This window comes from Pelecanus crispus, chromosome 3, assembly GCF_030463565.1.
Source record: "Pelecanus crispus isolate bPelCri1 chromosome 3, bPelCri1.pri, whole genome shotgun sequence".
NCBI classification, from domain to species: domain Eukaryota; kingdom Metazoa; phylum Chordata; class Aves; order Pelecaniformes; family Pelecanidae; genus Pelecanus; species Pelecanus crispus.
This window is the reverse complement of record NC_134645.1, coordinates 72,139,140-72,427,497: the sequence shown is the minus strand read 5'-3', so window position 1 is coordinate 72,427,497 and position 288,358 is coordinate 72,139,140. Positions and strand designations below refer to the sequence as shown.

Here is a 288,358-nt window from a genome sequence, read left to right as displayed (position 1 = left end):
GAAAGGTACAGAGTTGTCCCTCAAACACCTTCAGGCTACAGCTTCTATATCCACGTATCCTACTTCAGGAAGCCTCATTCTAAATTTTTGCCAACTACAATTGCACTTACACATGGGTTTAACCGTTCTGCTGTCTCTGGACCTCCATGTCATCTTCTTTGCACCAAAACTGGCCCTGTTAATGGAAAAGAAAAACGAGATGGTTACTTGAGATTCCAGCTGGACACTGAATGGATTGCTCTTTGTGATACAAACCAGCCTCCTGGGAGCCCACAGAAAAGAGGGCAACATTGCTTTTTCACTCCTCCTGCTATTTCTTGTGTGTGTTTCTGCGTATACAGCCCTAATCCCTCATGGACTTCTTTAAAAACTGTCAGTAATGTTGTTTATGCTCCTGTGGTGAGGGGACAGGGTATTTTGTGCTTAGTTCAGGAAAGGAACTGCACTGGGTAAGTGCTGCCATCCTTGCCAAACATCAGTTTGAACATGAAGGTCTGTAGCTGTTCCTTTAGAGTCCCACGTTGCCTGTGTAGATTGCTTCCTCTTCCTCATACCTCAGTAAAACCTGTTGCTATTGCTACCACTATTCCTTTCCTTACAAGTAAATGTACAAAAAGTACTAACTGCAAACATTAATGAATGTACCTTTATGTTCAAGGGAAAAGCAAGAACAATGTGGGCTGACCAGACCAGCCGGCTGCTCACAGTCAGCTGCTGCCAAACGAGGTGCAAGGGGGGGAAACTGAAGTGCCCGCCAAATGCGTCACTCTGGGTGCCAGCTCAAAGGGCACATGGTTTCCCATAGACTTGTGTTTCAAAGCTGGTGTCCAGAGAGGAGTAAAGTTTCTTCTTTGGAAAGCTCTGTCTCCAGTGGATTCTCAAGTGTCTACTAGGGTTGCACTCCCTCAACATCGTTTCTCTCAGCTGGGGTGATACAACAACCTCGTGTGATTTCATGAAGCTTGTGGGAATATCATTAATGCCTTGGTGATCCCTACCAACTCTAGCTGAAACTGGCCAGCCAGTTTGAAAGATGCTGAGATATGTGAATATGAGCAAACACATGCACACCACACTGAGTGGTATATTGGGAGCCTTATTTCCTAGAAAACCCATCTACTAAACAAAACAAAACCACAAGTAATATCATTGGCATTAGTGTCAGCAGTGCCCTTTACCTGTCATGGTGCTGAGGGCACCAACAGGCCTTGCTGTCCCCAATCAGTTTCCCCTGGGCCTCCCCAAACCCTGCCCACAGCCCAGGACCCCATTTCAGTACATAATCTGGGGCTCACAGGTGGGGAATAATGTCACAAGCTTTTGGGGGAGGAGGAAGAGGGCAAAAATGAGAAATGATATCTCTGCTTGTCAAGGATTTATCACTTCATGTGTTCAAAAAGTACAAATACTTGAGATGAACTTAGCCAACAAGCAGATCCTTGGGGCATCTTCCCTGGCAAGGAACTACTGAAAAAAAATTTATTTGTGTGGTGGGAGGGAGCCTTTAACACTAGGAATTATTTCTTATGAAAAAGGCTAAATAGTTCACACGCAATGTCACAACTCTGTTTTTGTACAAGTCTTATCAAACTAATTCATGAACAATGGCTTTTTAGCAGAAAAGCTTTAAATAATAAGTACAGCATTGTGGCATGTGTTAGCAAGGAAAATATAATATTAAATAACTCCTACAAGGCTTAAGGCCATGTAATAATCACTGGAAGCTGAACAAGCTTCTCTGAAATGGAGGCATAACAAATATGTTTCTCCTGCTGCAAAAATTATCACAAACACTGAAGTATTCCCAAGAGTTTGTTTATGGTTAACTATCTACATGATGCTTTAGCTTGGCTATCTGGAGTGATGAGGAAAAGGAAGAAGAGCTGACGTCTACAGCCGGTGGCAAATAAAATGAGAGGTTAAAATCATAGAACCAGTCTCCAGGGAGCTGAGGATGGAAGGTGAAAGGTGCTAAAGGGTGGCACGAGGAAGTGTCAAGTGCCAGTGAGGGAGTGTTTGTTATCTGAGTCCCGTTAGTAGAAAACATGCAGAGGGACAAGTTGGAGCTCTGGGAGGGGTGCGCCTGGAACTAACATGAGCTAAGGCTGCTACCACCCCGAAGAAACCAGCACAAGGGCTTTCATGAGGGTAGTGTGGTACTCTTTGGATGACCAGAAGCCAAAATGCGTTGGGGTCCTGCAGTGCACTCATACTCCAGTACTAAAGGTGACAAGCATCATATTCTATTTTGTTGAGTTGAAATAAGTCAGTTAGTGTTTGATTTTCTCTATCATTGTGCAAACATTTGTCTTAAAGTCCTCTGTAGTAACATTATCATATTTTACAGTCTGTTCTTTGATGCTCTATAGGCACATCCTTCAACAACCCCTAGGTTTTGTCCTCTGCGTCAAAATCCTCCATAAGACCTACCAAAGTTACCTGTGGGCCAAGCCTAGAGGATCACAGCTTCCCATGACAGCTTCATTCCTGGGGACAATGGAGCTGTCAAGATCCATGAGTCCAAGCCTTGTGCCCAGCTGGCAGGGGCTCCTCAGCAGCCAGCCTTCAGCTGCAGCACGTGCTCATCAAAGGCAGCAGGAAGGCTCACATATCAGCATTCACAGCCTTTGAGAAGAAAATGTAGAAATGTAGTGTACCATTAATCCTCCATCCACTTAGAGCTCAGAACCGAAAACACATGAGAAAATTTCTCTCGAAAAAGGGACATGGACAAAGATGCAGAAATCTCCTTCTGTTCTTGTTTTTTTTACAAGTTGATGAGCTATTCAAAAAATGACATGATGAGCACAGTAAAAGAAGCCAGCAAATGACTGTCAGGTTATTTTCACAAAATCACAACCAGATCCTGCCTTTCTTTTTGAAAAAGAATTGCTGCTGTCACTACCTATAGATGATGAAATAAATCTGCTCATTTGTGTTTTTAACTGCAAACCTAGGAAAAAAGATTTAAAAAGTCTCATGTTCCTTACTTGACATAATGCAGAAAATAATAAAAGGCACATAATTTTTATCATAAAGGAGGCAGGCATGCACTTAAAAACATTTGTATCCAACCATCCAGATACTTTGTAGTATGTGGCTTTATGGATCTAGTCTTCCATTCAATTTTTGTTTCAGTGATCTCAAGCTGTAAAAGTCCAAATATGTCTTTCATGCAACAGGACTATAATGGAGTCCCACTACTCCAGTGAACAGACAGCTGAAATCAGTGCCTAACATGTGACCACACTGCTCTGCTCCTCTCTAGTGTAGCACTGAATCATTAGCTTAAAGTACCTGTATTTTATGCTGCAAAAACATGATTACCATTGCTCAGACCAAATCAGCGCTTTACTGTGAATTTTTTTTCTCTTTTTCCAGACAGAGCAAACTAGTGGTGGCTTAAACCAGGCTCTCTGTCTTTGTCCTGAAGAGGACTAGAGCATGGTGTGCCCTTTCAAACCACCAGGTCAGGAAGATTAAATTAATTTGTGAAACATTCAGCTGCAGTGTTTCTTCAGCTATGTTTTTTATATGTGTGTTTGACTGTTTTCTGTGTAACATATAAGCGCCATACCTTCCAGTACTGCTTTAAGCAACCCATAGGCTTGAGGCTGGGACTCTGGAGGTACAATTGCAGATCCCAGTTCAGGCCTGAGATATAGCACTGAGGAGGGAGGGAATACGATGATTGCTTTCAAACGTGCGTACTCAAACAAACACCCAGAGTATCTGAAAATGAATGCTTCAGCTTCTGCGCTTTTGCAGGCTTGAAGACCTCTGATCAGGAAAGCAGTTATGGATGCATTTAATTAGAAACACATGCTAAAAATATGGACTTCAATTATACTAACTTCAATGCAACTTAATTGCAAATGTGCTTAAATATTTCCTGTTTGAGGCCTAAAAGAACAAGAACACAATTCTTAAAAATATAGGATGTTTTATTGTGTGAAATCTTAAAGGACTTTATGTGTTGCATACGCTGGCATTATTAAGCCCTGAAAAGCAGTTGCTTCGAAGGTGGAACATTTTGTGTGCTATGAAAACAAACAGCAACACTGCAACAGCTACAGACAATGAGTATATCATGCCCAAATAAAACCACTGTAGGAAAACAGACAACCAGAACATAATTTCTCAGCTTGAAATTTAGAGGAGACACTAACTGTTACAAAAAGCCTTATTGGAGCTCTGACAATGAGCATGGAGGTCTGGAGCCCTTAGCTTCACGCCGGGACACTGATTCATTCCTTACTCCCGGGGAAGAATGACCTCTTCCTTAACGAACTACCGGGAGAGCATTATTCCTTGTACAGCATTTAGTCTTCCTGCAAGGTGTCCTATCCCAAAGCCGTGCCCAGCTTGCAAGAGTGTCACAGCCTGGCTGTCATGCCGTAGGGAAAAGGCAGTTTAGAAAATGTCAGGCAAAGTTTTGTCACTGTTTTTTTGCTGCTGTTGCCTTCCACTTAGGACACTTAATCCTTCGCTTTTATTTCTAAAAACCATTCTGTGCCATCACTTCTTCAACAGTGCTTAAAAATCAATAGCACAATGTGATTCATGGCTATGTGCTTTGCCTTACACATAACATCTGTCTCGTCTGCTTTCAGCAGCACACACAGCTGCACAGAAACACTGCCCAACACACGTGAGGGGTTCGCGGGAATGCAAGGGGCACTGACAGGGCTGAGAGCGTGCGCTGCCCTTCCAGCACACACAGGCTGCAATGCTTTAGCTGTTGCCGTATGGTGAAACCTCCAGATACAGCTCTATTAGCCAGAGAAGTATTTTTGGCAGTATAGCTCTTTCCTATGTGGCTATGATACAACAATATCAACCAGCTTTGTACAGCTTCGTTATATTTACAGTAGATCCTGTACCAGAACATTCATGCTCTTTCTTTAAATTCACTTTGTTAACTACCCCCTTATCGCAGTCAAAAAACTTATGTGTCTTAGGTCTTCATCTCAAAACAACCTGCTTGCATTATCACAACAGATATTTGTTCTGGAACATCTACTCCAAACAGTGTCAGTCTAGAAATGTGGGGGGGCGGGGGGGAAGAATCAGTTTACACCATTTAAAGTTAAGTAGACTCTCATTTCTTCTCAGTTTTGTCTCAGCTGTTGTTTTTCTTTTTCTGTTGCTTGATGCCCTCTTTGAGGAGTGATATAAAAGACTTTTTAAAAGGACATTTGCAGAAGATTAGTCTATGATGTGAATTAATCCCAGTCTGTGTTCTTAAAACATTCGACATGTCAGAATTCACAAGGCAACTATGCAGTAATCATTCAAAATAGCTTACTGCATGGCTGAAACTACAATTCTACAATATACACATACCAATAGACATAAAGGGCAACAAAAAAAAAAATACCCCAATTTCATTAGTAGTAAGAGGAGGATGGGAAAAGAGCAGGACCACCATGTAGTGTAGAAGGAATAACACCACTTGATCACACAGGCAAAGGCAAAACATTAAACCTTTGTGTCAGCCTTCAGTACAAAGATCGCATGCAATCACACAATTAACAAAACCTACAACAGAATTCAGCGCTCAGGCTAAGAAGACGGAGAATATTTAGAAAAGTTAGTTGATGAGTTGTGTTGTTTCCCAAATCAGCTTTCTGATTAATTTTACCTTGGGGTGTTTAAAGAACTAGCTGAAACCACCTTGGAGGCTCACAGGACTCAGACGGGCAAACGCAGAATGGACATTCATGCCACCCAGTGTGGATCATCTGAAAGTCAAGCATCGTTAACAATGCACATCACACAGTCATTGGAGACAAGTGTCTTCTCCAGAAGGTAATTTTCTCATCCTAAAATGGTTCCTAAAATTAATCTCGAGGCACTCATCTTTCTCCTGTAATTACAGAGGGAACCTTGATAACTATTTTAAGTTGGACATCTAACGCTCCAACATCTCATGTCACGTAAGCTGAAATGCACTTATATCTTCAGAAAAAGGAGACGCTATGGGATTGTAGAGCAGTCATGTTATGTTTATTGTAGAAAAATACTAGAATGAAGAAACAAACTCTTTGTGAGTGACTGCAAGATAATGAGGAAAGGAGTACAGTCAACACGGATTTGTCAAAGCCTGTATTTCAAACCTTCCGGGAGAGCACTGTGGTTACTGGGTACAGACTACTCTGGGGCAGGTTTTCTCAGTCCATCCCGGTATTTCACACTGCATATATAGTAAGAGGCTAAAAGCTATATTCCCCACGTGCTCTAACCACGAAGCAATTTGTGAATGGATAGCAGTGGCGGCTGGATTCGCCTTGAGCCCTTTTGGCACCTGGGCACTCCCTGGTGCCCGCTTGGGCAGTCTCCTCTGTCGCCGCCGTGCCACATGTCAGAGGCGAGGGGCAGAGAGAGCAGTGACCAGCTGGAGGTAGGACAGTGCCTGTCCCCACTAACGCTGCTGTAACGCCTGCTCTCAAACAGCCACACAGATTAGGCAGCCAGCTCGATGTCACCCCCGTGGTGGGATTTGGCTACAGAAACTTAACTCGCTGTTTGGCTGCTGTAAGAAGCAGCTCAGGCACCGCAGTGGTTGAGGCAAGGCCACTGAGAGCTGATACAAGGGGACAGAAAAGAGTGATACTTCTGCCAGGGAAGGGTATGAGAGTGGTGTCAGAGGAAAAACTTTTTTATACAGCAAGCGTACTGTCTCTTATTCAGACCTTTACTGAGCAACAGCTTGCAGGGAATGCCCATAATTGTTCTCTTCTTCTTAGTCCTTTGGTGTGGTAGCTATTGAGGCCGCCTCTGAGCAGCTGTTCCCCTGGCCCTGACCCATCACCACGTCTTCCAGCAGGTCGGGTGCATCATGTTCAGACCACTGTGTACGTCTGCCGTGGGAAGCACCCACCGGGGCAGACCCCGCAGGGTGTACCAGGCAGCAAGGTCACACACGGCTCTCCACACCCAGGGGCCATGCAGAATTGCAGGCACTCAGGGAATTTTGCTGGTGGGAATGCAGATTCCTCGGGAATTTAGTTTCTTTCATCCTCCAGCAGCCTCTGCATGGGAGTCCTATGTACCTACCTTACAAGCAGATGTCTTTGCTTAGCTATCCCACACACAATAAAAAACAGATAACAGTGCAGATGTTTCAAAGCCAAGTATAAAATTACCTATAAAGAGATGTGGTTGAAACAAAATACGTATGGACAAATACCTATGTTTTAACATACCATCACATTGCTACTGATCCTATTATGTATAATGTATTACCAAAATAAATTTAAATATAGAGTGAGATCCTTGGCTGTTTGAGCTCAGCTGGCTGCCTGATCCCTGATGTATTTTCAGCACAATTACTGGAATTGGCATTTTCTCAGGCTGCCTGACTTTGATTTCTGTTCCTTTGTGTCCCTGTGCCACAGCCCTCACTGTGAGGACTGAGGAGCATCTCTCTGCTGTGTAGCAGACACAAAACCCAGCGCAAGGGTGCACCCAGAATGGTGTGCTCTCAAAACTGTAGAGCAATCCCATGAAGCTTCCTCTAAATAGATGTGGAAGCAGTAATTTATAGAATTACATTATTACTGGAATTGTGAAAATATTATTTTCAAATATGTCTTATTGATACTGGATGACCATATGGGCACTGGTTCTGGACCTGTCAACTTCCACGGGTCGAGGTCTCTGCACTCAGGGTCTCTGTAACTAAAATCCTTCAGACCTGGCCCTGGCTCAGCCAACCCAGCTTGGGTGTTTCCATTCCCACAAGGTGGATGTTCCCTGAGCCTCTGAATTTAGAAGTAGTGATAAGTAAAGAACTGAGAGCAGAAGAATATGCTGGCTAACATACACACAGCATTAGCATAAATAATACTAGTTCAATAAGGCAACATCTCCTAGACTCAGCTGTTCTGCAGGGTCCCTTCATGGCAGCCATCAAGCACCAAGAAGGCAATTCAGCTCATGAGAGAAATCACCATGTTCTGAAAAATCTCTTTGTGCTGTGCCTGTACAGCACCTAGCATGGTGGGGTGCTGGTCCATGTCAGGCTCAGGGGCACGAGTGCAGTGAAAACAGTGCATCAGTTATCTCAGATGGGGGGCAATGCTGCCATTTACTGAAGCAAATGGTGTCATCCTCACTGACTCTGCCTGTCTTCCAGAGAGGGAAAATACAGCTGATCAGACACTTTTTAGATTATGCAGGGGTCTCCACCTCCAGCCTCCCATACATCTTTTTCTCCTCTTCTAGCTGCCTCAGTAATAATTGTGAAAGCAAAACCAAACCAATAACAGGAATGACAATGATGGCAACATGCAGAACTGTAATTTGTTCTTTACCCAGCAGCTTAGCTGTACTGGGCTGGATGTAGGACTTGCTCATAGACAAGGTGTGATGGACCACGTTACCACATTTGCAGCATACCACCTGCAGACAACAGCACAAATTTTTCTTGCATTCATAGCTTGCAGATGGGGCAGAATGCATAAGCAGCTCCCTAATTTTAGGTTAGGGTTTTCCTTAATGATAGTGAGGATGCAATAGAAATTACTAGTTTTACAAAAATACCTAAATACAAATATATGCTGAAGTACTGTGCTACGTAGGGTTCCTGGTGTTCTCATAGAGACATACAATGATGACTTATACTGTCAGGGCTGTGTTAAAATTGCACTGATAGATTAAATCAGTGTCTGGCTTTGATGCTCGTATTTCCAGCGCTAACTTTGGAACTTAGAATCATAGAATCATTAGGTTGGAAAAAGCCTTTAAGATCATCGAGTCCAACTGTAAACCTAACAGTGTCAAGTTCACCAACTTAAATGACCTTTCCGCTCCTTTTGCCTGTGCTGTCTAGTTTCTTGTATTTTCAGTCACAGGGTGATATTTTGGCCAGCCACGCTGCTGTGTAGTTTGCAAGGTGCAAGAAGAAAACATCCTAGAAGAAGTAGTGACCTGCTTCCAGGATGCTATGAGTTTTAATTTCATTTTTTAGATTTTCCGTAAACCAAATAATTTTCCCACAAGGTGAAACAGATGTAATAAATTTTCAGCACTTGCCTTTGTGAAGGCATTTCATTCTCATAAATTCAGTGCAGTGTCAGGTCAAACATTCCCTGGAGAAACCAGGGCATAGATTACAGTTAAAGTCACAAATGGCACATGCCTACCTATGGCTATACCTCCAGCATTCATTTTAAATGTGTGACTCCTTGAACTTAAAAGACTAGATCATTACAATAGATACAGGAATGAACAGGGGATAGGGTGGTAAAATACAACATTTACTTCTGCAGTTCTTAGGTACAGAGCCAGCAGAGTTTTCCTGCATGATTATAGAAACAAGGAAGTTTTTGTAAACTTAAAGGTGGTGAGGAAGCATAGTTGCATCTCATTATATACCAAAGAATGGGAAGGATAACTTTTTCTATTTTTCCTAACAGAAGCTGAGCTTTTCCTTTTCTTTTATTTCCCACAAAGTGTTTAAAAAAAAAAAAATGAGCAAATATAGATGTGTGTGTATAATTATGTGTGTATTATTATGTCTTATATGTAATTTTAGAGAAGTTCTACTTTAGCACCTTGTCAGCATTGGGGAAGTACTCTGTACTTTTACATTCCAGACAAACCCTCCCAACATCCTCTCCTGTACTTTGATGGAGAAATCCGGTGCTTATAGAAATAATACGTGTTTGTATCCCACAAGATGCACTTCCTGCCCACTCGAACCTCTGGTGACAGCTGCAGGTTCTTCTCTAAAATGACTAGATCTTCCCAATTCACTAGTTTCTCCCATTCCTGAAAGTACTGCAGAAACTCCTGGCTTTAAACAGAGGTGAATAATAGTTTTGAAATGTATTTTCCCAGTTCTGATAGGGAGGCAGCAGTGCAACTGGATTGTTGGCAGAGGACTGCTGTACAGATAGCCGAAAAGTGGCAAGTAAAACCGACATAATGCAATTGGCACCAGGGATACAGGACATTGCACCAGTCAGACAAAAGGGCCTTTAGAAGTGTATTTTAAGCCTCTAGGGTTGATTTAACAGAGACAAAGTTTACTGTGGCGCAGAGAGCACTCTCGCTCCATGGAGGCAGCAGAAAGCAGTCGACGGGTCCTCTCCGAGCTGCCAGGGGGAAAGAAGGGAGAGAAAAAAACACAATGAGTGTATTTTCTGAAATGCTGTCTCTTTCTACTTCTGGTCTTCAGCTAGTTTATGAAGTTTCACCCCAACAGAATACAATGATTTAGAAGGGGAAAAGGCTGCCTGTGGCTGGTGTCCCCGGTCCGTGAGATAAGCCCTGGGAAGCTGTCCCGGGAACACACCACACCAAACAGCCTGCGAAGGAAAAGGGCTGCCTGAGCACCCCCCAACTGCACTGCCACCAGTCTGCAGCTGGCCACCCTCTGGGTCCCATGTGTCTTTTAGACATTAGCATCTGTGGGGTTGTCTTCTGATAAATACCAGGACTGGTTCAAGACTAATACAGAAATATGGGGAAATTCAGTGTTCCTTCCCTAGGACTATTCCCCATATTACTTCTCACATTCAAGTACACCAAGACTGTAGAAACAAAGTCTTTGGAAGAGGATGGGGAATGCAATCATCAACTTTGGGGGGGGACGGGACGGGACGGACCCAAACACAAAAAAAACCCCACTGAAATACAGTGGATAAGGTAGAGTAACCCCCTCACATCTTTTTAATGCCCTTGGCAGAGGTCTCTCTCTAACTCTCTTTTTCCCCTGTGATAAGACTGCCCCGCAGCTCCACAACATCTCACAGACCACATCAACGCAGAGCAGTAGCCCAGGTTTCTCTTGGCAGGTCTGTCTCTATTCCTTGGGGGTCCAGCTTGCTTAGACTACTGTGAGAGCATCACTCTCTTACTCAGACAGTGTCCCAGCCTCCCTGAGGGGCAGAAGAGGTGAGGAAGGTGCTGCTGTCCTGCGTGCCACCTCCCACCGCAAGGTCCTCCCTATCATCACCCACACCAGCATTCAGCCCATTGCAACAAAGACCCCAGAAATGAGGACCTCTGCAGCAACCTTGAGCAGAAAGTCTTGAAGCATGGAAATGATGTCTTTGCTACAAGGTAACACTTCTGTTAAACTCCTAAAGCGCAAATGCAACTATGAAAAACTACCTCTTGAATTTCTTTTTTACAAATGAATCTCTGCATGACAGCACTTAGCCCTTTTTATCAATAGAGGGAGTAGACAGCTTTTTCCTCCCTAAAGCTTCTGGCCGTGGAGTTGCAGGTACTTTACTGACAGTAACATTATAACAATCCCTAACACCACAATCTAAGGACAGATGCTGAAGTCTCAATCGAACCCGAAATGATTATCTTATGTTGTGCATCTTGGCAATCCTTTCATTCCTGGCTTCATTGTAAGCTGTACGGTTACAGTGATCGCAAGGATCACAAAGGTAGAACTAAAACCTGTGCAGGGAACCCAGTGTTCATAAAAGCAATCAGGCTTGTTCAGCCCTTCACAGCATAGCTCATGGAGCATGACCCAATTTCTCAACTATGGCAGCAGTGATATTTAAAGGCACATGGTAGCTATGCTGTAGAAAGAAGTACCGCTTTAACTTCCAGAAACTCCTTATGCTCCCAGAGAAAAGGAGAACTTCATCCTTGCCTTTATCTATTAGAAATGTGTAGCATCCCACATTCAGCCCTACTAAGATGGACCACTGGAAAAGAAGAATGAGAGAAAGTATGAGCCACACGTTGTAGCTGTATAGCCACACTTAAGGCATCACTAGAAGACACTTGGCTGTCTCTCACCAAGAGTAATATGTGAAAACCTATGTTGAATGAATGAGCGGATCCTGAATCGAAGCAGCTACGGATCACTCACAGCCTGCAGACCCTTGTCATCAAGTTCTTAATTCAAAATATTATATGAGTAAGATAGTTCCATAGGCCAGCTTGGGACAACAAGAAGTCCCTACTTGGTTTGTAAATCAGTGGAATAAGAAAAATGTTAGCTTCCTCAGTATTCACAGCTTTTGCATCCTTTATTTCTTAATCCCAGAATTTTTAAGACAGAAACTCTGTGGGGCTATCCTCATTAAACGAAACCACCAGCAAGTCTCCCTGTGCAGCCAAAAGAGTGGAGTTCAGAAGAGATTCCATCCTTAATTTCAGCTGAGTGTTCTGTACACACTTACCTGTGAGACAGAGAAACATGTCTGCATTCCTCAAAAAAATGGGTATTTCAATGCTTTGCTGCTCATGTACAAATGTAACTATAACCTTATGCTTTTATACTTCTTCTTGTCTATCACATCTTTTTTAGATTCCCAAGCATTGAAGATACATTTCTTTGGTCACATTTGTTGTCTTTATTGCAGTGAAATACTGTTTAAAATATGAGAGATCTGAACGCCATCCAAACTTCTGACATTTTTTTTCCAATCATGGCCCAAACTTTGCCATGGCTCAAGTGAAGTTTAAGGCATAGTGGCGCTGAATAAAAATAAAGCATCATCCAACAGTTTGCATAATGTAACTGTGCAAGAGATAGAGATGAAATCAGATACTGCAGGATCAGTAAGGAAGATACATCCATAGCCAAAGTTTGAAGCAACTGACAAAGACCATCAGGATTTTGCAATAGAGAATAGCCATGTGTTTTACAGTGATGTCAAAGATGAAAGAGATTATTATAATTTTCAGCTGTTACTAGTGCAAACCATTTCACAAACTCATTTCAGCCAAGAAAAGGACCCAAATATGTGCCAAACAATCCCGTACAAAGCTTCCCATGTAGCCTGTACATTTATACACGTCTATCAGAAGCACAGCATTGGATAATCAGACAGACAGTAATTGCATTTGCTGCAGGATATCAGACTCTGTAAATATTCTGTGTGTTTGGCCCAGCCAACCAAAGATAAGGCTTTATTCTGAAGATTTTTCCATCCCAGACAGTAAGCAAAACTGATGACCTGCAGCTTGGAAATCAGAATGGGATGGGTAAACTCAAACCAAAAGAAAAGTTTGTATTAAACTTCAAACGGTTAAAAAAAAAAAAAAGTGTTATTTAACTATAAGAGGGGAAAATATTAAAGTTACAACATGTCAAGTCAACTCTTTGCATACTAATATTGCTGGTTCTTTTTAATACGTGTTGTTAATGCTTTCTTCATCTTCATTAAATATGTCCTTGTTTTCTCCCATAAAGTCTCAGTAGCACTGTTACATATTGGTGGCTGTTAATGAACTTGTCTTTGTCTTGATATTGCCAAGATGACTCCATCTCTGTAGCAAGCCTCTCTCACTCTACATTATCCACTGTGAATAGCAATCCAAACAACTCCTAGACTTCAAATATTTCTCAAAAATTGGAAGAGCATCCATGGCTCCATTCTGCAGTGGGAAGAACTGCGGCACAGAGAGATAAAATCGTCTGTCCTTGGCAGGAAGCCACTTACAGAATACTTGCTTTTTGTTTGTTTTTTTCTCCTGCCTTTATATTCCAGACACTTCTTAGATATTTTTTCTTTCTCTTTCTTGCTGGTATTCTGTTTGATTTCTTTTAATCTTTGCCTTGCTTATTGAGGTGCCTTTATTTTTAATTACTTCTCCCTACGGGCTATTTCATATGAGGAATCCTCCCCCTGGTTGCACAAAGTCCTTACTGAAACATCCAGCAGGACCAGGACTAAGCATACGTTGCTTTACTTTCGTCCCACTTTTCTCTGTCCTTTGGATCCCTTTATCCCTAGTTCCATCCATTTTGCGCTAAACTTCTAACCCTCCCCCACCCCGTTCACTGCTGCCGCCTTCCTATTTTCTTTCTGTCTCTCCCTCCTTTTTTCCCACCAGCTGGACATAAAGGGACCAGGATTTGAAATACCAAACAATAGCTTTTCAGATCTTGGTATGTTTCCTAAGGACTTCACAGGACTGGAGTCTATGGGAGGGGGAGTAGCCTTTAAAAAAATAAGTAGATGTTCCTAATCATTGCCAGGAGATGCACTAAGGGGAGCCTAAAAGGACTCAGTCACAAAAAGGGAGTGGTATTTTCCTTGCCATGAGCCCAGTATTGCACTAGCCAGCACTCTGAGTCATTGAGGGGAGCTTTGCTGGGAGAAGTCATGCAGGATGTTCAGTCCAAGAAATCAATCTCAGAAAAGCCGTTGCCCTGTTTTGGGGAATATCAAGTATCAACACAAAGTTTCAGGAAAGTTGTTCAAGGTAATCTTCTCACTATGGGGAAAAAATGTCAGCTACGCCTAAGCAGAACAGTCCTCCTTAACAGTTTCTCCCTGGTATCCCTTATTACTCTGATGTTAGCATGGTCACTGTGACCCAGGGTCATCTGCTGAGTACGGATTGATGGCATATGTACAAAATGTCCCTACGTTCCTTTAAATAGTTCAAGAAATATTTCCCTGATGTCTATGCATTTTGGAGATACCAAATGACAGCTTCAGCCAGTCCCTGTCCACATACTCCCTTCCCACCTCCCCACAGTTGTTCTTATTTGTAACATCAGCATTGTTTATCAGTTTTCACAAAAATTACCTAACAAAGATCAGTAAAACTGAAACACCCCAAGGTGTCCCTCTGCATCGTGCAGCCTGTGACGTATTCAGAAGCTCTGGGGAAAGAACTTGTTCTCAGAATGCTCCCTTCAACAGAGATACAAAAGAAGAAGAAAGAGACAGTTAAAGAAAATGTTGGGAGGGCTTTTAGCAAACTGGCACAAAAAAAGTAAGAAATAAACAATGGACGTGCTCTTGTCTCAGATGTCTATGATGGATTTTGAATCAAGCATTAACTGTAGTATATTTGTATTGGAATAGATGTCCCACAGACATTTGATACAGGTCCGCTGTTGCAAGAAAAGCAGAAAATAAGAGGTAGCTTCCCAAAGACCACTTTGATTTATATTTGTGTATCTTGCATGGAAAATGGAATAATTTGGTACAGGGTCACCATTTGTCACTTTGTCATTTGAAGTGTGATGTACAAAGAAACTCACAGAAGAGTGACATAACAGTGACATGGACCAGCTTGTCATCTATCGATTTATATACGTACCCTTCATCACTTGCACTGCTGAAACATCACATTAGCTAATCTATATGTTGTTATAAGAAACAGCACTGTAACCCAGGGTATCTCTTCATATGCCTCTCTAATCATGGTAAGACTTCCTGTTTCTGAAATCCATGAGCGGGTTTTCATCTTGTTGTATGCAATGCATATAAATGAAGAGTAGGGAGACTATGTCCTTGGTCACACAAAGGGAAAAATTTGGAAAAAATCCCAATATCAGACATGATGTCAATGAGTTCATTGCTTATCTGACTTTATTTCTGGGTCGGGGGATAAGTTTTTCTAAAGTCTGTCACCAGACCTGCCACAGCTTTGGGCAAAACAGATGTTTTCTCCATGCTTCTGATGCTCCTCACTTAAAATGAACTTTACAAACCTAAACTACCACAAGATGAATTAATACTACTCACAGGTGAGAGCCTAGATAGCACCAGGCTATGAGTATATTGTGGGACCAGCTCCTCAGTCCAGGTCCACGCCTGAGGCATGTCCAGACTCCTCGCTCCGACAGTGGGGCAAGTCGAAACAAGACCCAGACATACAGCCTCACTCGCTCCCTCCCTCCCTCCCTCATGCCCTCAGTCCCAAGGGAAGGAAAGCCAGATGCATTTGCTGAAGGTAGCTCCAGCATTTTCCAACAGATCCCAGGTCTGATGAGCTAACAGACCAGGACAGTGAGGGGAGGGAGAGGACTCTGTACTCAGGCTTCCCTCTCTTCAACAGTAATGTAAAAGAAACCACAAAACCAGCCCTACAATCACATGCAAAAAAGGCTCTCTGTGAACTCTTGAAATGTAGGCTCACTGGGAGCAATACTTTCCAAGCAATTAATACAGATCTTCCCAGGTGTGTTTTAGACTACAGGCATACAAGATTAATGCGGCTTTCTCTGAATCTTTATAGGAGAACCAGAAAACAACCAAGCTGATCTGACAAAATGTAGATATACCAGATAGTACGGCCCTGGGCAGAAAAGAGGAAGGCATTTGAAAACCTTGTGTTTAGGGACTGTTGTGTCCTTTTGAAATATCTCAAAGACAGCCTTGTGCAGGCTTTTCAATTAGTGAGGGAAAGAGAGGATTGTGAAAAAAAAGAAATTAAGGAAATGGAAGGAGAACATGAAGAGCATTTTAAGAGGTTGGAGGCAAACCCCCCACCATGGAGAGTGGGCAAAAAAGGAGCTAAAAATAGGCAGCATGAGACAGGGCTCTCCGAAAGAGAGCGGGAAGGACACTGTGTTCTGGAAACTGGTGCAACCAACCACAGACAAGTGTGCCAAGGCTCTTGTACATTTTGTTGGCAGTTGCTCAAGGCTGGCACGTAATCCGCACCAGGAAAGGTATCACCAAGTAGGCAGTGCCCTTCGCTGGGGCATGCATTGCCAGCACAAACTCCTGAGGGGCCAGAGGCAAATGGCTCATCAGTCAGTGACAGAAAATGACAAAATGAAGATCTTCCTGGACTCTCCCTTATTGCCAAAGGAACAGATAGGATGCAAAGTTTTATGCACTTATCTAACTCTATCACAAAAAGGGGTTTTTTTTTTCTACCTACCCACAGTCAGTTTATAGCCATTTGTTCTTGTGCTTACATTGGCATTTAGTTTCTTTCTAAATTAGCTTTAGTTCACTTATCTTCTCTCCCCATGTGTTTATAGAGAGTAATCATATCCCTCCCACTAAGCTAACACACCAGCCTCTGCTATTTTCTTATTATATATCAGATCTTTGATTCCATGATCACTCTCCTTTTCCAATTCTGCATCTACTCTGGTCCAAACTAGTTTCTCTTGAAGTGGGGTAAACAGAGTGAAAATGAAATTTCAAATACAAGCTCACAAGCACCTTGCAAAATAGTACCTCTCTACCTCCATCTAAGATGCCAGACCTGACAAAACATCTGAGGGTAAATAAGCCTTTTTCACTCCCAAATCACACTGATGTTTCTAAGTCCCTATTACCTCTTACAGAGACCCAGTTTAGAACAGATGTTCCAATCACCTCCTAAATGCAATGATTTGCATTTTTTCCTATTAAATTCTATCCCTTTTCTGCTGCAGTCATCTTCAAATTAATCTTCAAAGTCATCTTTATGCGATGGTCTGATCTTCATCTGTATTGACGTGCTTCTCTCTTTATTTATCACTGACAGTTTTCATCAGCTTATTCCTGTTTTCTATGCCAAGCTCATGAAACAAACATACTAACTGGCACGAGTGCCAAGACAGGGTCTCAAGGCTCCTCCTTGCAACCTGACAGGTTTCTTTTCAGCATAGCATGTTGTGCCTTCCCTTTTATGTGCAACTCAGGTATCTCATATTAATCTCCGTCTTCTCCAATCTGACAGTTTCTCAGGTGGTACAATATCAAATACCTCACTAGAGAGCAGGAATATTGGACATACTGTATTTTCCATAGCTAGAAAATCACTTATTTTTCTCAAAGAGAAATTTTATGTCAATATGGAATACTTTATGCAAACAAGACAATGTTTTGTCCTGGTTTATATTTACGTCCATTTCCTTAATTATTCTGTATGTCAGCAGTAAGCCGTGCTAAAAATCCTTGCTGCTAGAACTGCACTTCTCCGACTGGTCTCACAGGTGAAGATTGTCCAGTGCCCTGACTCGAGGACATGGAGAGGGCATGGAGACCACATGTTCCTCACTGTCTCTTCCAGTCCAAGCAGCAGGACACACACTCAAAGCAAACACAAGGAGGCTGTTCTCCAGTCAAGCTGCAGGTAACCTCTGGAATTTCTTGTCCTGAGGTGTTGTGGATGATTAAAGTTAAAAACAGATGAGGGGGCGCATGAATGAGTCAATGAAAGGGGAAACCACTGAAAGTTAATAACTACAACCCTCTCCTTGCTTACTCTGGGTAAGTACCTGGGCCACAAAATGCTGGAGGCTCAGAGACTAATCCTGAACTGGGAAGCATGGCGAGATGGATTTTCAGTCTAACCCAGTGAATTGACTCTAATATAATTATGTAATCTACCATATCTTATTTTAGTAGCTTATCTGAGTCTTATTTCCACCACACTCATTCTAACATACCGACTCCCATTCACGTTGCCACTTTTTACCTCATGGCTAACATCATTATTGAAAGCTGAGACAAAGTGTTTGTTTAGCTTTTACACAATACTTAGATTATCTTTAAACTCTTATGTAAACCCCTGTAATATCCTTATGGCACAGCAGATGCACGTCTTTTTCTTTTTTCCTTTATGTTTCTTGCTTTACCTGCTGTTATTTGCTGTAAATTCTTTTTTTAAGTTAAGACCTTGACTTCTGGAAATTCTCATTTTGTCCCTACATTTTCTAAGATCCAGGAAATGGTTTATTTCTTGATAAGTCCTTCTTCTATTCCTTGTAGCCTTCAAGTTTCATTCATAACTTCTTGTTTGACACAACAATTCATTAGGCCACAACTAGACCCCTTTCTGAAAGTTTTTCCTTGCAAAAGATGAAATAGATTTTACACCTTTGGGGTAGATTTTACACCTTTTACACCTAGGGGTAGGTTTTACACCTTTGATTTGAGGAATTCCAGCCCTCTGCTGCCTCTCAGTTCTTTGTGATCTCTACTTAATGAAAGTAAGGGCAACATGTCAGGAGAGAATGAAAAGTAGATTTTGTCATCTGAAGCCCCTTCCAAACATCTAAGGTACTTACCTTCAACAATTGCAGCCATCTAGTGGGCAAATACCAGAAACAGTCACTAGTCAGTAAAAATGTGGTCTCCTGTTACTTGCAATTATTCACTTTCTGAGTGGACTGATATTTCATGGCTAAACTAGGCAATATGAAAAAACATGTCCCAGAATATCTTTATCATAAGCTTGTATTACAGCGCAGTTGCCCTGGTCACACCCCTAAGACCTCAGGAATGAGCACATCTTGCTACTGCTGAACATTATGCCACAAGGAGTCACTTTGGCGTACAGATTTATTCTCTTGCATTCCCAATACCACAAAAAAGTTATGACTTTACTAATGCTGTCATGCATGCACTGAGAATGATAATAAATACGTAACCAGAATGGTTTCTACAGTGGGCCCTACAACTGACTCACTTAGATGCTTGACAAGTGAGCGTGGAGTCAGATTTATGTACGTCAAGGCCTTAACCTACAGCTGTGATTCCCAGCCTGTGCTACACTTACCTTAATGATGCACCAATCACTCTATCAAGGGGAGCGTCAGCAGCTGCTGATTATTCCTGGTGCAAATGCTTGCCATCACAGTAGGTGACTCTACATAGACAATTACTACTTTTGCATGCTCAATTAACTCAGACAGCTAGGTAATAGCAATCCAACAGCAACTGCCTTTTGGGGCATGGGAGGTATGGAACGGAAATATATCAGCTGGTATGCATTTGGTGGAGGAGAGGGCACAAAGTTGTAGGAAAAAAAACAAAGGAATGTAGGTATCTCTTGACCTGTCAAGAACCACCCGTGGAGCCAGAAGCTGTTGCCATTGCTGCTGTCAGTGGTAATTACCTCTTTTAGCATCAGTTGTGGTGGTGTCCACGCACTCTGTGACCACAGACTGCTTTGTTAAAGGTTTTTTTTATGCAGATATATCAGTCACAATTTGAACATCATATAAAATAAGGTACTTCCTTAAGACTGACCTTCGTTATTTTTTAAGTGACCACATTATCATAGGGTGCATAACACCAGAAATGCTCGTGTCAAAAAAACATGCACTTGGTGACATCATTATGATGACATCCTTCTTTCCCTGCCAAGAGTCATCTTTTAAAATGCTGCTACTTGAGTGCAAGGCATGACTTATTCCTTTTTGTCAGCTAGGAACTCACCACAATTTTCATGCTGTATGTCTTGATAAATGCTTCTAAATACACTGAAGGAATGACTTATTGGAAGCATAGTCATTTCAATTTTGTTTTAAGTAATACCACAAAACTTAGTTGAACTCTAGTGGTTATTACCAAGATAAAACACATATGGCCATAAAAGAATTTGCCAAAAAGTGAACCCTGAGAACCTAACTGATACAGTAAGCAGGTAAAATGCAAAAGTCTAGCTTTTCCACACCCTGCACCTATGTTATGGGTGCTTTCAGGTGTCTTAGCATTGTCAGCATATGCCTGCATTATTTCTGGCTATTTGGAATAAAAAAGTTAAATAGCAATTTTCTAGTGAGATTCAATTCTTGTGCTTCCTTGAGATCACTGTTACGAAGCTGGGTATGAAGAGAATAGACGTGATAGGAGAGGATCAGATCAACATGGATGAGAAATTCAGCCACTGAAATTCCCCTTTCTGTGCCTACAGCGCTTTCCCTCCCTTTTCATTCAGCTCCCATTTTCCCTTGCCTGAGTATCTGAACTGATGCACAGAATTTTGTCCATGTTCTGCTCCTCCATCTCCTAGCAAAGTACCACTGCCAGATACTCACAGCTTCCTCTGCTTTTTCTGGAGCAGCAGGTATTTGTCTCCAGAGCATGAAGCATGACTGCTCACAAGGATATCTCCAGTGTTTCATATTTTATGGGCAGGGCAGTTTCTGTCAAAAAGCAGAAGCAGCTCTGCATCCCTAACGCCCAGGACAAAGCTGTGAGCATGCAGCAGCATCCAAACGCACCCAGGGATTGGGAGAGATATGTGCCAGAGGAGACACTGTGCTCTATGCTGACCTCCATTGCGTTCAGCACAGCTTCTGCAGCTTCTGGAGCTGGACACCATTTGAACACTAGTGTAACTACCTGGCTAATTCAGCACCAGAGCTAACTAAACTCTTCACAGCCAAAAACATAACAAATCCATCCCTTCTTCCCATTCATAAATTATTTTTAAGCTCTGCTTTTTATCAATTTGTTTTTCTTGTAAGAAATTCACTGCAACTCTTTATTGAAGTGTATGCTATTCGTGTTATACCTAACTCACATGATATTATTTCTATTGCAAGATCAACTCTCTGAAAACTTTCATCAATAGACAGTGGAACCGAAACAGTCATTTCTAGTTGGATCTTCAAGCAAAGACAGACTTACACACACATACACAGAACAGCAGCCAACGTTTGGTTGTGTGCATGGCCTGGGGCAGCAGTTTTCAGTACTGAAACCCAATGATGCTCAAGAGATAGGAAAGCAGATGTGCCGTGAAGTTCCCAGCAGAGCATCCTCAGCTACATATTCCAATGATCAGTCCACCTCAGGTGAGCTGACATCAAAATGATGCTGGATTTATTTCATATTCCAGAATATTAGCAATAATCCTAAATTACGTAGGTCTACACTGGACTTCAGTGCCTGACAGTTGTTTGTCAGCCGCAGTCTTGCTCCACATGTACTCAGTCCCTGCAATATTTTAGCATGTTGCCTTTTGGCAGGATTAGTGTACTGGACGTCCCCTGAGAAAGCCATAGGAAATACATACTGGTCTTGTGGTTAATTTAACAAAGCAACAAAGCTCTTGATGTCATTATTATTGAGTGGAAAAGTAGTCAAACACTGGGCAGCCAAAGTTTAAATAAATTCCCATGTTCTTAAGTGGTCATTTTGAACGTTTGACATAAAATGCACATCTCTGTTTAAGACACATGGCATACGCAGATGATCTTACACACCACTGTGGGTTTTAACATGCTGAAATGATTTGCAACTCTGCTTTAAGGTTGCTGGCTTCCAAAACCAATGGTGATAAGTAAAGTGAGGTCTGGAACAAATTAATATATTTCCCAATAACCTGTGGGTTTCTTCACGACTGCTCATAGTACTTAATGGGCAGCCAGAGCTTCCCATAACAATAACAAAATGTAAAAGAAGAAAAAACCCTATGAATATTGATAAGGTGCAAAGTCAAGCACTTAAAATTTAGCAAGTGTAAAAATAAGGTTCCCTGTGTGATGTTAATTTGAGACCATCATATCCAGTTTTTCTGATACAAACCTGATATTCAACTTTTTTCCACAGGAATCTTTTGTGGCCGGGACAGACTGGGAAGCCAGGAAGCAGAAGCGAAGTGCTGCTTTCCAAGTAGGACACAGCTGGCTGTCAGCAAATGCCATGCCAATGCCAGCTTCTCTGCCGCAGAATTAGAGAGGGGCCCGGAGGAGTTATCAGAGACACAACTGACCAAGGTGCGTGTGTTTGTGCAGAGACACTGGGTGTGCAGAAAACAAGTTAACTCCCCCATTTCCCACCTTTCCCAGGAGGCTCTGAAGAGCAGATGCAACCCAGCTGGGTCATCTAGGAGGGACAGCCTCATCCTGCTGCCTCCTTCCCTCCCCTGTAGCCCCACAGCTGGGTTTCTCACCCGAGCTGGGGGACAGGCAGGTCAGTGCCCACAGCCAGCAGGACCTTGGAAAGAGAGGGCAATCAGGAACAGGCAGCCAGAGTTGTTCCAGAAGTGCGTACATTTCCTTGGCTGTCATCTTTCTAAGCCAGGGACCTGCGGGGAAGCACCAGGTCGGCTGGGCTGGTTGCACCCCCAGCTGCAGACCTGCGGTGGGAAAGGAGCTGCCCCCAGCTGGGCACCTCCTGGGAGCAGGTGTGCGTCCATGGGAAACACATACCCCCAAGGCACAGGGCAGGTAACACCTCGCAGACATCCTCAAACCACTTCTAAGTGAGCTACTGCAGGGAGGGGGGATTAATCCTGTATTAATGCAATACTGTGCCCAGCCTAATGAGTTCTGTTTCTTAAGCCATAAGGCCACCTTACTCTTCCGTTCCCCTTCTGTGTTATTCTCTATGTGGCTGTTATATAGTGGCCCTTTTTATTACAGCAATTTAAAATGGAGAGAAAAGACCTTACAATTTGCACCCATTTTATTCTGCTTCTTTTTTTCTTCTTTCCAGAAAAAAACAAAGCAAAACAAAACAAAAATACAACCAAAACCAAAGACCAACTCTGCCATTCAGCTTGTCCGGTTTTGTACTTGGGCACTACAATGGTTCACATTAACAGCTGTAATATTTTTTATAGGAGGTAACTGGAAGTTCAGAGACACTGGGTGACCTCTCCACACAGGAAGAAACAAAAGCCTTTATTTCCAACTTCCTCTTCTAACAGCAAAGCTGTTCTCCCACCCTCCCTACAGTTTATTGAAAATTGTTCCTTCTCTTTAAAATGTTTACTCCAAAATACCACAATTGTGTCTCAGATTCCCGCAAACCTCAGAGTAGCAATACAACAGACCCCAAATCTGTCAACATAGCTTCACCTCAGTGTTGCTGCCGTAACCAAGGTTTGGATCAACACACCTCAGACTACTGCACCGCCTATACATAGAGCCCAGCCACTTGTAAAGGAGGCAACTGTGAGCTGTGGGTAACAAACCAGCATGTGGATTTGGGGAGATACAGGAACTAAGCTTTAAAATTGCAACCTAGGGAGTGAAGAGTAAAAAAAAAAAACTTTTAAATTACCCCATACCTAAAATTTCAGAGTATTTCTTTCAAAGTCAGACAAAGAGTCTCACTCAAATAATACCGTTGCTTATGACTCAAATTTTCCTCAGCCTCCACATTCCTAAGTATTCAGCCAACACCAGTATTTTTTTAATGTAAAGCCAGCTCAAGGCTTCTCAGAGGTGTAGGCAAAATGCAATTTTGGAAATGGTGGCAGAATGGGTCCAGGATGAGGAGGACAAAAAATGAGGGGCTTTGGTATATGGTGAAGAACGAGAACAGCATTTCTTGCACTACGAGAAGTGTGGTTCAAGCAATTTAAGTCTGCTCAGAGCCTGATTCCAGGAAAGCTTTTTTTTAAAACCTTCCAGTTGCTAAAGAGAAGAGAGAAGAGATTTCTGCCTCTTGGGTGGGAGTGCTTAAAAAGGACACATAGAGTTGTTCCCCATCTGGAAGAGCCTATTCGCCTAAGAAGGACTGCAGAACACAGGTTTTCATTGCTCACTTGAATTTCCTGGCCTTTTGCTAAGAGTGGCAGCCAAATAGTTGTGGCAGTCCCTGTCCCAGTGCAGGGGTGGTGCTACCAGTGCCTGGGCTCCCCAGGAGTGACACAGGGGATGACAGTACCTCCAGCTTCTCACAGGGTAGGTGATGGGAGGCTCTGCCTCTTGAAGGAATAGCTCACCAAGGCCAAATCTGCAAGAGAGGCAGTGCCATAGAGTGCTCCTGAGCACTGCAGTTTGGCCAGATTTCTGGGTTAGGTTTTTTTCTGGTCTTTTACAACCAAAGGAATCTGTTTTGTCCTCCCTCTTCATGCACCTACATGTTGGTTTTGAACACCAGTTTGTGTACATAAGTATGGTGTTAGATGCTTCCTCCACAGACTGATTAGCCTGCTCCCACCCTTACATGATCCTCAGAGGGGCGTGAATGTGGCACTCAGTTACTCAGCTGGGGCAGCCCTATGAGCCCCAGTCAACCTCCTGACTTGTTACGGGAATGCTTCATAACAAGGTAATTCATGGCAGTCTGTTTGCAGAGGAGGAGAGATGTAATGACTGATGTCCTTTACACAGCCCTCTACTTGTTACCGCTTATAGCAACGTGTTCAACGATAGCCTCAAGCAAGCTCAGTAGCTTCACTGAGGACTAATAATGCCCATGACATCTGCTGAGCACCCACCTGGAGCCCAAACCCTACTTTCTGAAAGCCATTCCTGGTTAACTGTGAATGCATGGCATTACAGCTTAGAGGGACTCGCAGTTTGAAGGTGTATGTGGCCTCAAAGACAGGAGCAACAGCAGCGGGAATGTTTCACGATGCATGGCCCGAATGTATGTTACACTCACTTCCCACTCCATTGGAGGCTTTTAATGTGCCTCTTTGGGGACATGATGATCAAGACGGTGCCATGTTCATGTGCATTCAGCAAGCCTGAGGAGATGGAGGGAGGCTCAGATATGAACCAGTGTGTCTACTTTCAGCCACTGAATGCTTGTACAAAGAGACTGCCTATTTCACAGTGCTGGTTACTGGTAAGTAATCTGTCTGTTGCCTTTTCTCCTTGCTTCATTCTGTGTAATGTTCAGATTAAAAATACAGTAAGAGGTCAGGGTCGGTTTAGCTGGCTCTTTCAGTGAATTTGCAAACTTTATTGTTTCAGCATATCTCAACTTTCCCTTACAATGTAGGATAAAATTAGATGATTCACTTCATGAAAACTACAAACTCAACCAACTTTTGCTTGTTGTGGATGTGACTTGCCCCAGTGCCCCATCACTCCTGTACTACAAAGCACCATGTGGGATGTAGGAAGGAACTTACATTTGGAGGTTGACTGCTAGCCCCTTTCTTGACACCATTTAGTCCATTTCCTTTGTCAACTGTGTTAGTACTCCTTCTGCTGCCCCAGGAAACTCATGTTTCCAGGATCACCAGAAATTGCTCAATGAATCACCATAGATCTACAGATCCATAGCTGCTTCTGAATAAAGGTGCCCTTCATGCACCGTGTACATGGGGAACTTTTCCTTGAGAGGCTTATGCAAGACTCCAAGTCCTTTGCTCATGTCACAGAGTTTTCATGAGGTTAAAGATTAAGTTTTGCACAGCACTAATACGAGCAAATATTTATCATTCTGAGCTGAACTAACACGTAACTGTGCCTACCCCAGTTCAACAAGGATTTTAATCTGCTGCCTGCTTAAAGCAAGCCATAGGCTTAAGCAGCTTGCTGAATAAAAAACAAAGGGAAGAGGCATTGAAAGAAAAGGATATGCAGTCATAAATTATTGCATCAATTTTTCAAACAAACTTTAAAATTGTTTTCCTTTTAATTCTGATGCCTTACTTTTCCTTAATTGGTATTGCTCTCCCAGTAGAATCTCAGTGCAGCGCTCATCTTTACAATGGAAAAGAAAGAAAACTGAAACAAAATTATAGTTTCTCATTTAATTGAGTACCGGTTTTTAATGGGTGGAGTCAGGTCCAAACACAGAATTTCTCAGCCAGACTCCGAGTTCTTTATTTGCATCTTCCAAAAGCCTTGAGCTGTTCTGCAAATGTTTTATCTTATATTAATTAAATGAGAATAAATCATTTCAATATAATTTCAAATGATACATGGAGCACACGGGGGTCTTGTAAACATAGCAAAACATTACAACATCTGTTATTATTAATGCTCTTTACTTTCTGCCAAGTTTATCCATGGTCCTGTCGAGTGAGGAAATCACTCCTCACTGGTACAGGGATCAGATGAACAGAGCTGGGCTCACCAGGGAAGAGAAGACACAAGGATTCTGATGCATTTCAGGACAGTGTAAAGAACTTTTTCATACTCGTCTGACTGAGGAGTGGAGGAGCTATCGCTGTCACCCGTGGATGTGACTGGAAGGACTGAGTGCCGTATGAATCTCTTTCTTACCAATGTGTCGTGATCTCCTGGGCAACCTTAATTTTGATGGATTTAATGGGGTGCAATGAAGGTTCATTATTAATTTTCAATGGCTTGTAAAGAGAGGTACCGTGTCCTGCATCACCCAGGTTCTGTTTGTCCAATATGCCATGATTACATATATTTAGCCCAGAGATGGCAGTGTTCAAGTACCCCCTCAGTGGGGATGTTTCAGGCAAGAAAAGTATTTTTTCTGGATTGAATACCAAAAAGTGGTAAAGACCAAGCAGGGAATAACAGTAATAGGGCAAAATGCCATGGGGGAGGTGAGATTGGCGAGCTATTTGCATATCAGTATACAAAAAGCTGGGCTGTAGCATGCCGTGCTAACATCTGGAGGAATGAACTGCAAGGTCTGAGCCTCATTTTTCTGAAGGCTCAAAAAATGTTTTCTGTGACATTGATAAAAATTAGGAGGAAAAAAAAAATCTTCTCACCGAAATCTCCAGGAAAAAATACATTCAACAGGAAAAAAAAAGTATTTCCCACAATCTAAATCAGTACAGACTTATCCCAGAGGGAGCTGCTCATCCTTTCTGCCTATTTCCACCCCATTTGTTTTATGCCATCTCTTTCTAATACAACCAGGGAAACTGATCAAACACATTCTATACATACCACCCAGCCCGCAGTCTCAGCATCCCAGCTGTATTCCTAACCTCACAAATTCACAGTGAAACCATCTCCAGGGTTTCAAAAGCATAGCAGCTTTCATGAAGGGGGGCAGTGGGAGCTCTCTTAATTAGCCCAGCTTCTTTGTGCATTTCTAGACACGTCTCCCTCTTTGTTCACCTTCAAGAGTTTAATGCCAGGGTAGAAAGAGAAGATTTCTCCTCTGTAAAGTAGCAAAGTTTTGGCACTCGGAAAAACAGCTGGGGCCAAGCATCTAAATGGAAAGAGGTGAATTTTAACCAGTCTGCACATTTATCGAGCACTAACAGTGGAAAATTTGGAAGCCCAGCCAGTTAGGTGAGCATTTCATTACCGGAAGTCCTTCACATGTTGTCCCTGCAACTCTGGCAAGGGAAATTCAAACACAAACCCATCATTAATGTAATTCAACCCTTTCTGGAATAACAACAAAATGAAATTCAGTCTTGATAGCTTAATTCTTCTCATTTTTCCTCTTGAGACATAACTTACTGACCTGACAGTCATTTTCTAGGAGAGGCTGAATGCAGGGAAGGCAGCAGGACTGTGCACTTTCTCACCGGTGCTTTAAAGCATAGGTTTATACAGAGAAAAGAGTTGAGGATAAAGTCATGGAAAGTGGGGTTCCAATTTTACTGTGTTCCTGATTTCATTATCAAAGGTTTGCCAGAAGGAAATCACATGATCCCCCCACACTCAGCCTGGGCTGAGAGGCCCTGAGACAACAAATCACTCAAGGATGTGCCTAATCTACACACAGGCAGTTTTTCCAAGGAGATCCCATGTGGATCAAGTTAGAGAATAATTAAAAATGTCATTACAATTTGTCTCTGGCTACTACTAATAAGGTTTGAAAACAGAGATTCGCCATTAAAATTTGCATGGTTTCCAAAATCTGAAGTAGTACGTAGCTGGATAGAAGTCAGCAGTCAACTTAAGTTTGTAGCTTCTGAGAATTTTGTGTTATAGGCTGCAATATTTCTGTTACTGGAGAATTGAGATGAAAAGGTTAAATTCTGGGCGTTGTCTAGTGTTTAATATTATGCATTATCATGCTGGCTTAAAAGAAAGATGAAAACATGAAAGAAATGGAGAATTTTAAAGTACCTCAAAAGTGGATCTCCTCCTGAAGGCAAGGCAGCTACGAACACCAATCTATATCTAGATGTTTCCTTATCGCTATGAAGAGGTTGTCTTCCCTACTAAGGAAGCTTTATTTAAAGAATTTCATACTAAGCCACTGCAATATCAAGGAACATAAACTAATTCTGGTCTCTACCTTAGCTCTACCTTCCTTTGAAACTGCTCTGGACTTGTACTGGCAGAGTATTCTGTTCCATCTCACCAACGTCCTCACCTCACCAATTTCCCCCTTGAAATCCTTGCAGATCTCTCCTGATGATTTAAAACACACTTTTCCTGCAAGAAAGCAGGCAGTGGTCTAATTAAAGGCTACTCACCTTTTCAGTACATGCATATAAGTACGTTGTACATTTTACTGCATGTGTATCCTCTGCTTTCCAGTGTATTCGCCTTTCTCAGAAACAGCAAAGTTTAAGGGGGTGGGTATTATCTAGAAATACATCAGTATTGCTTTACAAACCTATAGTAATAAACTACATCAATGTCTGAAACAACTGTACAACTCTCACTGTGAGACATTTTGTATTTTATTTTTCCCACGTAAAATAAGGTCTTCTTTTTATAGAAGAAATTTGAACAAGACTTCTACATGTTAAATTTGGCATACTGTCCATAATCCTACTGGTTTATAAGGTACCATTCTGAAAGTGATATTTTGGCCGTTTAGCATTTTAATGCCAGTGAACCAGTATAACAACCACAAATATAGTTAATGCACAAAGTGAAGCAGGTGTAACATATTCAGTCATGGAGCCCAGGGGGTAAGGAGTCTCCTCATCCTCAAGCTATTAATTTTTGTGAATCCACATCTTAACGCAAATTCAATTTAATTGTAGTTAATATTTAGCTGTTAGGCTGTGTGCTGCAGGGAAGGGGCTGAGAAAAGATCCACAGGAATATATCCACAGTCAAGTTCAGACAACTAATCACATCTGTTTCCCCTGGATTCTGCTGTTCATAGCATCTTAATAGTCCCAAGTCTCATCTCTCAACCATTCCGTTGAACAAAGGTCATAGATTTTGCATTCACCGTGGAAAAAAGGCTCATCGACTATTTTAGCCAGCTATTGATCCTCGTTTCTTTTCAATGTAATATCTAACACGTTCATGCTATTTAACAAAAATTGAATTAATTAGCACATTAGTCAATATACAAATATTGTTTGATGATTAAATTCTTGCTTTTTTTCCCAGGCATAAAGTGATCAAACTTGTTGTTTCTTGTTGTTTTACTTTCTCAGCTGTTTTTCTTTAACTATCATTTTCTGCAGATAATTGGGTAAAAGGAGATGCTTCTGTAATTATTGTCTTTTTGGATGGTCTTTTTTATCTCTTCTTATTAGAGCATTTCTGTTGTTTGAAGGGACTGTGGCCATCCCCTCTATTGAAGAGTTATACTCGAAGAAAACAATGGAAAACACAGTTCTACAACCGCCATGCACAGACTTCTCTTTATTTGTCTGAATAGTGTTTGGGCTGCAGCATCCTGGAGGATAATTTTACAACTTTTTGGACATAGCCTCACTGTCCTGCCTAAGCACAGCAGACTGTGGGGCACAGCTCAGTTACATCTGTGCTAGCAGACAATGGCTCTGCTCCTGCTTCTGATGTAGTCACTGAGAGTTTTGCCATGAACTCATATTACTGTAATTCAGATGTGCTACTGAAATAAATGTGATGTATATTTTCCATGATATGATTACTGGATTCAGTTCTGGTCAATTAAAGCAGCCTGCCCAGGGCTATCAACAGGGTAATGATTAATGTCAATAAGCAACCCTTCCTGGCATCTGGTGGCTGCCTGTAAAAAAAAAAAAAAAAAAAAAATTAAAAAGGGGCAGTCACATCAATTTGCTGCCTTCAGCTACATTTAGACTAAAACACAACTGCATGGAGCATGAACTGGCAGAGGGAACACGTGTTACTAGGAGTGTGTCGGACCTGCCATGAATGCGGCCCTCGTTCAAGGTGAAGAGTTTGGCTGTAGCTCTGTGCACATCACCTGTGAAAGACCATCCGGCAGCACTCTGCCAGCGCCTCACAAGACAGCCGAACTAGACCTGAGCCTTGCAGCACAGAAGAAAAAGGTTCAAAACATAACAGAGATAAGAGAAAATTTTGTGCGTGTGAGCACTTGGCTCGGAATAATTATAACAAAAGAGCCCAAGTGCCAACCAGGGCTTTGGTGTGCGGTGGGCAGCCCGAGTGCCAGCCCTGCGGAGCAAAGCACGAGAGCATCCCTGAGCTGGGACCCTGCCATAGAGGGAGAAGGTCAGAATAGAGAAGCTCCTGGTGAACTTCACATGGGTCCCTGGCTCCCCCCACTCTCCTTCCAGCTAGCTCCCAGTACGCCCACACTGACCCTCAACGTTTCAGCAAGCGTGAGACATCTCTTTTTCCATCCTAGCTGGGCCTTCCTAATCAACCAGTGGGTTGCACCTCTGAAACAAGGATGCTCCCTCACACTCCAGCTCCTTTCCTAGCTCCTTCTCCCCTGGTTTTGACGCCACCCTAGATATTGTGCTAAACAGATCCCCGCACCGTGGGGAGCAAAGATGGGCATCTCTCATTCTCCATTGTTTTGAAGCAGGAAACAGCTGCAGAAAAGACTCTTCTCAGCGCGCCCGGGTTGATGACATGGGACTGGTGGGATCCCTTCTGGTCAGAACGTAACCCTCACTGGAACAATCAGCAATTTGGACATCCGAAAATTATTTTATTAAACAGCAGTTGTTAATCAGTAGGAGGTCTTTTTCCACAGCCATTCTTTAAAGCCCAAACATTTCCATGTTTCCTGTAATACTTGTGCTTAGTCACACATTGACAAATACAAGCAAAAAAACTCAGATCTGTGTGACAGATTTTTGGAACCGCCAAAGTAATCTCTTTGAATTTTGCAGTCACTCGACAGCAGGGGTCCAGGAGGAGAGTGTTGAAAACAAAAACTTGTATTTATTCACTGGCATTTTTACTGCATTGCTCTCCCAGAAAAGGATACCTATGATATTCTGCTAAAAATACATTATCAAATGAATAGACCACAGACCCAGTTGAAGTTTAAAAGTTGCCAAGTCCACTTTTTGCTACCCAGCCTATAAGTCTGACAGAGAGAGAAAGGATGGTCCTTTGCAGTTCAGCCAGAATTTATCACACTTCAGGATGGAGGTATTTAACACATTCAGGCATGGAGACCAAAGGGTCTGTCAGAGGACATCTTCTGCAGAGCATCCTGCCATCTCGCAACTTGCACGCCCATATGAGAAAAAAGTCTCCAGCTGAGTCTGGCTTCCCTTGCTGTAATACATCACGAGAAAAGAGATCCCTATATCAAAATGCTCAAAAATCTAAATGCTTGAGAAGTATTAATTACGATAATTAAGAGTTATTAGTATTACTCTCTACAAACTTAGAGAAGAATGGCTGTGCTGGTTGGGCATGAGGCCATGTGTCACTAATCCATGAAACTTTCTTCTTCCATGCCAGGCTGTCAGGAGGCTGGCAGAGAGTCTTGTTCAGGGCACTGTCCATGCAAATAGCAGGTCCAGTCATTCATTTTTTTATTGTCATCCCAAAAGGCCATGACTTCAACGGAAGCGAAGGCAAATATCCCCTCCCATATCTATCAGTTTTGAGGCATGGAAGGAACAAGCACTGCATCTCTGAGTAGATTTTGGAAGAAAGAGATAAGCTTGGCTGTTTTTCAAAGGACTGGCTTAGCACAGAGCTGGGACTAGGCGTAGGCAGCTGAGGAGCACCACAGCCTGCTGAGGATAGCAGCCCTGTGGTCTGCTCTGCTGGTGGCACAGGCCTGAGAAACTGGGTTTGCTGATTGACCTTGCATGACCAGCTCCTGCTGGTGGGATCCTCCCTCCTTCTTTCACAGGCATGCACCCATGAGCAGGAGCAGCAGGTTGGCCTCTCCCCCAGCTCTCTGCCTCAGATTTGCCCTTTCCTTCTCCCCCTTCTCTTTCCAGGGCAGGTCTAGTCTCTCCATCCTTCACCTCAGACCACACTGGCTGTGTTGCGGAGATCTTTGAGCATGGGTTGCTTCAGGGTCTACCTCCAGAGGGGAGGTTCAGGCTATGCCCCACAGCAGCCCTGCATCAGCATCAGAGATACAGAAAGGCCTGGGGCTTGGACATAGCCATAGTGTGCCCTACCAGCCTGGTAAGCAACATGTAAATGTCGCTTACTTCTACTACACATGCCACTACACATCCCAGAGAGTGACTGCTGTTCAGAGGCACTTCGCTCTCCCCATGACACGCCTGCGTGTCCTTGGGAGCCCAACTCAAACGCATGGGTTTCGACAGCCAATGCTGAGAGCCAAAACTTCAGAGTCTTGTTGTGAATCTATTTGTTAGCCCACCCCACGCCCATCTGCATTATGCAAACAATATTTTTCACCAGATAAAACATTTCTGCAGCTTGGACGAGTACTGTGAATATAAAGCACATTCGAGTCTATGAGGTGCTTAATTCTTTGTGTCTTTGGGGTCAGTTTGCTATGATGGAGTTATAGGTGCTGTAGGGAAATGAGCACCCCTGCTCATCACCTTCACAGCATACTCAGAGGTGGTCTTTGTAAACAAAATGAAAAATAAGACACTCCAATAAATATGGACTGAGAATTGAGACTTTATAGAATCACAAATATTCCCTCACAATAAAGACAGTATTTATGCTAAAGACTGTGTTTTAAATTAATTTTGGCCAGGTGAACATGGTGCTGGCCATGATGGGGTAAAGCCATGGGGAGAAGTCTCCTGGAGAGGCAAACAACAGCAGCTGCGTGTGCATGATGGGTGCATCTGGGCACCACCAAGCCTTTGTGGTGACCTCAGTAGGGTAAGTAATAGACACAGCATTTTCCATGCAGCAGAGAACAATTTCTTTCACTTTGCAGCTTTCTCCTGAGGCTCCCAAGAGAGCAATTCTTCTTTTTTCCAGATTGTTTCCAACTGCTGTAGACCTTCCCCTCAAATCCCTGTAACTTCTGCCTTATCAATACAAGAAAGGAAGGAAACATAAAATGTTCAGAGTGACAGGTTCAACTGTTTTTCTTCTTAACTAAAAATGTGGGAATTCCATGGTGGTAGGAGAGAGAGGTGAAAACACGTCAGTGCAGCAAGGTGACATGTCTTTGCAAGACTCCTGCCTCTCACTCCCCTTCCACAGGCACAACCAGCCACAAACACGGATGCAACAGGAGCGGCTGTCGCAGATCTCCCGGTTTGCCCCATTTTATCTTCTAGCAGTTCCTCTCAGCACAGACCCCTTTGATCAGTGACACAGGGAAGATTAGATCTGAGCTGATACAATGGCTCATTGCGGGACAAGGCTTGTTTGGCTCCTGCCTGTCAGTGTGACGTGCCATGTCCGTGGGGCTACTGCATCTGCGTAAGAGCGGCCATGCTGAGCTCCCACGACGCACAAAACTCATGTACTGAATTTTCCCTCTTTGCCTCCAGCCATCCCTGTTCCGCTTCTTGCTAAGTCAATTAATATCTACCATACTAGCAGTAAAGGGCCCTTGGGAAAAAGGAAACCAGGGAGTAGGCTGGTTGTTCCCGATCTAGGCTTGCCCTGTGCCAATACAGCATATTTTCTAGAGTGTTTTTTACAATTCAGTTTAAATGACTCAGCTGAGCGGTTTTGTATAACTTCTGACCACAGCCTAACAGTTCTCACAGGAGGTAATATTTCCTAGTGTTTGGCATGAGCTTTCCTCCTTTTCATCTTAGCACTTGTGCTCCTTCAGCAATCCTTACCCTTCTTCGTGCTTACAGCCTACAACTTTGTAAGCGGTTACTGGATCCCCCCGCTTCCACCGAGCCCTTCACCACGCAGCATAATATATCATATTCGTTACTGTTATGCAAGTACCTAGACAGACAGGCTTTATCTAGCTGTTTTAATCTTTCCCATAAACCAGCCTTTAAAGTCCAACAGTGGTTTGAGTTATTTTATGTGAATTCCCTCCAGTTTGTCAACGTTAATCTGGTCTTTGAATAACTGGATTGTCGCAGGGCTGACAAGGTGTGACCATTTTCTTTTTGGGAAGTAACCAACTATTCATTTGTTGCATTTTACTAATTGCATTTAATTCTACCTCTGTTTTTTCCCAGTTCCATTATACTTTCCATATTACACTTTTTGTGGTAAGCAGCACCACACACAATCGGATTGCTTAGTCTGTCAGCCACAAAGGTAATCACCGTAAATATTTAAAACACAGCAAACTCTGATATATGAAGCAATTAAAACCCTTTCAAAAGCATCCTCTCTCTAAACCCATCCCCTGGTAAACTGAATTTAAGTGGCAGCAAAGCAACCAAATCAAAACATTGCCTTTCATTTCTGCTGATGTGAAATATTTCTCCTCTCTGCTCTATGTTCTTGCTCCTCACAGAGTGAGTAGATATTTGATTAGGTACAGATTTAAACACAAAAAGATTTTCCAAGCCTCAGTTCCAAGTTCCAGGCAATTACCCATTTGCTGGGTGTAACTCACTGCAGGGTCGCCCAACTGGAGAGCAGAACAGAGGAGGCTCTTTACAAAGGAAAAAAAAAAAAAAGATATTCCAAGTGTTTCACCTCACAAGGAATTCTTGAAAAATGTGTTTCCCCCCCAGAGACCTGGCGTTGTTTGCCTCACTGGAGGGCTGAGTATTTTCCTCTCGCTAGCAGACTGGCAAAGAGGTGGAGGGCTCATGCTGCAGAATGAGTGAAGAGCTGTCCTGAGCTGACACTGGATTTGCACGGAGCTCCTGAGGGCTCCACTTGTGTCACCTAATAGTGCTGTCTGCCACGTGCCAGACCCTTGCGCTTCATCTCAGGTATAGCAAGCAGGATGTACTCACCTTGTCTGCTCTCCAGCAGCACTGGCAGCAAAATAACTTTGCAATCAGGGCAAAAAGTCTCAGTTGCATGCCTAGGTATGCCTCTAAAGCAGCCTTTCTAAGAGGGCATACAGTTTTAAGGCTGGTGGTCTTCTGGTGACCCTGCAATGCTGTCTCTGAGGAACTCACCTGGAGGGAATAAGAGCTAGTATTTGTCCCCCATGTCACAGATAATCAAGATTAAATGTGATTTTTTTAATGCTAAAACCAAGTCTAGAACAAGAAGCTAACTAACTAGCTCTGACTAGATGACACCAAGTGGTCATAGCAAAATTTACATTTATTATTACTGGAACTCTTTGCAAATCTTTCACCCTTTGAACTGGAGTTTTGCAGCTTTGCCGTTTGAACGATTTTAATTTTTATGTGGGAGCCACTAAGTCTGGGTATTTTGACTCTAGGAAGAGCACTCAAACTGTTAAAAAATACAAGGAAAATACTTCAACACAAATTGCTACCATACTCAAAAGCTGACTTATTGTATATTAGAATCATAGAATCATGGAATCGTTTAGGTTGGAAAAGACCTTTAAGATCATCCAGTCCAACCATTAACCTAAGAAGAAGTCTCATTAAGTACCAGTGAGAAGACTGTTCATCTTCCTGCTTGCTCTCTGAGGCAATAGTTCTGACAAAGATGTTAAAAACACTTTTCACAAATTGCTTCCACTGTTGCTGAAGGGAAAACTCGACAGGCTGAAGAGGAAAACCCATCTCTACAAAGATTTTATAACTTCGTTTACAAGATGCAGATTGTCAAGCACAGTTATTAATTTAATTAATTAATTGTACATGAACTGATTAATAACTGGGCTATGCAGTGGTGCTAATATAGAAGCCAATGATAAAGTTCCTATTACTAAAACACCAGAGATCTTTGGATAAGGCCTTGCATGGGCTATGCAAACCTACTGAGGTATAAACTAGCAGCAGATCAGTTATACCATTATTTCAGAACAAGTGATTGTCATTCCCTATGCTCTTAGGTTTATAATATCTCCTACAAGAGATAGCTGAACATATCTTCACTGGACAAGATACTTAACAATGTAGGAAAAGAGATGCCAGTGGTGCATGTTCTCATCCGTTATGATTTTGTGTATGATGTAGAGTTATATGAGCCAATATCAAAACGTATTTTAAAAGTTAGTCATCTGCTGCAATATGTTCTGTTAGGATGTTTTCTTTTCTCCCTTAGATGACTCTGTGAAACACTTCCCTAGTCGTTTTGCCAACCCCAGCAAAACATCAGAAGTCCAGCCAACCCAAGACTGCAAAACCGGCTACACTGAAAATTAACTCAACAGGTTCCTTCATTGTTTTTGAAGGGCTTAAATTCTCCCCCACTTAAGACCCTGAACCTGTGTGGTCACACATGAAAAAGGAGAGGGGTGGTGATATGAAAGCAAAGGTTTTCTGTGCTTACAGGGAAGAGCAAGGTGACAAGCAGGTGTGTGGGCAAAGGTGTGTGGACACATGGTCTTTGTACTACCACTGTCCGTAGCAATGAAATTCTGTTCTCTTTCTACACAGAGTTATCGTCCTCTCTAAGTAAGTGACCTTCTGTCACTGATGTGACAGCGACTGGCTGTACTGTCAGGACATAGTCCCCTGGTACCTGTGCAGGCCTGCCCCACAGGTGCACGGCCATTTGACCAACTGAGCTACGTTGGTCACTTTATAGACTTGCTATGTTAGACATAATCTGTGCCCCTCCATTTGCTGGAATGCACCCCTGTTTCTCAAGATTCACCTTGCACCTTGGGCTGTGTTTCCTGAGCTCTCCAGGTTATTTTCTGTCATGCCCATGTCCTCACTGCTGTTGGCAGTTCTCTAAATTTTAAATCATCTTAGGTGATCTCTTTAGCATCTCTCCAGTAGTCTGCTTACTTCCCATTTAAGATCAATACAGTAGAAATCAATGGTCCAAACACCAATTCCCCCAGTCACTTCTCTCTAGACCATAATGCATTGCTGGCATCTCCTCTGCATCTGGTCTGTTAGGTGTCTTTCTGTCTTTATAGCAGTGGTTCTATCTGAGCTAATTTTAATTAGCAGAAAGTTAAGATTCCTGGAGAAACCGTACTTGGAAGAGCAGTCCTGAAAGTCTAAATATGTATTACTTATGCTATTTCATGTTTTGCTGTATGGAACAAATGAAATACTGGTTCAATAATAACACAAGGGATAGACTTCAGATGGACTACTCAGGCAAGCTCATGGACTCATAGATCACGAGGGCTCTGGCCTTGTTGAAACCATGGCAAAAGCCTCACTCTAGATGAAACTGTGCCCTGAGCCCTGCAAGGTAACTGGCTTTGGAAGCAGGGCATAGGAGTGACGTGCACCCATTGCATGGGTACTAACCTATTTCAGATAAGAAGGTACATGGCAACTGCCTCCAGCAGGCACTTGCTCTACATGAAAATCCCCTCTCACTAACCAATACCGGCAAGGTGGCCTTCCTTTGTTCTCCGTACTGTCAGACTCCCTCTCAGAGCAGGAAGGTTTGCCCAGCACATTCCTCAGCACAGACTCTGCCCCCTCGGAGGAAACGTCCTACCTCCCTTTGCCCCCTACAAGCCCCACGTGCCCTCTCAGACCCCCCTCCCTGCTGGCAGCTGAGGAAGGGCAGCAGCAGGGAGGTTTCTGGAGCTCATCCCTCTCGCCTCCCTCCTCCCTGACAGAGCCAGCGGGCTGCAGCCTCAGCTTGGAATTCCCCTATCAGGGAAGAAAAATCCCCTCTGATTGTGGAAACCCAAATTGCCCACAGAGGTAGACGGGTGATGGAGTCCAAGTGTCGCTGCTCTGACACGTCACCTCACACAAAAAATCATGTGCATTGAAGTACCTCAGTGTGGGGCTCCCAGCCAGAAGGAGCTCCAAGGCTGAGGGGAACATTTTGGTGGCTTAGGGACACGGACATACCTAGTAGCCCTGTGGGCACCCGGCTTTTACAGCACCTATGCTTAGGCCCAGAAATAATATAGAGGTAGTACAGGAGATATACTAGCAGTGCTACTGTAATATAACCTGGAGAATACTGGAGCTAGTCTGCTCTGGGGAGCATCTGCTGAGCCAGGAAAATCAGTACGGGGAGTCTGAGCAGGTGACATAGATGACTGTCACAGCCCTCATGTTTGGGAGCCCTGCGCAACCTACACTAACCCTGAGCGTGTCTGGAAAATCCACCAAAATTCTTTGGAGACTCTTCACATGCACAGGAATGGGGAAGGCAGATAAGCCTGGCTTGACCAAACTAGTGGAAGAAGGGAGAAGAAAATATGGTTAAGAGAAAAGGCAGGGGTGAGGGCGGGTTGGGGAAGGGCCAAGATGGTGAAGGCAGGGTATTTCAGGCAGAGTAGAAATGAGTGAGCCAGAGGGACTGACAGGAGCGACGTGGCCAGAGCTATTAACCAGAAGGACGAACTGAACAGCTTTTCTAGCAGCCCAGAAGCAGAGAGGAGATGTGTTTGGGAAGCCAGGCAGAAGCCTGAACAAAGTTTAGTCTATCTAGCAGAAAAGTGAGATTATTCTCTGTGTTTGTAGGAAGACCTGATAGCTGCACTGGAGGCAGCCTTCATGTCTAAGCAAGCAAGAGGGCTGAGAAGGCACCAGCATTATAAGCCTTTCTCACCAAGACTGGAAGAACTGATGCCCTCGGCCATGTCCGAGGAAGCAGAGGAGATGATAGCTTTAGGAAGGAAGAAGAGAAGTTCAGCACTGGCCGTATGAATGCCAAAGATGGGAGAGGGATCCAGGAAGCGGTAGAGCCTATCAGAAAAAGATGCAACATCAAAGCCATCTCTGTGGCTGGGGAGAGGTTACTGCCAGAAATCAAGCTCTGTGAGCTGCAGTCCCTAAGACGGCCTCAGGCTGTTCCCAGAGATGGAGGCTGGAAAAGGAAGGGAGCAAAAGTGGAGACCTGAGCACGCTTCACAAAGAGCAGTAGAAAATAAAGGACAATCAGAAGCAGGGAAGAAGCTAAGGAGCAGGGCTTGAAGAGGGCCAGGGAGGGCAACTTCCCAAGCAGGAGTGGTGGCCTGAAAGAAGAGAAAGTTTCAGAGACCTGAGATTTGGCTTCAGAAAAGGAAGCTAAAATCTTCAGTTAAAAAAACATTTTGTGGTCAAAAACAATGCAACAGCAGCTAAGGTGGGGGCTGGAGCAAAGAAACATGAACTAACAGTATCTGTTTTATCCTTAACACCAGGAGAAAAGCACCCGGGGACCTCATGGTGTTTCAGCAGTAGGAATGTCCATTTGCTGCAGCCCCAGAAGAATCGCAGACCCAAGGAAATAGTGCTGGCCTCGGGTCCTGCAATGGAGCCCAAACGGGAACAGCGTGGGTTCAAAAATGAAACCTCTGCAGAACCAGCAAGCGCCAAAAGCAAAGCGCTCACTCATAGTAATTGTAAATGTTCTTTGGTTAACATCAGCCATATAAAATTAAACACAAGAACTCACCAAGCAAAAGAAAGCATTGAGCATTTTGGAAAGCCTTCAATCTGCACAGATTTCTTCACCTCTTGCACTGCAAAGAACAGCGAGCAGTTTTTAAGTCACTGGCAATTAGTCTGATGTGTCCTCAGAGCTTCAGAGCTTTCCTCTCAAAGAGAAAGTCTTATCTCTTTCCTGTAACATGACATAATTATTTCCAACCATGTATAAACAAAAAAGATACACAGAATAAAATTAATCAGAAGCATGTTAAACTGAAATACTACCAAAGTAATATAATATTTTGAAGGAGAGAAAAATGTTTATCACTGTAACTCAAAAATACCTTGACAGTATCCTTTCCTTTTAGAAGTGAGAAGAAAATTGGAATTAGGCCCAGCTCTTAGAGAGAGCTCTTCTTCAGTTTCTTTATTGAAGAAAAAGTAATATTCAGTCAACACAGGTTTTCCTGATTAAGCTCAGCAGGATCAAATGCGATATTAACTAAAGAATCACAAAAATACTTGTTTAAGCACAGGCAGCTGTAAGACACAAGACTTGAGCACAACCAAGACAGAGGCAACTGCTCTCTCTCGGAAAATGAGTGTGGTTGACAAAAGGGAACTTTCTGCAATTTAGAACAACTTCATGGACACACATTCACGGCAGTATTTAAAACTTTCAGTTTGGGGAAAACCTGTTCACCTCTTCGGCTGAAGATCCTGATCCAAACTCTTGTGCGGTGGAAGACTCTGGCTCTTGACTGGATTTATGCCTGCTTAATTTGGGTACAAATTTTACCAGTTGAGTATTCATTTTGACCCTATGTGTTTTATTGCAGAGATTTGGAAGATGTTTTCTTTAGTAATTTTCTTTTTCCAGAGAGTGTAACTTCTTCTACTGACAAGCAGATGTTTAGTGTGTCCTTTTATTTAGCTAGCTTTGTGGGATCTGTAGTTCCACAGTCACTTCCAGGTGCCAACAATGACTGCTGTTACCGAGGAAGTTCATTAAAATACCATGGATCTAGCCAGAATATATGGGGTTGCTTATTTTTCTTATATGTATAGTACATATACAGGAGTAATTTTAGAGCATTAGGTGATGTGCTTTATTATTAACAGCTAGATTTGAAGCCTGAAAATGATACACTATTTTCTCTCATAAAGAAAACTCAGCTAATGCCACTGCTGTTTCCTTAGCACTCCCTGAAAATTGGTTCCTTCCTAACTCTCTGGAAAGCATCTTGGGTTTTTATTTTAAAAGAACAACCAACAACAAAACTCAAATAATGACAATTCTCCAGTTTTTGGCAACCAAAAAACACAAAAGAAGTCCCATTTGGAGTAAAAATATTCAAGAAAGAGAGGAAAAAGCTGAAGAAAGCTGACTAGGAAGAAGGAACTAAAAAAGACAGAATTCCTTTAGTCCAAAACTGACCGAATTTTGATAAAAAAATTTGAGAATGTCCCCATTTTCCACACAGGATGTGTTTATCTAGCCTTGCCACAGTTACTAGCGATATGAGCTAGTCAAACCATCATGCTTCACCACTGTGAAAATTTATTTAAACAGAAATGAGTTTCAAGGAGAAAGCTGTGCTTATGTACTCATTTTTACAAGTACTCTACTTCCATTATAATAGGATAATTTTATTCTTGCTACAGCTCTATGGATTTTAATAGAGCTACCTCTAAAATAGATTAAAGTTCATAATTCGTGTTGTGCAGAAAACCGTGAGACTAGGTTCCGTGTATTTTTGTGAGGTAATTAAGTGGCCTGATTTCCATTAATAAAGAAAGTGCCCTAGTTCCCATTAACCCCACCGAAGCCGTTCATTAAGATGACTAAAGTTAGAGGGTTCTTAAATCTTGGCCCATAGTCTTTGAAGAAAACACAGAGCCAAAGCCAAGGAGATGTTCAGGGAAAGTTTAAAATGCATAATGAGGCCCTAATTCTCCACTGCTGCATGTCTCCTGTGGTCATGTACAGCTGGGTACAGTCCTCATAAAATACTACCAGGCAAGAATTTTGCACATGTGTAGAAAATCAGGACCTGGCTTTTGCAGAACATATATGCTGAGTATCAGGCAAACGGCTGCAGTTACCAAGCCCCTTCGACACAATGACTTTAAAATGTTAGCAGGCAATTACTGTTTCCATTTTACTGATAGGGGACCAAAATAGAGAGACAAAGCAAGCTAGGCTAGATGGAAATGCCCAGGAAAATTACTAGAGTTAATTTTTAAAGTGGATTAGTTAAACCACAAACAATTCTATGTAGACACCCATTCAAAACTAAAGCTGCTTTTATTCTGTTCAGTGTTATTTTATTCTGAAAGTGAATTAATTTAAATCAAATTGCAGCCAGTTCTGTTGTGAATAAGAGCATGCAAATTGAGGTTCAATACAGTTCACAAGCACTTTTAATTTACACCTTTTGTTAATTTAATTAATTGTCCTGAGTGCCTGAGCTCACATAGGAAGCGTGCCAAGGTGCAAAGAGTTAAGGATGAGGCTCTTCAACTGCAGGGTTTGTCCTCTCCAGCAGCTCTTCCTTGGGGTGCTGCTCAAGCATCCTCGTTATCACCAGGCGGCACAGCCCTGGGTCCTTGATTCTGTGAGAGCCAGAGGAGATATTCCTGTCTTTCCCTGTCACCTATGAAGTAGTGACAGCTCTCAGGGAGAGCATTTCATGCATTTAATGGGAGGACTGGGCAAACATGCAGCACCTATTGACCAGGAGCCAGGAGGAAGCACTCGACCCAGGAGGGTGCATTCATTGACCTCTGTAGGCACCGAAAGCAGGGAAGCGGTGTGACACATCACAGGGGACACGGAGTCATGTTTTCGTGGTCAGCCTCAAAACCTGATAGTCAGCTTCACTACTTCACCAAGACCAGATTTGCGGAGGTGTAACTCAATGATAAACATTAGAAGAAGTCCCTGAGAAAGATCTATAAATACCCATTGCATCTTCCTTCCTTCTTTCCTGCTTTTATTTTTTTTTAAATCATATTCAGCTTGAAATTTATAGTTTCTCACAGCAAGTCTCTGGACAATTTTTATACTTCCCAAAACTGAAGTATGCTGAAATGATCTACTGGTGTTATCACATCCATGCCAGCGCAGCACAATTCTATCAGTATCTACACGGTTATTGTAGTATCGCAGCAGCTGCCTATGGATCAGCCCCTACTTCGACCCATTGGCAAGACTGCCGCAGCCCAGATAATAGTCAAATACTCCTCCATGATGCAAAAATGTGTGGAATGCCGCGCATCCACTTCCACCCGTGTGCAGCCACTGTCTAGGCAAAGCCACGAGGTTTAAGGCGTCTCCACCTTTTCTGAGTATTATTTCCTTCAGCTTCATGTCAGCGCTTGGTATGAATTTAGCCAGAAATCATCTTAACCTTTTAGTTACAATTGCATCAGAGAGGGAAAAAAAAAAAAAAACAACAACCCACCAGCTTTTCTCTCATTTTTCAGCCTTTCCTGGCAGTTAGTGATAAGGCCATCAAGAAAAAAAATACAGCATCATTGCCTGCAGTCCACGAATGCGGGTTGTCTTTCTCTACTGTTCTTAGAGCTTCCTAATAAGCGAAAGTAACTTAAAAATAATAGAAGAGTTATCCCTAAGGAGCTGCTTACGGGGCGAAGGAAATGGGATGCAAACGTTTGTTTAAGCGGGAGAGGGTAAAGTATAAAAACCAGCTCTGAGAGTGAAAGTTGGAGTGCCGTCTGCGTCCGGTAAAGAAAGTCGGGAAAATCTTGAGTCCCCTTGGAGAGAGCTGCAGGGTAAAACTGCAGCTCCTTCAGGAGGCCGCGCTCATTTTTCAAATGTTCTTTAAAACTCCAAACTACTGCATCCTAAACGTCTCACAGCTACGTAAAAGGGGCAATCCTGCCATCGCGGGGAAATGGTTTATTTTCGGGGCCGGGGGCGGGCAGGCGAGCGTCGCTCCTCCGCGGGAAGCCGGCTCTATAGATGCGGCGAGGAATGTCCTGCTTTCCCGGTTTGGCAAGCCAATTCTCCGAACGCCCCCACCCTTCAGCCACTCGCGGGGGGCACCGGCCCCGGAGCGCCGCCGGCGCCACCGCCCGCCCGCCTTCGGCCCCGAGTCGCCCACGGGGGCGCGTCCCACCGCCGCCTCCAGCCCCGGAGCCACACCGAGCTTTTATTCGCACCGCGTTTTCCAAGAGGGAAGGGAAAAAAAAAGGAGAAAAAAAAAAAAAAAACCTACACCAAAAAAAACCCAACACCAAAACCGAGGGAGGGGAAGGAGAGGGAGCTGCCTGCCCTCCTCCCGCCGCCCCCCGGACACGCTATCTCCGGGCCGGGGAGCCTCCCGCGGAGCCGCTGCCCGCCTCTCCCGGGGAAAAAGTTTTTCGGGGGGCTCCGGGGAGCGAGGGTCTCGGCCCGGCTCTCTCCCCGCCGGCCGGGGGCGAGGGCGAGGGCGGGGGCGGCCCCGCGGCTTCCCGGCGGGAGGCAGGGAGCGCCGGCGGGGCCGTCCGGCTTTTCCTCTTTGGAGGGAGAAATCCCGGGGAGCGGAGAAAGATGGATTTCTCTGGGCTTCCAGTGCGCGCCTGCCGACGCTGCTTGCTCGCTCGCAGAGCGGGTAATCCCCCTGCAGCAAATACTGCGGGGAGCCACGCTTTGCGGGGCCACTGGAGAAAGAAGACACGCGAGTAGCAGGACGCATTTCCACCGGGGACATAAGCGCAAGCAGAGGCTTCGCCCCGGGAGCGGAGGGCCCGCCGCAGCCCCCGCCCGGCTCGGGGGGCCGGTGCTGGCCCTGCCCGCGGGGGGCCGTGGAGCCCCCACGGAGCCCCCGCCCGCCCCAGCGCACCTGCCGCGGCCGGCCAGCCCCCAACTTGGCGGGGGGCAAGGGCCAAGGCAGGGTCCCGGGTCCCAGCAGCGAGCCGGGAAAGTCCGTAATTCCCGCCCCCCCCCCCGCAAGGAGCAGGTAGATCTTTAAAAAAAAAAAAAAAAAAAAAACCAAACCCTGGGTAAACTGAAAACAGTAGTTGCCTGCTAACACTAGGAGCTTCCCAGAGGAGGGACTTCAGCAAGGCTGCCAGGAGGATTTAGAAGCCGGATCCACGACAAACAACGCTGACATAAGCTCTGCTCGGGGAGGTAAACATAGGATAGCTTAGGTTTCCGTACGAGAAAAGCACGGGAGACTTGTGCCCCCGGGGGGGGGGGGGGGGGGGGAAATATATATATCGTAAGGCAGCAGGGGGAAACAAAATACTGTAAGGCAGCAGGAACTATTTCCAGGGTGAGCAGAAATGACAAATCCAGCGGCACTGATGCGTGACATTAAAGATTTCTGTGCAAAACCCCGAGGCAGCTTGGAAACGCACCGATATCCCGGGGTGATTAAAATATTGTAGCGGGGATTCAAAACCCCACGCTCGAGCCTGTTGCCCCGTCTCGGAAGCGTTTTCAGGCGCATCCAGCAGCCTGAAAGCAGCTGCAGCCCAGGCGAGGGAACAGGGGCTTCGGTGCAGACCTAACCCAACCTCGCCCCCCCTCTCCCTAAAGGGGATTCCCGCGGCGGGGCATCGTTCCCCGGCCCTCCCAGGTGCCCCCGTGTCCTTACAGCACAGACAACGAACGGAAGTTTTTGGGGCTTGTTCTTGGGTGTTGTTTTTTTTTTGGTTTTTTTTTTGTTTTTTTAAATCTAGAAAACCTCACGCCTAGCAGTAAAACTGCTGAGTCTGCTCCCAGATTTCTAAAGCGCTTGTGCTTCCAATTGAAGCTGGGCGCCGCAGGCTGCTCCTGCTATTCCACTTTTTCGAAAGGTCCCAATACTTTGGGGGATTTTGGGGGGTTTGGGGTTTTCTGGGTGGGTTTTGGGGTTTGGTTTGTTTTTTTTTTTTTTTGTCAGATCCCATCAAAGGGGCCATTGTAGGGAATGCGTCCCAAGGTTCCGGGAACTGCCTTCGCCTTTCCCGCGGGCGCTTCGCTTCTGTTGTGTCTAAGCGGCCGCGGAGCTTTTGGTAACTCTGCAAACACGGGCGTGAAAAGGATGTCCCGGTAGGGCAATGAGGCATGAAATCCCGCTGTTCCTTGACATGAAAGAGCAAACACCCGACGTGCCACCGAATATAATTGCATAGATGGAGGGTATTAGCGGAAAAAGGAGCTGGCGCCGGTTTCTCTTTCATCAGGGCCCTTTCTCGCCCGCACACCCGCAAACAAACCAAGCCACCTGTACCTTCTGCAGGATTTAACCGAGTGGAAAACTGAGTCATCGGCACCATCGGCTGCTAAATATAAGGCGGCCGGGGTAAACTCCGCCCGCGCAGGACGGGGGCCCGCGGAGCCAAGGGTGAAGGGTCTTGGGGCTACGCCGAGTCCCCGGGGAGACTCTTCGCCACTTCAGCGTTTTGCAGTGATCCCGGTGATTGCTTCCCGCGGCTCTCTCCTGCAGGTGCTGCCTCTGAGCTTCCCGGTGGCCGGGCCGGGCGGGCAGGCGGGGCGACCATGGGGCTGCCCCGGCCGAGCCGGGGCAGCCCCATGGTCGCCCCGCCTGCCCGCCCGGCTGCAAATCATCAGGGTTGCAGAGCGACCAGCGGCTCCGTTTATCCCCCGAGAATCACGATAACACGGCGGTGCCCCGGCTGGTATCGGCGCCGCAACTCGCCGACCACCCCCGCCTCCTCTCCGCCAGCGTCCCAGCAAGCAGGGGCGGGAGAAAAAAATAAATGTCCCCAGGGAAGGCGGCAAAGGGAACGGAGGGGGATCGTCACCGAAGGCGAAAGATTAAATTTCTGCGGAGAATATACCAGAGAACGCAGCAAGCACCCCGAATGTATTTTGTCAGGAAGCCGGAATTAGAGGAAAAAACACAAAATAAACTGGGGGGGGGGGGGGGTGTCCCCAAATGAAAGCAAAATAAATCCGCCTGTTACAGATCCGCCAGTAACCCAGCCGCCAACCTTCCTCCAAGCGCTTTCCAGCCGGGATTATCGCCGTGCTTGGCTCCCGTCCCTACAAGTGCCCGCTACCCCTCGGCGCGCCGGTGGGAGCCCTGCGGGACGGGGCCGCCCGCCCGGGATTTAGACCTTTCCCGAGATTTAAACCTTTCCCGAGATTTACACAATCCCCAAACCCGCGCTCCGGTGCCCTACAAGACACCCCGCGGCATCCCAGGAGCGGCGGCCAGGGCTGCAGGACGGGGCGGGGGGGCTGACTCGGCTCGGGGCTCACGGGCCAGGGACAGCAACCCCCCCCCCCTTCCCAAAATGTCGGCTGGGATAGCGGGGCCGCCCCCCCGGCTCCAGCGGCATGGGAGGGCTGGGAGCCAGATCCCGCTTCTTTTCCCCGGAGGGCGAGCCCCGCGGCTGCCCCGAAACCCCCCGCCCCCCCAGCCTTGTGCGGGGGGCATCTGCCCGCTCCGCTCCCCGCCTGCCGGGGGCCGGGGGCGGCCGGGCCCCCCGCGGGGCAGCCGCCCGCTCCTCCGCGCCTCGGCGGTGGACGCCCCCCCCCCCTCCGCGGGGCGGGCCTTGCCGTGGGCGGGCCGTCCGGCTTGAGGCCGTGCCGCGGCGTGGGAAAGCGCCTCAGAGAGGGTTTGCTCTGCTGGCGGTGCGGAGCCCAGCCCGGGAGCCGAGCCGGAGTACCCCCCCCCCCAACCCCCCCCCCCCCCCCCCCCCCCCGATTTATTTATCTCTGCCCCCACCCCGGCTATAAGCTGCGCCGCGTGCCGTGCCCACGATGAAGCGACCTTGCGAGGAAACTACCTCAGACAGCGACATGGACGAGACTATAGACGTGGGGAGTGAGAACAACTACTCGGGGTAAGTGGGGCACCCCCGCCCACACCCCCCCACACCCCCTGGGGCCGCCGCGGCGGCCGGGATGCGCCCCGGGACGGGGCAGAGCGAGGGGGGGAGCCCGGCCGCCCCTTCGGGGAGGGGGGCACACACGGGGACGGACCCCCGGGTGCGAAGCGGGGTGCGGTTTTGTCCCCCTCCAGGTCAACTAGCGGCTTATTGATAGCCCCCCCCCCCCCCCCCCCACGAATTTGCCACGCGGTTTAGCTGCCCGAGCGTCGAAATTACACGGAGCGCTCAAGTGGCTTGTGAGCCACCAGGCTGCAGCTCATTAGCTCCGCTTAATTTCCCATTTTCGATCAGGTCCTTAACGAAATTAGCCCCCGAGCAGGCCGAGCATCCTAAGGGAATGGAGCTGTGGAAAGTACGCAGGGACCCACAGCCGTCGAATGGTAACCTCAGCAAACCCCGCGTGCGCGCCGTGGGTGAGCGGCGGTGTTTGGGGGGGGTCGCCTGCGAGCTCCGTGGGGACAGCGCTGCCCTTCAGAGCTGGCCGTGCCAATTGAGAGGCACCGCAAGCACCGGGAGCCCCGGCTCGTCCCCACCGGTGGCTGAATGAGTATCACAAGCGACTGGATTTTTTTGCTCGCTCTTGATGAAGTAAAAACCTTTCCGTACTTGTGGGTAGTGTAGTTCTAAAAGTGGATTTTGAATTCTGGTCCTGGTGCGGGACAGCGCAACAGGCCGGGGCTGAGCGGCTGGCTTTGTACTTGAGTATCTATCGACTCGTGTAGCAGGAATGTCAAAACCTAGCAGGCCAGGCAGAGGTTGTGGCATCGGATACGTGTGCTTACCGCTGCTGTTAGCGTATAGAGACGGTTCACATGGTTTTGGAATTGGTTCTTCAGCCTGTATTTGGTAGGCAGGGCTTTATATGCAATGAAACCGAAATCAGCTAAGCTGGGCAGTGAACTGTCTTCAGAAAGGGACTTTTTTTCCAACAGAGAGTTCTGTCAATTCAAAATATATGCTGGGGCAATGAAAAATGAAATCTCTCTCTCTCTAAAAACACCGTGCAGTGCAAAACACATCTTCTAAGCACTGAAAACGGCGTGAGCGGGACTGCCCATACTTAGTATGGTGACCTAAGGTGTCTTCAAAGAGCAGTGTCAAGTTGTGCAACACCTGACATACTTTTATTGTTTCACAGGCAAAGTAATAGTTCTGTCATTCGATCAAATTCCCCAACAACAACATCTCAGATTATGGCCAGAAAGAAAAGAAGAGGGGTACGTTGCATTTAATTCTTTTCCCGTGTGACAATTTGCATGTGTGCTGTGATTTTGCCCTTCAACATTTTTTTATAAACTTCATGTGTTTTGTTTTTTTGGGAATAGATTATAGAGAAAAGGCGCCGTGATCGTATAAATAACAGTTTATCAGAGCTGAGGCGGCTTGTGCCAACTGCTTTTGAAAAACAAGTAAGCCCTTTTTTTTTTTTTTTTTTAATTCTGTATCTCATCTGGCAATGTTAGTTCTCTTGTAAAACTCATTAAAATAATATTGTATGTGTCCTGATCTGGCACAAAGCAGGCATTTCATTAAAATGCTTTCTTGTGGCGAAACTATTAGAAACATAATTCATTATAAGGCTGAAAAACATTTCCATTCTTTGGCTTGTTTTTCCCTTAAGGGTAACTGTGTTCATGTTGCCTCTGTTCTTTCGATGAATTCCAGTAGTGGTTTTGTTAAAAATGCGCTTTACTCCATATTTAAAAAAAAACCCCAAACCCAACACAACTCCCCCAAACCTGGATGTCAATTAGCCTTCTATCTAAATCTTTAATCCAGTTTCCTGAAAAGGGAACAGACAGTCTGGATTACGTACATTTTAAAATGACTCTTTAGAACCAGGGCGTTAGAAGAGGGAATAGGCCCATGTCATGTGAGCTAGTGAAGTCAGTGATATGTTCAAAGACTTTCAGTGAGAAAATATTCAGTGGGAAGGCTGGAAGGATCCAGCCAACTTTGGTTCAGCTCCTTGGTCATGAAATTACAGACCAAAAGCTTAGAATATAGTCTGTCCTGTAAAAAAGGGCATTTTGTTTATGCCGTTCAAATTAAATTATTTACTTCTCCACATCTTGATCCTTATTTTTTGGGCTTTGACTCAATACTTACCTCCAGTAAAACAAGAACAAGGCTATCTGTAGATCTGTGGATATGTGCAATTGACACTACGTTTCAATAAAAAGGAACCAACTGAAAATAAAGAACCTGACTCCCTTGTCATAGCAAAATAAAAACCAGAAAATAAAACTTGAGAGCAGGATCGCGGCAAGGTGCTGAATGTCAGTGGTAACTGTGTGGCAAGCACCACACGGTATTAGGCCTGTTACATCCCTGGTCTGAACAAAAGCTAAAAAGAAATTTTAAATATTGTAATGGTGGTGAGAGCATCACTTGTGTCACCTGCAATATGCTTTTAATAACTAGTAGTTGTAACTGTGCCTTTCCGTAGGTTCTGGCAAAACAGAGTGACAGAGGTATTTTCAGCTAGATAAACAGGGGCAAGAGACAACAGTTGTTTGTCCCGGTTTATTGTTTACTTCTTGAAAACCACAAACGTTATAAAACAAGTCCTACAGAGTCTTTGGAAATTACCCAGCGCCATGCAGTTTTTAGCTATTAGTCACTCTCACTGAGACGGCTTGTACTGTGTCTATGGAAAAGATGAAGTCCGAGAAAAGTACAGGATGTAGTTGCATGTAAAATGGGGGATTCTGACCCAAAATTCACAGGCGCACCAATGTTTGTAGAAGGAAAGCGCTGAAAGCAATAAGCGGATTGAAAATAATAATGTATTGGCGTAAAAATGAGCGCGTGCCGAGTTTTGTTCAGAAGGGCCCACCATTTTTCTGCAATATGCCAAGGACAAAGTCGTCAGTCCTTTTCCAGCTCCTTGACATTCAGCTCACTGAAGTTTCTGAGTTGGAGGTTTAGTTTCGCTTCCGCCTCCTTCCCTCCCTCCCCAAATCACAGCTCTGCTCTCCAGAGTCCCTCGCAGAGATTAGCGCTGGCGAAGCGGGGCTGCGGAGGAGGGTGTAAGCCTTACCTAACACGCACACGTGCAACCTGGGCGAAGCCGGCTGAGGCTGCAGGAAGGCCAACAGCAGGGAGGCGGCCTGGATGATAAGTAAGAGAAAAATTTGGCTTGCAGGGTACGATCTGCTGGTGGCTGAAGCTTGTGCAGCCCTGGTTTTAACCGATGCCAAGGGATGATCTCTTGCACTGGAATAACATTTGCGTGGTAAACTCAGTCATCTGGGCGTGCTCCAGATATTCAAGGGAATGCTACCATGCAAAATAGTTTTATTTATAGCGTAATATTTTAATACTACCTTTCGAGTTGTATTTTATCCTTTTCCAGCACCTGTTGTAGCTCTGTGAGCCACCCTCAGAACAGAAAAGATTTTTACTTGACAGAGAAGCTAAACTCTTTCTTTTTCACAGTGTTTAGCCTCGTGTCCCTGCAAACTGGGCCTCTCGCTAACTTAAAATACAGTGGACCGTGCAGTTGTTTTTTCAGTCGAGAATGAGAATAGAATATTCAGCGGCCGAATGACATGTCGAAAATTAATAGGCGATTAAGAGAGAGGGATATTTCTCGGTGTGTGTCCACAGGGACACCTACTGGTAAAAGCAGAAAAAAAATGTTGCAGCAGGGTCTTCATGGGTAACTGCAGACCTGTCCCGCCAGCTCTCGGTTTGTGTTTGTTGTTAAAAAGAAAGAGCAGAAAGTTATGTATTTCTCTCATTTCGTGCAGATGTCATCTCTACGCTATCTTCAAGGCCAGAGCTACGCTGAGCTGTAGCCTTAATAAAGCAAAATTGTGCGCTGCCGCTTGTATTGCTAGACAGGAGACGGCATTAGTCCTTAGACAAAGTCTGGGAGGCAGATGCTCATGAAAGAATTAAGATGAGAATGTCCTAATGATAGGGGAAATTGAAACCATAAGGCTGAGCTTAGTGGAAAGTATATCAAATTAAAGTTTCTCGTACTTGTAAGCCTTTATTTATATGAGTCTCTTATCTCAAAGGGATCTGCCAAATTAGAAAAAGCGGAAATACTGCAAATGACAGTGGATCATCTGAAGATGCTGCAGGCGACGGGAGGTAAAGGTAAGGAGCCGACGGTGTCTTTTCTAATATTGGGGGAAATATCGGCAAAAAAAGTGCTTTGAGGAGCTGTGATAGGCATTTCCAGATTAAAGGAGTGGAAATCAATGCTAATGGCAGGACTGAACTCGTGGGAAAGAACTACTGGGACAAAAGAAGCACTTGACCCTGGGCTTGTGTTTGCTTTCATAACGCTGTGGGAGTAAAGGCTTCATTCACAGGCAGCCCAGTCAGAGATTTGTTTGGGGTTTCCAAAGAGGACTGAAATCTGCACAGGGAGACAAAACAAATACACAAACACCAAACATAAACAGGAGGTTTGCGGCAACAATTGTGTAGCACAAAACCGATGCGAAACCTCATTATGCAGCAGCTATACTGAAGGAAGTGGATGGAGAGGAACTTTCATTATTGTTTATGTATTTTCTTTGTTCTGGAAAGACTTTTAAATGCCAGGTTAGACCGTCTCATTCACCAGAACAAAACCCAGTCTCGCTCTGTGCAGCTCCAGGTATCTGATGAAGCAGACGGGCAGACGGCTAGCAGTGCTCGCGGCACTCATATTTGTGTGCTATATTTGCTTGTCAGAGGTCTGGGTGGCTCCCGGTTAGTGGGTGCTGGCGTGACGCAGGGGCTGCGCTGGCTGACCCACTAGATCAGCCGGCTGCCGGGAGTCGAGCGTACCTCGCTTGTGCAAGCTGCCAGTCCCGAGGCTGGAGGCCAAATGATTTCAGCCACCCACGAGGTATTCTGTATAGTCATGATTTTGGAACTTATTTGGAGTGAAAAACTTGCTGGCCTCCTGTAAGCACGGTCCCACGTCCCGTGCCATCGACTGTGATTACGGTTCAGATTGTTGCAAAGGAAACCAGCCGGTTTTTCGTTGACCCATTCTGCCATATAGGTGAAGGCCAGAAAAGAGGCGGCTGCTGCTCGCTCTCTTCCTTTTTTGATTAAACTCAAAAGTTTTTAGCCCATGGCTGAATTACTGCTTCTCTCTGTACCTTGCAGCGATTACAGAATTCAACTTACAATCAGTGCATGCTTAACAACAGGTGGTTTATAGGAGTGCATGTCGAAGGCTGGTGTTCTGTTATTTGTGAAAACTAACACCAAGCTGACATACGTATTTTCTAGGTGTTGAGAAGCTTTTGCTAGGAGTCCATTTAAGCTTAAAATTTATGGGTAGCTTGTTCTGCAAGAGGTGAAAGGGATTTTATTGTCCTTCATATAACAGATACACCTCTTGATTCCTCAGAAAATGTGCAAAACTTAATCTAAAAAAAAAAAGGTTAATTTTTATATCTAAAAAAAAGGTTAATTTTTATATCTAAAAAAAGTTAATTTTTATATCTAAAAATGTTCTTGAAAAAGCACTCTTTAGTTGGTAAAGCTACACTCTTGAAAGTTACAAAACGCCACGATTGATCACGCTGGTGCAATTTGAATTCAGATCCTCTGCGTGCGCGCGTGATGGTGCCGTCTTCAATTGCGTGGTCGCGTGCTGGCTTTCCACAAGCTCTGTCTCACTTGGTGCACGGGGCGATGGACGCTCAGCTGCGGAGGGAAGCGGTGGTTGTTTCGCTTCATCCTCCCCGCGTGACGTGCAGCTCGGCTATCCCGACCTGACCCCTGCTTCACGCTGCACGTCGTTCCTCTTAAAAGCTGCAGCAGCTCCCACCCCTCCGATGCCTGCACCGACAGTGGGAGGGCCAGGAGATCAACCGTCCTTCCCCGGCCTCCCTGCCCAAAAAAAGTATGTGGGGGATTATTTTGTAACTGGGTCAGGCCGGGTCAGCTCAGCCAGTGGGGCAGGGGATGACGTGCCTGGGATGGGAGCTGCTGGGCAGAGAGAGGTGTCGGCAGAGCCCCAGCCTCCGGCTGCGGCCGGACAAGCTGGATTTTGTTAGCAGCCCCAGGTCCTGCGGACTCTTCCTTCGTCCGCCGCCGCCGCCGTGCCTCTCCCTGCCCCGGCTGACACCGGCGTGCCTGTGGCTGCCGGAGGGCGGTGTAGGGAAGGACGAAGCCTCGGGGTGTGGGGAGAGACGATGCCGGTTTACACCCGCGTGAGCCCGCTGCCGCCGGGTGGGCAACCGCAGCCGCCTTCACGCCGTACACAGACCCGTTTGTTACTCGCGGCCCGTAGCGGGTGGCACATCGATATACTACCCAGCTGCTTCACAAATGCTATGGCTTTATCTTCTCCTTCTGACCCAGAGATAAGAGTAATCTCACTGCATGGATTAAGAAACTTCAAGAAAAAGAGGTTTGCGAGTTAGTACCGGGCAAAGTTTAAGCCTGCGTTTCAGGCTTGCTTAATGTTTTACTTTGCAACCTAAGCAACGGCTTTAAATATCATTTCTTAGGGAGTTTTTAAGGCAGATGTTTGTTTTATTTGCAAACATAGTTATTCTCACTTTGTAACTCATCTTCCGAGCCAGAAACTTTTTTGGATCAGAAAAAAAATTAGTCTCATCTTTTTTCCTATGGACAAAAGCTAATATCGCACCAGGACAAAAGCTATTATCGCACCAGGGAGAAATGAGTCCTGATACCCTTATGCTTCCCTGCGTTGAGGGCTGGGAAAAGCTCGTCCTCTTCCTCCTCACGCAGAAATGGAGGACACCCACGATGGGGAATGCCCGGGGCTAGGAAAGCCAGGGTGGAGTCGGCCGCTGCTCAGCATGCTGAGCCCGAGGTGGGCACGGCAGAAGAAAACCCGATGTGGCTCCCGTCCCTTCTCTGCTTTTTGGAGCTGCCCAGGCAGGCAGGCTGCCGCCTCCGAGGTCCTGCACCGGACTCCGTGTTTCCGCTGCCCTGATGCAGGTGCGGGCAATGGTCTCCTGTTCACGTTGAGTTATTATTTTGGCCTGGGGCCAGGGCTTTTCGCTGACTGTGCAAGCAAGCACAGGGGAGGAGTAATTTGTCAACAGTGAGTAGCTCGCTGGGACCTTGGTGGTGTTTTATTGCAGCTTCGCTGCAAATTTAGCTTGGGTGACTGACACCTGGGTCAGCAACATGGGTTAATATAGCTTAAATGACTTAGCCGGTGTCCTGTGTGCGGAGCAGGTGGGTTGCCCGAATAGCTGAAGGAAAACTGAGACTTCCCGTTCGCTACAAAACACCGGTGTGTATGCGTATGGGTGTGGTGGAGGATATTCTGGGTTTTGGAAAGAAACAAGATTTTTAAGTCTCTCTCAGAAAGGGGAAGCCAGCAAAGGGGAAACCTGGAAAGATAACCATCAAAATCGAAACATAATGGAGCGTGGGAGTCCCAGCTCTCATCTCCCCTCTGTTTTCATGTCTCAGCCACCATAGGAGACTGAAATGGAGCCAGGATCACCAGGGCTTTGGGACGGCTCGTCACAGAGCCAGCAGCTCAGACTCGGGGGAATCTGGTGGCAACCACATCCCCCACGTCTCCTGTGGTCCAGAGGGAAGGAGGCTGGGAAGCCCTGGCTTGAGCCGTGCGCTCTCAGGACTCCCAGGCTGGCTGACTCGTGGCCAGAGCCGGGAGGCGGCTTTGGCTGCGCGTCAGCCCCTCTGAAGCTGCCGGAGGTCCTGGAGCCTCCGGCGCGGAGGCAGTCCCCATGCCAGGCTGGCTGGCACCCGAGCAGGTACCCTGCTAGCTCGCCGCGGCTGGCCTGCCTGGCGCTCGCTTCTCTGGAGTTCACTCAAACCGCGGCGTTTCCGCAGAGCGCTTGGTCGCAGCGGACCTGGCAGGAAAAAAGCTGCGAGGAGTCAGTACTTGCTGGGACGAGTCCTCAAGCCCTCGTGCGCACCGATCTGCTGTCTGAGACGGCGTTTCTCTCGCGTTTTGTACAGCCTCAGATGAGCCAGGCAGCCTGCATCAAAATTGCTGTCGGGATTTGGCAAGAAGGGGAATATAGCAGGCAGGGGATTTGGGGCGACATCTATAAATGTGCCCAAGTGTGTGCAGCAACAGAAAGGCTTTTTCCTTGCTTGAAAGTTGATAAAAGCAAAAACAACTATCTAAGGTGCTAGCATTTTTCAGAAAGACTGAGACTATTTCAGGCCAGAGGGTGCAAGGCCTAATGCAGGTATTGCTCCCACACTCCTCCATAACGAGGACGCTTGATCTTTATATACTAACACACATCAATAGTCACGCATACCTAAAAATTTTCACTGAAAGCAAGAGGAGAAAACACCATGCCAGCTTGGGAGTGAATAGGACATTATTTCCCCAAGGAGACTACTTTTAAACTAAAATAGGAAAATTCTAAAAACTGGAATAGGTTTTTGTAGTTGACGAGCTGCAGCTTAAGCACTAGATTTGATGCTAGACCCTTTTAGAAAGGGAATATCTTTTCATGTGCATTTAATAAGACAATTTTTTTTTTCAAATGCTTTTTTGTCCCAAGCCTGTGGAGCTCCAGTTGCTGTTTGTTGAAATACCTCATGGGCCATATGACTGTCAGTCTTCCATCTCCAAATTAGCAATGGCATTACATAAAACGTTTCCTCAGTAAAGCTTTTTATTGTGTGTGTGCAGAGTCATGACAAGATGTTTTTAGTTTGTAGTTAAATAACACCGTATGTCATATTGTCTTAATGACTCTGTGAAGTAGATGGGACCCCGGCAGCAGTTACAACAACTATCTCACAATGTCGAGAAATAGTTTGAGGGCGTTACTAGGAATGCCAGAGTAGGGAAGAAAAGGCAGGGTAGTACATGCAAGCTCTCTGATCTCCAGCCTGTTTCTTTGTGCGGATAAACGTCTGGTTCACACACGCGCGCTGGGTCAATACTGCACTGCAGCAGCTTGCTGAGGAATTTCAGGAGAGGCATCGTATATCTTTTTAAGTATCACGAGTACGTACAGACTTAATTCTTTTCATTTGTATATTGTCTGCAAAAACAACTGCAGCCCTAGTGCACTACGGGGACGATCACACAAATCATTTACAGATCAGAGACCAAACTTTTTGCGTTGCGAATCTTAACCCGTACGTGGGATTTCTGGCGGCTGAGCGAGGACCGGGTTAGCCGTGTCACCTAACGTCGGCTGGGAGGCCGGCTCGATACTCAACGCATTCTTTTGCCCTCCCCTTGCAGGTTATTTTGACGCTCATTCCCTGGCCATGGATTTCATGAGCATCGGCTTCCGGGAGTGCTTGACGGAAGTCGCGAGGTACCTGACTTCGGTGGAAGGTCTCGACACGTCTGACCCCCTGCGCGTTAGACTCGTGTCTCACCTGAGCACCTGTGCCTCCCAGAGGGAAGCTGCCGCCATGACCTCCTCCATGGCCCACCACCACCACCCCTTGCACCCTCACCACTGGGCAGCCGCCTTTCACCACCTCCCGGCCGCTTTGCTGCAGCCGAACGGACTCCACGGCTCCGACGCCGGCCCGTGCAGACTCTCCTCGGACGTGCCCCCCCACGGCTCCGCCCTGCTCACGGCCACCTTCGCCCACGCCGACGCCGCCCTCAGAGTCCCCTCTGCCGGCAGCGTCGCTCCCTGCGTCCCCCCTCTCTCTACCTCCCTCTTGTCCCTCTCCGCTACCGTTCACGCCGCAGCAGCAGCAGCCACGGCCGCTGCCCAGAGCTTCCCCCTCTCCTTCACCGGCGCCTTCCCCATGCTTCCCCCCAGCGCGGCCGCCGCCGCCGTGGCTGCGGCGACAGCCATCACCCCTCCGTTGGCCGTGTCCGCCACCGCCAGCCCTCAGCAGGCTGGCAGCGGCGGCAGCACTAAACCCTACCGACCCTGGGGGACTGAAGTCGGAGCCTTTTAAGTCGTCGTCCCCCCCCGCCTCTCCCTTGACGGTCCGGCTCCCTCCTCTCCCTCAGCACACGCGCTCGTGCACGCACGCACCCCCACGTGCACACCCACACCCACCCACGAGCCTCCGGGACTCGGCGTGTCCTTGCTCAGCCCGGCCGAGGGGCCGCCTTCACCCAAAGGGCCTGAGAGGTGCCGGCGAGCCCGCCGAGGAGTGGCACTGCTATCCTCGTTTCAGGCGTCGGAGAGGACACGGGATGATACCTTCTTCTTCTTCTTCTTCTTCTTCTTCTCGGTTCGCTGCGCTGGAGGCACCTTGAAGGAGCAGCAATGGCTTTCAGAAACAGTGTGACCATATTGGCATGTAGAGGTTTCCTGGGAAATACGTAGACACTAGAACTAATAATTCTCCAGCTATGCATCCTTGTTTGGCAGAGAGGTGAGGGATCGCACCTACCGGGTCTCCCCAGGCTAGAAGACGAGTTTGAGTTTCATAAGTGCCTGACATTGAAAAAAATAATAATAAAAAAAACTATATATGTGTGTGTTCTGCTAAAACAAATAACATTGCACAGGTATGGAAATGGTATGGGAGAGAGGGGAAATCCTGCATTCGACTTCAGGACTTGGATATCTTTCCAGGGAAGAGGCGTGCTCTTGCAGAGGAGGAGGGTTTTTTAGCCAAAAGATTGCCAAGGAAGAATGTTCAATTTGATAGGCCTAATTCTCGCTTCCTTAGTTCACTTTCTTTGTACAGACTTGCCAAATTGTGACATCCAGCATAGCATTGGTAAAAGCAATTATCTTATCAGTTCTGGGATTAATGAACATTTCAGCACTGCCTGTGAGCCTTGAGGCACCCTTTTTTATGGCTTAAATATGGTGCTAGCTCGTATCTGCACAAACAGTGAATTTGTCAGGCACCCAGAAGTTAACCACCTATTTAAAGCGTGCACACTTGGATACGGTTGATTCATGCCAATACAAGAGACTCGGTGTTGCAAGAGTTCAAATTAACTTATTTAGCTGTATTTGGACATTTACTTTTAGCCAATTCTGTGCAAGATCCCTCTTCTTTTCACTATCAGCTACAGGGAGAACGATCACTCTGGGTATGAATGAAGTTACGGTAGGGACAGTTTTTAAATTGGCTATTCACACGCCAACATTGTAATGTGGGTTTGATTCCAAACCAAAATGAATGTATTAAAGGGTATGTCAGTAAATTATTTTGTCAATACCCAGACAACTAGTGCTGCATAAAATGGTTTGCTTTCATTTTTTATTACAGTGACTTAAAATAACCTAAGTATTTTAATACATCCAGTCAAGAACTAGAGATTTTATGTAAAAAAAATAAAAAATAAAAATAAAACACAGCATGTATTATTATGCACTTGATTTCTCTGCTGTGTGGAGAAAGCAATAAGCATTGAGAATGTTAAACATTATGCAAAGTATACTTTAAAATATTTGTTTTAAAAATACTGTACCTAGTCAGTCTTTTATGCATTACTTTGTTAACCTTTTTTCTATGCAAAAGTCTTTACATATCACTAATTAAACGAAGTCCTTTTTGACTGCATTTTATGGATGATTTGTTGCAGTTTTTGTTTGCTCTTGAGGAATACTCGTGGACTCAGTTAGTTTGTGCCACTGCTAACAAGCCTGTTGGCTGCTCCGTCCTCTTCTGCTCCCCTTGCTCAGCCAGGGAGCCTGTCTCATACAGCGTGCTCTGAAACAGGCAGAAAATGGCAGTCCACAAAGCAGCATTGGTTTTCAGGCTTGTAAACAGGTTCTGCATTGACGGTACGCTTAATGGTACAAACCCATCTGTCCATCCCAGAGAGCCCCCAGAACCGTTGGGGTTTCTAGGTTCCACTTTCCTTCAGATCCTCACTAAGGGCCTGTGCTTAGAGAGGGAAAATTTCAACCCAATGACATCATTAAATATCTGGATTGAGAGAGGGTGGTTTTTCCTTTATGTTCTGGTCTTCTAATTTACCAGTTCTCACTGAGGCAAGGGTTTATTACTGTTTGGCCTTAGATCTGCAAAGCCCGTCTGTAGAAGGCGTGTAAAGCTCTGTCCGTAAGGATAAGCACCAAGTCTTACGTGTCCATAAGACTCTAAAAGATATAAGACCGAGGCACAGAAACGGGGTGACCGCCCTTCAGCCAGAGGCTTCATCTGTTGCCAAAATGCAGCCTCAGCTCAGTGACTCGCTCCCCATCATTCCTTCTCCCAAATGTTAAACACGTAACCCATCCCCACCTGCATCACCTGGTCTCCAGCACCCAGGCGAGGAGGGATTGTGATTTGCCCGAACAGCGTGCTGTCCCATGGATGAAAGAGGGGCAAGAAGGCTTGCTACCCCTGCACTGTACATCATCCTTGACAGTCTTTGAAGTTTTGTTGTTTGGGAGCAGAATTTGACTTTTTTTTAATTCAGGACACAACTGCTGTACTGCTGTACTGGCATGCTTAGCAGCATCTAGTTCAGGTACCTTTCACTTTCCATAGGAGCAGTTTCAAGAATAAAGATGACATTAGTGAACTGCCAAGTAGATAAAAAGTGGACTTTATTTACATGAAGAAGAGCAGGTTGCAACCCTACTTGACTTTAAGCTGTTAACTATTAACCTGCCCTCTAAGAGCCTGGTAGGAGGTCTCCCATGCATCGTATCATGTTAAAAATGGGCAGCCACCGACTTGGTTCCACCTAAGGGCTTCAATCTAATTGATGTGCTGCAAATCATTATAATTTGTTGCCCCAAATGCAACGTTTTGCCTCATTCTAAAGAAAGAAATTGTGAAAAAATATTTCTGAAACTGATTAGATGGAAGTGTAGCTATTTTAGCATCCTGAAACCACGCATCACATGGATTTGTGCAGCCTGTGTGTCTGGGCTTAGCCCATTTTCACTCTCGCAAAAGAGGTTAAATTCATGTATGCTGAGTTGCTGATGTCTCCTCTATTTCTTGTTTTGTTTTGTTGTCTTTTGGTTTGGTTTGGTTTGGTTTTTAGTCTGAATCACCTGAAGGGACCAGCACGTGAGGCAGGAGCTCAGCCTTCATACCCGTTTAGTCCTGAGCTTCTGTTGGGAATGTTACCTCTGCGACAGCGGATGAAGATTTCCCGAGTGAGAAATGTATGGAAAAGCAGCATATTTTACATGTGGGTAATAGCTTCTGATGGCTTTGGTTGTAGCTGTGCTAATGGGTCAGAGCTGAAGGAGTCTATGCAATTTTTAAAACGGAAGAAGGGAAAGCTGTTTCCTTGGCATAACCAAGATCCAAAAATAACCAAGATCCAAAAGGTAGGACTCGTGGCTGTGCGTGCTCAACCTCACTTTGGCCCTTTTCTATCTTTATTCTGCATTCAATGATGAATGGACCTGGAGGAAGAAGAACATTTGTAATTTATAATTTAGGACTAGCACATAGCGCAAGAAAGCAAATCCGGCAGAACAGTAAGCAGTTGGCTTTGACTAACTTTTCAAGAGGTGGCTTTGCAACCTTAAATTCCAGTTATCAAGAGGATCAAAGGAGGTTATGCAATTTCCTAGAATGTTTCTCTTAAGAGGAAAAAGCTAAAAACCAGTTCTGTCACTCAGCATTAGCAGGCTCGAAACCTTAGCCCTCAGCAGTGCAAATAAAAAGCACTTAGGCTGCTGTAGCTGCGGGACTGTGTCACACAGCACCGAGAGATTATTACCTGAGAGAGGAGACGGGCAACTGGGAGGCGGTGCTGCCTGCCCTCCCTTTGCTCTGATTGCAAGTGGAGGAAATCCGGCATTAGCTATTGCCCCAGAAGAAAAACCGGCTGCTGTGGCCGAGGGCTGAATGCATGTATTCATAGCAGAATAATCATATCCTGGCTGTGACTACATCTGCCTGAACAACTGCCAGGAGGTGCCAGTTCATGCTACTGCCTCCTTAGTGTGAGCCTTCAAAATGTTTGCTTGCAGCTATTCTGAAAGATGATACTTCAATTGGGATGTCATGAGATAAGTAAAGGGCATTTACCAAAGCCTGGGACATGGATATTGACAGATTCTTAGGGCTATTTTAAATAAGAAGCTTTTTCTTCATAATAGAAAAATGTCATAAGCGTCTTTTCATCAGAAGATGCTACATCAGAAAATACAACTAGTGTGAAGTGGACTGTTACCAGCTCTTTAGTCACCAGTCTCGTTAGTCAGCTGCTTCGATAAGCACAGATAGCCTGAGATCACACAAATGAGGACCTGAGTGATTTAATAGTCACAGGTAGTTTTGTCCAACTTCAAGAAAAGATGAAGAAATTGGTATAGCTTTGTTTGCAGGCTTCATGTGCCCAGCCTCACTTGTGTCTGCCTGAACCTGAGTGTAATTTTACTCAGTGCTGAAATTTTTACTTGTGTACTTTTTACTGCGTTCCTCTGCCTCACCATTTTACACAGCAAAGATTTCTGTTTTGGAAGCTAATGTGTAAAGGTCTCAAAAGGGATGACCACAGCAACACATCTGACCGTGACTGGAAATGATAAGCAGAGGGGCACCAGGCAGGTGCTAGAAATGCTGGGATCTCAACTTGAGGGTAAACCCAAGCTTTTCTGATTTGCAAGTGAAACAAAATCTTGACAGATCATTATCTGAAAAGAGGTGTTTTGGTTTGGTTTGGTGGGGTTTTTTTGTTGGGTTTTTTTTTTTCTCTCCTTTGGTAATTGCTACCACTGGAAGTTGTAAAGTGCTATTAATGTGTAAATACAATCACTTAGTTGGCATTCAGTTACCTAAATATTTGCCATGTTCTAAGCTGGGCTCCAGCTATCACTCTGGAAGGTGCAGGTCTCCCCTGTGGCCTGCGTCACCTTACCAGCCTCATGCAGATGCCTGGGAAACCCAAGGTTGCTTAAGTGGCACTAAATGCATATGGCCAGGCAACCAAATTTCTCCTTCTCTGTCTTGCATCATCTGTGGAGAGACAGGATTTGAAGTGTCATAATATTGTCACATGATCTAATTTTTTCACAGTGTCAGCCGCCTCCTCACCTGAAGAAAAAACAGACAGTATCAAAATCATTTGATGCTAATGTGTTGTTATCATCTACCCATCTTGTAAAACCAAGACCAGTCAACACCTGCAATGGGCTCATTCAACGCTAACTTCAGAATTTCTCTTAATGCTCTGGCTGCAGCAGTGGCAGTGATTCTAAGATGACGTTAATACAATTTCTTTTTAAAGGGATATTTTTGTGCATTTATGGTGGCAGTGCAAAGCTGGGACACATGAATTAGTGTTGTACCCTAGAAATTCAAAAATCAGAAGCAAAAGGAAATGAATATGGGAAATAAAAAGAAATGTGTCTAGCTGAATTAATTCCATGGTCTGGAGAGGCAGGCTCCTTTTTAACAGCTACAGCTGCCGATACTGAATTACAGAAAAGCTAAATGTTTTAGATGATGTTTATCTGAACAGTGCTATTACTTATTCTACAGGAAAGTCCTTCTGAGGTGTTGACTTAATTTTGCTTTCCACGTAGTTCATATTCAGCATTTTTCTCTTCTACAACGGAAAGTCTTTCAGGATGAAAAAAATACCTTGATGCAACACTGAAATTGTGATTGCAATCGCCCAACAACTGGGAAATTTCTAGCTCTGCCCACGTCTTCATTATGTTACACTGCAAGACCTCCTTCTCTGAAATCAACTCACTGCTCCAGGAAACAGTGTATTACTGGAAGATGTAAAGAAAAGTGTTCTACCTGTAAAGAATACCCATAGATAGTAGTCTGTATCACTGTGTGGTAGGTGAAAATCTAATAAATGACTACAAAGCAGTCCATAAACCTAAGGAGACAAAATTACAATTACTTAAAGGCCTACACTTTTTTTCCCCTTAGTTTTGTTTTAACTCGGAATGCCATATTCTTTTCTCCTATATCAGAGAGCCAAGTAACTTTATTTTTCTTTAGCAGAAGGACTCTTTCTCAGGGGAGTTTAAAACAAAATGTTACACATTTAAGGAACACTTCTGCATGTAGATTTACAAGATGAGGTCTGTTGTGCGTGGATAGCTGAAATAGTTTTTAATGATACTTCCCAGCACTACACTTGGGTTTAATATACAAGCCTTAAAATAAAATAACATTGTTTCTCTCCCCACCCCCTCTCCCTCTGTGCTTTCTAAATGTATTTTGGTGGAGGAGAAGGGAGTTTATTTTGTTTGGGTTTTCTTGGGTTTGTTTTTCTGAAGAGGCACCGGGGTGGCAAGGGGGAGTGGCGGCGGGCATGCTGGCTCTTCGGGCACGAGGAGCATCTTTCCTCTGGGTGGGCAAAGCCGCTTCCCCCCCTTTTCCCTCCCCTGCCCTCTTTTTGGGCAGCCGTCCCACCGGGCAGCCCCCTCTCTGCTTTCCTGACAGAAAGGAAAGGCAAAGGGGTTGCCAGCACAGCAGAAGACTGTGGTTTCACCAGGCTGTCCTGGTCTCTCTCGCCGTGCAATTTTCATTTCGTCGATCACAAAGGCCAAAGTGTGTGTTTTTTGATAATTACCTCAGGTCTTCAGTCGTGATCTGCCATCGCATGACCGGTGTCTGCTTCCTTCCCTCCCCGTTATCATGGGTCTGATACCTGCCCAGCTACAATGACTTTGTCCCTTCAGTTTATTATTGCGGTTAGCAGATAAAAATGCTACAAACATGAATCTCAAAACAAAACAAGTAAAAACCTTTCTCGATATGGCTGAAAACTGACCTTCATATGCCGCCCTGTCCTCCTTCAAGGCCTGCTAAACCCACAAGAAAGATTCCCATTAGTAAATCACTATTGGATCATTAAACCTTTTTAAGGCAGTATGTGCCTTACCAAGAGAATGAGGATTACGACACAGCAGTGGCTGCTGCCCACTGACAATCATGGGAACCGACCTCAGTAATAAATCCATGAATTATCTGGCTCACTTTGACCGGTTCTCACGCCAGAGCAGCTCCTTTGATGTGACCGTCAAAATCCAAGGATGCCCAACAGCAGTAGCCATCAACAAAACAATAGAGAAGTAATAATTCAATATAAATATGTAAAACCTGCTTGCCCGTATGCCCAGCTTTTGCACTGGGGTGGTTCTGTGCCTGTGGTTGAAATTGGAGACAAAAAAAGAGAAATAAAGCCCTTTTTTTTCTGTGTATAAGCTTTTAAGGGAAGAAAAGCTCGGCATGTTAGAGAGAGATTTTTTAGCTACCGTCGATGTGCATGACTTTTTGAGCTAAGGGGGGGAGGTCCCTGTTGCTTTTCAAAACCAGTCTGATTGTTCAGCACCAATATGCACTTAAGGACTGATCCTGCAGAGGGACTAAGGATGTCCCTCTGAGGGACACAGAGGAACTATTCCTCTTCAGTGGGACTATTCATGTAAATAAAGTTATTCATGCTTTTAAGCCCCTGCAGGACCAACTTTAGAGGATGCATTGTCATTTGTCCGATTTGTAAAAATATTTAGGTGTCAAGCTCCTTTCGATTGTTTAAATATGTCAAAAACGCAACTGTTTTTTAGTCCGCTTCTTGGCTGCCCACCTGTAAAGTGGGCATAGTGTTATTTAGTTTCTTGTCCTTGATAGTCCCTAATTAGACCTCAGACTCCAGGGGAAAGATTGTCTCCACACTCACGTTCATGTTGTGAGCACCCTTAACTAGAGTTTCTGGCCCTTACTGTGAGCCTCCAGTTAATACAAGGTAATACCCACCCTGGAGTCCAGATGCTAGTGAGGGAGGCAAATTTCTGATGGCGTAAGAGATGACATGGAATAAAAATCCCCTTCAAAATGTATGACCAGAGGAGTAGCCAGTTTTATTACATTGCTTTTAAGCATTCATTTTTTTAACTCTTAAAGGAGGAACCAGCAAACTAATAGAGAGTGGGTACGACATTTTAAGATACCTGGTTTTCAAAAGCGCTGAAGTAACTCTAAGTACACCAACCTGATGGGAATGAATAAGGGGAGGACACTACTTCTGGGTATTGCTGTGCTGAGCTGTCACGGGGGAATCGCTGCCGTGCTTGGAGGGAGGTGATTCTTGCCTGCCTGTAGGCAGATGGCTGCCTGTTCCTGCTGCCTGCGGCATGTTTATCTCACGCTGCTGTGAGTTACACACTCCAAGCAGCCCAGCAACGGAGTGCAGTCGCCAAGAAAACAGACAGGCGGGGGGTGACGGGCACCTCTTCTAAACTTCTGTGTTTCTGAAGAAGTGTGGCAGCACGGCATATCGCAGCGAGCCGTCGCATATTGCCTGCATGCATAGCCAGAGCCGCCAGCAGCTCCTGTCACTCCTCTCTCACCAAACACAGACTTCGGGAGGTCATGGTGGGAAGCCCAAAAGTGAGCACTTCAGAACTGGGTTTGGCATGCCCACAAGCGCTCCCTGTGAGCCTCACAGCAGGCAGGGGAGTCACGGTGATAGGAGCTCGCGCTCGTCATCACACGTGCTTCACACTCAGCTTCAGCCTGCTTGCTTTAGGGGAGATGAGTGCAGTATGGTTGGAGGGATGGAAACCACCCGGCAGGCTACAGCAAGATGCTCCATTTCAATTGACCCAAAGCCATCATCCGAACAAATCTGAAGCTGAGACTTTCTATCCAACTTCGGGTAGAGAAGGAGCAAACTGAAGACTACATACTGCAAAACTTCATCCTGTTAGAATTAGACAGGCAGTCTCTTATCTTAACAGAGGGGAAGATCATTCCTGTTTCTTTCATTGATTTTCTAAGTGCAGACCTGCAGCTTACACAATACTGATTATGCCATTTATGGAATACAGAGTTGTCATTTATGTCAAAAAAAATCCCTTGCAAAGGATGCGGGGCCGGTCTGAGTGCATAGCCGCTTGGCAGCAGAGCTGCAGAAGGCACCCTGCCGTGGCCACGCTCCATCAGCTGCCTTGGCCTCGCCTGGGTCACTGCTATTCCCTGTTACACGCAGCGGGCAGCACCACCAGCCAGAGCATGTGTTGTAATATCAATTTATAGCCTCTTATTATTTTCCTGCTTTTGGGGGAAGCTGGCACCTCCCAGCTCCATTTTCCTGCCAGCAAGACAAAGATTAGGCACAGCGTAATAACTTTGTCAATATAGTTTACTAAAATGTGATTAATCAAAAGAGCACATGGGAGACAAAGCGTGGAAAAGCAGAAGGTAACGATTGACTGTAGCCACAAGGCAGTAATAAAAGGGGTCTAGAAAGCAGATTTGTGAAAAAGTTCAGGCATTTAAAGGGATCAGAGCTTTCATAATTTCATGATCAGAGCACTTCTTAATAGGACATGGCAATTGCTCCTGTAAAAGGACTTTTTGGAAAATGGTCCTTGGATAGTATTATCTAGATCTGTGTCTGGTAATTAAATCTGCATTGGACTTTCATTACCATCACCTTAAATAAAAGGCCTCAGTTTGGATAAAATAATTTATCTTAAAACATGATTCAGAGTAAAATTTCCAGCTGTAGTTCTGAAGGGACAGTCCTAGCAGGATTTGAAATAAGGTGGTTGTTTTCTTTTTAGTTTATCTTACTGTCCAGGAGGTGCTCCATATTGAATCTGTACCTAGGAAAGAGATTTGCAATTATGTTGTAAGACAGCAGTATTTTACAGAAAGGATCTTGGGGAGAGATAATAGGAGGAGGAAAAAAAAAAAGTCTGGAGAAGGGATTGTGTGCCTGAAAGCATCTTTTTGGGTTTTTTCTTCCTTCTCCAGCAGTTTAATAAACACATTGCCTTGTTTGTATCCTTTGACTGCTATGGTGACAACAGCACTAATTGTCATAGCATAGACTGCTCCCATGGTCCACCAGCCTTGTGAATCAGTGCAGAAGGAAGCAAAACCAGACCCTTCTTCTCTCCCTGGCCAGCTGACCATGATGCCCTGTGATCCTGACCTGGGAGGCAGAAATTCTGGTTCCCTCCTTTGCCTTGGCACAGACTTGCTGCATGATCTTCAGTTGCAAATCCACAGGTGAAAAGCAGAGATGCTGCTGACCCCTGACTGAGTGGCTGTGAGGACGAACACATCCAGGGCCACGAGGCTCTTCATCGCTCTGGTAATGGCATATATCATCAATGTATAAATGCCACAGACAGACTGAGGTGTTAAAGAATCTGTGTCATACTCCTGATAATCCTTTGTAACTTCTCCTTTTTGAATGCTACATTAAGGCTGTTTAAAAGACAGCTTGTAAAGCTTCCATGTACAGCCTTAGACTCAAGGAAACACGTTGCACATGATTTGGCTTAGTAACAGCTTCATCTGTATATGAAGTTGGCTTTATCAGCAAATACAAAGTCTTGACTACTCTGTAGCTCATTGGAATTAAACGGGCACGATGTTAACCTATGGAATTAAATCTGAAACCTTCAGAGCAGGGACCATGCTGGGAGGCATGGGTGGGTGGTGTCAGACATGGGACCGGGGTGCCACCTCGTGGCATGTTCAAATGATACTTTTATCAATTAGCAGAGGCTCGTTGCCCTGTAGAGGATAGCATAAATTTGTACTTGTTTATGTCCACAACAAAACAAAAAATAAAGGGATAAGCAGCCAGCAGAATGTCCTGGGAACAGAATAAATCTGATGACTGCATGACTGTATGTCCTACAGATAGAAGTGAAACATAAGGGCAAGTAGAAAATATGCCTTTAGAAAAAAACTGGGAGCTTGCATTTTCTAAAGAGGCTATTGATTGTAAAAGTCATGCAAAATTTTATGTTCACTCACAGGCAAGATATTTCATATAAGATCGGAAAAAAACCTAAGAAGTGGAATTAATGTAGGGCTATAACTTAAAGGAGGTAGCCAGAAAGAAAAGTTAATGTCAGAGATAAAAGATCAAGTTTGGATGTGAAGCTCCTGTTCCCAAATTTTCCAATAAAGTATAAAAAGTAAGAGTTAACAGTCTTATCCAGAAACTCAGCTGCGGTTTAAATTAATCTATAGTTAAAGTATTGTCTTCCTTACCTTCGTTATTTCTACTGTAGTGCATTACCATCAACCTTTGTTTCAAGATGGAAGGCAATTGGTGAAGCTTTTGAGGAAGAGCAGAAATGAACGTAAAATGACTTGTGATCCAGTAGCTCAGACTATATCACAGTTAGAAGCAAATTCAGCTACACTTTGAGAATGTGATGCTTCAATAATAACAACAACCACCACCACCACCATATTGATCTTATATTTGTTTGAAATACCTCTGTTCTAGCCTGCGCAGCCATGTGCCAGATTGCTTTTGTAATGTGTCTTTGATGGTACCGCCAGCCCTCTGCAAAATAGCCCACCTTTTCTGGGGCTTCAGCATCCCAGTGTCATGAGTTACTTATTATTTAAAACAAAAATATCAACAAAGACTCTAGGAAAGATGCTTCTTCCACCTGTTAAAAACAAGCACCCTGTTCCTTCCTTCCATCGTGTTCATCTAAGGCCCAGGAAACAGGGAGTCAGAAACTGTTGAAGGTGAACACTTCCCATGCTGAAGATGAACACTTATCCTGGAGTTTTTCAACTCAAACCAGGGCACCTTTAATTACAGTGGGACCTGAAGTGGTAGGACACCAACAAGAGGACTGGTTCCCACTCCATGCTGGGTGGATATTTGTCCTCTGCACGAGGGCAAGTTTCAGGTCTGGCATCAGACTGAAAAGGGTTTGGGAAGGGCATTAGGTAGCCTCCTCAGAGACTATGCTTCCATTCCTAGCAAAATCCTGGAAATGGTACTCTTTCTTTGTGTGCAAGAGCTATTCTGGTGACTTTTTCCAGGTTTCTAAAATCTTACATATGATTGTCCTTTCTCAGATGACTCTAAAGCTGGACTCATGGTGCTAAGAGCATGCAAACATACTACTACAAAAAATGAGTTAAAACTGAAGGAAATGCTTCTTTTGCTACAGTTTTGCTGCAAAACCATACCTATATCTTTTCTGGGAGACTAGCCAACACCTGAAATTCACTTTAGCTGCTTCTAAAATGACCCATCATTTTCTGAGGTAGAAAACAGCAACTTCTTCCACCAACTTGGTAAGGCATTTCACTGAGTCTGAAGAGAGAGTGGGGAATCTAAGAGCCCTTCACAGCTATCTCAGAGCAGCTCATGTAATCTAGTAATTATAGGGGAGAGCCCAAGATGAAATAATAAACTTAGGACTTCCAGGACCTTAGGACACCCACTGAGACCCACCAGGCCCCTGGCCCAGTCTGAGACCCTTGATGAGATGCTCGCCCAGCCCACTTTTAACAACCTCCAGCCACAGGAATGCAATAATTCCTTAGGTTACATCCTTTGGTCCCAGTGCTTAACTATTATTGGGCAACTTTTCTTGGTATCTAACGGGTAACAACAGCCCTTCTGACTGTTTGCTTTCTGCCTTAAAGCAAAGGTGAGCCCATCCTTTTGGACCCCCTTGAAACTTCCTTGTCATAAAAAATATAGCGGAGGACCTTGGGATTTCTCACGAGACTGCATTGGAGGGCAGCCCAGACTGCAGTACGCCTCTGGCACAGCCGGGGAAAGGCAGCCAAAGCCATTATTTCCAGTGGTGCTTTCACATCAGGGCAAAGTACTCCAGCACAAAGCATGGCCTGCCAGTATTAAGGAGTTATATGGGTGATGCAAGGGCCATGGCTTGCTCCTGGCAGCAGGGAGGATCCCTGCTAAAGCATAATCTGCCAGGTATGCTAGCCTTTGTTTTGCAGTCTAAGATAACTTTATGATACTCATTTATTACCAGTATTTCTTGGTTTAACTGCGGCAGTGTATGGCGTCTGGCTGGGATGGAGTTAATTTTCCCCGTAACAGCCCTCACAGCACTGTGCTTTGTATTTGAAGCTAGAAGGGTGTTGATAACATGCCAGTGTTTTGGCTACTGCTGAGCAGCGCTCCCACAGCATCAAGGCTCTCTCCCCAGCACTCCCCTCTCCCAAGGCCAGTAGGCTGGGGGGGCAGGGGGGAGAGTGTGGGAGGGGACACAGCCAGGACAGCTGACCCAGCCTGACGAAACGGGATATTCCCTGCCACATGAGAGTCGTGATCAGTGAGGAAAGCTAAGAGAAGGGTGGGGGAAGGGATTAATTTTTAAGGCATTTGCCTTCCAAAGCAACTGCTACGTGTACTGGGGCCGTTTCCCAGAAAGTCAAGGGGCGTCACCTGCTGATGCAAAGTAGAGAATGAATCTTTTTTTTGCCTTGCCTCCACACGTGGCCTTTGCTTTCTTTCATGAAACTGCCTTTAACTCAACCCATGAGTTTTTCATCTTATTTTCTTCCTGTGTCCTGCTGGGGCATGGGGGGCGAGAGAGCAGCTGGGTGGGCAACTGGTGGCCAGCCAAGGTCAGCCCACCACAGGTAGGCACTGCTCCAACATGAAAGAAGAGGTCCTCCCGCTGCCCTCTCTCACCCCACAAATCATGGGCAGGGGTGGTCGGTGGGGGGGGTCACACGCGAAGAAGAGCAGCTCTTGCTGGAGCCCTGGCTGCGGGTTTGGATGCGCAGCTGATGTGCTCTGCTACAGGACAGAGCTGGGAGCTCCGGGAGGAGGAGAAGGGGAGCCACCCTGCTGCCGCAGGACTGGAAGAGGCTTTACCCCATTCTCATCGCCTCTCTCCTCCCCACCTGCCAGGGCACCTGCACCGTTTTTAGGAGCTGAGAAGGTGTGGTAAGGTCTTCATTGCAGGAGGGAGTAAGACAGATGCTAATGACAGGGAGGTATGAAAACTCCCTTTGCCCTCTCAGTTTATTTCTTTCCACCTCCTGAAGAACACCTGGGATCTCTCTTGTCCCCCTAACCATATACCCAGCAACCCTGCATGGCGAGGGCTGTGCAAATACACCGCAAATGTTTGTTCCTCAGGTGAGCAAACACCGTGGAGAATTGCAGGCCGCTCCTGCCAGGACAGAGATGCAGGGGACAAACCCTTCCCACCTTCCCTGGGGGAAAGCACATTTGGTCAGAGAGGCATGAGCCTGTGCCCCTCTTAGGCAGACATTGCTCGGCAGCCCTCTGCTGACCCCTAGAAACCGAATGGGTGGGCATGAGCTGCCCATAGGCAGTTTTGCGAAGAGAAGACTTCCAGACAGGTGCTAAACCTGGGCAGGCTTCCCCTGCCTGCCCACACCTGCACAGGGCGCTGAGACTTTGCATACTCCCTTCATGCGTGACTCCACCGAACCGCTACGTGCGTCTTAAAACTCGCTGCTGAGCAGCAACGCCGACGCCTCGGGCTCGCTCGGCAGCCGGCCGGATGCTCCCTGAATTGCAAAAGCAGGAGGAGAAGGTCGGAGAGAATCCTAAAACGCAACCGCAAACGAGTCAGGGGAGGGAGGGTTTTTAGAAAGAAATAAAAAAAACTACATTCCCTGACCGGGAATCGAACCCGGGCCGCGGCGGTGAGAGCGCCGAATCCTAACCACTAGACCACCAGGGATCTGCGTATGTTTTCTGCCACTCCTTCCTCAAGAGCTGAGCCACAAAACCGCACCTCCTGCGCCTTACCGCTCTGCTCCCCCTTCCTGGGCAGTACCAAGTCCGGAAGCAGCTGTCTGTAGGGAGGGACGTTCCATTCCACCCCACGAAAGGGGGGGGAGCGACGGGGGGGAAGGGCAGGGGGCGCCTCAGGCGAGGCGGGTGAGGGGCCCTCGCCGTGGGCGGGAGGCGGGATGGCGGTGGGAGGCCGGGCGGGACACAGCCCGGGGCCCTGCCGTCTGTCCGGCGGTGCAGGAGCGGGAGCAGGTGTGCCCCGCACGGCGCGACAGGCGGGAGCTGCGCGGCCGGGGCAGGGGGCGGGTCGGTCGGCGGAAGGCGCCGGGGCGGGGGGCAGCCCGTGGGGTTCTTTGTCCTCATTTCGTGGTGCCTGTTCACGCCGTTCCGCACAAGATGGTCTCTTTACGGGGTGTTACCGCAAGGGCCGCAGGCAGGGCCTCGTCAGCCTGGCGCTCTGCACTGCGAACGCCGGGCGGCGGCTCCCGGGAGGGGGGGACGTGGCGCCCTCCCCGCTCCGGCCGCGGGGCTCCTCGGGCGGGCTGTGGCAACCAGAGACCGCAGCTTCGGTGCTCGGTCTGCAGAGGAGGGCCGGTCGCAAGGCCTACCTCAGGGGGAAGCCCGTGGCTCCACAGAGGGAAGCCAGGTTGGCAGTTCACCTGCCTGGCGCTGCCAGGGCCGCCTTAGGCGACAGATACGAATGTGTGACTTTGCTTTTCTTGGTAAGGGTTCTGTGAGAGGAGTGAAACTGTGCCATCGATGCAGATGGCATCTGCATAAGCGCTTTTTCCTCTGGCGCGGTGATTTCATGAGCAAAGTAGGTCTGCGAGCCGTACTAGCAAAAGTAATTTTCCCTATTTAAGCAGTATCCATAATACAAGAGGGTTTGCTTTACACAAGCAAATCTCTCTAGTTCTCAAACGCTCTGCCCCTGAAATGCATTATATAAGAAACCTTTTTCATGTTAAGATAGATAAGCTTCAGACTATATGCTTTTAGACTCTGCAAATATGCATTAGCTAATCTTTAAAAGCTTTAGAGTCTGAAAACAAGCTTACGGAGACCACTTTTTCCTCAGAGATGTACTCGGGAGGTTTGGGTGTTTGGTTTCCGTCTCACCAGAATCCCTGTTCAGCCAATGGTTCATTTCATCCCAAACCCTTCACAGCAGCAGGCTTGAAAAAAATGTGCATCTTAATTGCCATGGAGCTTTCTTTTGTCCAAATTGAGCGATTTTACTGTGCAATGAGGTAGATAACTTACAAAATGTGAGGTTACAATCAGGCCCTATTAGATACAATCTGATGTTTTATATACTGCAAGAATTGCAGTATATATGTGTATATCGATAGCAGCTTCTTTGGTAAGGCATTTCAGGCCTTGAGGAGACAAAGCCGTGGAGTGCTGGAGGCAGAGCACAGCTCAAACTGAGGTACCACCGTGGCCTGAGGCCACTGCAAAGAGGGGGACGTGGTTAGGTAAGAGGCCACCTGGTCCCAGCAGGTAATCTGTGCCCTTTGTTCAAGAGAAAGGGAAAGTGAGACCTGGTTTCCTGCAACTTGGAACCTGCAAGGAACACCAACCACATACTAAGGTGGTTCTATACTGCAGAAACTGAGCTAGCTTTAAAGGAGTTTGTATGCTTCACTAGGTCCGCAGTGTTGTGGTTAAAAGTACAGGTTTCCCCGCCCTGGGTGCTTCTCAGGTGGGTTTTGGAGGGTTTACTGGTCTCTGTGCTTCTGTGGCTGTGATGCTGGCAGCACTTGAGACAGCTAGGTTAAAACTAGGGTAGGTCCACGTCAGCTGCATTTGCAGCGTTGAGGACGACGTGTTACAGAATGATGGTTGCCAGTTTGTTCTTAGAGTGCCTCTGTTGTGCGACGCCTCAGAGGAAGGCAAGGGTGACCCCCCTGATTCTTAAGCTGCCTGAGTGATTGAGAAAAATATTCCCCCTGACAATTTCAGAAGAGTAGGTGAGCCTATGAAAGATGGGATCTTATGGCTGATAGCAGGGCGGGCGAACATGTTTTGTCCATACCTTAGGAAACTGTTAGATGTAGAAAGAAATAATTCTTGCTCTGTTATGCTTCACAATTACCATTATTTTCAAGATGTGTAATATATTATGCTAAATTTCTGTTGGGCAGTGAAAGGGTTGTTGATTACAGCCATAAGAGTAGTGAAAACTCTAAGGTATGTACTAGAGAAATTTTACTGAAATAAGAAGTCTTTTCCTGGATGTGAATCCAGGTTGTGGGGGGCAGGGGGCTGACCACTAGACCAGCAGGAAAGTAGCATTGAAAGTCATATGCTGTCTACTTATTTTTAGAAATAGCTTGCTTTTCTGTACAAGTCATCTGCACTGCCAAAAGATCATGCCTCTTCTTTGGCTTCCTGTATCCGATAGAGAAACGCATCAGTGAAACTGTCAGCGATTCAGCCTCCTGCCAGCGCAGAAGCAGCCAGTGCCTGTGCCTGCATCCCTGCGATGCTAGCTGGAGAGGAATGATCTTCCCAAAAGCACCAGGGAAGGAATGTCAGAGGCCGATGTTTCTTTTCACTTAACACAACGGAACGGCGGTGTGTCAGTACAACCAAGTGAGTAACATTCAATGTTAGAGGTACTTTACCTCAGCTTTCAGAGCTTGGTATGCAAAGCTGAATTTCAGAACCTGAAAAATCAGAGCGATTACTTTAAAAGCAAGCTGTAAAGCAGCATGCAATTAACTTGTCTGTTCCATGTGAATATATTACATATTATTATTACTTTAATTGCCATGTTAATTGATGTGTGACAATAGGCTTACTATGTCAAAATGAGTAAGAATAACATCAAAGTAATGTGCTAATTTATGGAAGGTATATTATTTGGGTATGTTTTGCTATATAATGGTAAGTACAAATTGTCTTTAGTACCACTTCAGCAGTAGTGAAAATCCTTGATTTGCACAGAAGCTGTAAATGATATTTATAACTCTGTAATGTGTGCATTTATCACTCCTCTCTTTCCTCAACTGTGGATTTGATCTGGAAAGTCTTGACATCAGCTTTTCTTCCTTAAGTTAGCCTGATTTAAAATGTACATCATCCCAGTTTCAGGGAGGTGGAGAGGAGAGGGAAGGAAAAGATGATGCACAGTCTTTTGCTATTTTATGTTTAATTTCCATGTATGGCCAGAATGGTTACTTAACTGTTAGATTATCATGATTTTCTGGGGGGAAAAAAATACTATTGTAGTTTATATTTCTTATATCTGTTTTCACCATAATAGTGTTTTATGGAAATAATCTAAGGAAAATCTCAAAAGGCGTTGTCCAAACGTTACAGCAGTTCTGATACTCTTAACTCCAAGATCGTCTTCCAAGCTGTACAGTGACTTGCTCTTCTTGTAGTTTAATTTAAATAGAGCTAGGGGGCAGTCTGTGAGAATTTGCAGTGTCATGTCTTAGTACTGTGCAGACTAATCACTTACTGTTTACAGAAAAAATGGTAAAGATCCTGAAGAAAAATGGGGGGGTGACTCAAAAGCAACATTTTTATAAATACTTTTACAAGTTCTTGTATTGTTTTCCTTGATCTTCCGTTCTTCCCCTGATACCATATTTGATCCAGGAAAATCTGTCAGCTTCTTTTCTCTCAGCCTGTGTTAAAATGCACGTGATTCTGGGGTTTGGGTTGAGGTGTGGCAATGGGGTGCTTCATCCAGTGTCCTCTGAGCTCAAGAAATTACCTTAGCTGAAACAGATATGACTTTTTTTTTTTTTTTAATCATCTCCTCATGTATCTCAGCAAATTCCTTTTCTTTTACAGTCTTTCTTCTGCAGAGCGTTTTGGAAGCAACTTCTGGTTTGCTATACTAGGCAGTAGAAATAGGTGCACAGAATCAGTTATTAGGGGAGAACTTCTTACAAATGTTTCAAGCTCTGGTCTCTTTCATTTTTGTGAAACTTGTAGAAGTTTTCAATACCTCTGTCATATTTAGTTGTAGCTAGACAATCAATTCAAAGTTACAGGGTTAGTTTGGGCCACTCAGAAAATTCATCATTATGTAAACCGAAGAAACCAGGCTAAAAATAGCAATGTATTGTTACAGAAGTCAACCCCCAGTGTATGGTAGGATCAAGCAGAGCCTCAGTTATGCATAGAAGTCTGCCTATATGAAACCTATTTTGTGACTACTTCATGGTGAATAATTGTAAGAGTAGTTGGGAAAACCAGGATGACTGCTAATGGAAAAAGAAAAGATTGGTGTCACGTTTATTTTTATACCTTTTCAAAACTGGACTGTTATGGTATTCAGGCTCATCAGTTCAATTCTTTATGGCAGGTTGTCTTTCTTAAATAAATGAGCCATAAGCTAACAGTTGCAGATGTTAAAAAAAAAATTTACATGAACCACACATGAGCAATACAATATTTTTTTCTGATATTAGTGTAAGCTGATCTGAGAGTAGCCGTAAACATACTGTACCTGTGACAATTTATTTCTCTGTAATGTATGCAGCTCTATTAATATACACTGAAGCATGTATTGTGGAAGATCAAAAGGCATTCAAACATTGTACTTAAGTATCCCAAGTCTGTTCTGTCTTCCATGTGTTGTTATGCATGTGAGTTTGTGTGAGAAATCTTTTTCTAGCATAAAAATTCACAATTTTGAAATGATTAAAACAGCAAACTTGCATTTTATCTCCATCAGAATAGTGCAATCAGTGATAAAATAAATTCACCCAATCCAGAAATGAATGAGCAACATGAATTTAAGATTTTCTTAGGTAAAGATATTCTAAGCATTGATATCGCAAAGACAATTAATTAAACGATGTTAGATCATTTGTATGCAAATGAACTGCCATGGAACATATTGCCATGGGGAAGAGCAAACAATTCAGACTGTCTTCTACCTTCTGTGCTGTAGAGAGACCAAAACTAAATTTAATTTCAAAGGTTTTATTTCAAAGGTGATGTGTCTGTCTATCTATCTATCTGTCTGTTTGTCTCATGTTCATCGTTGTAACAGACATTACCTCTTACTTCCAGACTTGGTAAAATAAAATGGTATGTTACATCCCACTCACGCAGCTTCTTCCAACGACATGAACTCTATGGGTTGAGCTCCAGGCAATAACCTATAGTGCCATTGTTACCTGAAGATAAAGCTCGTGAAACCAAAAATGGTTTAGAAAGGAGATATTGCTTTATTCAGCGCTGGATGCAAGGTGGAAGAATTCCACAAATCAAGCACACCAAGCTTGGATTCTATTCCCTTATTTATGCATTGAGTATACAATTTCCACACCTATCTAATACATAATTATTAACCTGTCTTCGCACACTCATCTTCATTGATTAATAGTTTACTCGCCTAGTGTTTAAAGCTATAGTGTCCTTTTAATCCACTGCGCTTGCGTAGGAGTGTGGGGGGGTACTTGCTTCGGTCCTTAATTGTGTCGGTGGTTGCAATCTCCCCCTGCCTGAATTACTTTTACCCAGTTTCTCCCATCTTGCACGTCTGATTGTTTTACTTTCCCCTTATCTTTGAATGTCAGCAGCCAGTTGCTTGGAAATCTCCCTTCCTCCTTACATTTTATCAGTGTAGCAAGATGTGCATTGCTTCACTACTACTGGAATATACCTGTTCAATTGTTTTTAGGCAGTCGTGTTCTAATTCTGTTTCTCCAGGCAACAGTACCAGGGTGACCAGATTCATAGCAGTAGTCACTTTCAGTTCCACATCATCTTGTTCTAGCAGCACAGCCTGATATATCCAGCTAGGAGATAGCCAATGACCCCCCTTTTGTTCCAAAACGGTTGTAACTGCATGTGGTACTTGTATTATTTATTATCTGTTGTCCCAAAGTCAGTTTCCTAGCCTCCTGAATAAGTAGCACCGTCGCAGCAACAGCTTGTAGACATGAGGGCCACCCCTTACTCACTTGATCCAATTGTTAGAAAAATATCCCACAGGGCGTTTCCAAGATCCAGCTTTTTGAACCAAAACACCCAATGCGACATGCTGCCTTTCATATACAAACAGCTGAAATGGTTTCTCCAAATTTGGAAGTCCCAAGGCAGGTGCTGACATCAAATCTCCTTTTAGTTGATGGAAGGCTTTGAGGCACTCAGGTGTCCGTTCCAGGATTTCTCCCATTCCTTTTACTGCTTCATACAAAGGTTTAGCAGTTAGTCCAGAATTAATAATCCATAATCAACAGCACCCCACCATTCCAAGGAATGCCCTCAGTTCTCATTTAGATCTGGGTTCCGGTATCTGACAAATCACTTCTTTCCTCTCAGTCCCCAGACTTCGCTGTCCTTTGGTAACAGTGAAACCCAGATAGGTGACTGTTTGTTGGGCAATTTGTGCCTTCCGTTTTGACACTCTATATCCTGTTGTTCCCAAGAAGTTCAAAAGATCAACAGTATATTGTACAGATTCCTCCTGTGTTTGAGTTCCCAGGCGGATGTCATCTACATATTGCAGTAAAGTCACTTCCGTATTGTCCTTCTGCCAGGTTTCCAATTCCTTAGCCAATTGATTCCCAAAGATTGCTGGGCTATTCTTGAACCCTCGAGGGAGGACAGTCCAGCATAATTGAGTTTTTCGACCCATTTTAGGATTTTCCTAATCCAAGGCAAATAATTTTTGACTTTCAAATTCCAAGGGTATGAAAAAGAAGGCGTCTTTTAGATCCAATACTGTGAGCCACTGATATGTCTCTTTAATGGCAGTCAGTAAGGTATACGGATTTGCTACCACCGGGTGGACGTCTTGTACTATTTGATTAATTGCCCTCAAATCCTGTACTAACCCATATTCATCTGAGTGTGGCTTTTTCACTGGTAAAACTGGGGTATTATATTCCAGCTGACATTCCCGTAATAATCCATGGGCTACAAATGTCTCTATTAGAGGTTCCAAACCTTTTCTGCTTTCCAGTTTTATAGGATACTGTTTTTGCCTTACTGGTTGTGCTCCTGGTTTTAATACGATGTTTACCAGTTCCACAGCACAGGATCGTCCTGGTATCCCGGAGGCCCATACCAAGGGAGTTACTGCATTCAGTACTTCCGGAATAGTTTCAGGTTCTGGGTTCCCTTGTATCTCTTCCTGTAAGAGAAACACTTGCGCCTCCAAGGCTTTTTCTTCAGGTATTTGTACTTGTATATTATCCCCTTCAAACACAATCTGGGCATTCAATTTACTAAGTAAGTCGCTTCCCAATAAGGGCATCAGGCAATCAGGAATATATAAACATTTGTGAGTAGAAACTCAATTATCAATTCCATACTTAATTGGTTGAAAGAAAGGCCTTACTTCTCTTTTTCCTGTTGCCCCAATAATAAGCATACTTTGCTTACCTAATTTACCTTTACAGGTGTTTAACACTGAGTATGCTGCCCCCGTGTCCACTAAGAAATTTATCTTATCATTCCCCAACTTCAGGGTAACGAGGGGTTCTGTTGGCGATACTTTTGATTCATCCCCTGGTCCCCTTCAGTTGGAATCTTGACCTAAAGTAAGCAGTTCCTCTACCCGAGGATTCTGTTTCTGGGAGGGTTTTTGCATTTGATTTCGAGGGCACTCCCTTTTCCAATGCCCTTTCTGTCTGCAGAAAGCACACTGATCTCTTCCTAAAGGTTGGTGTTCCCTCGGCCCCCAGGGAATTTTTGTATTTCTTTTTGCGGGGGGGGGGGGGGCACTTGACCCCTGCCTATTATTTCTCTATTTACCATTCTGATTGCCTTCTGCTATTGCAGCAGCTACCAATTGAGCCTTGCGACTCTCCTTCCTCACTTGATATTTCTCCTGTCTCTTCCTTTCCTCCTCATCCCTATTATTGTATACCTTCCAGGCCACTTCCAATAACTTGTCTATAGATCTAGCTGCTCCTTCTGCCCTCTGCAACTTCCCTAATATCCGGGCTTGACTGACCCACAAACAAAGTAACAAACATCAAAGCATCAGTTTCCTTTTCTGGATCGAAATCAGTCCATTTTCTAGCCACTTCACATAATCGCTCAAAAAAGGCTGATGGAGTCTCATCTTTCCCTTGCACCACCTGATACAGTTTTGACAAACTATTTGGTTTTGCAATAGCACTCCTTATTCCAAACAATATTAACCTTTGGTATTCAGTTAGCAGCAATCTTTGTGCCGGATTATTAGGATCCCAATTTGGGTTGGTGGCTGGGAAGTGATCCTCCAATCTCCCTGCTTGAGCATCCTGGGCATGCACCTTTTCCGCTTCTTCCCTAGCTTTGACCAACACAGTCCTCCGTTCCTCATATGTCAGCAGAGTATTTAACACTACCTGAATATCTTTCCAATCTGGATCATAATTTTCCACAATAGTTTCCAATATTTCTGCCACCTCTTCTGGATCTTCCCTATACGTTCCGGCCATCTCCTTCCAAGCCCTTAGATCAGCTACTGAGAAGGGTACTTTGACCCAAACCTGTTCTCCCTTTGGAGCCACTGCCTGTCTTAAGGGTGCTTGTAATGCTGCTCCCCTCCTTCTAGTTCGCCCTGCTACTGGGCTGAAATTCTCTCGTCCATTTTCGTCACTGCCATCTAAACCCCGATTATCCATTCTTCCGTCCTCACTTAGATTTCTGTTCGAATTCCCTTGCCCTGGCGTCACCAATAACCATGCCTCATCTTCCTCCTCTTCCGATTCTTTATACTTATTACATTGCTTCTCGATGCTACACACTGAGCAGCATCGTTTTGGCCCCTTATTTCTCACTTGCTCTAAAGCAAGAATATTAGAGTCCTTAGCAACTAACCCACATTCCTTCTGACTTTTCCAATCATTTCTTAGTGTAAAGAACAAATCTACATACGGCACTTCATCCCATTTTCCTTCCCGTCTACAAAACAACATTAACTGTAATATTGTATTATATTTCAGAGTTCCATTCTTTGGCCACTTTTCTTGATCTTCTAACACATAGACAGGCCACCACTGATTACAATATTCTGTCAATTTCTTTCGGGTCAGCGGATACCCTCCAAACTTACTCCAGTTCTTTAATATACAACCTAATGGGGAAGCCTTAGTTATTCCCCCTTCCTGGGAGGATGATACATTTCCCATTCTTATAAACAGTACAATACCGTTTTAACCAAATTACACCAAGTTACACAAAAGAGCTCTTACTTATTCAAACAATTGTATACAATAATACAACCAATACCAATGCCACTTGCTCCGGTTGTCACCGTGTTAACGCAAATAGCCCCACACAGCTGCAATACCAATAAAACCAATACCAATATTCTACCAACACGTGCTCTGATTGTCACGATTTACTTGGGGAATTTTTCAATATTAAGCAATATCTCTGAATTTCGGCTACGGCGTATTACTCACCGCTCCGGGGAATCGCTCAGGGAAGTCCCTGGATAAATAGTTCCAGTGCGCACCGGAGTTCCCATCGCAATCCCCGGTCGTGGGCGCAAGCTGCAGAATTCGAAACGTCAGGGTCCCATCTGGGTCACCAAAACTGTTACTTGAAAATAAAGCTCCTGAAACCAAAAATTATTTAGAAAGGAGATATTGCTTTATTCAGCGCTGGATGCAAGGTGGAAGAATTCCACAAATCAAGCACACCAAGCTTGGATTCTATTCCCTTATTTATGCATTGAGTATACAATTTCCACACCTATCTAATACATAATTATTAACCTGTCTTCGTACACTCATCTTCATTGATTAACAGTTTACTCGCCTAGTCTTTAAAGCTATAGTGTCCTTTTAATCCACTGCGCTTGCGTAGGAGGAGTGTGGGGGGGTACTTGCTTTGGTCCTTAATTGTGTCGGTGGTCGCAATCTCCCCCTGCCTGAATTACTTTTACCCAGTTTTTCCCATCTTGCACATGTCTGTTTTACTTTCCCCTTATCTTTGAACGTCAGCAGCCAGTTGCTTGGCCATCCTCCCTTCCTCCTTACATTTTATCAGTGTAGCAAGATGTGCATTTCTTCATTACTACTCAGGGACAACACTGTAACCAGAACTTGTAGGATGCTTCTGTTCCAGGCCAAGCCTGCTTATTCTGCTGCTCTGACAGCAGTTTGAGTGATTTCTTCCCCACGCCCGTAGGCTAGAATATGTATTTGAAATGCCTGGAGCAATGGGGATACTGTAGAAATGGGTAGTTTCTTTGTCTGCTATATAGAAACTATGCATTGTCCTCATAGAGCTTTCTACACAATACAATAGAGGTGATCCGCTTGGAATGATGATGGACAGTGAGCTGGTACATTAGGACAGAGACAATTTTTCCTGGAGCTAAAATAAGGTGTTAGTCCCTGTCATTGTTGTGCAAGTTCAGCTAAGAGATAAATAGGGTTTCCACCACTTTGATGGATAGGGCTGCATACCTTCTGCAATTTGGCAAAAGAAGTCAGGTAAATGGTACTGTTTTAGATCTGCAGTTTTCTTCCTCCTTTTTCCCAATTTTTTTATCTAAGCAGTGCCGGAGGAGTAACTGAGAGCAGGGCCCCATTCTTCTGTACTGTGATAGAGAACCTTGTGCCAGGGAGGTCTTTGAGATTTTAACCAATGTAACTTTGGGTTTGCCCATCTTTTGCCTGGGTAAGAATATAGACAGAAGATGTAGTAACTGCAGTATGCTATCAAAACGCATCCTCTAAGCAGGAGACTATGTTGTAAACAAAATCTGTGTCTTGTAAAATAAACTGGTTTAGTAAAAAAAAAATCGGATGGAAACTTCAAGTTTAGCTGGAAGTACAGCAGCAAATTTAGTGGAGGAGTAGAGACAGCTATTGTCCCAGTACTGACACTGAGTGGTAGAAAGCATGCGCTACCAGTAGGGTAATGGTGGTGGTGGGAGATGGCTGCGTTGTCTGTATTGGAGTTGCATGCGGTCCTGGAATCAACACATACGATTTTGAAATGGATCTTTAAGCAGCTGCTAGGTTAGAAAATAGGCCTCTGACAAATACCTCTCTTAGTTTAAAACTCGTTGGATTTGTAACATTGTAACTACTAAAAAAAATTATTATCTCGAGACACCCGCGCACCACTTGCTATTTTATTTTGGCACGCTCTCTTAGCATCTGTATGTGTATGTGTATGTATCCACTTTGTGTTACTTAAAGTTTTTATTTATGCGGGTACCTGCCTATCTTCAGGCTTTTGTCTTGCAGAATTTGGGGTTTAACGATGTTACAATACTGTAGGCCTTTCCCTAAGCTTTCCGGTCTGTCAGAGCAGGTTGCGGACCGAAGGAGGGAATAGGAAGCTAGATGTCACTTAGGCTAGCTGCAAATGTCTGGAAGGGTTACCTGGTGTTAGGTAAGGGAATGGAGTTTCTGGTAACTACAGCAGGTTTTGGTTTTGGGTGGTTGGGTGGAGAAGCCTGCACGCTGGCAGTGCGGAAGGAGCAGATAAAGTCTGCATGCTTTTCAGTTTCCCGTGGATCTAAAGGCTTTGGTTAACCTCAGTTTCCAAAATTGATCGTTTTTAGTACTGCCCTTGAGAAAACCCCTCTCCAGAGGCGGAGCCCGGCGCTTGGGCTTTATGAAGAAATACGCCATACTCGGGTTTTTGGGTGGTGGGGTTTTTTTTGTTGGCCCCAAAGACAGACGCCTTTCCCCGGGACGGGGCTTGCCGGCCCCGCGGCGGGTGGGTGGGTGGGTGGGTGGGTGGCTGCTGGGGCCCGTGAAGCGGCTCTGGACGAGGCCGCCCTTCTCCCCCCGCCCAGCGCTGCGCTGCGGGCCCGCTCCCGGAGCGACGAGCCCAGCCAGCGGCCCCCGGCCCCGGGGCGACCGCGACCCGCCGGGGCCGGGGCCGCGGCCGCGGCCGTGCGGGGCGGAGCGGCAGGCGGGACCGCCGGGGCGGAGCGGAGCCCCGGGCGGGGCCGGGGGAGCGGCGGGGGCGGCGCTGCTCCGGCCGAGCGGGGAGCGCTGCAGCCGGCGCTCCCGCAGCGAGCTGCCGCCGCCCGGCAGCGGGGCCTGGGCGCAGCGCGGGGCCGCCATGCCGCCCGCCCCCCGCCCTGCAGGTGCGCGCCGCGGGGGGGGGCGCCTCACGCTCCCCTTTGCGCCGGGGCGAGGGAGGGCGGGGGCAGGCGGGCGGCCGCGTCTGCTCGGCCACGGCCTTGTGCCCTCGGCCGGGGGGCGGCGGGGCCGGGCCGGGAGCTGAGCCCCGTCGGGGCGGCGGGCAGGGGTCGGCGCCGCCGCCGGCGCTGTTGCGGTGCCGGAGGAGCCGCTTGCCTGCTCGCTTGTTTACGGAGCCGAGCCCGGCGTCGCAGCGCGGGAGGTGAGGGGCGGCCCGGCGCGGCCCGGCGGCCGGGATGTGTTTCCCCCCGGTGCGTGTGCGGCCGGGCGGCCGCGGTGACCTGGCCGCCGGCCCCAGCGGCGCTGCCTGCCCTGCCATTCCTGCGAGCCCCGGCTTTCGCCTCTGCCGTCGCCTTTCAGCAGCCGATGCAGCGGAGAGGATTGCTTTGTTGGCTTTCACGGCTTCCAGCCTCATTTCTTTCCTCCCTCCCCAGGTCTTGGGTGATTTACTGGAATGTTCCAGGCTCTCTACATACTCATTTATAGTCTCAGGTTGTCTCGATTAAGAAGCGCTGCCGGGTGCCAAAGGTGTGTTAGTAACTGATTTTTGTCTCGGAATCTGTGATGGGACTCTCGTCTCTCTACCTCATCATACATTGCTACTTCAGGGCGGGTTTTATGGCTGGAGGGGGTAACCTGTGTGTTGGTGATGTGTTTGCAATATTATGGCGCTAAAGGATGCGGTAACTGCCCTCTAGGTGATGAAATAAGATGATGAATGCTTAGACTCAATAACAGGCTTTTACCATGTGTTTACTTTACGCGCCATAATTATTGTTCTCCCATTAAGTAGTCATACATTTTTTGTATTAATGCATAACGATGGACTTTTAGGATGGGTACGTGCCCATTAATCCATTACGGTTTCCCCCAAATGCTGTGACTCAGACTAAGGGCCTGTGTTTGGATGATTCTTAAAATGCATATTGATGAACCCTCCCAGCATGTTGTATCAGCAAGTGTTTACACAGTGTGGAAATAATATTTAGCTATTATTGTTCTTTTGGATGCGTATGTATACACACACAGCCTTCAGCAAATTAATGGAGAAGGGAATACAAAATGCATGCATATATACTTTCTGAATGAAAATTACTTTATCAAGAATATATGTCTTTAACCATGACTTACACTTATATAAGTCCTACCTAGTGCATTTTAGGCTGCTTTCTCTTTTGTCCTTTTATATGGAAAATGTTCATAAATATACACAAAATATTTTAAGGATCTAAACAGACAAGTAATGTTAGTCCTGTGAAGACTTGTATTGAAGCTGATGGGACTGCTTGTAGACAAAATGCTGTGTGATGGCTCTCCTGTTTTCATTTTTTTTTAATAATTATTATGTCTGGGGTTTTTTTAAATAATGGATTAAAATCTTGGGCTTGGAAGGAAATTCTGTACTTCAGTTAAATTCAGTATCTTTTTTTACTTGTTGTGTATTACGTTATGAAAAAGAAACACTTCTAGAAATCCCAATTTGTCTAAGTTATGATGCACAGTCCCTGAGTCTTGCTCCTTGCCTTTGCCCAGTGTCAGTCGTCAGGACTGCTGCTGAAATCATAAGTGATTACCTTTGGAGCTGAAGTGACTTAGAATGGATTGGAACAGTCCTTGTCTTGTCCTATAGGAATATGGCTTTGTTGCTTTGTGTATCCAGGATTTTGAGAGAGACAAGTAAAATTGGCGGGGGATTGGCTCTAGTAAATACTTGGCTAGCTTGCAGTCCTGACTTCAGTGGACAGCTTGCAAGTCCCTTACAGTGTTAGGGAATAAGTCCCTCTATTCAAATAGAGGTGAGTTCATTGGAGAGTGATTTGGGTTGGAGAATAACTTTTGTTCAGAAAGGTTAAGAAAATTGTGAGAATCCAGATGGGTACTGCAGCCAGAGTGGCTCCCTGCAGTCACCCATCTGGGAAAGTGTTTCAAAGGTGGGAAATTAGTGTGAGCCTCTGCAGCATGATCCGACACAAGAAAGTGCTGCTCCAGGCAGCTAGAGATGTTCACAAATGATAATTATGATGGAAATGAGGGTGAAGGGACTCAATTTCCCTTTGCTTTCCAGTAGGCACTGAAGGAAAACTGCCACATAATCAGTGTTGAGAAAAATGGTAAAACTGCCTGTCCGGCACTGGCTTGTGTCCTCTGCGTCCCGTCAGGTGCCCGACGCAGCAGCAGGCAGTCGTGGTCCTCAGCTCTGCTGGCAGGGTGAATCCAGTGTCATCACCCAAGAAGCAGCAGAGTGACAAATCTCTTCCTCCTTGTGATCAATAAGCCAAAAAAGTCTAAGGCTTTGTGGGCGCAGCTCTTGTTTTCAAGAGGTATCCACTCACTGGTGTAGTTACTGACGGTGGGGATGGCCGCCTGCCACGGAGTTGGTGGTTTCTCGCTGCCTGCTCTGAGAGAGCTGGGCCTTGGGATCTGCGCCCTCGTGGAGGAAAATGTGCGAGTCACGCTGCTGCTCCTGTGGGTTTGTCCTGGGGGTTAAGATTGCTTTCACAAAAAGAGGAAACATAACGCTACAGTTGAGGAGTGAAGTCAGCATTAAGAGCACTCAGGTGGCCTCCTTTGACTGGGAAGAAAAGCAGGGTAGGAGAAACAAGTTTTCAGATTTTCTTTTTTTTTTTTTTCTTTTTTCTTTTTTTTTTTTTAAATCTGACTTGTTTCCTTATTCCCGTGTCATTTTTCTCTAGCCAGATTCATGAAACAGTGAGGCAGTGACAAAATTCACAGCAAGCTAGAGGGATTATGTTCCCTCCCAAACATAACGTTTCAGATGGATACGTTAAACAGATACACAGGAGTATTCTTTTTTTCCCCCCTTTTCTTTGCAAACCCTTCTGATTGTAGGCAGAAAGCTATACTTCTTTGTCCTTGATCAAAATGTCAGGTGGGCGTGAGCGGCTGTGCCGCTGCTGGAAGGTGTCTATTATGAACTGTTCGTTCAGTTTTGGGGTGGGCAGTGTGCTGCAGGGGGCTGTGGTTGTGTATCTGCAGTCTCTCCTCTGGCTTGCCTGCAAGGGCCAGGTGCAGGCAGGCTTCGTGGGGTCTGTTGGTACTTCCTGATGGCTTGCAATGCAGAAGGTAGTAGTAAGTGCCAAGAGGGGTGAGTTACTCCAGGTGCAGTGCTTTGCTCTCGCACCTGTGCTGCTCCCAGTCTCTGACCAAGCTTGGAGAAACTGTACCAGTATTTCAGCTTGGTACCATATAGCATCCTAGTGATGTGCCGGTACGTGCTTGAAGCTTAATGACTTGTCGTGGAACCACAGTTTATCCTTTAGGAAGACTTCTGGCTTAGACTTGGAGCTCTCAATAGATAGAGTACTCATGATAATAAGCCTTTCTGATTGTTATTTATCTTGTTTTTAAGATGTGAGCTGTGCTTTCTGTTGCATGCCTCAAATTCTGTGTGTTGCGTGGTCCTACGGCCTTGTCAGCTAGATGAAGTTGTTCCCTGCTCTTGGTTATTCTGTCCCCTGTAGTACTCGTGTTGTAATTAAGCATTAGGCTTCCTCTTTGACATGCTACATGTAGATCCTACTGAGGTGCCGCTTTTTTTCTGTTGTTGCCTTGATTATGGCTACTATGTATGTTTTACAGTTTGGTGGGTTTTTTTGTGTTGTGTTCCCCGCCCCCCCCCCCCCCTTTTTGAAATGCAGGCTCTATAACTACCTGCCATATTTAAGTAATGGTAATATCAACCTGGTTTACAGGAACATAAAACATCCAAGCTGAGCAGGGAAGTTATACCTGTTTATACAGGCAAGATTTGCATTTACCTTTTGGTTACAGTGTCAAATTAGGATTGTTTATGTTTCATTCTGTGTTCACTTAGCAGGATTTAAAAGCCTTTTATTAATAGCTTCCAATTTCTAGAAAGGAAATTTTCTTACATTAGTCTCGCCCATTAGTGACTGATTTTGGGATCTTCCCGTAGTGTTTCTGTAGATATCTGAGAGCCATTTCCCCCTCCCAAAATCTAAGACTCCCTGGGCAGACAAAGAGCTGTCCCAGTGCACCGGTTAGAGGAAATCACAGCTTTGTTTTACAGAAGTTCGCAGTGAGAGCTACTGCTTCCTTGAACTCAGCCTTATCTTAAGAAAAGGTAATTTATTCCCTGACTCATTTTTCAAGTACATTTAACCTTTTCTAACAGTGCTCTCTCTATCTGCTACTACTCCTGTCTGGTTTTTTCTGCTTTCTGTCCCACATGCCATCTGTCTTACTTTGTGGTTTGTTTTCTTTTTAAATACTCTGAGCTAATGCAGCAGATAGAAAAGAAGCATGAATATGTATGAACCATCATTGTCACCTTCCTTCTGAGGGGAAGACGTGTGGATGGCTTCCTGCCAGGTCAGGTGATGCTGTGATTGCAGAAACTAATTGGGATCTGCCTAGGTTGTTACTTGGAGGGGATGCTACAAGGAACAACTTGGTATTGTCCGTGGCTCAGCAATGCTTGCCTGCTGTGTCAGTAGTCACTGTGCACAAATAACATAGTATGTAGCACTAGTCTGTTGTTGTAGTTAACTGTCTCATGGTCAAGTAATGCCCCAGTGTGGTCATAAGGACTTTATTGTACCGTCAACTTAAGAAGTAGCATTTCTGTAATGCTTTTTAAGTAGCTATATGGATGCCAAAGACCTGGGCACTTCTGATAAAGCTGGGTATAATACTGTATGCAGGTTTTGGTAGCTGTAACAAGGTTGGCAAAGCTTTGTAGGCCAGAGAGTGGCTTGAGTTTTTCCTTCATACTTTCTCAAAAATGTTCAGATAATTCAGAGAGGCATTGAAGAGTATAAAAAAGTAATTTAACGCATTAAGATTTTTTTGCATGATATTTAGAATATGTATTAAAATAAATTCTTCCTTTGTAATATATAAGTAATGTTTGACTTTTTGTACTCCCTTTTTTTCCATCCTGGTTGCCAATCAGACCTTTTGCAGTGGAGCTGCTGAAGACTGATGGCTAAAGGTAGCAGCTATGATAACCCATGACATAAGATCCAGGCAGTTCCATCTGTCCCATCTCCAAAAGCTTCTGAAATGCAGGTGTTGTCCGGTGGGTGCATGGTGTGAGTGGTGACCTCCTGGTGACAATGGGTAGAGAACCAAGGAGATAAAACTGACTCTTACTTTGTTACGGAACAGCGTGCTGAAGTGTGTCCAGGTATGTGGTGAAAGATTGACTTGGCCTGCTGTAAGCCAGTCACTTGTGTAGTTATGGGCCAAATGATTGACAACTATGCAACAGCTGATGAAGATGAAAGCCCCCTTGCCACCCTGATGTGCCAGGTCAAGTAGCAAGCAGTCTGAGTAGTCATCAGAGCAGTAAGGAGATGAATTGACAACCACAAAGGAGTGACATGGGTGGCTTTCTGTCAGCGTGGTAAGTTGTCCTCCAGCCCTTGTGCTTATGTATCGGCTGACGAAATTTCATTTGATTTAAAAGTAATTTGGGGTTTTTTTGTGGGGTTTTTTGTTTTTTTTTGTTTGGGGTTTTTTTTTTTTTTTTAGTATATGATGCTGAGCTGTGTTGATTACGTATGCCTTCTTGTTAGGGATGAGTAGATGGTGGAAGGTGGCTGGCATCATCACATCACTGTACAGAGGCTAGGCAGGAACTTGTGGTGACATCTACATTTGTGTCCTGCTACAGTCATGCTTACAGGATGGAAAGTAACATCTCCTGTGTTGGGCCAATGTGGTTGCTCATTGGGGCACATTTGTTGCCTTATACACAGGAATTCTGGATTCTTTAAAATTGAGCCCTGCTGCTAACTGATCACTCAGTGGATACATTTTTAATTGGGTTGTTTGTTTTGCAAATTGGATTTCCCTTTGTATTGTGTAATTTCTGTTAGTACAAGTAACACATTGGTTGTCATGGAATGAGATTTAAGGAGCTGGAGATTAGTTTTCTCCTCCTCTGTTGACACTGTGCACTTGATGCTATTGTGTGAGTAGTAAGTTTCAGTGTTTTGTCAACAACTTGTGTCCTTCCCTGAGCCGTGCTCTGGTAGTTCCCAGTCCTAGGCTGAGCCTGGCAGGTAACAGGCAGGTTTTATGGGAAGGGGACTAGAGACTGATCTTGAGACCAAAATGGTACAGTAAGTACAAGAAATCCAGAATCTTCTACAGGCAGGGGGGGAAGAGCAAGTAACATGAACCTCAGGAAACAACCAGACCTTATGCAGTGGTGCATGTCGGCGCAGGAGAGTCACCCCAGGAGAGTGGTTCCTAGCCCTTCCGCTCAACTCTGCGATTCAGATTAAGCTTGTGAGAAGAACAAGGAATGTGCGTTCCCTTCCTTGTTCTCCTCAGGAGGAGAAAATGCATACCCAGCCCTGGCAGAGCAGGGGCACGCAGAATGGGGCCCCGCTTTGCTAAGAGCAAGCCACGATTGAAGAGTGCTGTGGGCAGTCTGTGCAAATGCCAGCAGAAAGCCAAGGAGGTTTGCAAAAGGAAAGCTGGCAGAACTGAAAGGGCCACCTGTAGCACCAAACCTGATTTTAAGGTACTTCTGAGGAAGTGTGTGTTTCTTTGTACTTGGTAACTGTAATGTGTACATTTTGTCATGTGGACCCATGTAAGATTTGGAGTGTAAGGTGTTCAAGTTAGAAAACATATTTCTTGGGAAAATTGCTGTCAATCCCTCAGTAAATGGTAACAGGCCTTTAAAAGCCTCTCTTCTGGCTGTGTCTTTTTGGTTTTTTTTTTTTGTTTTGTGAGGTGTTTTTTTTTAGTATCTAGAAACTTTGTAAACAGTCAAACTTCCATGGATGTTGCTGAAATCAGGACTTCACCTTCAGTACTGAGTACAGTTTTCAACTCTTAACTGCTTTGCAGTCAGCATTATATTGCATTTAAAATAAAAAGTTTTACCTGGTATTGTGTTTTGTAACTGTTGTTTAAGTTTTGATTTCTTCTTCATCCCACGTACTGTTTGTTGTGAATTCTGTGATGAAAGAGCTGTGCATGATTATTTTCTCACTGAAAGGCTCTAGGATGACAGCATACTGTGTTATAAATTGGAATTTACTTTATCTCGCCTTGTAATGTATCTTTTTTTCCCTGCTTCTCTTCACTTTGTTTCTTTTTACTTCAACAAGTCCAGCAAGCAGATAGCTCAGAAAAGCAATTTTGACCTGTGATAGCTAGTGCCAGGTGTTACCTGTTCTTTAGGTTAGCCCAGCCGTGTGTTCGAGATTGGAAGTGTGCATTTTAATCCTAGGTCTTGTAATAGTTACTGATAAGAACGTGAATGTAGCTCTGGGGTAATACACTTCCCACAGGTAATGCATTAGTGCTTTTTAACTCTAAATCACTAATGCACCCAGAAGGGGTAGGTGTGAACTGCTTTTCCTATTTTTTTAAAGGGGTAGGTCTCCACCCAGTTTGGATAGATTTTTCAGAGCAACTGTGAAAAGGTGTGAATTGCTCTCTGCCAAATTTTAACACCGAAACTGGAAGTGCTACAGCTCCTCAAAAAAAGAGACTTTAACACGGACCAAAAAAACCCCCCAAACTCATTAATATATTAACTGTTTTGGCTGGCTTCAACTTGAGAAAGGGCAAGCAATTACTTTGATGTAGCTGTAAACAAGTGAAGACAAGGTTTTGTTTGAAACATGTTGGGCAATCTGAAACACTCGCCATTACCAGCTATGTCAGGCATAACTTGTGGTAAACGGAAAGTTAGCAGCTTTTGTCTTTAGGCCCCAATTCTGCAAATGTGTGCTTAGATATTACAAGCATAACTTGTGTGATAGTCCCTCTGAATGCACATGGCACATGAGTAGAGAGCTCAGTGATGTTGCGGCACCTGGTGATGTGGCTGGGATGGCTTCCATCAAAATGCAGCACTGGAGGAATTGAAGCTATTTGTAAAATTAGGTCAAATTTTATGAAGTTGCTTGTTTTTTTTTTTTTTTTTTTTTTTTTATCCTAGCAAAAAGAAATATCTAGCTGCAGAAATGCTGAGTTACTTTGTTGATACTGTCAGTGTAAGATGTTTGAATTTTAGTTTCATCAGCCTGTTTTGTTCAACAGGCGCACCTTGGTTCAATAGTAATGTTTAAAACACCTGAGTAATCTGAAAGTAAAATATATACTGCTCTTGTTTTACCAGAAAATTTCTACACTTCTGGTTTTTATGTAACAATACTCAACCTTAATTCAAGCATATTTTTAACTTTTTGTTGGTTATATTTTTACTAAGCCCTGAACTGTCTCACTGACTGAACACATCCAGAGTTGAGCAAATAAAGTCCAGATTAGATGTGCTGAAAAAAGGATAGCATACAGCTGTTTTGTATGAACCATTCCATTGTTCTGTCTTTTCTGCATACATAGAAATAGGTTGCTGACTTTTATTTACCTGAATAATTTTGAGCAGATGCTTAGCTGTGCTGTGTTAGAAAACAGAAAAGTAGAGAAAAACTTACTTTTCTGTTTCTGGAAAGAAACAAACAGCTCTTCAGAGAGACTCTCTAATTAGGTGGGTAAATGTAACTGTGCTATGGTGTATAGCAAGGGGAATTCAGTTTGAGAGTGGAGTTTTTGCTTTGTATATAGTGCAAGGTGACTCATGGTACGAGGCCACCAACTGTGTGTGGTATTGTACAGGAATATGGAGATAGAGGAAGGAAAATGGTAAGAAAATAAAGGTTTTAAGGATATTTCAGAAGAGCAAGAGAACTAACTCATTCTCAGTTACACAATACCTAAAGGAATTTTGCAAGGAGGAAGGAAATAATTAGAAACATTGCTGCTCTTAAAACAGGACTCAGACTATGCAGTGGGTAGAGGGTACGATTTACTGTTGATTGTTGTCATTTTAACGCACCTAATGCTGTCAACATCTGAGCACCTGTGAAGCTGTGTGTGCTGGTGTAATGTAAAGTCACACTCAACAGACTGTAATGCAATAAATGTTGCAGGTTAAGGAATTGAAAAATAAACACAGAAGGTTTCCAGTGTTAATTTTATACATTACAAATGCACAGGATTTTCTGTTACAATTAAACTGTTCAATATGTTGCTTAATGTACAGTGTATGCAATGTGACACAGTTAAGGTTGCTATGGAAACCTGGCATTTTTATTCTGTTAACGGTGTTTCAGATAGGAAAACATTTGCATTGCATTACTGTGCGACTCCTTTCTACCCCCACTCCTCAGCTCCTTTGCTTCTCATTTGGGAGGTAGGTGACAGAGAAAAAGCCACGGCCTGTAATTTGCATGAGTCAGGGTTGATTGAAAAAAGGGATGTTGAGCTGAAACTAAAAAAAATAAAATTTTCCTTTCAAGTAGGTCCTGTGTCTTGAGTTGCTTTTTAAAGTGAGGAAGTATTTAAATGTTAATCTTCCGCAGTGTAGTGTCAGTAGGCTGTTAACTTGAGGGTCTTTTAAAAAAAACTTGAAAATGATGGGTACTTTCTAAAGAAAAGTAATTTCCAGTAATTTTCACAGCATGATTATGAATATTGTTGGAAATGTACTTGATGTAAAAACCAGTGACCAGTCCTAATAAGTCCTGGTAGACTGATGGGTTGATTCGTATTTTAACACTTTTTTGTTGCCTGGCCTTATTCTGTAAAGCATTGAGAACATGTTAACCAAGTCTCATTGAGTACAATGGGAATATTTACCAATATAAATCTAACTTCATGCTTAAGCATTTTGGGACTTAAACTAATCATAAGTAGAAGGTGATTTATGGTACCCGTGATTTACGGTGCAGGTGTTTGTGCCAAGCATCAAGCTGCATCTTTGTGGCTTAAGTGACTCTTCAAACACCTGTCTCTTTCTGCTCTACCTCTACTTTATTTACTATTGGTATAAATGCCTTTATTGGGTTGGTGAGAAATTGCTGAGAAGCAAGAGAGCAGGTTTGCTGTGAAGCTGAGAACATGCATTTGTCTTTTGTAGTCTGTTTCTCATCTCATGAATGCTGGCCGTAGGTCTCGGCAGCACTCGTCTTTCAAAGTGTGAGGTTGCTGAGGCCCACCGAATGAAGTGGCTGCTCAAGGAGTTACATCAACAGTTACCTGCCCGAGCTTTCTGCTGCAGGCCTGCCTTCTGTGGCAGAATGAAGGGTGTGCTTGCAGTTCAGCTGTGCGCAGCAAAGCCCGCTGGAGGTGGGTGTGAGCTGGCATGGCAGGATATAAACTGAAATGCAGATACAGAGCAACTTCTGCTGACTCTGCTGCAGTTAATTTCTGTGGTACTTTTGGGTGGAGGAGTGGTAGCAAACAGCTGAAGTAGGTGAAAGGGAGGAAGGTGAAGGGCAGTAATACTTCGAACTGGCAGCTGATTGCTTGCATGGATGTATTGTAACAGCCTCAGAGTTGAGCAAAAGCCCAGTTTCTTTGGCTTGGCACTTTGGCTGGTCAAGGTCCCCTTGATTACCAAAGGACGTTTGCTATGCATTTATCTGCAGTGGTGCTGCTGTTTCACCAGTGCAAATCCCGCTCAAGTCCTGTGTAAGCTAATTCATAGAAGCAACTCTGATGTATGGCCAGGCCTGGGATATGTGACACTGTGGATCCAATGGCCCTTAACATCATTCTGTGTATGGGACGTAGGACGGTTCTTCTGGTTGCTCACCTGCCGTGGAGGTGGCACCAGGCAGTTGGCCGATTTTGTTTGCTGTTTGACTTGCTCTCTTAACACACTGCTGCGTAGGAGTGGTGAGGATGGAGTGACTTTCTGTTTGATGCCTCTTTCCCTTTGCTTGGTTCAGAGAGAGGAATCTAAGGAAGACTTGGTCATGTCCCTGAAGAACCTGGTAGAGAACTCGTAACTCATTGGCTCTGGGAGTGATGTGGTTATCTGTATGCATATGTTTTGACCTTGTCAAGACAGATGTGCAGGCTTTCTTTGAAATGTTTCTAAACATATTGGGAAAAACTAGCAGTTGTTAAGAGCAAGGAACATGCTGGCGTCAACTGCCAAATCAGCAAGGTAGTCCTAAGGGGATTGTCTAAATGCTAGCTGATGTGTCTAAGAGTGTTCATCAAATTTGATTTTTTAGAAAACTGCAAGTACTTAGTGTTTCAGTTGAATGCTGCTAAGCACGTACATAAAAGTCCTCTGTGTGTGTGCCTGCATGCTGCAGGGAGAGGTAAGAGAATATTGACATCTGTCTTACCCTCTCTGGATATGGTAAACTGCATCCTCTTGTTCTGTGGTGTTGGAACTATGATGCTGTACATCAATTTAGGATCTGACTCAGAAATGCAACATAAACTGTGATAGGAGTGTCTTAGTATGTGGCATAGGCACAGACTTGATTTCATTCAGCAGGTGACCCAGGAAAGAAAGGCACAAAGGGTAAGCCATTTGCCTTGCAGTTACAAGATCTGTGGTTTTGTAATACCTTTGCAGAATGACCACAAGGTCCTTCTGGATCTCAGTCTCTCACCTGTAAAATGAAAGCAATGTTCTTGATGAGAAATGTTTGAAAGGCTTAGCTTTTTAAATAAAAATAGCTAAAATTTACTGGAATCACAATTAACTGGAACCAGCACCCTACAAATTGTTGCATGTTTCTGTTGTTCACATGTATGAGGTTTTCTATATTTCAGTGGCTACAGAATTCATTCTGTTTATCCAAATGCTAATGTTTTTCTGCTGCCTTGTACCTGTTGTTACAGTATTTGGTAGGAAGAGACCAGTGTTTTCTGTCAACAGTCCATAAAGATGCAGGATTTGGCATTTAGACTCCACATACATGCCTGTACCTGTACAATGTGAGCGTGAAAGGCTGTGGGGTTCACAAGGCTTGGACTGGACGCTTACTTGAACCAGGGTGGGTTAAAATGGGAGACAAGAAAATGAAGGTGTTAAGTCTTTTAAAACTTCTGCAGCAATGTTCTTGTTGACGTAAAAGTGAAAATCTTCCCAAGTGGCCAGATTTCAAACAGCACCGCATTTTACATTTGGTATGGCATCGCACTCTACCTGTTAATAGTTTACACTGTGTTTTGTCACCAGCTTCTGTCTCGCAACTGCAGCTGAATTACACAGTAAAATACATTGTTCCTTATGGAAAGTGCATCTGGTGATGTTCAGCTGCCAATGAGGGAAGATTAAATCTGGATGTTTTTCTCTCTTGACAGCTGTCACTGGTGATGTGGAATTTCTGGTAGCTCTTTTGCTTCCCCTTACTCTGTGTGAAACATGACAGCCTGAGTTAGTGGGTAAAAGTCTCCTGCCAAGCAAGGTAGAAATAATTCAGCTGGGGAGCCCACTGGAGCTGAATCATTTTTTGTTATTATTGTTGTATGTTTGGATCAGAAATGTTTCCGTTACATTGATTCTCATTTTTTCTTTTTTTTTAACTTTGTTCATGTGGACAGGCTGTTGCAGATCCAGTTGATGAGTTGAAGGTGATCTCAGCTTAGCCTGTTCTTACTGCATTAGTAGGGAATAAAAATGCTTGGACTGTTAGCTTACTGCACCTCTGTAGTGGGTATAATAACCTCCTCAACATTGCAGCCAGTTCCTCAAGAGCAAGACTGTTTCCTTTGCCTGTCTTATCTCCAGCTCTTACCTTCACTGTCCTTGAGAGTCCACAGGATACAGTAGCCACATGGAATCTCTCTCTCGCTCTTCCCCCCCCCCCCCCCTCCATTTGGAGACAGAGAAATTGTGATACTGGTCTGTGTTTGATCTGAACAAGAAGTCCAGAAATTGTGTCTGCATACAAATTTACTTTCAGTCTCTTAATTTTTGCATTTTAACTATTTGGGGATTTTAAGAGTGCACCCTTGTGACAAGAAACATGACAGGCTTAATACTTTAAAGGTCAGTGGAGTTGTGTGCATAAATAAGGGTTATTCACCTAAGCAAGGGCTGAGTCATCAGCCTCAACTTCACTGAGGTGGAGAAGCTCTCCTAGGTTAGTTTATTGCCCTTCAGTTATGTATAATGAACTGGAACTTCTTTACAGAGCTTATTAATGTTTTAGAAATAACATACTTTACATGGTAATTATAATGTAACTATGTAATTGTATTAAAATAATTCCATATTTATTGTAAGATAGCTTTAGAATAAACTATTTTTTTGTCTATTCTGCTGAATCTAACTTAATGTAATTAGTCTATGTTGTGTTCTGTTGGCTTGTGCTAGTGCTTTCCTGAAAGCTTCCAATCTCACTTTTAGCTAGGTCCTTCTGCCTGAAGAAAAGGCTAAAAAAGTTGTGGCTTACTCTGTTCTTTACTGGCTGTGCATTTCTGTTTCCCTTTCATCTTGAGATGCTGTAATGTTTATTCTGAAACTTGTATCTTTCCTATGACACCAAATGAAATACACTAGCAGAATATAAAAGCAGTAAAACTCAACCTGGTTAGTCCAGTCAGTGAGGCATTAATGAAATACTGCAAAGTTTAGCATTTCTCATAAGATGCTATTGTGCTTTCAGCTTCCTGCTTTTAAAAACGGGACATCTGTTGAAATGAATGCTAGAGTTGATATTAGTGCTTTGGCTTGTGGAGCTTAATCATATGTATTTCTATGACCCAGTAGCAAATTATAATGTGTGTCCTCTTCTGTGTTAACCTGTTACTGTTGCCTTGTGCTTAAAGGTGGTGTGTGTGACCCTATGCTGTAACCTTATTGGGGTGTGTGTTTGTATCTATTTGCATCTGCACAGTGCCCTGGAAACTGCTTTGGGCTCACCAGAGGTGCAGGTAGCAACCCCAAGGGTTCAGTTTCATATCTAATACACTGAAAATGCTTCCCCTCTATCTTTGATTTGTTCTACAATTTCTTATTCTGCCAGCTTGATAGACATTTTTAATATTGCTCTTGAAGTAATACATAGATAACTATTTTTTTTGGTCTTAATGTTGACTTGTTGGTGTAATCCTTGTCATCTCTCATGGTGCATTTTTTTAGGGGTTGGATTGGGCACATGTACCCAGAAGACTTCTTATTTTTAGGATGACACTGTGCTGCAGAGTTGCAGATCTAAGCAGGATGCTTCATGTCCAAAAATGACAAGTGGCAACATTTAAATGTTTGTATTGCAGCAGATGATAGTAAGGAAGCGTGCAGTGGTATGAGCAGATGGGTGCAGTGTTTGTAGTCTCAGGGGCAGATGTAAAATAGAGAAGCAAAAATTAAAAAAAAAAATGTTGCGTGGGGTGCTGCGCTAGAGAGCAGGTGTGGGCAGTGTGGTGTGTCTGGGCAGCATCCTGTTCCCTCGGCACAGTAGCGTCTCCCTGTTACATCCTTGGCGTGACCATGTCCGCTTGGCTGTCTCACTGGGAGTCTTCTGCCTTAATCTGCTCCATCTTCCTAACTGTGGAAAATTTGTGCTTCGGCCTCTCACCTCCCCTGCTCGTTTTTCCCAGTATGATTGCTGCCACCATTGCTTGCCTTGTGGGGCCTCTGCTAAGGTACAGGATACTATCCTTGACTTGGTTTCCCTAAATGCGATTCATTGTTCTTTTACATACTTCCTAAAGGAGCTGAGAGCGCCATTTACACCTAGATCCTCAGAGGAGTTAGGCTTTTTATTTCCTTTTGTGGATCTGAGTTTTAATTTCTATGCATATGCCCACAGAGCCGTAGAGGTGAGACTGTGCTGTGGGTCTCCAAAGTTTGTCAGTTTAAATTTTACACAGAAAATAGTAACTAGCTCTTTGTCAAATTAGTCTCCTTCCTTGTTCTCATTGCTGCTGGTTATTGGGGCTGATTGGATTAAAGCTGGTGGGCGGATAGTTTTACACATTGCTCTTCTGCTCTCATGAATGTGTGGAGGTGCTCCCTGTACTTCATTTCCCTATTTGCAAAGTAGGGATTTACAGCATTTTCCTACCTCATTGGTTGAGAGGTATTGACTCTACAGGATTGTGAAAATATATAGAGAATTGCATGATCTTGAACTTTTTTTTTAAATCTGTATGTCTTTCCAGGACTTGCAGCGGGCACAGATGGCCAGAGACAAGCTAACAAGTCCCTTGAGTGTTCTAAAAATAATGGGATAGTTCATTGGCTTCTGCTTTGTTAGTGCTTTGAATGTGCTGCTGTTCATGTACATGGTTTTGGAAAGTAATGCTCACAGTTGGAGGATTGATTGTTGATGCTTTAGAGCCAGCAAACAGGATCTCTGGGTCCTTACCCCTGAGCGCAGCAAGCAGGTCCTTTTGTATCTCGTGAAAATGCAAAATACTTCAGCTGCAAGTAGCAAAGTATATTATTCTTCATGCCCAAGAAGGGAGGGAAAGGAGAGGAAAAATAATTACAGAAAGTAGAAAAATTTATCAAAGTCTTTAAAGGACTTGGAGTGCTCTATTCACATATTTATTTATTTTTTATGTTCCCCCCCCAAATACAGTTCCCTTCCCCTTTGCTTATCTTATACTTAGAGCATATTCCTCTGCTGCTGCTTTGAATGTACCATGACAGGAGGCGGCTGTCCTGCAGTGCCAGGTGGCAGAGCAGGCAGCAGGAGCTGGAAGCAGCATTTCTGGAGCTCTTGGGAGGGTGGTGGCAGTTGCAGTGGTGTGGGTACCTACAGCCAGGACTTCAGCCTGTTCTTGTGATATTTTTTTTCACTTTTTTTTGTTTGTTTCTTTGGTTTTGTGGCCTTGGTGGAGTATTCCCACCCTCATTGCAAGCTCCCAGTAGCATCCCCAAAACCCCTGGCAGCAAGCCTAAACAGACAAAACAAGTATCCAAAAATATGCTAATATAAATGAAAAAATCCAGAGCAATAGGACTAACATAAAAATATACCCTACTTTTTTTCTGTATTTTGTTCTTTTCTTCATATAATTATCAGGTACTGACATTGGCTAAATTTGGAGAGTGGCAAATTGTTAACAGGATCCTTACTTAAATGCATTGTTTGTCCATCAGGAATATCTTTCCTCTTGAAATTACATAATAAAAGCATCATCACTGCTGTAGACATGCAGTAGAAGCTTTTCACTGTCTATTTCCATTTCAGTATAGAAAGGGTTAAACTGAGCCTGAAATGTCTATAAAATCAGCTTTGTCATCATTTGAGTTTGGACTGTACTCATGATATATGAGTAAGATGTCTGTCTCCCAGCATATAAATATCCCCCAAGTACATTTTTAATAGTCTGCCTGATTCAGTCTTCGTTCTCTACCAGAAAGGAGCTACCAGGGAACCAAGATTCATTTTAATTGTATATCCTTAATAACATTTTAAGCAGTTAATATTAATAAAGAATACCTGGGATTTCTTTCTTGGGAGATATCAGAGGACAGGTAGGGGGGAAGTGTGGAGTAGGTTTACTTTTTTTGGTGTAACTTTAAAAAGTCAGTGACAACCTATAAAGTAAACGTGGCTTTTATACTGTTACTGCCTAAAGAACTAAACACTGAAAAGGACCTTTCAGAACTAGTAGTTTTCAGTAGCAATTACTGCAGGTTACACTGTGGTCCTCCTAGCTTTCAGGGTTTTTTGTTTGGTTTTTTTCCTTAAAGCCAGCTAGTACATGAAAAATTTCCAAGAACAAAAGTAAACTCAGAGGTTATGAAGTCTGCACTCCTAATCAATTTGCTTTTTCCAGTACTACATTTTCAAAGTATAATTTTCAGCCTTAAATATGCCTTCCTAGAACACTACCTTTGCTTATTCTAAGAAGATGAGATAAATAAGTTTTAAGTCAACAGAGTGGAACCTGATGTTAAATTATTTTATTGTGAAAATTTTCATTAATTGGTGACTGGATATGAGATCCCTGTGTATTTTTATCAGCAAAAGAAAAAGAAAATCACCTGAATGCCTTTGTTACTTCTGGTCTATGGATAATATTCCAATCTTCCGAGTGCTTATCTGTTCTGAATACTGATGTGGGAAGAACAGGCTCCGTACCCGCATTGTCATTGCTAGCTTTGTTTAGTGCTGATGAAAGCAAACAGCAAACCTTATACTTGGTGAGCTGAGCAATGCCATGCTGGTTTGGTGCTGGCACCTCCTGCAGCATCTGTGATTAGGTCTAGGTTTAAGCCTTACCTTCTCTCTCTTTGTGCCCCTCTTTGCTGAAGGGGGTGGCTGTACCGGCACTGGGCCAGGCAGGGCTGTGGGCAGGCAGAGTTTTTTCCTCCTGGCTCCCTGGGCAGCTGGGCAGTAGCGCTCCCTTCAGCTGCCAGCACTGTACTGGAGCAGAGCTGGTGTTCCCCTGGGTAGGGTCAGTAGATCATGGGAGAGGAAGAGAATGAATGGAAGGACTCTTGCACGGGGTGAGGCCCTGAGGACAGCTCTCACTTCATGCCATTCATCCCAGCTGATCATGTTTAAGTGAGGTGAGAGGGGCTCTCCCCGCTTCCCTGTTTTCATTTCCATGGGTTCCACTGTCCCTGTGGTCCTTGGTTTAATATTATCTCAGTGTTCCATAGTTGTTTGATAGTTCTTGGTGTCAACGTGAGACTGAACTCTAGCCCCTCAGTGCCCTTGCACACACACCGCAAAGTGTCATGGAAGCAAAGCAGGCAAAGGGGAAAGAGTGGTTCTTCTTTCTTTGAACTCTTTGTAGTTTGCTATAGAGGTTATAGTTTTATGCTTTGAAAGATTTATTGTGACTCTAAATGCAGTGCTAACAAAGTCACCGGTTGTGATCCTCTGAATGTCTAAGGACCTGCCCCAACAGGGAAGATAAGGATTCATCGAAATTCTCAGGACGTATGTGATACCTTCATACAGACTGGACATCTGAGCAGGACAATTTGTTTTGATGCTGTTCTTATGCTACTATATATAGGTTTCTGTGTCCAGCTGAAGGCTGCAACATGCATTAACTTGCAGAGATAAAATACTATTCTCTTTATAAAGCCAAAGATGTCATAGGCAAATTTGCCATTTAAAGAGTGACCATTACTGTAAGACTCTACCTGATGCATAAAGATCAGAGAGACTAGATTCTTTTTGATGCACTGGATATATTCAAAATTAATGAGTAAGAGAAAGTGCTTTCTGAAGGAATGGACTTTAATTGTTGTGGACTGATGCTCCATAAATATGGAGAGAAAATTATGCTAAGTGTTTCTGATAGAATCTAGCATGATACGTTCTTGGGCTTTTCAAGTAGATTAGTCTATTTTTGCTACGTTATCTCTTTTGTTGACATCTGGCAGTTTGTAGCTTATGATCTTTTAATGCAGGGGAAAATAATGGGAACTGATTAGGTCCTGGAGGAATTTTTCTTCTTTCGCTACTAATCATAATTTATGTGGCTTCCATTTCTTTGTTATACAACTGATTAGACTAAGATGTGTAGTACTAACTTCTGGTTTGAAGTTTGATCTGGAATGTTGATAAAAACTCTTAAGTGTGCTTGTGCATGTGCTTGTGCATGTGCACAAACTATCAGGGTAGGTTGAATGTGTGTTGCAGAGTGGAAGAGAATAAAACATGCTGGCAGAAGTCTTGGATGGCAATTGATGTGGCATATCGTTAATTGCAGTAATTACCAAGCAGTTCTGAAATTCCCAACTTCTGGTTTCCAAGTACCTCAGTATGGCATTCTGCAGAGAGGTGGTGATTTCTGTGTCAAAAGCCCATGTTACTGGCCTCCCCCTGCCTTTTTTTTATTATTTAAACTTCTCAGAAAACCTTCCCTAGTCCTGTCTATCTCAAGGTGACTGCAATTCATCTGGAGAGCAGGAGGCCCATTGTGTTTCTCCCTGTATACTTGTTTTGAACTTGTGTATTGGTCACAACAGTCAAACCTGTGTAAAGAATGTAGATTGCTCTTTTTTTTTTTTCTTTACATTGTTTTAAAACTTTCTTATTTCTCACAATTTTACAGAATTTCTATAAAGTGAACATCATGTGCCTTTCTGGTTATACTGTTTGCACTGGAAATTTCCAAAGCTTCTCTTGATCTTTCTGTCTATAAACCACATGAAACCAGGAAGATGTTTTGGTATAAACTATTTAACAACTTGCAAAATATTTTAATCCTTCCAGGGTTTTAAAACTTTCTATACTCTTTGGGTTACCTGCTTTGCAGTATCTCTCTTCCTCTGCTGGAGAAACTGGCCTGAGTGCGTTTATTGTTTTTTGTCTCATTGTATACTAAATGGGTGTCACATGGCAAGCATTGACTGGTTAAAGTTTTACTTTGCTTTGTCACTGAGTCCATTGCATTTTCACAACCCTGTTGGTTTTTGTAGGTGTTGTTGACATGTTGATTTATAAACTTCCTGTTTTTAAATGTTATATACAGGGGACTCCGCCTGGATATGAGGTACTGAGGAGGAAAAAGAGCATCACGCTTGGCTGCTCACCTTGCCCATTTGACTGTACATAATGGAGACCAAGGAAGAGAAGAAGGAACGAAGACAAGGCTATTTTGCTCGGTAAGGCTATAGGGTTTATTTCAATGTTGATTAAAATATGGAACTGCTCACTCTGCCTTTTTCACAAGGCTTTACAATTTTTCAAGTATGTATAAAAATGAAACCCATGCTGCATTATGTATCCAGAAAGTGCTTTCCTTGCTGTGTCCCTAATGTTGGAGTGGTAATTTTTTTCCGTTTGGGTAGTGGAGATAAACTTGATTTATAATTGTTATTTGTAACACAAAACTGTTCTTAGGAACACAATTGCAAATTGCACTGCATTTGAGCTTCCAGTTCCTGAAGAGTGTTTACAAAAACAAGCACATCTAAAACATAAATGTGTCTAAACCTAAAGTTTATCTGATTTCAAATAAAGCACAGACTAAGTAGTAATATCTCATAGGATAAGATCAGCAAAGCAAGGGTCGTTATATGCTGATAGGCTAAGCTGCCTAAACTGTATTATCTTTATAAATATAAGCAATGTTTTTTCAGCCAATCATTTTTATCATTTGGAATTCATGATTGGTGATTTTTAAGAAATAAGTGACGTTGATTTCCTAATAACTTGTCTCTGTTAATTTGGCAAGTCTGTAATCATCTTTGAGCTCTGACGTACAAGAAGAACCAAAGCTGACATTCTTGGGGGGGTAGGAGGGGGAGAAAGTCAGTACAAAACCCATCTATGACTCAAAGACACTTTCTGCACTGTTGAAGAGAAGTGCATACTTTTTCCACTCTATACTAAATAACTATTATTGAAACTGCACTAAAACATTAGCCTTAGTGCGTTACAGACATCTAGAGACGTGCCTGTTGCACCACTTGGAAGTAGTAGTATGGGGAAAAATTGCAGCACTTCTTTATTGCTGTTCAGGTAGTATATAGTAGCGGCTAAAGACTTGAGGAAGTTTTGTGGTGAAGGACAGCTTAATACCAGGTAACTTGCTTTCCATTTGGAGAAATGTGGTTATGTTGATGTTGACAGGAAGGAATGTTGCAGTTTTGGATTTTGAGAAGGGGGAATAAACAATGACACCTATAGCAGAGGAGGTATCAAGTAGGATAAAGCAGAAGTAGCCAAAGAGATTGTACTGAGGAACAAGTAATTCCTGTTAAGGAAGAGTCAAGCTTTGAGAGATGTCTGAGTAGTGAAGAAAATGTTTTGAGTTGTTTCTAAATGCTGCTAAGCAAAATGGAAAGCCATAAGAGGATTTCAGAAAAGTCCTTGACATTTTATTTAATCTGTTTTGCAGCTTTCCTGTGTTATCTCTGGCTGCTGCTCCCTTCTAAAAATTCACAGGGGCAGGGTGTCTGTTATGGGCACAGGACATTAGGGAAAGGGTCAAAAAGACCTGAAATGAATTCTTAGTTCTAGTGCTTAGCTGCTATGTAATTTTGGGGAGGTCATCTGTCTGTTTCCCTCCTGGCTTGCATTTTTTTCTTTATGTGGGTTGCAGGCCCTTAAATGAAGTTCCTACTCCAAGCAAACCTGTGTATAATGTCTACAAGAATGTTCTTGCAGACCCTCAAGTCATGTTTTAATAGAAGCTAAAGTAGGTCCAAAGGTGGTATGCCCGGCTTACTTTCATGTGCATTGTCTGCATGTGCAGTCAGGGGCAGAAGCACAACTGAATTTACATGTCCTTGATTTTAGTCTAGCCTCTTTAAGTCTAGCATGCTTCCTCTAGTAAACATGTGTCCCAGCATCTTGCAGATGAATGCTTTGAATGCTTTACATGATGACCCATGTAAATGTCATATGAGTACCTGAAAATGATAGGCAGCTTATATTGCCTTTAGTACAAAGGCAGTTCTAACAATGTCCCTACCTGTTGGGTTTTTTTAAAAAACTTCTTTAAATTTAGCTTTTGACTTGGTGTAGACAGAAGTTCCCAGCTTAGGTGCCCGATACTGGGATGCCAAGATAATTTAATCAGGTGCGTGCTTTGATGTTGCTGTCAATTTGGTTGTTTCGTGGACACCTGTTCTGTCCTTAAATTTAAGCACCCAAGTTTAATAAGTTTCGGCCCACATCTTTTCTGTGCTGCTTCAAAGACCCTGCTTTTCCTGCCAGCTTGGGCTCTTTCTTACTAAGCCAAGAGCAACCTCAGCTGATTCCCTGACACATTCACCCCTCTACTTCCATTACTGTTTTTTTTTTCCCCCCTTGACTCTTACTACTGTTACATTTTGTAAGTCTAAGATAACAGTATTTACAAAATCTATATTTATGTATAGTAAACATTCTTATGAAACAAGGACTCTCCCTCCTCCTTATCTGAATCTTGTTATTTTTACCTACGATGAGATGTTCATGGGAGAAGACTCCACTGCTTACCAAGGAAGAGAATGGGAAATGGGTTAGACTTTTTGCTAGTAGGAGGGAAAGCTGTGTTCCATGTCAGGAGGGTGAGGAAAAGGGTTCTTCTACACCTGGGGCTGAGAAGAAGGATCCTGCTTATATCCTGGTTAGAAGGGAGAAAACGTATATATTCAGTGCTGATGAAATTAAATGTTTTGTACACAAATTTTAATAGAAAACTTCACTCTTTAATGTGAGGGGAAAAGTTATTGTGGCATTAACAAGGGCAAAGGCATTAAATGAAAAATGGGAGATGCTAGCTCTTTCTCTTAAGCTCCTGCTTACAGAAACCCACATGCTCTGTTGGCAGGCAGAGCAAGGGAGCATGTGGGCATGAACAGCGGGAGGAGCAGCAGCCTCGCTGCCCTGCCAGCATCCCAAAGTGTCTGACTTCCCGTCGGAAGGTGGCTTTTGGCCTTCAGACTAGTGTAATCTTGGCCCCTCCTGGAAAGCTTTTGGTAGGGGTGGCACTCCGTGTCTGACTGGTTACGCTAGCAATTGTTGGAAAGGTTAGCTTGAGAATCCCAAAATATTTGAAGTGGTTAGCATGGTGGTAGTTATGTGCTGACAAACCAGCTCCTGAACAACTGCTAGAGAAGAAGCAAGATTAACAAGAAATAACTGCATCTCTGTCCCCCAAATTTAGTGTTGTAAATAAGCTGGTTTAAACATTTATCTTTAAAATTTCTCTGTAGAAGAGAGCCACCCAGGCATTATATCTTTCCACTACAGATCTTTATGGTCCGAGTGCCTCAGTTTTCCCAGGTCTCTTCCCCTCCCTGTGGCAAGTGAAGCTGAAATAAAGCCCTCACCATTCATTTTTGCTTCTTACCGAATGCTCCTTTACCCACTGTGTGTTGTGGTAAAGGGCTTATTTTTTGTCTTGGTTGGCAAGAAATGAAACAAGTAACTTTTCAAACAAAATAGAAATCTCTACAAAACTTTCTGAAGACCAATTTAGATTCCTCATGCAGATAAGATGTTACAGCTTGTGGGAGTTTAACAGGCAAGAAGTAAAAGTATAAGAGTAACATGCACGCATAAATTTCTCTTATGCAATAGGTCCTATTTAAGACTGCTACTCCTACTTAAAGACTATTCTGTGTAGTTAAGTTTTCTTGCCTAATTCTTCAAACCTTGTTTTTAGGCTCTTCTGTTGACTTCTGTGTCATTAGCTCCCAAATGGACTAATATTACTCCAGCTCTTGCAAAGAACTCTGTCTCCTCTTGCTGTGAAGTCTGTCCTGGTATCCAGCAAGTCCAAAAATAAATGGTACAGTCTAATATAGATGTACAATGGCACATCTATGTGTATTGTGACATTTGGTGCTTTTTATTGTGATTATATGCACTTGAACCCTGGTACAACTTGCCATTTCTCTCTGCCTGTGCTTCCTTTATCTTCCCTCTCTTTTTACAGAATGGAGAACCTCTCGGTTTCCCCCTGCGCATTGGGTAGAGTCAAGTTCAGAGGAATGAATATGAAATGAATAGTGATTAAAATTTTAAATTAATTTTAAAAAGAAATTACCAAAATGAGTGATGTGTGTCTGTCGTGGTTTAGCCCCAGCCAGCAACTAAGCACCACGCAGCCGCTCGCTCACTCCCCCTACCCCGATGGGATGGGGGAGAGAATTGGAGAAGTAAGAGTGAGAAACACTCCTGGGTTGAGATAAGAACAGTTTAATAATTGAAATAAAATAAAGTAAAATAATAATAATAACAATATAATAATAGTAGTAATAACAATATACAAAGCAAGTGATGCACAATGCAATTGCTCACCACCCGCTGACCGATACCCAGACAGTTCCCGAGCAGCAATCGCTGCTCCCCGGCCAACCCCCCCCCAGTTTATATACTGAGCATGATGTCATATGGTATGGAATAGACCTTTGGTCAGTTTGGATCAACTCTTCTGGCTGTGCCCCCTCCCAGTTTCTTGTGCCCCTGACAGAGCATGGGAAGCTGAAAAGTCCTTGACTAGCATAAGCAGTACCTAGCAACAACTAAAAACATCAGTGTGTTATCAACATTCTTCTCCTACTAAATCCAAAACACAGCACTATGCCTGCTACTAGGAAGAAAATTAACTCTATCCCAGCCAAAACCAGGACAGTGTCACATGGTAAAAACTGCCTTGGATGTAAATTGGTAGTCTGGAATGCTGAATGTACAGCTTGAAGCTGGAATTGCTTTGCATGTGCTATTGTGTGATGCTGGGTATATATGGACAAAAAGTTCTAGGAGATGAGAAATCGTAAGGGAGGAGTTTGAGTACTTTTCTGAAAGAGTGACAAAAGGGGCTCTTTTAGTTTCAAATTTTCTGTGTCTCTTAACCTTCCTCATTGTGAGTTACTCAGCATTTTCCATGCTTTGTATCATCTGTGATCTATTGTCAAGTAGCTCTCTACTACTTTCTTAGCAGAGAACAACAAATAAGTAATGCTTTATTTGAAAAAATGTTACTTTTCAACAAGTTGACCGAGATGCTTACAGTAATTTTATTAATAGTTATGTCTCCAAGTTGTGGTGACCTTAATCTGAAGAATGCTGTATAGAGATGAACTGTAAAATAGACACTTACGCTGAATGATTTTTTAATAGTTTCCAGGAGAAACTATTTTAGTTCTCTGTCTCTTTTTTTTTTGGTCACCACTGAGAGCCAGATTTCTGAAGTCAAAGATGAAGTGCTTTTATTAGGGAGAGTATTCTCACTGGGACTTGGGTGCTTTTGTGTTTATTGAATTTACGTTGGTCTTATTACCATCATTTGTTTGAAAAAAAACTACATAAATGTCTGGGACATGGTCTAAAGCCCATCTGAGTAGGCAGAGACTCCCTTTAGCTCCAGATTGCTAATACTGTGTCAGAACCTGGAGCCAGTTGTACAACATGATGTTCATCTTGTGTTGCCTTATTATATGAATATTTAAGGAAAACAAAGGACATTCACAGCATGTTTTAATTTAATTTAGATTCTTGGCTTACATACCTAAATTTACGTTCATACGGATTAAGATTTGTACATTAAACCCAAGATTTTAAAAATATATGTGTGTTTAGTACAGTTATTATTTGGTTGTTACCAGGCTCTAATTTACAGCTTTTTTCTTCTCCTAATTATTTTTAATACCTAAAAATAAGTTAAAAAACCCATACAACAAATGGCATACAGCATTCCAATCACATTAGTTGTTTACGACTTAACCTTAGCTTTCCTTTTATACGTTCACAATCCGTGACAGTAGGAATCATTAATACATAGTTGCTGAGCTGTTAATTGCTAAAGTCTGGAAAGCTTAGCCGGAGAAGGAGTCATATATAGTTGTCATATTGTTACAGTCTTTCCTTGATCCTTGCTCTTGGCTGCTGTTGGAGGTGGGATGTTGGCTTGCACAGACCTTTGGTCTGGTGCTCTATGGTCGCTCCTTTGGTCAGTCTTTTGCATATTACAAACTGACAGGTTTATAAGCGTCTCATTTGGAATTTTTCTGGCTTTGTTCTGTTTTATTCCCATATTCAGTATTTGTACAGTTCATATTTTTCATTCCTGTGGCTATTAAGACATAGGAAGATGATGAAATGAGAAAAATGGAGGGAGCACAGAGGAAATATGTGGAAAGGGAGGATATCAGTGGTGGCTAGGAAGGAGGAAAACCTGCATCAGGAATATATGCACAAACATACTTTCTTGAGCGCATCTCCTATACGTGAGACTTTGTCGTAGGTTTTCTGTTAGGTGCTTTTCTTGTTGGCCAGACTCATTATATCCACGCAGCAGGCTTCAAATGTTGGGTGCTCCTCAGATCACTATTTCTCCAGTAATTGTCTCCTTGCAATTGTTCTTGCTCTGCTGAGCCAAAGTGTTTGTGTTTATTCAGGTTTCCTGTAGCACCCATAGTTTATTTTTTGCTTTTAGAAGGAAAGGTTTCCACACATTGTTTTTAAAACAAACCATCACGGAGGTTTATCTTGGGCGTGAAGAACAGTCAACCCAAGATCCTGGAGATGCTAACATTTTTTTAAATGACTCTAGGAAATAATACATCATTTCAGCTCATCTGTATAATGGAAATTTCTTAGCTCTGCTTCCAGACATATAAACATTACCTCATAATCCTGTTATTGAAACTAAAAACAATATTGCGCTTTACCCATATTGTTTTGACCAATAACATGGTCTGAGGCATTTTATTTTCGAAGAAAAGGCTGAAGGCGTCACTGCTTCAGATTTATGGGGTACAATGGGTATTATTTGCTCTGTTGTTTAGGGGTGTATGTGTGGGATAGTTGGTTTGCTATGTTGGATGCTGAGAGAAGCCATAAAATACTTTCTGAAACACACAGTACCGTGATTTGCCTTCTAGTTACTTAAAATGGAGGGGTTTCAATGTTTTTAGTAGACTTTCTGCCTGCTGCTGTGTAGGTTAGTATTTCAGCTGTCCTTTGCAACTGTTGTAGTTTTCAGATGTTAAAGAATGTCTAGAATTTCACAGATAGCAGCACCAGGAGCTTTTGACTAGAGCTTTGGGAGGTTGGTCAGGTCCTTCAGATGCTTGAGACACACTTGCTGTTCATTGCTCATAAACTTACTGTTGTGTGTATATATATAAAAAAGAAAGTTTTCTTTTTATTGTAGGTATAAACCTGGAGAATGAGAGTTAGGGGGAAAATTGAACCTGCTTTTTCTGAAGAGTGTTGCAGTGCAGGGGAAAAGTATGTTGAACAGTTGCTTATCTTGGGAACTGTTTCCTCATCTTGCTTTGCTGTTGCTTTATGGACTCTGAGGTTTTTATATTAGTGGTCTTGTAATTCTGTGGTGCAGGATGAGAGTCAGCAGAAGAGCATGAATTACTGTCTTCTACTCAGCCTGTGAATCACAGAATTATTCCCAACGTGAGTGCTTCCTCTGGAAAGCATAAACAAGGCAGTGGTTTCTGCAGCCTCAGAGTGCTTTCATCCTCAAGAGTAGTGGAGTCATTTAGGATTGAAGAATAATTTTGTTATTGGGTAACAGAGTTAGTGAAAGTATCTAATGGGGCCCTGAGGCTTTCTTCAGGGTTTTTCAAAATTTTCCAGTACCAGAAATGCTATTTATGGAGATACAAAGCTTACGTAAGACGGGAAGCATGGTTAATCTCCTCACTCATTCACTTCCCTCTGTATGTGAAGTGAGACTGGGTAACAGTGTGGGCTCTGTATAAAGAGGCTTTTTTTAGGAAAGAGAAGAAAGGCAGAGTTTCATGATGTTCTTGATTTCTTTGAGGGCTATATCGCAGAATATACAGAGAAAAGAGTTTCTGTTTGTTTAATCTTCAAACATGCTGTCTCACACTAGCAATTTCAGAATTTTTGCTAATCACCTTGCAAGATACTTATAAGGCTGGCTTGTTAGGCAGCAAGCATTCAATGACCTTATATTTGCTTTTCCCAAAGGGACCTTTGGGGTGTCTCTTATCAGCCTTTAAAAAGAAACTGCAAAAACCCGAACTTATTTATCTTCCTTTTTAGAACATAAATAGTTACATGATAGGCCTTTTGATGTAGGAGTCTGTGCAGTTTTGATAAGAGTTGCTATTAACATAGTTGTTAGGTATTTTGTCTGCCTCTCCTTCCCTTCTCCGCAGCCTGCAGCTGCGTATGCCAGGCACGAGGGGTGGGCTGGAGGCTCCTGGTGGGCCATGCCATTTACTTTTTTGCTCTTGGAGGGATTTAAAGGCATTGTATCTTAAAGGCTATAAAATTTGGGGGCTTCAGAAGATGCCTTTCTGGATAGGTGGGATAACAGACTTTTTCCTGTTGTCTGTAGGAAACTGATATAATTACCTTTTTAAATTATGCTGTGTTTCTGTAGTGTCTGCAGGTACGGTCTTGTCCCTTCAGCCTCCCAGATGTGTCTTCTCTACTGCCCTTAGGACCTACTGCATAAAATTCTGCTTAATCCCAGTGAACTGTTTTAAAATTAAGCCTAGCTTAAATGCTGGTGGAAATTTAGCATTAATACTTGGCAGATGTGTGGCTCCATGGTCAATTTTAAAGTGGTGCTGTGCAAGATACTGCTGAAAGAGGTGGTCCCACTCAGCCTTCTGGTTTTGCCACGCCTCTTATGGATGGCAGAGCTGCCATCAAGGAGCTGCTGTGGCATGAAGGCCCCTTCCAGAAGCAGCCAGAGTTTTAAGTGACATGGAGGCACACACATAAGGAGATGCGTAATGGTACTGACTTTTTGGTGGTGCTGTTAATCATCTGTTGCTCGTGCCCTGAGAAATCCAAGCTGTTTTACCACCTCTTGGCAGCAGCCCTGCTCAGCTCTCCTGTGCTTTGTGCCATATGGTGGTAGGGAGTGGGGTGTACAGTATTTTGAGAAGGAGAAGAGTCAGCATCATGAGATATGTTAGAGTTTGCTGGACTGAAGAAAACCCGGGTTGATAAGAAGCTAGACATGCCCCTTCAGGGAAGGTTGCTGGTGTTCCTGGCCCACAGACGAAGTTGCCTGCCTTATATCTGCTGCCGTCATTGAAGACTTTTGCCTGTTTCTGGTGTGTGCCTGCTACATGGGATTGTTGGTCTGGCTGGTGGGATTGTCTATTTCTGGTAACAGTGTTGTATGTTTAAAGGGGAAGATACGAATGATACCTGCAGGAATGTGTTTTTGGAGAGAGGCAGTTTTTTCCCCTCTGAGGGATTGGAAAGCATTGTATAGCTAACTTGGGGAATTCTGTCGGTAAGAGAAGAGAACGCTGTGGATCCTGTGTGGGGACACTGGGCATTGGGCTCCCCACTCCTGCATCCCCCAGGAAATGAAGCTTTTTTCCCCCTTCCCTGGGGCTTTGGACAGGGTAAGAGGCTGTGTGGATATTCCTGATGGCATTAGGTTCCCCGTGGTGCCAGGCTGGTAAGTTCTCAGGCCCTCAGCATTAATCCAGCTTCCAGACTGGGTTTGGAAGGGATTTCTCCCCACCCTTTCTCCCTGCCCTGCTCCTGCCAATCTGATTATGGGGAGGTGGGTTCTAAGTGTAGGTTTGTGGTGTGTTTTTTTTCTGTCCTACTCTGTAGTCTGGGCAGGGAGTGTTTCCTAGGATCATCTGAAATTTAAGCATGTATGTTAGCTATGCTCTAAGTCTGTCATGCTATTCCGCTTAGGTCTGTGGGATTTGTCCTGTTGATTTGTGTGGGAGAAAATCCCCAGGAGAGCAGCAGAACTGGTTAGGAATTTGGGGGGGAGGGAGAGAATTGTCCTTATGCTGGAAAACCTTTGTAATGTAAATGAGCCATAAATCAGCTCTCTGCGTGTCTTAATGCACTGAGTATTTTCCTGTCAGACAGCAGTCTCTGGCACAGAGAACTTGTCTTGTATAGCACTTAATATACTGATAATAACTCCAGGTTTCTACCACTATTTTTCTGGAGTGGCTGTATTTCAGTATTTCAGTATTTTCTAGCCAATCACAGGGAAGCTTAGTTTAAATTATATTTTATGTTACTGACGTAACAGTGCATTTCTGTCAGCTGTTGGATTTTTGCTTTCAGCAATGCTTCTGTAAATACATGGCTTCAAGTTGTTAATCACATATTTCAGTCAATCTTTAAAAATCAAATCTCCTTAAGCAGAAGATTTATCTGTATGTTCAGTATCTGTGTGAAAAAGATGATGCTCCTCTTTCCACCTGGACCACAGCAGGTGCTGCATGTAGCAGTTCTGCTTTGAGAAGGGTTTTTTGTTATTGTAGAAGTGTTTTGTGTCATAAATGCTGCCACCTCCCCCACCCCGCGCCACTCCCTGCTTTTTGTTTTTTTTCTGCAATCCCGCAGAATGTCTTAAAACTACAGCATATGACTCTAGTCCCATGAACTGATGCATTTGAGCAATTTTATGTATATGAAGAATCATACTGTTAGGTTTAACAGAACGGTGAAAGTTGCTTGTAGGAACAGAGGTGTAGCAAGGGTGGTGGGAGCAGGTCCAAGGCGCTGCTGCTGCGGGGTGAGATGCCAGGGTACCGGAGAGGAGGGGAGGCCAGCAGCTCCCCACCCGCCTGCGGTGGCAGGGGTAGGACCCAGCATTCCAGGAAGCTTCCCGTACCAGCCCAGAATGGAATGGGCAAGAGGGGAGAGTGGCAGGCAGCAGCACAGGGCGTTGCAGAGCACCTGCCTTAACTGGCTGTGGCCAGCCGGGTTTGCTGGGAGGCCCGTGTCCTTGAATGCAGCAGGGGACTGAAGATAGCTGGCCTGCTTCTCCCCGCCACCCTCCTGCTCTGCTTTTGCAAGGAGGAGGCAGCACTTAAGCCCCCGGCCCTGCTGCAGCCTGGGTGCGCGTGGTTGCTGCCAGGAGTGAGGCCACTCGGTGTTAAGCAGAGGGGCTGCCTTATAAGATCGAATTCAAGAGCACTGTAACTTTCTGGTTTCCTCAGCTTATTATTCTAGTTTTGCATCTGCCTGAAGTGCAGTGGGACCTTCTGGACTCGCGGAGTCCAGAGAACATGGAGATGGAGCAGAACCTCTCGCGTCTTTCTATGTCCTCTTCTTCTCCTGCTGATGGAGGGCAAGACTGACTTTTTTGCCTTTGTTTTTCCCCTTCGGTAATTGCTTCTTCCCCTTCCAATCAAAAATTTTGATTGTATGTTTAAAGTTTCAGCTGAAGAGTAAATGAAAAAATCCAAACTATTTTTCAGTCAAAAATAAAAGCATAAATAATATGTGATATAAAAACCACAGAGAAATTTTAAGATGTAGTAATTAACACACACTTTGTCTCTTACAAGTGTAAACATAATGGAAGACCTGCTATACTAGTATAATGGTATGGCTACTGAAAAATATCAGACCATGCCAAATACTCTTTTTAGCATAAGGTATACGCATATGAGAAGTTGTACTGGTACATGCATGCCATGTGACTGTCCCATGTAGACAGGCCCTACCCTGCTGTGTCATCTTTATACTTATGATTAATGATCTTTTGACCATAGTATTAAAAAGGTAGTGCCAAATACTTCCTCTGGGTGGAGGGGGATTATCATTCTAACTTACGAAATATCCATTGTAGGAGACAATATCGCTCATTATTCCAAATGCTACAGATTCCTCATTTTCCCACCCATTATCAGCCCTGCTGGGTGTTTCTTTGAACTTCAATCCATGTAACAGGATCTTCAGTACACTTGGGCATTTCCTCTTCTGTGATGAGTGAGTGTCAGTTAATGGGAACTCTATTCAGGAAGCCAATTAAACTGCTGAACATGCCAAATAGGTTACAAGTTGTTTGGGGAAAATTAATGTAAACATAGAACTGAGACACGTGGTGGGTTGGTTGAGATTTGTTTTTAACAATTACTCTGAAATACTTTAAATAGAAGCTTTCTCCACTTGTGTCACAATGCTTCTTGCTGTAAATTTGTTCCTGAACAGATGAGTTTGCAACCTGTTTGCAAGCATATGCACAGTGTCTCTTATATTATGAGCTCTAGATGTGATTAACAGAATCCCTGAGAAATACGTGGAGGCATTTCGGTAATTGTGTCATCATGAAAGTTAGCATTTAAAACCATTAGTTTGGCTTCCTTTTTAGTGCCTTTTTTTTTTTTTTTTTTAATCCTGGTCTTCTCTATTAATAATAAGTATGTTTTTTCTCTGTGTTTTTCTTTTTTAAACTACTTTTGTCTATATCTGTATTAAATCTGTAGGTTCATGCCATATAGAATGGTGCAATGATGCAGAGAACCTTGACATTTAAATGTTAATTTTCGAGTTAACTTCTTAAATAAAAGCAAAAGCTAATGCAGACAGGTGCTTTAAATCTCAGTCCCTTCCCTCTCTAAGATATCCCTTTTAGTGGTCATTTAAATAAATAAGTGAATTTTTTACTTTACTTTGATCACTGACTTCTTTACCATGGTTACTTTCAGATCCCCCTGACCTTGCTGGTCAGCAAAGTCATCCAGGTGACTTCACTTACTGAGTTGAGTCAACTTATTCAACGTAAAGATCCTCTTCATGAAGAAAACAATGATTTCTCTTCTTCCCTGCTGCTGTTGGAGAAACAGTCACTGTTTCCTTGCTTTTTGCAGCAGGGGAGGCTGCCTGTCTCCCAGCCTCGCAGCGCAAACCTTCACGAAAATTTTCCAGCATCAAAGTGCCTTTTCTGGATAAGTAGGAAGAAGCTGCCACAGCCACTTCAGTGCTCCTGTCCAGAGGTCTGTTGGGCATGGCGTGGCCTGTGTCTGGTTTGGCTTTCTGGCTTCCTATTTTTGCTGATCTCGGCTAAACAGTGCAGAGAACAAGCAAGGCTCTAGCTTGACAAGCCCTTAGGTCTGGCCAAAGTGCCTCTGAACTGGCACTGCAGTCTTGTTTCCTCTTTTGGCCTTCTCCTTTGTGTTGATACAAATGTTAGCACAGCCAACTGGGATTTAATGGGGGAGTGGTCCAATTTTGAAAAATCAGTTTATGTATGGGCACTTTTGCTGGGTTATCTTTAATGTAGATAACTTCCCACATCTGGTCCCTATGGAGCTGCAACAAACACTTGTGTGCGAGAATGGGGACAGCTCCTGGGGACAGGATCAATGGTGAGTAAAGAGAGAGGCACCTTCTTTTGCTGACAAAAGTGGCTTAAAATGCTTCTTTGAGCTAGAAGCTTTTCCTGGAATAGTACTGTGCTCCTCCTGAATCCTAGGGGTTTGCTGTGCTTTTTGCCCCAATACCACTGCACTCATCATGCTTTACCTCTGACAGGGGCCAGTTGGGGATGCTTAAAAACAAACAAACAAGTGAATGCTTGCAGGGATCCTTCATGAGTGTGTCCACAGGTGTACAGGCTTCTGGCTGTTTGTGGTGTAGCTACCTGCTGAGCAAAAAAAAAAAAAAAAACAAACCAAAAAAAACCCCCAAAACCCCAAAGGCTGTATCCCTGTGACTGTGTTCTCCATAGCCCTTCATAGGCCCTGCCATGATGAATTGTATCTGTTTACATCTTTGGCAAGCACAGCATGCCTAAGCTATTTATTTTTAGTTGCTTTTCACCTTATCTGAAAGTATTTCTTGAAAGAATTTAATGTGGTGCCCTTGGTACTTCTCATATAAGAAGTACTAAAATACCATTCCCTGAGATTATTTTTTTTCCTGGAGGTGGGTTGAGCTGTGTTACTGCTGCACAGTGTATGGCACATTTCCTGTGGATTTTGCTTTAACTGACTGTTGATTTTCATCTACTATTTTATCACTTCATGGTAACTGTTTATTGCCATTTGGGTCACTGAGCGCTGAATTTCCTTCCAACTGTTTTCAGTCAGTTTAATCAATACTAAAACTGGCTCAGTATTGTCAGGAAAGTTTGGTACTTACCTGATCTGAGAAGGTGGGTGTGTAGTGATGACTGTATGGAGCGGTACACATCCCCCACAGCTCTCCATGTACCCTGTTGTCTTATTTCTTCTTTTTGGTTGTTCTCAATTCTTGCACTTTGTTTCCCTATGTTAATCAATTACTAATTTAAAAGGGCCTTCCTCTTTGTTTCATGGAAGCTGAGTTTCTGGAAGAGTGTTCAGTTGAGGCAGGGAGGGAGGAGTTTATCAAAGTTTCGGGGAGAACTTGTGATGTGTTTCAGCCAGCCTGATTACCATGTGCTTATTGTCCTTGTCACATAATCTTAATAGTTTTAGCATGGTGTGACTCTCCTGTGCAGAATCTGTGCAGCTTCCCTGTAACACCCTCCTTTGCTCTGTCACTGCAGTTCCCTTTTTTTTTTTACAGTTTCAGCCAGCTAATGTCAAGGGGAGCCGGGGCTTGGGGAGCTGGCACTGAGTGTGGGAGAGCAGCTGGAGCCCAGCACTGGCCGCAGGTGATGGGGCAAGGCCAATTCCTCCCTGGCCAGCACTTCGGTGCAGGGAGAGTGTCTTGCTGAGCCACTTCAGGAAGAATTTGTTGCATGTGTAGGAGAGGTTTGGGATGATTAATGAACACCACAGTAGGAGAAAATATCTGGCATCGTTAGCAGAGAAGAGGAGGAGCCGGATGGGAGTGTGGTAAGAGTCCAGTTGGTATTTGTGACAAGATTGATCTGTGGTGCGGGTTTAATTGAATAAGCCTGTTAAATGAACTTCAGACAAAGTTAGAGGAGTCATCTGAAGGGAGGGATTTCTTCATTTTGCCTTCTGCCTAAAGCTGCTCTTTGAGAGCCTGCAGTAACTGAGGTTATAAGAGAAGGAATTAAATAGATGTCTAAGTCAAACAAAACAGATTTCCAAAATCCTTTCCCTATGGAAAAGATTTTATTAAATTGTTGTCATGGGAATGGAGTGCCGAATACATCATAACCTCTTTTGCTAAGTAAACAGAAAAGATGGGGATACTTTTTGCCTTTGAAAATAGAAAGTTTATTAAGCTGTGTGGGAACATTGTATTCTTAAATTTAAGAAAATAAAAACTTTCTGACAGCTCAAAACTCTCTCACCCTGGGAAATGGTGATTATTTTCCCCCCCTAAAATAAATGTAAGAGAACTTAAGTGGGATATTTAAAATTCCCTGATATCAGTCAGAAGACTGGGGGGAAAATTAGCATGTTTTCATTTAATCAAGAACCTTTTTCTATCAGAAGGTACAATGTCTTCAAAATTCCAGAACAGCTTTAGACAAATCCTTCCCTCTATGTTACAGATGATGAAGCAGAGGTAGAGTGACTTGGTTTTGTAAGCTAGTGGCAGTATCAGGAAGAAAACGTATATACCCTGATTGTCAGTACAGCACTTTACTCTTTGGAGCATGCCAGCTTTCATGACTGACCATGTGTGAAACCTGCTGCTGGTGTTTGTTGTAAATTAGTAACAGGAGTTCCAATAAAAGGGGAAATTTCCAGCTTTGACCTGTGCTACGAATATCGGAGATTTCTGTAGTTGCTGTTTGTCATTTGGAATGACCAGAGTGTGGACACTTTTCAGTGTTTGCAGCCACCATACTGCAACCATGCTGTTGTCCATGATAACTGTTTCAGGGTTACTTTTTTTTTGTAGCTTTTTCCCCCTCTGCAGTTAATTGTTTAAATCTCTCATTAAAAACGTGTTACATCCCTTACTTTTCCTTTAACAGTCTGTTTTAATAGTAAACATGCAGCCTTGCAGCTTGCTCATTTCCAAAACAGGGTGCATACCAGCCTGAAATGGCTGGTGTTTCATGGAGCATGCTTTCTTCTTCAAACTAAACAGCATCTCCCCGCAAGATTTCTCACTGAGGATGAACAGTTTTGTATTCATTTCTGTTGTGAAGTGAAAGTAGCTGCACTGAGGAAGTCAGGAGTGAAGCGTTATGGTCTGGCAAGCAGTCTGACTTCCTTTGGCTTTGCAAACAGAAATTATTTATGTTGTCTAAGATTGCTTATTCGTCAGGTTACATCAGATGGGATGTGAGCACAGCCATGCCCGGAGCTGGCTGAGTTGTGCTGGCACCGAGCTGGGTGAAGGGGAGATGGATGATCTGTACGGGCTGGAATAGAATAGCTGACGAGGATCAGACCAGTGGGTGCCTAACGGGGATTTTTACTGTAACGTTTCTGTATGTAGGTTTTTTTTAACGTGATGAATTTGATTTATTTAGCTGTTCTGGATGGCATGTAGGGTACAAAGAAATCAGTACATACTATATTGAGTGCAGAGATTAAAATTAAAATGAAAGTGGTTAATTCTGAATGAAATAATTGGGGTGTATATAATTTTGTGTACAAAGTAAATTAACAGGAATCCTGATGGGAACAAAATGGATTAAGATGTTTGAAGTGTTTTAAAGTTTTTTTGCAAGTTCTGTTAATCTTATTGCATATATGGATTAAAAAAACCCAGCATTTGTAGAACATGATCTGTTTGTGCTGCGCAGGATGTTAAGCTGACTGCATGCCAGATATCAAGGCACATTTTGGAGGATACACATTGTGGAAAATTTCCCAAAAGGAAAACTGTGTCAGCTTCAAGATAAAAAGAAGATTTCTTCTCCCTTCCCCCATCTTTTGTAATATTTTTTGGAGGGCTGCTTTGTTAGATGCTTTTGTTTCTAAAGTGGGAGTTGTCCATGCTGTATGATTTTTACTGATCTAATACATCATAAAAATCATGCCTTATTATCCTAGGAGTTTTTTAGAACATCCTACAATATGGATCTAGTGCTCTTTGCCTGTGATTAATTATTATATATATGAAATGAGGTCCTATTCAATTGTTTATTAAGCATCTCTGTTGACTAAGTGTTAACCAAAACCAAATGGAATTTCTAGAAAAAAAAATATTGTCAGATTTCCATTTCTTTATTGTCTCAGTGTCAGAGTTGCATAGCTTTGCTGGTTGCTTGTAGTCTTCTAGTGAAAGTTGTGCAGATAACATCACTCCCCCTTTCTCTGATCAGTTTTCTTTTTACACTAACCACCTACCTTGTTAGTGTAATGGGAAATTCAGGCTCTTTTATTCTAAAAATGCAGATTTATTTGCCTTTTGTAGGCAGTCAAATAGACTTGGGTCTGGAAGATGAAGTAGGCCATTTCTTGAAATCTTTCCTAAGTCCTTTCCTGTAAGTCAGTGCCCAAGCTATGAAGCAGGCAGTTGCAAATTAATTTAAGTGAGCACTGCTGACCTGCCTACTCTGAAATTCTGTCCATTTCAGATCATTATTCTTTATTAAATGGCATGAGAATGGTCGTTGTGTTGCAGAAAGTTTCTGCTCCCTGTTCCCTCTGTAGGGCAGATGACCAAAAGATCTCTGCAGCCAGCTCACAGTGCCCATTAAGAACCAGTTCCTCTGATTTTCATGGGACTCAGTGGAAAAACCCCCGTGCCGTCCATTGTGCACAGTAACAGACTGAAAACTTCTACTGGAAAACTCTGTATTTGGACAGACTTAGAAAATGGCTTACTGCTTTTTGCTCAGAAACATTTTGAGGAGCTGTAAAAGGATGCCTCTACATAAATTCAGAAGAAATGTTTTGCCTCTCAGAACCAATTAGCTTGAAAAACATTATCTGGCATCTAAATGAAATTACAGATGTGTAACGCTCTTTCCTCAGAAACCAGAGTATTTTTGCAGATAAGCTGTTTGTTTCTCCTGCCCTCCCTTTTTCTCTCTTCCTCTTCCTTCCCCCAGCAACTTTCCTAGTGAAACACAACATATCCATTGACTCTGATACTGAAAAACAAATATCTTCTGCAGTAACACCTTATCCATTCACTGGAAAAGATGCACATTGCTTTGTCTGTGTAATGGTTTAACCCCAGCCAGCAGCTAAGCACCATGCAGCCACTTGCTCACTCTCCCCTGGTGGGATGGGGGAGAGAATCTGAAGAGTGAAAGTGAGAAAACTCGTGGGTTGAGAATAAAGACAGTTCAGCAGGTAAAGCAAAAGCCACACATGCAAGCAAAGCAAAACAAGGAATTGATTCACTCCTTCCCATTAACAGGCAGGTGTGCAGCCATCTACAGGAAAGCAGAGCTCCATCATGTGTAATGGTTACTTGGGAAGACAAACGCCATCACTCTAAATGTTCCCCCCTTCCTTCTGCTTCCCCCAGCTTTATGTGCTGAGCATGACGTCATATGGTGTGGAATATCCCTTTGGTCAGCTGGGGTCAGCTGTCCCGGCTGTGTCCCCTCCCAACTCCTTGTGCACCCCCAGCCTACTCGCTGGTGGGGCGGTGTGAGAAGCAGAAAAGGCCTTGACTGTGTGTGAGCACTGCTCAGCAGCAACTAAACATCCCTGTGTTATCCACACTGTTTTCAGCACAAATCCAAAACATAACCCCATACTACCCACTCTGAAGAAAATTAACTCTGTCCCAGCCAAAACAGCAGTCTGGAAGGCTGATTTAATTGCAAAATTTGACACTGGTCAGATGGAGGGGTTTCATTTATTTATTTATTTATTTGGCCTTCAGCTCCCTTTTGCTCTCGTAACTGTTATGAGAGAAGACTGAATGATGGTTTTATTCAGAGAAATCCCCTTTAAAATTAAACAAAAACCACTCGAAATCTTCCAAAGTAGTTGAAAAAGGAAATAATTTGACAGATGGTGTTCTTAATCTTCCAGCTCTTGCTGTGAACGGTGGGAAATACCTGAGAGTTGGGAGAAGAGCAGATGAGACCTTCAGCCTCCAACTTCTTCAGGAGGTGATGGGTTTGAAATCTGAGCAGGAGGGGAGCTGGCAGCTTGTGTGGGTGCCCAGTCTGCCTTGCTGGGATGTGCAGGTCAGTGTGAGAAGGGCAGGTGGAGGATGAAGGGGGTGCCTCAAGGGGATGGAGTTTTGTTTAAGATGCAGTGAACCCTCTGGCTGTGCTCTTCACAGCCCAATCTCTGCTGCACTGTACCAGTGCATGTTAATACTGAATTGCCTTGTGTGTATACAGGACTTTGTATTTGCTATACTAAGAGGGCGCACATAATAATGCCAAAAAGCATAGTAAATTTGAGGCTGCTGTTTCAGTTTTAAATGCTGCTGAAGGCTTGTTTTGGTTCCTTGGGATATTATAGTTGAGGCTTTTCAGGAGCGCGTGGAGGGTTTTGCATAATATTGTCCAGGCTTTAGAGACCTCTAAAAGCAGCATCTTCCAAGCAGAGATCATAACCCCAGGCAGAAATGCAGTAACTCTGAGTCCCGTGATGAACATCATGGATATTCAGTCCGCATCTGGTATTTTTTCTAGTGCCAAGGTTGGTGCTTTGAGAGTTGGATGGTCATTGCCTTGAAACAGAGCAGTGGGCAGGAGGAGTAGGCTTGACCCTATCTGAAAATCTGATGTCTGCCATGAGGGCAGACTAGAAATTATGGAGTATGCAGATTCTTGATCCCTCTTACCTGAAAAGTGCCTGTGGCATTGCCCATCCACAGCAGCAGCTGTGTACCGGAGATGCTGTAGGTTGTGTGGTGGCATCTCAGTGGGTTGTGGTATGTGGGAATCGGGCAAGATGAAACACTACAGGGAGAAGCATCAGTCAGTTGTGTTGCAGTTAGTCAGTTCAGACAGTTGTTTCTTCTTTCCTCTTTTCTATCACTAATGGATCAGTTCTGTTTTAGCTCTTTATTCTTAAAGTTGCCTAGGGCAACTTTGAAAACTTTAGTTCAAATGAGTATGTTTTAAGGAAAGTACTGATGGAAGCTGTTAGTATTGTCACGAGGACTGTTGACCTCTAGAGAGGTTTTTCTCTTTATTCTTTTTTTTTTACCCCTCCAAGAAAAGGTTCTATGTTATTAGCAGCTCTTTTTTTTGCTGTTAGAGATACCACATATATGCTACAGAAAGCTTATGTCATGGTTTAGCCCCAGCCAGCAACTAAGCACCATGCAGCCACTCACTCACTCCCCCTGCCCCGATGGGATGGGGGAGAGAATCGGAGGAGTAAGAGTGAGAAACACTCCTGGGTTGAGATAAGAACAGCTTAATAATTGAAATAAAGTAAAACAGTAATGATAATAATAACAATATAATGATGATGATAATAATATACAAAGCAAGTGATGCACAATGCAATTGCTCACCACCCGCTGACCAATACCCGGACAGTTCCTGAGCAGCAATCGCTGCTCCCTGGCCAACCCCCCCCCCAGTTTATATACTGAGCATGATGTCATATGGTATGGAATAGCCCTTTGGTCAGTTTGGGTCAACTATTCTGGCTGTGCCCCCTCCCAGTTTCTTGTGCACCTGGCAGAGCATGGGAAGCTGAAAAGTCCTTGACTAGCATAAGCAGTACCTAGCAACAACTAAAAACATCAGTGTGTTATCAACATTCTTCTCCTCCTAAATCCAAAACACAGCACTATGCCTGCTCCTAGGAAGAAAATTAACTCTATCCCAGCCAAAACAAGGACAGCTTACTTAACAGAGTTTGTGATCAAAACAAACAGACTAGGAATCTGAGGATGGAAGGTACTGATGCAATGTGAGTAGAAATGGGGCTACCAGTGGGTGCTTGCCAGTTCTCATCTACTAAGCAGTTGACTGGGGTACCCTGTGATATGCACAGGTTGTTGAGTCACTAGAGGAAAACATCACGGCCGTGTCTGATTTACAAGTCTGGAATCAAGTACAACTGTGAGGTAAGGATATGCCATTTCAGTGTAGAGGGCTGCTTTGCAAAGGTTTCTACTAGGGCTAAATATAGACATTGTGTATGCAATGTGACTGTAATGTTTTGTGGTTGCTACAGCAGCCTTTGATCAGGATTGTGGCTTATTAGTCAAAAATAAGTTTCCTTTGCATACTCAAATTTTCATTAGTCTAAACAAAATACTTCATTTGTTATATAGATGTATTCACTTTTATCTTTGTATAAGACCCTGTAGGTCATTTTCATATGTAGTCAGCACCTGATCTGTAAAGTTTCACACACTAAATCTCTTTGCTGTGCAGAGCATGAACTACTACTAGTTGTCTTACAAATCAATGGGTTTGAATGAATGGGGAATCATCTCAGAAATAGCACCTGTCCTCACTGAGTTGGCTGCAGAATGTGGATCTCCTGCTACCACACTTTGGGAAGCATTTAAGAAATATGTATACATACATGTGTGATAGACACAGCTTTTGCAAGACAATCTTTTGAAATGTTTCAGTGGAAAGTGTTGGTCACATGTGGTCTGAAAAACTGCCGTTCTCCGAGGTCTCAAGCTGGATATTCTAAACTTGAGAACTGGTTTTAATGTTTTATTTAAAAAAAAAAAAAAACCCACCACCCCCCAAAAAAAAACCCAAACGAAGCATGTAGCATGCAACATCTTATTATAATTCTCAAAAGCTCTGTGTATTTCTTTCTGTGTTGTAGCCTGAAAAAATATATTGTTAGACTAGAAGTATAAAAGTGGAAGGAAGAATCTCTGAAATTCCTGCATTATATTAATAACTTAATACATTACGTTCTCCCTTGCATAAACTACTGCTGTGGGATCATGTAACCTTTTCCCATTTGTGGTGACTCATTGATTGTCTGTATTTTCTATGCATCATTCTTCTTGTGCACATAACAAAGTTTTTAGCATCAACAAGATTAATATACTACTCCCTCCCTTAGGTACCTTGTAAGAAAGAAGTTAATGTATTAGAGAGAAGGATCATTAGGTAAATTAGTTTTTTGTTTTGTGTGGTATGTGTCAGTGAGAGCTATTTTAGTGACGCTGACCCTCAGCCCATAAAGTCAGCCTTTGTTCTTGCTAAGCAAAGTCAGTTCTAAAGATGGTGATTTAGCAGAAAATTCCATGTTAGGATTCCTGAAGCATCTTTCTCACTTGAGCTGTGCTTTAAGGAGTCTTCTAAAAAGAAAATACTCTTGTTGCTATAGTGATAAGTTGGAAGATTTATAGGCAGCTTGTTAAGATTTCTCTCAGAAGAGCTATAGCAGCTGGAAAATGTTCCCGCAGAAGCAGTTTGTGGCCACATCGGTCATGTTGCAGAAGGAGCTGCTGGGTGACACTTGGAGTACCAGGTGGTGTGGGTTGTGCAAGAACAGATGTGGAGTAGCACGGATGGCCGCTGGGACATAACCTTGGACAAAATGGAAATAAATAACAAGTTTATATGAAAACAAGTACCTTTATAAAGCAGGGGCAGTTGAGTGAATTTATGTTAGCTGTTGCATTATAATACATTATGGTCTGAGGTTTTATTTTATCCTAAGCTTCATCTTGAAAATGTGATTCAGTATCTTGTTTCTATGTTTAGATGTATGGTGGTTTAAAAACAAAACAACTTTTTGATGTTTTTTGTTTCTTTTTCCCCATTCCTTCTCCATGGTAAACTTTACTACCTTTTCTGTTATTGAGAAGATATCCTTGAAATGATGGTATGATGATTGAAGAGTATCCTGTAGGATAATCTTAGCTACCAGTTACTGATGCAAAGTGTGTGGTTCTTACTGAGTTTTAAGGATTTCTGATATTAAATTAATTTTTAAAAAATCAGGTTAGCAAGTGATTTAACTTGTCTGTAGAGGTGGGCTACATCTTAATGTTGTGGGTTTTTTCTTTATGCATAGTTTGAAAAAGAAAAGGCAAGCCAAACAAAACACCGAGACTGTCTCTGCCAATTCCCCTGGATCTCCTGTTTCCAAAACGCCTTCTGAGAAAGATGATGAAAGTAAAGTTATTTTGGAGCAAATCAGTTCCTCTGAAGACAACTGTAAATTTGCTGGGGAAAAGGGAACTGTTCCAGACAAAGAAAAGAAAAAGAAAAAATACAATCAACTGAAAGACATCAGACGCACAGAACTTAAAAGATACTATAGTACTGGTGAGTTATGTTAATGCTGTAGTATTTTGAAATATGTTTGTTTTGATAGCTTGTTAATGCATTTTCTCATATTCCATAGACCTTCCTTAAAAGGATAATTGACTTTGGATACCCTTCCTTTAAAAAAATGAAATTATGTAGTTGTGCATATCATCCGCTTCTAACTTTAACCTTGCAGCTCTTAAAACATATGTATTTCTTGTTTCTCAGTTCTAAAACTCAGTTAAATTATTATTCCATTTTATTTTAATTCTTTTTAAGATTTGTCTTCAGTGTTTTATGGCATTGGGGTTCAGTTTTTTTGGTGGGGTTATTTGTTTCATAAATTAATGTATACTGTTTAAGACTTTGGTCTTAATTTATATTCATTTTGTCTGCTGAAGTGTGAACAAGTAAGTAAATTAACTACATATTTTTAAACAAAATATCGAAGGGCTTATGTGCTGGAAAGCTTGTGTCCTGTCCCCCCGCCCCAAATCCCCAACTGTATAATTACCTCAGTTAATCATAAATGTCTTTTTAAGATTTATTCTTGCAAGTAATTCAGAAAAAAAAAATGTGAAATGAGTCATATACACATCTGTTTGCAGTTTTGGATTGTAATATGTTAGCTACTTTTAAGTAATTTTAGATACGATTTGTGAAATACTTCTGCTTCCAAATTTTCTCTTGGTATTTTGTAGTAGTGATCTTTTAGATTAGGAGAACTCTGGTTCCATCTTGGAAGGAATCCTTTTTTAAAGAGAAGACAGGCAACAGAAAATTGCAGTTATCCTAGAGGCAGACTTTTCCGGCTCACACAGTGTGCATGAATGGCTGGCTCCTAAGGAGGAGTCCTCATTAGGAGAAGGAAGTGAATCCACTGTAAAAACGTTGTTATGCATTGACTGGCGCACGCAGGCTAGCCTGCACTTGGAGGTTGTCTTTTATGAGGCAACATGGGCCTTACCAAAAAGAAGATAAATCTTGGAGTAATGTTTCCTGGCAAGTTCAAGAGTTTACAGTAATTTATTGATCAGTCCATAATTTTTGGCAGGTTTAAATCTGATGAGAACTGGGAACTGAAAGAAAACTTCCTTCTCTTTGTCTGAAGTTCTGACCACAGTGTTCTTGAAATAAAATCTGTAGAAGGAAAACTGGAGAATTGTTAATGAATGAACCTGTGAACTCTTTTGGTTTTGTTAGTATACTCATTAAAAAAAAAACAAAAACCCACACCAAAACATAAACTCCTGTTGCATTCCTAGTAAAGTGCTTCTGCTAAAAGCAGTGATTTATTGTTGGTTTGTACCAACCAAACCAAAAGGAATTTGGGTTTTGTTGGGGTTTTTTTGTTTGTTTGAGGTAGCTAAATTTTGTTTCTCTAATATTTCAGTAGTTTTGTGAAAAACGCTGCAACAGTTGGCACTTGCGGTTGGAGAGATGGGGGAGAAGGGGGATGATGGCATCCCTCTCTCTCACTGAAGAGTGCTGCAGGGTTGGCGAGGAGAACATAAAGCTCTCTGGGTCGTCTTTGGCTTGTCATCCAATAATCAATGCAAACTGAGGTTTTACTAATGTTTGTTTCATAAGCGTTCCCATGTTTCATGTGGACTGGCATCATTGCACGGGTGACATGAGATGCTACTGGCTGTCATGCAGGTGTGCGAAGGCTCTGGGTTCTGCAGAAATACATAATTTCTGTTGAGAAATACAAGAATTCAGTGCTGCTGTTTTGCTGAGCACAGACCCAACTGACAAAATCCACAGAGAGAGAAACCTGTTTGTTATTTAAACATCTGCTTTTGCTTGTTCCTAAATACTTTTACCCAGCTGGAGCATCAAAATTGTGGAAGTGAAAGTTTGAAGAGAGATGGAAAATAGTTGATTGTGAAACAATGCAATAGCTCCACCTTCCCTATGCAACTCTCAAAAGAAGGTCACTTCAGTGGAATCGTTAGTTGCCATAGTATTAGTCTGCATGACTTAACACCTGCCTTCACCCACTGCAGCTATAGCTGGCAGGGTTACCTGCTTAGCTGTTTGTTACTGCTGCTCTCCTGAAAGCTGCCACCTCCGCTAACATCCCGAGCAGTTTCTGAGAGCTCTCCCTACGCCCATAGCAGCCTGTACGAACTGGGCTTGCTTAAACAGTTAGCCTTCACCTGCGTGCGGCAGAGGACAAGACCATCCGTCTCGCTGAGCTGAGTTCTGCCAGAAGGTGTGCATTCAGCAGTTCCCTGCTGGAAGATGTATTAGATGCAGTAGTGGGAAGGTACTGCCAAATCTGTAAAGATTTTATTTTTTAATTGTTGACATGCTTTCATATGAAACTGGCTGAGAGGGATTATCCATGCATATACATCTGTCTTCATTATTTAACATTATGGATGCATATACCTCAATTATTTTTTCTTTTTTCTTCCACATGATTTTTTCCCTCTGAGTTATCCCTTTATTGATGTTTCTGAGGTGCTCTGACTAAAATAGTCTCTCTTTCTTACTTATGGTTAACTATTTTTCTGAGTGTGTTTGCATAAGGGCTTTGGGGATTTTGTTTGGTGGTTATTTTTTTCCAATTACCCAGCTTTGACTTAATGGCTAGAACTTTAAGAAAATCTGATACAGGAATTACTAATTCTTTTTCTAAATGCTTTCTGCACTTTGCCAAAATGCTTAGTTTTCCTAGTTGAAAGAAAAATGCCTTAGATGAGCAACACTTGCAGATTCTCATCTGTGTTGATACAATGATGCATACATACTTTATTTTGTGTCTTAATGGCGGTCCTGTCATAAGCTGCTTTGAGCCTAGAAGGGTCATGTCTGTCAAACAGAATGAAGACCCCTGCCCTCTGAATAATCACCCTTACATATTTCACAGGACTATAAATCCTTCTTTATTTACTGTTCTGAGAGAAGTGGGGAAGGAACATCACATCTCACTAGAATTTGTTCCTTGCACACCACGTCCCTTCATTAGAAGTTTGTGAATGTGATTGCCTTTATGAATTGATAAATGCTGACAGTGGCATCCTTACTCTTTCACTTTGAATGTCATGCCTTTTAATGGATTGATGCGAGGGCTGATACTCTGTCAGAAGGGTTTTGTTGACTCAGTAAATCCTTGTTCACTGGTGGAAAGACTGTCACACAGTTTCTGAAGGCTGCGGAGAACAGGAGGTTGTAGTGCTCCCTGCCACACTTTGTAGAAAAGAGACTAGTTAAAAGACTTTTCTTCTTCCTTGAAGAAGATAGAGCACAGCGATGGAGTGAGTTGCTCCTCGCCTGGTATCCAAGTGCCATGTTGTGTTAATGCCTGCAGCCGGCGGGTGGCATTGCCGAGCTGAGGAGGAGGAGTTGCAACTCGGGCATCCTCTAGAAAGGGATCCTCCAGCACCCCTCTCCCCAGCCAGGATTTTCCATACAGCATATCTGCTAGCACTGTGGTGACACCATTACAGATAACCTAATGGCATGAGGTGTTGATCCTTTCTCTTGAGGCACTGCTAAATGGCTGAACAGATCCCACTGCCAGAAGGTTTCTCCTGTGTAACCTCATATTTTTCTTTTCTCTTAGCACTTGTGTTGTTCTTCAGCGGCTCTATAATTCTGGAATATACTTGTACCATTCAGTCTCCAAATCTCTAATGCAAGGGCAGATATAGCCCTTGCTTTCTTGTCTTAAAACAACAGAGGCTCTGATACTGTTTGTTTTTTTCTCCTGAGGACCAAGGGAAATAACATTCCTTTCTCTTTATTTTTGCCTCATCTCTTGGCTTATGTGGCAATCAGCTTCTTAACTTTGTCTTCTTACCCTTTCTGCTGTTGTTGCTGCAGTAATCTTCTTTCAGACTCCCAAGGATGTGTCTGTCCAGCACAGTGCAGTGGTTGCATAGGCACCCTGGCTGCTATACCCAGTGCCCAGGGTGCTCTCCCCTTCTTCTTGGGATAACCTAGTTGACGTACTTTTCTAAAGAAAAGTTTGGTTTAGGTGACTTGTCCTACATCGCACCGTTACTTTTATCAGCAAAATAAAATCCAGTTAACTAGTTTATCATTCTGCTCTCTAATCATAAGGCCATCCTTTCTCATTTACTGTACAGTGCTCAATTTCTGCAGCAAGCGAGTGGGAGGTGAGGCTAACAAAACCTCCTCTTACTGTAGCTCTGATTTCTGTCCAAAACAAGCAGGAGTCCTAAACACTGTGATGAGAGTCCTGAGAGGGAAAAATGGTATGTGCCCATTTAATGGGACAGTATATTGTATGTTGAATAGGAAGTGCCAGAGTATCTCCCCGGAGTCCGGGGGCAGAAAACAGGTGCCTTTTTGACTTGTCCTCCCTGCCATCACTTGAGCAGCAGACGATACTGGAGCAGTGTGGCACGCATGCAGTTACCAAGCCTCTGAATGTTCTGGGTAGCTGGCCAAGAACAAATATTAGTAAATAAAAGAGAGAGGGCATAACAATTTTCATCACCCATAATGTGGTGAGCTTTGCCCTGACTGGCACAGAATCATCGGAGGCAGCTCCCATGATACCAGCAGTACTTACTGTGTTTCAAAGTTGAAAGTTGCTTGTAATGCAGTCAAAATTTATAGAGAATTTAAATTTAATAAAGAGGTGGGGCACTTACTGAACCCACTTTGCATAATAATTTCTCATAGTTAGGTGATTTGCTAAACAGGCTTAATCTGAATTGGACTTTTCAGTGCATATGGAGTTGAAAATTGAAACTTCCTTCTGCTAATGAGTCTGGGTTTTGTCTTTTCTACTGCCTGGTATGGTTATTCAACACTAGGGTGCAGATGACTTAATTAAGGTGCTAGTCATAAAAAGGTAGAGTACATTTAAAAAAAAGAAAATCCATGTAAGTTCTTGCTGGTAATTAGCTAACTGTAATCAGGCCTAATCTTGGGGCTAGATTTGGTCAGCCCTATTCGTGTAGCAAAGTACTTTGTATACTAAGTAATCCAAGTGATTTACATACTAGACTACTCAGTGTTATGTTAAGTTGCTTAATACAACAGTAAGAGGAACAGGATCTGAATTTTCCCAAGTTCTGAGACCTTGCTTTAGCCTTTGTGTTTCAGGTTGGCTTCAGACAGCAAAACTGAGAGTAGAGGAATGGAGGGATGAAAAGGGAATTTGTTTCTTCCAAAATCAAGATCTCAAATAAAATTAAAGCAGTTGTTGAAGTTTTTTTGGTTGTAATTGCCTGCATAGAATAACATGGGGCTTGGAATAACTTACATATAAGTCTAAACTGGGTGTAGTTGGCAGTGGCTGGTTGTGAAGTTTCAGGCAGTTGGTATATTAGCATCGGTTGCTGAAACGACGTGGAAAGAATGAGGTGGACAAATGACTGAAAGGCAGCTGGTTTCAGATCACTTGTTTGGAATAGGAACAAATGATCTCAAATCCAGGGGATGTGTGTTAAGGCCACCAGGTTATATTCAAGCTGGGTTGTTAATTGGTGTTTACTAGAAACTGTTGCAAACAGAAGGGATGCCTTGTCGGCAGGCAGGAGAATTTATTTTGAGCAGTAAGTACCAAAATAATGCTGTTTTACACTTAACTTTTGAAAATTTGGATGGAAACATCTTAACGCTGCTTGAGCTCCCCATGTGTGGAACCCTCTTCTAATTCTTGACTTGATGGATAAGCACTTGTTTGTTGTAAAACTAAGTAAAAGACACAAATAAGTGAAACTTTGTGTTTTGTATGTAATCATTAGGTATTGCCTATCAATGCATGACAAGTTGCCTCAAAACCTGTAGTTAAGAGAGAAGACGGAGCTGGTTTTAAGGCTGCTGTTAGATGGAAATGAAGCTATTGCAGAGATATAAAACCAAATTGTAAACTTGGCCATTCATTGATAGTCAGTAAACTAATGTACGTTTCAAGTGGGAAGCAAGGGAATAGAAATGGGAAAATAAAGGACAGAACATGAAAACTGTGTCCAGTAACAAAAATAAAGGGATTTCTTAACTGTTAAGAACAAAAGAGAAACTAACAATAATTTTAGCTCATCATGTGAAGCTAGCGGCTGAAGTTTCATTGATTTTTCTGGCATGCATCTGGGCAGCCAGGAGGAGGAAAGGATGTAGAAGGAAAATTGATGTATTTGTATCCTCTGGTGTGATTCTCTCCACTCAAAGTTAGAAATTAAGGTAAACATTAGCTTAATAGGTGTAATCTCTTTTTTTAATTGGCAGAGCTGCTTTTCATGTAAGGGTCCTAAGAGTTTATTGATGAACTTTCTTGATTACTGATGTGTCTTTTCTTCAGTAAGCCTTTAAAAAGGGTTGGTACAGGATTTTTATATTCCTTCCTTTAATTTTTAAATAGTCAACCAAAGCCAATTGCATTTGTAAGAATTATGTTGCTGATGTTACGTACTAGTATTTTGTGAGGCCCTTGAGTTTATATTCTAGACCATCATGAGTTTTAAATTTGGACGGTATCTCCCTCCAGTAGGGTGACCAAACAAGTGTGTTTAGCTCTGAAGGGATCAGTTGCTTGCTGTGTGTGATTTAACACTTTTATAGGTGGGGAAAAAAAGTGCCCATTGCATTTGCACAGAGTTGTAAGGATTGTAAGCAGGGCAAGTTACCGATGCTGAGTTATGTGAATTGATTGGTAATTTGAGCACAGGCAAATTATATGTTTTAAAGGTAGGTTGTGGAACAAAGATTTCCAGGATGAGGGGCCTGTTAACTCTGAAAAATTACTTGGGGTACTTGATGTGCATATTTACCTGAGCGTAAACTTGCAGAACATTACTTTGGAGACAAAAAAATAGTACAGGTACTCGGAAGCTTTATGCAAGAGAGTAACGGGAATTACGCCGTGACTGCTGCTGAACCACTGCGTCCCAGCCTGGTGTCCATCATTCTAGGGCAAAGAAGTGCTAGAGAGGCCATAGGAATGGCCATGCTGTTTCAGACCAGGGCCCATTTAGTGCAGCATTTGTTCTCTCACAAAGGCCACACCTGGATGTCTGGGGAAGATTAAGAACACAGTGAATTTTGTAAAATTATCTGCACTAATGTTCTCCCATCCTGTGGCGATTTTCAACTGTTGAGGATCTTCTGAGCTGCTTGTAGTTTGTGCATTTAGGGATTGTTCTTCCATGTGCTTACCTTGTCTCTCCCTGGGCCTGTGCAGGTTTCTGTGTTATCTTTTGGTAAAGAGTACACAGGTTTGCTACCATTTGCGTGAAGAGCAGTGTTGCTCCTGCTGGCTTTGTTTGGTGGCCACTGGTTCTTGTAGAAGATACTGAACAGTTAGTCCCTACTCACAGTCTCCAAGCCTCCTTTTTTCTTTTTTTGGCAATCTTCTCTCTATAAAATACCCGTCTTCCATCATTTCCTTTCCAGGCTGAAGAACTTTGGCATTCCTTATGTGTAAGCTGTTTCATGGCTTTGCTTGTCCTTGTTATCCTTCTCTGAACCTCCAGGACCCAGGATGCTGGGACAGGGGATGTTTTTGCTCTTAACTCAGATTCTCTGACTTAGTTACTGTGAGCTCTGTTTAGCACAGCTCAGAGAGGAAGCAAATGTTTGGGGACAAGAGGGAGTTGTGAGAGGCTCCTTCAGTTATAGCTGTTCTTGAGGGGAAAAAAACCTAAAGCCTTACCCTAAATTACTTGTGTAAGTAATTGAAATGTCATAGTGAAGAGTTTTGGCAGGCTGAGCAGGCCAGGAGATGGAAAGAAACAAGTGGAGGTTAGAAATCAGGGATACCTTTCTAACAGTGGCAATAATTATTGAGGGGAGAAAATTAAAAAGCGTTACAGTGGAATTTCTGTCACTGGGGAAAAACACCAGGATTTGTTATTTTCTAAAAGTTACGTTCTACTATAGCAGTTACTCAAAGTAAGATTTAAGCTAGTGATGTCTTGTGATCTAGTCCGCAAAGGTCAGACTAGGGAATGACATGACTGGTGTTTGATCAGCTGAAACTGATCTCACTCCTGAAAGGGCTAGATGCATTTCCGAGGGCTGACTGTTTTCCCAGGGCCTGAATTTTCAGGAAGAGTGAGCACTTAACATTCTTAACTATATTTAAATGCAGATGCACTTAACATCTCTGAAAAGCGGCCCCTGGAGGAAGGGAGGAAAGCTGTGGAGCAGTTGGTCACGTAGCACACGGTGAGGCTGTGGCAGGTGTACATGTGCAAGAGGGGAAAGGGAAGCGTGTTGGGAGAATTAATGAAGAGACTTGTCTTATTTCTGCCGGCGATGATGAAGGGAAATAGGTCTGCACGGTTAGCGAGTCCTTCACTTCCAGCATGCACTGGCTCATCATGTTTGGGGCAGTCTGAACTTCCCCTGGTCATGCCAGCTGCCTGTTGGGTCTTGTGCTTGCTGAGCATGGGTGCCCTGTGACGTTACCCTGAGTGCCTGTGGGGCATATGCAGCTTGTTGGAGGTGATTTTGGTAGCATATCTTGTCTTGGGAGAAAGGGCTGGACTCTCTTACAGGTTTTTCTCTTGTTCAAATTTTCCTGGGAGGCTTGTCGACCAGGCAGACTGGGTCCTTTGCCTCTTCTCCCACCCAGGTTTCCAGGACCCACACCTGCGGAGCAGTCCTCTGCAGCGCCCAGGTATATCTGCGCCGTAGTCGCTCTCCTCTGCCCAGTGACTCCCTGTAGCTCTCTGGGGATTTCTGCCCACGGGGAAGAGGCAAAATATTCTCTTTGTAGTTTCAGACATGAGGTTTACATTTGTAAGATTTTTATCTAAGGCAAGAGTGTTCACAAGCCAAGTACATTAGGAGCATGAGAGAGTGCGCTTGAAATCATATTGCAAATCTTTTAGTCTCCAAGTGGGGGTGTGAGGGAGTCATTCTCAGGGAGTCTGCATAACTCAAACCTGGTATCCTCAGGGCAGGTTTTTAATTTCTCCTCTTCAACAACTTCCTATATTGTGCTTGAAATACACTGTTGGAAGTTAACCTAAATGCTCTAGAAAGCAGAACTCTTTCACCTGTACTTAAATAATAATACAAAGTTAAGCCAGGTCTCTTTTATTTTGTAACACTCTCGCTCCCAGCATTCCACAGTGACATTTTCTCATGTCTTGTCAGTCTGTCATGATGTCTATGATCGACTTGTCACGTCGCACTTGGGATCAGTATTGTGTATAAACTGAGTTGCTCTTTTTCTATGGCTCCTGAGGATCTGTGTGATGAAGTGGTCAGTCAGCAACACATCAGATGCTGATGTCACCTCTGTACACAAAAAATGGGCATGTGTCCTGTATCTTTAGCATCTTTGTGATTTTCGTCTATAGTTTTGACCTATGACCTTGTAATCACTAACCAATAGGCAAGGCAGTACAGCATGTGTTTTGAAGAGATGTCGTTCTCCCAGGCAAGCTGCTGTGTGTTCAAGAAGCAAAATAAATGGAGGAAAACAGCATGTGTAGCATTAACAGTTTTCTAAAATGCGCATGTCTTCATTTGTGATGCCTAAGTATAAGTTCCATCAGTCCTGCTCTGTTGACAGGCAGATTTTCCTCACTCTGTATTGTATTTGAGTCCCTGATGTAGTGGATAGTCAGAAATTTTATGATGGTAGTGTTGTGATAGATGCATTTAGGTACTGACCCTTATCTGAACAGGGTTCGTAAGTAATGCTGTCTGTCAGGCCACAGAAAGACCAGTGGGCAGCTTCTCTTCCACACATCTGCAAAATGCTTCTGAGCCTACCTACACCCAAAGTGAGTAAAAAATTCACTGAACCTTCTTTTTCTGTATCCCCTCATCTCTTGAAATAATCACTGACCCTTACTACATCCACCTTGTATAAGAAACCTGGAACTAGCTCTGATTGTCACCGTATCCCTCCCAGGGTGCACTTTCATAAACAGTTTAAGCCAATCTAAGGTGTCTGTGTTGCTGCTAAGAGAGGATGTCCTGCCCATCCTCCTCCTGAGCCCAGCTGGGTGGTCCCAGTCCTGGCCTTCAGCTGTCATCAACCCAGAGAGCCAGGAGCTGCTTTCTTTTCTGGCATCTAGTGACCTCGGCCGGTGTAGGGCTGGAGGCAGGAACACATGGAGGAAGAAGGTTGGTGGAATTGCCCCTTTTGGCAACAGCTTCATCATAGATTGGTTTAAGCTGCTTGTAGAGCTATGCCCAAATCCAGTACGCCTCCAGAGGGACTGTTTTCAGGGGGAGCTGTAGAGAGTCATATGCATTAAGCCTTTGTCACTGTCAAGGTAAATTCATTGAAGAAATTAGTTAGATGTGTGAAATGGTTGATTTTTAAGCATTGCTTACTATGAAAAGTGTATCTGGTTTTTTTTTCTTGAAAAAAACCCCACAAAACACCCAAACAACCAAACCAAAAAAAACCCAATCCAAACAATATGCAGTTTAAATTATATATTGGGGATTTTTGGTGTTTTATAGTGGAAGTCTTTGCTTTTTCTCACTCCCACTGTTTTGTTTAAGTTAACCTGAATGAACTACATCCAGCAGAGGCCTGAGAAACGCAGTGTGAAAACTTTCCTTCCTGTACCTGGATTTTCTTCAGTAACTGAAAACAGGATGTAGAATTTGCGTAAGAATTGGGTTCCTGACCACACAGTTAGATACCAAGTGTCTGAACAGCTCGCCTGGGCAAGTGACAGAAAAATAAGAACGACCTTCCGTATCTGATCTAAGGATATGTGTGGCTTTCTTCTTCCAGTTCCCAGTAACGCAGCATATTTCTGTAGTGTGTTCAAAGGTTGACATACTTCAGCTATGCAGTTTGATCTGGTTTGTGAGTTGATAGCACAAACACCTGCACAGAGTATACATCTGCAGGTGACCAACTTAGCTAGCTAAGCTCTTTCAAATGCGGTGAATAATGGGGGATAATGCTATCCAAGGGAGCACTTACCAGATACTTTATTACTGTCTTTATCAAACTGAAAATGTAGAGTTTTCCCCTCTGATTTTAAAGTAAACCAGGGAAAGTAATTTGTTCTATTTTTTTTTTTTCTTGGAATTCACCTTGACATTTTTTGGAGTGTAGACTTCTCTTTTAAGTCCATGGTCACTGTTGCAGTGTGGTAAGACAGCTAAGACCCCACTGGCTGATAAATCTGGCAAAGCACAAAAGTAATTTCATCCTGCAGCTCCACCTAGCTTTATCAGTGTACCCAAGAGGACCTTTCTTCCTACACAAATATACAAGGAGAGCAGGATATGTTAGAGGTAGACCATCAAACATAGGGATCTTGGGGTAGATTGAATGCTGTTGAACTAGAAACTGGAAGAAGTAATGATAGATGGTATGAAGAGCTTCTAATATTGAGTCTGCACATTTATTTTATATCAGTAAAGCCAAACTCTGGATGGGGAGGAGGTTTCTGGATGCTGAGTCTGTGAATTGTCTTATGCAAGTTGGTATTTCTGTGGAAGGTTGACTTAACATGGTGTATTTGTATAATGCTAATCATGCTAGTGGGAAACTAGACCATACTGTTGCCAAACAGTGTGGAGGATATAATAACACAGTTTTGGTGTTCTTGTTGTTTACATACCCAGTGTACCCAGCAAGTTAGTAGCAGCCCATGCTGAAGTTTCTATTGCTGCATCTTTGCTTTGGCTGTTATTCACACTTCTTAGGTTGAAGATAGCATGTGTACCTGCATGCTGCATAATTACTTCCCTGATAGCTGTAAACCTTATGGATGCTAGCTACTTAATCTGCCCTTAGGTAGTAGACATCCATTGCTTGCAGGCTGACTTCTGTGTGGCTCATAGACTTTCGCTCTGAAGGAGGATCATAGAATCATAGAATGCTTTGGGTTGGAAGGGACCTTTAGAGGTCATCTAGCCCAACCCTCCTGCAGTGAGCAGGGACATCTTCAAGTAGACCAGGTTGCTCAGAGCCCCATCCAACCTGGCCTTGAATGTTTCCAGGGATGGGGCCTCCACTGCCTCTCTGGGCAACCTGTTCCAGTGCTTGACCACCCTCATTGTAAAATAATTCTTTCTTATGTCTAGTCTAAATCTATTCTTCTTTAGTTTAAATCCATTATTTCTTGTCCTGTCACAACAGGCCTTGCTAAAAATATTCTCCCCATCCTTCCTAGAGGCCCCCTTTAAATACTGGAAGGCCGCAATAAGGTCTCCTTGCAGCCTTCTCTTCTCCAGGCTGAACAACCCCAATTCTCTCAGCCTGGCCTCATAGGAGAGGAGTTCCAGCCCTCGGATCATTTTTGTGGCTCTCTTCTGGACCCGCTCCAACAGGTCCATGTCCTTCTTGTGCTGAGGGCCCCAGAGCTGGACGCAGTACTCCAGGTGGGGTCTCGCCAGAGCAGAGTAGAGGGGCAGAATCACCTCCCTCGACCTGCTGGCCACGCTTCTTTTGATGCAGCCCAGGATACAGCTGGCTTTCTGGGCTGCAAGCACACATTGTTGGCTCATGTCCAGCTTTTCATCTACCAGTACCCCCAAGTCCTTCTCCACAGGGCTTCTCTCAATCTCTTCATCCCCCAGCCTGTATTGATATCAGGGGTTGCCCCGTCCCAGGTGTAGGACCTTGCATTTGGCCTTGCTGAACCTCATGAGGTTCACACAGGCCCACCTCTCTAGCTTGTCCAGGTCCCTTTGGATGACATCTTGTCCTCCTGGTGTGTCAACTGCACCACTCAGCTTGGTGTCGTCTGCCAACTTGCTGAGGGTGCACTCGATCCCACTGTCTATGTGATTGATGAAGATGTTAAATAGCACCAGTCCCAGTACGGACCCCTGAGGGACTCTGCTTGTCACTGGTCTCCATGTGGACATTGAGCCATTGACCACGACCCTCTGGATGCGACCATCCAGCCAATTCCTTATCCACCGAACAGTCCAGCCATCAAACCCATATCTCTCCAATTTAGAGAGAAGGATGTTGTGGGGGACTGTGTCGAACGCTTTACAGAAGTCCAAGTAGATGACATCCATTGCTTTTCCCTTGTCCACTGATGCAGTTACTCCTTCATAGAAAGCCACTAGGTTGGTCAGGCAGGACTTGCCCTTCGTGAAGCCGTGCTGGCTGTCTCGAATCACCTCCCTGTCCTCCATGTGCTTGAGCATATATCTTCTAGGAGGATCTGTTCCATGATCTTCCCAGGCACAGAGGTGAGGCTGACAGGTCAATAGTTCCCAGGGTCCTCCTTTCTTCCCTTTTTAAAAATGGGCGCAACATTCCCCTTTTTCCAGTCAGCAGGGACTTCACCTGACTGCCATGGCTTCTCAAATATCATGGAGAGTGGCTTGGCAACTACATCAGCCAATTCCCTCAGGACTCTGGAATGCAGCTCATCAGGTCCCATAGACTTGTGTACATTGATGTTCTTCAGGTGGTCTCGAACCTGATCTTCCCTTACAGTGGGAGGGGCTTTACCCCCCCCGGTCCCCATCTTTTGGTCCATCGATTCAGGAGGGGTGAGGAGAGAGGTTGCTGGTGAAGACTGAGGCAAAGAAGTTGTTGAGTACCTTAGCCTTCTCCTCGTCCGTTGATGCAAGTTCGCTTTTCTTATTCATCAAGGGGGGTATGCTTTCCTTAACCTTCCTTTTCTGGTTGATATACCTGTAGAAGCCCTTCTTGTTATTCTTTACATCCCTTGCCAAATTCAGCTCCATCCTTGCCTTGGTCTTCCTGACGCCCTCCCTACACAACTAGGCAGTTTCCCTGTATTTCTCCCAGGACACCTGTCCCTGCTTCCACTGCCTGTGCAGTTCCCTCTTACTCTTTAGTTCAACCAGCAGGTCTCGACTCAGCCATGCTGGTCTCTTCCCTTCCTTGCCTGATTTTTTACACTTGAGGACTGATAGCTCTTGTGCTCTATGGAAGGTGTCCTTAAAGATCTGCTAACTCTGTTCTGTTCCCCTGTTCCTGAGGACCGTCTCCCAGGCGGTCCTTCTGACTAACTCCTTGAAGAGCTGGAAGTTTGGTTTTCTAAAATTTAGGGTCCTGACTGTAGTCCTCGCTTTTTCCATGTCCCTCAGGAGCGTGAACTCCACCAACGCGTGATCACTGCAGCCCAGGCTGCCTCCAGTCTTGACATCACCGATGAGCTCGGTTGCCTTGGTGACCATCAGGTCCAGTATTGCGTCCCCTTGGGGAGGGGTGTCTATTACCTGGCTTAGGAAGTTGTCGTCTATGCATTCCAGGAATCTCCTGGATTGCCTACAGCTCGCCGTGTTGCTTTTCCAGCAAATGTCAGGGTGGTTGAAGTCCCCCAGCAGGACAAGAGTCTGCAAGCATGAAGCCTCCTGGAGCTGGAGGAAGAAGGCTTCATCAGCAAGCTCCCCTTGATCAGGCGGCCTGTAGTAGACACCAACCACAAGGTTCCCTTTGTTGCCTCTGTCTCTGATTCTTACCCATAAGCTTTCGACCTGCTCGTGGCTATTCTTCAGGGACAGCTCTTCACACTGTATTGATTTCTTTACGTAGAGGGCAACGCCTCCGCCCCTCCTTCCTCTCCTGTCCCTTCTGAACAGCCTGTAGCCATCGATAGCCACATTCCAGTTGTGGGATTCGTCCTACCAAATTTCAGTTATGGCAATCAGGTCATAGCTTTCTAGTAGCACAGCAGCTTCCAGCTCCTCCTGTTTGTTGCCCATGCTGTGTGAGTTCATGCAGAGGCATTTCATCTGGGCTGTTGGCTGTGTCACCTTCTTAGCGGAACATCCCTTGTTTCCCTCGGGGTGTTTCACGAAGGTTTCCTTGTGAGCTCCTACTATCTCAGGAGCCCCCAGCTCATCTCTGCAAGACTTCGACTGTGCTGCAGCGTCCCCATCATGCCTCTGGGCAACAGGTTGAGGGCTCACAGCAGCACCCCATCCCTCTAACCACTGCGTACCATCCCACAGCTTGTCACAGGCAAGCCTGATATGTTCCCCCTCCCCCTTCACATCTAGTTTAAAGCCCTGTCAATGAGCCCCGCAAGCTCCTGTGCAAAGACCCTCTTTCCCCTTTGAGAAAGGTGGCTCCCATTTGTCGCCAGCAAGCCTGGTGCCATGTAGGCCGTCCCATTGTCAAAAAACCCAAAGTTGTGATGGTGGCACCAGCCATGGAGCCATATGTTAAGAGATTGGATCCGCCTGTTCCTACCAATGTCACCTCCTACAACTGGAAGGAGGGAGGAAAAGATGACCTGTGCCCCTGATTCCCTCACTAAGCATCCCAAGGCCCCTTTAATCACCCTTGGGCTGTGCACTGCAACTTCGTCACCACCCACGTGGAAGAGCAGTAAGGGGTAGTAGTCCGAGGGCCGTACGAGGCTGGGAAGTCTCCTGGTGATATCTCTGACCCGGGCTCCTGGCAGGCAGCAGACTTCCCTATGAGGGCCACCTGGCATATTGGACCCTCCGTTCCCCTCAGGAGGGAGTATCCTACAACTATGACAGGTCTTTTCTTCCTTGTGGAGGTGGTAGTAATGTGGGGGGTAGGTCTTTGTAGTCTTGGCGACTCTTCTGGTGTAGATGGATCGACGCCCACATTGCCCACTGACTGGTCCTCCACATCTAGAGTGTCATACCTATTGTGCAGAGGCACCTGGGGGGTCACGGTGGGCAAGGTAAGGGTTCGCTTGCCGCCCCAATTGTGGACTTGTTTCCACTTGCTGCTTCCCTCTAAGACCCTGCCTGCATCCTGGTGGGGGGAGGATACCAGCTCCCTTTGGTCATGGGCTTTCTGTGGAGGCTGTCCCTGGCCAGGTTTCTGGGAGCTCAGAGCGTGATTCCACCTGTCTATCTCTTGCTCAGCCTCCCTGATGCTCTGTAGCCTGTCTACTTCCTCCCTTGGCTCTGCCACCAGGCCAAGTAGATAGTCCACTTGGTCACAGCGCACACAGCTGTTTGCTCCACTGCTATCTGTTCCCAGTGCAAGCTGGTGGCACTCCCTGCAGCCGGAGACCTGGACGGCTGTGTGTTTCCCTGGGAGCTCAGTCTGGGTAGATACAGCCTTTCTGGGTAGTGTAGAGGATACAGCCTTCCGCTGGGTGGACACCATGGCCATGCCTAGGCTCGCTCTCACCAGCTGAACTTACTGAACCTACCTCTTGAGCTAGGAGGGGCACTTGGCCTTCCCCGCATGCCCTGCCCGCACGAACTGTCGCGCAATGCCCTCCTGACGCGCCACTCCCTGTTTGCCCGTCCTGTTCGCCGCACTCCTGGTTGCTCGCGCTCCCTGGGGGCTGCTTTTATAGGTGAGGGGTTTGGCCACCATCACTCCTGGCCCTGCCCACGCTGCGTCAGAGCTGCTGCACGTCAGCAGCTCGCCCTTTCCCGCTTGAGGCTGGGCTGCCCGCTCCCTCCCTGCGCTTAGCTGAAGCTGTAGTATTTGGCTGCTGACTACAGTTAATCTAAGGTGGTGTTGATGTGAAGTAGGATTTTGGTCTGTCTTGTGGATAGCTCGGGTGAACAATGTGCTCCCAAGTCCATTTTACATAGGCTGTTGGAGGTTAGTGAAATAGCAGTGGGGAGAGACAGTTATTAGTTGTAAATGAAAAGTAGGTCAGGAAGAGTCCACAGTTCTGATGACACCATGAACTAGTTATCCAGAGCATGTAGGAACAAGCTTCTGTCACGGAAATGACTGTCACTTCCTGTTGTTACAGGCATGTCAGTATTTCACTGCAACTATCCAAGGCCAGAGTAAACATATGGTTACAAGTACTTCCACAGGAAGTATAGTTATATCATGTATGCAAAATGCAGAAAAGCACTTGCAAATATTTTCCCATCTGAAATTTTCTGTGGATTTCCTCTTGAATGTCACACTTACAGCTTTGCATAACAAGAGCTCCTTTTGTTTCACCACTGCTTTGTCCCTGTGCAGGAGTGTGCAGCAGGATACCTGGCTATGGAATGGAAAGTTAAAATTATCATACATGTCTTTGTATCCAGACAGCATCAGTGGGAACTAAAGACAACTTTCAGAAAAGGAATTGTGATTACATGTATCAGACATAGGGACTGATAATGAAGAGAGAAAACAATCAATTGTCCTTTTCTAAAGGAAAGAATAGAGTTAGGACTTGGATCTACTACCCAACCGCTTCAGCTGTGATGGGGCTGTTTTTTTCAGACACTCCTACCCTTCCTCATTCCCATCCCCTCATTCTCCCACTGCCCCGTCTCTTCTTTCCCTCTCTCATCCTCAGTGCTGACACCAAGCTTGGTTAAATGCCACCTTGCCCTGGGACAATTAGGCAGATTGGGATGGGATGAGAGTCAATAGATTAGTGTAGGATGAGCAGAAACTAAAGCTAGGAAACTGTTTGCTGTTTTAAAGCATAATCCAAAAAATTAAGCTCCCCAGAAGTGAGGAACTGAAAACTTGTTTTTATACAATAATATGGATAGATCCAAATTGCACTGTTGCATTTTGAAATAGTGTTGCTCGGGCTAAAAACTCACCTACGAATGTGATTCATGGTGAAGAGGAGCTGCTTGTATCTTGAATCTTGTTCTCTGCTATAGTAAGTCTCATATTTCCTTAGAAATAGTCGTTGTTGTGTAATTCCTCATACAGACTAAACAGGTCAAGCTCCATTTTAAAAATAATGAGGCCTGCCTTCCCTCTTACATCTGTTACTCCTTCTTACTGCTCTCTTTTCAACCATCTGATTTGTTGCTAAAACTTACTGATTTTATAGAATCACAGAATTGTTTAGGTTGGAAAAGACCTTTAGGATCATTAAGTCCAACCATTAACCTAACACTACCAAGTCCACCACTAAACCAATTAATGGTAGAGTAATAATTAATGTCATGTTTCCTGGCTCAGTGGCTGGATTATTTTTTAATGAAAGTAAAACTAGAATAGAATCATTAAGGTTGGAAGGGACCTCTAAGATCATCAGTCCAGTCATCAACCCAACACTACCATGCCTACTAAACCATGTCCCAAAGTGCCACGTCTACACGTTTTTTGAACACTTCCAGGGATGGTGACTCCACCACCTCTCTAGGCAGCCTTTTCTAATGCTTGACCACTCTTTCCGTGAAGAAATTTTTCCTAATATCCAATCTAAAACTCCCCTGGTGCAGCTTGAGACCATTTCCTCTCGTCCTATTGCTAGTTACTTGGGAGAAGAGAGCAACACCCACCTCACTACAACCTCCTTTCAGGTAGTTGTAGAGAGCGATAAGGTCTCCCCTCAGCCCCCTCTTCTCCAGACTAAACATCCCCAGTTCCCTCAGCTGCTCCTCATAAGGCCTGTGCTCCAGACCCTTCACCAGCTTTGTTGCCCTTCTCTGAACACGCTCCAGCACCTCAATGTCTTTCTTGTATTGAGGGACCCAAAACTGGACACAGTATTTGAGGTGTGGCCTCACCAGTGCGGAGTACAGGGGGACAATCACTTCCCTGCTCCTGCTGGCCACACTATTCTTGATACAAGCCAGGATGCTGTTGGCCTTCTTGGCCACCTGGGCACACTGCTGGCTCATGTTCAACTGGCTGTCGACCAGCACCCCCAGGTCCTTTTTGGCCAGGCAGCTTTCCAGCCACTCTTCCCCAAGCCTGTAGCGTTGCATGGGGTTGTTGTGACCGAAGTGTAGGACCCGGCACTTGGCCTTGTTAAACCTCATACAGTTGGCCTTGGCCCATCGATCCAGCCTGTCCAGATCCTTCTGCAGGGCCTTCCTACCCTTCAGCAGATCGACACTCCCGCCCAACTTGGTGTCATCTGCAAACTTACTGAGGGTGCACTCAATCCCCTCATCCAGATCATTGATAAAGATATTAAACAAGACTGACCCCAAAACGGAGCCCTGGGGAACACCACTTGTGACCTGTCGCCAACTAGATTTAACTCTATTCACCACAACTCTTTGGGCCTGGCCATCCAGCCAGTTTTCTACCCACTGAAGAGTACACCTGCCTAAGCCATGAGCTGCCAGCATTCCCTAGGAGAATGCTGTGGGAGACAGCGTCAAAGGCTTTACTAAAGTCCAGGTAAATGACATCCACAGCCTTTCCCTCATCCACTAGTCAGGTCACCAGGTCATAGAAGGAGAGATCAGGTTGATCAAGTAGGACCTGCCATCTTAATCTTTCTGGTTGTTGCTCGCAATCTTTAAGTGTAATAAGCAAGTTTCATATGTGTAAAATGGTTTTCTTTTTAAAATTTCTTCCTTAAAGTGGTCCAGGCTAGATTTAGACTGTGTCCATATGTCTGGTGACTGTAGTTTTCTTTGGCAATAGTTTCTAAGTACAGCTGAGTACTGTGAAGAGCTTGATGTTCCACGGTGTGAATTAACACCTCACTGCTGCTGCTGAACGAGGAGGTCTTGTGTTTCCTTCCCCTGCCCTGAACTACATTTTTTCCCTCCCTCTGAACTGGTACTGGTATTCATCTGATCACAAGGTAAGATGAGTCAATTCACTAGAATAACGAAGAAAAAAATTGAGATGACTGATTGTTTTAATCAGTTGTCTCTCTGTGGCATCAGATAAGAGCTAGAGCCCAAGGTAGAAAGAGATGCAAGGAGAGAACAGCTTCTGTTCTCTTAGGAGCCATTAACTTGGCTTATGAAACCATACTCCTGTGTCTGCCCTGAAGAAGAATTGGGGGTCACTGTCACTGCTAAGTAATGTGAGATTGAAGGAATCCAGGGCACAAAAGTTGTACACTTCTCTGTGGTCTAACTTTATAAGTATTTTGAAAATTTAGTCCTGGATATCTTTGTATAATTGTACTGCATTACACAATTTTCTTGTGCCTTAAAAAAGCTGCATTTTGAGAGTAAGCTACCAAACTGATCTTCTGAGCCACTGCACCTTTGCTGATGTCAGTTCAGTAGCTGTGTGGGTTTTGTTCCTATTGCACCTCCTAAACCCAAATCAAATGAATCTTGATGTGCGATTCTTTCATTTTCTTTGAAGTATTTGCATAAAGAGGAGTTTGGTTCATCCTTCAAATGCTTTCCTCTGCGTAAGCAGTATTGACTTTACTTTTGAGCTCAAGGTGTTGTATCGTTGCTTTTACAGTTACTTAACAAGCTCTAAATACAATCTAATTTAAGAGCCGTTCGCATTTTTCTTTTCTCCAAAGTATTCTCCTTTTGTGTAAGGAAAATTACCCAATTTTGGTGGTTTTTTAATTCCTGTACCACTTTTATTTCTGCTTTTCATTTGTATAGCTGCATTGAACAGATATAAATTTGGGAATGATATCTCTCCTACAAATTTAAAAATACTAACCTGATTTATAATATGAAGTAAGACCACCTCTGCAATGAAGTTCTTTGCCTAGCTGCCAATGTACAGTCTTGGACAAGTCAGAGGTCTATAGATGTACAGCTTGTGTTGATCTTTAGGCATTTGAGCAGTCCCTTTTGGTTTTGACACTACTCTTTACCTGTGTTTGATGTTTTAACGCTTTCTAGTAATATAGCATGGCAGCGTGAACTGACAATTCCAATAAAGTAAGGAATAAAACTTCAAAATGCCCTAGTGTAATATCTTCAAGAGGTTCGGTTACTTCTTCAGTTACTTCAGAGCCCTAAATTGCTCTTGGAAAACTTCACCCAGGCACGTACGCAAATCTTACCCAAAATGAAGCAGAGAGTTGTATCTCAATGTCAGTTACGTCTCCTACAAGAGCAGAGCCACATATGGTATAATACAATTAACTGTTAGCTTTTTGCTCTGTCTCAGTATGTATTTCACCCTTGTGTAAGGAGGTGTTCATTTGTGTCTGCAGGAACTTTGCTTACAGAGCATTGCAGTTGCATCATAGGGACTTGGTTTAAAAGTCCAGAGAGGTTGTAGAAGCCCCATCCCTGGAAACATTCAAGGTAAGGTTGGATGGGGCTCTGAGCAACCTGATCTTCTAGTTGAAGATGTCCCTGCTCATTGCAGGGGGGTTGGACTAGATGACCTTTAAAGGTCCCTTCCAACCCAAACTATTCTATGATTCTATGACAAATTGTATGAACTATTCCCCAAAATGTGACTAGCAGAAATGAGATTGTTTTCTCTTAACTGCTTTTCTTTCGCATCTTGAAACACAACCCACTCTCTGCTTTGGAGAGATGTTCAGATAGTTACACTTCTGTACGTTACGTTCTCTAGGGACTTACAAAATTATTTCTTGAAATCTAAACAGCTGTTTAAAAACGGTCTCAGTGTGTGTTACAGTTCTGTCTCAAACCTAAAGGGGTATGTGATCTTTGTTTTGATCCACAGACAGCTGAATACGATGTTTGCTCATGCACCCAGTCTATCTCAGAGAGACTTAAGACACAAAACATTTGCACTATGTAGGACATTTTCCCCAGCACAAAAGAAAAGCGTGTGCAACCAGTTTACTTCAGGATAAAGACAGACAGATATGATCATTGCAGCTGGGAGCTAATCTCCTGTCCAGATGATCAATATCTTAACTTGCTGCTAATGTGTATTTAGCAGCAAAGCCTGGTCCTTGTCAGACCCAAAAAGCATGTTCATGGTCTGAAAGACTTCTCTCATTTTTCCACCTATATTCATTGCTCTATCAGAAAACTGTTACCTCTCATAATAGCCTTGCCTTGCCTGTTCTTGGCTACAAGGACCCCTGACTCTCTGTCTTCGTATTGTCTCCTTCCTTCTTCCCCATGACTCCAAATACTCACATTGCAGATAGGCTGCTTTGCACCTGGAAAAAGGGGAGAGCGCTCCCTGGGAGTCACTCACCTCCCTTTTCCCAGGGTAAGTTTCACAGGAGTTGGAGGCAGAGGCTGTCCTGCCCATCAGCATCCCCTGTTAGCAGAGGAATGGTTGGTTGTGCAATCTCCGTCAACAAGGCATGTGCATCTGGAATGGCTTTCTCTACAGGCTTGCTGCACTTTGGCAAACAGCACCATGACTTATTTCTTAAGTACTGATCTCTAGCCACTCTTTTCTGTCTGATACGAGGTTATTGGTTGGTCTGAATCCTTTCTGTCTTCAGACAGCACCTAGAGCAAATGCCAGGAACCCTGTGCCTTTGCTGGACATCCTCTGCACATCCTCCCTGCTTGCAGCACTGTGCATCCCCTCCTTTAAGCTTCCCTTCTGACCGTAGCGTTCGACTTAGAGTCTTCTCGTCACCTGTCTTCAGTGCTTCTTTCTGGGTGCCCAGCGGCACGCTGCTTCAGCAATACTTTAGTTTCAGTACATTTCAAGTGCTGCTGTATTGTTTTCCAGCTGAGATTTAGAGCTAAAGCACTGGGCTGTCGGCTGCATCTCACTGTTTCTTTACAGTAATGCGTCAAATTTTCCTCTTGATAGTTGGAGTGCATGAACTACCTCACTCTGAAATTGAGTGGTGGGGTTTTTTCATTTTTTTTTTTTTTCTTTTTCCCCCCTTGTCACAAACCTCAGCGACCTTCTAAACTAGGTCTTTGCTCCTGTCACTTTTCAAGCAGATCCTCACAAAGGAGACTTTGAATGCAGCAGCACACATCTTGCCATCTTAAACATGAGAGCTGCTTAGCTGCCTGGAGCTTGGCACTGCTGGTGAGCGCTCACACCCCTGCGATGTCCCTGCAGGGCTTGTGTCTCCTGCTCTCTGTCCACCTTGTTCAAGTGCCAGCAAAAAAGTGGCAGTGATGCTGCCCTGGACAATGTCTTCTTGCAAGGTTCCTGGTGGGAGGAACCCTGCTGCGGGGAGGCCCTTCACTCTCGCTCAGCTGGAGGGCTTTCTGGGTCCGCAGGCACCTCTGCATGTCCTATTGCCCAAAGATACCCCATTGCCCAAGTGTGGGTGCTGTCTGTCTTCCAGCCCTGCGCACGGCTGCGGGGGAAGGATGGCAACGGGTCCTCTGTTGCTTTGACTGTAGTGGGAAAGGGTCACTGCACGTTTTGATGCAGCATATTCAGGTGGTAATAAACTGTTAAACATGTAACATGTAGCATCGCTTTCTGCCTCTGCAAAGGAGCTAAAGCCACATTTTGGGGGAGGAAGGAGGAAATAAAGAGGGAATTTAAGTTCCCTGAAAATATTTGCAGTTTTTCACGTAGAAGCTGCAGTATATGAATATTGCATGAATATCAATAGCCAAATTCTTATTTAAATGTGCCTTAAAATACCTTATCCATTTATAGCAGAAGGATTTACAACCATTTTTATATCAGTTCTTTGAACTGCTTGTCATTTCTGTTGGGGCCCTGCATTTTCTGGTGATCTCTTTATTTCTTTGAATGACTTGCTTGGAAAATAACTGGTGGAGAATCACAATTTTTATTGAGAACAGAGAAAAATTGTTCAAGGTGTAGATATTTCAGAATTATGTGCCTGGATTTGTATTGAGCAGGGAATTGCTATTCTCCTATAGCAGGAGAAGTTTCACTAATGAAGGAGCACAAGTGTGGTCATGATGGGTGACAGCTGCCTTTTTGTTTCAAGCAACTTCAGTAGTAGAAAAGGAGAGAGCCAAATGATAATGTGATTCAGTAGAGGAAAAATATGCTGAAGTAAAGGTAAGGGCTTGGCAGGAGGCTGTGGGAAAACTGGGAAGCAGAACAGAAGAACAGACACCTGAGATGGTGGGATGTTGTGGGGGTTTTTTTGTTTGGTTTTGGTTTGGGGTTTTGGGGTTTGTTTTTTTTTTTTTTCCCTCCTCTTTTAACATGGTAGCAGTCCACTACCTGAATCTGAGCAGGGAATGTGTTTCTGTCTAGCTTGCTGCCTTTTCCTCAGGGAGATAGGTCTGATCAGACGGCCAAAAAACCTTTTTATGGATGTGCACCCCAGCTGCTGCAGCTGGCTAAAGGAGGGAATGGGGCTGGGGTAATGCCTCTTCCTAGAAGGCTGCTGCAGCCTCTGGGAAGTGCTGGGATGTCAGAGTGTGTGGAGGGTGTCCCAAAACAGAGATCTGGCCCCTATCGTGGTGGGGTTCATCCATGCTTGACGGGAGCTGGAAGAAAGACTTTTTATTTAAAAGTAATAATCTTAATGTGAATGCTGTTCAGGTCACTTTGAGAGCCATGAGAAGAGCCAGAAAGGTGCTTGTGGAGACGTGATTAAATCATCCTATACACAACTCTGCACATAACAGCTTTGCTGAAAGTTATTAAAATGTTAGTCTAGAAAGTAGAAATGAAAAAAATTGTTCAGGTAAACTGATTTGTCTTTCTCCTTCCTCCTGTACCAGTCCAAGCAGGTCTTTCATATGCCTCAGGTCTCTGTGTCTCTCTAGAATGACTTAAGTGATATTTATTGTACTCCATCTCTGTCAAGATAGTTGGTATCAGGCCTTATTCACTGATAAGGGAACTACCCCAGGAAGCCTTGTTTGCTTAATTTCTTATCAGTACTCTGATTAGGTTACTTCAAGTGATAACTGTTCTCCCCTGAATTTACTGCGTTACAGATTCTTGTAAGCTACCTTCAGGTTTTCACTCCTTGGTCCTGGTGCCTGGCTAGACTGTAGTAATACTGGTTTATTTCTTCTGACAAATCTTTCAGAGACGTAGGACTGGAATGTCCTAAACCAGCAGCGACGTACTCAGCGATGTGGAAAAATATGACTAGTATCTTAGAGTTTTAAGGAAAACCTCATCATGTCATTACACAAATTAATGTTGTTTTCGCATCTTAAAATCTGCATTTGGTTTTCCTTCCTCTGTCTCAAAAAGAATATAATAGGAGAAGAAAAACTAATGAGAAGGACAGCCTGTGTGAACAGAGAAATAGGAAAGAGTCCAAAGTATGTTAGTATTGGTCAACCTGAAAAAGTGAAATAACTGAGAGAGGATGTTGGAAATCTGTGACATCGTGAACAGTATGCAGAAGGTGAATAAGGAATTTGTTCACCCTTAAAATAACACTAATTAGGGTGCTCAGTGAAATTAATCAAGTATAAAGTACAAGAAAGGAAGCACTACTTCATGTAGCACGTCATGGTACTGTGGGCTTCGTTGGTGTAGGACTGGTGTGGAAGTCTTGAAGGGACTGGGCAGTTTAGTGGATGCTCCTCCTCTGCCCTGGGGAAATCCATGATTTCTAGAAGCCAAGGAGGCTAGTCAGGGGAAAGATTTCTCTATTTACATGCCACCTAAGTGTTTGGTAAGACAGAGGTTAATGAGTAAAATGGACTTTTGGTCCAAGTATGCCATTGCCTCTGTTCTCTCAGGCTACTGAGTTTGTTTACCTGGTGTGGGAAGCGGTCAGTCCTTTGGCCCCTTGTTTACTTCAGCATTCCTGCTAGCATTACGAGACATCAGCATAACTGATGGCTCAGGAACTGTTGGGCAGGTTCAGCTGTCACTGCCAGCACTGCGAAACCTCACACTGATTTTGGCCGGCAGCAGGTTAGTCCATAACATTGGTATTGATGATATTGTCTTGCAGCGGCACGTTATATGTCAGTGTGAGCAGCCCAGGATTCTATCGATGCTTCTTGACCTATTCAGTCTACTTATGCAGCTATTTACATAGTTGCAGAGGTGTAATTTTCCTATCATGTGTCAAGGTCTTTTGGATGATAAACCGATTGACCTCTTTGTCATACTCCTTCAATAGTTGCTTTCCAAATTATTCCTAGGTAACTCTTTTTTTGTAAGGTTTCCCATAGCATTGCAAAATGAAATATGAACAGTCTGCTAGGAAACTAAGTTAGGCATAAATATATCAATAAGGGCAGAAAAATTTCCGTTCTAGACCTATCCATTTTCAATAGGCCTGTATTTTCTTGCCTGTTCTCACTTGGCATTCTTCTCGCTGCTCATTAATTTTATTATTTTTACATAATTCTTACTTTATATGTTTCCTGAAATCATAGAGGGGTTCAGTCCACCCACTCCACCCTTTTCCTAAAAATGCAGTGTGATCAAATTTGCATTAATACCTCGTCAGCTCTCATGGTTGTACAATCCCATTTTCAGTGTACACGCAGTGCAGGAAACCTTGGGAGGCAGAACCATGAGTCACTTCACCATTAAGCACATGTCCAAGTTCAAAAAGTAGCCAGTGGCTTTTATTTTAAAGCCTGTGGAGAGGTGCAGCTCTTCCATCTAGTTCTGTCTGAAAGAAATGTGGTTACTGATAACTCCGTCACGCCTGTGTGTGCTGTGGGTGTGGGTGCCTTTAGGACTACTACTACAGCTAGCTGCCTTCAGATCACATCAGAAAACATTTGCTTCCTGAAGGAGAAATGAGACAGGATAAGGGAACTGGAGAAATAGTATATTGTGGTGTTTTGCTTGCTTTGCCAGGCTTTCCACCCCCTCCACTGTAACCATTCATGCAGAGCATAATTTGTGACCTTGGCCTCGCTACGTGTACAGTAAGTGGGGTTAGCAGTACCTGTCATATTTAATGGATTCATTGGAATTTTTTCCTCTGAAGGTCTGAGTTTTTTAATTTACAATTTTAAAGCTTTATATGCACAATTAAAAATATAGACTAGTTAAGACTTTCCACTATTCAAAGTGATATGATGTGGTTTGTAATTGCCAAAGCCTGCCAAGTAGTTGGGCTCAGTGTAAGGACAGCGTCCAGAACCCCTTGTTGGTGGGATTGGGGAGTGTGTGTGTGTTTGAAGAAAAGAAAGGGGGGAGGGGGAAGAAGAAAAAATTAAATGAAGTATCCAAACAAGAAGTATCAGATTTTGGTTTCAGAAGACAGGTACATTCACAGGCTGTGACTGCTTCTTTTGGCCTGTAGCTAAACAGGCTATACAGCATATATTCTTGCATGTAGATGTGAAAGGAAAGCAAGCTGTCTAGTTGTTGGGCTTATGTAGGATTTATTAACCTTTATTGGCAAAAGGAGGACTGTATTATGATTAGTCTAAAATCAGCTTGTCTCTTGAACTTTTTCTCTTTTCCTTGTCTGTACAGTTTTGGGTTTTCAACTATGTGTGAGTATCTAGCTCACTCTTCTATATTGTACTACAGTTGTGTTGGAGACCCTACTAAACAAACAGACCCACAGTCCTGTCAGCCAAGAACTAGAGCGTATTATATGTCTCCTTGCAACACAGTATTTCAGGTTGTAACTTTTCACTGGAGTATTTTTTAATCTGCAAACTTATGCAGCCAATGCAATTAGGAGGACCTGAAAAATACAGTGTATTTTACAAGGCGGGACAGAGGAACATCCCCTCCCAGGTAGGAAGCTGTAGAGGAGAAAGTTATCTGTATTGCTAGAGTATTTTGTGGTCTTGTGCCATGGTGGCATAGTGGTTGCTGTCACAGTCAGCTCTCAGGCACCATCCCACCTTCCAAAGACAAAGCTTTGGAATGAAAAGGTTTAGCTAATACCAAACATCATAAGCTCTGCAAAGAAACTGCTTTTATTGCATCGTTATTCCTCCCATCCACACACAAATCTCACGTTCAATAGGTGCAAAATCTCTGCCTCTCTCTCTCTCTCCATCTCTCTGGGCTACTTTATTTTTATTTCTCCCCCACCCCAAGGTCTCACTGATGCACATCTAGTTAGTATGAAATAATTGTTCTTAACTGTTTCCTATTTTGGTGCTGTTTCAGAGCTAAGTGAGAGTTAATATATCTGAAAACTTGTCTACTTTTTTCAGCTAGACCAAATGATTTACTAGAAGATGAAGTCTACCTATAAACCTTGACTCTTTCCAGTGATAGGTCACAGGCAGCTTAGGTAGTGTGCCTGCATGGGTGTGATACATAGTTCTAGTTATACTGGACTAATTGAAGTGGTATCTCCTGAGTAGCACAAAATAGTGTGAACTCACTCATTGTTAGTTGGGGGAGTTTCTGCAGGCAGGATTATGTCCATATCGGCAGTTGTATGAAAATAATGGATTAAGGAAACATCCATTATTTGCCACTTCTTTGTCTGTCATACTGGCATTGTGTTTCTGATGGTTCAGTAACTGGGCTCTGCTAATGCTGTCATTACCTGTTTTTCCATCCTTTGCCATAGGCTACTTTGACTTTGATCAGAGGAAGATGGTGTGACAATGGTGGAAATACAAATGGTCAGAAAAAGGCAGCAAGAATGCTAATTTTAAAAGTTTTATTGTGGGTCTCCAGTCTCAGACATGAAATGTCTGAGGTCATTGAGTGATGCTCTATTCCAAAACGCTATCAGGAAAAAGCCAACATCGTCTTGATCTTCCTTTTCCTACCTCTGTCCTTCATGCCACATGTATTTAAATAGTGTGTGCATGCTTTCTGCCTCTGTTACATTGTGGGAAAAACGTCTTTGCTATGTGTTATATTGCTAACCATGGTACTTCTCATGACTGCATCCCTGGCAGGTAGGTGGGGTACCACTGCAGTAATGCCTGGATGTATGTTCAGCTGTGTGCACCAGGCTGGGCTCCTGTGAGTCTCTGTTGATTGAAAGAGATGGTCTCTGACCGTGTAGCCTCTGGAAGACACGGAGGCAGCCCCCAGCATCAAACTCGCTGTGGAAATGGGCTGGCAGAAAGGTCAGGTGCAGCATGCTTCTGAGCCCCTCCTTTCTTCTTGTGTACATTACAGTGGGGCAAGGTGAGTCCTTGCCCTTCTTTTTACTATCTGCCTCTTGCTCCCTGGAAATCACAAAGGTTGCAGCAAAGCCTGAATGCGAGCCAGAAGCCCTGCGCTGCCATTCCCTGTCCTTTCTTCCCTGACCTCCTTCTGGAGCTGCCGACTTGGACCACGGCAACAGTCCCCCCAGGAGGGCAGCATCTCCCCGCTCCTGGTCCTGGCTGCTGGCTTTGCTGGACCCAGCCCTGCCTTGCCTTCTTGCCTCTCCCCATCTCGGCTGGGCTGCAGCACCCTGCTGGAGGCAGCAGGACCTTTCCAAGGGGCCAGGGGTGGGCAGATTGGGCAAGCAGGGCAACCATGCGTGGCCTCTCTGCGCCCCGGCCCCGCTCCTGGAGTTGGGGCTGTGTGCCGCCCTCGTCCCCCCCAGGTATGCAGGTCTGGGCTTGGCATGTGGAGGGTGAGCCCTTGGGGCTGGTGTCGCGTTCAGGGAGCTGGGGTTGGCTGGGCAGCAGGCATCTTCCCTGCTTCTCAGCTTTGTCTGCCCTCTGCTATGGTAAGAATTGGAAATAGCTGCCCTGCTCACGCTCCTAAGAGCTCATGTGTGCCTTTCGGGTCTTGCAAGGGTTTCTGCAGGTGCAATGAGTTTTGTGTACTATAGCTGATGGAAAATGTCTTCTGAACAAGCTTTGTGCTTTCTGATACTTGACTGTATACTGTATGCATGCATGTTTTGCAGGACTTTTAGCATACTTCCACCTTCAGAGTTTAAAATAGTGTTTAAATATGATGTACTAGTGGTGAAGTGGTGATTAACCAGTATTAGTTGTGGTCGTACCGATGCAGTATCTGTGTATGCTCACTTGCTGGTTTCTGCCTCAGCCTTGGTAGCGGCTCACCACACAAAGTACTTGCATCCAACAGCTGAATTGTGTAGGAATCAGAGAAAAACACGGGAGCGGTTCTGTATTGATATGGTATCATGTATACATTACTCTTGCAGAGTTCCTGAATGATTATGAAACCTTCTGTACTTGATGAAGTTTTGCTTGCCTTGCAATGCAATTTTAAGGCCTAATAGATATTTTTGATGTGCCCTCTTGTTCCTGTTCACAGCTGCAGTTTGCACATCCTGTGCAAATTGCACATCCTCCTTTCAAAACATGTTGATAGGCAAACATCTTGAAAGTCAATTACCTGAATATTTTTTTTTCTCTTTAGATGACAATCAGAACAAAACCAATGAAAAGAAAGAGAAAAAAATGGTTTCTCAGAAACCCCATGGTACCATAGAATATACTGTAAGTATTGGTGTGTGCTTTGTTCGTGTCTGAGTTTTGAAAGTGGAGTTGTTGAGGTTGAGAGGGAGCCAGTGGCACAAAACTGAAAGTGCTAAGTGAACACTGGCTGCAGCTTGTACCTATCTCAATAGGAATTACTCCAAATATCATTGTGTGGGAAGAGCTAGGCTCACGTCCTGAACCACTGTTCAACCCAGGTCCTCTGCCTCTTCTCACGGTTGCCAGTCCTATTTTTTACTTTGGCGCCATGGCTCTTTAGTAGAGTAATCGGTTTTGTTATTCTGAAAAATACTTCCATGCCACACTTGCTTAGATCATCAAGCGGTTGGCCTGTGCTTGGTCCTGAGATGATGCGAGACCTCTTTAAGCTGGAGCAGGGTGGCAGTGTGCTGCTGTGGCGGTGGCTCAGAGGACTAGCTCTGCCCAGAAAGTCTGTGTGAGCCGGCCAGGTCCCCGAACCCCACCCTCCATCACACAGAGCGACTGTGGAAGGCGAGTGTCCCAGCTGGGAACGGCACAAATGCCTGATGTGCTGCGACTGCTGAAGGTGTAATGAACTTCCCAGTGTGTGTCCTTCTCCACTTGCCAGACCAGTTCTAAATAAGGTGGTGCTGCTTTAAAGTTTTATGAGAAAAGGAAAGGGACATCTGTAACACCTCTCTATTTTATCTTATGTATAGTATGAGAGAACATTTTTTTTCTTTTTATTGATACCGGCTTATCACGTAAGCTATTAAACAGAGGGTGTGTTGAGATCATCAAATCTGTTCCCTGCAAACAGTCTGTTAGATGGTTTTAGTTCAGCTGTGTGCTGAATGTGTTCACTATGGTATCTTAAGCTTCAACTCTTTCTTCAGGCTGGAAATCAGGACACCATAAACAGCATAGCATTAAAGTTTAACATCACCCCAAACAAGCTCGTGGAGCTCAATAAGCTTTTCACACAGACAATTGTGCCAGGCCAGGTAAATATTTTTTTTTTTTCCCTTTATAACTGAAACCTGATTATTTGCTATGTATTTAAAAGCTTTTTACTACTTTCACATATCTTTTAGGTACTTGGATACAAGGATAATGGACAGTAATATAAATCCCTCAAAGGGCAACTCACTGGTCATTACCTGGAGGGTGGGGGAGGCTCTTTGTAATTGCCGTATCTGACTTTTGTTATTTATTTGCTGTCACTAAAGCCTAAAGATGACTCTGAAGCTCAAGAGGATAATGTAGCTCTTGCAAGAGAGTCAAATTCTTGGAAAGCCTAGATAAATGCTATATATAATACATTAAAGAATTAGAGAGTTAGATACAGTAATTGAAATGGCTCTTTGCCATTATGTTGGGGATGAGTCAGTCTCCTGTAAGATGAGAAATGGAGACAGACAGTTTTTGGGAGAGTCAGGTAATGGAAATGCAAATGTGAAGGCTAACACCTGGTTCATGAAGAGCAGAACTCTACTTCTGCTTCATGGACATGAAGAGATTGAAGCATCCTGGTTTGCAGATGGGGAAACTGAGACACAAAGAGATGGCAAGACTTGCCTAAGAATACCCAGCAGACAAAAGCTGGGATAAGCAAAATGGTTTTATTTTTCTGAACATTTTTAGTTTAAAACTAAACTGTGAACTTTTTTTTTTAACTTGAGGCCTTCTTTTTGGACCTGAGTTTGCTGTTACAAGTTAGTGACTGTTAATAGTCATTTTACAGTTACTTGTTTTGTAGTTGCTATAGTTGCAAGGCAACCTGTGATTGTAACTTTGGGGAAAAAAGGAGGCTCTCATTCTGTGGAAAATATTTTATTTTCTTGCCTGTGGTGCAAAACAAAATGTAGAGCTAGATCCTGTAATTAATTAGATCTGCATGTGCCCTGCCATCACCACCTATGAAGAAGGACTCTAGAATAAGTAGTTGTTAGTTGTTAAGGAGTGCATTGTGATCACGAGTGATCAGTATTGGGTTGTCTTTCTAGTAGAATGTGTAATTATAGTGAATAACTTTTTGAAGCTTGTGTCTCACTGTTTTGACATATGTGTTTGTATTAGATTCTCTTTGTGCCAGAAACAAGCGCTGCGAGACTGTCTTCTTTCAGTCCTGGTGCACCTGTTTCTCCTTCATCATCAGATGCTGAATACGATAAACTCCCTGTAAGTCAAACATTGGTTCACTGGTCTTAAACTCACAAAATAATTTCTGATTCTGAAGCTGAGATTCAAGGCTGTGTAAATAGCAGTTTTTTGAGGTTACAGTTCAGACCTTGTGTGTAGTGTATTGAGTAACACTAATTTTAATTTGCTGTACTACAGAATTTACCATCTCTTTAAAATATTCCAAATTAAGGGAATTCTGTCTGAGCGTAGAAAACCAGTACAAGTTCAGTTGGGCCCAGAGTCTAGCAAAGCAATTGAAAATGGTGTGGTGTATAGTTTTCAAAGTATAGAAAGTTAAATATGAAGAATTACTTAGTGTTTCACCCTGGAGATTTCTGTGCTGCTGTGCAGTCCAGAGCCTTGATCCTGCATTGGGATCCAGGAGCACAGGGGCTGTTAGTTTAGCCTGAGCAGTCAGTTCTTTCTAGTTAAGTGTATTACGGGGGTACCCATTTATAGACTTGACTTATATAGACAAGACTGCTGGATTTAATCTTTGTGAAAGGCCTTGGCATAGCTGATCTTTCATTTTCCTTAGAAGGGTGATTGGCCACAATGATTTTAGATAGTAGTTTTAGGGAGTTTAGCTGTCCACCTGCTGATGTTAAAGCAGTTAGACATTTCAAATCCATAACTAATGAAAAGGAAAGTGGAGAGAAGCCTGGAGTGAGTAACTGTGTTTAACCTTAGTCTTACGCCTCTGTGCCGCCTGCATGGGGAGTCACACCAGTGCACTGTGTGCAGACGTCTTCAGTGTAAATGAGGTGGCAGGACTGGCACTCTCTTATTAAGAGTACCTCATTGAAATTTGGTGAGCTGACTTGCCTTAGCATTTTTTAATTTGTTGCCTGTTATTTGTGTGGAGGTTTTTTGTAACGCTACGAGTTTTTTTTCTTCCATACAGGATACTGTGGGAAATGTACATACATATGCACATACATACACGACCACCGCTTTTCTTCCTTAAGCAAAAGGAAAATAGTTGTTTGAACCTGGCCTTTTAGTTGCCCAAAAATCTAAAAGTATATGATTCTGGTCCTGTTGCTCTGCACTGAACTTCTTCCTTTTTTAAGGATGCTGATTTGGCAAGAAAGGCCTTCAAACCAGTTGAAAGAGTCCTGTCCTCTACTTCAGAAGAGGATGAGCCTGTGGTTGTCAAATTTTTAAAAATGAATTGTCGTTACTTCACAGATGGCAAGGTAGGTGGAACCTGGCTTTTGGGCATTGTTTGAGATTCTTTAAAAGCAAAATCTGTTTGGATAAGTGAGAGAGAAATACTGGGGGAGTCAAACGTGCTCCATATTTGTACAGAATGAAAATGTTATGGTGGTTTTATCTATCGCTGCTGTGTTTACTGATACCATGGTAATATGCTATATAATTTTGTTCTTTCAATTGTTTAATCTGTTATGATAATTGCTTTATGAAAGAATAGCTCTTCTACCCATCTTTGTTCCCTTACCATGTGTTAGCAGAATTATCTGTTTAAGAGTGTGTTGCTAAATATCACAGAGAAAACTGCACTTTAGAGTTATGACGTGTCAGGTTTAGTTGTCCGGTTCCATCAAATTGCGCAACAGCTTTCTAAAATGAACACATGCCTCTTTCATTTATTACTTTAAGCTAAATTTTAACTGTTTCCAGAGGAGTGTTTCCAAATATGTCCATGTTGCTTCTGCACTTGCTAATGAATGTCATGCAAACCCTAATAAAAAGATAAACATTGCATAATACAACCTTTTCTTTCTTTTTCTTGCAAGTGTTCTTGTAACATACGTGTTCCCCTTGGGACTGCAACCCTAAATTTTACAGCAGCTGTTTTAAAAGCAAAGGCACAAAGCTGGGGCAGTATTTTAACCCTCTTTTCTCAAGGCTGCAAGACCCTGTCGTCTTGAACTGTCTACTTTGATGTATCTACTCTTGTGGACTAGTTTCAGTAAGATGTCTGCATGTTTGGGTTTTCAAGTTCTCTGGAATTTGTAACACTGGAGATGCTAACCATTGTAGTTTAAATATATTTTTCCCTTAGTCCTGACTTCTGTAAGATGGATGTGTTTACACCTACAGTTTTTGGCTGCTTCTTGCATCGAGTGGATGTAGGCTGCATTTAACCACTCTGCAATTTTTCAGTCTGCTGTTTTGTAGAAAGTAACAGAGGGCTATTTGATGTCGCGCATGTAAATTAGGGCAATACTGCTGCTTTGTTCTGTGATGCTTGCTAGGTGCAGAGGATACATTGCCAATTTTATGGCTGCAGGATTGAAAAAGTAATTTGCAGTTAGAACAATCAAAAGTGGGATGGCTTTTTTGCCAGTGTAGCTAAAATCCCTCGTTGCCTTACTTCTTGCAGTGGCTGGGTAGGAAGCACAGCCTACTGATGTATTGCTCTTCTGGCTAAATAGTTACATACCTGTGGGAGAAGCCTCTGCACTTGATTTTGATTCTTTCATCCAAATACAAACCAGGCATGTGTATGTGAGTCATACAGGAGAAGCAAATGGGAAATACACACTGACTTTGCTTTACAAAGGAGCAGGTACACACTTACTTGCAAGTGATAAGCCATCAGCTTGGCATCTCCCTGATTTAAAAAACAAAAACCAAAAAAACCAAACAAGTTTGTGGTTTGTTAGCCTTCCTTGGTTTGCCTTGCAGATGACTTTGGATAATTAATAGTGTTTACAGTATAGGTCATTCCTGCTGATCTGTGTCTCTTATTTGTCAGATGTCATGATTTACACACAGCTTCTGAGTTGGCCTGGTGAATTTTGTAGCTTGTCTGGAAGAGAGGGTGCAGGAGCAAGACATTGGAAATCTCCTTTTTAAACCTTGAAAAATGGTCAGTTGCCATAGGTTGAATACTGAATAATGGCTGATGCAGCCTCTTACCGAATCCGTGGTTGGAGCATGTTTTGAAGAATTAAATGTATCTTCTACAGCTGTGCAAAATTTCCTTGGATCAGTGGTAGAAGCTGCTTCTAGATCAGGGAGAAACTGTTTCCTGTCAGGTCCCTGTGTATAGAATCTTTTTGTGTGTACCTATGGGAGAGTAGATCTAAGGGAACTGTAATGTAGCTTAGCATAGTAACCTTGACATTTCCATGAGTAAGACTACCTTCAGGTGTGCTGGTTCTATATAAATTCATCTATCGTATGAAGGTGGCTGCATCTAGGATAAAATGGTACTTTTTTTTTTTTTAAATGCACTAACCTATTTTGTCTGAGATTGGTTAACAATCTGCAGTTTGAGCTTGTAGCAGCCAGCACCGAAAGTTGAATAGTTCCAATGTTTTTCCTTATCAGCCAGGCACTTGGATGTCACTAAGCAGTCTCTTTACTCTCCTTACAATGTCTGACTTGATGCAATTGGAAACCAAAATGTTTTGTTAGCTAACATTGCATGATGGGATATAAAGAAGCAGGAGAGAGCTTTTTCTTTTTAGGATAGTAGCCTAAAATCCAGTACCAAATGATAAGTGAATTACATGTGATGTGCTAACTCTTCCTTCTCTTATTTTAGGGTGTAGTTGGAGGAGTCATGATAGTAACTCCAAACAATATCATGTTTGACCCACATAAGTCTGATCCTCTGGTAATTGAGAATGGCTGTGAAGAATATGGGCTTATCTGCCCCATGGAGGAGGTTGTCTCAATAGCGCTCTACAATGACATCTCTCACATGAAGATTAAAGATGCATTGCCATCGTAAGGAGTGTTCTTCCCTGAACTTATGTTTACAGATTTTCAGTGAGGGTCATGGAAGAGGAGCAGGGGGAGTGGAGGGAAAGCATTTTAATGCAGCAGAATAAAACAAATCAGAGAAGGAAAGTGCCAGCAAAGGAATGATACACTTGTATTGTTGTTCTGCTTTCTTTTTAGAACACTTCAGTGGCAGTAAACAGAAATGGGTTATGAATATGAGAATCAAAGTGCAAAGGAGACCAGTAAAAATCAGTAATTAACAGCACTGGTGGCATGCCATGGTTGGGCTCTTCCACTGACCCATCTCTGGGGTTATTTCAGTGGAAGAGGGTTAAATCTGGACCATTTGTTGTATTACTAGGACTGAGAGGAGTATTTAAAACTTTTGAAGATAACAGCACCTTAACTGCTATCTCCAGTACTTACAGAAATACCAGTCTGTGAAATACTTCCATTTCATAATCAGAAATGCATTGATAGTTTGCATTTATAATACATAATAGACTTTCTGGGATGGGCTACTTTAATTTATGCATAGTCTAGGCACTGCTTATGTATTTATTTGAAGCAAGGTTTTGTCCTTACAGGCAACACCTGTTTGATCAGTGAAATTCATCTACTTCCCTCCATTTTCTCATTTAAAGAAAAACTTTCCAGATATTTGTTGTGCTCATAACTAGAGTGTCTAGTAACTTCGTATTAACTTTTAAGTGATGAGAATCTTGTATTCTTATTCACCTCAGACTTCTTGACAGTAATGAAGAGCTCAAGTTGTACGCTGTTAAGTTTGTAAGAATTTTCCATTTTTAAATGTTTTACAATTGTCCTGCTTTAAAAAGAAATCTTTGAGGAAGTCTGCATTCAAACAGTACATTTGAGTAATGGAGAAAAATAAAAGGAAAAAAAAAAACCAACTCTGCCTTTTGCAGTGAACACGTTCAAATGGGGTACGGCTTATCACTGATTTGCCGCCTTCTCAAAAATACATTTGTACTGACTAGGGAAGCATGGATGGGTGTAGAGGTTGACTCATTGTGACGTCTCGGAAACAATGGTATTAATATGGTATGAATGAAATTCCAGCAGCTAAATACATGTCCTATGGTTTGTTGGTTACTGAATTTCTGATGACTTGCACATCGTTATTACATGTGTACTGTTTCTTCACCCATGTGGCATATTCTGCCAAGTGGATTACTCATTTTATTTCAGTATTATCCTTTACACATTTTCCTTCATTTTCTTTAAAGTCACTTATTTCCACTGATGTATGTTTATTTTGGAGAAAGTAATTTTTCATTGAGTTTCAGAGCTTAAGTTTAGTTGGCATATTATTTATTTTTTTCTTTTCCGTTTTTTTTCTGTTTCCATTTTGCTTTTAACATCCTATGTACATCCATCATTTTCCCTGACAGTGACATACCAAAGGATCTTTGTCCTCTGTACAGGCCAGGAGAATGGGAAGACCTATCCTCTGAGAAAGATATCAATCCTTTCAGCAAATTCAAATCCCTTAGCAAGGAAAAGAGGCAGCAGAATGGGGATCCATCCATTGCTGTGGGTGCCAAACAGATAAAGCCTTCAGATAAGGAAAAGTCTGCTGATTTTGAGGTTCTTCAGTCATCTGAGAGTACAGGCTCAGTCAAGTCAAAGTCACTGGAGTTTCCGAACAACATCACTGCCACTGAACATTTGGAAAAGTTTGCTGTGGATCCGTGTGCTAAGGAGCCTTCTGGGGGAAAAAATGCTTCAGACGTCAAAACCAGAGAAAAATCCCTTTTGGGAGAAGGAGAGGATGACTTCACTGAGCTGGAAAAGACATCATCTCGTATGGATAGAGGGTTGGACAGGAAAATCTCAGTAATGGAAGGCTTGCTGGCTGACCCCAGGGAGTTGGGGAGAACTAAGCAGCAGGTAACCAAACCCACTACAGAAGTCCAGGAGCACTTGACAGTTGATTCCTTGGAAAAAAAGGACAGTGTTGAACCTAAAGCTGACTTAGACTTAGAGCTGTGTGAAAAGCAAGATGTTATTCCAGAAGTAAACAAATGTGTCAGTTCCCCGACAGGTAAGGTGGAGACTGCATTGGACACTAAGAAAGAGCTAGAGAAAGATAAACTTATTGAATTTTACCTCAATAAAGATGGGAATGGGTCTCAGTCATCTGAAGACTTACACAAGGCTGAAATCCAGAAAGGTGAAAACAATAAAGCAATTGGCATAGACCTTACACTTAGCTGTTCAAAGTCCCACGCTAATGAAGTCCATACAGTTAAAAGTATGGAGCTTGATTCCTGCTGTGTTGAAAGGAAAGCACCTTCATTAGAAATCAGCTCAGCAGCAGCAGAGGAAAAGGATCTGAAAGAGTCTGTGGACTCTTCATTAGTACCAGCTATAGACAAGACCTGTCAAGAAACACAGTTAGACAATCAATCAGAAATCAGACTGTGGCTGCTGCAGAAAATTCAAGTGCCAATTGAAGGTAGGTCTCTGGTTATCCTTGTTTCCTCTGAGACTTGGACAGCATTATGACGGTAACCTTTGAATTGATAGCCTTCTGCTCTAAATTTCCTCTTTCTATAATACTTGTTTGGTTTTTTTTACTCTTGTATATTATATTTTTATATTATCTGCTATTTAGAAGTAAAAAATACCTTCAAATTCCCTAAGCTTCTAGCTTGATAAGTAGCTTGTGTGCTCTTTCCGTATTCAGTGATCGCTCTTTACATAATCTTCACCTGTGTTTACTGGCTTTAAGGAGGACAGTGAATTTCATCCAGTTGCAGTACTGACAGGGATACTTCATGGCCTAAGAAATTGTCACTTTGTGTTGGTAACTTCTTCAGTGAAGCCTGTCAGTGTGTTTCTGATAGTATCCAAAGTAGTAGTGCATTGCTGTAAAGGGGGGGTACCAAAGTATTCTTGATGCTATTTGCATGTCTAGTGTCTTTCGTGCTATGGAAACCTGTAAAGAAGTGACAAATAGAAATATATGTAGAGTCCTACTGACCGATCATTTTGTCCTGGTTGGTCATTGGGTTATTATAAATAAAATTCAGGCTGTTACTGGAAAGGATATAACAAAATGAAATCTCAGTTTAGATAGTGTGTACGCATATTACTATTTCTACTACAGCCCAGTGCCTCTAAGCACTAGTCCATTCTGGAGTGCTGATGCTCCTGTCTTGGTAGTTTAATGAACCAGTGGACATACCCTTGATTCATATCAGGTGGGGGGGATGATTAGAGTGGAAGTCTTTATTTTAAAAACAGTTCTTCTTAAAATTATTTTTCCTTTCGGAAGAGTTTATCTCTCGCTAGTCATATTTGGTGATTGCTCTCATTGGGAGAGAAAAAGAAAAAGTGGCTGTATGTGTACTCCTAAAATGAATGAGGCAACTTCATTGCGATTGAGGCTATAGTTCAGTAAATAAACTTTTTTGTTGCACTGGCAATTTAATGAACTTAAACTGCTCTTACGCTTGACCCTGTCTTGTGCAGACAAAATATGTTTGTACGGCTGTCGCACCATCTGAGTTGAGGAACTGATCGGGCTCTGTGTCTATGTGTGCAGGGTTACCCGTTGACTGGATGTGTTTCCTGGGCCCAGTCAAACACTGTCCCCTTTGCTTGCCAGCTTAATGTTACAGTTTGCACCCAGCCTAGTCATCTTACTGATTTGTTTTACAGGGCTATTCTGTACATATCTGTACAGCTGAGGGGGATACAGGCTGTGACAAAATGGGAATAAATGTCCACAGTTTAGGATGAACAAGGATTTATTAAACCAGTTTTGCTATTGAATGACATGTCAGGTTTAATTCTGTGTACAGTGCCTCTGAGTATTCCTTTGAGATTATTAATCTTTGTGACAGTGTTTTATCAGCTGCAGTATTTGTACTTTCCTGTAAGCAGCCCCTTTTTGTGTCTCATTCAGATATGCTTCCTTCAAAAGAGGAGAAGAGCAAGACTCCTCCAATGTTTCTGTGCATTAAAGTAGGCAAGCCCATGAGAAAGTCCTTTGCGTCTCAGAGCACCACCATGTCTCAACAGTACAGTAAAAAAATAAAGCAACCAGAGTACTGGTTTGCTGTTCCTCGGGAAAGGTAAGCTGCAGTGCATAGTACGAAAACATGTTTGTCTCTTATTTTTTTAAATGTGTAGTGCTTTCTAGAGTTGAATCTGACTTTCCTTACATGGTCCAAGGTGTGAAATGCAGCAAGCATGCTGAGATGAGGAGGGGGGTGCCCTTGTTTCATTGCATGCCAGAGAGGTAAAGCAGTGTTTGTTGCTCGTCTAATATGGCTCCCAGTGGGAAGGAAGAAGGGATCAGGTGCCACTTGGAAGATGAAAAGAGGGATATACGTGCAGCTAACGTGATAAAAACACTGGGGGATGATCTGGGTTTCATCCATAGTCTAGGAAGTGAGGGAAAGGGAAAAAGGGGAGCAGTGGCAAGAGAGGCAAGGAATCCACTAAGGTGCCAGTGCGAAAAAATAGGTATTTCACACTGAGTAAAGGGCATCATGTGGAAAAGGGAGACACTCCTAAATGAATGGGTGTGGTTATTTCTGCCTTCAGGCCCATAAAAAACATCCGTTCCTTCATGATAAAATCAATTTAAATGTTTTATGTGCCTGTAGGTGTGTATGTATGCATAAATAGTACTATAGCAAAAAAAAAAAAAAAAAAGTGAAGGCCTGTGATATTCCACATAAATCACCCATGAATATTCACTGGCTGTGAGGAATCAAATCCCTGGTCCTTCTCTTGCTAGAAGGCAGCAAGAGCAATCTCAGAGGTGTCTCTTTAAGGTGCAGTCAATTTTTTTCTTTTTTCTAATAACTTTTCAGAATATTTAATTTTATTTTCAAATTTGTAGCATATGTGTTGATTTAAGTGTTTATTTCTTGTATTTTAGAAATGAGTGTTTTGACCAGACCAGTAGTATGGAAGTTGCTGACCCAGGGGAGTAGGGCAGGAGGTTTAATCCAGCTGGAATGTGGCTATTGGGAGTGTAACTGAAGATAGCTTTTAGTTTGCTTGCTATCTGCTGAACCCAGTCCTTGGCTCCTCAGGGATTGCAAAAGGGTGGGTTCAGGAAATTCTAGGTTGAAGTGTGAGTAAATATTTCAAGGAGTTGGAGTGATGCTGTAATATAACACAAGGTCAGTTATTGCTTTGGGGATAGTGTATCTAATGTTGAATAGAGCTGCTGAGCTGAACTGAGGTCATCTCCGATGGTTGTTCTGTGCAACAGGTAAATCTGTTAAGCTTCTTACCACAAACTTGGAAAACAGCTTCTTGTCATTTTATGAGCAGAACTCTTCTGATTAGTAAGGGGACCTAATCCATATATAAACTGAAGCGTTGACAACTGGTTTATACTTAAGTTTTTAGAATGAGGAAAAAGTAATTTCTGCAGTGAGCTGTTGGCAGCAGCACTTGGCTGTGCTGGCTGACAGGCCAGATCTTCGCTGTCAGGGCTGCTGTTCAGATCTTGATCAAAATTAGTGGTGAATGTAGTATAAGATTGGGTCATTTCGGTGCTATTCATGCATGCCTGTTTCAACACCACAGAGGTGCATGAAAGATCATGTAGAACTTGGGGCAAAAATTAAATGCGAGACCTACTCCTTCGTATTAATGCCTAACAAGCCAGTGTTTTCTCCAAACTCTCGGATACCTTCCCAAAGCAAAATGCATCGCTTCCTACCCGCTGGTGATATTCTTGGACCAGTATTGCATAGTATATAATTATCAGTGTTGCATCTTGAGTACTGTGGACACTAGGGCATTTGGGATAGCTTTGCATTGTATTTTTGATATAATGTATCAAAATAATTTCCTAAGTTTGAAAACATTTGGAATACAATTTATATTCATGTATGAAAATATCAAGAATACCACTCTCATCTCATTAGCCATAAAGCAGCATAAATAAAACACTTTCTGTCCAGTACAGTCACAATAGCTCGTGCAGCATCTTAATGTTTTCTAGAAATTAAAAACAAAACCACAAAAACCCAACCAAAACAAACAAACCTGAATTGAGATTGTGAAAAAATTGGTTTGCATGCCTATAAACACTATATAAGTTAAATCTTCCTCTGATTTGCATTTAATTACATTTTTCCATGATCTCTTAGTGTTTGCTGTTAAAACAGCTTCTGTCATCAGTTGTGAGAATGGCTTCATTTTCAGCCTGGGCCCCGTAGTCCACCACTCCCAGCAGAGCTGCTCATCCATCTGCAGACTGCTGCTGCTTTCCTGGCCTTGGCAGGTTGCGGGAAAGCTGCACTGGGGGGCAGACGTACTTACCTTTTAAAATTTTTTAATTTTTTTCTTTTTTTTTTTTTTTTTCCTTTGGTTTTAATGGAAGCCTCTGGAAACATCATTAATACAGAGGGAAGACTGTTAGGCTGATACTCTTTATAAAAGCTGGCAATGAGTCTTAAGTCTTGCTTGCCTTTTGCAGCTGTTGTAGGTTTTCTCTCTTTCTATGTGACTTCCCAGGTGCATGAGAGTGTCCTGGTGTGCGTCACCCTGTGACCAGCACAGCGCAGCTGAGTTAATCAGTGACTATGGGGCTGCTTTGCACTGCCCGCTTGATCACAGTCGTGCTCGCCTTGACACGTAAGAGGGGAGATGGACACCTTGAGTTGCCTTATATACAGATTACTACAGATTACTCAGTCTAGGGCAGCTTCTTGTCAGGTTCAGCTGAGCAGAGAGGCACCCATGTTTTTGGACACTAATAGAGAGATTGATTCTTTTGCTAAGAAGCCTTGCAATGGGTATCACTTACAGTATTAAAGGGTAAGTCTGTGCATGCTCTTACTACATTGATTTATGTTTAAATGGTATGTAGATTTTCCACCCTACTGGAATTTGAGTAGTAGTAGGTCAGTAATTATGTCACAGATTTCCTCAAGGTCTTGCAGCGTAAAATGCCTTGCACTGGGACAGAGATAGTAATCTAGAATTTCTTTGTCTATAAACATGTGTCCTAACAAATAATTTCCTCATTTTAGCATTGACTAGTTCCTCAGTCAAGAAGTAAATCTTGCTGATTGTCTATAATATCAATTTGGCAGACAGGTTTGGTTTATGAATGTATAATTTGTATTGATGTTGATGTAAAAGACATTGCACTGAGATCATGCTGCTCAGAGGGCATCTGCTTTTTTTGAAGTTTCTTTTTTGAGAGCAGGCATATTTTTAGGGAGGAAAAGTAACAGGGGTTGAGCCTTGCTTCTCTTTTTCAGTCTTAGCTTCCTGCTCCATTGATATTTTTTGTTTGTTTTGGGGAGTTGGGTGAGTTTTGGTTTGGTTTTTGTTACCGTTTCTGTAGGGTTTCCTTTTGTAGAACAAGATGTCACTTGGTTGTGACTCCTGTTAGTATCTAGTACGTAACACCCTGTAGTAAATACGGTTGAAGCTGAGATCTGGAAGAACTTGCAGCACAACTAGCTGGAGTCAATACCTACGTGATGCTTCCGTGCACTTACGCAGGGCTTTGCATAAAGGGACGAAGATTAAGATGGTCCTGATGCTGAAGGATTACTCTTCTATGCTCCTGTTAACGGAATGGAATAGGTAGCATAAAGTTTAGATTTAGACTGCTTTTGAATTAGCATTCTACAAATAGAGTACTCCTACACCCCTGATAAATAAGATGTTGAACTATACAGATGAAACCTATGAAAACCTGTTTGTATCTATAGCTTAATATCTTATAATGAGGGCTTGTATAAGTTTATATAAGCTCATGTAAGCATATGAGGGCTTATGATACCTTAGCCCTCATAAGATACATGAAGTACCATCATCATCATCTAGTCAGGCATGTTTATAACAAAGTCATAGGACTCCTCTGAACTAATTCCTGTTTCAAGGCCAGGAGCTGTGGTTGGACTTAGAGGCTTTGTACGTGTATCACAAGATGCAGAAACCCTCTCCCACTACCCAAACACACAAATTTGGAAGCAGCCCCCCTCCCACCTGTGAGTGAATTGAAGACCTTCATTTACGGAAAACTGGCTTGCCTCTGCCCTCAAAGAAGTCAGATACTGTTGCCATATCAACAGAAATGGTGGTGCTGATGATGTCAGTTTGGGACCTCCTAAATTAAAGTGTATCTTTTAGAAGAAAAGTAATTTACAGTTCCCCCTCAGGAATCAACTGTAACTTGACAAGTTGTCTGGTGTGTTTTATTGATAATTGCCTTTGCTCTTTTTCAGTGCACTATATACCTACTTTAATTTTTCTGGCTTCCAGTCCCTGGTTTTGGTTGTATCTGTATTACCAGGATTCAGTTCCTCTTAATGTAGGCTATCACAGGGTATCACTTCTGTAAGCTAAATGACTCTCTTTGCCTCTTGCTGTACAGCAGTTGGTTTTGCATCACTAAGCTGTAACGCTTGAGCATGACTTGGGAATGGTGCACTAGAGATGGGCAGAGTATTCCAGCAGTGGTCACCAAAGTGTCAAACACCAAACTAAACACACTTTCACCTTCTGCTGAGTGTTACTTTCTTGGTACATTCAAGGATTGCACCAAGTATTGTCATCAGCATGCTGGTGCAGAGCTCTTGTTCCGAAATTCAGAGCCGTCCCAGGTCTCTAGGGTCCTTCTGCCAAGAGTACGATCTGCAACCACAGCCTCTGCTCACTGTTCTGCAGCGTGTGCTCCTCTGTTTGGATGCACTCACACACACAGCTAATTGCACCCAGCTTACTAAGCAATGCAGTGGCATAAATACTCCACGAAGCTTTTGTCTTACTGATTTTATGACTTTGCTGTCATGATCTTTATGTCATGTTTTGTACTCTCCAAAATTAGCGTTCTACTGAATTTATATCCTTCCCTATAAACTTTTCTTACTACATTTGTTTTGTGCCCTCTGTGTGTGTGTTACTATGAATGTATTTGTAAGCATATTCACTTTCCTTTTAATCTGGCTGCCGCTGTCGGAGGGGGGTCCCTTTTTAATCAGTGTTCCATCTTTCATTTTTGATTTGTGTCTCCTAGGTTGGTTTGGTTGTTTGGTGTTTTGTTTTGTGGGTTGTTTTTTTTTCTAAAAGTTTCCTGTTATCATCTTTCCTTTTGAATAATTTCTTTCTGGAGTGATTAACTTCAGGTTTCTGAAGTTGTTCCTTTCCGAGTATTTTATGTTTTATTGATGTTTCCCTGTTAATGCATGACACACTTATAAGCATGTGATCACCAAAACAGCTGTTGAGATCTAGGATAAATTTCCTTGCAGCTGTCAAGTTGGCTGTAAGAGTGTTCCTCAAGCAGTGGTTTTTCAATTTAAGAATTGTCTCAAATTTTTTCAGTTTGGTAGCTTGGAAATACCACCAATGTTACAATTTTATTAACAGAGAAGGGAATGCTCTGCATCCACTTTCAGAATGACCTTACTTCTACAGTCACCAATTTCTTATTTTATGCTGCTGCTTCTTAAATCTGGAGCATCTGGATTTATTTAGCATCTGTCCGAGAGGAAAACTTAGTTATGGACTACTTAAATAAACTGAGCATATACAGGTCTGTGGGGCCTGACAGGAAATATTCTGAGTGTACTGAGGAAGTTGGTTGATGTTATTGCAAGGCTGCTTTCTATCATCCTTTGAAAGGTTATGATCATTGGGAGAGGTCCTTAATAATTGGAAAAATACTGCAACCATCTTCAGAAAAATTGAGGAGGATCTCTGGGAGCACAGGGCAGTCAGCTTCACCCCAGTCTCTGCGGAAGACTATAAAGCATGTCCTTACGGATGCCGTTTCCAAGCACATGGAGGGCAAGAAGTCATCAGGAACAGCTATCATAGATTTACCAAGGGCAAATTGTTTTTCTACCAACCAGATAACTTTTCTGTTTGAGATGCCTAGCTCTGTGAACAAGGGGAGAGCAAAAGGTTGTTGTTTTACTGTGACTTAGTAAGGCTTTCAACACAATCTCCCATAGTATCCTTATAGCCAAATTTGAGAGATGTGACCTGGACAGGTAGACTACCAGGTGGATGACAAACTGACTGGACCATTGGGCTCAAAGGGTTGATAGCTCGTCTGAGTGGCAGCCAGGCACAAGTGGCATTCCTTGGGGACTGATACTGTTCAATGCCTTCATCAGCGACATGGACATTGGGACAAAATACACCTTTGTCATTTTTGGGGATGATGCCAAATTTGAGGAGTGTTCACATGTTGGACGGGCAGGGCTGCTGTTCAGAGGGACCTCAACAGGGAGGAATGGGCTGACAGAAACGTCAGGAAGTTGAGAAAAGGCAAATCCAAAGTTGTGCACCTGGTGTTGAGCAGCCCCTGCAGTGGTACAGTCTGGGGATGGGTGGCCTGGGGAGCAGCTCTGCAGAAAAGGAGCTGGGGAAGTTGAGAGCAAACTCAATGTCAGTCAGTGGTGTGTCTCTGCAGTAATGAAGGCTTCACTTCTTGCTAGCGTGTTAGGAAGAGCATAGCTGACAACTTGGGTTATTCCCCTCTTCCTTTCAGACACATGGTTAAAAAGGGGGCTGGGGGGGGCTTGGCAAAGAGAGGGAAGGAGGGGGAAAACAAAAAAGTAGGATGGCGTCAGACCTTTCCCAGATCACATGCTGTATGCATTAGAGGAAATCATGATGAGATGGCAGAGAAAAACAACACGAGACTGGTTATGCATGGAAAAGGTTGCATGGAGAGGTTGTGGAATCTCTGTTGAAGATTTTCGCAACTGCAAACGGACAAGACTGTGCAACCACCTCTAACTGGGAAGTTAGCTCTACTATATACAGAAGTTGGCCTAGATGATATCCAGAGGTGGTTTACAACCTAAATCTGTTCTGTGATTCTGAGAGTATGCTGCTGTCTTCCACCCACCTGCATTAACGCGATTTCAAACTGATCTTAGCCAGACAGCAGCAACCACTAGTTTTATTGTTCTTTCACAGGGATTTGTAGGAATTAAGTAGTTAACTTCCCAGACTAGGATTACTGCACGTAAAACACACACTGCTCAAGTTAAATGTCTCTCAGTTAAAACTCACCTTAGTTAGCAAAGAGATGATCATAGTGCTCTTTCTGAAGTCTCTATGAGCAAGTGAAGAGGAACAGAGCATGCTGAGTGGCACCTACTGATGTCGGAAGACTTCTACAGTTAGAAGAAAAGGTCAAGTCTTGACTAAAATGAGATGATACGGCTTTTGGAAGTGCCTTCCATAGTTCACTGGTTTTAGATCTGTGCAAACTTGTAAGCAATCACCTGGCTTCTCACAAAGAAGGGGGGAATCCTTGGCAATGGGAGTGTGACCTCTTTTAGCCTTTTCCAGGCAATTACTGGTGAGAACTATCCCAAAGACTGTTTGTTTTCACAGTACCACTGTGATCTCTTGTGTGCTGCTGCAGAGGAAAGAACAGCAGCTACAATTTTTACTTTGATGTCAACATTAGCTACCTTACTTGCTCTTGATGAAGGGAGGCTGCTGATGCTTCAGGAACTAGCGTTGGGTGTTCACAAATTTAGGACAATTGTACTAAAACTGTATTTGGTTGTATATATTAAAAATGTTTCACAGGTACAGTTCTTATTTGACAACAAAAATTTAACTCTGCTAGAACATGTTAGCCATGCACAACAGAAGCATTTGTGAATGTGCAAAGGAGAAGAGAAAAAAACTGATGGCAGTGCTAATTTCTTCCTTTTTCATGGTTAAGAGGACATTTCCATGATGAAGCAAAGTCAGTCTTTTACTCTTTCTGAGGGTAGTGGAAATGGATCCAAATTTCTGGAGGCCAAAGTGGGTCAAGCCCCTCCAAATACCTCACTTTGTGAATTAGTGTAGTTGTCATGGGCGGGCAACAATTTCAAGGCTATCAGTTTATACAGTTAGAACTGATATCAGACTCTAGCCCTCGTTGGTAGGAGTGTAGAATAAAAAATGTAGACTTGATTGGAAAAATCTCTGGAATTACACTAGTGACGCTGAACAGAATCCAACAGTGCTGAAATGGTGTTTCAAGATTATTTGTGCATCTATATATAAATCCAAGTAACTTGAAATAGGAGGGGGAAAATGCCTAAATTTCTCCCAAGATTTTTTTCTTGGTTTGTATTGATCACGGAAGAAGATCCAGTATCATAAGTACTTACTATCTTTCTACCTGCTGCCTTTAATTAGGGTTTGATTTCCACGCCCCCCCCCCCCCCCCCCCAGCAATTCAACTTCTTGAACAGTACATCCACTATCATATTCCTGTTTGAAATTGCATGTGTTCACTTCAACTTTAATATACTACATAAATTCCTTCTTTAGAAATTGTTTCACTGTTTGTTATGGATGCTGTCAAAAACCATTTCTTTAAAGACAGTGGTTGAGAGCCGACTACATTTATAGAAGTGCATACACTGCTGGTACTATATCATCAGCAAAGCTGTCAGTAACTGCTTATTTTCATTATGCTAACAGAATGAAAAATAGTTTTGTGGTTAGTCTCTATAACTTTTAGAGGGCAGCTAGAAATGTGTAGTCTTTACTGGTAATATGGCTTGCCTTATGCAGGAGGTCAAGCTAAATAATTAAAGTGAGTGGTTTTTTTATGGACTTAACTTTTGTGAGCATGATCTAATACCAAACAATTTGTCATCTTAATATGAATTCTGCGGGACTGGACAAGCCACTTAGTTTTTCCCTGATGCTTTGGCTGTGTGTATAGCAAAGGGAGGAAAAAAAAAATATTGTGGGGACAGAAAGCAGAGAAACCTTGAAATGCTTCAGGCTGCTAAGTGGAAGGAGCTATTGCCTCCTGTGGTACATGGGGGTGGAAGTACACAGGTATCCTATTTGTATGGTTGTACCTTCTTTGTCGTTGGGCAAAACCTCAGTACTATGTGACAGTGCTGTGTTTATGGACCACTGCACAACAGTTGTCTCCCCCTCTTCTCTTTACAGGGTGGATCACTTATACACATTTTTTGTTCAGTGGTCACCAGAAATATATGGGAAAGATGCCAAAGAGCAAGGTTTTGTTGTGGTAGAAAAGGAGGAGCTTGACATGATAGACAACTTCTTCAGTGAGCCCACTACTAAAAGCTGGGAGGTGAGTGCTTTCTGCCATGGTATGAAGCATGTGCCTATCAAGTGTGCATACCCTGTTAAGAATCTCAGCACTTGCTGTTTTGATGATTTTTATGGTGTTTCTTTATAACACTTGCTGCTTCATATAGAAGTCTCCTCAAGGTTTGTATCTGTCTCACAAAATGTACTCATATTCCTTCAGTCCTCCTTTCTTCTCTCCCTAGAAAGAGCAGGCAAACAACTAGGAGCTCTGTGGTGTGCAACCAGCAGTTGTGTAAATATTTTGGTTATGTGATGTTTTGCAGAACTATACAGGTGTATGTTGTCAGCATTGCTAAATTCGTGTTGTATTTATGTGCTACAAATAAAACCTCCAAAATGTATATGTATATGTACATGTAAACAACAACAGACTCCTGTGTGCTGGTTGAAATGGATTGGTATGTGATGTTGTGCCATACATACGCTTGCTTCTCAGGTGCACACAGCAATACTTGTTTGAATATTGGTTGTAAGATGGATTGGTATTAGACTGGGACTTTGGCTTTTTCGTATGGGGGCTTTTGCAATCTGTTTTAACTACTTGGCATGCCTGCGTTTGTTCTCTGTCTGTCTCTTGTGCATACAAAGCCTAGATTCTAAGGGGGAAATAAGCTTGCACGCGTTTTTAATGGTATTTCTGAATGCTGAAGTGCTTGCTTCAGCAAGCAATGGGTTAAATTAAAAAACAGATACATCCATAAGTGGGAAATATCGTGATAGTGAAATTCTACTGCTCCCCCCCCCTTTTTTTTGAGCATTGCTATCTTCAAAGTATGTTGTCCTGTTCAGAAGCAGCAGAGCTTGAGAGTGGGGCTTGTCATTTGAAATGTAGCAACATCACCTCTAATCCCAAATAGCTTTTATTTTTACAGTTTTGTAGTTTAATGTTGGTGCTTTGTGAACTGCAAGATGAAAAAAAAAAAAAAGTGTGCATTTCCTTGTTTTGCTCAGAGCTGAACGTAGTCATATATTGCACTAGATTTCACTGTTTCGTTTTTGTTTGCATGCTGTTTTCATAAAACCAAAATGAAAGAGGAAGGCCAGTGATCCAAAGAACAGAGGTGGGAGAGATCTGGCCACACTGGGAGTTTTCTCTCATTGTTTTATTTAAATACGTATTGGGAGAACAATTAGCTGGAAACAGCTTCTTAAAGGTGTGTCTCCCTTATTTGTAGTATATTCAAGCTTTACAAAGTTAAAGTAGGTCTGCCAGGAAATCTCTGTGGAAAGCCCAAATTTGGGCATGATTACTGTGAAAGTTTCACTCTCCCGTCTGGGGAAACAGAAAGTGGTGGTGTAGAGAAGCACATAAGCAATTTTATCACGGCGTGCCACAGGCAGTAGCTGTCTGTCATGCTTGTGGGCGAGAGCTCTTGCCACTAGAGCAGAGCAGTGTAGTGGATACTGCAAAATAAACTGGTAGACGATGAAAGGGAAAGAAATGCCTTTGAATATTCGAATTCTTTACTATGCCAGACCTCACCAGGGAGAACCTTTTGTGGAGGTATGTTGAACTGTGTCCCTGTTTGAACAGCATGGATCTGATACAGCACCTCTGTCCTAGTAAAAAATGTGCTCTGTACTCAGATGAATTTTAATAGCATATTTCCACCCTGGGTAGCTTGCTTTCTCAGTCCCATAAGATCTTTAAAAGATTTTGTAGATCCAGTTTCTGTAGTGGTTGATTCTTTTTGTTTGTCTTCACTTTTGTGTGGTCTGTAAGTATCTGATCTTGCAGATCCCGTTTTTTCCAATTGTTGACTCCAGACTACATTCCAGTGTGCACTTCAGTTATAGACGGAATAGGTATGTATGCAGTGAAGAGGGGGCCTTGTCTGTCTTTAGAGAAAATTTGCAATTTACAGCTGTGTTAATAGATTTTCTGTGGTTGCCTATGTCTGTGAGTTTGGTTGCATTTTGCTACAGATACCTGTTGCTGGTTCATTTACTGTGACACTGTCCCCCCACTCTCCAGGGGAGAGACTATTCCTAGAAAACAGTCTTTGAACGAGGAGTTGGGTACTTTTGGTATGAGATGAAAAAGGTGTTCATTTAAAAAAAAAAAAGAGAGAAGTAAAATAAAATAATGACCTGGGAGATGAGGAGGGAAGGAAAACCATTCAGGAGGTAGAAAAAGAACAAGGGTAAAAACAGAAAGACCATTTTCCTTTAACAGTTTGTTGGGTTTTTTTAAATTGATCTTAATTTTTGCAGTGCAAACCTTCCCTGAAATTGGCCATATGAAAAAAATTTTCCAGCACAGGATTCCCTCCAGTCTCAGAAGACCCAGGACTAGGTCCCGCTGAGCCTGGGCTGGAGAGGCAGGATGCAGCTGTACAGCTCTTCCAGTATCACTGGCAGGAGTACCTGTACTGCCCAGGTGCGCAGGGGAACGTAACAACATTAATTCTGCAGGCTGGATTTTGCCTTGTGGTGGTCTTTCCCGTCTTTTCCTAACCCTGCTGTGCACATTGGAGCATCAGTGCCCAGGTGCCCTGCTCAGGGCGGCTGCCTGGGGCTTAGCTCCAGGTGTCCGCAGGGTCAATGCGGGCTGGACGTGAGTGCGTACAGTGCACGTGTTGCTCGTGTCCCACTGGAGAAGCCAGGTGTGACTGACAGTATTGGGTCTTTGTCCTACCCGTGGTGAACACCTCACCAGTTCTGGTCTTCATGAAAAACTCCGTCTCTGTGCTTTGTGGTGGTTAAATCTGCACCTGGAGTCAGTCCAGTGGATTCGTTTTCTCGCCTGTGGGGCAGGTGTGTGCAGGACCTCCAGGCACTGCTTGGCAATTGTCTCGACTGTTGACAGCTCCTGCAAGTCCAAGCAGTGATCATGAAGGTGCGGAGGAGTTACGCAAAACTTTTATCTGTGTGTAACGTTAAAGTCGTTTGGAAGCCGTATGTGCAGGGAGGTGTGTGGCATCAGAGTGGTGTGTCCTGCGGCCACATCTTGAGGTTCCTGCTCCAAGAAAAGACCTCTGTGGTGATATGCTTATGGAAGGAAGGCGGTTTAAGGTTTTCCATTTGTTTTGCAGTTAGGCCTCCTTGCTTCCCTTTTTCTTTCTCATCAGCCCCATTTCTGAGCTCTTGCTGGTGCTCAGTGCCACCCTGGCAAACAGGAAGCCCCAGCTAAAGCCCCGCTGCCAGGCACAGTGTGCCCCTTCTCATCTCCCACTGCTGTGCGGAGCCGAGGCTCCTGTCACTTGCTGTGTGCCCTGAGCTGCAATGAAACATTTTCCAGCTGTGCCAGATGATGTTCTCTGCCAGCTAGGAGGCTGAGACCCCAGCAGCAGCTGGTCAGGAGCCAGAACACCCTGACTGCCGCCGCCGAGGGGCGAGGCGGTGTCCTGCCCTCTGCGGTGAGCTCTGGGCACTGTGGGTGCTGCCAGCTTGGGAGCTCCTGCCCTGTGCCACGTTTGGGTTCCTGTTTGCTGCCCATGCTGCCTGAGGTTCAGAGTTTGTCCCCTGTTTCTCTCAGCACCTTGTAGGCTGCTGAGTCCTTTTATAGACAAGCATTAAATGTATCGACTTGTGTTCTCATTTTGTTTCCAGTTGTATGGGAAAAGGTAGTGTGGTAGTTGCTGGAGAGAAGTCTGTGGTTTGTTTTTGTAAGTATTTAAAGTCAAACCTGATGATAGAAGCATTTATATGGACTCACCTTTTAAAATACTGCAGTGTGCTCTTTTTTATATAAGTAAAAGAATAAACAGAAGTTTCCAAAGAGCTGTGTGATCATTGTCAACTAAGAATGTATTTTATAAACACCTTGACTCTCAGAATGAGTATTTTCAAGAACTTTACAAACTGGATGCTCAAAATCTTACTTGGTACATTTCCTACAAGACAAAACTTCAAAATACCTGTTAAAGTTGATTTACATTTTTTCTTCTTTGTTATATTCATTCTGTTTCAGTTTGTATACACAAAACTGTGTCTGAGCCAGTAAAGAAAACCAGGAAAAAGCTGCTGTTTAATAAAAAGAAGTGTAATTTTAAACTTTTTCATATTCTCATGCATTAGCACCTGAGAAAATAATTAATGTATTCAACTGGATGCATGAAAGAAAACAAAGAAGCTTTTGTGTCCTCCTCATTTAGACTTCCACAAGACGTGTAGTTCAGATGTTGTGTAGTGTGCCTCAGAAGAAGTAGGTGCACTTTAGCCTTCTGACTGGGGACCATGTGTGTCTTAAGACTGACCACCTGGTTACCTTGATGTTTATTAATCTCAAAGGACTCTACAGCTCTGGAGGTCTTCAGGGTGTGAAGAAATTCTGGCTATACTCTCTCAAAGACACCTTGCCAGTTAAAAATTTCCCCATTTGGTTAAGGCTGCCTGTGCTTGATACAACCATCCCATACAGTGGTTTTGCTCTGCAGAGTGTAACACCTGAGGAGTATGTAGTTTTAAGTTAAATTGCTTCAACAGAGGATTGACAGCGTAAGAGCTATACTTCAGGTTGGACACTTGTTCTCTTGCCTCAGATCATTACTGTAGAAGAAGCAAAACGACGAAAGAGCGTTTGCAGTTACTATGAAGAAGATGACGACGATATTTTGCCTGTCTTAAAGCATCACAGCGCCCTCTTGGAGAATATGCACATAGAGCAGGTATGGCTAGAAAAACCTTAAGTTGCATTGTTAGCTGTGGTGCTGTCTCTGCCGAGTGTGGGACATTCTGCCTGCTGGAGGCAGTGCCAACGCTTTTTAAGAGTTTGGAAAGTGCTTAATATGTTGGAGTGTCCTTGTGTAAGGTCCTGTTTGCTGCCGCGCTAGCTCACCTGGAAAGCTTACTTCTATGTCTTACAACTCTGGAGTTTGAGTTGTGATATTGAGGACTGGCAACTCTTTTGGTGCTTGGAGAGGGGTTGCCAGTTTTGAAATCCCTTTCACAGGTGATGGGAATGCAGGCAGTTGGGCTCAGAGTACAAGGCCACATGCATGTGGCAGAGATGTTAAGCTGCTGGCATCAGCTGCTCCCCTGACAGCCATTTTTTGGCTCGGAAGCCCCTGCAGAAACCTGTGACCCAACATGTTGAATATGTAACCATTTCTCACTGTTCGTTTCCCAGCTTGCCCGATGCTTGCCCGCACGAGTGCAGGGATATCCGTGGCGGCTTGCATACAGTACACTGGAGCACGGGACTAGCCTGAAGACTCTCTACCGTAAATCAGCATCTCTCGACAGTCCAGTTCTCCTTGTCATCAAGGATATGGACAACCAGGTAAGGAGTGCTTGTTCTGCAGGGGTTGGACTGAAAAGGCAACATTATAAAAAGTGATCAATATGAAGTACTAATCATACTACAAAGTGACATCATACCAAAAGAAGACATTGGTGTTTTCTTTTATATTTTCTGCTGTTTAAACTAAACTTACAGGCAGGAAGACACATCAGCACTAGTAGAAATACCACCCCACCACCCACCCCCAGCTTCATAATTGCAGTGAGTGCTCCTTTTAATAGTGCCCATGGAAGTATCTTCCTTAGGTATCTCAGTTAATGAGCTGTCACAAATAATGCCTCTGTGGGGGTCTAGTACTTCAGTAGCTCCTAGAGTCAGCATTCCTGTTGCCATTTTTGTCATCTGGCTTTTAACTTGCAGGATACAAAAGATTTGCAGGAGTACTTGCTCATCTGATGTACTTCACTAGTTGGTTCTTCTAATATGAAACACCAGCTTAGCTGTTCTTTGGAAAGTATTTTGAAATGTTTGGGCTTTTGTCTCTTGAAAATTTTACACTGTCCTCAAAAGTAGTTTAATGATTTTATTCTGACAGATATTTGGAGCCTATGCTACACATCCCTTCAGGTTTAGTGACCATTACTATGGCACTGGTGAGACATTCCTCTACACATTCAGTCCAAATTTCAAGGTAAGTGGGTGTTCACTTTCTCAAGATTTTTGGGTTCCACTTCTGAAACATGTATGAGATTTTTATGAAGACAGCATATTTGAGTTTAGAAGATGTGCCGGCTGTTGATGAATGAAGTTAATCGCTCATTGCTTCAATGTAATGCTTTAAGCAAAAGGGGCTGTAATTATCTGCAGTGCTGAGAGGACAGTCTGTAAGGGTGAGGAGAGGGTTTTAAGTGGATTGAAGGGGGAAGCAGGGACGAGTAAGAGGAGGACTGTCAAAGACTCACCTTGGAAGGCACTGGTATCAAGAATAGGGTATAATTTCACATGTGCTTAGGATCACAGTGACAACAAACCCAGGAAACTGAAATACCCCTTAATGTTCCTGGCTTACGCATTTTTCAATATCGAACACATTGTTCCTTTTTAACCGAATGCCTGTTGATTTAGAGATGCAAGCAGAATTTTAATAAGGATTAGGGTGCCTTGTTCATAGTTTTAAATATGTATTGTTCCTTTACTTTCTACCTATTACCTCTTCCTCCTCGCCCTTCAAGAAAAAATAAAATAAAATATGACTGCACCAAAAAATACCCACTAAGAGTCAGTCCCCAGTAGTTTTAGAGTACAAGAATCCTCATGGTCCAAATATATTTGGGTTCCCCCCCCCTCCAGGTATTCAAATGGAGTGGAGAGAACACCTACTTCATCAACGGAGACACCAGCTCTCTGGAGCTCGGAGGTGGAGGGTGAGTGAATGTTTGGTTTTCAAATCACGTAGCTAATTTTTTTTTTTTTTTTAAATGAGAATAGGGACAACAGTAGTTGCAAGAAAAACTAATCAGTAAAATGGCTGAACTTACTTTTAGTAAACTGTTTAGGGCAGTTACCTCAGCAATCTGATTTCTGTTATAGTCCCAGAGCAGTTTCCATTGCTTAGAGTGACTGATGTTGGCAATTTTTTTTTTGTTTTTTTTTGTAATGGGAAAAAACCCCACATGTTTTGGGTAGATATGTGTCTCATTACTGAAGAGGTTTGCCCCTGGAAGATAATCTCTAATGGCAGTTTTTGCCATCAGCTTCTAAGGTTTCTCACATGATCCTTATTAAATTCACAGAATCATAGAATGCTTTGGGTTGGAAGGGACCTTTAGAGGTCACCTAGCCCACCCCCCCTGCAGTGAGCAGGGACAGCTTTAACTGGATCAGGTTGCTCAGCCCCGTCCAACCTGACTTTGAAGGTTTCCAGGGATGGGGCCTCCACTACCTCTCTGGGCAACCTGTTCCAGTGCTTGACCACCCTCATTGTAAAATAATTCTTTCTTATGTCTAGTCTAAATCTATTCTTCTTTAGTTTAAATCCATTATTCCTTGTTCTGTCACAACAGGCCTTGCTAAAAATATTCTCCCCATCCTTCCTAGAGGCCCCCTTTAAGTACTGGAAGGCCGCAATAAGGTCTCCTTGCAGCCTTCTCTTCTCCAGGCTGAACAACCCCAACTCTCTCAGCCTGGCCTCATAGGAGAGGTGATCCAGCCCTCAGATCATTTTTGTGGCTCTCTTCTGGACCCGCTCCAGCAGGTCCATGTCCTTCTTGTGCTGAGGGCCCCAGAGCTGGACGCAGTACTCTAGGTGGGGTCTCACCAGAGCAGAGTAGAGGGGCAGAATCACCTCCCTCGACCTGCTGGCCACGCTTCTTTTGATGCAGCCCAGGATACAGTTGGCTTTCTGGGCTGCAAGCGCACATTGCTGGCTCATGTCCAGCTTTTCACCCACCAGTACCCCCAAGTCCTTCTCCACAGGGCTTCTCTCAATCTCTTCATCCCCCAGCCTGTATTGATATCAGGGGTTGCCCTGTCCCAGGTGCAGGACCTTGCACTTGGCCTTGTTGAACCTCATGAGGTTCACACAGGCCCACCTCTCCAGCTTGTCCAGGTCCCTTTGGATGACATCTTGTCCTCCTGGCATGTCAACAGCACCACTCAGCTTGGTGTCATCTGCCAACTTGCTGAGGGTGCACTCAATCCCACTATGTCATTGATGAAGATACTAAATAGCACTGGTCCCAGTACGGACCCCTGAGGTCACCGGTCTCCATGTGGACATTGAGCCATTGACCACGACCCTCTGGATGCGATCATCCAGCCAATTCCTTAGCCACTGAACAGTCCACCCATCAAACCTGTATCTCTCCAATTTAGAGAGAAGGATGTTGTGGGGGACTGTGTCACATGCTTTACAGAAGTCCAAGTAGATGACATCCATTGCTTTTCCCTTGTCCACTGATGCATTGTCATTATTCTGTTGCTACACAGAGGAAGGATACAGACAGTGCTTAATTGGGTCCTAAATTTCAAAGGTTGGTGGGTGTGAAATCAAGGGCTAAGGTTTTATGACTAACTAAAGCTGACTGCAGGCTGCACCACAGGACATCTGGGCATTATTTGCATTGGGAGTGTATAAACACCCCTCCTCCTAAACCAGAAGGGGCCATGTTCACACCAAACAGCCAGGGAAGGGACCGCGACGTCTGCGCCCTGGTGTCAGTCACAGCCACAGCCAGTGGCGCGAACAGCTGAATGGTGCGGGGGGCTGCGGGCACACGCTCGGTACTGCACTCTGCCCCGCTCGCTGGTGCAAACAAAAGCAAGGGGACTGCTCCGTGAGCTTCTTGGCAAGTGCTTTGCCAGGATTGAGCTCTTCACATTCGGTCTAACAGATCCTTAGAATTACCTAGATTCCTCCGTATTGCTCCTCTGGTTGTTTCTACAGCTTCCAGTATTTTTGTTGTTATGTAACCTGAAATTTGTCGTGTATTTCCTTTTTAGTGGCCGGTTTGGTTTATGGTTAGATGCAGATTTGTATCACGGGCGAAGCAACTCCTGCAGCACCTTCAATAATGACATCTTGTCTAAAAAAGAAGATTTCATAATACAAGATGTAGAAGTATGGACATTTGAATGAAATACTGACTGCCTTAAGGACTGGATCCATTAGGCACTTAAACGCTAACTAGAAGGTGCAGGCTGCCTCACAATGTTACATGCTTTTTCCTCAAGTTTGTACCAGAGCATGACTAAGCAAAAAAACCCAACCAACCAACCCAAGAAAAAACAGAGCTGGTTTTGAGAGGCAGTAAGAGACAGAACGCTAAGAGATCAGTCTGAAGTGTTTTTTACTTCCTCCTCCAACACTTCTCCATTGAAGATATGATGCTTATGAAAACATTCATGGTGTGTAAGTTGAAAACTTTTTCTGTAACTGTGAAAAAGATCCTGTGGGAAAACTGTAACTATCTAGTACATTCCATGTGTATTTATGTTCAACATACAAATGCTAACCAAAAATAAAAGGTTGCTTTACCAAAATCTACAGCATACTGTTTGCCATGGAAAAGAATCAGAAATAGGTGTACACAGCACTTAAGGAAACATGTTTTTAAAATCTTTTTATTTATTGTTACTGTATAGCAGATTTTTTTTTTTGTAAATGTATTAGCTATGAGTTTTTTCTTTTAATGTTTCAAATCTCATTTGATAAATAATTACTTTTCAGGTAGGTTTCTTATGCATTGGCATTTATTCTGAGTCAATTTATTTGATTTCTGGAGTTAATTTTTATATTTTTATTTTGTAAGTGAGATTTGGTTTTCATCTAACCCTAATTAGGGGGTTTGTTTTCTGGCAGAAACACTTGAGTGCATAATTCTGTTTTGTTGGTTTGTTTTTTTTTTTTTTTCCTGAGATGAGTGAGAAGGTGGGTGGTACTTCTTATTAACTCTGCTGCCACATTCCTGTTAATAGATTATTATTTTGGCAGTGTATGGAGACACTGGGCAAACTGCCACCTGGTATAGACTGTATCAGCTCTGTTGCAGTCAACAGAATTGGGACAGTGTGCTCTGAGCATCTGCCCTAGTATTATTTGACTGTTTACGAAGGGCATTTCTAAGAGAGGATTGTTTTTCTGTGTCACCACCAAGTGATTCAAAATAAGCCACCTACTGTGCTTTTATGAGCACTTCTCTACAAATTGAAGAATAACTGCTTCGTTACAGAGAAAATACAATTGAGATTTAGAGAAGAATGCTATTTCCCTAACAGGCCAGGTCATGTTAGTGTGATACTTGTTTTCTTAGTAATTATATGTATGATTTCCTTCCCGAAAAGGACTTGAAGCAACAGGCTGGCTTAGGATTTGACAGGCAACTAAATATTCCTCTTTGTTTTTCATTAAATAATCAGATACTTTCCCCCCTCCCCCCTCAACACTGAAAAGAAGAGACTGCATGTTACAAAATGAAAATTTTGGTAAATAGAGAGAGTGTGACAAGAGGACTGGCAGTCTTCACTGTTTGCTAAAGAATTCTGCTTTCCCATTATGCTGTGGTATTGTTCACACAGTCCAGACCCAACCAGCATTAGGATGCTGTCCTGCCCTAAGACTTGAATGTGTCATGGTCCTGAAAAAAAGAGTGGTTTAGAAACAGTAGTGTGCTTCCACACATTAAACAGTGCAGTCTAATTTTGGAATATTATTAACTGAGTAATGCAACTCAATTTAGTTACTGTTCTTCCCTTTTTGAATAGATTAAAAAGAAAAAAAAAAGGCGGCCAAGTGGTTTTCTTTCAAAAGCATTACTAAATCTTAATCCTGCAAAGGAATTTCACAGTCTAAAAGCCAATGCTATACAGTAAGCCTGTAACACGCTGCACGTGAGCTTTTCACAGTTCCCAGTTCCCTTCTTTGTGGTCTGCTACAGCCATAAATAAAGTTCTTATTGGTAATGCTGTAAAGTATTTTGGAAGCTGCTAACAGCGTAATGCTTTGAAAATACCAGGAATATATAATACAGTTTGCTCTTTTAAATGGTGGCAGACCACTTAATAGTTTAAAAAAAAAGAAAAACCAAAACCAAACCAACCAAGTTCAACATTTTACGTACATTTCACTATTGCTACCTACAACTTACTCCATTATATTATCCTTGTCAGAGCATATCTAAACGCTGTGGTCTATATTCAAAACAGTGTTGTTCAATCAAAATTCTGTGACCCTTGAAACTATGAATATTGAATATATGTAATGCAGTGCTATCACAATATTTTCAATAAAGGAATTTATGCATTCAGAAACTTTTTACAGATGTTTTCTCTTTTATTCACAAATTTTAGTATATTTTAAAGATGAAAGGATGCAGCTTAAGTTACAGGTTATGCTGACTAATACCTACGCCTCTCCTCAAAAAGAGAATTCCAGCAATATCACATTTTAGAAACATGGCTAAGGAGATGGGAGCTTTTGAGGTTTTGTGGGGTTTTTTTTTTTTTTTTTTTTGGTTTGGCATGTCCTAAAACAGAGCTGTGTTTCAAGTTCACTCAAAGACGACTGTGAAAAAGGGCTAAGAAATACCAGTAGACAGTTAAGTGGTTGACCTAGTAGTTCTTGTTGCTTCTCTCAGCTGAATGACATGTATTCCCTCATCTTTTTAACCAACCTTTTCCGAGAAGTCAGAAGTCCATATCATTTTTGTATGCACCCTTTTTATGTTGCTAAAGTGTTCATGTGTGTTTTGTTTTCTGTCCAGGCAAGACAAAGGCATACAATGTCTTAAAGGTACTTGGTTCTTGACTTTTATTGGTTTTGTGTATATAGAGGTAGCATTAAGAAAAAACAGGCTATGATTATACATGAAATAGAACTACTATGCTGTCTGTGAACCTTGCTTTGAGTGTGTGGTGGTTTGACCCTGGCTGGATGCCAAGTGCCCGCCAAAGCTGCTCTACCACTCCCCTTCTCAACTGGACAGGGGAGAGAAAATACAATGAAAAAGCTCCTGGGTCGAGATAAGGACAGGGAGATCACTCAGCAACTACTGTCACGGGCAAAACAGACTTGACTTGGAGAAAAATCAGTTTAATTTATTGCCAATCAAAACTGCATAGGGTAGTGAGAAATAAAACCAAATCTTAAAACACCTTCCCCCGACCCCTCCCTTCTGCCCGATTTTTCTCTACCTCCTACCCCCAAGCAGTGCAGGGGGATGGGGAATGGGGGTTGAGGTCGGTTCATCAGGCGCGGTCTCTGCTGCTCCTTCCTTTTCAGGGGAGGACTCCTCACACTCCTCCCCTGCACCAGCGTGGGGTCCCTCCCACAGGAGACAGTCCTCCACGAACTGCTCCAGCGTGGGTCCTTCCCACAGGCTACAGTTCTTCACAAACTGGTCCAGCATGGGTCCCTCCCACGGGGTGCAGTCCTTCAGGAGCAGACTGCTCCAGTGTGGGTCCCCCACGGGGTCACAAGTCCTGCCAGGAGCCTGCTCCAGCGTGGGCTTCCCATGGGATCACAGCCTCCTTTGGGCACATCCGCCTGCTCCAGTGTGGGGTCCTCCCCGGGCTGCGGGTGGATATCTGCTCCACCGTGGACCTCCATGGGCTGCAGGGGCACAGCCTGCCTCACCATGGGCTTCACCAGGGGCTGCAGGGGAATCTCTGCTCTGGCACCTGGAGCACCTCCTCCCCTCCTTCTTCACTGACCTTGGTGTCTGCGGGGCTGTTCCTCTCACATATTCTCACTCCTCTCTCTGGCTGCAGTTGTGCAGGGTTCTTCCCCGCCTTCTTAAATATCACAGAGGCACTACCACTGTCACTGATGGGTTTGGCCTTGGCCAGCAGCGGTTCCGTCTTGGAGCCTGCTGGCACTGGCTCTATTGGATATAGGGGAAGCTTCTAGCAGCTTCTCACAGAAGCCACCCCTGTGGGGGGCCCCCGCCTCCCCCCCCAAAAAACCCTTGCCACGCAAACCCAATACAGGGTGAAATGGCAGTAAGAATTTTCTTAAAGTAAGAGGAAAATTACGGTCACTAGTAATTTTTGTCTCAGAGGGGGAACAAAAGCTTGTTCATGCAACATGAAGTGTATGTACTTCAGTGATACTCGGATAAAGATTTTTGATTCAGGACAGTGTTGAAATGCTCATTCACAGTGAGGCTTGTAAGTACCCAGTTAAGTGCGGATGTTCAATTTGGTGCTGGTTTTAGTGTAGTTTTTGCACCAGGTGTTTTGTATGAAGTTGGCTTTAGAGCAAAGTAAAAGCCAGTTAGTTTCAGAATAATCCTCGCGTGTAAACTTTCGAGGCTTCACTTGCCTGTTTGTAGCAGAGGAAAGGAGCAGGTTAGCTCATTGTAAAGGGATTGCCTCGTGCTCCGCAGGTCAGCAATTGCTGGCAAATGCACTTCTTCAGGTACAACAACAAACTGTGTCCTATTTGCACAAGCACAGCTTGCATGCTCTGAAAGAAATGCAGTTTTGAAAAATCTCATTGTAAATTTTGCAACTCGTTGCCTCTTCAAGCACTACAGCCTGCCAATTGTGGGACAGGTACTTTGTGCCATTTGAGCTGCACGAGGAACATAAACATTGAAATCCTGTGGTCAGGCATTCTGCAGCTCTGCAAAGACTAATGAAGAGTGCAGGCGATTTAAAATACAAATTACCAAGAAAACATTTTTAGAAATTGAAGCTACTGCTTAGAAACACTCTCCGTTAGCTTTGGAAGCATTTGGTAGGATAAGGGTGGTCCAGCACTGGAACAGGTTGCCCAGAGAGGTAGTGGAGGCCCCATCCCTGAAAACGTTCAAGGCCAGGTTGGACGGGGCTCTGAGCACCCTGATCTGGTTAAAGCTGTCCCTGCTCACTGCAGCGGGGTTGGGCTAGGTGACCTCTGAAGGTCCCTTCCAACCCAGAGCATTCCATGAATCTATGATTCTAATGAGCTCAGCAAGCATGCACTTAATTTTATTCCCAGTCTGTCCCTTTTCTTTTTAGTGAACACTTAGGGCGAGGTGACTTCGTTCATTGCTGCTGGGGCGCGGGGCCAGAGGCCCCCGCAGCGCAGCGCGGGGATTCGCTACCTCACCGCCTGAGAAGAACCGGTCCGCCTCGGGGGGGGAGCCCTAAGACCCCGCCCGCTCCAGCTGCGTCACGCTTCGTTACAGGAGAGGTTTCTTACGTCAGGGTTCGCTTTGCCCGCGCGCCGTGGGCGGGGCTACAGCCGGCAACCCCCGACGGCGCGGGGGGGGGAGGCGGGGGGGGGGGGTCCTGCCGCGGCCCTCGCGCGCCCCCTGGCGGCGCGGAGGGGACGGGCGGGGGGCGGGGCGCTGGCGCCCGGCGCCCCGCCATTGGTGCTGCGCGGAGAGCGCGCGAGGGCACCGCCCCCGCGCCGTCGGGGGGCGCGGGGGGCGCGCGCGGGCCGGGCGGTGAGGGCGCGGGGCGGGGCCATGGCGGGGGAGCAGGCTGGGGCCGGCGCCGCGGCCGCAGCCGCGGCCGCTGAGGGGAGAGAAGCCGAGAGCGGCGGCGGCGGCGGCTACGACGGCAAGTGCGTGTTCTGCAGGATCGGCCGCCGGGAGGAGCCGGGCACGGCGCTGCTGCCCTGCCAGGTGCGTGAGGGGCGCCCGGGCGGCGGCCTCCGCCGCTGCCCCGCCGCCGAGCTCCCGCGGCCGCTTCCGCCCTTCCGCCCTTGCCCTCCCTCCCGGAGGCGCGGGCCGGGCCGGCTCCCCGCTGCAGCCGAGGGGCTGTTGCTGGCCTGGGCGGGGCGGTGCTGCTGTTCGTTACCGGTTTGTAACGAAGAGCCGGATTCTGGCCGTCGCCGCGCTGGTGCGAGGGCTCCTGTGGGGATCCCGGTGCCCGAGCGGCCCGGCGGCGGGGCCTGCAGGGCGGGCGGGGCTCCGGGAGAGCGGGGACATGAGCCAGCAGTGTGCCCAGGTGGCCAAGGCGGCCAACAGCATCCTGGCTTGTGTCAGGAATAGTGTGGCCAGCAGGAGCAGGGAGGTGATTGTGCCCCTGTACTCGGCGCTGGTGAGGCCACACCTCAAATACTGTGTCCAGTTTTGGGCCCCTCAATACAAGAAAGACATTGAGGTGCTGGAGCGTGTTGAGAGAAGGGCAACAAGGCTGGTGAAGGGTCTGGAGCACAGGCCTTATGAGGAGCGGCTGAGGGAACTGGGGTTGTTTAGCCTGGAGAAGAGGAGGCTGAGGGGAGACCTTATCGCTCTCTACAACTACCTGAAAGGAGGTTGTAGTGAGGTGGGTGTTGGTCTCTTCTCCCAAGTAGTTAGCGATGGGACGAGAGGAAATGGTCTCAAGCTGCACCAGGGGAGGTATAGGTTGGATATTAGGAAAAATTTCTTCATGGAGAGGGTTGTCAAGCATTGCAACAGGCTGCCCAGAGAGGTGGTGGAGTCCCCATCCCTGGAAGTGTTCAAAAAACGGGTAGATGTGGCACTTTGGGACGTGGTTTAGTCTAGTCTACCCTTGATTGGTTTAGTGTGGACTTGGTAGTGTAGGTTAATGGTTGGACTGGATGATCTTAAAGGTCTTTTCCAACCTAAACGATTCTATGATTCTACAAAGGGGCCGGGGGTGGGTGATTTGAGAATGAAAGCTCAAAACCTAAAGTGTGTCTGCCAGCCGCCTGGTGCCAGCCCTCCCCCCGGTAAGGTGGTGCCTGGGCTGCCGGCTCTCGGGGGCCGTCACTTCCAAAGACTCGGTGGGTTTGGGGTCGTCTTAAGGGTTGCTTACTCTTCTGTGGAGATGGGAGTGAAACATTGATCAGAAAGGAAATGCCTCGCTATCCTTAAATGCTGGCACAACAGCTAGGAACCTTAAAGCCAACACCGAGGAATCCTGGCTGCAGAAGGACAGCTGAGGACGCAAATCGTGCTTACAAGGCTTTCTTCAGGCAGGCTCCAAAAATCTTAAGATTTTTGCTAGTTGCTTCAGATACGACATTAAGTTATTGCACTGATACGGGGAAGATGGACTTTGTTACCTATGGGGAAGATGGACTTTGTTACCTACTCTTTGCCAGATTCCTCGTCCTAATCAATTTAATATGTTTGCATCCTTTCTCAGTATGAAGACCTTGTTTGCTTTAGAGATATCAGACCTGGTGCCCCCCACCACTATCTGGTGGTGCCGGTGGAGCACATGGGAAACTGCAAAACGCTGAAGACAGAACACATACCTATAGGTAAGGCTGTAAGTGTGTGTTTAACTTGAAGGAAAATAAGTTTGCATAGTCTTAAATAGTGTGTTGTCAAGTAAATTATGCCTCTGAGCACCATTTGGTTGTGAACATAAACAGTGAAATAGGTGGTATGAGCGTAGGTAGGAACGTAACCCTTCCTGGGGACTTCCATGTGCTACTCTAGAATAGCACACTCTTTTGTGCAAGAGAAAACCATTTCTAGAGAAAACCATTGCACTAGTGCACAAAATCTCTTTTGTTTGCATAGAGTATAGGTGCCTCTGCACTTTGTTGGAAGTGCAAATTTATTTTTAAAAATATTTATGTCCTGCTTCATTGTGTTTTCTTAGACATATATGCAATTTCAAATTACATGAAAAATTATAGAAGAATTTTATAACATATTTTATAATAGTGCTACGTTATTTTTCAGGAAACAGTAGTAAGAGAAGAAAGAGAGAAATGGTATTCCAATAAACTTCAATAATTTTTGAAAAGATAAAATTCTAATATATTGAAGCTGTGATGTATTGTTGGTAGGGTTTTTTTTTCCTTAAGAAAACAGTGTTGTGGAATTAGTTGTTTCACAAGAAATGCATAGCTAAGTGTGTTATGGAAGAAACTACAGACATACATGCATGAAGAGATTTCACCTCGTGGAAAATTATAGGTGATGCAAGAAGAGAGTTACAGTTGCATGTTGCAAACCTTGTAACACTGGATTTCTCTTCTAAGCATAGGGTAGTTTTCTCCGGAAACAACTTCTATATGTGTTTGGCTTCAAGGCAATTCCTTAGGCGTTTGCCTTGAGTTTTTGTATTCAGGTTGCTTCTCAGTGATACAGTAATGAAACTTTGTCTTAGTAATAAGTAGGACTAAGAATTTTATTTTATTAAATTTTAAATTTGTGTACCGTCTCTGAAACTTGTTAACTTATGCCAGGCTGCACAGGACCTAGAGATCAAAGTCCTGTAGCTGTGTAGAGATTTAACACTGGAATTACTGTAAACGTCATCATTCTGACCAATGGGTATTTGTTGTGTTTTTTGATAAGGGTGTGGTGATACCATGGCTTTGGCCAAAGTTGTTAGAATAATACCACACTTAAAACACCATTAGTGTAGAAATCAGTAACAGTGGTGATTTTCATGTTGGTCATTGCACAACGCTGTCTTGACAATCTTTGTTTGATTATGAGTAGTTACAGTATTTATGTTTTGAAAAACCCATTTTTATGATCTCAGTCTAACCAGTTTGTTGAAGTTAATATTCAAAGATTTTGTTTCTGAAGAATACATTTTTTTAAATTACTTGATGATGTGATATGTAAAATATTACTTAAACATTAAATGGAATTTATTTGCATTTAATAGTGAAGAGAATGATGGAAGTTGGAAAAGCTGTCCTCCAGAGAAATAACTTTAGTGACTTGAATGATATAAGGTATGTAATGGAAATGTCCTGTGTTTACTGAGTATGTTTTTTACTTTTCAGAATGCTATTTTAGAGATGGTGGCAACAACTGCAGTATGATTTATTGAAGAAATCAGGTCTGCATTCACTTATCGCCTGACTTCTCAAGTAGAATGTGCTGGCACTGAATATAAACTCTTTTTTTTCTGGTGAACTTCCAGCGCAGATTGCATTCCAACTCTGAGATTCATTCTTAACCACATCTTGGGATAGGGAGGGCACTTCAAACAACTTATCTAAAAGGCTGCTCTTTAATTATGTGCTGAAAATATGCTCTAAATCCTAGATTCCAGAAGAGAGGTAAACTTTGTCCTATTCACGCAGGGCACTGCATTGTGTTTCAGTCATACCTGCATTCATTTGATTTCAGGGCTGTACCCTTTAGTTTAAGCCAGTGCCTTTGGTATCTGAAGTAAATTGTAACTTAATATAGTGTGTAGGGAACTGGGCCTTCATGATTAAAACAGGTAGAAATGACATTCATCTAGTGACAGTTGGCTTTCCAGGTGAAAACTAGATATGATGCATTTAAAATACATTTTGTTAACCAGGAGGGTTTAAGAAATAAAATGTATCTTAAATACAGAGATGTGAAGGAGGAGATTAATGGGCATTTGAAAAGGTTTCCTGAGAGTGTAATGAAAGGAAAGGGCATATTTTTGTTCCTGCCTTTATGTGCAAGGAAAATGTGATGAGCCGAGTTCTTAATTCAGTTGATCATGTTAAATAACTTGCAATGTTCCGCTCTTCCTGAATTAACATCACCAGTATTTTTTACTTGTTTTCCTTTTCTGAAGAATGGGTTTTCACTGGCCTCCGTTCTGCTCAATATCCCACTTGCATCTTCACGTCCTGGCCCCAGCCAGTCAGCTAGGATTCTTATCCAGACTTGTTTACAGAATCAATTCCTACTGGTTTATCACGGTAAGTGTAATGCAGATGAGCTTTTCAGTAGGTTTTCAATTGCAAGCTGAAAATGTGACATCTTTCTAACATTTTAACTATGTCCAAAAAGTCTTTGAGCTTTTTTTTTCCATTAATTATTAATTATTTATATTTTGCATTAAATATTTGAGAAAATATAATGGTAAAATGTGACTTTAATGTTTATGCTTATTAAGGGAAATGGAGTGACAATAACATTCACAGTAGTTCTGGACCTAATGTGTAGCTTAGGTTAATGTGATGTGCTTCTGAGGACACTTTATATGAGTATTTGTTCTTTAATGTGAAAGGATATATTCAAATGTAATGGGCTATGTATTGCACATACCCTGGTTCATCCAATTTAGGTGAAAAATGTAGCCATCCAATGATTGCTTGCATCATTTCACGTGGTTTTTCTCATCTTGTCATCTTTAGACTGAAACAAGTGTCTGCTTTACAAAAACATAGTTTGTACTGATTTATGTCGGTAGAGGTGAGCAGTGAGACTGAACTGGTACTGACTAAATCACTGTTTGAAAATCTCTCTCGAGGACTAAAGCTCAGTCTCACTGCTTTGATGCAGCAAAGAACCTATCCTTGCAAAGTAGCTACAGCACCCTGGTGTCATTGCACAGCCCCAAAACAAAGATGCTGAAAAAAGTCTGTCTCATCTAAAGAATATAGACAGCCACTTACTTAAAGAGAAAAAACTTGGCTTCTTCTCAGTGGTACCTTGCTGGAGAGGTACTGTCACCTAGCTTGAAGAAAACAGATGTGTCTCTGCTGTATTGTAGAGTGTGACACAGATATTTGGCCCTCAAAATAAGTATAGCTGTGTAGTTTTACCGCTTACTATCTTGGATTAGCTCAGGGAGATCTGTACCAAGTTTGGTTATCCAATATGGATGCACTTCAAAAGACATTTTGTCCTGTTGTCAAGTTGAAAAGTGTTCTTGAGTTGGTTTGGGCATTTTTTTTTAATTATAATGGCTCGAATGTGATATTGTTTAAGAATGCAAAACAAGACTCAGATAACTTCATTTTCAGTTGCTCCATGCTTTATCTAGCTTCATTTGCAAATAAACTGCAAGAGCTACTTAACTTCTGTTAAGTTGTTCCTACCCTAAGTAGCTGATTGCATTTTTACTGCGTGTGTTTAAAACATCACAAACTTGAGCTTTTCACCTTTTAACACGGTTGGAGATCTTAATAAAACCTCAAGCACTAGTTCAAAATAAAAGACTAATTCAGTGGGACTGGCCAAAAAAGGCTGACAGTAACCTGATTTGTTTCAGTAGTGCCCGTGTTAGTCTCCATGTGCCCAATTTGGCCTGCTAGAACAACGTTGGCAGACTTCCTTCTGCCCTGAGCCTTTCTGAGGGCTCTGTGGGCTGGTGCTGTTACATATACAAAACATAGCTGTCCCAGTTATGCATTAGATGTACAAATAGCCATATGATGAGAAAAGTTATGTGTGAGCATAGTGGCATAACCAAACAATGGATGTGTATGTGGCTGGTGTGCAGCTGGTGGGGTGACGAGAGGCCACAACATGCCATTCTGGAGCGTCTCCCAAAGAATTCCAGGTCTCACAGCTTGGTTGTTCTAAGCACTGCTGTCTCCTGAGGTCTTCAAAACCACACTGCTTTATCTGCTACTTACTTGCTCAAACATCCTCTGACTTTCAGTTTCTGTTTCGTTTTCTGATGACCTAATGGGAGTCTGATGGAAACTGTGAAAAAGAGTCTGCAGTTTAAAGCAGTCATTGTAGTCTGCTTCTGTTGTATGTTTTGTCTGTAAAAATGAGAAGTAAATGCTCTGTCAGTGTCACTATTTTTAAAATGGAATTTTCAGTAAACTGAAGGTCCATGGTGTAGTTAATGCACTGCTTTCTCTCTTTCATAGGCTGAACAGCTGATTGAGCGACTGCAAACTGAAAATGCTGCCAGTTGAAAGCACTCTTAGCCTTGTGTTGCTAGCCAGTTTGTTCTTTGTCTTTGAACTCTGATTTAAGGTTGCACAGTTTGATGTTGCCGAAAATATACCAGGATAAAAAAAGCTTTAGTTCCTTATGAGGAAATACACACAGAATTTGTAGCTGACAACCTAATTGTCCTGTTTGGATACTTGAGTCTGTATACTTCTCTGACAATAAGGCAGTGTATTTTAATTATAATTTTATATTTGTGTATATATACATACATAATACATACACACACATATGCACACATGCAGAGAACTTTTCCTAGTAAAAGGCAGGGTATAGCAGCAGAATGTATTGCAACTAAGGCAACGAGTTACTACTAACAGCATGTATATGGTACCAAAGGGAATATTTGTTGCAGAATCAAGCTTTTATTTTAAAGATGCATTGTTCTGGGATTGCAAGTAACATTTAAAACATTTAAGTTTCCATCTGTATTTGTATGATATGTTACTTATGCCTAGTTATTAGTAGATACATTGCTGAAAGTACACTACTAACTTTCTGGTGCTAAACCACTTTAATATATTACCTGTCTTACTTGCATGTCAGTGACATAGTAAATGTTAATATAACAGGTGCCCGCGATGTGATAATGGTATATAGCATAGAATATAGTTTAAATGTTTATGTGAGTAGTTGTACATTGGACTTAAAGATTGTTTCCCTCTTATGCGCACAATATTTTAAATTAATTATTGTATGTTTACAAAAAATGGGAGGCGTTCAGAGGAATTGATTTAATATACTGCTCTTCTGCATAATGACAGAAAAAAAATCCAAATTTTTAGATGGTTCTGATATTGTTCTCACTGGAATTCCCTTGGAGATGACTAATGTGGCTAAATTTGATTTCTAAATGAAATCATAAGGGAAATAGGTCTTTAGTGCAGTATGTGGCAGGCTTGTGTAATAGCAGTCTGATTTGAATTTGGGATAGCAGGGACTCAGCCCAAAACTGGAACATGTTGGGTTGTTTAAGGAACCTGCTGAACATTCGCCTTTGCTGTATGACCCTAATCAGTAATGCTAGTGCTCTGTTTTTCAATATCATATTAAGGCAGACTGTTTGGAAAGTTAAAACTCCAGAAAACACGGAGTGGATTTTCTGCATTCACAGAGCATATCTCTTGGTGGCTAACTAATCAAGTGTCCTTGGCTGATGCGTTTAGATGCAGCTGAGGTGGTGATGGTCTGTTGCACCTGCAAGCTTCCCTGAACCTAATCTTCTCAGTGTTTTCCACTGATCCAGCACCTGTTGCCTTAGTGGTACAATGTGTTGTAATATTCTTACAGTAAACTGTACGTAATGCTTCAGAAAGTTTACACCCTTCTGAAGAACAACATTGTCTACTCGGAAGAGTTTACACCTCTCTTTTCTCTAAGACCTTGTTCCTGATGTCTCCTTATTCTTATTAGTGGGCGCTCACATGCCATTTGCAGCCCTTTAGGGTTTTGATTTGTAACAATAGGTAGGAAGAGTGTGAATTAAAGCCACTGGACTTTGACTACTTCTGTGCAATAGATTAGGAGGTTTGAGCTGGCTCCTAGCTTTGCGAAATACCTGGAAGTGAAGATCTTTCAAGAGTTAATACTGTGTGTGTGTTCTGATTTGTAATTAATTTATGTAACTGTACTTGACTGTGACATGTAATATTTAAAGTACCAACATGAACTGTTGTCAAAAAGGATTAATAAACAAACAGAATAAAGGGTAATCTTGGAATGATCTTCCAGCGCAATGGAATAATTGACTTGGGGGGGGGGTTGACGCTAGATCCCTTTGCTCGTTCACCCCTGACCCCAGCAGGATCGGGGAGAGAACATGAAGAGGAAAAGTGAGAAAACTCATGGGTCAAGATAAAGACAGTTTAATAAATGAAGGAAAAAGGAAGAAAAAACTGAATGCATGCGATGCAAAGGTAGTCACTCATGACCTCCCACAAGCAGGCCAGTAGCAATGGCTGCCCCCACTCCATCCCCAAAAACCCTTCTCCTCAGCTTTTATTGCTGAGCATGACATCATATGGCATGGAATATCCCTGCGGGTCAATTTGTGCCAGCCGTGCAGGTTGTGCCCCCACCCAGCTTTTTGCCCACCAGAGGGGCAGAGCAGGAAAAAGAGGCGGCCTTGATGCTGTGCAAGCACTGCGTGGCAATCGCTGGAACGCTGGTGTGTTATCAGCGCTGTTTCAGCCACAAACTCAAAACATGGCACCTTATGGGCTGCTCTAAAGAAAATTATCTCCATCCCAGCCAGACCCAGTACATTGTCAAATGTACACAGAAGCACAAAGGTCACCTTTTCTATCTTACATTTGAGAAGGGTCCCACTAATGACAGTGAGACTGGAAAGGGAAAAATCAGGATATAATCTAGCTTCCAAACTTTTGCTGATGAGCAAGATGGGGAATTCAACTTGTCTCAGACACTAACAGACAGGCCTCAAAATAGTGCAAACAAAGTGTTAAATGCCACGTTAATTACTGAGATGAATGCTCAGTACCTCATTAGTGTGTTTCAGCATAGAACTGTGTTCCATTTTCCTTCTGCATTGACAAGCATTCTTGGACTCGGCAGATAATTTTCTTAATTGGGCTAAGAAATATTTTCTGAGAAGCCTATCCTAATGCTTTGAATATGTTTCAGAATTACTGGCTAGCTCCTGGAAGAGGCAGTGGGCAGACCGCATTAACTATGTCACCCTCTTCTACAGCAGCATTATAACATCATTTGAAAACTTCCAAAATCTTCTGTGGAGCTTTCCACTGAGCAAAGATCAATAAAACACTCTCGGAGAGTGAACTCAGCAGCTCTTACTCTCCAAAAGCCTGGTTCTCCAGGCAAAGGAAAGTTGCTTAGCCACTGCCCCTGGCTCAGTTGTTCTTTAATCCAGTATTAGCAGTCCTGAGAAAAGCTGCTTTTTTTGACTGCATATTTAGGAATCACAAAGCTTTAATTGTACTATTTTGCTCAATTGTTTTATATAAACTCCTAACCTAATGCAAACCCAGAGAATAATGCTTTTATGCTGAAGTACTAACGGCCCCCTCTGGAAGGATGAAACAGATACACATACAATGCTGTTAATTGTAGAATAAAGAAAAAAGTTTCTGTTTTGACTAAGGACAGCATTTTCAACGTGATTAAATTGGTAATAGCTCCTCAAGCTATTCTGCAGTCCTCCTAAGTGTGAGTTGTAAATAAAAGCATAAAAAATGGGAGCAAACCAGTGAAAATCGTATTTGAAATTTGACAACTTGGAAACAATAAAATGTTGCATAAAGACTCACTTGCTGTCATTTCAAACTCGTGCAATATTTATTGAAGGTGCTGAAAGTGCTTTCAGTATTTGACAAGACAAAATACGGATAATGGCTATACAATGTACAGTCCAAAACAGATGCAGAATTCACAGGCTTCAAGTAGAAGAAGAGGAAAGACCGCTGAGGGAACTTGCCACAAAGAAGTGAAGTTTAGGAGAGATTTGAAGAGCTGAAAGTTACTTAAGTAGGGCAAGAACACCTTTTAGAAGGTTGGAGTTCACTTACTACTCCATATAATCTGTAATACTAAAAAACCTCACATGCTACAATTTTTGTAAAAATAATTTAAAAATAAATTCTGTTCCATTTACTCTAATGGGAGCCTGTTGCAAAAAAGTTGCCTGTTGAAAAGTTTAAATTCCTGTTTCATCTGTAGATGCTAATCTAATCTCCACATCGCAGGTGAGGAAGCAGAATTTTGTAAAACTTGTAAACTAGTAGCTTAATGGAGTCATGTGCATTAGATATGATGCATTCATGACTATACAGGCTTCAAGAGTAATTTTTTATTCTGGAGTGTACCAGTGGACAAACTGACCTATTGTATTACCTATCTTTTAGACTTCTTTTGACATAATGGCTATTGCTGGAAGCAGGAGATTGGATTTGTCAACCTGCGTGCTGACCCAGTTTGGCAGCTTTTTGGTGTTTATATCCACTGCATGGGCACATAGAAAGATTTCAGTCACCCTTTAGAGAATACTCATCTAAAGCTGGCAGGTAGGAAAGTTAGCCCTATAACTGTTTAAAAAAATCCATCCCTCTATAAATAATTGTTTCAGTAATAATCCTTGGTTTTATTCAAAATATCATGATAGGGCAAGTATCTTGTAGCAATTTACAAAGTGGGTAAGACCATTTCACTAGGGTTTACTCTGCTTCTATCTGTTTTGATCAGAGGTGTGCTTTAAAGCTCTTTTAGATGTACTCAAGTGGTATTTGAACCAACCAGGAGCAGGAGAGCGTGCAGCAGAGGCCATGTCAGTCCTAACACTCACTATATATATGGCAACGGAAGCCTAGATTCCTGTCATTTAACTACCTGAGACAGACTTAATTAAGAACTAGTACGTTTGCATGAGCTGGACTTGCATCTTAGCGTGCTCAGGCTACATATTGCTTCAACTGTGTGTCTTTTAATGTATTATTTGTACAATGTCTAGTAATATATTATTTTTCCTGACATTACCATCCTGCTAGTCAGCTGGTGACACCTGAACCGCCTGATACTGCTTCCTGCAAGTGCTACAGCAGCTCTGACCAAATTTGAAAATTGTTAGAATTAAACAAACCGCATTCTGTAGCTGTATTATAAAAAGCTCGATGCATTTTGAAACCAAAATGCATGTCCGGGCTTTATCTAATGGGAGCTGAAATCCACTCAGGTGTGCTCTTGTCATTTTGGCAAGTAATGCTTTTCCAAAAACCAAAGCATTTTAAACATGTTAAGATCACAAATTATATGTCTTGTTTTCAGCTGAAAGACATAGATTTGTTTTAGGAAGAAGGAGTGGTTTTGAAAACTAAGGGAACAAACACCAGCAGTGCCTGGTGCAGCACATATTCCCCAGTTTCCTATATGGTAAAATTATGTGGTGATTAAAACCCATCCTTTGTTTCCCCCTCATGCTCTACGTGCACCTGGCTCCCCTGTCCCCCAGATATACTTATTTCAGCACATTCATTTCTTCCCTTTTTTTTAAATTTTCATTCTCTTTTGACTAGGAAAAGGAGGCAGAGGGATAATGAAATCCATATTTTTATTTGCTCAGTCAAAAGGCTTATTTTCATGCAAATCCCCATTGGATGAAAATGTCAAAACAAAAACCCCATTCTTTTAGGGTTTTTTGCAAAAAATGTTCTTTTATATAAATTGGATAAAATAATCTACCACTTTCATCAAGTTCATAATTTATATTAGGTTTCAATATCTTTTTGAGGCAAGAGAATATTCTGATTTTAAAGACCAATCAAGTAGTGAAGTAATACCCCATAAAAGCTTTTATTTGCACTGGTAAAAAATAGAATTTTGTATTCCTAATTATACAGTTTTCTTGGTGCGGACTATTCTAAATACAGCTCGTGATTATTTTTAATAGCATTATTACAACTATGGTATATAACCAATCCTTTCTTTTTTTTTCAAACATAGAAAAAGTTCCCCAAGAAGAACCATGAAGGAAATTGTTATAGTTCATCTTTCAGTCCCATTTTTAACCAGCAGATCATCTTTTCTCCCAGTTTAGAGAACTCACAACTGTGCTCTGAAAGCACAGCGCTGCCTCAGCTAAGTGAGGTAGGAGACTGCACCGCTACACTTTTATTTATGCATTTGGCACTATGGGAACTCTACTCTCCTCCTGTTGTAAACAGCATTGCTACGTTTTGGTGAAAGAAGAGAAAGAGCCTCTTTTTTTTTGTTTTCCCTCACGAATCACAGTGCCCCAATATAGAGTTTCAGTTGTCTTTCACTCCTTTATGTTGTGGCACCCTACTTTCTATGGAGGGGTATTAGCTGAATTCACCAAGAAGGCTGCAGAGCTTTGTGATCTTCTAGGGTATGACACAGCATTAGAAGAACACAACAGGTGAAAACCGTGTGAGACAGAGGAAAAAGAACAAGAGACATACAAGGTTTGGAGAAGATACAATGATAAGAATAGACTATTAAATACCAGGACTAGTGCAGCTCTCCAAAATAGATGCAAGGTGCAACTAATTTAGGAACCACCAAATATCCTTGCTGTGGTATTTTGTATAATTTGGGAATTTTCATATACTTTGTGAAAGTCAATGTAACTTCCATTTATCCAGTTTTACCATGTGAAAATAACCTAAACTTTTGCTACATACTGGGCTCTTTTTTTGAACAAGTATATGAATTCCCATAAAAGTTTTCAATTCCATGTTTTACAAATCAAAATCCCCCCCACAGCGAGTGTTTCACAACCTGCAAGAATCAGTGTTGTACAGTAGCAAGTTAGTAATTTATACTTTCAGTAACCTACAGCAGTAAGCCAGTTCTTCTCATTTGAAGAACCACAGTATACTTGGTAGTGGATGATAATAATGAAAGGACAATCCAAAGGCAGCGTGATGGATTAGTTCATTATTTGTGATTTCTGTCCAAATCTCTACCATTTTTACATAAATATTTTTTATCCTTCTCACCCATTTTCTCTCCTGCTCATGTCCCAGTAAGTAGCTGAGTTGCAATTCTGTAATGAAAACCCCTTTCAAGATGGTATCCAGCTTTTCCAAATGGAACCATGCAGCAGAATTCATCAGATGATGAAGCCTTATTCTAGTAAAGTAATGATCACATCATCATCTTTTCCTTGCCAAAGCATTTCACCTTCAAAATGAACCAGACCATGTTTTCTGGCTCTTAGCAAGATTCCCACTACTTTATTGGAAATAGTCACGTATGTTTCAAACAGCTGCCCGAATGTCACACTCACATGTCCATCTTCTCCCACCTCTCCAGTGCTTCTAATGATCAGGCACAGCTCTTCTACTTCCTTACCCACATGTGAGTGAGCATCTTTTCCTCTCTGCTCTGTCTGAGACCCTTCAGGGGGTCTCCCGTAGGTAGGATCTCCTCTGTGAGTATGCGCAGGTTTAGATGCAAGCCTGTCGTCGTTGCTGAACGGGTTCTTTCTCTGATACTCAATGCGATCCTCTGCCCAGGTCTGCCAACTTTTCCTCAAGTCACCCACCGCACCGGTAGCTTTAGCACTCTGCCCTTTATCTTCTTCCATTTCTTGAAAATGTTTTAGGGCACTCAAGCAGGAAACAAAGCAATGACTGGTTCTAACTGTGGTTCCTAGCTGCACTGTCAGCTGTGAAGGAAAAAAGACAAATCAGCCTGATAATTTTTGGAAGAGTTTTGCCCAAGAGAGAGGCAAGGCTGCTGAAAAAGACGTTAAGTATCTGAAGATTTTAACTCCACCCGTAATTCTACAGCAACGAGGAAAGTAAAAGTGACTCAGCTGAAGTTTGTAAGTCACTTTGTAACACAGGCCAGTAAGTTACACTTACACACTTACGCGGCGTGCCACCGCTCCCGCAGCGACTGTACATACCCCGCAGACCCCATGCAACGCAACGGTGGTGCAGTACTTACTCTTCATGCAACGACACCTTTTGCAGAACTTTGTCCCTATAGCCGGCAGCCCCGCAGGCTTTCCCAAAGAGCCTGATGCAGGGCTGGCTGACCTCTTCAGCACAGGCTTGCTGATGGGCGAGCGAGCAAACCATTCCCCCTGCAGGGCCGGGCAGCCTTTCTCCTGCCTGCACTGGGCAGCCTTTCCCCTGCCTGCACACTGATTAAAGGTGGACAAACCCACGCTGCACTGACAAGGTGCCCACAAGCCGCAGTAGTTACTCTGCACAGAAAACATTCTCTGGAGCTGAAACGCCAATACGCAGTGGAAGCAGGGGGATTTTCCTCATCAGGCACTGAAAAGCGAAGTAGAAATCCAGTTAGCGAGCGCGGCACCGTCTGCAATGCCCTATTTAGCAAAGAAGACAAAACCAGAACAGATGGTTCTCCCTTAAAAGGCTGTGCTGCACAGCCATGTCTGCCTACTAAAACCTACAGGCAGGCTGCAGGCAAGGAAGCTTGCCTGCGAGAGGTCAAACTGCCCAGATCCTCTGGGTACACCGGCTGCCCACCACCTATAAAATTACATGTACTCCGATGATGGACTATCTGTGCAGTATGTAATTACTTCGATGAATTAGGGAGAGACTTTTATATACCTATAGAGATCTGACCGCGTTAGAACCATGTATTTGCTGGATCGCGTCCTTCGCCTGTTGAAATACGCAAACTAGAGTTTCCATATAGTACATTAGTAGAGCTGATACTTTTCTTACATACGTTTGGAGATAAAACAGAGGATTAGTGCTGGCTTTTCTATGGGGAAATGGACAGAAATGCAAATTCTGAACAATTTAATGACTGAATTATAGATTAGGCATTTCTGTATTTTAAAAGCATTGCTGTTATTTTTAAGTAAGGTTTCATGAGTATTTGCCCATATAAATATGTCGATGCTGCTGCACGTGGACCCCATGAGCAGTGACAGAGCTCCCTGAATGCCCCAGCAGAACATGCAAGCCACAGTCAAAAAAGCTTGTGTTGCCTTTGGGTCTAGAAGAGTCCACACAGTGAGCAGAAGATGGCAACACAATGGCTGCAAAAGAGAATTAAGAAAGATAAACAGCAGCACACATTAAATAATGGCTTTTCATTCACAGTGTCTCACTTCTAAGTTTAAACTCATGATCGTCGCATGATTCTGTTATATTTTTGTGAGAGGAGGGTGGTTAATCCTAGCTTCCTGGATAAATTTCAATTTGAGTAATTACATTTTGTGTACTTAAAATTCCCCTGAAGGCTAAAAAGGATAATTGTTCTTCCTTTCCCTCCCTAAAATAGTTATGTAACGTTGTGGATGTAAGACGACTCCCCAAATCCACGCTAACAAACTGCTTGATTCTCCTCAGTGGCAGTATAGGAATGTATGCTAAGTTTACAAACACAGCATCTGAAAAGCACTTTGTTTTCATGTCAGGATCAAACACTGTGTATGTCTTACGTATTAATATACACACACTCTCAAACTATGTTGAGTAGCATATAGAGACTGCCAGGGATTTTGCATGGTTCCTGAAGTCAAAAGCAGGAAAAAGCAGGGCTTTCATTAAATTCTTCTGTAGAAAACAGTATCACTGGAAAATTGAGGTATTCACCTTCTGAAAACAGACAGCAATGCTCTGCAGATAAAGTCATGCACAGAGAGTAAGAGCAAGCCAGTCTGAAAGAGATTAGGCTTAAACAATAATACCAATAACCCCTCCTAAGGAGTTTCTAAAATGGAAGCTATACAGCTAAGAAATTTAAAGTGAGACAGATTGGAAAAATAAAAGCAGTCTTCCACTAAATCTCTTTCAGCAATCCCAAGATTTTGTAAGCGATCTCAGACTCGCAGGGTTTGTCAGCAGTTCAGCAATGTGTTTATTGCTGGGTCTCAGCACTCAACTGCTGAGGTGAACAAGCCTGATCCACATCTACCTCTTTTCCTTCTCTTCTAGGAAACATCATGTTTAGATGCCAGTACACATTTAGATTGTTTTCCTGTCGCTTGTCAGCGCTAAAGCTTCATAGCAAACCTCAGTTCTGATTAACGCAGGAAGAGATAACTGGAGGAGCTGCAGGATGAGATTACGGAGATGCATAAAGAACGCGGCCCGTGCAAATGCTCACAGGTCATGAGCAAAATCTTAGCCATCTAGAAAAAAAGCTGTCCAAAAATCAGCACGTGAAAATACAGAATGTGCGTTCAGAGCTGTGCTGGCCTGGTCCTAATAGACGGCTTACCGAAATCTGGATAAGCTGAACCTTTCAGCTCAATGTAACAGGGAGATCAGTGAGTACAGGATTACAGTTAGCAAGTCTAGATGTTAAAATAAAACAAAACATAAGCTGCAATACAAAAACCTTTTTTTTTTTTCCCCCTTGTTGGATAGGCACACCTCTCCCCCTTTCCTGGCAATCTTGTTTCTCGTCTCTATCTGCACATACACCCATGTCGCCGGCCCTGACCTCTTTCCCACGGAACAACGAACGCGGCTCCTTTGGCGTCTGTTAATTGCCCACGTTATTGAATGCTCTGCCCCGCCGGTGCCCGCGGGGGAAGGTTACCGCTGGCGGACGGAGGGGTTGCAGCTGCGCAGCCATGAGGGAGGGCACGGCCCGAAGCAGCCCCCTGCCCCCCGCCCAGCGCCCTCCTCACCGGTCCGATCGCGCACCCCTGCCAGGAAAACGCTCTTGAGCACGCCTCCCCGGGATACGCCTATTTGGGTTTTTATAAATGCTACACGGGTACTACTGCATAATGCATATGGCGTGCGTGATAAAGCAGAGGCGAAATACGCGTTAAAAAAAAGGACGAGAAGAAGACGCACTAATTAATACGTGTGTGCTAATAAACAGTAATGAATTAAGAGTGCGAGCAGCACTTTGTGCCCGCACCCCGCGCCGGCAGCCGCGGCTCCGGCCCCCTCAGCCCGCAGAGCCGCCGCCAGCGCCGCGGGGCCGCCCGGGGGTGCGGGGCCCTTGCTGCCACCCGCCCCGCACGGCTGGCGGCGGCCGCGCCGGCACCGGCGCCTCCCGGCCGGGGCGGGCGGGCCCCTCCCGCCGCTCCCGCTCCCGCTCCCGCTCCCGCTCCCGCCGCGGCGCTGGGCCCGCCCGGCGGCGCATGCGGCCCGGGGAGGCGGGGGTGGCCGGACATGGCGCTGGCGGCCTCGGCGCTCCCGCGGTACCTGCTGCTGCTGGCGCAGGAGCACCTCGAGTTCCGCCTGCCGGTGAGCGCCCCGAGGGCCGGGGCCGGGAGCGGGGGCCCGGCGGGGCCGACCCGCCGAGGCGGGGGGCCGGGCGAGGCGCTGCCCTCGGGGGCGGCCCCGGGCGGCGCGGCCGCGGCTGCGGCCCGGGGGGCGGCCTGGGCCTGGCTCCGGCGGGGCCTCGCCCGCTGCCCGCCCGGGGAGGGCCCGCGGCGGGGGCGCCCGGCGCCCCTGCGCTCGCCGTGTCCTGCGGGCAGCGGGCCCGTGGCGCCCGGCCGCCGCTTTTCCCCTCAGCCCTGCGGCGGGCGCGGGCTCCCGCCTCCTGCCGCCGGCCTCCGCGGAGAGCCCCTTCGTGGTGGCTCTCAAGAGCCTTTGGAGCCAGGAGAGGTTGCCAGCAAAGTACCTGGGGCTCTAGATAAGATGTGGAAACTGAGGAGGAGAAAAAAAAAAGGGTTTATGAACGTGTTTCCTTAAGGAAGCAGGACCTCAGCGTCCCGTTTCGGTGACTTTTGGTGTGGGTGCTCCCACCGGTGTGGCGGTGGCGTGGGTTCGTCAGTGGTCGGTGCTGCGCCGGTGACACGCGAGGTCCTCCCCGTCCCGGGCGTTCAGAGCTGCGTGATGGCAGGAGGGCGCGGATATCTTCATTTTCTGGAGGAGGACGTGGGGAGCAGCGAGGATGGGGCTTCTCTGAAGTCCCGGGGCCTGCGCGCGTGGCGGCGTCGAGCGGAGGTCTCCAGGGCCTTGGCTGGCGGCCTGGCCATGAGCCTCCTTCCTCTGCGCCGCACCGCTGGCACCGAGCAGCGCTCGCTTTTGGCTTTTAATCTGGAGCGTTTATTCCGCGCGGTCAGAAGGGTTTGTGCCGCGCTGCCCGATTGCGGGATCGGGGAGAGCAGACCCGCTTCTGCGGTAGGATCGCGGCATGTCTGCTGCGGGAGCCAGCGAGGCCTGCCGCCGCAGCTGCGGTCTGCTTGTCGTTGGCGCGTTTATGCCAGTTGGTTGCAAAATTTGGGGTGCAGAGTTTATTCCCTGACACTAAATTGGTTTTATCTTACCAAGTGGTATTCAGAGAAGTAATTTTAAAAAAAAAAAAATTAAGTTATCTGAAGCTCCCTGGTATTTTTTATGAGTCCCCAGTGTTTTTTATGGGTCCTTGGTGAATGTCTAGTTTAGCATACACTCAGTTTCCGTGTTTATAAGCAAACCTTGTTTGTAAACTTAACTTGTGATTGTTTTTTATTCCCCATGACGACTTACAGAGTTACTACACACTGTAAGAAATTTTGATACCTTAAGTGCTCTTCTAGCCACTTGAAGAGCTAGTAATACCCCGGGTAATATGTTATTGTTTAAAATAGTGCTGAAATGCAGAGTTATTTTGTTAGAATTGGTAGGTCATCATTATGCATGCTTTAAAATATTTTATGTGTATTGCATCATTTATTTTCCTTGTTTTCAGTAAGGCTTTCTTTCGTGCATTGTTTTTTTCTATCTGCTTTGTGGGAACTGGAACATGAATTTATTTATTTGTGATCAACCCAATTTTTCTTTGGCAAGGTCATCAGATTAAGTAAAAAAAAAAAAAAGACAATATATACGTAACATAGAAAGTTTTTCTTTTTTTCAGCAAGGTTGTAGTTGCACTTGTTTGATATAGCTGTTGAAGAAAGCAGTTTCATTCCCCTTTTCTTGTACACTGGTGACTGCTCGGTTGTGTGTTTGGCTTTGTGATGAGCTGTGTTAGGGACCTGATTTGTCTGAAGACTTAACAAGCAAGGACAGATTTTTCAGCCAGATCAGCTGCCTGATCTCCATCTCTACCACAGCTGTGTATGGGATAGGAGAGGACTGCTTTTCTTCTGGTGGTGGTGCTGGATCACGACAGCCGAAGGTGTTTGTTGAAGTCCACATTTGTTGTTAAGTGTCTGTAGAATAAAGTTCTGTGCTTCATATTTCTTAAGTCAGTAAGAAACCGTGCTTCATAGTCAGGGATCTCTCTTTGGTTAGGTCAGATACTGAGGGGTAACATCAGGCATCCTGTTTTCCAGCACAGGGTGTCTCTAATGGGCAGAGAGATGCACGTCAAATACTTTCTTAACAGTATCTTCAGGCAGATCTGTTCCAGTGCTTCACTGCATTTACTCTTGCAAGGATCTTCCCAACCTCTCATCCAGAGGACTGCTGTGATCTGAACCTGGTGCTCTCGTCTCCTCCATAGTAAACGTTGAAAACAGATTATTACCTTCCTTTGTTGCAGCAACCTCTAGCATGTGTAGAGATCATGAGCGTGTTTCTCCAAGCCTTTCCTCACAGGCCATGTTTTCTCCGCCTCGCATTCTTATCACTTTCCTGTAGATAATATTGCCGGTAGTGTGTGAAGATGCCAGTGATTGATGTGTAAAATCTCAGGTGCTTTTGTTGTCCCAGGACGATACAATGAAATAGTTATGCATAAACTGTTATTCTCCTGGAGCAACCCCCCTGTTTTTTCCAGCATTTCTCATGGCCGTTCTACACAAATGGAAAGATGGAAATGAGTGGGGTAATGTCCCACTAAAGCCACATGCTAGTGTTATGTAGGGGTTTTCTTTTCTTCCATTTTTTGGAATACTTCATGGTAATCTTTTTATTTACCCACTCGGTTCAAATCTAAGCCAATATAAAAATTTGCTTCCTTGTTGTTTTTGCCAGTAATGTTCAGAGGCTGCAGTGTGTCATTTCTACCCAAGGGTCTGTGTGAGAAACATCCCCAATGTTTACCTCTCATTTCAGTTCAAAAGCCTTTTTAGTGGGTGGTTTTTTAATTGTTACTGGCTATCTTGTTTCTTGGAGAATTGCTGTTTTCTGTGTTCAGTTTACAGCCTCTGATTTAGTTTACGCTGGAAAAGACACCTAGTGAAGAAAACTGTTGAGATACCTGGGAAGTAGAGAGGTGACAGAAAAGGCATTGATGCTGAGCACTGGGCCTGGCCCCGGGTCAGAATGTTACTAGGGAGGCATTGCTTTTATGTGAATTAGTCAGAAAAATATGTAAAAATAGATAGAATAATATTGTAAGAGGAATATTGTTGTGAGAGCATAGGATTGAACAGTAAAGATTTCAATGAAAGAGGAATAGAAAAATGCAAAACAGCGGGATTTGATTACTGAAATTTGCCAAACTTGATTTTATTGTGTACTGTACAACATTTCATAAACTATTCATAGCTCGTTCTTTTGCAACTGAACTCTGAGAAAGCTGGTTTTTATACAAAGTGCATTTAATCGTGAATCTCTGCCCTACCCACACAATTACTCCAAATGTTTCATTGTTGGCTCCCACAGTAAGTCAGTAGTAAACACCATTCTTTCTTCTGTTGCTATCTGTAAGATTATGTTCATAATCCCCTTATCCCCGTGGAGGTCACAGTCTGCAATAGAATTTATGATGTGCTGCTCTCTCTCTGAAATTGTCACTTTACAAAAATCTGCTTTGCCTTTTTTTTTAAAACAAAAAAAATAGTTAATGCTTCTAAAGCCTGACCTTTATGTTTTCATTTTAGGAAATAACATCTTTGCTCTCGCTTTATGGTGGACAATTCAGTGGTGAGCAGGAAATTCGTGTAAACGTAAGTGAGGACCAAATGTTTTACTTGAGTGCATGTGTGGTATACAAATATATGGTATTCTTATTAAATGTGGGTAGATGAATAAATTTTGAAGTTTCTCAGGAAAATAAGAAATCTTCCAAAACCGAACAATTCTCAATTTCAGTAAAGGCTCAGAACTGAGTAAAAGATGCACAAAATGCACCTCAGGACATCTTCGTTTAACAGTGTGAAAAGAAACAGTGCCATCTGCTGGGAGGCTCTCCTTTCTTTTCGGAATAGCCGAACCATGAAAACATTCAGCAGCATTCAGCAATTTGGTGTTTGCCTCTAAATCAGTGAGACAGTGTATCTGGAAGAGTGAAGCTGGGAAGCTGTATTATTCCGGTCTCAGTGCTTCGTCAGCGAACATTACTGGGTTTTAGTTACTACTTGTGTGTAACGAGGTGTTTTGAGTCTTTAGAGGATGAATAATCCAGAGAAACGTAAACAGGTAATAATATTTTACCAAGTCAAAGATACGGTGGGAAAATTAAATACCTAATAAACTTTCTCAGACAGTCAACCTGAGTATACAGTTTCACCTCAAATTAAATGTTTTATCCTCATGTTGTCTGTACAGTTAACAGATGGGTTTTTTGGTGGTTTTTTTTTTTTTTAATCTTCAGCATGCATGTTCTGTTTTTATAGATCAGAATTATGTAGTTGTGTAATTCATGTGACATCCTCCTGCTAGCTATTTGCATCACTTATCTTCTCTTTATTTCAGTCTCCATTTTGGATTCTCAATATTCCTTCAGAAGAGATGGCAAGGGGACTAATGAAACGGACAGTATGTGCAAAGTAAGAGGTGAAAAATCCTGTAAATGATCATGTAGGTGGTGGAAAATTGTTTTGCTATATTGTGGCAAATAGATTTTATGGAGTCTTAAAATAAACAATCTCTGATTACCTCTAGAATTGAGGAAGTGTTACTGGAGCCTGTAGGACTGATTATGTAGCACGCCCATGTCTGTGCTGTCCTGTTCAGGGTTAGTTTGGGTGCCTCTGCAGAGCATTGCATGGTCCCTGTTGAGTGCTTCTTGTGTCAGGTATTCAGTTTTACCTACAATGACTTGGGTTGTACACTCTTGCCTAAAGAAACCCCACGTATACAAAATAGTCCTTATGATAGTATGTTTCCAATGGGCATAAACTGTACTGCACTTCAAAAAGCAGCTGTAGGCAACTAAGGAAGTAAAACATGACAAAACAGCTTGCAAATGTTCCATACATATGCCATGCTCTTTCAACTAATGCATGCTTATTTTATGTAGAAAGCATAACTGGCCCGCGTTTTTTTCCTGGTCTACCACTGGTTGTAGGGAGATATGTTAGTTTTAGAGTAAGATTGCTGAAGCATTTCCATTGCAATGCTAATGAATATTAAAAGCTGTGAAGCATACATTCTTCTAAATAGAATCTCCCCAGCATTTTGTGTTTTTTTCCAATATATATGTAAGTGTAAAAGTAAGAAGTGGACCTGAAGGTGTTGTAAGAGCTTCTGCAACAGTTGAATAAAATTCAAAGATGAATATTCGGTTCTCTCTAGTATGACCTGTGCTGTCAGCATTTCCATTGCTCCATCTAGAAACGTAGTTTAAATTCTCACGGTAGATAGAAGCAGATGCTTTAGGAAAAAAATAGACACTGTGAAAAATGTACCTTTTTTGGGGTAAATGCAGGTTGGAAATGTAGCCTTAAATAATTTATTCAGGAAAGAAATAGTTTAACAAAATGGCTTACCACTGGGCCTTGGTGTCTGCTATCATCACTTAGTAAGATGTAGTTCTCTTATTTTTGCTTGAGTGAGCTAAACCTTTGAAATTTTTAAGATTTTCTTTCAGGAGTCATCTTTGAAATGGTACTACATGGCACTGTTAATCCTTAAAGGCTGTGTTTATGGTGTACTGCAAATGCACCTAAGAGTGTCTAACAATATATGCAGTGACACTAGGATTCCTGTACTAAAAGGATTTTTTTCTTTGATACGGAAAGTCCACTCGGTTGGGATATTTGAATGCTGGGGAAAAGGTCTGTGATGTGTTGTGCCTTCATTACAGTAGCATCAGTTATGTCATCTTCCAAGGCAGTGCTTAAAGCCAGCAATATGGAAACAAACAAAAAAAAGGAAGACAGCATAGTGTTTAAACACCTGAAAATATCAGACATCATAACCACATCTTAAAATGGTATAGAACCTCTGATGTCATTATACGTAGGATGTTACGGTTTCACATTTTGTTTTACTCCAGGGTAGCGTAACACTTTGCAAGTCTGTTCTTGACCTTTTGCAGCCTTTGTTTACCCCATCAAATTGATAGATACAAATGAATTCTGTCTCATTCACTAGTATCACTGTGTGCCAGAAAGAGGTCTGGTGATATCCAAAGGTACTAAGACTGAAACTTACCTTTTAGTATATGTTACCAAACAAAAAAGCTTCATTGAAATACCAGTTTAGGATTAAAAATAAGTCTGTCCCTGTTAAGAACAAAACTTAAGCATATGCTAAGAGTTAAATAATGCACTTCAGTACTCTGAAGTGCCTTTAGTGCAAAGCCTAAATACATTGATTGGCCAAGAAGGTTAAAAGGACTAAGTATCTGCAAGGCATTTTTTTTTTTTTCTCCCTATATGACTTCACTCTAAAAAACTTTGTTATTTCAGGTCTATATTTGAACTGTGGGGTCATGGAAGATCTGCAGGGGAGCTCTATGCATCTTTGAAGAACTATCCAATGGACAAGATGGTATGCATATAAGGAATCTGGATAATATGGTTCCTTAATCACACTGAAAGCACTGCAGCTGTACTAATGAAAGTGTCTTTGCCTTTTTTCAGCTTCCGTATCTACAGTCAGACTCCACTTACAAAGTACACATTCATACATTTAATAAAACACTGACCCAAGCACAGAAAATAAAAAAGATAGATGTAAGTAGATGTTTAAGAAAACTTTGGTGTTTAATTTAATCTATTCACGTTGTTCTTATTCCATGCTATCAGTGTTGTCTAGAGTGTATTTAAGTTTGGGTTTCCTGAAGATCTTAAAGCAGTTTGCAGCTTATGCCTTATCAGCTCTAAATGAGATCTTTGTGTCTGAATTAACATTCTCCTCAAAATTCATGACTTTGTATTTTTTTTCTAAAAAGACCATGTAAGGCATATACAAAGACAAACAAATATCACTGCTGATTTCAGCCCAGTGTACTAGGGAAACTGAAGCTTATTGCCCAAAACTGTAAGATTCAAATGGCTAGAGTTAGGCGCTAGATTTTTAGAAAATCTGTTGCTTGATCTCCATATTAGGCATTTATTGTTGCAGAATGTGGAACAAGTCAGTTCAGTGACTTCAGTTGCAAGCTGTGGATTGTGTGCTGATTTTTTGTTCTGTCCTTATGCTCTTGTCTGCAGTTGTGCTCTCCTCCTAACTGTATCAGTATTTTAATTAGGATTTTTTTCTAAATTACTGTTACTTTTTGCTCCTCCACATTCTATTTTTAGCAGCTATTTGTCCTATTTACTTTGTTTACAGAGAGTGAAATTATCAGCATTAATAGTAACTACCCTTTCCTGTTTGTTCAGTTTTTGTGTATGTGAAATAATGCTGAGTATAGAAATTGGTGTAGCTGCACATCACTGAAATTTCAAATCCTGTTATTCACCATCAGTGTTGTTTTTATAACTTGAAAATTACATAATTGATATGCACAGTCATTTCCTCTGAAGTTGGATTCTGTTCAGTTAATAAAAAATGTTACTGTTCCTGATTTCTAATCCTTAATCATTTGAGCTTTCTGTATTCACAAGAAAAGCATTTAAAAAATCCAGTGAAAATTGAGAATGTACTTTTAGTGGTGATCTATCATTTCTCACAAGTGGATTTTTGGTTTGTTTTTTTTCTTATTATTTTTTTGCAGGGTGTGTATTTCAAAAATTTGACCCTGTTATTTTTGACTCTGTTTTTCTTTATTGTATAGGCCCTTGAATTTCTGCCATTCAAAGGAAAAGTAAATTTAAAGAATCCAGAACACATCTTCTGGATTTTGGAAGATTATGGAATGGATCCTAATAACGTTCCAGAAGAGCCCTTTCATCTGTATTTTGGTAGATGGGTGCGTGAGTACGCTTGCTTCGGTTCTTATAAGCTTGTACTTTCAGGAAAGTGTTCTTCAATTTAAATGTGAAGAATTGTGTTGTGTCTTAATGGAAGCAGACAGTATAATTATAGCTGAATCTGTCACTGCATAATATACTAAATGCAAGTCTGGAAAAGTCCTTATTGTGACTAGGAGAAAGCAGGTCAATTGAGCGATTTAGAGGTGGAAGAAATTGAAGTTGTATCTGGGAACACACCTTATCTTGCCCTCCGCTAAGGGAACTCAACACAGCAGCGAGTCTGCACAGCTCTGGTGGTGTATTATATTATTGTGGGCCCAGATGGAGCTAAAAGCACCAGCAGCTTGTTTCAAACACAAAGAAAGATTTACAGGAGCTGTAGATGACTTGCGGCCTTGCTGAGTTGCATCAGGCCCGCTGGAGCATTCTGTAAGCGCTTCAAGTGGTCCTGACAGACACCTTCACAGAAAGGCGCAGACTGATCCCCGAGGCTTTGGACAGCAGTGGGTCCAGCCCATAGGTGGATGCTTGCCCCGGGGCATACTGACGGTGCACTGTGGTACAGTAGGAGCCACGTTCAACATCTGTCTGGAGCTTGTAATCTGAGGTCTTTACTACAAACTTCCTTGCCCGTTGGGTGCATGTGCTCCAAACCTGCTGCATTAGTGGGATATCCTGAGGAAGTCCGATCTGGTCTTTAACTTCTTCTGAGGAAAAAGTGGCTCCCCAAAGGACATCTTGCAGAATGACACCAGCCACGGATGCGAATATGTGCTTGCAATGTCCTGGGTCGAGGGCAGCTGGAAGGAGGGAGCTCCTCACTACTGAGCTTGTACAGCTATGGTCAGGGGCTGTGCACAGAAAAGTTAGAGATCCAAGTGATCTGTTAGCACCTGTGAATATTCTCCATGCCTGTGATTAATGTGAAAGCACCCTGGGTTGTGGCGATACTGCAAAACATTGCAGCTGTTGTCCCATCTGTGCTGGATTCCTGAAGTGTTTAAAAATGAGTAAACCAACCTGAAAAAAATAGGCAAGTGTACTTTGTTTACCCAGTAAGACTGATGTTGACCGGAGCTGGGGGGTAGTGTTGGAAGAGCTTTTGAACATGTTTTGTTCCAGACTGCTTTGGTCCTCTTCAACATATTTTGGAAGTCTGATGTAAAAATGTTAACATTTGGTCTTTGTTTGTTTTTCCAGTAAATTCTGATCTGTCAACACTATCCTAAATTTAGATTTTGAGCGTGACAGAAAAGCCAGTAAAGATGGAAATTCTGTGTGACCTGAAGCGTGTGTGTGTATGTGCACGTGCGTGTTAACATGCATTTCTATTCTCATCGTTTCAAAATTCTTTTAACTCTGAATTGCCAGGAATTGTTTTTCTGATACCTAGAATAATAGCAAAGTTGCTCTAATTGTTGTTTCTTCAGAAGAATTTTCCGTCTGAATTGTTTGTATATTTTTGACCTCTGTCTTGAAGAATTTATCTAGGTGTTGAACCAAGATATCTGTTGCTTGGAAAGAAGTCTGTCATATTTTCAGATGGCAGAAAGCAAAGCGATGTGTTATGAAATGAAGAGTTACCTGTTTGTTAGATGGTGTCACTTAAGCAAGTCTGTAGCCTGTCTGCTTATATCTTGTATCTAAGACCTGACAATGATTTTAAATATTTCAACAGATTGCAGATGGCCAAAGAGAACTTATCGAGTCCTACAGTGTAAAAAAGAGACACTTTATTGGAAATACTAGCATGGATGCCTGCCTGTCCTTCATTATGGCAAACCATGGGAGAGTAAAATCCAATGATGTTGTATACGATCCATTTGTTGGAACAGGTATATTTTTCTTTTTTCTACTGGTGGGAAAGACTGGGAGATTGTGTTACTGCTCGCACCACACTTTTACCTGGTGCAGTGGCTTCTGGTCCTCGACTGAGATTTGAGATGATACCAAAAGCAAAATGGTGATTATAAAATGAATGTTTTGTTAACTCAAGAGGGATTTTGGGGGAAGGAGACTAACTTCAGAAGATGTAAACAGTTTATTTTACACTTCTGACAAGTCTGTCTTTACCGTATTATTTTATGTAACATTGCTTAAACACCAGTTCATGTGTGTCACAGACTGCTTAAGATCCAAAGTGACTAAAAACTGAAATTTGGCTAGAGCACTCCCTGCAGCCACTTTCAGAGTGTTACAAGGAGCAGCACTTTTGGAGGTGGCTATTTAGAGGAGTGCTGAGGGCACTTCTGGGCGTATAACACAACATAGCAATAGTTAGGTCATAGCAATCACTAGTGATCAGTTCCTTGTACCTCGTGTCTTGGCTTCAGGATAATGTTGTTCACACCATGTGTTCGCCTCCAGCTGAACTCTTCTTAGATAAGCCAGGAGGGGGAGCTTTTATTCCACGTATTACTCTGTGTGGCCTGGAAGTACTTTTTACCTAAGGGAAGCTCAGCTGTTTGTAGGTGAAACAGAATATCTGTTGTGTCAGGTTGTGCCATTTAATCATACAAAAGTATATTGTGTTAAGCTACCTATAGTAGTTTCTTAAAAAGCTTAACAAAGGCTGTGTTTCTGACCAGGATTTTGCTAAATTTTGGTCAAGAAGACCACGTGCGAGACGCATACAATTAAAAATACTTACATTAATGGGAGGATGAAGAGAACTCACTGCAGAAATCACTGCAGAGAAGTTAGGGAAGGAGAAGACAACACTAGAGGGTCACTAGTAGGACAAATTCTTATTAGCATGTGGCTTCTCTGTACCATAGAAACCACACCAGGGTTATAATATTTTCAGAAACACAAGGCTTCAGTGAGCTGAATGGTTTTGTCTTAAAAGTTTTGTTCATATATGACTTGGTTTGGTTTTTTTTTTAAATAATAATAATGTTATGAAATTCCTCCTCCTCGTGCTTGTGTTCTTTGCAGATGGGTAGTACTCTTTGAAAGGTTGAGGAAATTCCTCTACTTCATCTCTAAGCAGTTTCTTTCATTTCAGTATCTATGGTTTTGTATCTTTTTACAAAAATCTACTAAACTTAAATTCTGAGAGCATTCATTCTCTTGGGAGTGAAAACTGAAGAAAAAAAAGGAAGGGTAAAGTTAGAGGAAGAAAAAACACATAGAAGTGGCATAGCTATAGAAATTCAAGATAAATGTTAAGTCGTGTTTTGGTTCAAAAGTGTAACGTATACAAAATTCTCCCCAAATTGACTTAATGACTTGAATTGCAGTTTTTGTGGTTTTATTGCACTAGACTCCTGTAATGTACAGGCTTGAGATTAAAGGTACATGGGGACACTGGAGATACTGGGTGGCACGCCATTTGTCAGTAAAGTGCTTTTATGACTAAACAGCTAAACAGTGGCTTTTGCACCTACTTCTGGTGAGTGAACCCCAGGAATTTCAATAGTCTCTTGAGGTCCTTTAGAGGATTTTCAAGATTGTCAGTGCAGCAGTGCCCTGCCACTGGAATTTTGGGAGGTAGCTCGGGGTTGAGAATGATGCAGTGGGTTTGAACTGATGGGTTTGGAAAGAACATACATTCAGGATTTGAGGAGTACTTTGAAGAAACTGCAGTTCAGATTTTTTATTGGTGCACCTTTAGTACCTGGCTTGGTTTCTTCCTGTTTTCTATGCTGAAAAGGTCAATAGTACCAAATTAGAACAGCCTTGCAAAATGGTGCTTGCTTGTTGGAAACAAACTGTTTTTGCTGGATGAGCCAAATCACAAGTCTTTCACATTAGTGTAAGAGTGGACAATTGGAATTTGTCCTTGGAATGAAAAGTGCTTTTGACCAGGCTGGTTTAGGAGACTTGATTCCCCCTTTTTGTAAAGCAGAGTTGGAATGTCCAGGATTGTTTTTGAGTTGTAAAGCGTAACTTCCATAAACTGTTTAGATATTCTTTCCTCAGTGTGGGGCGGAAGGAAGCCTGGAGGTTTCTGGAAGAATAAATCAAGTCTTTTACCTGAATACTTTGTACTTCCTCCTAGACAATCTGTTCTGGTTATATCAGTAAGCTTATTGTTTGTACCTACTTTCCCTTTGCCAATTTGTGATACTGCATAATTGCAAATGACAGGAATTTTTCCTTTGACATCCTGGAGGATAGTGGTATGACCAGACCCTCATCTGTGCTGAAGAGATGGGGGAAATAGTGTACGATAGAAAGGCATGAAGTTCTGTGCCGTCATCGTTCTGCTGATAGTCATCAGGGGACACAATGATTCTCTGATTAACCCTTTGTATACGTCTGTTTGATATAGTAGGTCAAAGAGCTGGCCATATTAGAATATTTAAGTATTCATGCACCTTCTGTGTGAACACAATTGAACTAGTACCAGCTGAGATTTATTAAAAGTTCTAAGTTCATGTTTTCCTAACTTTTTTTTTTTTTCCCTTGTGATTAAAAACATTCTAGATGGGCAAAGTACTTTCTTCTTACTTTTTTTATAGGACTGGGTGGTATGCCATACTTGGGGTCAGGGCTAGCTAAATTTGTCTTGACCCTCTGGAGGTACTGCCCATCTGTTCTGAGGGATTGCAGCCGAGAAGGGAAATGGGTGACTCCTCTGGGGTGAGTAACCTTGCTTTTCCCTGATCCATTTCACAAGAAAAAGCAGAGGAATTTTTTTTTTTTTCTCCCTCACCTTCAGTTTTGATAGAGTTTATTAGCATATGATGTAGGCGTTCTCTAGTGCCCTGAGATGGGATCTTTAGCCTGTGCACACAGTGCGTGTTAGGGATTTCTTAGTGCTGAGTGGGTGGTGCAGGGCAATAGCCACCTGAGATGCTCCTCTCCACACTGCCGGTGAATGGGAGAACTGGTGTCACCCACACAGCCAGCTTGTGCGTTTTTCTTGTGCTGGTCAACTCTTCATCCTGCAGCAATCGCCCCCTTTGTTTTAGCAGGACTGTTTGTATCCATAAGCAGTTGACATCAGTAGTGTGGGGTTCACAGACTTGTTCTCAAGTCACTGTTCTCTTTTAAACCACTCTGTTAGCTACATGCCTCCTTATTAACAACTCGACAACACAGCTCTTTAGTAATCTTCTGCTGTCCTTCTTTTTTTTCATTTGGAAGCTGTTAAAGAGATAATGTCATTTGCTCTATTCTGTGGGCTATTCAATCATTGCCCAGTTTCAAGGGGAAACTGCACATGCTTTTTGGTAGATTTTTTTTTTTTTTTAATTAGGAAAGCCGATCACAATAGTAGTGATTAAAAAAGTTTTATTGCAGGATGAGTACGCTAATAAATGTGCTGCCAAAATAAGCGGCATACTCGCAGAAAAAATGCATCTGTATATAGTTTTCACACTGCAAAACAATTACAGAAACTTTTTTACTATTGCTGTTTACATTGGAGATATTTACATTTACAAGGTTCTTGACCATTGCTTCTTACTCGGGGAATGGCCACATACAACAAGTTTGATTTCAGACACAGTTAAGGAGACTGACTTTGAGAACAGACACAGTAGAATTGCCATTTGTTTGGTGATGATTTTTCAAATTGTTTGCCAACAATTTGAAATCCTGCTGCTTGCAAAGTAGAATTAAAAGTTTTGGTTCATGTAATGATTAAAGGATCTGACTGCCTTGAAATACAGAAAACCATAAACAAACTCCCAAGAATGGTTTCCAGAGATAAGGAGTGATGTAGGGCATAGGAAGATAAGGAAGATCAGGTATAGCCGACAAGGGACTTCGTGTTATTATCTCTCATTATAGTTGCGTAGTAATTCTAACTGGTTGGTAGTTTTAATTTTTTTTTTCTTTTTTTTTTTTTTTTTTCTTGGGTCTACCTTTGGGTCTAGTGTGCTACTGGTATAAACTCCTGAAGTTCCTGAGCAAAAAATCTTAACACAAATAACATTTATGACAGCAGTTTATACTTTCCCCTTTTCTCCCCTTTATAGGTGGCCTTCTAATCTCCTCGGCACACTTTGGAGCGTATGTGTGTGGTACTGATATAGACTACAACACAATCCATGGATTAGGTATGTTACATGTTTCTAAGCCACTGAAATCTTACTCTCTGGAATTTAAGGATACTGATGGTAGCAGATGATACTTAGTGGATTTTAAAGCAACATTAATCTTACAGAATTTATTTTGTCATGCTTATTTTTATTGACCAATTTACATGTATCCTAGCTAAGCTATTATCTTCTTTTTTTAAGCAGGAAATATTTAGTAAAAGGAATAATGAAAACCAAAACAAAGTTCCGAATAATAATTACAACAGCTCTGTGCTTTCTTAGCCTGTGATGTAGGAAGCTTCTCATAACTTAACCCAGGAAGTCTAATCCCATTCTTACTTCTCTGAAAAACTGCAGTGCAAATTATATCTAACTTACTGGACAGGATTTTGGTGGATGGATAGTGAGAACATCTTGCAAAACATTTTTACATGTTTTTTGTGTTCTGTGAGACCCTGTGCAGATGGGGCAGCAGAACTTTTCTCATGTATCTTCATTATTCCTTGTGAAGTTTATTGCAAATACTTGTGACAGTGAGTAGAATAAGGCAGGAGATAAACTCTGGGTTTGTATGTGGCATTTAATTCTTTTCCTTTAAAATAAATGGTAGAGTATATGAAAGCTTTTCCTGCAGAATAGTTTGAGTGTGCTTTTTTTTTTTCTGTTCCATGCCCACCCCCCAAGGCAAGGCAAGCAGAAAGAACCAGAAATGGAGAGGGCCAGATGAAAATATCAGAGCTAATCTCCGACAGTATGGTTTAGAGAAATATTACCTTGATGCACTAGTTTCTGATTCTTCAAGATCAATATGGCGAAAAGGGATGCTGTTTGATGCAATCATTACAGATCGTAAGTTTGTTAATGCTTTTTGTTGCCTAATAGCAATGAGTAAAAGATCATTCCCTATGTCTATGCCTATGTACATTGATTTAATATCTCAGTGAGTGCTCAGATCTGCAATTTCCATGTTACAAAACATTGCAGTTGAGAGCAGCACTGTGGAAATTGGATCTGCATTTGACATTTCTGCATTTATTTTAAGGATAGTTATAAATGTGTAACAAAGCTGGCAATAATACTTTATTCCATGGAGAGAATATTATGTTTGCCACTAGAAATCAATATGGCTGAACACCATCCTTCAAAGAAGTCTCATTCAGTAAAGGCATAACTTTATTGATGCACGGAGGCTTCTTATCAGAATGGTCCACGCTGCTGCTAGGATTTGATCTACAACACTCTGGAGTCTGCCGTGCAGCTCTGATGGACTTCTGGAGACTTATGTTAAGTGCTTCTTGGAATGCTTCCAAAGAGAAATTTTAATGTAGTTCTGATACACTTAACTACTAGAAGCACTAGCGGTTTGAAAGGATCCTCTGCTTTTTTAGAAACCTATGTACTTAACACCATATGTCATGCATGAGAGGGAGTAAAGGCTAAGGGAATAAATAAAAGACCCTGATAGAGCAATTTCTGATCTCTAGTGCTGGCTCTTACGATGACACATTCATATTAATTAGGAATAAGGAGTGTGACTTTTCTTTGTGGGTTGCCTGCTAATTTTTATTTGGCCCGTTTGGCAATAAGACAATGTAGAATATTAATATGACATAGAACTGAGTTTGCAAATTGTGTCACAACTTCTGCATTTACAAAATGGTGATATTGGTGCTTCCATGATGCTGAAACAAGTCTCACAAAAACAAACGTGTTGAACGTGAAATAAATACGTTATTCTATTAGAAATGTGCAAAAATGTATGAGAAAAAGCTATCTCTGGCCCTTCTTATCTGTCTGTGTGAGAATTACTGTTTGTGTAATGTCTTGGCAAGAAGTTCCAGTATACACAATTTCACTTTCAAAAAAATTAGCTAAGTGCTTTAGGGGAGGTGTTTGTGTCTGTCAGACAAAAGAGGATGGGATTATTTGTCACATGTTGGAAATGTGAGGAATATCTTTTAGTGAACAAAACAGAAAAGCATTGTATTTTGTAGTGCAGCAAATGTCTAGGCTGCTAGAAGCCTCTTACAGCTGAAGGGCTTTCTTTGAAACAGTTTTAAAGTAACCTTTTGGAGCAAGAAACTTTTAATAGATGTTGAAGAAATTACCCTTACCAACTTTTACTTTGTAAAAACTTTTTTTTTAACTTTGTATAAGCCACAGTTTGTGCACTGTTGTGTATGTATAATATAATTGTATGTTATTTGGACAAAGGGTGAGGTTCTCATCTCTGCATTATGCATTTGCTTTGTATAGCACCGTATGGTATCAGAGAAGCTACTCGCAGAACGGGTTCACAAAAGGAAACAGTTAAGTCAGGTGAAAGAAGGTAGGTAAACTGTCTTGTCTGTTGCAGAATATAAATGTCTTAATGGAAACCCAGTCACTGTTTTAGAATCTTTATTACTTCTTGGTTGGCTGTCAGCAGTTAAAAAAAATGACAGTAATAATAATTAAAGAAGAAAAGCCCTTTTTTTTTCTGTTTGCAAAACAAGTATGTCACTTCCTGAAATCCTCTTGGTTTTGTTCTCCCTGCTTATCATTTGCATGTGTTCAGATTTCAAATCCTCTTTCTTATCTCTCTGAGCCACCATTACCTTGTGTCTCCTATTCTCAGAAAGTTCTCTTCATTCCCTTCAAGCTGCAAAATCAGTCTAAAATGGAATACCTCTACTTTACCTTAACCTTCTGTCCTGGATTTCCACTGCTTCTTTCTCTTCAGAGATAACACGTGACTTCTCCACTGCCCGGCCTTCCTTGTCTTCTGCTTTTTACTCTAAATTGCCCTTAAGAAAGATGCTGTGCAAAATAACTGTTCCCAGCATGCTTGTGGTTCTTTGACTTCCACAAGTACTAAAGATGATAGTCTAAAGAGCCAGTAGGGGAATTGGGAAGTCATGTTCCTCATACTAGAAGTTGTACTCCTAATTGTCCTAGGTAATTTTGCAAATCTCAGATAGTGCTGTTTTGTGGTTTGGGTTTTTTTTTTTGTTGTTGTTTAGGGTTTGGTGGCTTTTTTTTTTTAATTAAAAATGCAGGGTTTACCTGTGGTTTTATGTTTATACTTGTGAATTTTTTGTTTAGCACAGAAAATCACATCTTCGTTTCATCCAGTTATCATCTAAGTGACATCTTTTTTGACCTATTGAAGTTTGCGGCAGAATATCTGGTGATGGGAGGAAGATTAGTTTACTGGCTGCCAATATACAGGCCTGAGTATGTATTCTTGATTTCTGGTATGTAGTATGTCAAAATGGATGCTACATTCTCACTGTGCTTTCTTCTGGGGCATAGTACAGCTGGAACTTCCATAGTACTAGCACTTAAGTGTAATGCTCAGACTTCGTATTTTAAAACTTCATATGAAGGAAAGCAGATTTTGAAATAAGGGTTTTGGATGGAGATAATTCCTGACTGTTACAAAAAAGAAAAAAAACACATGGTCTTGTAAATGCATGTCCAATGGGTTGAGGTTTAAGCTTAGGAAATTTGACTTTGAAGGTGCAGAAGATAGTAGTAGCAAGGCTAAGATATACTTAGATATACTATACTAAGATAGTGGTAGCAAGGCTCTTAATAATATGTGTTTCTACTAGAGTAGTTGATAGAGGTGCATGTCAAGGTCCTCTAAAAGAACATTCTTGGCTCTTTGGGGTTTGGCACTGCTAATTTGCCTTTCTTCTGAGAAATCAAAAGTCAAGTGACCGAGAGGTGGCAGTGAGAGGCAGGAAGCGTAGGGGAGCAGCCCTGTTAGGGACGAGAGAGGCCAGCAGAGACTGTAGGATGCTGTCTGCTCAGTCGTGCAGCCTGGGATTAGAACTGGGTTTAAAAGGAAAGATGTCTGTTTGCATACCTTACTTCAGCATCTCTTAGAAAATGTTTTGAGGGGTTTTTTTTTGGCTGTTTCCCACCCACCCCCCTTTTCCAAAACCGTTTCCTAGTAAAATGGGGAGTTGATGTACAGTAGCTGTTTCTAAGTATCTTCCAGATGTAGTTGTGCTCTGAAGGTAGCTTCTACAATGTCCTATATTTCTATGTACAGTCAAACTATACTGAAATATAAAGTGGTTGTTGTCCCTGGTTTTACCATGGAAATGGCTTGTGACAGTCCTACATTTAATTATCACATGCTGTTTTGAAAATTTGGAAATCAAAAGGAGCCATTTCTGTTACATGCTTCCGTAACAGAAGACTGCACTTAGTAACTTGCATTTTTTTTTTAAAATGATAGAATTGGTATCTTAGGCTTTTTTTCTTGTAAGACTATTCACAAACAAGACAACGAATGCCATTAACAGTATTATAGTGAATCGTTCAAAATGTCTGTCTATACATGTTTAACCCTGACAGACCATGTGTGGTTGTGAATTCTTAGATTTCCATGTCAATAAACTGTTTGAAATTACTGAGTTTATTCTGTTTGTCAAGATACCAGAGCTTTTTGTCTGTTCGTTGAATATTGGTAAGAGCATGCTTCCTCAGTACGGCGGTATTAGATAACTATGAACTGCACACGCTGGTTCTACTTTAGTTGCTGTTTTGGGGAGGTTGGCTCTCTCTCTCTCTCTAGTTGGGTTGCCTCTTAAAAAGTAAATTTGCACATACTGCTATGAATTGACTTTATGCAATGAAGGTTGAAATACTGAAGTCGCTATATTAGCACAGAATATTAGTATAGTCATTTTATTTTCAGCTGTAATGATGAACACAGGAACAAACATTAAAGCAAGTATGTGGGGGGAAGATAAGATGCTCTCTACTAATATGTTGTGCTATCAAATATCCCTTGGCAACACCTGCCATTGGTTCTTGTGTTATTTGAGAGCCTTGTGTATTTCCTTCCATTAAAAACAAAAGTGGGTTAAAATGGATGGCTGTTAAAACCACTGCTACTGAATTTCTTACGTGATAACGTTCTGAGTTTTACCTGAAAGAATGTATAAATATATGCATTAATGCTAGCAGACAAGACTTTTTAACAAAGTGATAATTATCTCTCCCTCTGCAAGATAGCACCTCACTCCAAAGTTTGCTCTTTCAGTCTGACATTGAAATCGTTGTTGAGTCTGAATTCTTTTAATTCCTTTGCAGTCACGCTTTTATGTGGTTATGAAGAGAAACTTTTAAGATGTGTCAGAGTGCCTACCTTTGTAAGAAAGAGAGGCAGTTTGGTGGTACTAGATGCATCAAAAATCTTGTGTAATAGAAAAAACAATTGAGAAATAATTTGATTCTCCTTTGTCAGAAGTACGTTCTGACTTCACCTAGCAGAAGTGGTGACTTGATTTCACACATGAGAAGTGACTGAAATGTTGTTTTGCGGTCTGGAAGTTTTGGAACAATGCAAAGAGGCAGTACTATTTGTGTTTTTTCCTATTTACAAGCCGGTATTTGGTATTGTCTTACTTGTTTAACAGCTCACTATTATCTTTAAGAAATGTCAAGATTTTCCATCAGCACCTAGATGGATCCTGTTTCGAGTTGTGTTGGATTTGACTTCCCTTTCTCCCAGAACCGTACATTTACTTTGTAAAGTGCATTCAGAAAACCCACTTCTTTACGGGAAAAATATGAAGCTCCTCCTTTGTATCTTTTAAGTTCAGGTGATAGGTGTGAAAGTTGTTTAGTTCTGCTTTTTAATGTCTGACTTCTGTTGACCCCTAAGCATTGGGGAATCACGAGAGCAAGCATTTTATATGAAATCAGTCACTGACAATACCATATACCATTTTCTGTATTATGTTGTAGTAACTATTACAGGAAAGCTTATTACAAAAACTAAGACTAAATGGCTGATCTATATTTCAGTATATAGGAAGGATGTCTGATCTCATATTTATCTTATTAGCTAGGTCAATAGTTCTTGCTTGTCTAATCACATGCAAAGCTCTCAAATCCTTAAATTCCTCTTTCAGCATTTGGAGAAATAGCAGGATTGAAAGCAATCCAGAGAAAGCCGCTTCTATAGAAAATAGTATGCTTATGAGATGGGGGCATTTAAAAGACTGTAATTGCTTGCTTTTATAGATAGCATTTAAATGCAAGCCAGTGTTGCTAACATCTGATGTTAAGAGATAACAGATTTTTTTTTTCTTCCCTTTAGAAAAAGTAATTACAATGTGATACATATGTAACACCAAATTCTGAAGTGCAGGAATGTCAGTGTCTAACAAGAGCTGGTTTAATACGATTTGGAATTGAAGTGCAATAGTCTCTGTTTAGGGAGCCAGAGTTAAATCTCTTGTCCTGCAACTTTATATATGTTGACCGTGGAATACATTTTTAAAATCACAGCTCCTGACTGGATAAGTTATTGCTCCTGATTGGCTGAGATATTTTCTACTTGAAAGGATACAGGCAGGCCTGTGTGCATACATTAACATGTAAATACATGTAGAAAATGTGTGTGTGGGTCTCTTTACTGTGAGTTTTTAATTTATTCTACACATTTTATGTCACAAGATGATTGGAATATATGATGTAAAACTCTGAAGCACCAATACCTGAATTTCTTTAATCAGATTAAAATGCATAGCAACTTTCTAGTGTAAGCTGTTTTGTGAGGAATCTGTATGAATTTTGTTTCAGATGCAAGTGTTCCAGTTCATGAGCTTACAGGTCTATGAATGTTTACTTCTTCCAGATATACAGAAGAGATCATTCCCCGCCACCCATGCCTGAAACTTATTAGCAACTGTGAGCAGATGCTTTCCAGCCACACATCAAGGCGCCTGATAACCATGGAAAAGGTGAAAGAATTCAAGGTAAGCTTGAATTCTTGATTATATTGTGTAAAGTAGTAGCTATTGCATTCATGAAAAGTTTGTGCTATTCAGCATTTGATCCTTATTTCTGTCACACTTGCTTTTTTTTTTTTATGATGAGAGTTAGAGCTTTTGTAAAATTGCCACACATTTCTTCACAATAAATTTGGTGATGATTTTAGGGAACATTCTGGTTTTGGTCTTTTCCTTTTTCTCCTCAGTTTTTGATAAACTTTTCATCCTGAGCAAGCTGGTTAATAGTGTGAAAGAGATCTTTGAACTTATGGTTACTTGTTAAAGTTGCATATGCTTTTCTTGGAAAACTGAACTCTGTGAATCCCATCCTCAGGGATGCCTAGATGCCTAAGTTCCCATTGATTCCAAAGTGTAATTTGATGCCCAAGTAAATACTAAATACCTTTGTGGGTCTTGCAGTACAGGTAAACCGTATTCAATTGTTACTTCATTTTTAGTGTGGTACTTTTTTAGCGTTTGAAATAATATTGTAGCTCTGACAAAAGTACAATGAAGCACATTGGCTTTTTTTGGTTTGGGACATGCTAAGTGCCTCTCCTGAGGCATTGAGACCAAGGAATGTTGTATTTGGGTCTCCTTTCCGTTCTTGCTGCTTCTCTCACCTAATACTGTTAAAAGAGACGCTAAACAAAGGCGAAGCAAATTCTTAATGAAAGCATGCACAAACAGTGAGCAAGTGTTTTTAGTACATTCCTTGTCAGTTGGAAGAGCTATTTTAAATGACAGGAGACACAGTCAGACTGCTGTGTCTGCATGGTGCTTGCACTAATAACACAGCAGGGTTTCAGTACTGCATTCATAATGCTAATGGTGACTGAGATTCTCAAGCAACACCTGAAATTTTTTAAAACACTGTATGTGGAGTTCAGAGCCAGAGCTGCCAACTTCACCAGTAGCGAACCAAGAAGGTAAATTATGAAAGTTTTTGACATGTATGTCTCGGGGTGTTAATGGAGGTTTTCTGCAGCAGTTTTGTTACTGCCAGTGCTGTAGGATAACATGTTCTAATTTAAAAAAAATACATCCACCCTTCTGCAAATAGACTTTCATCATTTGTTACTCTTTTTTTGTGCATCACCTGTTCTTCAGTACATGCTTTGACAGCTTCATGTCTGGAAATGTTTAGCTCTAAGCACCTGAGCCTAGTTGGCAGGCATACTGCTTAGATAAATCTGTGCAGGTGCATACACTCAGGACTCCAGATGTCTTTTAGATAATTTCAAGATACCAGAACCCATGTACTATTTCTGATGATGCAAAATTTGTCCAAATAACAAAATACATATTGACTCTTTAGCTAGTGGCTGCTTGGTTTAGGGTCTTGCTCTTTGGTGTCTAACTATCTAAGATTTCCCCACCCCAGTGTCCCTTACCTGGAACATGTTTTTTCCTGTCTTGATATCCTGAACAACCCTTGAATTGGATACTTCTGACTCACCAGATATGATCATAAAATTCAATACTTGGAGCTTTGGCTGTTTTTCTTTTTCCCAAATGAAGGAGTGAATTTTTATGAATATACGAGCATTTATGTTTCCAGACAGTTTCTGTCCGCTTTACTAAACTGGTTTGTAACAGGCACTCACAAATGCCTTTTAATTCAGCTTAGTGTAGTACTTGCAAGTGGCTAAGAAGTTTTACAAATCATGTAGTGTCATTATGCAGTCCCTCGGTTTCCCCACTGTTTGCCACCAATAATGAACTGCAGATTTCACAACACATTTGATTTCACTATTAACACTCTAAACTCTTAACCGGAGATTAATTCAGTCAGTTACTGAATGTGAAACTGGTGGTGCGATTTGATTGTGCTTGTAATATAAAGGAGCCCAAAGTGAATATAAAAAATGAGTATGTCTGGTTGAAGTATTGATCTATCACAATTAGTCATACGCATGAAGATCATGAACGTTGGATTAAAAACATCACAAAAGGTGGTATAGAACTCACTGTCTTGTAAGCATCCAGTCTGTTCTATTTAAGTTTACGATGAAATCGTGCCAACTGGAAAGGATTTCTTACTGAACACAGTGTTGATATGAATAGACTTTTCCAGCTCCATATGAGCAGAAGAGTTGTTTGTTTTTTAACATATAAGGCTTTTTTTGGACAGCCACGGTGGTCATTAGTAACTCCCCTCCTCCCCAGTCTTAAATTATAGTGATAATAATAAAAGTGAATGAAAGCAGTTGTTGTAGAGGGCAGCTAGCGACTTACAGTCTTCTAAAACTCTGAAGGCAGAAGAAGTAGAGAAGTGAAGAACAGGAGTATGGAATGGGAGAGGAACAAAACAGAAGTGGTACAAGGTGAGAGCTTACTAGCCTGATGTATTACTTTTTCCTGTGGACATTAGTGTCCCTTCTTCTGGTATTAAATGGATATGGATCTCCCCAATATCTCTCTAAACATGAAATAAAACTTTCTATTTGATATTATAGCAGGCAGGACTGTGTGTAAGTCTCCCTTCATTGAACTGTAAAGGGAGTTTTTTTTCTGAAGCAGTAAAAACACCAGTTCAGCTCTCCAAAGACTGTAGGCATTCATATGTAAGAACTGAAGTACAGTGATAGTGGAAGAATAAGAAGCTGCTGGCAGAGTAGATTCGTGTTGTAATGTCTGTCGACTGTGATCTAGTAGGAATCCAGTCTGTGCTTTAGGTCAGAGGAGGTTTGAACCAATTCTTCCAGCCCGAATCAAGTGAAAATGTACCTTCCATTGTGCCAGTTTATTTTTCAAAAGCCTTAAAAAATATAGGCTGAAAGGTCTCAGTCTGTGCCACCTGTATTTGAATTGTCATCGTTATTTTTTATTTAAATGTCAAATAACTGGTAAGTGGTTAATCAGTAGGGAAATTGGAGTATAAAAACTTACAGCATTATTACCACAAGGGTTTTTGGGAATCTAAATCTGGTGATCAACCAACTGTTTTCAGAAGGGGTGGACTTACTAACAGTGTTTAACGGTAGGGTTGTTTGGTGTTCCCTGTCTTTAGAACAGTATGTCTAGCTTTCTGTTTTCTGAGGCGTGTTGGTTTCCCTATGCTGAATTATTTCAGCTGTTACTGAAGTACTTGTTTCATTCCCTGCTGGCTGTCTTACAGAAATATATGGTATCTATTTGGCTGCTAAATGCTATCTAGTTCTGAAGTTTCTAATCAGGACTTCTTAAAAAAAAAAAAAAAATTGGAGGAGCGATCTGTAATTGACAAGGGCTAAAACAGACAGCTAGAAATTATGTAGCAAGATGAAACAGAAAACTTGACTAAAGGACAAACTGTGAGCGTATGACTGCCCATGAAAGGACTCTGAAGCATCGTGCATGCAAATCCATCATGCTGAATGGGCCCAGCATTTCCACATCACATGGTCACTCCAGAGTCGTTACTGGTGTAGAATTTTTCCTATTGAATTTAGCAGTGCCTGTTCCTGTTGTCTCTGATTTGGAAACTGCTCACTGTTGTTTATAGCTGTATAACATGCGTACAAGCTGTTTCGATAGCTACTGTCCAGCACCAGATGTAGAGTGGTAGGAAGCTGTGATAAGGCTAGGAATATTTTTTTAAACAAAAACTGAATGTGGGTAATTACCCTGGGCTGAACTGAGGCATGCTAGATTCATAAAAACCTTTAGCATATCACTTAATATTTGCCAAGGTTTAAAGAAAAACAAAGCTTTCTTGTTATCTTTAAGCTTCCTCCTCTTTCTTCCACCTCTTTCATTATTTATTGGAGATCTGTAACACCTTTTTTAGTTTTGTCTTTAGAACAAATAGGGGTTGAATTGAAAACTCTAATTAGCTAAAAGCACTTCGGTAGCATGCACTTCGACACGAGCTTTGTTGGTTTTCAGTTGTCACAGAAGTCATCGTAAAACATTTCAGAGCAAAAGTTTTATGTGATAACTGTTGTTTGTAATTAGTCTGCTGTTTTGAGAACTTAAATTATTCAAAGTGAGAACCAAGGATGTTGATAAAGAATGACCAGGGATTAACAAACATCTTCAGTTCTGAGCTTTACAAATAAAGGAAGAAGTCTTGGTCGTCTTGGTAGTGCTGGCAGACTGGGGAAAGAGCTGACTTAGGGCCAAGTAGGCTGATCATTGCTGATCAGTCTTGGAAATGATTTCTTGGGAAGTCTCACTGTTTTGTGTTGAATAACCAATTACAAACTTTATGCCCTGAAAACTATGTACAGTTGTTTCAAAGGAAATAAGTGAAAAAAGCTACTCATCCCTAGTTGCAGCTGTGTATCACAAGCACTACTCCTTACTCCTTTTCCAGTATGTCATGTCAAGAGGAGGAAAGAGACTGTCTGCCTCTAACCACTGTGGTTCAACTCCATTCCCTGAATTTAAACTTTTTTTTAAAAAAAAAAAAAAGCAAGAGAAAGGAAAAAAAACATCCATGTTAATTGCACTGGACAGTTAATGCAGTTGAGGGAGAGTTGACACTGCCACTGACACCCTCCATAAGAGAGCTGCTCTTACTGCAAAACATTCCTGTCAGATATTTAAAGTGCATATTCTACCAATTCATGCTACTCAAGATAGAGCTTAACTGAGGATGTTTGACTGGCTTCCTTAGTGAAACAAGCTGGTGCCTGGTGCCCAGGCAAATTCTAGTGCAAATAGTCACACAAATTGTTTCATGAAGATTATTTCTGACATTTTATTCTTATTTCTGTAGAGTTAAATGCAGCCTATCCCTAGTGTTCAGATTGTCCCCATTCAGCTCCCTGTGTAGATATAAAATACTCTAAGTTAGAATTTGTTCAGAAATCATTAATCTCTAAAATCCAAGAATTCCTTTTACTTTGATCAGTTCTCATGTTGCTCATAAAACTGTTTTGACTAGTAAATGTCAACAGTGAGTGGCATCTCCAGGTAGTTCAGGATTTCTTCTTTTCCTTTTTTAAGAAGCAATTCCCAATCTGTTGTTTTTCTTTAAAGCAATTACCATCTTTATTGGGCACTCAGGTCTGTACAAGGGAAAGGTAGGGAATGGAAGCTCTTAAGCTGGAATTATTGTGATGTGGGCCAGGAGCTTCCTTTGTAAGGTCTTCCAAGAAATCCTTGCCTGAGTGCAGATCTCCTCTCATCTAGAGAGCAATGGTTTATATAGCTTTTGATGAGACCTGGATTTACAAAATGGATTCTGCTGTGGAGTGATGCACCAAACCTGTTTCCATTTGATGAATGCAGATGCTCCTCTTACAGCTGTGTTTAACTTGAAGTTTGTTCTCTTACATATCGTATCCTCTCTTTGCCCTAACCAGCTTGGGGGTAGAGGGGGGTAGTTCCTTTCTTCCTTCCTCCCTTCACCCTGAATCAGCATTTTGTTACTTAAGGAATCAAGATGAATGGTGTACAGATGCATGACCTCTTAGAGGCTGTGGGGATTAATTTTTATGTTAAAATATTGTTGTCCCAAATATCTTTATCCTTCAGGGTAATATATCCCATCCATTTCTCAAAATAATCGAATTATGTAGAATTATCATTAAAACACATCCCAAAGGTAAAAAAATACATGTTTAGGTCAAAGAAGGATTTCTGACCTGCAAATTCAGGGGAAGAATAAGTGCTCTTTTTGTCAGAGTGGTCCTGTATAAGAGACCTGGCAAAGTGAGTACAGGCTGACTGTGAGAAGAGCGTGTCTTAAATCTTGTTTCCTGTCTGCCTACAGTAATTTTTTTTTTTTTTTTCCCCATGGACATGTTAAAAGCCTGTTGATTATCAGCCTGAGAATGGTCTTGGAGATGGCAGTCTCTCACAGGTGACCAAAAGCCAATAGATAGTATTCTATATACAGTGGGTTGACTGAGGTCATTTTCTCCTGCTATTTTCCAGCAGTGCAGTATTTAAATAGAACTAATTTGCTGCTACTGGTGCACATGCTTTACATGTTAGATATCCACATGGCGCTTAACATTTAACAAGTTAATTTAAGCCAGTGGCATGCTACTGGTATCTGCTAGGATAGTAGATGAGAATGACTTCATGGGAATATCTGATTGTGTCCAGAAGAGGGCACTTGTACATGCACACAAACATCTTGCTGTGTTGAAAAACCTTTTGTTTCACTCCTTTAGAATGTGTATTAGGAAATCCAAAGCAAGATGAGATGTTGATCTTGCTAGGTGAAAGCCTGGAAAGGCTACAAAATAGCTGAAGGGGGAGATTGTCCACTAGGATTCGGTTCATCCTTGCATTGTAATACTTTTAAAGTATGAAAATGTTGACTTAAATCTACTTCCATGTTCCTACTACTTATGCTAAAGCATTCCACCGTAACCTTATTTTCAAATACGAACAAATAACTCTGAACTGTAAACTTAAGTAATGAACTAATCTGTATGTTGCTGCATTGCTTAAAAAATTATAACAATGAGGATGCATTGAGAAGAAACATTTAGTGAAATAGAGGTTTGGTTCTGTTGTGTGCTTGTTTTTATTTTCTCTTTGCAGAGTTCAGTTGCTCTGTGTGAGGCTGCTTATCTCAGGTCCATCTTGCTATTGAGCATAATAAACTGACATCAACCATAAGTGTAAAACTGTTTTTAAAAGTTGCCATCAGTTTTCTTTAGCACTCAGATTAAAGTTTGATGTGCTGTTTATCTTACAGTATTGATAACATTAGTTGATAAGTGTCTTAATTGTATAAAGCCACAGTACACAATGAACTAAACCTTTATATATATAATGGGTCAATTTTCTAAACTACATTCTTGCTGATGACAAATAGGTATTATGTGTAGGGATTTACTGTGTCAACTTTAACTTTCAGAAATACATGTATTCATGCACAAGAAAAAATCCTCTGATGGCAGTTCAGTAACTTTAGGAACTCATTTTAGTCATTTGTGTTCCTCTTCTGTTTGTATCTGCCTTCCACAAACCTCTGAGTGATTGAATTCTCCAGATGGTATTTTTTCTGGAAACTAACCTTTATATTTTCCTTTATAAAAATCTGCGTGGCATAGTGCCTGTGCTCTCATTCATTCATGCAAAGGTTGGATTCTGGTGATGTTAGCTGAGATATTTCCAGTGATGCAGCACGGTTAAAACTGCAAATGTCTGGTACTGACAACTTGCATCGTTTGCTGCGCAGAGCAGAATAATGAAAATTTGAATGAGTACATTAAAAAAAAAAAAGACCCACAACAAAAAACCCTTGTCTGCTTACATCTTGTATTTGTTCAATGCCAAATGAGAATACATTGCATATGGATTTTCATTTATGTTAAATGTTAAGCCTTTGCAGTAGTATGTGTATGTTCTTGTTAATCCTAATGGAAACCTTAGCATTCTATTTTTGAAATTCTTTACTCAATCTAGTGGCTTAAATGTTTGCCATTGAATTGTAAAAAAACACAACAACTTTACTCTTGCTTGTAATTGTTTGAAAAAGTCTGGAGGAAAACCAGTGCCAACACATGCTGAACATACTACCGTAAAATCTAATGCTTGCATTTTGATACCATACAGGATCAAGATCAGAATTCTTACCTGTTGGATGGTCAATATATGCCATACAGGGGACACAATTCTTTCCGTGAGAAGTATTTCAGTGGTGTGACAAAGAGGATTGCCAAGGAAGAAAAAGACAATCAGAAGTAAAATAGAATATAAACAGATTAAAAAATGAGGAAAGAATGAAGATCGTGGTTTTTTGTAAGGACATCTGGATATGAACATTCATTTGGATGCTTCAGAAAAATAAATACTGCTTTTAATTTTAAAACAAGATGAAACCCACAACACAGGTTGAGAGCAGTTCTTTTTAATTAGCTTTGTTTATAGCAGATTTTATTGTACAAGTTTTTTGAGTCTTATTTAATTTATATTTGTACTTTCAAGTAGTAATGATGATTGACTAAAACCGTTGTTATTGTTCTTTCACCATTAATGTTTACAAAAAAGTAGTAGTATTATTTGGCTTCTTAAACTGTGAACATCTGGCTGTTTTAGAAACACGTGGTGGTGATCAAGGATTGCTTATTAAGAAGATCATTTTTTTTTGTTTTTTTTTTTGTAAATGGTATACAATAAAACAAAAGATTGTTGTGAGTTTTTTTTAATTGTTGCATGCAATAACTGCTCATATGAATTCCAGTTGCTCTGGCTGAGGCCAGCAGTGTTTAAAACAAACAGAAAACACAAAGAAACAAACGCGCATGCGCATGCACATGCACACACCCCCCCCAAAAGCCTCTGTGACCTGACAAACTCTGGAGAGCCTATTAAACCCTGTGAAGCCTGTCCACATCTGAAGCTCATCTGTACCTTGGATTTGCTTTTGCATTCCTAAACCTTGACTCTTGGTCAAGCCAACTGTCTGCAATTTTTGGTTCAGAAACTGATAGTTAAAGCAGTAACAACAACAGCATAAAATCAGTAATGGTTCCCTAATGGTATTAAGCCTAATCAAATCTTTGAAATTGAAGCTGTATTTGTTAAAGGGCAAACTTTGCTGAATCCACACCATGTCCATCATGAAAATACCTCATTTGAAAACCACTAAGCCCATTAATTCAGGATGTCAATGGCTCTTCTCATTTTGGTGGTCAAATATGGTCAAATACTCTTCAGCAGGGTGTTGGGGAATGTATCTACTTGCTCCAGCCAGAGAAAGCCTTGCTTCTCAACTTGCTGCAAGTCACCAACTGTGGTCATGTTACAGTCTTTGTAGATTATAATCTTTAAGTGCCTCTCCAAAAAAATCAATGATACCTAGGCAGGCACGAGTCACTGTGCATATCTGATCGAGTTCATTAACTGAATTTGCTGTTCTGTGTGTTGTGGTCCTCAGCTGCAGCAGGGAGAGCTCACATGACAACTTTGTCTGACCTTCTGGATCTAATCTGTGATGTGTTAGGAAGTTCTGAAATAGTGATTTATTTTCTGTATTTCCATTATAAATCACTTTGTTTTGAGACTTTTAATGTCAGCCATATAAAAGTTGTTCTGGGCTAAACTTGGAGCAAGATCAAAGCTCAGAAAATTTTTCAAAAGCAGAATTTGAATTGATCACTTTCAAATATTACATAAAAAATTACCTGTCTTCATATAACTTCTGACTTCAATTTTAGCATTACAATTTGGCATTCAGCTTTTATTACTTTACAAATTAAAATTACTTTCTGTTCTTCATAGGCAAGGAATTTTTCTAGATGGATTTATTATGCATTTATAACTTCATTTTCATAAAAGTTACCCTACATAGACATGATCTAAATGATTATACAAGATGTAAGGTAGTGGCAAATCTGGCTCTGTCTGTTCAAAGAGAATGATTTAGTTTATTTCTCCTCTGCCAGGTCCAACTTTTAGTCCATTCAGCAGTGGTGGTGTGGCCTCTGTTTAGCAGTTCATACATAACAGCTCTATCATTACTGAAGAATACCATTTTGAGCAGAAAATCTAAGTGTATTTGGGGTACTGCATCAAGAGCCGCTAATCAAAAATAGTTTAGAATTGAAATCAGATGTTCAAGCTCTGCTGATCCCCAACTTTAAAGCTATCATTTGGAAATATTTCTGATCTCTACATTTCTCCTCACTTAATGTGCGTGCTCCAGCCTCTTGTACGCGCAGACTTGCAAAGCGGAGGCGTTTATAGCTGTAGAGCTGTGACACAGTCCTTGCGCTCGCTCTAGCAAAGGACTGACAGGCGGGTGAGTTATCCTTTCGGCAGGATTTGGCCATTGATGGCCGCGGTTTCTGGCGCTTTTGTTCAATCTGGTTCCATTCAGTCTCTTTCCGTGAAGTTCCAGTTTCCTGTCCCTGGCAGGGAGGGTCAGTTCACGAGCCCGCGCTGAACTCATGCCGTTGTCATTCTCTCCTTTAGGGTGGTTTGTGCCATTTTCCAGTTTTGAAAAATAAACGTTATTTTTGGAGCGCTTTGTTGCACTGCGGCAAATTGGGTGGAGGGAGGAGCTGAAAACAGCTGCGAGGTCATATGGGCAGAGGCTGTCTCTTGCTGTAGGGGGCAATTTGTTGAGGCAACAAAGGGAAAGAGCCCCCTCTTTCCATGGAACCCCTTTACCTGGTGGTGGTGGTGCTCCTGGCTGCCAAGCCTCCCATGTATCTATGGGAAGAGGAAGCGGAGAAGTAGCAGAAATAGATTTTCTCTGCATTAATTGTGTGTCCTACCTGCTATCTCTAATGCTTTTTTTAAATTGGTGGCCAGTTTGAACAAGTTTGACAGAAGGTCAAGGTTTGATGAAGTCTTAGAGATAACAGGGAGCTACAAATTTTGTTGAAATAGGCAGAGGTGTTGAAGAAAAAGACCTAGTTAATCTCTTCCAGGGAAAAGGTTGTAATATGAGTTCAACTCTCATTAAACATCAGAGAACCCACATGGAAACAAGACCTGGAGACAAAAACTCTAACCAATGTTTTTTGTTGCTGCTGTGACAACCAGTGCTTGTCCTGCTGCTTCTTGATCTCTTTAAAACAAAAATACCCAAATAAAAGCATACAAAGTGCTTTTTTAGAAGGAACAAAAAGGTCTTGGCTGAACTTTCCACTTCTACTCAAGCTATGAGACCAACTCACAAGAACTCAGACTTGGTAGTTCATCACTCTGATGAGAGGAGTCAAGCAGATGTGTGTCAGCTTGCTGGACATCTCAGGGAGAGTGCAGCCCTCCCCTTAAACCAATCTAAGAAACTGGTGTCTGGTATTGGGACAACGTCTAACTCTGGGTCTCTGCAAGTAGAGCAGGCTTTTTGTTTCCACAACACCCATTGCTGGACTTTGTGCTGGTACCATGCACTGCAGCAATGTCTGCTCACTGGATATGGGTGCTTCAACAGCAGCTCTTGAACTTCGGTTTTGGTGGATAATTCCTTCCTCTCTACCTGTTCAGCAGGGCTGGAAGACTGTGGTGGAAGTCCTTAACTGTTTGGCGTCTCTTCTTTTTCCATTAGACTAGTATTTTAGCTCAGAGTTGTGACTTACAAGAGGGTTGTAGATACCTGTGCACATGGCAGTTGGCAGAAGGCAGTCAAATTTTTGTGAGTTCTCAATCAAGGCTCACCTGCCCCAAAATGCTGAAAAATGCTGCTAAGAAGATAAAGTATCTTTAACTAGAAGATAAAGGCTTTCTCTCAGGCTGTTTTGGTATTAGTTAACTATTGAGACATTATAGGGAGGAAACACCTTAATAATTCTGAATCTTCTCTTTCCTTCCATCACTGCTTTTTCAGATTTCTTCTTAATGGTTATTTCCACTGTCCCCAGGACAGCTCTACAGCCTTCAGGGCCACCAGCCAGAGAAGGGTGTCACAGAGATGGTGACCCTGTGACTTTGCACTGTCCTCTGGCCACAGGTTTTCCAGAGACAAAAATGTCCAGTTGGAGAGGGCAAGACTGGAGCAGATGATATGCGGTGGTTATGTGTTTCCCTGTCAGACAACAAGCAGCTCTGGGGTTAGCTGACAGGAGGCTGATGAAGTCTCCAAAAGGCAAAGGTTGTTCTCTGCTGGCTCAGCTCCCGTCACCACCATGTTTCTCTTTTCTGACTCTCCTTTCCACCCCTTCACAGAAGCAGAGAGGAAAAATTTAATGCGTTCTTTCTTTGCTGTTTAGCTTGCTCTGCAGTTTAAACTGAGGTCCAGAGTTGAACAAGGCTGTCTTTTTCAGTCTGGAAACTTCTTCCCTGCTCCTGTAAAGAATAAGAATTGTGGGTACCCCGGAGAATGAAGAGGCCGGTATCCCTCTTTGCCTTTCTATTCTGTTTGCTATTTGGAAAAAAATGTAGTTTTTTAACCTTGCTCTTCTATGTCACTGATTTTGGTGATCACATCATTTAAAACAGCAAAATATGTCTTACCTGCCTCCATACTACCCTTTTTAATATATTTCTCTCATGTTCTCTTATTGGCTTATTGGACTGTAAAAATCTGTTTATAGAATCATAGAATCATAGAATCATAGAATGCTTTGGGTTGGAAGGGACCTTTAGAGATCATCTAGCACAACCCCCCTGCAGTGGGCAGGGACAGCTTTAACCGGATCAGGTAGCTCACAACTGTTTTCATTACAGTTTTCGATCATGACTGATGTTATTTTGTACAGTGCCTCTAATCAGTTACAGCTTTCCTGAGCCTGTGGATGGGGAGGACACCACTCAAAAGAGACGTCAGCTCTCTGTTAGCTAAAAGGCCTCATCAGACCCAAGGTCCCGGAGAAGGGACAATCTATCTGGCTACGCTAAGGATATTGGACCTCAAGACAGGTTTGCGAAGTAAGATCTTTTTTAATTCTTGTAGGTTGCTTAAAATGAGGTGGGCAGCTGAAAGGTAAAATCCATCGATAGGAGGGAGATCTTACTCTCTTCACTGCCACTGTTGCGATCTTAGGTATCTGTCCACTCAGTGAGGTGCCCAGGAGATGCATTACAGATTGCTGACAACCCACAGCGGGCCTAGGCACAGGAGGCTTTGACCCTGCATGTCAGGTTTGACAAGGAGTATTCTGAGTACAACTGGGTGGGAACAGGACATTTTGCTTCCTTTAAAATTCCCCAAAAGCTATTTTTTTTAAAATTCAAATTTCGGGTGCTGGAAAGAGACTATTCTGTACAAAGATACCATGATGGCCAACATCATCTGAGATTCTAACCCAAAATTTCTGTTGTTTTACATAAAAATGGTTACCTTCTAAAGATGTCAAAACAGCATAGTATTATCAGTGTTTTAATTCTCTCCAAAACTAAATTTTATTTAAAAATTACTTTTCAATTTCTTTTTCAATGAAAATGCCACTTGCTGTATAAAATCTAGTTTAAAACTTGTTCTTCACAGAAAGAGTATTCTAATCAAATACAAAACCAAATCAAATCAAATACAAAACTCCTAACTAAACATCCATAAGGAGATACCATTGGCAAAATAGTCATATAGCAATTAATCATAATACTAACTTCTGTAAGAGTCTGTCCCAAAAGATCGGTTGTCTGTGAGTGATGACTAAGGATGGATGTTCACTGCCATGACTGGACAGGCCAGAGTGTCTTTGCTTTATCCTGAGACTGATATGAGAGATTTCCAGTGAACTCTGGGAATTATGCTGATGGTTGCATTTAGAGGCAAGACTAATCCTTGATCTATCTTTTTTTCTACTGAATGCAGCGCTAGGAGAAATGCAAGTGGGTAATTTCAGTACAGCATAAATTTAGCTATGGAAGTTCTTAACAAGTAATAGCGAAGGTTCATAAAATACTGTGATTTTTGGCTAGAGATGAAACATAGCTATGTGGAGAAAATCCTGTGAGTAGTTGGATCTATTCAATTGGAAGGATAGGTCCTTACACACAGGCACTGAGTTGTGGTCCTTTTCTTTGTGTGAATGTATGTGATGGGTGGAATGATGCCTCTCTGGCTACAGTTCATGCCTTTATAAATTGTTCTGCTCTACGGATTTGTTTTGAGGCTGTTTGCATAAAGCTGTGAGATCCTGAGATTAGAAGTGCTGGGCAGGTGCAATGTGTTTATTGCAGTAACAGTTGTGGCAGAGACTGGGATAACCAGAATCATGAGGGGCACCATAGGACACACGCTTCTGTCTTGGAGAGACCCTCGTGTCTTGCTAATAAGCAAACCCCAGCAGTTTTGGAAAGTTTTGGGAAGTTGCTACTCGCTCTCCAAAATGTGCGTGGCAGAGAGTACTTGTATGCCTTTCCTTGAACCTCATTCCTTAACGCAACACTCCCTGGAAGAAGGTAATTAAATTGCAGGAGAAAAGGGGCTGGTTCAATGTCTTGGTTTAGTCTCCACAGCTTGCCACGGAGCTGTCACAGAGGGGCCTGTGCACCTAGGGGTGGCTCTTTGATAGTGGTTACTGGAAAGCAGCTTCTTCATTAGCGTGATGCCTCTGCTCAGTCCTGTAATTGCAAAGCAGCTGGTAGGGACAGCGGTGAATCTGCTTTGTGCATATTGGGCAAATACGCCCAAGCGCCCAAGCACTGCCTGCATTTGTTCTGCCTCCCCGTTCTGGTGTTCCCTGAAGTGATCTGACAAGCTGCAGGCTGAACTCGATAAACTACTGCTTTGCTACAGGGAACGACCTGCCAAAAGACCACACAGGCCCTGTGCCGCTGCGGCCAAGGAAGCGGGACCTCCCCTCTCACCCCCAGCCGCCTTGCCTCTTTATAAAGCAAAGAAAATTTCTACCTCAGCAAGCAATTAATTTTATAATAACCATGGAATAGCATTTTTAGCCTTATGTAAAGATGTCAAAGACGACAAAGATATGGACTATTTCTTAATTAAATATAGAATTTCTTTTGGTTTTTGTTTTTACTCTAAAAGCAAACCAGAACATGTTTGTGCCAAGAACTGTTATATCCCACCCCCCTTTCTCTTTTTTTTAAACTGTATTTTTATATGCTTGGCAGAATTAATGGTGAAAATCTTTCCAGCTGTGACTTTGCCAGAATCCCTTTCTGAAGCTCCTACTAATTTGGATTAAAACTGGATGGATGAAAGCCTCAAACAGCAAATCCTGGCAGTAGATTTGCTGAGGCCCCACAGCATATACTTCTCCAACTGTTCTTATCTTCTGAAGAAAAAAAAAAAAAAAAAAAGGGAAATACAATTTTGTAATTATACATTTGTTAGCGCTCTCCCTGCCTTTCCCCTGCCTGGCCTGGGGCAGCGGGCATCTACGTGCAGGGCATGGAGCACGCAGGCAGCGGCCCCCGTCTGCCCGAGGAGCCTGCTGGGGCTCCCCTTTGCGGGATGGACATCTGGCTTTCGCAGGGCAAGGTTTTGATTGCAGGGTGGTGGTTTTTGTAAGTGCTGTCTCCTGCCCGCTACTCTTTGTGTTAACAGCCAGCGTGGATTTTAGAGAGAGTTGCCACACTGGGAAGTAACTGTTCAAAACGGCAAAGGTGGGTGTGCAAGCCTGTCATTGCAGGAACGTGAAGCCACCGAGCTTCCTGAGTCCCGGCTGCTGGGTGCTCACCTCGCTTGCTTAACTCTAGCAGTGTTGGCGTCGTGTTTTCTTACTGACCAGGCTTCCTGGAGCCAGCAGCTGCAAGCTCTCCTACTGCCACAAACAATTAAATTAATTCCTTTAAATTGGACAGATTGATCTCTGGACAGTGGCCCGTGTTCCTTCCCCTCCTTCCTCTCGCCAGGAGAGTCTTCTGGAAGCTTGTGAGCTTAGAATAGAATCGTAGAATCATAGAATGCTTTGGGTTGGAAGGGACCTTGAGAGATCATCGAGCCCAACCCCCTTGCTCGGTGTGTTCCTCTCTTCACGACCGCGCTGAGGCAGAGAAGGGGCAGCGCTCCGAACGCAGGCAGTGCCATGGGGACGCTGACAGCCTCTTCCCGTGGCCTTGCCAGGGGGTGCCCTCTCCACCAGCACAGCTCCTCCGGGTGTGAGGGTGCAGCTCATGAGGGCAGCCAAAAGCGACTTGTGAGCACGTTGGCTTAGATGCCAGCACTTGCCGGAGGGGCTGGCAGGAGCTCCTCGCTGCAGATGCTCTGAGCACCTTGCTGACCTGCCTGGAGCACCTCCTGCATGGAGAAGGAATATGAATACTACCAGTTATATTTATGGCATACTCTGTAGATCATTATGAACAACAGCAGCAGCAGCAGCTTTCCCAGGTGGACCAGTTACAATTTCTGGCGAATCTGAAGATTGTGAAGGAGGTGGCCACTGCTAACGCATTTTGGGGGATGGTGTAGGCAGCAGCATCTCCTGTCTCCAGGCTGTGCCTGCTGGCACGAAAAGCCTTGCAGTCCCTCTGATCTGCAGGAGACCTACCCCTTCCACTCATTTCCACTGGGCTGAGGGCTTTGGTTTTAAAGGGTGTGCTCCTTGTCACCATGAGCGGCTGGTTTTCGCCACTGGCTGTTCGGCAGGCGTGAGCAGATGCTTGACAGGCTGCCTCAACTTTGCCTCCCAGCTGCTTTGAAGGAAGGGGGAAGTGCAGGGTGACTGAGCTCTTCCTTCCTTCTCAGGATGCCTTGAGGTAGGGATGGATGTAGTCTCAAGGAGGCAGAAGGAATAAAGTGAAACGTCTCAGCTGAAGTCCAGCCTGTCTTTTTATTAGGAGAGGCAGCACTGGGGTGTATTTTCAGGCATCATCTTGCACATTTCCGTACCAAATGCACACAGTCTGTGAGCAAGAAGTACTTCTTCCCTGACTGCCACCTTTGCAAATGCATTTTGAGCTCTGTAACAAGAAGTGGATTTTTTCTACTCATCCTATTATGAGCAGAAGGAGTTATTCAGGATAAGGTAGTCTCCTTGCAAGTTCTTCATAAAGCTATTGCCTTCAGATTGTGCCCTTGAAAACATCTGCCACAATCCACCTGTTTATAGTGTTAGTGCAAAAACAAGGCACGAATTTGGACATGCTTATTTGTAAAGATGCATTGTTTAATCATCTTCTAATTATCAACAATCAGCAGGTCTTGAATCCCGCTTTTGAAATTATAAAAAAAATGTTAATTGGTTGCCTTGCTTTTCCATCAACTTGTACCTCTTAGGCTGGCATGTCAGAATCTAAAAGTCCGTAACATAAGCTGCAAGGAGCATTCATTTTTGCATGAGCAATTCCCACTGTATTCAGTGGTAATAATGCATGCCATCCAGAGAAGAGAATTTAGGTAAAAGATAATATAGAAAGTTCTTTGTTGACAGTGAGGCCTCTGTGATCCTTACAGCAATAATGGATTGAAATGGACTCCCTGAAAAAGCTAAAGCTTTTAACGAAGTAACCTAGTAAATGATTAATATTATACAATTTTAGTTTAATATGACAGAATTTTTTAATTCATTCAACTCTACAGCAACAAGATATGGAAGATTTTTGAATCCTTCCTCTGATTTTTCATCTCACTAAGGATCATTTATACTTTAGAAATGTATACCTAATTAACAAGAGCTATCCATTTAACTCACTACCAATGAATGGGACAAAATAACTTATTGTTTCCCATGCTACTTCATTCTCTCTTGGTTTATGGAAATCAGGCATGATTTGGGAATGACGCTTCCAAAATTTGAGCTGTTTAAACCATACAATACTCTGATTTTTTAGGATTTCAAATAGCAGGCTTTCAGGAATTGATACGAGTTTTAGAAAGCCTGCTTTCCAGATACCCATTTTGAGTGGTACAGATTGTTTTAATCTCCTTTAATTTTTTTTATTAACTGGGTCTTATATCAAGATCTGGGCTTAAGCTGCGCCAGGGGAGGTTTAGGTTGGAAATTAGGAAAAATTTCTTTACGGAAAGGGTGGTCAAGAATTGGAACAGGCTGCCCAGAGAGGTGGTGGAGTCCCCATCCCTGGAAGTATTTAAAAAACGGGTAGATGTGGCACTTCGGGACATGGTTTAGTCTAGTCTACCCTTGATTGGTTTAGAGTAGACTTGGTAGTGTAGGTTAATGGTTGGACTGGATGATCTTAAAGGTCTTTTCCAACCTAAACGATTCTATGATTCTAAGATTGGTACCACTGATCAAGTTGGCAGGCCAATACTTTCTTTGTTTTTTACCAAACTGGCACAACATTCGCTTTATTCCAGATACCTTAAGTTTCTGCAACACACTGCCAATCAATATTTAGACTGAGGTTTGACTCACCTAATCTTTCATGTCGACATCTATATCTAAAGCAGTCATGTTAGTCTCCTTCTAGTCAACAGGGAGGAATCAGTTCAGAGCACTCGTCAGTCTGCTCTTGTAGAGCTCTTGGATGTGCACAACTCAGACTTGCTCATTTAAGAATTACTCTCGTTGTAATGTGGTAATGTCTTATTTTGTTATGGAAATGCTTTGTTTACAGTGAGGCCAGTTAATTCACCTTCATTTCATATATGCATATCAGCTGTTGCTGAAATAGTTCTGCCTCTTCATTTTCCTGGACTTCGTCCATCCAAAAATGAACCAACTTGTTTTTGATATACAGCAAAACCCAAGAATTCAACAAACACACGGGAGAGCAAACACACAAACATCAAAATCTCTCAGTGCCTTTTGGCAGTCACAGAATTTATTTCCCTTTGTCCTTTTGGCCGCCTTATCAGTTTTCTGGCCTATGATTTCTACGAGTTGCTGCCTACTGCTCCTTTTTTTCATGAGTTATCTAAATATTTGTGCGACTAATTTTACTTCCCCTTTCACTAGATTGTTACTTTATATGTACGATGCTTTGGGGAGCTGATGGGTGGGATATGAATCCTGCTTGGGAGTACCAGATTACATTTCATGAAAGGTTCTGCAGATGAGTTATTGCTCCGCAGCAAATCCTCAGCCTGCGGTTTCACAAGCAGGGAAGCTAATGTGACAGCGCAGTGCTGCTGAAAGGAGAGGGGGTTTTGTGCCTTTTCCCTATTCCCTGGTCCTGGCTCTTCTCACACTGTGCTCAGCAGAGTTGCCCACTCTTGCACTGACTCCGGTTCTTCCAGGAGCCTTTCTTGTGCCAGTTCAACTTACTAAGCCAGCAGAAAACTATTCTTTTTGCTGAAAAAGATTACTGCAAGGCAGTGAATTTCCTTCCATCAGAGGTGAGCTGTTGGATCAGCTCGCTGTGGTCATGAAACTGTGGTCTCTTTCATCGCTCCTAGACCTCAGGCTGACTGCGGAGACTGTGCAGCTCCTCACTGAATCTCCCAAGAACCTCCTGGCAGGAGAAGGAAAGCAGCTGATGTTCTTTTGTGTCACAGTGGGCTTTGCTAAATGTGAAATTGTGGAAGGTTGAAGAACAAAAGTCATAAGCTGTCTTTCTCAACACAGGTTGACCATGTCTTTGAGAAAAGGGAAGATAAACTAAAGTGAGGAGGATTGCCTTTGGGGGTTTTTTACTAACTTGCAACTTATGCTTTATTGTGTTTTTCTTTTAAATGAAGAGCTATGTTGTCACTGCTGAAGGCTTTCTTTTCTTGTTGTGATCCAAGGACAGGGTGTGCCAAAATTAACCCAGAGGAACCATGAGGATCAGTAGTGGAGCCACAACTGCGCTTTTGGTCCATCGGGATTTAGCACCTTGGAGGGGCGTGAAGAGGTTTGCAGCCCTGGGGCGCTTGCAGCCTCTCTTCAGGTTCTGGAGGGTTTTAAGGTGTAAAAAAGTCCAGCCACAGTGTGTGTCACAGCAGCAAAAATTCCTTTTTTTTGTGTGTGTGATTGTGGATCTTTAGGTATTCAGTGCTCTCTTTTTTAATACCTCCTAATTATTACTTCTGTTTTCCTTTAAAAAATTCTCCCTCCAAGCTGATTTGGCTCATAATAGTTTCCAACCCTGTGAAACTGGCCTGTTTGGAGCATAATGTGTTTCTGATTTGGTCTTTATCCTATTTGGATTTGCATCTCAGTGGCTACTGATTTTTACTGAGAAATCAGTTCTTTTCTCTCAGTCTGTCAACTGAGGGGTGGCCTGGGATTCCTTTAATTTGGATGCTGCAACTTTTTGACCCAGGCATTTCAAAGAGGATGCCTAGGTAGCTGCTGTGAGGATGTGCTGGCGTTTTTTTGTCTCTGAGTGTGGTGTGGTGAGACAGTCCTTGTCTGTGTGGGTAAGGTCTGAGTAGCAGGACATAAACTAGACATGGTGTGTGAAATCACTGACTAGTTAATCCCACCCTGAATAGAATCATAGAATCATAGAATCATAGAATCATAGAATCGTTTAGGTTGGAAAAGACCTTTAAGATCATCCAGTCCAACCATTAACCTACACTACCAAGTCTACTCTAAACCAATCAAGGGTAGACTAGACTAAACCATGTCCCGAAGTGCCACATCTACCTGTTTTTTGAACACTTCCAGGGATGGTGACTCCACCACCTCTCTGGGCAGCCTGTTCCAATGCTTGACCACCCTTTCTGTAAAGAAATTTTTCCTAATTTCCAACCTAAACCTCCCCTGGCGCAGCTTAAGCCCATTTCCTCTCGTCCTATCGCTAACTACTAACTACTAGTACAGGGGAGCAGCAGTGTTGTGTAGAGGTTAAGTCAATTACCCAGCAAACAACAGCACACAGAGGAGTTTTGGGAGGTGTTTGGAAGGAGATGCTATGTGTGCCCTCATGAGGGTATTTGTACCCTATATGCTGAGATGATGAAGAGGTATAAGAGTGACAGAGCAGCAGTTGTGACTGTGGGTACCCCAGATTTTATATCCTGCCTGAAGCCTGAAGGTGTTTTCTGTGTGTGAAATGCAAGTAGGCATTCATCTCTGAGGCTGAGAACATCTTCCCATGTGGAACATCTGCCTTCAGGACTGCAGGGTGAAGACTCCTTTTACATAGTGCTGTGGCCATACTTTCTACAAATTAGATGGCAACCTAGGATTCTTTATCCTGCAAAGCTTCCAGCCACAGAGCTTCCATAATTATTTTGTGTATTTATATAAACCATCAGATCTGAGGCCCCCAGCATAAGAAAGACATGGACCTGCTCAAGTGGGTCCAGAGGAGGGCCATGAAGATGATCAGGGGGCTGGAGCACCTCCCCTGTGAGGACAGCCTGAGAGAGTTGTGGTTGTTTAGCCTGGAGAAGAGAAGGCTCCGGGGACACCTTACTGCTGCCTTTCAATACTTAAAGGGGGCCTACAGAAAAGATGGGGAGGGACTCTTTATCAGGGAGTGTAGTGATAGGGTGAGGGGTAATGGTTTTAAACTGAAAGAGGGTATATTTAGATTACATATTAGGAAGAAATTCTTTACTGTGAGGGTGGTGAGACACTGGATCAGGTAGCCCAGAGAAGTTGGTGAAGTTTCAAGGTCTGGCTGGACGGGGCTCTGAGCAGCCTGATCTAGTTGAAGATGTCCCTGCCCATGGCAGGGGGGTTGGAACTAGATGATCTTTGAGGTCCCTTCCAACCCAAACCATTCTATGATTCTGTGATTCTGTGATTCTATTACTTGAGTGTCTTGCATTCTTGAGTGCATTTGTCCTCACAACATCCTTATGAAATAGATATTATTCCCATCTTACAAATGTGACTTGCCCAAGGTCATACATGACGTCATAGTGGAGCAGGAAAATGAACATCTCCCAAGTCTCAGGCTAGCTCCCAAACCACTCCACCATCTTTTATTCTAGGGTTGATCACAACCAGCTCACAATGCCGTACATCCACTGGGATTTTTTTTCTGTGCTAGGAGATTGGAGAAGCAAAATGTTTTGGATCTGTAAATCTAAATCTGGATCTATCTGTGAAAGTAGTTATTTTGTAGGGTTCTGTTGTAGTGTTTAATATTTTAGTGCTTGTGGGCACCATTTACATTAATTTGCTTTCTAACTGGAAAGAACCAATGATCCATAGGAGTGTAATGAAAATACATGAAAGAAAGACTGATTTTAAAATTAGTGGGGAAATTCATTGTGAACTATAAAGTAATTGTCCACAATATACTGCATGTTCTCTTGAAAAAAATACAGGTTATGTAAACTGCTTGGTACCATGAGCAACAATGCAAGTGGATTTGTCAATGATTGTTAATTTTTTCTGGACAATTAGTATGATCTTCAAGTAAAACTTCAAAGGTTGTAGTCTGCACAATTGGCTTCATTCACTCTGACTTGTCATTTGTAAGGAAGGTACTCTTTATTTTATACCAAACTGCAGCAAACAGATCAAGACCTAGGAAACTAAGAGAATTAATCCTTTATTGTAGCGGTTATCTTCAAAGCTTGTCTGAAAGATTTTTTTCCACAAAAGACCCAACTGTGTTGGGGTTTCCAAAGAAAAAACTGAATGTTTGTGATTGCTAATGTCAAGAAAGACTGTTTTATCTATGGAGCATTGCTAGTTGGTGAGCAGCAGTGGTACTGGGACTAAAACGTACTCATAGAATTTCATTAAAACTGGTAAGTAATTGGTGCTTATCACTCCACATCTAAAATAAGTGCCTGCCTTATTTAACTCAGTGTTGTGCTGAGATACTCAGTATGAGAGACACAACATTTAATTTTTAAGAAAGCTTTATCTTATTAATGGCAGACCTTACACAGGAGTCATATGAGAACGGAGATGTCATTTAAAACTTACTGTTCTTCCATGTCACCTTCAGGCACATTTTGCCAGATCTGAAATCTAGAGCAGTGTTGACACTATTCTCTCACTCCAGAGGGAATAGACCATTCAGATCCTCCTCCATCACTCAGCAGAGCTGTGACAAGGTGAAGAGAAAAACATCACAACACTTCAGAGAGTCTGTCTTAGCCTTCTTCGCAGGATGCAATATATCAGTGCAAAGAGAGAGGACAGAGTGGTGAGGTACCTCCAGCACATCCCTAGAAGATTATTTTCAAAGTTTTCTGTTTGTTCTTCTAGAAATGAATTCCCACTCTATGATGATGGATATTTTCAGCCTTAAAGGTAAGAGGCTAGACTATCAGATTACTGGCTACCAGATATGGACAACGGATCATGTTGGCTGTTCCAGCAGCCTGTGTCTATTTTTAACTCTACCTTTCTAGCCTTCACTGCTACAGATGGATACCGGACTGCTATTCCTAGATGAAATTAGAATAATAGACGCTAGAGATGGAAAAATACCTAATGGTCCATTCCCCTATAGCTGCCAAATAGACTTTATTAAAAAAAGTGCAGGCAAATATCTTCCATGGCAATCTTTTACCATGAAATATTACATCCTCTTTATAGTCTGGGCAGAGAGCAGGAAATCTAACCGCTTCTTGGCTTAAGGTTTTGCCAGTCTGTAAGCTTGGTACCCAAAGACTGTTTTGGTACCAGTTGCCCTTTGCTTTGTAGATTTGGAGCATCGGGAATGTTGGATAGGGCAGTTTTTAAAGTGTCCAACTAATTTGTTGTGTTTATACCTAAGTTCTGAAAAAGGGGGTAAAGAATATCTGTTGAATTGCAGACATTAAGCACCCTGTCCCACAGGTTGCTTTATTAACTCAAAGCACAAGTGCTGTATAACTTTGCAGTAGTAGTCCCTGCTGTAACTGTAGGATGCCTTTGTATCTACAGTGGCTGAATGTACTTCATTTTGACTCACTGTCAAAAATATAGCTGTTCGGAGTGGGACAAAAGGGGTGCCTTTCTTTGAAATGATCCCTATCTGCTGGCTGTCCTATCAGATACATAACTGCACTGTTGCTTCTGAGTTTCCTCAGAACTGATCTCAATATGTGATTTTATAAACCAGGGTTTTCAGCATTCAAAGGCTTGGGGAGGGGGGGCGGGTTGTAAATCTGGACTCTGTAGAAGTAACTAAAATGCCTCATTTAGGTTACTGAACCTGTAATGGAAAAAAAGCCCTGCAGACACTGTAACGGTTTAATTGGTATTCAATTGCTTGTACTTTTTCAGGCTTTTAAAGAAAAATATCAAAGAATGAACTATAAAACCAGATGTATATCTCCAGAGACTTAAATTGTCCAGTTTCCAGTGACATGCTTTAATTCTCCTCCCACTTAGTAATTTTACATTGGCGCAAGTCTTTTGGATAAGAAAGGGCAGCTGACCCCTCCAAAATTATTGTTCTTACATTGAGCTAGAAATGATGGGATCTCGCGAAACCTGTAATCTCGTTAATTATAATTGTATATGTATATTTTTTAATTCTGAATGCTGTAATTAATGTCTTGGAGGTGATCCAGAGGAAGACTTCAGTCTATGCAGTTTTGCACATGCTTAGGTGCTTAGCCAGCTTTAGAAATTATTATAGGTAAGGAATTACTGATGACCAAGCTTTTCCACTCCTTTCACCATTCCTCCCCCTCTCCCTTCCCCACATCGTTACTTAGATTTCAGTTAGTTCAGGTGCTCCCTGTTACATAAATATCTGCCTGAAAAAAAAAAAAAAAAACCAACCCAACCAAACCCAGCCCCCCAAAAAACCCCAACAAAGCCTGGGTTTGTGTTCTGAAGGTCTCAAGTCTTTGTTTCAGGTGGTCCTTGTGAGAAAGGGGGTCCTGCTGCGGCCAGCTTCAAGGTGACACACCAGCAGCCAGTGACAGGTCCCCTCTTAGCACCTGCCTAGATGGGTGGTTAGAGCGGAAAGGGATCTGTGCCTGGGTGTCACAGGCCAAGAAAGACACCCATTCTCCTCCCCACCGTGGTGGGAAGTCAGCATGGGTGTGTTGAGCTGCTTTATTTTGTGCTGTCGATACCTTTTTTGTTGAAGTAGGACATTGTTCCCTGAGGTGCAGGGCTTGGAAGGACCAAAAGGTGCCATGTGCTTGGCTCCAAACGTGTCTGCTTCATGCCAGTAAAACCATCCACCCCTTTGAAGGTGGTGGAGCAGCTGATCTCTTGGGCTGGGCACTGATGACCTGAGTTCTCCTGGTGATAGCGGTTCTGCTGGGAACATATTGTGGTAATTCAGTCAGGTAAATGGACTGAACTTCAGGACCTCTACCTATAACGTGCAACAGAGCAATAAGGTGGGGTAGGGATTTAAACCCAAAGGAAATAGCCTCTGTTTATATGAATTGGAAGAGAGTTTGAAATCCCAATATCTCATCTTGTTCTGGTTTCTTTGTGGGTTCACCTTCCTCTTTCCTACTCATTACTTATGACAGAATGAAGTTTACTGAGACCTTTCATTTTCCTGACTCCTATCCCAGAAGCAGAAACTCAGGATGAGGTAGGATCTACGCCAGCCTCGGTTTCTTTTCTATTCTCCATCAGTTGTCATCTGAGTATTAACTACATCGATATACATACAATAACATATATATTGGAGAAACAGATACAAGTATGGTTTCTACTAAAAATGATCACTGTATTTATTATGGAAACCACGATCTTGCCTGTTATCATTGGTTTAAAATATGACTAATTGTTTGGACAGACCAGCAGTTTAGTTGGATGGTTGGCTAAATAGTGTAAGTTGTTTAAGAGTGAAGTAGTTGATTTTGATGATAAAATATGCTCAAATATTATTACAGTTGTGTGTTTGCCTGAAAATTGAGGGGAAAAGGTTTTGGTATTTTTTTTCCTTTTTTTGGCTGACTTCTTGGTTTTCTTGGCCAAGGAAATTGTTCTGTGTCCATCTGATTTGCAAAGAAATTGTTCAGTGGAGACCCGTAACTGTTTATTAGAACTGTTTGGATAATGCTGAGATTGGGGACCTTTTGTGAGAGATGGAGGACAGAAATTGCTTTTCTTAAATAGTCTGAGGAATAGAATGAGCCTAACCTTATTATTAATTCTACTTGCAGAGAAGAAATTGGAAAACTGCAAAATAAAGGGCCACTCATATATTTCCAGTTCCATTTCCATTTTCAACTTCCATTGCAGTTAAGATCTTGGGAGAGGTTGGTCTGTCTGTTTTAAGGTTATATTTTTCCCTTCTTAATCTAGCTTTGAAAGTCATATGGCAGAGAGCAGGGGGATTTGTAACATCTTTGAATATTTTGAATAAGGGTAGTATTTCTCAACCTTTCTTAATTGAAGAATGATGTAGTCTTATAAAAGTCTATGAACCTTTCTGTGTCCCACTCTTTGTTGGATAAAAGGGTCAGTAATAAGTAAGAAAATCTTTGGCAATTGAGCTAATCACTTTGCAAGATCCTAGCTTAATCTTGTAATCAAACAATGTGATTAGAAGTGTTGACAATAAAAATGTCTTTACATCTGCCAATAGGTCCTGCAAACCCATAAAAACTGATGGCTGAGTGACTGGCTCCCACTGTTTTCTCCAGCAGGCAGTGATGCTTCCCAGCAAACCTCCTTGGAAGCCGTGGGCATGTTTGAAGCAATGTGCAGTCATATTACCAGCCACCTCCTGATGTTTAGAAACCCCAGTGCTCTGTGGACCTTGAGCTGAGTAGCAGAGAAAAGAGAGCACAGAGCTGTGGCCCCTCACAAGCACGTTTCCTTCTTCTCTCTCTTTTATAAAATTTCTGCTTTCGAGCTTCAGCTGGACAAAGTGGGGATGCATTAGAGTTGCTTCTTTACCAGGAACTGGGAAACAAATCCAGTGTTTTCCAAAGGAAGGAAGGAGAGCAGTTCTAGACTAGAATAGTCTCTCTTCCTGTATTTTGCCTGGTGGGGTGATGGGCCTGAGCCTGGGGAAAAAGATGGAGAAACCTTCCGTGGTTATGTCTTGAAAGGGCAAGAGTGCTGAGATGCACTTAGCCTGCTGTTGTCCTTAGGCCATGGCTAGCCTAATGGGGCTGGCTGCAGGATGTGCACAAAGTGATAACAAATCAGCAGAAATGGAAGCAATGCAGATTAACTTGTTCTACAAACCAAAGAATTTCAGGCTGATTGTAGTAGAAATCCAAGGTGTTTTTTCTGCTGCTAATTGCAGCACTAGCATTGCTATAGCCTCTAGGAAATCACAGTTTATAGAGCTGTATTCAGAGGTGATGTGTCAATTGCACCATCTTCCACAGACATGGATTTTATCCAGCCTTCAGTTGCCTCAGATGAGATGAGCTACTTTCTGTGACTCTTCCAGTTGCAAAATGAAGTCTAGGTTGTTATCTCTAATGTGCCATAGACCTAGAAGTAAAATCGGAGTTTTGAATGTGCATTTCTACCTACATCCTGAACATGAGGAGATCCACGTCCTGCAAAGGAAGTTTACTGCTGGCCAAGTGACTGAGTGGGGTTAAAAAGGAGGCATTACAGTAACCTACTATTTGGAGTCTGGCACTCTGAGTATACTCATCATTTCTTAATCTGTCCCTGGGTCTGGTTATAATTTGCATCTTGAGCAATCGTTCTGCGTTCTGCATTTGCATTTGTGTTTTCTTTTTCTATTGTTAAACCTGTTTTCATCTTACACATTTTTCATTCTTCTGCAGCCCGTAGCCAGTGATAGATGACAAGGTTCAAATGCAGAAGGTCAATTTGATCATCCAGTGTCCATCTCTGCCAGCACAGGATTATTGCTTTCATGGTCTATTTGCTATTGTTTTGTCCAGCCGATTGCTAAATAGGTCCTGTTTATCTGACAAAGTTTTGCCACCAATAATACCCCACATAACCTTAATTATAACAAGGGAGTAGTCTGGGGTATTGTTGAGAGGTGGGAGATGGTCTCGTATGGTCAGAAAAATTATCTGGTTTTTGACTCTTCTTACTCAGATCAGATTCTGTACGTTTTTCTGAGGCACATTTCATTAACTGGTCAAATCAAACATCTACATCAACAGCACTGTTTGAGTCCTGCTTATCTCAATCCTTTCAGTCTAGAATATTCTCTTAGCAGAAAACAAGATGGCTATTGGCATGCGTCGTCATTAACTCAAAGATTTTTTTTTTGTTTATTGAGAGCATGTTTGCTTGTATGTGTACAGTCATTCTGGACAAAGAGGTTTGCAGTTTCCTTTCCCGTGGTTTCAAATTGCCGTGGTTTATCTAGAAAGGAAGCCTGTCTCAAGGAGCTAGATAAGACACTACTGAAAATTACTTGCCTACAGAAGGAAACAGAGTTTCACTGGCAGCCACAGAGACAGAAATCCACTGAATCTGAGCTTGGGAGTGATGCCTCATTGCAAACATCGTTATGAAAATGACTTAGTACACATTTATCTTACATTTCAAAAAATCCATAATACAAGTCTAAAGCATATATAATTCACGCCAGTTTCAAAATGATTTTCTAAGGTTAGACTTTCAAGATTATTCTAAATTGACAATGAGAGGTATACTTTTAATTATTTTAAAGCAGGCTTCTTCAGTGCCTTAAGGTCTGCATACCAACCAAAATCAGTGGAGAGGTTGCCTGCAAGCAATATACAGCTGTCCATATTATAAGATTACATAAATAGATTCTGCTCATGCAGAAGCATTTTACTGTTAGCTGGGTAAAATCACATAAATATTCTTTGGGATAGTTGTTTTTTGGATGTAGCTCTCAGCTGATTTCACATGAATACTACTCTTGTACACTTAATAAGGGAGCATAAGGAGAAGGTAAATTTCTGGCGGAGTTCAACAGATATTGCATCCCATATAAAAGAAATGCACAGCTGTGCTTCTCTTCCTCAGGGAGAGCAGAGCCTTCTTCCACAAGGTAGCAAGCACAAGGGAAGATAACAAGAGTCTGTCTATCAGTTTTCCATGACTAATAGAGGGGTGAGAAAATGCTGACAAAGAGCTGGCTGTGAATCTCTTCCACATTAAGCTTTTACAAAGTTTATCTGCATCTTCATGTTACTGTGAGTAATATAGGCAGCTACGGGATTGTTGTGTTAGTATCAGATTGGTAGATTTCTCCGAGCACCTAAATCCTGATTTCTAGGCACAGTTGAAAGGCCATGCTGTCCACCTAAACCTCTGTCTGTTGTCAAGCTTATCGCAGCTTCAGTCTTGGTGTGACCCGTCTTTTCAGAGCCCCACTTACCTCCAAGTTCTTGCAGAGCAAATTCTCAAATGGGGCATGTCTTCCCCCATCACAGCTGTAGGTCAGCCTTCACACTTATCCAAGACTGGGTCTTGCTTTTGCGAGCAGCCATAAATTAGGCTTTTCAGGATGTATTGGACAGATGTTACCCAGTAGACAGAAGGCTGACCTGGGAAGTGGGGTATTTTTGCAAACTCGCACTCTCTAGCTGTTTTGGAACAAAAATTTGAATGCCATACTCTGACATCCTCTGTTGGCATTCAGCTTACTGCTTCACCTGGTGTTTTAAGTGAGCCTTTCTCAGTTTCTCCTGTTGAAGCGTTTCACTTTGCATAGTTGCTGAGGGAGGGAGAGGGTGCAGGTGAACCTGATTTGATGTGGGTGCTCACATGTGATGTGCAGCAGTCAGGACCAAATCCTTGCCATAGACCAGGCAGCGTGGAGGTTTGAAGCAGGTTTCCCTCCTTTGTGGAGAGTGATCTAGCTACCAAGATACCGAGTGCAATGGGAGGCAAGGAAAGAGCAAAGTGTCTTTTTGTGGCAAAGGGTTAACTGGGCTTGGACACCTACCTTCAGGAGGAGATTCAAGACTGAGCAGAGAGAGAGGTTTTTGCTGTCTCTGACTGTGGTCCTGTTCTGTTCTTCTGTGGTTTCTCCAGGCCAGTGTAAATAACTTCATGCTCAGTGTGCTGGTTTCTAGGAATACTATTCTAAGGCACCTAATTCTCCCCAGGAATCGTATCTTGACTGTCGAATTCCTGGCTGAGGATTCTGCTAGGCAACAGGAAATCTGCAACTTAAAACATTGCAACATCTAAGTCCCTGGCTGTACCCCAGCTTTGCTGGAGGACCAGTTTTCATCTGTTTGCCTATGAAAAATATACTCAGATGTATATCCTTTCTCTTGCATCATTTAAATGATTCCTCATGTTTCCCACTGGCTATTATTTTTATTACCCATATGCAGTCACTTTGCTGCTCATTTTGTTCACTGTAATGCAGCCAGTAGCACTCTTGTTTCCTGATCCCCCAAAATGTGTGGTTTAAGGTCCCACATTAGCAAAAGTTGGTTAAAGTTAAGTGGGCTTAGCCCTCCAGCTTCTGCTATTTTGTGGTAGGAGCTGGACCAGCTCATTTACCCATTGCAAAGATGGACTGTCCATCCTGATTCACTGGACTGGATGGCTTCTCCTCCTCCCCAGCCCTAGTCTTTTGCTCTTCCTTATAGAGAGGTTAGAAGGGATTGTGCTCTGAGTTGCTTGCTGACAGCAATCAGGATGACTGTAGTCTTCTTCACTTCTTCTCCCATTTACTGACTGCTCCAGGGTCCTTTTTTTAAGAATCCAATAATTATTTTCTTTTCCTTCCCCCACAGCATGAACCCGCAGCTCACTAACAGCAATGCTAACCTGGCGTCAAGAGGGAGCTTTGCTGCTAGCAGCATTCTCTTTGAGGAGACAAAGTAATCCGTGGTCCTGTGGCTGAAACACTCAGAAGTACTTGGGTGGAAGTGTCAAGTATTGCAGTGCATGCACAGGTGCTCAGGGACCCCCTAAATTATTTTGGGGAATCCAGGGTAAATCTGGTCAATGTCCTTTCTCCACTGAAGCACAAGTCTGAATGTTCAAGCAAATTTGTGAGCATTGATGCTTGGAAGATCCTGAAACTCTTGGAGACTCACAAATTTAAGTGCCAGGTAGTCTGCGTCTACTCCCCTCCAGGCCTTTTTTTTGGGAGAAAGGGTTTTCGTTTTTTGGAAAAGAAAGGAAAGTGGAAGGTGTCTTGCCTGTGAGTGATGCTCAAAGGCACTATTTGGAAAAAGGCATAAACCAACAAAAATAAATTGCAGTATTTATTCTTAGGGATATTTTTTAGTGTGGCCAGAAGTGTGTGTGCCCTCTCCTATTATTTGATTTCTCTGTCCTTCCATAATAGTATGATGCTCAGCACTAAACAAGCTTTTCTTTCAGATGACATGCCTGCAGAAATATGAGAGGGAATCACCGATATTCTCTCTAGATTTCTGATGCTGACACCGTAACACACATTACTCTGGGGACCTTTCATCAGCCTTCTACACCTGCATTTCAAAAAACAATGAAAATCTTACCACAAAATCAATGTTGATATTCAGGATTTCCTGGTAATAGACTATTGAAACACTGGAGTGGGGGGCATAGCATATCTGCCTGAAGGTGTTCAGTCACCTGCTGCACAGAAACTTGGTATTCAAAGACTGGCTGGCTCACTGCTTACCTCTGATGGTAAAAATAAGGCAGACCCCAAAGGACTGAGCAGGGATTTAGGCACTTCCAGCTCTACCTGCTTACCTAGTCTGTGGGGCACCCAGTTTGAAACCCCTCCTTTGCCAGAGGGAACCAGGGCTATTTAACCCACCTTCTAGGAGAAAAGGATTAGAAAGATTTGTGGTGAGGTACCTCAGTCTCCCCATTAAAGCTGTCATCTTTGGGTTCAAGGATTTATCTTCCATGTTCAGAGGAAGCACTGGCAGAGGCAAGGCTGTCTTGCCAGGCTGCGAGACCTCTCCAGAGACCATGGAGATCTGGATCCTACTCTCCCACTGCACCAAGTCTTCAGACAGAGACAGGAACCCACTTCTCACCCTCCCAGGTGACCGTCATTGATACTTCTTTAGTTCACATAAAGCAAAAGAGCTTGCACGTGAGGCTATGCCCTGCAGAATGGAGGGAAGACCCTGTTTCGGAGAGGTAAGGTGTGGGAAGGGGAGGAGAAATTGAACCAAGAGGCTTAACATCTTGCAAGAGGAAGGTGAATCATACCTATTTATGCTAAAGAAAATGTATGCAACCAGTGCAGGGCTCAGTAGTGCAGTGTTTCAGTTCTGCCTGCGAAGCTGGACCTCTGGTCTGTGTAGCTAGGAGACAAATAAATTCTGGATTTGGAAGGCCTTGTCCTGAGCCATAGGAATAAAAACTTGTTTACAGCACACAAGGTAAGATTTACTGAGTGCTGTCACTATTAATAGTATGAACCTATGTAGCGACTTACTCCTTTCTAGCTGACAGTTCCCTGGCCCGAGCTGAGGGCCCTGGACTGTCATCAAGGATGTTGTTATGCATAACATATTAACAGCATTGCTTCAGGATATTTCTGATTACATCTCTCTCTTTGTTCCTTTCCAGTTTCTTTTTCCCAGGTCTGCTCATTCCCACTCTGCTTCTTCCCTCTCTCTTCTGGCTGCTCAGCTGCCAAATTTCTAGTCTGTTTGTGTGCTGCCCCATAATCACTGCACCTGGGGCCAGCCTCAGCATCCTGGAGAAAGGCGGGCGTTGGGTCCCCACTTGGGTGGCATCGTGAGCATCCCCAAGGGGAAGGGGAGCCACTGGCTCTCCACGCTGAGAGACACAAGTCTGGCCCTGTATTCATATGCCAGAGCTCCAGGCTCTCAGCTACTGTAAGTTAGCGTTGAAACAACCAGGGGAGCTTTGTAATATACATCAGCTGAGCATCTGCTTCAGAAAATGTGTCAGATTTAAGGGTATGGAAATTCCTTCATTATTGGAATTCCCCAAACTTTAGCAGTCAGCAGGTTTCATATGTTAATAATATTTGTGACAACAGGGAGCCTACGTGGGGATTAAAATAAGGTTGGAGGTGGAATTAACCTGAATTCCTGGCTTTTGCCAGTTACAAATAGGGCTGCAATATTGACATTTTCACCTTACGCTTTTTAAGAATCACTGTGCTAGAGCCAAAGGTGATGGGACCAGTCTTGCATTGCCCTATAAATTCAGCTGCATAAACTAGGAGGTCTAGCTGCATAATTAGATTTAATCTAACCTATTATTCACAGAGTGGTGTATAAAGTGCATTAGGAGAAATGGATTTATTTAAGATGCCATCTGAAGCAACTGATTTTAATAATTGGACAAGTGCTGAGCCAAAGGCCTAGATTTTCTGTTTATCAGCAACTTTTGCTGCTTCGTATGCAAATTTGATAATATAATGAGTGTTGGGGCCTAGTTTGTCCTTGAGCGTACGTGCAGCACTGGCTGACCCCAAGGACAGGAACAGGATACATGACTCCAAAGGCGTAAGGGGGCCTCTTCATTTGCTCAACATAAATCTCAGCCTTTAATGACTTGAGGGAGAATGTTCGAATACTTAAATGAACATTATTCTTGAACATGAAGTTTTAATAGTGCACATTTTAAGTTTGTCATCAACCTGTATAAATTTATAGCAGAGGAGAGTCTGTGCGCAATGCATTATCTGCTTTGAAGCAAAAGCCTGTTCCACGACTGAGGAATCCATCCTCTGCACACTAGGTCCCGAAGAAATCAAATCCCCAGCCTACAGCGTGCTGGGAGAAACTAATGATGAGCAGGATTTCTACTACAGCCATCTATATACACTTCAGCAGCAGCAGCTGCAGCTGCCGTGGTAATTTTGCTTTTAGCTTTCTGTTAGTATAATGAGGAAAGAAAAGCTAGAGGACTGTTTTTTAATCACAGCACTGATTTTTTAGGCTACATTTTAGTTGCGTATCAAAACTGAAATCTTTGTAGGTGGAAGTGATATATTTACTGAACACATCTGAAAGCCTTACCATTCAAAACAATACCAGAATGGTTTAAATATGTATTTAGTCAAATATTCTTTCAATAACATGAAATGTGTAATAAAGCCACTTCTGTTTTGATTTCAAAACAGCCAGCTTTGGTTTTCAGTCTGAAACTGCACACCGTTGTAGTTGGCTCACTTTCTCATAGGGTGGAATGGAAAGGAACCACAGAAGCTTAAGACCCCCCTTGCAATCTCCTGTGAAAAAGCTGATAAAAGAAACTCAGACCCAGACAATTTTAGGTGCTTTTGCTGTCGGTGGAGGCAGGAGTGACACCTGCGGGGCTGGCTGAGCCCAGGAGCCAGGGACATGTCCCTGGAAGCGCCTGTCTCTGAGTCACTGCAGCAGCTGAGCTTGGGCTAAATTGGAAACAGAAATGCCGATTGTCATGTCACCCGGATGCTCTGCCTCCAGCCAAATGGTAGATGGAAAAAAAAACGCTACCAGATGTTCTTATGTTATTAATATTATTATTATTGTTATTATAAATAATATTCCTTATTGGCTGGCTTTCACTCCTGGCACATCTGGAGTGCACATGCTTGGGAGGAGAGTGCCGGCAGCCCGTCGCTCCCCCATTTCCCTGCACACCTGTAAAAGGGGCCGGGCGGGCCCTGCTCCCTGGGCTGGAGGGTGAGGGGTGAGGGGGGCTCCCTGTGGTGGGTGCCCCCCGCCCCGCTCCCCTCCCGCTGCTGCTAGTACTGGCCTGAGCTCTGCCGGTGCCCCGGCGATGCTGGCCAAGCCCAGGCCTTCGTTCCGCTTTCCTCTTTCCAGTGGGGCGAGATCTTTTCACCCACAGCCCTGTTTTGAGAGCTTTGCACCCATATGTAGCCCTGGGTTTATGCAATGAGAGCAAGCTCTGCTGGTGCTCTTCTCGCTGGACATTTTGCTGCTGAAGATGCTGATGTGACGTGCCTGCGGTCTGAAGCACCTCTGGCCAAGAAAGCAGGATGCTAGGTGCCACTTTGCTGGAGGTTCACTGGCTAAACCTCCTTATCTAATGTTAGACCAGAAACCCTCCAAAAATGTTTCTATGTAATTGCTTCTACTCCATGCCACCAAAAAAATGGACTGGTTTTGGAGGTGAAAATGGAGAGTATGGCATCACCCCAGTGTGGGTCTCACCATAAACTTTGGCAAACTCAGTGTCTTAAGGATGTGCCAGCTAACAGGCACTGTTTAATATAAGTGCCAAACCATTGCTGGAGTGGAAATTATCCCATTATACCCACTTAGGCCAACTGTCTAGGAATACAGGAACAAGAAAACAAAAAATACTGGAGGAGGTGATGACAGTGGTTCATTAAAAATAATAAAATGCTAGGATACTATAAGCATGGCATACCAGTATATCTATATCTTAAGCCAAGCAAACGCAGCTCCGGTATAAATAGATGGAGCTTTATAAATGGACTTTTGTGGTCACATTAACTGTGGAATAAGACAGTGTGTCTTTAATTGTTACATTGTGGTGTCATACAGAATGCGTAAAGCACTTCCCATGGAGACAGGAAGGTGCTGCGCCTGCCACTAGAAGTTTACAAATGACAAAAAATGAAGCACAGCCCTCTGAAGGTCAGGTTTGGCTGGGATGGTTGTACGCACAGCACATCTCCCTCCACATAGCTCTGCGCCACGGGGAGCACTGCTGCCCACGCAGCTGAGGGCCCGGCGGGGCTCTCAGTCCCCCACCGTGGGTCACGATTCCCAGCCAGGGGAGCACAGGCCCACCTTGCATGGCCCACCTAGCTTGGTCCTTGCATTCCTGGGTAGAAATGGGAGAGGTGCCCAGTGCAGATGCTCACCCACTGTGGCTGGAGACCCTCTTCCCAAAGGCAAACCTGAGCAAGGGACACCCTGGCCAAAAGAGCCAGCTGCCTTCTGGGTGAAATCTCAGCTGTGCTGCACACAGGAGCTAGCTGCAATCGCAACAAAACCAGTCATCACATCTGACTTCAGTTGCTGTGGGTCTGATTTAGAGCAGTTCCTTTGCCGATGGCTTCAGTAACGATGATCTTTTTTTAGGTACACCTTGAGCAAGGCTCATCCTATGTAATGAGCTTTCCATGCAATCAAGTTTTCTAGAGGATGTCTCCTTTTCTGGCTGGAAAGTTTCTCCAGGCAGAATTAAAGAGTTTTACACACTGGCCAGGGGTTTTCCAGTCTGTAACTACGTGAGGATATTTGGGCTTCTGGAAATGCAGAAGCCGTAGGGAAAGGGCGGGGGTCATGTGCAGCCCCTCCATGCACACCGGGAACTTCCCAGGCAGGTCACACAGGCGCTGCCAGCCAGAAGCCTTCCTGGGAACAGCGGGGGCCCTCGTGGGTCTATGGCTGCAGACTAAGCCCTTCATTCCTCTACTAGCTTTGTATTTCTTCTTTTTTTTCCCTCCTTTTCTTTTAGCACCTCTGGGGAACAGAGTCAACCAAGTATATATTGCTGGAAGTGGCTTTTTCAGACATCTCGCAATCTCGCAACATGGTGCTGGAAAACAAAACTGGCGCTGGTCTGAAGCCATAAAAAACCAGCAGGAAACCTTTTCTCTGTTAAATCAATGAGGTATTGCCACCGATGTGAATAAGTCACAGACTTCATGCTTGCCACTTGAGAAATATCCACTCATCCTATGGAAAAGAGAGAAGCAATTAGGCTAAATCATGGGCAAATGAAGAGATAAGGGTGTTTGTTCCTCTATTCCTTTCCCTGCTATTTTAGAACCCAGTAGTTTTCTGCTCTAAGTGGAAAATAAGGATCGTTACTGTATTCAGCCTTAGTTTTCGTTAGATGCTTATAAATCTTGCTAATTAGCTGTAGAAATCATAAAAGCTCAGCATCATGTTTTAATCATAAGCTCCTCGGGCCACTGATGTTCATGTTGTTCCCTGGATCCTCATTTCCATGTACAAATTACTGAGCCCATAACACTTTGGCAGATCATCTCTCATGCCAATGATATTTCCAATGGAATTATTATTTCAGTGACTAAGCCACAAGCCTACACCTGCAAAAAATAAAAATAAGAGAATAACACAGCAGTGGAAGGTCCCCCCCCTCCTTGTACTGCTGGAATATTAAAGCTTCTTCAAAGTAATTAAACACAGGTTTGAAGTATAAAGCCTGGCTGACAGATCAGTAAAACCATTTTCTCTTTCCCAAGAAGCTGAAGAAAAGTTCCCCAGTCAGCAGCCGAGGAGGATAGGAAACTGTAAGCACTGCGCTTAAACACCAGTGCTAACACGCTGGGAATTTCTGGGGCAGTACAACAGGTCCAAGGCATCGTGGACACAGCTGTGAAATCAAACCTCGGCTGAGTTCTTATCCAAATCACCATAAACGAGGTCAGCATCTGCTAAGACACTGGATAATAATAGCTTGCTTAATTATACATTTTGCCTGTAATTTAGTCCAGACCAACTTTCCTAGTGGCAGTGGAGGAGGGTATTTTCCAGTTCTTTTATGTTCCTGTGATTAGCGGATAATGCCCTCGGTGTATGTGCATGCATCCAATTTTCACTTTCAACTTTAATGCAATTTAACATTGTCAAAATAAATATTATTCTTCACTTTTCCAAATTTTGTTTCAGCGCTTGTAAAGTAAATATTTTGCTTAAGAATGTGGAAAGCCTGTGCCTGCTTACTGACGCTCTCTATGAGAAGAGAAAGAGCCCGTCCCTCTATCACGGCAGCTCAGGATCGCCTGGCAGCCGATGGTGCTTCTTTCAGGGAGGACGAGGCCTTCCTAACCTGAGGCAGAGGTGCAGGGTGGACAGCCAAGGATACCTGCTTTGGCCACTTCTGTCAAGTCTGCCTTAGCTACAGCCCAAATAATAAAGGAGGAATGGGATAATGGGATAAAAGCTGCTTTTTTGTTGTTGTTGTTCCTTTACGTGAACTGCCATACTAAGCTCATCTTTGAACTGTTAGACATCAGTCACGTTCATTTACTGTCAGCAAGATGATAATGTCAGTCAAATTTCTGAGCAGCTCAGAGCTCCTGCGCTGAGCACGGCTGTGAGAACTGCAGAAAATTGAGCTGAGCCAAGCTTGCCCGTTTGGATTCCCCCACCTCTGCAGCGTGGCTGAGGTGTCCCAGGCCTCTGGTGGTTATTCCTCGTACACCTAAAACTGGTTGCTGGCGGCGAAGATCACCATTGAAAAGAATACCTTGGTTGGCAGCTGCAGGAGAAAAGCGTATAGGACCTGGCCTGCCCCGAGTGCGCAGCTCCAGCCCGCGCCGGGGGAGGCTTAGGTGAGTAAAGGGGAGCTCTCTTTAACTGTTCCCTTGGTCAAACAGAAGCACCCCTCAAGACAGATAAGTTACATTTGCTAAAAAATTGGATTAAAAAGTCACCAATCATGAGTTTCTGGTTAGGTCTTATTTTCTGAGCTGTTTTCAAGCAAAAGTGAAAATTGAAAACTGGCAAACTTACAAGATCAATAGGGTTTACTTAAATGACTCACCAATTAGCATGTCTGTGGCTTTTAGTAACATTGTATTCTTGCCAATCACACTGGTTTAAACTTTCCCTCATATATAAATTACACACCCAGATTCATGTCTCCTTTTCCCTTTTCTTTTTTATCGTTTTTATCTTTTTTACCTTTTTTATCTTTTTATCTTTTCTTTTTTCTCCTTTTTTCTCCTTTTTTCTCCTTCTTCTCTTTTCTCTTCTCTTCTCTTCTCTTCTCTTCTCTTCTCTTCTCTTCTCTTCTCTTCTCTTCTCTTCTCTTCTCTTCTCTTATTTTTTCCTTCTTTTTTCTTTCTCCTCTCCTCTCCTCTCCTCTCCTCTCCTCTCCTCTCCTCTCCTCTCCTCTCCTCTCCTCTCCTCTCCTCTCCTCTCCTCTCCTCTCCTCTCCTCTCCTCTCCTCTCCTCTCCTCTCCTCTCCTCTCCTCTCCTCTCCTCTCCTCTCCTCTCCCTTCCCTCTCCACTGAGTCCTATATCCAATGTCTCTAGGGACGCCTGTCCCACAGGTGAGAAGCTTGACTCCGGGGCAGATGCCCTGCAGTATCAGTAGCACAAGAACTGAAGCAGAGATCGAGGAGAGATCGCCAGGCTCCCTATGAGATGTGTAACCAATACTTCTTATTTCAAGTTCAAAGGTCTGCAGGGGGTAGAGGGTCTTAATAAATGCACTTTTTAGAGGATCAAGTGAGAGCTGTGGTCAGCACTGCTCTTCTTTCTCTGAGTCTGGCCAGCAGATCATGGCTGTTGCTGTTTCGGAAGCAGCCCTAGCTACTGTCACCCATGCGTCGTCCTCGTGCCTGCGCTGCTGTGCCGGCAGCAGCCTCCCTCCCCGGAGCTGGGAGGGAGAAGGTGCAGAGCGCAGCTGGCCTTGCCACCTGGGTGGACACATTTAGCTTGCGCGGAGTCTCAAATCGAGTATAAATTCCCAGTTTTAGCTAAAACATCTGCAAATAGCTAGGAGCTTGCGTGCTCAAGAGGCCTGTCCCTGTTCTTGACCCTATGTGTGCATTCATCCATTTGGTTTGACTTCGCTGTCCAGGAGAAAGAGCTGTGAGCCCAGTGTCCTTCATGAAGCGCTCTTTGCTTTGACGTTTGCATGCGAGACAGGCAGCTGCGTTACCCTGGCTTAGTGAGCAGGGATGCGGCCGCCGAACTGCAGCGACCCGCTGTCACGTCCTCTCAGCCCCTGGAGGCAGGAACCCAGGGACATGAACCTGGGTGAGGTCAGCTGAAGCCGCGCTGTTTCACCTTGCGCTCGCCATGTGCGATGTGTGCTCACGCAGACGCTCGCCGCACGGCAGCTCATTAAGCAAGGGGAACCCGATCTTGTGTCTGAGCCCTTGTTCAGCCTGAAACAGGCCAGATTTGTTGACCTTAAAGGCACACTGCAAACCACATTATTCCTCATAGGCATTTGCAGAGGTTATGAGCCTGGGGAACATGTGGTTAAAAGGGAACTAGGCCATGTATTTACATGGTTTCATTTTATTCTTTTCCTTTCCCGGTGCAGCACATTATTTTATTTGCTACGAAAATGCCTATGGCGATTGGATAGGCACTTTTCTGTGTGCAAGAAATCTAAAGAAATTAAAAGTCTTTGAGGGGCTTAAACATCATCTTGTGTTTAGCTAAGATGAAGGTTAACAACAACCTGGACTAAGATGAGTTTATACACAGGCACATAAAGCTCCAGGGTGGTCTTTTAGCGGGTCTGCTGAATCCGCCCTTCATCTGCAGCGCTCCAGCCATGTTTCCTGCTGTGAGTTTGCACAGGTGTCTGCATAATCTGGCTTCCAGTGTACTCATTTCTTGCGATGAGACACCAGACCGAAAAAAAATCACATTACACCAGCTTAGCCTGAGATCAGTTTGCTGGGCTGGCAGTCAGGGGAAAACCTCTGGTGAACTGTGCACATCTGACACAGAGTGGGGAGACCGTCAGGCTCTAGACCCCTCAAGACCGTTTTTAGAGATGTGCTTTCCAGGGCTGACCTGCCCTGAGCATGACATAAGGGAGCCCACACAGTGAGTCAGTGCTGGAACAGAGTTCCTGGCGCTCGGTCCTCTGCTCACTCTGCTAAACCACACCGAGATTAAACCAACAGAGGCAAAGAGGGAGCCTGGATATGAGGAAATTTAGCAGGGAACCTGCCTTGACTCATTAATGGAAACTTTTGAAAACAGGCAGCAGCAGTAATTTTATTATATTCTTTTCCCCATGCTGAAACAATTTGTGTGCAGTAGAGTCATTCCCTGGAAAAACATTTCTTTAATTTATCTTCTTTAATTATCACTCATCTTTAGCAGCATCTGGTTCTGATATTTTATTAGAAAGTTTGCATGTTTGAACCAGGCCTGGGTGGTATTTCATTTTTTCTTGTTTCCATTTTCTACTGTGATGGTACTTCCCGTGGTGGGAAGAGATTGGCTTTGCTTTATTTCACAAGGCATAATAAATCATACGGCTGTTCTACTTTAACATCATTATTACCATGTAAGCATGCTCAGAGACATATCCTGCAGATTACTTGGTGTATTTACTTGAGGTTAAAATGCCAAGCATTACAAACAGCAGACTGGGTTCCTGTTGTGAAGATGTGCATACTGCTTATGGGAAGATGTACTTTCTAGCCAAGATCTTAGCATCTGACTGGTGATGCTGAATAGCTTAGGATGGGCAAAACAAAGCCTGATTTTTGAGAGGACTCCCTAAAATTGGGCCCCTGTAATATTTCTGAAGTTGTGCGTCCAAAGCATGAAGGACTCAGTATCCAGCTCCCTGCTGAGATTTTGAGCTGTAGTTTCTTATAAACAATTGTGGACAGAAGAGAAAAGATTGTTGCTCTTATGGGCCAGTTCTTCCCTCTTTAGTATTTTTTTTCAAGACTAGCTCCCTGCTAAGGGACAAGGTGTTGCTTAGGTTATCTAAGGTTGACAAACATATTTTTTTGCTGCTGATTCTTTCTTCAGCTACATGTCATTTTCTTTACGATCATATACGACCTCCTCTAAAGTAACCCACCAACGCTGGACAGAAATTGTCTCTCAGATGAACGTTAATTTGCCTGTAACAAGAAGATACCTGATTTTCTGAACATGAGAGAAATGTCTTTCAGAGAATTTCAGATATAAGCTATCACCATTTTACATCTGAAAGAATAAAAATGAGCTCATGAAGCCAGCTATTAAAGGAGACCTTTAGATAGAAATAAAGAAATGCAGATGTCAGTTGAAGGTTTTCAGTACCTACAGTATTGTACTTTCCTTCCAGTGGCATCTGCTTACTCAACACGCTGTACTGGATTTTGTGGTGTATACTTAGTTCGTGGTCTGCCTGTTTTCCCTATCATGCAATGTTTTCTTCTGGTTAGACAGAATTATGGTCAGTGTGGTAAAAGTAAATTAAATATGACCTAGCAGTCACTTGTCCTCATATACATAAGCCAGTGAGTGTTCACTGTCGTCCAGCAAGGGCTGTGTCCTTTCTTACTGATGCACATCTATAATGCCCACAGAAGTCTCAATGAAATTTCATCTAAATAAGCAGTTTGGTTTTGGAAGAGGAGAACCGCTAGTCCTGAAATGCAGCATGGAAAAGCAACGCTGTGAGGATACACTCAAATGAGCACAAGGACGACGTGCATTAGCACTTCTTGTTACTGCCCTGGAGCTGGAAGGCAGGAACTGAGCAGGCCTGGTACCTATCCCATTGCAAATGTAATGCAAAATCATTAGTATGCTAATAGATTAAACGTGATTTCAGGTGACTTCAACTAGCCTAGCTTACTTATTTGCGGTAAAGCAAAGGATACTAGGTCTGGGCAAGAGGCGTTACCTTCTTTAGCACCGAGAGGCAATGCTTTCTCCTGATGGCATAAGCTTGCCCTGTGTGTCTGTTCAGGCACGCTCTGCCCCACTCAAGGCTGACTGCAGGACCAGCAGCACTTCTGCCCCTCTGGTGTTGGGACTCTGATGGGCTGCAAAGCCCACAAGAGGAGAAGAAAACAGTTTGGCTCAGACATCAGGCACTGTCTGACGCTCTTCTTGGCAGGAGCGGTGTGGAGGAGCCAACTGCCAGTGTCCGACCAGGGTGATCCAGGACCAGCTGGGCTGTGGGACTCACAGAGCAGCCTCTACCTCCACAGTCCCACCAGAGTTTGCTACTGGCAACTGGGTCTTGACCTCATCTTGGGCACTGAGCCTTGGCCAGCTGGGGGAGATTTCAAGAGTTTGGGTCTCGTCTCTCCTTGAGTTGCCAAGGGCTGCAGTACAGGGAGGAAAGTTTTCACCAAAACATCCAGCCATGTTTGGATGCCTGTGGACTTTCCCTCAAGGACAGTGTGACAAATGATGCTCACAAAATGTCAAAACTGCTTTCTCAAAACTATAGTATTGTTTCCTTTTCCAAAAAGCATTTATAAAATGAGCAAGTATTCCCCATCCTCCAAGTTATCAAAAGCTCTGCCCCTTTGGCAACTGAGGCAGGTCTTGCTTCTGCAGACACTACAGCGAGTGCCTGAGTCTCGGTCTGGTGCCCCTGAACAGCTCCCCAAGATCTCCCTGGCTCTGAAAAGAGAGTCCTGCTGATGCAGCCAAAGTTCATTTGTGCTTCTCGGTTGTCAGACTTCTGGCTCTGTTTTTCCCAACCAGTTCAGTAGGCCCTGCGGGAAGCTGAACCAGACTCCTGTGAGCCCATGACTTTCCCATTGTCCTGTGTTAACTGCAGGGCTGGCTGAGTTCAAGCCATTTTTCTTCCTTTCTGATTGTTTTCCTTACAGTCTGCTATTAAACTTAACCAAAATATTTGTGCAATAAACAGTTATTAGGCCAATGCACACTGTTAAAATTATTGTGGAGTAGCTCTGTGTCCATCACACCACGCACTACCCAGCCAAATATGCAATAGGCTGCTCCCTGTCCATCACATATACAGATGTCCCTAGGACATCAACTTTAGTGTCACACAGCATGATGAACGTAGAGAGATGCCTGCCCTGACACTTGTCCTCTTCTGATCAGACTAAGCAATCTACAGGTTCAGGGCTGTTTCCGAAAAGGTTTTGTTAAGAAGATTTGAACTGGGGCCATGTGGCAATGTTGAGGTTTGGTCTTGGATGGTCTTAATCTTGTTTCACTGATTTTGGAACAACAGCGAAGAGATCACGCAGCTCTGAGATGAAGTACAAATAGACAGCAGCTCAGTTTAACCAAGGATGTAACATCAAGGTAGTGGAAGGTTGTTATAATTTGTTCAATGGACTGTGTTAAACACATGAAGTCAGACTGTCATTGCAGTGGCTAGAGAGCATAAGCTTTTTATCCAGGTAACAAGAAAAATAAATCTCTAGTCTTTGCTGGATCGTAACAGGTAACCCAAAAAGAAAATAAGCATGGATGCTAACGTGCTCTTTCATCTCTAGTTGAGTCCCATCCCAGCTCCCCTCTGGGAGGGAAGTAAATTTTTGATAGACGTAGTTTTATGGGGTGTGTGGAGGGAGGAAGGCATTAGGGAGAGGAGAGACTAGCAGTCCCACTCATACTTAAAACAGCCTGGCCTCCCACCCAGAGGGGTCAGAAACTGCTCCAAGACACTCTTCCTGTCCCAGCTACCCCGTCTTGGGGAACAGCAAGAGACTTCATCTTCCTGGGGTACCAAACAAATCATCTTTTGCCCTGACAAACCCACTGAAATAGACGGAAACAAAAGCCTCCCTCAGAAAGGTGGAAAATGGTCATGTAATTAGCAAGCTGGATCTCTTTTTTTCTGCTTTTCGGCTGTCATGGATGTAAACTTGGCCTCGTGGTTGAAATGGCAACAGCTGTAAACTTCAAAGAAAAAATTCCTCCACGCTTTTTTAATAAGCGTCTACCCTCATCAGCAGACAATCTGCATGGTTCAGCTGAGTTTCTAATTCTCCAGTACTTTCATGCACGAAGTGCAAGCTATGGTTGCTCAGGCTTGTTTTAGGACACAGCACTCACCCATTAGAGGGAAATTTTTCCATATTGCTCACTGACAGGATATGGAAGGAGTGAATATTTTGCTGGAAAGACCTGGGGTTATTCCCTAACAAATTGAGTGTGGTATCTGTGGCTTGGCATGAACATCAGCACCAATTTGTCTCACTGTAGCCCAGAATCACCGTGAGATATCTGATTGCCCCAGCAGGAATGTAGGCATGTTAGTGCACTCCTTCCAGGTATTTTTTCTCTTGCTTTCTATTGATTCACTCCTAGGGGCATCCTAGAACCGACCCTCGGTAAAGCACACAGTCCCTTCTTGCTCTGTCTTCCTTTTCATCCATTTTCAGCCTTCTTATGTCTGAAATTAAGGAGAGAAAGGAATAAGTACACCATGATATTTAGGCCAGAGGTCCCTGGCTCATTTATGGCTTATTTAATAAGCACCTGTTTTTACTGTTGAGCATTCCTTTCCTTTCCCTTCAATATTTTCTTCTCATAAGCCTTAGTGGTTGCGTGGTGCTGAATATTGATTGTATGGCATTTGGGTCTTAGATCATACCTTCACAAAATTTGGGAAGAGCCTCCTATGCCTTCAGCTCTCAGAGAAAATCACAAACAAAAATAACCTTTGCTTTAAATCTGAATGATGTGGTCACATCTTGACCTCACTGAGGCTGACTTCAGGATCATAACTCATGATTCATGGCTGGTCAATGCTGTGGCCGGTGACTGGGAAGTTCCTGGATACACTGAAGAGTCATCAGGATCCAGTTGCCAGCTCTCTGTCGTACTGAGATATTTCGCTCGTTCTTGTGTCAATATCAGTAGATTTATTTTTCAAAGGGGCCATTTCCCCCTTCTTCCTTATCCTCTTCTGACTCTTCTGGAGAAAATAAGGGCACCCAGCATTAGCACTGGTGATCTGATCCCAACACCCGGTACTTCTGGTTGTAACTGACAATAAAGATGTAGCTTATTGCTTCAATAAAGCAACTTTGCAGATGACACGTAGGTCAGCTTGGGGAACCCGGCCATTTGCAAGGCAGGTAGTGTGTTTTGAATTCATTTCCTTTCCTTATTCTCCACGTATATCTGTGGCTTGACCTTTATTAGAGATTTTTAAGAACAGATTGAACATATCACTCTCAGCTGTATTTAGCCTGCCTCACATTAAAAGCGTGGAGTAAATGACTTCTTGAGATCCTTTCCAGCCTTGTTTCTGGGATGTTTATGACTCTCACTTTACTAGAACACGCTATGCAAAAATGTTACCCTGCATATTACGTATGCTGCCTGTGAGGCTGTTTGTTCAAGCTGGACCCCTCCCCAGGTGGTATGTCTCCGGCTGTTTTCAGTCTATATATACGGACTGTTCTCCAACTCAAGCGGCTTCTTTTATGCCTGTTGTACATTTGTCTTTTAGTTGTTTTGTCTCCTTTTTGGATGTTGTCTTATGAATTTCAATTTGAGGAATCAGCTTCTTATTTGCTTGGTTCCTTTTTTAGTAGCTGCAAGATCTCTTGTAGGTCAGTTAGATTGTGCTGAACAAGAAAAAGGGAAAGCTTTCAGGCAGGGTTCCTTCACTTCTCTGAACATAACCTATTCTGGGGATCCAGCTCTGCTATTTTAGGCACTAATAATGGGTGGGTTGTTAAAAAGTCCTATTTTTCTTGTTGCAGATCATTGGGAGCCTGTACTAATGCAGTAAGGTTTCACAATGCCATGAATAATTACCATGTTTATTGACCTGAGTTTCCATATGGGAGCAAGTAAAAGTCTGGAGGGTTGGTTTGGATCTATTCTGTGGATCAAGATAAATAACTATGAGATGGCGCTTTTTTTGCTCTTTTTTGTTTCCTCCAGTTGTGTCAAAGTCCTGGACAGATCCACAGAAGGAGTGTTTAAACGGCCTTTTCAGGAATAGCTATTCCTAAGCAGAAACAGCTCCTGCCTAGGTCAGCCAGTTGATGTACTTCAGGGGACACACTGGGACACTGCAGCATCAGTGATAAGTCTAATTTACTGAAATGTTAGAACTATCTCCACAATATATAAAAAAGAAATTTCATTTTGTCTCTGAAATTTAATCTAGTCAGCTGACTGAATGGATCACAGAGCTCTAGTTTTGAATGCCTTTATTTTGTGGGGAGCTGTTGTTTTGTAGGGATGTTTCTACTTATGTCAAATAAATGTTATTGCTATTTGGTATGGAAGCCAGATACCACTGTCTGCATAAGAAAATGCTACTTTTTTGGTACTCCGGGATGCCAAGTAGATGTGTTAATATATGGCTACATGTATACATTCCCTAAAGCCTCTTCTGGTACCAACAATGGATGAAAAGAATATAGATCTATTTACTGGAATATCTATAGGTAACTAGAACACTTATACCTGCAAAAAAAAAAAAAAAAGCTTATTTTCCATTCTTGATCAAACAGAAATACAGTCCAGATCCTCAGGGGAAAAAGAAAACACCACAAAAACAACTCTGTAAGAGCAATGAATGGTCAAGATGCAGTCTGTATTTTCTTTTCCAGGGAAACAACGGATGAGGTGTTGATGAATGCCTTCTCCTGGTCTGCTTCAGCCACAAACATTGTAAGAGTACGGGGCAAGTTAGCTCCAGGCACATACTCTCTGTCCAGATCAGGAGAGCAGCAGGGGCACTTTGCAGTTACCGCCTGGGCCATGAGTTGGGGTTTCCATTCCATGGGATGGAGGGGACCAGCCTGTAGCTGGGTCTGCTCCCAACATAGCATTGGATGTAGCTGGTGTGAATACCTAGGCAGAGGAGCTAGGAAGTACTCCCAGGTCCTGCCAGACAGACATGGGCAAAATGCCCGGTGCTTGTAAAGTGTTTTTGGAGCAGGGATAGATGATAGATAGCAAATCTTGCATGCTTAATACTTACAAATTACCTTTCCAAAGACACACTTCCTTCCTTTCAGCCAGCTGTTCTGCCTCAGCACTCTGAGCTGGTAGTCTTCCAGAGCTGCAATGTGAGTTTAAATTAATTTCTTGAAAAATCTTCCTCCTTGCTGCAGTTTTCTTACCCCTCTTTCCTGAAGCTCTGTCAACTGAGTCTGCTGTGCTATATAAGAAAGAGTTAGTTGAACCAAGGTTATTTTCAGCAATTCTTGTTCTATTTCATAATAAAACTTGATGAGAAAAAGACTGGTCAGTCAAATGTCTTCACTGACCTTTTCTGCCCATTGTTTGCTGTCAAAACAAAATGTTTTTGAGCATTTTCTTTTCATTTGTATTACGTGGGTTTAGGCAAGGGCTCAATCTAATACTTAGCAAAGGCAATAGAGTCCTTTCATCTACAGGCTTGCGTGGGCACTAGATCAGCCCCTAACTGCCTGTGTCTGTATTTTTTGCTCCCCCGCCCCCCCCACCATCTTGGGGGCCTAGATTGGAGCCCTCACACAGGAGAAATAAACAGGGAAAATCCAATGGATAGAAATGGGACATCTGCTTGAACTCCACCTTCACCCTTTTTCTATTTCTCAAAATCTGGAAGTCTGGAGGGCCGGTGAGAGATTCTGAGTGTTTTCATGCTGACCCCAGCAATGCAGGTACTCAGCAGTAGGTACTTTCACTGCTCCCACTTATCCTGATGGCTATCCCTATCCCATTATTAGTGCCTAAAATAGCAGAGCTGGATCCCCAGAATAGGTTATGTTCAGAGAAGTGAAGGAACCCTGCAGATCATGAACTGCGTATGGGTGACTAGTATGGTAGAGAGGGAGGACAGTCCTCAATCTGACGTGTAAGATAATGTGCTCAGACCCCAGTATTGTCAGTCTGCTTGTCTGATCATTCACACAGGTCTTTACATCTTTATATGCCTCAGCTTCTTATCAATAAAATGGGAATAATAATGTTTTGAGAAACAAACATGGTGTACTACAGCAAATGTCCATCCAGCCGATTATGTTCTCTCTTACCACCCAGTAGCAGATTCTCAAAGCAGGAGTTCTTGGTCACAACCTTGGTGATTTATGTGGGAGTTTTTAAAAGATGACTGAAGATTTTTTTTCCATCCCATCCCTTTAGCAGTCAAAGAGACATTAAGTTTCCTCCTCAGCTGTCATAATTCACAGCCTGGCATATTAACTTAAATCTGGTCGTTCTCACTTCACCTTAGTGCCCTGGTCTGTGACCTGCGACAGATGCACGCTCTGATTCACGGTCCCTGCTGCCTGGTGACTGATGGCCTGTGGGAACAGCAATCTCTTCAGCCACCACCACTAAATTTGGCAAGGACTGTGAATCAGGGCCCTAAAATTAGGGGAAGTAAGTGAATCTCTCTGTGCATCTAGCTGTGATCTCACATCACGTCTGTGCACAGGCTTTACACACAACCTCCCCCTCTAGGTTATTTATACAATAGAATCATCCCTGTGTGTTTTGGAAATGTTTAATCTTTCCTTTAAACCAGTCTGATCATTTTATTCTTATTTAAGGACAATGGCTATGAAGTATCACAGGTGAATTTATTACTAAAAATGCCTTCTCCAACTGTGCAATGCGTTTATTTCAAAGTCTAATTGTCTTCCTTTCCTTTCTCACTATGTAATCTTTATTAGGGCCTTCCATGATTAATTTTGAAACAGGAGCACGAAAAGGGGCAGCTCTCCAAGAATGGCATTGTCTACATTCACTCTCAGATGGATTTTTTTTTTCTTTCTTTGTTAAAAGATATTTCATTCAGAGAATCCCCACTGAGCTTTTTATTGCAGAAAATTAGAGATCATAAATCGTCTCCCAGAAAACTATAAATCCAGTACTATTGAAACATTCCATGGGCAGAGCTTGGCTCTTTGATGAAATCACTCCTTTTTCTTGTATAATTTATGAGATTTTTTTCAGCATGGGGGGATTTATGCTTTTAAATTGCTCACCAGGGTTTTATTGAATATAATTTGCTAGCAAATTTATATGAGCCAAATATATTGCATTTTATCCACAATTATGAGCAATAAAATTGATGGGGCTTTACTTTTCATTTTCTTCTGGCAAGCAGAGGAAGCATGAGTTTATCCTGAACTTGGAGTGAGGTTTCTCAGGGATACACGTGTACAATTAAAAAAGAAAAGAGTGTAGTCAGCAAGGCAGAGGTGACATTTTGGAAACTTTATTTGGTGTATGGGAGGAGGCAAGCTAGATTACTCGTGCTCCAAAGGGACTGTAAAACACTGAGGAGCTGAGTTAAAGCCACCGAAGCCTATGACACACATTGACTTCTGCAGGGTTTGAATCACACTGTTGGGAGGGAAGGTGTAGATAAGCTGTCTAAGAGCTGCTTTTCTTTCAAGTCCCCTTTGGTCCCATTTCCCTGTGATATTCTGATTTTCATTTGGTTCATCCTGGTATATTCAAAGGCACAAGCAAAAACCCCAACACAACCCTGCCTTCTATGGTTTATTTTATTTACTATATCTAAATCGTGTTCATTTTTGTATGCCTGTTTTCCTTGAGGACTTTTCTGACTGACAGAAAATAGGAATAAAACTCCATGTATCATTAATCTCTCTAAGGCACAAGGAGCCATAAGTGTTCCATGTTGTGATTCTAAACAGGCTGTTATTTCCAAATATTGCTTCCTCAAAATGAGACTTCTAAACCCATAGTTACCTGCATAACACAGGCAGATGCAAATATTGCGGCTTGCTTCTGAGTCAGTGTGTGACATTTGGGGTGCCCCAGACCACTTAGGTGACAGAGTATGTGATGGGAAGAAAAATTATGGTGCAAGACTACACCTGGGCAAAATAGCCCTCCTTGCAGGGCCTTACCCTGCCTTCAGCTTTTTGCCATGGACTCTCACCCGCTTTGGGCCAGCGCAGCTGCTGCAGCCCTGCCTGCCTGTTTGTCTGTCTGTCCCTCTCTCTGTTGGCTTCGTAGGCTCTGAATCATGCCCCTCCATAGGAATACCAAAACCTTACAATGTAGACGTGTAGTCTGGGAGAAGAAATGCATAAGCCAGTTTAGCTGAACTGGGGCAAGCTGGTTTGTAGGCACACATTACAGTGCAGTTTGGGAAAAGGCTGAATTTAGCTGCTCTAAAATGGCGGGCATTTCAAAAGCAGGAGGGCACCAGCCCCTGGCTTGGACCTTGTGGATGTCCAGAGGACAGGGGACTGACACACCTCTGTAACCTTACTTTTAACAGGAGGGAAACCACCTTCTGTCCCAAGGGAAGCATTCAGAGGAGACATCCTAACAAGGATCCCTGTAACTTTTCCCTCCCTTTTTGGCCTTCTCCTTCAGGTTTTACAGCAGGAGGGCTCAATTTGGCACAGAGCAAGTACCTTGAGGTTTTCTTTGCACTGAAGGAAATTAAGGCTGCAATTTGAAATGGGCAAATCAAAGGAAATTCAAAGTTTAAGACCCACATACTCTTTCAGCTATTTGTCCCACAAGAGCCCAAGCTGTTGGTATGGCCAGTGCGTTAACAGTGAATATCCTGTCTGGCTCGTGCCCATTTTTTGCCATAGCTGTACTATTATTATTTAAACTTTCTATAGGTTTCGTACTTAATGTATACAGAGTGATGATCGCTGGGGCCATAATAATGAAATATGACTTTCTTAATGAAATTTCAGTCCCAGCTCATTTCACTGCTGACACTGAGGTGACTGCAAATAAACACTTTCCAGAAGAGTCAGTTAAATGGCTGCATAAGCAATTTATCAAATACCGTAACATTTAAATAAATAAAAAAGAAGTATTCAAGTATGGTATATTACTGCTTGTGGCTTTGTTCCCAATAACCTCACTCCTTGTCTTTCTAATAGTTAGATTCCCACTGACAGAAAACAAATCTCTCTCCAACTTGGAGAATTTTATCAGATTTATCTGAATGTCAGATCAATGTGTAGGAAACAAATGGAGTCAGCAACATGATTTAAATTAGAAGTCTAGCAATTTACAGTCTCCACTGGTTTCTCATAAACCTTATTAACGTTTGGCATTGGGTACCAAGGAACTATAAATAACATTCCAAAAGAACATTTATATCTGCTTAGACTCTCGTTATATGTCTTCAACACAGCTTAAATAATGTCAGTAATACCTTCATCATGAACAGGAAATGAAAAAGTTACCCCATACATGTTTTGTCTTTTAATCAAATATTATTTTCTCCTTAGAAGTGCAGAACTGTTTTGTGTTTTTTTTTCCCAATATTTATTTTATTTATTCAAAACTTATGGCTACAATTTCCACTTGTTTTTCTAGATCTCAGTAGGGTACAAACCCCTCCCGTCAGAACAGAGCTGAACAGTTTCTTCACATCTCTCCGTGCAGTCCTTCCCTCCCACCCCTCCACCTTGGCTGCTGTTGGAGGCCGGCCCTCTCCTCAGGGATGTGGGCAGGGGCAATACTGTGACACCATGAGCTGCCTGCGGGAAGAGGTGGCACGGGGAAGGAGGGCACCATCAGGCATTTCTAAAATTGGGTCTGATTGTAGCAGAGCAGGAGATGAGAGAGATTTACAGATGCCCTCCCCAAACTGCCCTCATTCATTTCTTACATTCTTAATCCTCCTTCTTTCTCTCATTTTAGTCTTTTCTCCTGTCTATGTGAAAAGATTTCATTTCCTTCCTTAGAAGAATAGACCCAGATTTTCTTTTCCATCCAACACATCCAAACACTCCTGTTCAAAATTCAGTTCTGTTCTGAAATCATCTGTTCCCAATCTGCTGCTAGACAAAATAGTCCTTGCTATTTTGATTGCCTCTCTCAGCTGGAAGACTAGTTCTTCAGGAAAAGATGTAGAATTTCACTCTGCTTCTAAAACATTGTGCAACTTCCAGGCTCTGCACCTAAGAAGTCTCACCTAAGGTGGGATTAATCGGGCCAAATGTCAACATCTACACTGGAAGATCTACTTTTGCTCAGTCAGTGAATTCAGAGTGAATATTTTGTGATGGAACTGGCACCTAATCATGTTGCTGGTATCTGGTAAATGAACAAGGCAACAGAGAAGCAACAGACATTGTGCATAATACATATAATAAAGGCAAAGAGATCAAAATATGAAAAAGAGTTAGTGGTCTGGAAAAGAACAAATAGTAGAAAGAAGCAAAAACCCAACAAATGTTGCCCATGTTGACATTGTATAAAAAGAATTACAGATATGCAGAGTGCATTCATCTAAACTAACTTTAGAGGCTTGCAGAGCCTACTTCCTTTATAGTCAAAGAAAAGAAATAGGTATGTTGGGAGAGCAATTCATCTGCCCTGTTTAAGATGTCTGCCTTAGTAAGAGGGGAACTGCATTTTAGATGTGTCTGTTTCTCCCCATTAACTATAGAGTGAGTTTAGACAACTAGTCCAGGTGTAGAAGTCTATTGGCATCTAATAGTGGGTGAGATGAGCCTCGGTGGCCGTAGCGGAAAGGATGCTGCACCACACACTATGCTGGGAGCAATGTGGCAGCCTTCCACCGTGACTCACCATGGGGAGCAAAGAAATGGGCTGCATAGCCAGAGCTTCAAGCACGTTGGTGCAGCCAGTCCCCTGGGACTGGTGCCAAGTCGTATACGATAACTCAACCCACGCGATGGGAAAGAAACTGTGATAATGTCCTACATACAGCAGTTTGCTCCAGCAGCTCCTTGTATGAGATGAAATCAGGGAAGAGTTGCATCCTTGTAGTCACCTTTGCTCCTTTTCAAGACACCCAGACTCCAGGTCACCTCGTCTGCTAGACTCTCATCATGGCATCTTGCCATTCTCAACAGCCCTTCCCACAGCACTCCCACAGCCCACAGCTAGAGCCTGGAAACCCTCAGCCAGCCAGCTTTCCAGGGCTGGTCTCTCCTCTGTATCCCTCTCGTCAGCCCCCGTCAATACTTGTCTCTCTCTCGTCATGCACTACATCTATTCCTATGCAGACTATTGCATCTGTGAAGCAAATTCTCGTGGCTGCCTCTCCACCAGCCACCACACTCCCCCTCTCAGCCCAACGGGGCAGGTGAGACCTTTTTCTAAAGTCAGCACACAGCGGTGAAGCTTCACTTGCAATTTTTGTTTTTAGCCTGGCTCCTAACAAGGCACTTAGATTCAGAAGGGTCTTTGGAGCCAAAAAAAAAAAAAAAAAAAAGAGTGCCAAAGGCAGAAAAGGAAAGAATACAGACAAAAATTAAGAAGCCACAGAAATGCTCAAAGAAATGTTTCAAAGAGGTGGCAATTAGATTTAGCTCCTCAGAATGATGTGACAGTTTCAAAGGCAGAAATATTTGACATTCAGTAGCATAAGAACTGGTGGAAAATTAATTCCAAGAATGTCTAGCCATGAAGCCAAATGTTTCTTCACCTACAGAAGTCAACTGCAAGAAAAACAAATCCTTTAGCTTGACCTTCAAACAACAATTAGTGGCTGATTTATTGACACGGTTTTCCAGAAAATGGACAATGCTTATGAAGACATTGAGAAGACTGTATAATAAATTATATTTTCTTGAGCTTCAAGGGATGTAGCCAATTTTCCACTTTAAACAAGCTCTGCCAGGGTGTCCTTTTGTTAGGTCTAAGAATTAAAGTAAAACAAAACAACAGCTTTATTGTAGCATGTGGTTTAGCAATAGACCTGAGGCTACTACTCAGTATTAAATCTCCACAATAAAAAAGAGGAATAATTACACACTTTGTTATGGAAATTACATGATAAATTCATTAGAAACGTCTCTGAAAATAAAGCTAAGTACTTAGTAATTCAGTTTTCCACTACCAAGCTATCTCCTCACTGTGACTATCTGAGGGAAATTGTTGTGTTCTGCATGGGAGTCAGAAATCACTGTAAGTTGCAAGGTCCTGTAGTACCTTCAGTTCGGGGAAAGAGAAACTCTGTCAGAGTTACTTTTTATTTTTGAAAGCTTTTTTTTTCTTTTCCTCTCAAGTGCTATGATTATTGGTAGCAGCCATCTCTAAAAGTTCCTCCAAAGCTACCGTGGCACTCACAAAGCTGAGTTTAGGCTGTCAACATACAAGTGAGATTTGTGTAATTTTTTTGAAGTACCTAAGTTCCATTTTCAAAAGGGCTTTTGGAACCTAAGAGGCCAGATCAACCACCCAACTCCTGCAGCATAGCAGGTTACCATGTGTCCACTAAGCTGCAATACCTCTCCGGTGTGTCTGCTTTCAGTCTGTGGCAGCTCTGAACTTACCTCATAATATGAGAGGTTTAAATTAGGTCAAATTACATTGCATTTGTATGCACACAGACATTTACTGCCATTCAGCTTATGCACAACCTCTGGTAACTCCTGGCCGGACAAGTTTGAGTAACCTGACCATGTGTTTGATATCTTAAGTACCACTCAAAGTCAACAGGGCTTAGTAACAAAGGTAATTCTGAAAATTTTACTCAGAAACTGGCAATTGCTTGTGAAGCACCCATGTCTGAATGATTTAAGTTGATCCTAGCAATTTTAGGAATACAACAGTAGGCAGCCTGTAGGAGGACAATACTTGCTAAAGGAGCTGCTTGTCATCAGATGATCAATCTGGCATTAGTCCTTATGCCACATTATACAACTGATTGTCCTCACATAGAGGTTTACTGCTTAAATTTGCTTTAGTATCTTCTCTGTGGAAAGCGTACAATTTGTGTGGTGACATAGATGAGGGGGATGACTTTCATTCATCACAGGCTCACCAAAAATCCCAATCAAGGAGCAGAGCCTAGCACGATGACTTGTAAGGAGAGCACAGACCCAGAGACCTCCCCATACGCCTCCCATTTGGGGCACAGGTTGATAATGCTGGAAACACAGCAAAACATTCTTCGCCTCAGCACTGACAGGTGAGGACCCAGAGAAGGCGGCCTTGGGGAGTGCCTGAGATACTTGAGAACAGCCAGTGTTTCCATGTGGCTGGTCACCTGTGAGGTGCGGATTGTTTTTATGACACATTTTTCTGAAATGGTCTAATTCTGGACACTTAACGCTTTGCTGTAAGGAAGCTGGGCAGCCCTTTCATAACCCTGCCATTTCCTCCAGACACAGCAGAGCAACAATGATTGAAAAAGAGTGAATGCCTGTGATTGGGGCGAGTAAAGTCATCCGAAGCAATCACCAGAATGTGGCTTTATTCAGAGACAGATTATGCTGGAAGAATTTCCTTTTGCAGATACAGTCAGGGGTTATTCTACCCCTGGTGGCTCTATAAGCTTTGGTGGTAGATTTTAGCAATTCCCTACTGCCTTGTCACTTTGTTTGGCTGGATATCGAGCTGTCGGTCTGCTAGCTGTCTAGAAATCCTGTATGAAGGCCACTCGGTGTAAGTGGCAACAGTACCTGCACATTTGCACAAGGAGTCTTGCAGCTGGGGCTTGTTGGACTTGCAGTAAATGCTTCAATCAATTGCCATTAGAACAGGGCTGAAATCAGACCATTCTGGATTGCCAGTAAAAGAAGGTCTCTTTATGCATGTACATCCTGATTCAACCTGACGTTAATTCTGTATCAAAATAAGAGAGACTGAGTATGAACTGATTCAAAGTGAACATCAAAGGCTTGCACAGATTTTAAATAACTGATTCTTGGTCCATGTTGATGAAGCAGATTAGTATTAGCATACCACATTTAGAAATGGGGAAACTGATATAGACATTTATGTCCAGTAACTTTTAGGTTGTTAAGTTGTTAGGTGAACACTTCAGGAGAAAAAAAAAAATTGATTTTTTACAGCAATGTAAGGAGAAGGCCTACAGTGTCTTACACTAGCCAGAAACTTGGCAGTCCTGCTCAGGGGCTGTTTTTAAAAATTGCTCTAGCCCAGTGTCCCAAGCCACACAGGGAGTCAGTGAGAAGAGCCAGGTGAGAGCTAAGGAGTTTCTAATCACTGCTTGTGTTTCCCCACTTCTAACCCAAGCTTCTGGACTAAATATAAAGTGAGCTGTCAAGTAAATGCACTCATGCCATATGCTAGAAACATCACAAAGCTTTGTTGGCCATATAAAAATCGCTGCACATGGGAACAATAACTCTTTCTTGAAAACCAAATAACTATTCTGATCTAAATCAATCAGGCCTGAGAAAGACAGAAAATCCACCCCTTTCAGGATACGGTCATTGCGCAAGTGTTAGGAATAAAACAGAGATTTTAAAAACCATTCTCTCTGGTACTTGCCCTTCTCAGAGCTATTGCTTTTAAGTATGAGCTATAATACCTCTTATGCCAACATTTTAGCCCAGAAGAAATATCCCCGTCAGTGACATAACCCCTTACAGGTCAGAGTCCTTAAGTGGAAGCCAGCCCTCTTGGCTGATGGAGCTATCACTGCAGAGCACATAGTGAAGTGTTGGTCAGGCTTTCCCTCGCACTTTTTCTCCTCCATTCCTCATTTTCAATGTATGATAACTTGAGAATTAAATTCAAGACAAATAATTTGTAGAAAGCTGGGCAGTCGCTGCTTTTTCAGATGTGCAATGTAAAATTTAAAGGTAACTATGTCTTCGAGTTTAGTTTCTAACTGCAAATTTGTTTGAAGGCATAAGGACAGTTGTATCTGGGTAGATCTAATTTGCTGTTTATATTTAAGTGGAGGTTCAGAGATTTTTAAGCATGTTATTGTACAAAAAACCAACAACAGAAAGGAAGACAGCACATCAGAAAACCTAGCACTTCATAGAGAAGTGACAGAGGCATACATGGGGCAGGAAATTTCTCTTTTATTTTCACACTAGCTTGTGTAATGAGCTTAACTCGTTTCCAACCAGGACTCTCAAATGTGACAAAAATACAAGCCAACAACAAAAAAAAAAGAGGGAGGGATCCCAGCTTCCTTTGTCTTGCCAGGGCTTTTTCTGGAGGGACAGGGGTGTCCGGGGAGGGTGGACGGGTGTTCCCACGGCCCTCTTCTCCCTTTGGCTCATTCTGGGACACATTTGTGAACTGCAACCATGTCCCTACTGACACCTCAAATGACCCCGGCTGGGGCCACAGACGCTCCATGCGGGACCAGGATCTACGTAGTTCCCTTTAAAAACAACCGGTTCCCTGCGGGATGGAATGAATGACCCTAATTAGCTATGGTTTGCATCCCATGGCTGAGCAGGCACCAGCCCTGACCCAAAGCCCTCCTGGGACCGGGGCATCTCTGGGGCCCTGCTCATGTGTGCGCTCGCCAAGCTGTGCTAAGGGCACCCTTCCCTCAGGCAGAGCATGGTCTCCCTAAGCATCCTTGAGGACAACCGGCACGCAGCTTCAGAAGTGGCTCGAGTGGAAGGGAAGGACAGCAGATGAACGTGCACATGGGTGGACTGGCTGCAGTGTTTCCAAGGCAGGCAGGCAAACAATTCAGTGTTTATGATTTTAAATATTACAATTGCAAATGCAATGATCTATGTGGGAAAATATGAAGGGGAGAAAAGAGGGTTATGGGATGACCTGGAGGAACACAGCAAAGTTAAATAGGGGAATTTGCAGCCGGGCTCTTCAAGGTCAGCCATCAGCGTGGTTATCATTAAATGTTGCAAACAGAAGCCAAAATAGAATCATGTGACAGCAAAATTCAATTTTTAGAAGTGGTTTGGGGTTTGTTTGCTTGTTTGTTTGTTTGTTCAGCTAGCATCCCACTGCTTTATCCTTATCACGCTGCCCGAAATCTACTTTGCATATATAGCAAGTCCTCAACAAAAATCTCACAGTCTGATCAAAGCCAGCGAAGGGAAAAGGTCAAAGCACAGGTTATAATGCACACAGCTCCAGGGAGCTCTGTGTCACATGTGCATGTGTGTATATAAACAAAATCCTCTCTGCATGATGCACTGACAGTAGATAAGATTCATGGAGTGAGCTAGTCAGGAAGCAGCACTGTGCTGACAAAACTGTGTGGCAGCTGTGAGGTAAGCAGTGTGAAATGACCAGCTGCAGAGCATAACTTTCCCAGGCAGGCCTGCATACTCGTCCCCATGCTGAGACCTGGATCTTGCATCTATTTTTTTCATGCATGGAAAAAATACTGGGAAATCTTTAAGATTTTTCCTAAGTAGTAGCATAAAAAGTGATTGCACTAGCCCCACTGCCTGGTTGTTCATGACTTTACTTTCCCTGTGTGGCTTCCACTTGGCTCACCATTGAAGTGCTGCTGGAGCCACAGTGTATCTTGCTGGGCATGAGAGAGGTCTGTACTTTCAAATATAAACTCATAAATTCAGAGATTCATAAAGTGTAAGGCCAGCAGAGACCATTATGATAATTTGTTCTGAAATTCTCCATTGCGTGGATCATGGAGTACCATATATGTATATATATAAAACTTATATATAAGAATCACTGAGTGCCAGTTCATGGAGCTAGACTTTATTTCATCTGATTCAAAAATCAGACTAGCACGCTACTTGTCTTTCCCTCCTCACTGCTTACAATCTTTATTTGGCTTCAGTGGACCTGTCTTTCTCAAACTTTTCTCTGCATTCCCATTAGGTCTCTGTGTGTAGATGTACCTTCAGACCCCAGGTCTTCTGCCTGCCCAGCACCATGCAAGGCAGACTTTGCTAGGAGAATCTGCCTAACCATGTCTCATGGCCAAGGTCAGCTAAGCTTGCTCCCCAGTATGAGCAGCTATACTGTGCCTGTGCGGTGCTGTTGAACAGAGCTGCTTGGGGAAACTCCAGGACTGGGAGTCCGTCTCTAGCTCTGCTTTGCTGTTTCTCTCCCACAAATTCCTCTCCTTCTCCTCCCTCTCCCTCAGACATTTTCCCTGTTCAGCTCCCCGTCACTGGCAATATGTCTTCCTTTGCTGTCTTGACTCTATTGCTTGGATGTATTAGTGCTCAGCTACCTGATTACTTTTAATTCCTTCCTTTGTTCTATTGATTTTGCCATAAATGAATCCATCTGCTACATCTGACCGATGGGAAGATGGGAAGGCTGTTTTTCAAACGGCTTCTTTCCTCCTTAAAAGGGTGGTGTTTTACAGAACTCAGCATGAGAGTTTTGGTGCTGTCTAGAAATTTCCACAGAACATGTTCTGTATCATTTCATTACCGCTCAGCTATTTGCTGGTTATTATTAATAAATTTGATTATGGTGGGTCAAATTGTATGTGAAATATACAGTGTTCCCTTTCCCTTGTTCCTCCAAATAGTTATTTGTGCCAGTCATGTACTGTGCTCCAAGCCAACGACAGTCCCACAACTGCCAAAAATGCAGTTGAAGCAGGAGTCTCCCATATTTTCATCTTTCTACTTGCTCCCTGGCCAACATCCTCAGCTTCCCTTCAAACTACCAGCTCCCTCATCCCCACGACCTGCTCGGCCCATGCAGTGATCTCCTCCCTGTCCACAGCTCCCTTACCCAGCGGCAGGCCAGAACGAGGAGATGCACTGTAAATAGGAGAGACCTCTTTGGTTTGCTTTGCATGGGGTCCTGCTTGCCGATGGTCTGCCTGCTTGCTGATGATCTGCCTGTTTTAGCTGGTGGGAACTGGTTTGGGAGGAGAGGAGTGAGCCAGATGCTCAGCAAAACCCATCCTGGGAGCAGTGCTGGAGGGAGCAGAAGAACAAAAGGCAGCAGAGCCGTTTCAGAAAGGATGCGTGAAAAAAAGTGGGAACATGGGTGCAGGAAAAGCAGGCTTCCTGACTGCTGCTAGTTGTGTGCTCCAGCACCAAGCCTCCCTCTGTGGCCAGTTGGGACCTATATGCTGTTCACACTCTTCATTCCTGCAAGCACCCCTGCTTGACTCAAAGCAGTTGGTCACCTGAACACGTTAGGTGGTTGTTCTGCCTCCAGATGACAGATGGTGATACCAAGGCAAGCTTTGCAGTGGTTCTCCAGCTGTGGATGCCAGATGGTGCTTCTTGGACAGACACAAAGATAAAGCCAACTTTCTCCTGACTCAGCTTGGCTTCCAGAAGCTCAGCTGCTATCGCAGAGGTGAAAGACAGTATCACAATGACTCGCTCATTATACACTACACATTTCACAGAAGGTTTATTAGTATTTTTTAATGCAGATGCGCTGAGCAAGACTTCCTGCCTGATGGCCAAGCATGACCTTGAGGCCATGTGAAAAAAACATCAAAGCTCTGTTTCCCCTGTGATTAACTGCCCTGAATGCTGGATTTGTGCATAACAGAGAGGAAATAACCCCATAGCCTTGGGGGAAGCTTCGCTTTTCAAGTAGCAGAATGATCTAACACCTCAAATCTGCAGGTAGGACCAAAGAGCTGGCCAACATGACCGATGCCACCTCTGTTTTGGCCTGTTCTTGTGTTCTGTGAAACAGGGTCAATGATGAATTGCAGTGGGAGTGCTACCGGCCTTTTGCATCTTCCCATGCATGCGACAAATCTGCAGCTGTTCTCATCTCATGGCTTATGGTAGTGGACATAGCCAAGGACAGTGTGAAGGTGAGTGAAGGTGGAGAGGGTTCATGGGTGAAGGCGAAGAAGGTTCAAGGATGACACAGAGGTTAAGGGAACTTCTCCCAGGAAGTTAAGAGAGTGCCTTCATGGTTAAGTGAAACCTAGCCAATGTTACTTCAGCCTTCTGGCTGACATTTTGATACGACGTGTATGATGGAAATCAGCATTTTAATGTCTGCAATAACCGCCACAGTACAAAAGTATTGTTCAGAAATTTTCTATTACTGTCTGGAGTGTTAGTTTTTATGGTGCCATATACATGTGCAGTATGGACAAGTTACAGTTGCCGTGGGAATGTTAGTAATGAAATTCTTGAGTTCTCAGTGCTTAAAAATCTCATATGAGTTATAAAGAAGACTTGTTTGCATTTCATTTCCTTAGTTAAAGACAGAAAAAATAGTTCCCACAACCCTTTGTGACAAAATTTGCCAAACTAACACCCCTCCATCTTAAAGCTCTGTTCAGCTTTTTTTCTAACGAATTTCTCATTTATCCCTCATTACTATGACAAGAGCAAAATGGGTTTTTAAGAGGTCTGAGGAAATGCAATGCCCTTCCTGCCGCTATCATTTTCCCACTGATATTTGTTGAGCATGAGTTCTGGAAAGGTGAAATTCTGTTCAGGGTACAGAGTGAGAGCCCTGAAACCTGGGATTTATTTCTGGTCTTGGGCAATCTTCAGCATCTCCCCTGGCTTCTGGTTTTTTATTTTACCATCTGTGAAAAGAAGCTTTTGCTGCTTATCCACCCTTTTGGTTTTTTCCTGAGTCTACTCAATATGAGTCTAGAGTGCTATTGGAAATCTGGATGAGGTTGAGGTAGGGAATTGAAAAAATCCTGGTTAGTATTCATGCTGTGTAAGTCAGTTATGCCAGAATATGTAAACATCAGGTCTGTTTTGGGGATTACAAAGGAGAATTTTCACCCCAGTAGGTATCACAATTTTCTGTTTTAAAGTGCTGGTTGCCTCCATGTGATCTCCCACTTCCCCATTCCCACTAGCGCACATCACCTGGCATTCATCAGCATCCTCTTCTTGTTCAACGAGACAGTCCATTATTATATCCCCAGCATGCACACGACTAAAAGGTTTCATGCTCTTAGCTGCACACTGAGACTGAGCAATATCTCACGAGAGTTTCTTCAATTCTCACAACATTAAGCAGGAGAAGAGTTTACTGTTACCACAATCCAATGTTGGTTTTGTTTATCTGAGAAATCCTCTCTTTGAGAATGATTTTTGGAAAGTGTCTGATACTTTTGATCCCCCCTCCTCTCCACTTAAAATTAGCTTTTAACCCCCTTTTGGCAGGAAAGGAGCAGAGTCTAGGGCCTGAAGACAACAGGCAACCACATACCACCAGAAAAACTGTTCCTTTTTTTTCCTGATAAGAGTTGCTGAAGCAGAAGCTGACCACAGGACAGCCGGAGCAGCTCTTTCGAGTTAATACGCTTCCTCTTCAGACCTCATTCCACAGCGCAGATAACAATAAAGGATTTAACAACAGGCAACGCCCCATTCAGAAAGGTACTGCGAGGCTCCCTGTGTATTTGAAGGCAACATCAACAGGAATTGTAGGGTCTCAGGCTAAAGTGTTTAGGGTACCTAATAACCTGTTACTCTCAAATCTGTAGTTTAGAGGCTAGGTACACATCTGGTAGGAGTCTATTCATAGCAAAGCCAAGGTATTTGAAGAGCTTACAGCTGCAACATAAAATGCTATTTTGTACTCAGAAAAGATGTAAGGTTATGTTTCTGTTTCAGACACATATCTAAATGTATGTACAAAATGTGATGTATGTACAAAATGTGAGATCATACTACTGCTTTCCAGTCTTTGAAAACTGCATTCAGGACAGTTTTAAGTGAAAAACTTTGCCTGTACACAGCTGAGGATTGTAAGGATGAATGCAGTGTGTGAAACAATTACAGAAAGCTTGGGAGCCACAACCCTTCATTTGTCTGTGAGGGGGTATGCAACTCCTTAGAGTAACTTGCTGTCATTATAGTACAACAGTGTAATGGTCACAAGTCCATGTGAAAGGGGTGAGATGGGCACTTGATAGTAAGGATGTAAGTGTATGAATGGGAAGAGAGACAAAGGATATGGGGGAGCTGTGGTAAGAGATGGAGGGAGAAGGGCATAGTCTGAAGTTAGCTGAGAAAGTGAAAAACAAAACATGAAAGGGGAAAGAAAAGACAAAACAGACAAAGAAGAAAAGAACGTATAAACAACAGAGACCCAGAGAAGTCAGAAAATGGATAAGACTACTTACAATAAGATTGATTAATGTATTACATAGTCATTAACAGTGACCAAGAACGAATAGTAAGACAATGAGCACAGGTGCTTCCAATCTGCTCTGTCTTCCAGAGCGCTCCTTTACAGACCCGGGCATTTCAGAAACCTGGATGTACTGAGGAGGTTGGACAGGAAACTGTGGAAAGTAGATGTCTCCGCTGGCCCAGCTCTACCACATAGCCTGTGCATTAATCATGAAGTCTTGGAATCTGGAGAAGAAGCAGTCATTCTGGGAAAATTAAGAGGCAGAGCTTGAGTGTGAAAGAAGGGTTTGGATGCAGCAGTATAGGAAGAGGGATCTAGTGGTCAAATGCTATAAGAAGATGACAGAAATATTTTACCTTCTGTTAACATCTTCTCACTCATTTATGCAATAGCACTTTACAGACATGTAAATGTTGACTACAGA

At 43.0% G+C, this 288,358-nt stretch overlaps 4 protein-coding genes and 1 non-coding gene across 14 annotated transcripts; 4 read left to right on the top strand and 1 right to left on the bottom strand.

Annotated features, from left to right (window-relative positions):
- The first annotated feature begins 47,272 nt into the window (after window positions 1-47,272).
- On the top strand, window positions 47,273-57,270 carry HEY2 (hes related family bHLH transcription factor with YRPW motif 2). Its single transcript, XM_075708064.1, has 5 exons — window positions 47,273-47,355; window positions 48,542-48,620; window positions 48,729-48,812; window positions 51,432-51,513; window positions 56,591-57,270. The coding sequence occupies exons 1-5, from the start codon at window positions 47,273-47,275 to the stop codon at window positions 57,268-57,270; spliced, it is 1,008 nt and encodes a 335-aa protein (XP_075564179.1).
- A 14,354-nt stretch (window positions 57,271-71,624) lies between these two features.
- TRNAE-CUC (transfer RNA glutamic acid (anticodon CUC)) lies at window positions 71,625-71,696 on the bottom strand. The gene has a single exon. It is a non-coding gene; the product is annotated as a tRNA-Glu (tRNA).
- Window positions 71,697-83,759: 12,063 nt separating this feature from the next.
- NCOA7 (nuclear receptor coactivator 7) lies at window positions 83,760-185,428 on the top strand. 8 transcript variants are annotated; one of them, XM_075706912.1, is made up of 17 exons: window positions 83,760-83,780; window positions 84,270-84,363; window positions 103,051-103,183; window positions 125,528-125,781; window positions 155,399-155,478; window positions 156,336-156,443; window positions 157,519-157,620; window positions 158,697-158,822; window positions 161,144-161,328; window positions 162,774-163,807; window positions 165,263-165,431; window positions 174,274-174,421; window positions 178,926-179,051; window positions 179,513-179,665; window positions 180,222-180,317; window positions 180,977-181,050; window positions 183,128-185,428. In XM_075706912.1, exons 3-17 carry the CDS (start codon window positions 103,134-103,136, stop codon window positions 183,261-183,263), a joined length of 2,841 nt encoding a protein of 946 aa, XP_075563027.1. In that variant the 5' UTR covers window positions 83,760-83,780; window positions 84,270-84,363; window positions 103,051-103,133; the 3' UTR covers window positions 183,264-185,428. The 8 variants fall into 8 exon arrangements, with proteins under 8 accessions (XP_075563027.1, XP_075563029.1, XP_075563023.1 ...); XM_075706914.1 differs by having other exon boundaries at window positions 162,741-163,393; XM_075706908.1 differs by having other exon boundaries at window positions 162,741-163,807.
- A 3,149-nt stretch (window positions 185,429-188,577) lies between these two features.
- Window positions 188,578-196,415, top strand: HINT3 (histidine triad nucleotide binding protein 3). Its single transcript, XM_075707566.1, has 5 exons — window positions 188,578-188,736; window positions 190,211-190,328; window positions 191,699-191,768; window positions 192,596-192,722; window positions 194,631-196,415. Exons 1-5 carry the CDS (start codon window positions 188,578-188,580, stop codon window positions 194,676-194,678), a joined length of 522 nt encoding a protein of 173 aa, XP_075563681.1. The 3' UTR covers window positions 194,679-196,415.
- An 8,919-nt stretch (window positions 196,416-205,334) lies between these two features.
- Window positions 205,335-233,978, top strand: TRMT11 (tRNA methyltransferase 11). Of its 3 annotated transcripts, XM_075707575.1 has the most exons (14): window positions 205,335-205,409; window positions 208,925-208,990; window positions 209,739-209,812; window positions 211,679-211,760; window positions 211,853-211,945; window positions 212,992-213,126; window positions 213,311-213,313; window positions 214,809-214,965; window positions 219,061-219,141; window positions 219,808-219,972; window positions 221,380-221,452; window positions 222,208-222,339; window positions 225,767-225,887; window positions 233,409-233,978. In XM_075707575.1, the coding sequence occupies exons 1-14, from the start codon at window positions 205,335-205,337 to the stop codon at window positions 233,538-233,540; spliced, it is 1,389 nt and encodes a 462-aa protein (XP_075563690.1). In that variant the 3' UTR covers window positions 233,541-233,978. The 3 variants fall into 3 exon arrangements, with proteins under 3 accessions (XP_075563690.1, XP_075563689.1, XP_075563692.1); XM_075707574.1 differs by lacking the exon at window positions 213,311-213,313; XM_075707577.1 differs by lacking the exons at window positions 208,925-208,990; window positions 213,311-213,313 and having other exon boundaries at window positions 209,706-209,812.
- The last annotated feature ends 54,380 nt before the right edge of the window (window positions 233,979-288,358 follow it).

Coding starts and splice junctions, on each gene's coding strand:
- HINT3 (XM_075707566.1), top strand. CDS start 188,578: ATGGCGGGGGAGCAGGCTGGGGCCGGCGCCGCGGCCGCAGCCGCGGCC. Junction 191,769..192,595: donor AGTGACTTGAATGATATAAG/GTATGTAATGGA, acceptor CCTTTTCTGAAG/AATGGGTTTTCACTGGCCTC. Junction 192,723..194,630: donor ATTCCTACTGGTTTATCACG/GTAAGTGTAATG, acceptor TCTCTTTCATAG/GCTGAACAGCTGATTGAGCG.
- NCOA7 (XM_075706908.1), top strand. CDS start 103,134: ATGGAGACCAAGGAAGAGAAGAAGGAACGAAGACAAGGCTATTTTGCT. Junction 174,422..178,925: donor CCACTACTAAAAGCTGGGAG/GTGAGTGCTTTC, acceptor CTCTTGCCTCAG/ATCATTACTGTAGAAGAAGC. Junction 179,666..180,221: donor TCAAGGATATGGACAACCAG/GTAAGGAGTGCT, acceptor TTATTCTGACAG/ATATTTGGAGCCTATGCTAC.
- HEY2 (XM_075708064.1), top strand. CDS start 47,273: ATGAAGCGACCTTGCGAGGAAACTACCTCAGACAGCGACATGGACGAG. Junction 47,356..48,541: donor AGTGAGAACAACTACTCGGG/GTAAGTGGGGCA, acceptor ATTGTTTCACAG/GCAAAGTAATAGTTCTGTCA. Junction 51,514..56,590: donor GCAGGCGACGGGAGGTAAAG/GTAAGGAGCCGA, acceptor CTCCCCTTGCAG/GTTATTTTGACGCTCATTCC.
- TRMT11 (XM_075707575.1), top strand. CDS start 205,335: ATGGCGCTGGCGGCCTCGGCGCTCCCGCGGTACCTGCTGCTGCTGGCG. Junction 214,966..219,060: donor CGATCCATTTGTTGGAACAG/GTATATTTTTCT, acceptor TCCCCTTTATAG/GTGGCCTTCTAATCTCCTCG. Junction 225,888..233,408: donor AAAAGGTGAAAGAATTCAAG/GTAAGCTTGAAT, acceptor GATACCATACAG/GATCAAGATCAGAATTCTTA.